Source organism: Meriones unguiculatus, chromosome 18, assembly GCF_030254825.1.
Source record: "Meriones unguiculatus strain TT.TT164.6M chromosome 18, Bangor_MerUng_6.1, whole genome shotgun sequence".
Taxonomy (NCBI): domain Eukaryota; kingdom Metazoa; phylum Chordata; class Mammalia; order Rodentia; family Muridae; genus Meriones; species Meriones unguiculatus.
This window is the reverse complement of record NC_083365.1, coordinates 46,318,065-46,606,422: the sequence shown is the minus strand read 5'-3', so window position 1 is coordinate 46,606,422 and position 288,358 is coordinate 46,318,065. Positions and strand designations below refer to the sequence as shown.

General features: G+C 43.4%; 2 protein-coding genes and 1 long non-coding RNA gene across 13 annotated transcripts; 1 reads left to right on the top strand and 2 right to left on the bottom strand.

Moving 5' to 3' along the window:
• Positions 1-56,869: 56,869 nt before the first annotated feature.
• On the bottom strand, positions 56,870-159,792 carry Ttc17 (tetratricopeptide repeat domain 17). 8 transcript variants are annotated; one of them, XM_060372182.1, is made up of 26 exons: positions 159,608-159,717; positions 143,156-143,356; positions 142,963-143,052; positions 136,029-136,198; positions 135,217-135,328; positions 134,823-134,954; positions 133,338-133,447; positions 132,393-132,585; positions 131,874-132,013; positions 129,201-129,361; positions 126,862-126,974; positions 123,809-123,955; positions 121,591-121,706; positions 121,276-121,441; positions 119,806-119,883; positions 119,447-119,671; positions 116,424-116,610; positions 99,884-100,054; positions 90,176-90,435; positions 87,692-87,845; positions 83,835-83,955; positions 81,786-81,945; positions 80,495-80,578; positions 60,345-60,464; positions 59,009-59,152; positions 56,870-57,971 (listed from the first exon to the last, which is right to left on the bottom strand). In XM_060372182.1, the coding sequence occupies exons 2-26, from the start codon at positions 143,213-143,215 to the stop codon at positions 57,840-57,842; spliced, it is 3,546 nt and encodes a 1,181-aa protein (XP_060228165.1). In that variant the 5' UTR covers positions 143,216-143,356; positions 159,608-159,717; the 3' UTR covers positions 56,870-57,839. The 8 variants fall into 8 exon arrangements, with proteins under 8 accessions (XP_060228165.1, XP_021482995.1, XP_060228164.1 ...); XM_021627320.2 differs by lacking the exon at positions 143,156-143,356 and having other exon boundaries at positions 132,441-132,585; positions 159,608-159,792; XM_060372181.1 differs by lacking the exon at positions 143,156-143,356 and having other exon boundaries at positions 159,608-159,780.
• A 4,331-nt stretch (positions 159,793-164,123) lies between these two features.
• On the bottom strand, positions 164,124-186,959 carry Api5 (apoptosis inhibitor 5). Of its 2 annotated transcripts, none has more exons than XM_021627302.2 (14): positions 186,740-186,959; positions 180,004-180,165; positions 178,487-178,580; positions 177,988-178,053; positions 177,397-177,548; positions 175,824-176,030; positions 175,214-175,318; positions 173,952-174,041; positions 172,576-172,757; positions 171,656-171,749; positions 171,189-171,245; positions 169,403-169,479; positions 168,789-168,925; positions 164,124-166,169 (listed from the first exon to the last, which is right to left on the bottom strand). In XM_021627302.2, the coding sequence occupies exons 1-14, from the start codon at positions 186,806-186,808 to the stop codon at positions 166,087-166,089; spliced, it is 1,575 nt and encodes a 524-aa protein (XP_021482977.1). In that variant the 5' UTR covers positions 186,809-186,959; the 3' UTR covers positions 164,124-166,086. The 2 variants fall into 2 exon arrangements, with proteins under 2 accessions (XP_021482977.1, XP_021482984.1); XM_021627309.2 differs by having other exon boundaries at positions 164,124-166,164.
• Positions 186,960-213,846: 26,887 nt separating this feature from the next.
• On the top strand, positions 213,847-274,063 carry LOC132648995 (uncharacterized). 3 transcript variants are annotated; one of them, XR_009587378.1, is made up of 9 exons: positions 213,847-214,536; positions 230,222-230,510; positions 231,410-231,547; positions 239,539-239,678; positions 240,421-240,574; positions 243,259-243,427; positions 246,448-246,510; positions 251,321-251,401; positions 273,127-274,063. It is a non-coding gene; the product is annotated as an uncharacterized LOC132648995 (long non-coding RNA). The 3 variants fall into 3 exon arrangements; XR_009587376.1 differs by lacking the exon at positions 213,847-214,536 and adding an exon at positions 228,700-230,008; XR_009587377.1 differs by lacking the exons at positions 213,847-214,536; positions 273,127-274,063 and adding exons at positions 228,700-230,008; positions 265,320-265,962.
• Positions 274,064-288,358: the final 14,295 nt, after the last annotated feature.

Sequence of the window (288,358 nt, the reverse complement as noted above, 5' to 3'; positions counted from 1 at the left end):
ACCCTACTCCAAAGAGTTAATCAGTATGGATGTCTCTGTGTGGGTGTGATCCCCCTCCCCCCACCTCCAGCGTATAACTTTTCTCCTTCCTCACCTGTCTGGCTACAGGTTCTGCCCAAGCATCTAGAGCTGACTGTGATGAATCTCCTTCAGACTCACCCCCAGAGAGCTGGTTAGTCTCCCCAGTAACATTTGTCAACCTTGAGAACGAGCCTCCCTAATTTTCTCCTGTTGTGGTTTGCACCATTGCCTTAGAGGCAAGCCTGGATTCTCTGAGCGTAGCACCAGCAGCTCCGGTCCTTTAACTTGCAATACAAAGTGATTTGGAGATCCTGTGACTAGGATGCAAAGGACGTGGGGATAGTAAATGACATAACACACGCCCTTACACCCCTCCCAGGAATTGCAGGACGCGGGAGAGTGAGAGGACACCAAGTGGGAGGGGAACTAGGCCGAAGTAAAGCAACCTATAGCCTCTTATTTTGAGGCTCATCATCATCAGGGAGAAATATTTCAAATCCACTGGCGGGAAGATGTCGGAGCCCGCGACTGAAAATCCAGACAGTGGCCAGCCTCTGCAGGAAAAGATGGTGAGCCTCCGACTTCAGTCCTGAGTTCCTGAAGCGCCCAGCGTTAGCTCATCCTTGACACAACACTTCGCTCCCTCTCCTTTAATTTTTCCCCCCTTTCCTTCCCACTCACCCCTCCTTTTCCCAAAGCTCTCACCGAAGTCACGACTATCCCCTTTGAACATCCTTAACCCCCTCCATTCCGGACCCTGTTTTGCATCCAGGGCGGGGCTAGCTTCTGCTGGAGCCAATCCTGCCCCCTGGCGCTCAGAACTGAACTTGCTTGCGGACCAAGGAATTTTCAGTACCTATATTTGTGGACAGCTACCATGGTTTGGATCAGTCAGGACCAGCCAGGACTAGTCTAGGTGCGGATTCCCCAACCCAAGCAAGTAGAGGGGTTTGTCAGCGGAAGGGGGATCGCCACTCTCTTCGTTCCCTTTACCCCATGCACTCTGGTCTATATTCCACGGTTTCCATTAATCTCGCATCGAAATGGCCCTTTAAAGGGTGTCTGGCCACCCTTTAAGACGGAGAAAAAAAGGGAGGGGGAGAGGGCCTTGAAGAGAACCCAGCTCAACAGCGCCGACCCAGAACGAGAGAGCGCGTTGCAGCTGCTATCGATTCAAATTTGTCAGGGTGATTCCCAACTCTGCAAGAATTCCTTCTCGGTCCTTTTGCATGCAGCCCCCAATTCATTATATACATAATATACACAGAGAGCGTTTACACCCGCAACCCATACTCAGCCTCATTCTCCCACTTAGGAAAGGGCAAAAAAAAAAAAAAAAAAAAAAGCAGCCAAGAATGCATCCCGGGCATGCACAAAGTAAGCCTCGGCTTGTACTTACAGTCTGCGGCATGCACATGACATAATATTACTTACCCAAACGGGAACTCCTTAAGAGAGAGAAAGAAACATGGGAGGGGGGGGGAGGTGGATAAAGAAAGGAGAGAGGAAAGGAAAAATCCAACAATTAATTTCCAGACATGGGAGGGGGGGGAGGAATGCAGCGGTGTCCAGGTTTTCTTCCACCCTTGCTGGCTTTTTTATCCCAGTACAGCCCTCGGTCTATTTCTGGAACACGATCAAACCCAGATGCTATTTTTAGCAAGTACTGAAAAAACCTGCACACACAAAGGCATTTCGCTGGAACGTTGAGTCCAAAACATTAAACGTGCACCAAACACCTCGTCCTCACTGGTTTCTGCACCAGTAGACCCTCTTGTATTGCTGCAGAGGTTGTTTTAAAACAGAAAAATATCTATTCTCCCTCCCTCATCTTAACTCCGTATGCCTCTGCCTGTTGCAAGCTGAAGGCGTTGGAGCGGTTGTAGTCTTAGAGCTCCGGGTCCCCATTGACCAGATCTCCTGCCTGTTGGGGAAGTGGGGGAGGGAGGGTGTTAGCCCCTTTCCCCAAAAGAGCTTTCCTGGGAAGCTCAAGAGTCTAACGCTATCCACGATGGACATCCCCAAGTGAGGGGCGGGGAGGGGGAATCATCCCTACCCTTCTTAATTCCCCACACACGCTTTGCAAAATTTGCTTGGTGTTTGCAACACACTGCCTTTGGATAATGTAAATTTTTAAAGCTGCACGCGTGTGCGTGTGTGTGTGTGTGTGTGTGTGTGTCTGTGGTGTGTGTTTTGCGTTCTAGTAATTCACTACGTGGGGGATGGAGAAAATAGACTCATGAAGACAGCGGAGCAGCCGCCTTGAGTCTCCTTTGCCTGCCTGCGTCAGTCATCAGCTGCTGACGTCACGTGCAGATTCTCCTCTTTGGTGGGTCTGGTTCAACCTAGAAGAGGCTTCTGCTCAGAGACAGCGCTTTGTGTTCGGCACAGCCACTGAGCAGGCGAGGCAGCCGAGGTGGGCGCCACCCCGGGCTTGGGCTGGCCATCAGCAAGAAGAGGCACAGGCGGTGCCTAGGGGCGTGCCTAGCTGGACTGCCCCCTCCCCAAACACCCCGCCGCCCATTGCAAACTCGGTGCCCAGACTCCGGCCCGCATGCTTTCCCCGCCCTTTCGCATCTGGCCACAGTAACAGAGCAGGCTATGGCTATAACTCGGATTAATTTTCTGTTTGCTGGCCAGATAGCCCCGGCTCCTCGAGTGACGCAAATAACAGAATCTACGGCTCCCCCGCCTCTCTCCAGCTCTCGATCCCCCCCTCCTCCTTTTTCTTTCTCCTCTTCTTTTTCCTGCGCCCACGCATCCTGCTTGGTCTCCCACGGAATCAGCCAGCTACCGCTTCCCAGGGAGCAATGATCTGAGTTACAGAGAGACGGACAGACTCACAGTGCAGGGACCGATAACCCTGAAATTGACCTCCCGCTAGCTCTCGCGCACCCCTCCCTTGCGTCCACCCCCATCCCCAGCACAGGTAGCCTTTTGCCAATGACCAGCAGCTCTCTTTGGGGGCTGTCTGCTGGTGGTGGGAACGCCTAGAGGGGAGGGCCTGGGCTTGTTTTTGCAGTCTTTTTCTCCTTGACACTACTGAGGGAAGCCGCCCCTACAGATAGATAGCAGGGTATTGGTGAATATGCAACTTTCCTTCTAGATGAGGATGTAGAAGGAATTCAACAAAGGCTGCAAGATGCTGTCTCTAGCCAGGTTATCAGGCCTTTTTGAGGCCAGGAGAAGCTCTGCCCATAAGTGCCAACAGAAGTTGTTTTTGTTTTTTTTTTGTTTGTTTGTTTTTGTTTTTCCTTCTTAAAATAATGACCCTCAAAAATGAGCTCAATGGATAAGCGTTATTTTCAAACCAGTCTGAATGACCCTTGTTCCAATGACGGTCTGTGTGTGTTTTAGAGTGTTTGCCTGAATGGGAGGTGTTCAGAAGAAATGCCACACTTCAGCGTGACAAAGGGTTTCTTGATCCATGGAGGTGGGAAGTATTCTTACGGATTGGAAGATCTGCACAAATGACACACAAAATTCCCGTCCTCAGGTGCACACAATGCTGGATCTCCCCGGAATCATCTCTGCCCCGAGAATGGTAAAAACTAGGAAGCCCGAGGCTACACACAGATATTGCAGGCATGAACCATCTCCTTTCTTAACCCTGATTATCAGCTTTCCATTACAGCCCCTTTACTGGATGCCAATAAGCAATTATCCCGAGGTCACCAAGAGGATTTGGGCTACAAGGTCTGAAAAACAAGGATCATGCGATGCAGGCTAGCATGTTCTTCCCTAGGCCCTCCAAACCTTTGGAACGTGTCTTCCAAGGTTTCTGTTTAAGTTTAAGCCCCTGCAGTGCCTTCAGATTTTGTCTGTGGCTTAAGCTTGCCTGCTTGAGAGGGACAGAGGACGTCTGCTTCATTGGGAGGACACCCTCCGGCAGCCCATCAGCAGCTGTTTATTTTTAGCTCTGAATACATGTATGTATGTATGCATGTGAGAATGTTGCTGCAGTGGGCTGGTGCTCCTCCAGAAGAAGCATCTATGGAGGGAGGCAGTGGCCTTGGTTCTTGCACTGGGGATGGCTTATCACATGGGGTTATCAGATGTGACCAAGCAATTCTGGCAGTATTTCAATGAAGTATTGCTGGATTAACCAAAAATGGCTGGTTGAGTGTGTGTTTTAAGGCAGAGATGTGTTTTTGGATACAAGCTATAAGCACAGGTGTGGAGAATACTAAGTTACTACACAGATGACATAAACTGTATAGAGGAGACACAGTTTAGGATAGTGGTGTGCTTGCTATGCTCTATTTGGTGGTGGCATGTCACCATACTTGATTTGAGATTACAGAGAAATTCATTAATGATTCCCAATAGTTTCCAGGAAGCCATGAATAGTATAGAGTTGGGGATGGCTAAAATGTTCCTAGGCCATGCTCATCACAACTTTGAGGGTAGAAGCTGAAAAATATAAGCTAAGTGGGGCCACCTGGAGGACACAGTGGCTCTGCTTTCCCTCCCAGAAGACAGGGAGTCTGCTTCGGTGTGCTGTGCTGCAGTCACAGGACTGCTGGTTAGACTGCCGGAGCGGGGCTGGGAAATAACGGCTGACACCATTGCAGAGTCCTCTAAAACCTCCACCTCTCCATGTTCTGTTTCCCTCCGCCAGGTTCTCTGGTGCATGCCTGGGTTGGAGTGGGTGACCTTGGCTTTCCCAGCTGTCTCATCATTCTTTGTTATGAGCTCTGGTGCCCAATTCCTGTCTAAGCAGTCAAACTAAAGACTCGGGGAATTAATAGACTGACATGGAACCTGTCCAAGATGAAAACCACTCTCTGCATTTTCAACCGGTCCCTGGGATTCAGGAACACGAATGCGGCCGATTCCCCTGATGCTGCCCTCAGAGAATGTGGGAGAGTAACTGTGTGTCGTGGAACCCTTGAGAAGAACTGACTCCTTTCTTTCAGGATCGGTGAAGCCAGCCAATATCCCTTCTGGATCTCTTCTCTCCTTTCCAAGCACCAAGGAAAACACCAGTAGGTAAAATACTGTGTATGGAACAGAAGAGAAAGATGCAGGTCTCAGAAGATCTAGGGAAGAATGATAGTTTTAAATACCAACTATACACAAACACCGTATTGGTATTTAATCATTACGGACACCCTATTGGTGTTATAATATTGTCACTTGCCTCATAGGATCATGGAGTAAAGAAATCACTCCCAAGCTATTAGTTATTGTTTTTTTCTTATTTAAGTCAAGGAAATGGAGATCAGAAAGTTCAAATGACTTGCCTAAAATCCTTAGAGCTCGAACCTGCAAAAACCAAGGATTAGCCAGGTGTGGTGGCTTGTGCCTTTAATCTGAGCACTCCGGAGGGAGAGGCAGGTATATCTCTGTGTTCGAGACCAGCCTGGTCTACAGAGTGAGTTCCAGGACAGCTAGGGCTAGACAGAAAAACTCTGTCTCAATAAAACCAAAACCAACCAACCAATCAACAAACAATCAAACAAACAAACAAACAAAAAGAAACCCAGGGATCAAATCTGATCCCCACGAGTGGCTGCAATGTGTATTGCTTATGTCATTCTACCATGCTTGCTCAGTTTCAGCTCTGGTCTTCAGGATTGAAGGTCTAGACTCCAATGTTTGGAGGTGGACATGTGTGAGATTTTCTCAGCAGTAACTGGATTCATTAAACTGATTTACTCCTACTAAGGAGATCTTTAGAATCAAGAGAAGCCACCTCACTTCCCTATAGTCTACAGGGCTCTCTTGTGGAGGAAACAATCACTCCAATAGCAAAAAAAAAAAAAAAAAAAAAAAAAGGCACTGGCTAGCTCAGTCCAGACTTGAGAGGTTTATGTGAAACCAAATAGATGGGATGGCGACGCATAAAGCTTCCCATTCCGTTCAGGCTGCTGCACTTATGTCTCTACAGTGAAAGAAAGAAGTCCCGTGGGTGGTACCAGGCTCTTCCAAGAGAGCTGCCTTAGATGAGAGCCTTGAGTTGACCAGTCATCCCAGTTCTCCTTTAGAAACTGGTGCCCCTGATCATTTCCCTGATTCTGAAAAATTTAGAGCCTAAGCCATTAGCCCAGAGGGGGCAGAGAGGGAGAAGCCACAGCATGCATAATATAAGCTATTTTACAATCTTCTTCCCTTGTTTAAACACACGTTTTCATCACTTAACCTGATCAAAAGGTATATTCAAGCCTTGGGGAACATTTCTGAGAAGCCAGTGTATTTGAAGGTTTGAGGGTAATTAGTCTAAGGATTGCTTAAGATGGTGGGGGGAAATGACTGGAATTCCACGCCCCCATCCCACCTTTTCTGTTGTCACCATTGGTAAAATATTCCCAGTTCTCTAGCCAAAGTATTTAACATCATCCAATTCCAGAAGAGTTAAGACAGTATCTGCACACACACACACCCACTGTCAAGAGGCAAGCCTCTCCCCACCCTAACTCATTCTAACTGCAAGCCTCCTTGGAGAACCAGATGATAGAGTTTCCCAAGCTTTGCCACTGAAAGGCACATGCTGCAAAATGAGGGGCATCCAGGAATATCTAGAGTGGGTTTCATGGTGATGATCTAAGCAAAGATTAAGCCAGAGCAAGCATATGATGGGGAGCAGAAGCTGAGGGGGTAGGATGGAGCTCAGGAAGCCAGCATTCTTTAGAAGTCAAGCAGCAAATTATCAGTTTTAGAAGCGTAGACCACAGGAAGAAAAGAGTTACCTGAGGGATGCTTAGAGACACCTGTGGGACTTTAGCTTGTGATGGATAGTGGTCTATCTCCCAGAGTTCAGCAGGCAAAGTCAGCACCATCACAAATTCATGGAGCTTTAGTGGGTCAGAATTAGAAGAACACCATACTCATAAGTCAGCTTTGCCATCAGCTGTGGATCTCGTAAGTTTAGGTCTGATAGGCCATTAACAGCGAATGTAGGCTGTACTCTGTAGTTCCCATCCCATAGATCTAGGTTGTGGAACAGGGTGGAAGCACTGGCTAACATACCTGAGACACCTTCGTGTCTCTTGGCAAGCATCTATTGATGAATGAATTGTGTCATTAAGAAGGGAGACAATGGGCTGGAGAGATGGCTCAGTAGCTAGGAACACAGGCAGTCCTTCCAGAAGTCCTGAGTTCAATTCCCAGCAACCACATGGTAGCTCAACAACCATCTATAATGGGATCTGATGCCCTCTTCTGATATGCATGATGACAAAGTGCTCATATACATAAATGAATAAATGTATAAAAAAAGGAAGGGAGAGAGCTTATATATGAAAACCTAGTATCTTTTACAAATTCTAGGTTAGTCCTAAATGTGGAAAGAAAGGGAGAGAATACATTTTTGCTATGTTTGAGTACTGGGGATAGAATCCAGGGCCTCTCATATACTAAATAATTTTTTTACTATTGAGCAATAAGCTCAGCATCTTTGAGACACATCTTATTAAATTACTTGGGCTGGCCTTAAAGTCATTCTGTGGCCAGGTAGGCCTTGGGCTGACTATCTTTGTGCCTCAGTTTCCCATGTAGTTGGGCTTATAGTCACGTGCCACTAAGGCCTGACTGATTTTTTTAAAGAAGGTAGATTGATATTCCTGACTCCTGATGTAGTCAATCTTCAGCATCAGCTGTACTTTCAAGAATACTGTGAATCCCCATTAACATTTATAGCTATCCTGGGGTTTCCTGCCAGGGTTCAGGTCAAGAGGAATGCAACAGAGGACAAACCTTCCTGTCTCATAAGGTGGGTTTTACATCAGCACTGTATTTCTGAGATCACTACAGACCGCCCTAGACGGCGTCACTTACCTCATCGCCTGGCAGCCTGTGGTCTTGGGACCCATGAAGTCTTGGGTCTCCAGGGGAAACATCTACAGTGAAGCCATCACAATGTGGTAGAATGAAATGCACATTTAATTGGAAAAAAAAATCTAGGGGATTCCATTCTGTTATTGAGGGGCAATTCAATTCAGAACATCTTTCTCCCTCTCCTCCTCCCTGCCCCCATATTCTTAATCAGTCCCAACAGTCATGAGTAAAGCTGCTTCACTAGGTCTAACTGGGATTAAGGGATTTCTGGTCTTTCCATCCGGTTTCAATGACATCACACTCAGCTAAACTTTGGGTCTCTTCCCTGAGTGTCATGGCTCTGGCAGAGCATATAGTGGCTTCGTTTTGGAAGGGGGGAGGTTTTTCTCTGGTTTTCCTGATCAAGGGACTGAATGTTAGCTGAATCTGGTGTGAAGAGGAGACAGAAGAAAAGGGGAACTAACGGCAACCATCTGGATACGATTCAAAGAAGAGCTCGCCAGAGACAAAGCTATGCCCTGTGGGAGAGACACCTCAGAAAAAGAGCTGAGTGGGTGGTAAATGGAGAAAAGGCGGTGGCCAGGAAGGGATTATTATGGCGAGGGTTAATAGGAAGATGAAGGTGAGCAGCAACATTGCAGAAAGCACGAGGCAAAGGATGACATGCGCCGTGGGTGTCTGGGCATTGCTCGGAAAACTCATCTGGTCTCCTCTTGGTCGTTGGCGCTCCTACAGCAAGTGAGAGGAAAGGGACATGGTGTCAGCAATCCACATTCCATCACTCACAATCCCGTCATTCACAATCCCCTACCACATTCAGCCCTTGGCGATCCCCTCCCCGTTTTCCCTGACATCATTTAGACTTTTCCTACAGACAGGAGAAGTCCAATGGGGGAGTATGTTCAAGGCAACAGTTGGGCAAAGGGATGTGCACCCTTACCAGCAGGTGGCCAAATATGTGTTGACTCCCAACTGGCAAAATCTGGAACTATTCATCAAGAAGCCCCATTTCTGGCAAAGTGGATTTTGTGGTATTAGCTGAAAACAGCTGCTTCTCCCACCAGCAGCTAAAGGCTGGGGGGAGGGGAGTGTTACATTATGGGCAAATATTTTAACTTAGCCACTCTGTTTGTGCCAGGGATACCCAACCAGTCACAGAGAAAGCACTTCCCAAAAACTGCTCTTGTTGGCCCTATATTCTCAGTAGGCATCATTCTGACCCTATTATGACATCATAGCCTATAGCAAAGAGGACAGCTAATGGGGGGTCTTGAGTTGGAAGAAGGGGAGCAGGGTGTGATTTGAAGGCATGGTCTTACTGTATAGTTGAGACACACAGCCAGTGAAACTAGAGACCAGCCTCCCACCCAAAGCAGGGGTGAGAACCCTATTACTTACCAATATCTCAAATCCCTGGGAAGAATTAGTGTGGACATGCTCTGAGGTTCTCCTGGGCAGTTAAAAATATTAACATCTTCACACTTGTATGGCCACGAGCACTGAAGTAATATTTGCTTTTCCCCAGAGCCCTATGTAACTCTTTATGTTGGGCTGATAAAAGATCACCCCTAAAAGATGAGTGACTAGTGTGATTTCTCCTTCAAATGCTGAATAGCAAGGGAGTTAAATCACAAAGCAATATAACACAAGAAATGGGAAACTCAGGAAAGGTTCTGGTATGCATAACAAAAAAGGGTTTTACAGTATTTCTTGTAATTAAAAAGCCCAACTTACTGGGGCTCAGTGGTTAAGAGCACGTATTGCTTGAACAGAGAATGAGAACTCATATCCAATTACCCATGTTTTGTGGCTTATGATCCTTCTAACTCCAGGTCCTAGGGAACTAAAAAGCACACCTCTGGCCTCCATACACAAAGCTGTAAAAACAGAAGAAAAGGAGGAGGACGAGGAGAAGGAGGAGGGACACCGATAACAATACGCACACACAAAACTTAAAACTCAGCCTCAACCAACATCAAACAGAAGGTCAGGACTTAAGCTAATGGCATCATTCTGATCTTGATACTGCCACTGACTCCTAAAACAAAGGCCAGAAGAACTGCCTCAACAGTTTAATTTCTCAACATGTACACATACTGCCAAGTGCCAAACTTCCCTTATGGAACTTTACTTGTGAAAAAATTGGAGTGAATAGGTTACCCAGGTTGGGAAAAAAAAAAAAAGCCCTCACTCTCCTGGAAATCCTTCATGATGGCTGCTCTGCCTTCTTCAATGTGGGTATAATAGAGTGGACACAGCCATCTAAAGAATTTCCCTTTGAGCTGATTTTTTTTTCCAAAGGCAGATCCAGAAGGCAATCTCAGAGCCAAGGTCCACCTATTTATATTTGATGCTGAGGGCAAATTCCACTTTCTACTTCCATTCTTCCTTTGTTCTGCTTCGCTTCAGTTACAAATTAAGAAGGGACTTTGTCTCATTCACCTCTCATGTAAAACTCAGGCATGGAGTTTTGGTAAACAGTGAGGACAGGAGCTCCACAAGGAGAGCAACAGATCCAAAGTTTGGGCACAGAGGTCTTTTCTGAGACTGATACTTCAGCCAAGGACCATTCATGGAGATGGCCTCGAACCCCTGCACAGAAGTAGCCCATGGCAGTTCAGTATCCAAGTGGGTTCCATAGTAATGGGGACAGGGACTGTCTCTGACAAGAACTGATTGGCCTGCTCTTTGATCACCTCCCCCTGAGGGGGAGCAACCTTACAGGGCCACAGAGGAAGACAATGCAGCCACTCCTGATGAGACCTGATAGACTAGGATCAGTGGGAAGGGGAGGAGGACCACCCTTATCAGTGGACTGGGGGAGGGACACAGTGGGGAAGAGGGAGGGAATGTGAAATTGGGAGGGAAGGAGGGCGAGAGCTACAGGGGGGATACAAAGTGAATAAACTGTAATTAATAAAAATGAAAAAATTCACTCCTGTAAAAAACAAAAACAAACAAACAGAAAACAGTAAGTAAACTTATGTAAGCAAAACACTTAGCACTGTATCAGTGCCCAGTAACATCAGAACAAATTACAAAGGAGGCAAGAGAAATGAGACCAAATGCTTGGTCTTCAAATTAATATGCACACGGGGCAGGGAAGCATGGCTGCTACAGAGTTTTAATCAGAGGACCAGTAGAGGGCACTCCTGAGTAAAACAGAGTTTGTCTACATTTTCTTCAGCTCTTCATAGAACAAATCCCTGTTTTGAGGCCTTTTCTCTACCAGAAATCTTCTTTTGCTCAGAGAAAATTACATATTTAAGGTCTCTGATACAGGCTTGTTTCCAGAGAACATATGAGCTCTTGAACTTTAGAGACAGGTTCAGTTTCCTATCAAGCTTCAACTCTTGGACCAAATGGAATGAAAAAGATGGTTCCTCTAGAGCTCAACCCCGGAGATCCGGACTGAAGCTCTAACACATCTCTCTCTGGTCCCTGGAGTGTTGAGGATGCTGTCATTTCCTACTCATCCTCATTCCACAAATAACTCTATCACTGCTACGAAAGTGCACAAGTAACAACTTGCCACAAAAGAATCATAGAGTCTAAACGTCCAAAAGAGGCTCCCAAAAGCGTTTACACCAAGGTGGGCTGTATAGCTCAGCCAATAGCAGCAAAGCGAAGAAAATGGCCACTCCTGCGTTGTGTAGGTGTGGGATCCCTTTCAGCCAAGAGACCTAAAATGGCTACACAAAGCAGGATAGATTCCCCAGAGGCTCTGAGACAACCTTTTCACACTTGTTTCCTTTCTGAGATCAGTTGGTTGGCCTACCTACTGGCCACAGCCATTTTTCCACACTCATTTTCTAACTCACAGTTAATTGGTTCACCAGTAGGTGCCCAAGAGACAAGGAGAGAAGTTTCCCATCTCTCTTACAATTAACATTTGCTCACCGCCTGAGTTTGATTAACTGTGGCCTCATTTCTTTTAGGGTACCCGAGAGACTCGGCTCCTCATCTCCTTACAGGATGATACATAGCTTAGAAGGGACTCCAAATAAGTCAAAGCCTTGCCATTCACGAAGGTTAGAAGTGTGAGATGATCACTCCTTGCTCCTGCTGGCCTACCAAAAGTAGAGACGGCAGTCGAGCACCTGCTAACCTCAGGACGGTACCAGACAATGTGTGCATCGCCCCACTCAGAACCTTAGCCAACACGGCAAAGGGGTTTTCATATAATGCACCTTTTCAGTTGAGAAAGGAGGCTACAGAAAGGGTAAAGTCAAACAGCTGTTACACATAGCACGGATATTCTGAAGTTTGAGCCCTGGCTGAGTTCTCTAGAACAGACAACAATGGGACACCGTTCAGTGTCCCAGGAAAGGTTTCCCAGGGTCAGAAGCAGCTATGCAGGTGAGTACGCACTTGCTTAAGGTCGCATCAAGACTGATGGAAGAATGTGATGTCTTGTTCGAATAGGGAAAAATGCAGCCTATCTCAGAGGGACAGGCCACACCGGATGAAGTGTTCTAGTTCCTTTCCTCTCTGGAAGGTGGTCTGTGAGATACCTGGCCAAGGCACACACGTGATAGGCCACATTACATTTTTTTGTTCTGGAAAATGCTTCGTATTTTCCTAATTTGGGAATGAGCTGGAAAACTGACAAATGGGCCTTAATTCCAGACTAGTGTCCAATGGATCCTAATGCCTTGAAAGAACAGATACTTTTGGGGAGCCCCATCAAGCATAGCATGGAGGGCAGGTAACAGATGATCAGCAGGCATCATTCCTGTTATTCCTTGTAGCCTCATCTGTATCTTGACTGAGCTCTGCTTGCCCACATCTGGGGAAGGGCAGGGTGGACTTCTTTGATACAGGGACTCAGATTACTCAGGGGAAGCAGAGGTGGTACAGCTGACATGACGGGGGGGGGGAAGCTCCTTAATCACAGGTGACAAAGAGCCTGCCTTCAATTCCCCCAATGAGCTTGACTGCCTACACTCAACATCTGCTCCCTGAGGTCAACAGAAGGAAGCTGTCCAGGAAGATGGTGAGAGACCATCTGATGACCTGGAGGAAAGGAAGTGAAGGAACTCCAAGAGCCTGAGAACCACTGACCACAGAGGATCAGGACTCAGATGCAGGCCCATCCCGGCCTGTCCTCTCGCGCCTTCATCTACCAAGTTAACACCAAATGGTTGCTCTTCAAAACACATCTTCATGCATTCCTTTGCCATCCTCGGGCAGGACTCATGCTGATCACGTTTTCAGTACATGTACAACTCAAGTTAGCACAAGCATCCGATTTGTCAGTCCATGGGATAGTTTGTTACCTAACCGACTATGTGGGACCCCATTGGATTAAAAGAGTTAGTTAGGAATTTGTGACAAATCAAATCACCACTTTGGTGTGGACTATAACCTGGGGCAGTGGTTCTCACGCTTCCTAATATCGCAACCTTTTACTATAGTTCCTCGTGTTGTGGTGACCCCAACCATAAAATTAATTTTGCTGCCACTTCCTGTAATTTTGCTACTGTGATGAGTCATAATGTAAATATTTTTGGAGATACAAGTCTGCCAAAGGGGTTGTGACCCACGGGTTGAGAACTACCGCCGTAGGAGGGGCACTGTTCTGTTCAGATATGGGATCTGTTCTGGTGAAGGCTTGTATGTAGTGCGGTAGACCTGTAGGTTCTTACAGGAATGCAGCATGCCCTCAGAAGGGTCAGTTCTTATGATGCTGCAGCTTGTAAAATAAGAATGGGTAATATCTTTAAAAATAGAAAAGCCTGGGCTGGAGAGCTGGGTCAGTGTTTAGGAACACTTGCTGCTCTGCCAAAGGACCCAGGTTCAGTTCCCAGCACCCATGTTGGGTGGCTCATGACTCCAATTCTGAGGGATTCAATCCCCTCTTCTGGCCTCTTAGGGCACCCACACTATGTGGGCATACAGTCTCTCTCTCTCTCTCTCTCTCTCTCTCTCTCTCTCTCTCTCACACACACACACACACACACACACACATACACACACACTATACACACACACACACATTTTAAAAACCTGAAAATTAAAGCAAAGTAGGAGAAACTCTTGATTTGGTGGCCATGTCAAAGAAGAAGTTTGTGAGAAAGGACAGGAACTATTTAGATCTTCTCTTCCCCTTAGATCACCTCTCCTCGTCCTTTCCTTTTTCCGAATCTGTGCAGAGGATGGAAAATAATAAGGAGTAGATAGTCCTCGCCCTGCACTGGGATCCAAAGTGCTGTGGGCACAGGGCTCACTGGAGAGCACTCTCTGCAGATAAGGTTTCTGACTGTGCGAGTGTGTCTCTGCACCCGTAAGGTCAGAGCACAGCGTCAGGTGTTGTTCTCAGCAGCTGGTCACCTTGTGCCTTTGTGACAGAGTCTCTCACTGCCCCGGAGCTTGCCAAGTAGGCTGGACTGCCTGGCCCGTGAGCCCAGGGATGCGGCTCTTCTCACCTTCCCTGTGCTGCAATTATAAGTATGTATCACCACCCAACTCAGTCTGTTGTTTGTTGTTACACGGGAGCTGGGGAGACTGAACTCAGGTCCTTCTGCTTGCAAAGCCAGAAATGACTGAGCCATTGCTCCAGCCTCTAGCTCTCTCAATAGCCAAGACGTAGGGTCAGAATAAATCCTACATTTCTGGGAGCCATGCCTCCTAACATAACGAGACTATGAGTGTCTAGTCTAGTAAGAATGCCGTCAAAAAAAAAAATACAGTCATAAAAGTCTAGTCTGTTCACCAAGAATATTGCCAAGACTCTGTGGGCTAAGTGAATGGCTCCTGTTCTTCTCTCCCAATGGACACCTACACACACCATTCATATGCTCACATCAACTTAGGAACAGAAGAGTTATGACAGAGCAGGGCAGCCATAGGGTAGATAAATTTGAAACAGAAACAGTGGATTTTGGTGGCTTACAGACCACACCAGGACTTTTTAATTGTTTAAGAACTCAGAAAGAGTGGCCACTGGTTTAATAGTAAAATAAAAACTCTGAAAATAATATATCAGATACTTGGTAATCTCCAGGCACTGTGCCAAGCCATAGCAAATATCCAGTTAATGGCTGGTTAGTGTTACTCTTTGAGACAGGTTATTAGTTTAACTAGTAAAAATAACCTATCAAAAAGCCACATACCCAACCACGTATTGGAGTCAATATTTGGCCTCACAACTTGGACTGTTCATCAGTATACAGCACTCAGGACAATGTCTATTAGGAGCCTGCATCTATCTTTATTGAGTGATTTGGGAAAGAGAAAAAGGCTAAATTTAAAGGAGTCCACTTCTGTGTTCACATGTATAGAAAGATATACATCAATGTGCTAGAGTGATGTCACACAAGACTCTCACTCTCTTCTCACGGTAACCCTCTATAGCAGCGGCTCTCAACCTGTGTGTCACAATACCTTTGGGGGGGGTCACATCTCAGAAATCCTGCATGTCAGACGTTTACGTTACAATTCATAACAGCCAGATTATAGTTATGAAGTAGCAATGAAAAAAAAATTTATGGTTGGGGGTCACCACAACATGAGGAACTGTGTTAAGGGGTTCCAGCACTAGGAATGTTGAGAACACTCGTATAGGGATGGATTTTGAGGTGAATATTCCCATTGTTCAGGCCAAGTGAGTAGTGCAGCTAAATAATTTGCCTAAAACCATATACATCCATGTGATTGCTTGGAACCTATGCAGTGTGCAGCCACCTCTATTGCAGTATCATTAGAACAATGATGGGACTTACTCAGAAACAGCTACTTATTAATTACCCACCATGGGTCAAACTCAGTGTGAGGCTCATTCATAAACAGTAAGTAATAATTCACTGATTGGTGTTCTAGCCCAATCTATCTCTACAACTGCCTCTGGTCCTAGTAAAAGTTACAGAAAAGAACAAACAAGAGCAATTCCTTTCCCTCTTTAATTTTTTTTTAAACAGTCTCAGTCCTTTGATCAAACTAAATATTCACAAAAGGGCATTCCTGACCCCTAAAGGGCCTGGCAGAAAAGACACACCAGATTAAGGGTGAAACACACAACCCTCGAAGTCCCTGAACCAACGCTACAGGGTCAATAGTATTTTCATACTCTAGGTCAGAGGCAACTTTAACGCTGTCAGTCCTACTCTGGTCTATCGCATCACTCTTGCTTTGCTCCATAGAGGGTTAGAAACAGGAGGGAAGCTGATGGAGGAAGGAAAAATTCCTTTCTTACTGGGACCCATCATCCCCTGAACCCTTTATGCTTTAAGTCCTACTCTTTCGCGTCAATGTGAATTGACTGAACTACCAAAGCAATTTCTGAAAAAAACCTGTCATCCCAAGCCAGGAGATCTCTAGATAGACTTCAGAGTGATGGCGAGGTCAATAATGATTAATAAGCATTACATCACTGGCAAGGCCATTCATGGAGCATGTTCAGCATCATTTTATTTCCGTTAGATGGTAAAGCCTACAGGTACATCTGGGAAAGGTAACTGTGTAAGCTCGTGTGACAGGTAAGGACCAGAATGGATATTTCACTTCCAAGGCCTGGCCTCTAGTCCAAGGCATCAGTGGGCCTGGGAGAGGTCATCAGATCGGGGTCTGTCTTCAAAGCTGAGACATTAACAGGAAGTAGAGGCCTTTTCAGGGTGGATTGTGGTTAGAGAAGAGCTCTCCAGCCGATCAGTAATGGATGATGGTGATGTTTTCTGCTGTAGATGGAATTATTTGCTTGAGAGAAGAAGATGAGCAACTGGACTCTCAGTCTGGAATCTGGGTCAATTCTCATCTCTTCCTGCCGAAGGATGTCTTCAAAAGTGTGTGATGTGTATGTGTAGTCATCAAGTAGGGGCCCTGTGCTCAAAAGGGCTGAGGGTCTGTCATGAGAACCTAACATTCGTGGCTTTGGCGTTCTTAAGTATCTTATCTTTGAAGCTGTAAGTCTGTAGGGCAGTAGAGCATGTGAGTGAATGGAGAAGACGGGTGAGATGTGTTCCCAGTTGGTCATCTATTAGCAGAGGCCTGTGAAGAACGCCAGTGACAGCTCAGACTTGAGGCAAATGAGTCCAGGATTGAGGAAATGGGAATCCCACAGTTCTGAAGGGTCATGCTTTATATGAAGGTGCTTTGGATGCAGAGACAAGCGACGCAGCTTCCAAACATCACCAATGTCTGAGGAATCCTAGCACGGCCCTTTTCACACACGGCGCTTGCCCTGGTCAGGGATACTCTTGCTGTGATGAAACATCACAAGCAAGGCTAAGGTGGGAAGGCAAGGCTTAGGCTTCCACATCACTGAAGGACGTCAGGACAGAAACTCACACAGAGTCAGAACCTGGAGGTAGGAGCTGGTCCAGATGCCATGGAGGGGCTCTGTTTACCGGCTTGCCCATCATGGCTCACTCAGCCTGCTTTGTTACAGATCACCGGACCACCTGCCCAGATGTGGTGCCACCCACAATGGGCTGGGCTCCCTCCCGTCAATCACTAATTAAGAAAATGCTCTACAGGCTTGCCCCACAGCCAGATCTTACACAGGCATTTTCTCAGTTGAGGTTCTCCCCTCTCAGATGACTATAGCTTGTGTCAGATTGACATAAAACTAGCCAGCACAGCCCTTCTCTGTATTTGCCATCCACTTGTGTGGTACTGAGAACCATGACATAGGGGAGGTGGGGATAGTGCTACCCACCAGAATTCCCTCACTCGCTGGCAAACCAGAGAGCACTGACCTGGGTACCCTTAGCCTGAAGTGAGAGCAAAGCAGCAAAGTTCATTTTGCTTGGGCCATCAACGTCCTGGTAGAAATGAAACACCGAGGCATGCAAAGTCTACAAAGCATGAGTGGAGTAATTTATATATTTTTGGTCTGTATTTAAAGCTAACATTGCACAATAGAAAGATGCGTGTAGTAAATTTCATACCAACAATTAGGATAGAATAATGTTTATTTAGCACAACACTGAATGGCAAGCAATCAATACCATAATGAGTACAGAGAAATGGGTCTAGAGAGATGGACTGCGGAAGAAAGAGAAAAAAAAATCTTTTATTTTATTATCTTTAATGGTACTTTCTTCATGATTTTTAAACAAGGGGTTTTACATATTCATTTGGTATTGGGCCCCTCAAATTATATAGCTGCCCCTGCTCATCCCCACTGTTTTTGAGAATGAGAGGAGAAACACCAGGGTTTTAGCCAAGGCACCGAAGAAAACAAGTTGGGACTTCATTCTTTCCATTGAGTGGATCTTTACTTGAGGTGGCTCTCTCCAACGCCGAGCAAAGAGGCCACTGACACTCCTGAATGAATATGAGGAAACCCAGGGCAAATTCCGGTTCACCACATACACTCAGGGATGTCAGATCCACCCCTAAAATAGCTGTAGCATTTCTCAACTGGCATCTCCAGACTCGTCAGAAGAGGAAGGAAGAGGGCTCCTTGTATGCTGCTCATGAACTCCCATGCACTGAGAACCGAGGGCACATGTGTGTTTTGTTCAAGTGATCTTGACACACATACACATGTATACTTTGCATGCATGTCAACACATGACATATACATGGACTTGGGTTGGCTAATGGACATAGAACTCCTTTGGTGACAAAGACTATACATTGGTCTGTTGTCCTTCTGGAACTTGGTCCTCAAGAGATCACAACTGAGAGAAGAGGGGTACACATACACGCTCAGGACATGATGGAGGCCAAATGGCTGAATTCCAAGAGCAGATTACTTTCTGTTCTAACCATTCTCTCTCCTATCTAAGGGAAACATTTGCTGACCTAAGAAAAGAAGAGGGTAAATTCCTTGAGACACTGCAACCCAAGTGATTGTAAGGCCTTCTAGGCTGGGAAAGACTATTGATTGCTATCCTTCTAATGGCCAAGAGGTGATGGAGCAGTTCCCTAAGCAGGAGTCTAAGTGATGCTGGGGTGCCTATCAGACATGCTGGCCTGCTTTTACTCCACACAGATGGAGTCTCCGTCCCTCCGCTCTCTCTAGCTGGACGGTGGCCCACACTAACTAGCCTGCACCCAGCTCACTCTCTTCTTTATGTTTTCCTTTCTCTTCTTTCTCTGTTTCTTCCTTTCTTTTGCTTGTTTGTTTTTCTAAGATAGGCTCTCATTCTGGAGAGCACCAGAATGGCCTCAAACCTGGGGCCACTCTCTTGCCTCTGCCTTCTGAGCCCTGGATTACATAGATGCCCAATGCCTAGCATTCATCTAGACTATGCCCCTCTTCCTTGCCTTTGGATTTTCCTAGCTCCAGAGGGTAAGTCAATGGCTTGCTGATTCTACCTTCCAACTTCCCTTCCTAAATTTCCCATCTTGTTGTTGGTATTTCCTTAACAAGTTCTTTCGGTGATGAAACCACCCCCCTTTGGTAGAACGCCCCCCCCCCAAAGCTGTCATCTTCCATTGACCTCCCACCCAGCTGCTCCTTTCTTCCACCAACCCAATCCAAAAATCTCACTGTCTTTTCCCTACTTCAAGTTCAGTTTAAATCCAAACAGCAAGCTCCTGCCAGCAGTGGTGGCGTACACCTTTAATCCCAGCATTCAGGAGGCAGAGGCAGGGGGATCTCTGAGTTTGTGGCCAGCCTGGTCTACAGAGCAAATTCTAGGACAGCCAGGGCTACACAGTGAAACCCTGTCTCAAAAACACAAACAAACAAACAAACAAACAAACAAAGCAAACGGCAAGGTCATATCTGTATTCAAAGACGGCTAGTGCACGCCCCCCAATTTGTGTCATATCTCCCAGAAGCAGCTGCTGTTTAGAGAGCAGGAGTTCTGGGTTTCCTAGAAGATCGTGTGCAGAGGAGAGAAAACACAGCATTTGAGCAGACAGTGCTGCCTGCTTCCCTAGATTGGAAAAAAAAAAAAAAATCCTGCTTTCAGACACATGGAATCCCCATTGATGAGGTGTGGCTAAAAGCAGGCACTAGATTTTTCTCCCGGTACCTGGAAAGCCAGGGATAAAAGATGAGGATCACGACTCTTGTTCCGCCCTTTTTTTTTTTTTTTAACACTCTGGAGGACTTGAACTCTGTTCCCCAAGGTCAAATGAATGACGTTAAAGCCCCCTACTCCATCCCCCCCAACCCCCACTTTTCCAAGCTCCTTCCTAACAATGAATGTCCCTCTACAAACACACAATACAGCGGGTGGATTAGAAAACCCACCAAGTCCTTTTCAAAACTAATCTAGGGAGAGACACTTGTTGATTACCACCTGGCTTTGTGCTGGGGCAAGGAAAGGAGGGAGGGAAACCCCGGACTGAGGCCTCCGCGTCTCCACAAGCTGCCTGACACAACACCAACAGAACCTCCTAGACCGCTCCTCCGCCCTGCCACACACCCAGCAAGCCCCAGGAGCTTCCCTAGCTCAGGCTTGCCCACCCACCTCAGCGCTCCCCACCCCCCACCCCGTTCCCCACCCCCACTCCAAAGCCAGGGAGGCCAACCTTGCAGCTTCACAGAAGACTCCGGGGAGCCTCCATCCTCTCCCACCCTCGCTGCCGCCCCCGCGATTTCGCCCTTCACCTCGCGGGGCCTGCCTCTCTTCCTGCAGCAAAGTTTGCCAGGCGCCTTTCCAGGCAGTTTTCCTGCACACAACCGGCCCTACGAAATTGTGCATAAAGATTTCCCTCTACAGGTGGTTGTGAGCTGCAGCGGTTTTCTTTTCTCTTGCAATGGAAACATTTTTTTTTTCCATTTTGCCTACTAATAAGGTTTTTTTTTAAGAATCATTTTTGCTTACACCCATTAAAGACAGCATTTTTTCACATATTGTGAGGAGAGATTAAATTCTCTATTAAGGAAACATTCCCACAGCCACCGTCAGCATGCCCCAACTCTCTTTATCTCCTTACACTCCCCCTCACTTTGTTCTGACTTCAGGAAACCTTTTTTGGAACTAGATCTTCATGTGCAAAATCATTACAAGAATAATGAAGACATTTAGTGAATGAGAATCAGCCCCAAATCTGGCAAACGGGAAGGAGCAGTCGCCCACTAGAGAAGCCCCCCTCCACTCTGCCATCCCCACCCCACAACACAACGTTTCTCCCCCCTTTTCAACGCGACAGGACTGGCTCCCGATTGGGATGCCTCTTGCAAGAATCACACACACAAGACCCTAGCTAAGCTTAGGAAGTCTAGGCAATCTGTACAGATACTGTTCAATGAAAAAGACAGTAATCATGGACAGTCATAAAGAGCTGCTCTTCCGAACATTCACCAACTGACATCATAAACTTTGCAAAAGGCAAACACAAGACTGTGCATGGTATAACCTACCTTGGCGAGCTCCTTCACTTTTTATGCAAATGTTTTCCCCTCCACGCTTTACACAGATTTCTAGGGAAATTTGGAAGGGCTGGTGAGGGGGTGGGAGAGGGGAGGGGATGAGGGTAATATAAATAAGGAAGCATTTTAAATGCACCACGCAAAGAGCTCCGGATTTCACGTCGTGTCTGCACTCTTCCCGGAGCAAAGCAAAACAGTTCTCCTTCAGTGCCAGACTTGTAGGGAGAGGGAGAAGGGAGCGGGAGGGGGAGAGAGGGAGGGGAGAGAGGGAGAGAAGAGAAAGAAAGGGTAGGGGAGATGCTGAAAAAGGGAGGGAGGAAGGGAGGGGGAAGAGAGAAGGTGGGGAGGAGAGGGGAGGAGAGCAGCCAGAGGGAAAGAGAAGAGAGGAGGCAGCCCCCTCCTACACTCCCACCCCCTCACATTCAGGCACCTCCTGAGTAACTGATCAGAACACTGAATTCATCACCCACGTTCGAAAACCCCGACCAGGGACTAAGTCTCAATGCATACACATTGGGGTCTATTTATAGACACATCCTAATGATATGCGTTGCATTTTGAGTGTAAATGTGTGTGCACGCTGCCCGAATTACATACATATGATTCCTTTGACAGGTATGATTTTTTTTTTTTTAATACTGCAGTGCGACTGCTTCTATTTAGCTTTTCTTTGAGTCAGGAAAATATGCATCAATTTTGAGAAGGCTCTGGAAAAATGACGGGGGTCTCGGTGTTTACAAAACCCTGGCTTTCCCCCACTCCTGCAAAGCTGGGATATTTGCAGAGTTGGGGCTGTTTGGAAAGCCTCCAGCCCTGGCTCCGAGTAGCACGCCCAGTTCCAGCGTGTGCTATTGACCTGCATTGACGTCAGTGCGTCATTAGGTCTCCCTTAGAAACACTGACTTTCAAAAATAGTATCAAATTAATTCAGCTGGAGCCGGTGAAGAAAGGCTACTAGCTAGAATCAGCCATAAAGCTCCAGAATTTTCAGCCCTAGATCTCGTCTTCTTTTCTAGGAGCCAAATAGAATCAGATTGTATGGAAATTGCCATCGATGGGATTTTTTTTTCCTTAAGAAAGGGGACCAAATTAGATTTCAAAACCAAGAAGTGTTTTTTTTTCCTCTCTCTCTCTCTCTCTCTCTCTCTCTCTCTCTCTCTCTCTCTCTCTCTCTTTCTGATCTAAAAATAACTCCCTGCCTGAGCTGACTGCGGTATCTTTTGTGTTGCAGCCCTGTTTCCCACCCCCACCCCCACCCCCCAGTCTGGACCCTGTGAACAGTGACACACAAATACAGACATTGGTCTATTGATATTTGCAAAGCCAGGAATTCATTTTAATAAAACAGATGTGTCTTACAATGGTGAGGGGCGTTGTGGAGGAGGGGTACCCCAGGAGAGACTTATGCCATTCATAGCTCCTCTGTTTCACTTCTTCCAATTCATTTTTTTCCCGAAGACACAATTCCCACCCCACGTGTCTCACGTGGCCTCTGACCAGCACATGCAACCCCCATTCATACAAACACAAAGTGCCAGCGCATTCATGCTTCGTGGAGACAGTACATTCATAGACAAGGACTCTGGGATATTCTTCCTCTTGTGGTTGCTTGGCAGAAAAGACACAGAATCTATACCTCAAAATAGAAAAGGTTTCATTATTGGAGGGGAACTTAAATACGAAACCTGATGCCAAAATTGTATCATTAAAAATCTGCATTTATTAAGCATGTGCTTGCTACTGGGGACAATTGTGCCCTTTACACAGATAAACAGTGTAATTGTTTTAAATTGAGACATTTCACATGTACCTGTGATTTCTTCATGTGAATATAGTGCTTACATCAGAAAGGTAGATATATTGTTTTCAGATCTTGGGTGGGGATGCTGTTTTTTTTTTGGGGGGGGGGTTTCCCCAGAGTAGGGACTTAATCATCGGGTGGTCTTTATTCCTTATATTTTTTATTTTTGCTCTTCAGCCCCTCCCCCAACCCACCCTCCTCTAGATGATGAAAGAATTTGGTTTCCCCTGACCCATTTAGTCCTTGGCATCTGTCAGACTGTTAATGAGGGGACTAATTACAATCACTGTGTTCAGGGGTGGGGTGCTCACAGAGACCATAGATGATTTGTGAGACCTTAGGTGGAGGAGGAGAGCCCAAAATATGTTTAAATCATATGACTTAAAACTAAGTGGACCTTTCTTAATTTTTTAAAGATACTCATCAGGTCTGATTTGCAATTCTCATCTCCCCTTAGTTTTGCTTATCACTATACCCCCCCCCAAAAAAAATAGGAAGTTCTTCCTTCCCTGGGAGCTGATTGGAAAGAGAAGGGCACCGGATATAGACCTCAGCATGTCAGACAAGAAGACAATCTGCTTAATTCTTCCCTGCTAGGCTAGTGGGTCAGGTTGGGGGGTGGGTTGCAGGCGAAAGAAAACTCTGCTTAGCCACAACCCACCTGCTCCTTGCTAAGCCCTGAGAAAGAGCATGAAGACTGTGGGGCTAGAGTTTATTTAAGGACAATTCCTAGTGGCCAGAGGAGCCTTCAACTGATGACAAACATACTGCCTGTTTCCCCTTCTCTGGGACTTCTGGGAGGACCACACAGTTGCTCCCGGTTTGTGTTTCAGCAGCAGCAAAAGCAACAGCACAAAATGTAGATGCTATGAGAAAACCAAGTACTCGCCCTACGTACCCCCCAGATTAACCTCACAGATTTCAGGAAGGATATCTATCCACGGATTCTTTCAGCCAGCCAGGCACCTATCAGCCACTACCCCAGCTTGCAAAGGTTCCCATACACCCTTCATCATGAATGCATTCATTCACAGAAACTACAGTCATTCATGCACCTGCACACAGCCACATTCATTCATATTTTAGCCACAACTGCAGCCACAAATTTGCCTGCAAAGTCTGCAAGTGTACACTGCAGGAATGCACCATCAGAAAGCTGCATTCTAGCCCTCTCCTTTTACCCCTTCCTCATTCTTTGCCCTGCTTCTTTCTTCTCAAGGGGGTTTCAATTCTGAGACATATGAAATCCTGGCAGGAATAAATTTCTGCCATCCAGACAATCAAATCTCCAGCCTGAAGAGAAAAAAAAACCAACCCACTGACCTCAGCCATGATTAGATCATAGACACGATGCCAGTGTGCTGACAGGCTGTTGATACCTCCGTGGATGGGGGTGGGGGGCAGCTCCCTTGGGAGTTCAGTGACTAAGACAAGGCCAAGGGAGGGGCTCACAGTGTAGCCCAAAACAGCACAATGCCCCACTTGGCCCATTCTGCTCTTGTCCTTTCTGTAGAGGTGAGGGCTGTGGTGAGCTGTCAAGCCCTGCAGAAGCCAAGACTTGGCATCCTAGGGCATCCCTGGAGACTTCTGTTAGTGCTGAGGGCAGGAAGCTGAGGATTCCGCATTCACTCCTTGGATCCGCCCTGCATTCTCTCTACCTGTTCTGTGCCCCAGGGGGTCAGCTTCCAAGGGAAACGTCAGCAGACCCTCTTGATCCCTGGCTGAGTGGAAGTGAGTGGGGAGGGAGCTCTGGGAGGGAGAGCCAAAGACAGGAGAACATGAGATTTTCACACATGTGCCCCATCTCTCTCCTTGCCAAGCCAGAACCTGTCTGTGGCCACCTTCCTTCTCTACTAAAACAGCTACAGTTATGGAAGACTCCAAAGTGTGTGTGTGTGTGTGTGTGTGTGTGTGTGTGTGTACATGCACTCTCGTGAGTGAGGACTTCTGTCGCTGTGTACGTCTAGACAAGGGATTCTCAAGCTTTTTCTATGGAACTCTTTGTTGTTGTTGTTGTTGGGTTTTGTTTCTTTGTTTTTGACACAGAGTCTTACTAGATAGCTCTAGCTGTCTTGGAATTCACTTTGTAGGTGAGGTTGTCCTTGAACTCAGATATCTGCCTGTCTCTGCCTCTGCCTCCCAAAAGCTGGGATTAAAGGCATGTGTTACCATGACCATCTGTGGATCTCTCTCTCTCTGGTTTTTCAAGACAGGGCCTCCCTGGGTGCTGGGATTAGAGATGTACGCCACTACACCCAGCTTGTAGAACTCTTAAAGCAGGACAAAAATCCATCCACCTCACTGACAACTACTGGATACCTAAAATAATATTCCTATTACAATACCAGACAAGTAGTATTTTATTAAAGCAAGGAGAGCTTTTTCAAGAGACTATGCCACTGTAATATATGACGGAGTAATGGTTAGCAGGGCTCTAGAACTAGGCCGTCTGTTTAGCTGTTTGTCAGCTTTGTGTTCACGGGCAAGGAATAACAATTAGAACAATAGCACCGTGATCTTAGACCCACGAGGAGGTGTATATGAGATTAAATGTTATCATAGGTGTGGAGGTTTTGAAAATGATACCAAATCCACAGGATTTAGTACTGTCCACGGTTTTGAGTATATACTGGGTGGTCTCGGAATTTATCTCCTACAGGGAAGGAAGAATGACTTCAGTTATGTTAATGGGAGGAAACACACCCCAGAGAGGCTGTCCTTAGACTCTGAAAGTGGTTGAGTAGATGGAAAAGGGAATTCAACTATCCTAAACAGGGTACTGTCCTCAGGAAGTTTACAGCTTAATCCCAGAGTTAAGATTTATCCACTACTTAACAAACGGAACACTTACCATATGTGAGGAAGCTCTGTCCAAAAACAAGACAGACGCCTCTGACCTCGTGGGGTTTGCCTTCTATGGTACTGACAGATAATAACCAAATGATAACCAATAAGTACTCTGTGCTCAGACAGTGGTCAAGGCCATGAGGAAAAGGAAAGGATCAGGGAGTGGCGGGCAGAAAGGCCTTTCCCAGATGAAAATGTTAGGAAACTACTCTCCAGCAAGGCATTCAAACCAAAGGATCTGAATGCAGTAAGGGAGAGAGCCACACCGTTACTGGGGCCAGCAAGCCCAGAATCTCTAATGCAGATATGAGTTGCAATAGTCCAGAAACAGGAAGGAAGCCAAAGTGCCCACGGAAGTTGGAGTGGCACATATCTGAGAGGCAGGTGAGACCAGATGAGGTGGATAATTTTTTTCTCCCACTTGAAAAGAATTCCTCCCTCCCTCTGCCTGTCTGTGTGTGTGTGTGTGTGTGTGTGTGTGTGTGTTATGTGCACACCTACATACCACAGGAAGAATGCAGAGGTCAGAGGATAATCTGTGGGAGTCAGTTCTCTTCAGGCCATCAGATCTGGCTGCATGTGCCTTTACTGGCTGAGCCATCTCCCCAGCTCCAGATGCAGGAGGTTTGACCAGCACACTAACTCTTGGATCATGTTTAGAGGTGATTACAGGATCTTGAGGAGGGAGTGCCTGATCGAGTAAGTAGTTTAAAAGGATCCTTTCGCTGCTCTAGAGATGCCTGAAGAGAGCAAGAGGGAAGGGAATGGTTCTGTTCAGGAGACTGCTACAGCGGTCCAAACATGGATGATGATTGCTTGGAACATGGTGAGAGGGAGAAGCCTCTGGGTTCACTGATGGAGGTGCTGGACAGCCATCTGATCACTGAGTGATACTCAGAAGGATGCTGTCCTCTGTACACCCATAACACAGCGTAATGTGTGAGATGCCAAGACAGAGTACCCGACGTTGTGGGAGCTCAGATTGAAACTGCACGTGGCTGGAAGATGAGCTGGCACTTGAGCGAGCTGTGTTTTCAACGATGAGTGGGCAGAATTGACGGGGGAGGGGTGGATGCTCCTAAGAAAAGGAAAAGCATGTGAGTGAAGACATAAAAGTAGGATTTCAGAGGGCATGCTTGTAATCTGGAGGTCACCCTGTGGACATGGTAGGCGGGAAAGGATGCATGGGAAGATGAAAGTGAAGAGAGGGGTTTGTGGGAAACCACGAAGAGTTTTCAGGGCCTTCATGACAGGTATGGGCGAGGACAGCCACCGTGTGTACTTACATGACTAGAGCTGAGCTTGAGGGAGCATTGGGCACCCTGGGGCTGGGGAACCTTGAAGCCTATGCCTCACCACCTCAGTAGACTCATTTGTTAACCAGATCTTTAGCTCCCCCTGGTCATGAACTCCTTCCCTTTGTTCCAGACAAACCAAACTAATATGCCTGGTCAGTGAACTGTTCATCATAGTCTCTCCCTTCAGACACGCCTAAGCTCCTGCCCATTCGCCAAATAGTTCCTATCTGTCCCTGTTGGTCTCTGTCTTCTAGCAAAGCCCTTGTCTAGTGCTTGGCGTTGGCTTGTAACACCACATACTGAATGTAAGGCTTCTCCTGTGACACAGAATTTCCTTTGGACGGGTGAGGGAGCTTACTTGGCACTCCCTTTGTTCTTCATGTAGTGTCTGGCCCCTGATGGCTATTCCATTACACTAACCACTTCCATTCTTGAGTTTACAGAGTCCGGCACCCTCCTCAGGAGCCAAGAATAAAAGTGCAGTTGCCCAAACACACTGGCATCCAAATGTCCAGCCAAACTGGCATCCAAATGTCCAGCCAAACGAGAGACTCATGACACAGTCTCCACGCCTTTCCTCGTCTACTCATTTCCTGGTCGTTTTGGAAACACACACACACTAAGATCTGGACACAATGAAGCTTTACCCCACACAGTCGTTTGCCCTGGGAACAGAAGTCACAAGCAAGCAAGCACATAAGGCTGGAGTCTTAGGGAGACAGGGAGTTGGGCCTGGTTAGGTCAGCGTCCTCCACACTCATGTTCTTCTCCAGATCTTGCCTATTTGATCCACAAGCGATCCGCATCCTTTCCCAATTCTAGGCTCTAGGCTTTACCAAGTATGGCTTTTATTTGAGTTTCGGAGCTTCAGTTCTAGAGTCCTGGTCCCAGGAAGTCTCACTCTCTCCATGTCACCAGCTAGTGAAAACAGCAACCAGAAGACAGGCTTCAGGAGAACAACAGGGCTGTGTGGTCTACCTTGATATCCAACACCTCACAGAAAATGGGTCACTTAAGGACGCACTGCCAAGGTACAGATGAAGGGTTTCCAGCTACTCCGTTGCTGTGGATACTCAACTGTGCTTAGCCTGTTACTGTCTTCATTCCTCATTGATTTTTTTCCCAAACCTCCGCCTGCCACTTTGGGATGGGGTCGGGGGACGGGGCTTATCAGTGAAGTCTATCACAGACACAGGAAGGATGAAGATGCTGGATTCTCGCGCATGCAGTGAGCTCAGAGTAGCACCCGGGTTCTGGTTAACTCGTAGTACCAGGTCCAAACAAGGAACGACCCTGGGTGGGCCGAGATCAAGCCTGGTGAGGATGTCAGGTCAACGTTGCAGTAATGGAGGCTCCTACCCAAAGCTCTTCTACTTCACGCTGTCTCAAGCTTCGGCAACAATGTGACACTAAGTCTTCCCTTGAGATAAAGAGTTTACTCCCCCGGCTCCTTGGTCTCCTTCTCCCACTAGTGGGATGCAAGGCCATTAAGGGAGACCATGCAAGACCTGTAAACCACCCCACTCCCGGCTCCCCCAATCCGCTGGGCAGAGGGGAGGGTCCCCAACTGGAGAGAACGTGAGGCTGCAGATGGAAGACTTTCCTTCAGCCGCAGCGGCCTCCCTCCCACGCGTGGAAGCGGAGCTGCAGTGGGGGCGGTGGTCACGCGGGCGGCACGCGGCCCTGCGCCTCGCGCACGTGAGGAGGCGGGGCCGCGCCCAGGATCCCCTCTCGCGGCTGCTGACGTAGCAGCCCCGGAGCCCGCCCTACCCCACCCCGCGCCGCTGCCTCTCCCGCCCCTAGAGACGCGCGCGCGCGTGGGCGGCGCGGAGCCCCGGAGCCCAGGAGCCCAGGCGGGGGAGGCGGGGGCGGGACGCCGGGGTGGAGGAGGATGCATGGGAGGAGGGATGGGGTGGGTGGGGGGCTCCACGCTGCTTCAAGCCCCCCTCCCATCTCTCCACCTCAGTGCGAGCGAGGGGAAGCAGGGGGGTGGGATGGGGTGGGGAGGGGAGGGATGCGGAACGGAGATGCTAGCCTCGGGAGGCGCGGGAAGTGGGCGGCTGGATGTGAGGCCCCTGCCCCCGTCCGCCCACGCGCGCGTGCTCTCCCGGCGCTGACGATGTCCTGCTCGTTCCGCGCTGGGGCTCGGCTCGTGACTCTGCTTCGTGCTGGCAGAATTCCGCAGCGCAGCGTGCTCCTGGCCGAGGGGGGACAGCGGTAGCTTCCAAGGGTGACCCTAGTCTGCATAGCTGCTAGCCACCTCACTTACCTTACCTGCCCCCACCCTACTTTGGCTTCCCAAAGGACACTGTGGTTTTTCATCCTACCAACTCCCCCAAGTCGTGATCCACTCCCTGAGACTCTGCTTCAGTGTCTCTATCCTTCATTCATTTACACTCTTAGGCATGGACAGAGCCTGTCTCGGGGCTGGGGGTGTAGCTCCCTTGCTTGTCTAGCATTCACGAAGCCCTGGGTTTGAAGCAGGTCGTCGCTGGTGCGGTAATCCCAGCAGTTGAGAGTCAGAGGCAGGAGGCTGAAGCGGTTCAAGGTCATCCCTGCTGGAAGCCAGAACAGACAGGATCCCTGAGACTCTGTCTTTAAAAATAAAAAAACAAAAACCAGAAAAACAAAAAACCCCTCTTCTCCTTGGGATTCCCTGATCGTCCCTTCGACCCCACCCACCTGCCCTGGCTAAGTCCGTGCTAACAGCAGAGGGCCGTGGTGGGGTCTCGGGCCAGTAGGCCAGGTCCGCTTCGGTGAACACCTTGGACAGGGAAATGGAGCAGCTAAGCCTGGTCAGACGCAACAGTAGTTTTTTTCAGTCCTTTCTGTTGATCTCATGACACGTGTTCCTCCCTGTGAGAAACATGCAGAAACCCAAAAGATGAGCTCATTGCCCTTGGAAACCGGACAGCGTACTTGACCTGGAGGTTCTCATCTTAGGGATGCAGTGAGGCAAGGCAGACCAGGAGTTAAAGCATTTTCAACGTCTAAGAATACGCGGTAGGCAAGAGAATGAAAAGGTAAGTATGAGAAGCCACGGAAACACAGAAATCACACCGGTGTCAGTGGACTGCCTTTGGGGTGCCAGCAGCTTTTAGCTAGCCTGTGCTAGGATAGGGTTGTGCCTTGACAAAGATGCCTGGGACCCTCTGGCCAAGGTGTAGTGGCCAGGATGAAAGCCTCTTTAAGAGAGAGGCAAGTGGGCCCAAGCTTCTGAGCTGTGTTGTGACTTTCGGGTTCCAGCTTGACCTGCCTCGCATGCAAGCTGGGCCATCTTTCACAAGCCAGAGTCTGCAGCTCAGGGACCCCTCCTCCCTCCATGCACAGCCGTAATCAATGTGGTGAATCTAGTCTTCTTTTATGGAGGAGACTTAGATGCGTCGGTTAGAAAGCCTCCCTTCTCCCTGCACAGCGCTGGCTTCTTGGAATTTCTGTTACTCTAGATTTGATCCAGTTTAACAGTAACTTGAGTTTTCTTGTTTGTTCATTTGTTTGTTTTTTCGGTCTTTTTGGACTTAAGTTAACTCTTGTCACCTGATGTCATCTCGGGGATTTATGTTCGGTCTGAAGAGGGTTGCCCCCTTTTGGGAGGACAGGACAGCACATTTGTATTCTTTGGCCATTCATTTGTTTTCTTGTCTCATGCCTTGTGCTAGGGACTAAGTGAAAAGATGAAAGGACACAGCCTTTGAGTTTGGGATACACCAGGAGGAAACAAACCAAAAACCCAATCCCATCACTGTGAACTCAGAACTGGACTGTTGAGGAGGCAGAATGAAAAACATAGTGAAGAGGCTGCAGATAGCTGGCCTCAGGGAGTGCATCAATCAGCTGAGTATGCTGCAGTAACAAACGAGCCCAGCATTAGCGGCTATAAACAAGATTTTCTTGTTTTAGATTTATCTTTTTTTTACATTAATTTCCACCAGAGCTGCAGTTCTGCTTCACATTCTTTTCCTTCTGGGGTGATGGTGTAGCCTCATTCTCTTAGCAGGAGAGCATTAGTGATGATGGTAGAGCCACATGATGGCTTCCCCAAAGTTCCCTTTGTCACTCCCATGTCCATTTTATTGACCAAAGCAAGTCAGCTGACTGAGGGCTATGGAGTCTGAACGAACCTGAACGAGGTCACATGGTAAACGGATCAGGAAAATGATCTTTCCACATGGTCAGCAGATGGGGAGGGCTGGCAAATAGCTGGACTAGTTACACAGGCCATCACATCTCCCTGGAGGAGGTGATGCTTAGGCTGATCTCTCACGCAGACGAAAATAGAAGGAAATCCCTGCACCGAGAGCCTCATTAGCTGCAGTCACAAGGGACTTGGCACATTCCCCTCACACTGAAAAGTCCTAAGCTCATGTTGTCCAGCCTTGATTACTATGTTTAGTCCCTCCTCCCTCTTAAAGACCGGGTGTCAGGTAGCTCAGGCTATCCCCAAACTCATCAAGTAGCTGAGTATGACCTTGAATTTATTATCCACCTCCTAAGTGCAGGCTTCAGAGGTGCTGGGGTAGCAGGCTTTCTAAACGATGTGCTTAAGTGCCCTGCAACATCCCTGGCAGACAGGCACCCCTAAGAGGCAGGGATCATCTGGCTGCCACAGTATTTTAATCCCTGAAGCCCTGAGGCCTGGCCTGTGGTGGGGATGGATTGCTTATGTGGGTCACCTGTAACTGACCCTAGCAGGCATCCCGGCTTCTGAAACATCCCATCTGCTTGGAACAGCTGAGGGCTATGGAGTCTGAATGAACCTGAATGAACCTGGCCCCTGTCACATTGTCAGCCTCCCTCTCTCCTTTCACGGTCTGCTTTTCTTTGGGTGGAAGAGGAAGGCCATCTCTTAGCCAAGGTGCCTAGTGACAAATGCTGCAGAACAAGAATACATTTGTGTTATTTAGTCATGAGCGTTGGACATTTTGCTTGCCTTTCCTCCAGGGTATTTTGCTTGTCCTCCTCCTCTGGTGTTTCCGGTACCGCAGGCAGCCCTGGAAGATTGGTTAGTGTGTCAGGTCTGAGTGAGGAATCACACACGACTGAAAATTCGGCCTCACTGGCTGAAGTTAAAGTGCTGGGATTTGTCTCTTAGGTTCACATATCTGCAGGGCATGTCTATAGGGCAGAGTGGACTTCAGATGTGGCTTCTTGAAGTGCACATATACATGGACCTTGCCCAAGCATCTGTGCTCAAAGATGCTGGTGATTAGTGCCAATCCCAGCCTTAACCAGAGTGAAGCAACACATGGCTGCTCAAAGTGTTGAGAGGAGGTGAGGGCTGAGTGTTCCGTGTTTATGATAATAAGCCCTTGTGTGTGTGTGTGTGTGTGTGTGTGTGTGTGTTTCTGTCTGTCTGTGTCTGTGTGCTTATCTGTGAGTGTTGGGCAAAGGATGATGTTTTGAGACAGGGTCTCTCACTGAGTTGAAGCTCAGTGATTCAGCTAGACTGGGTGGCCTGTGAGCTACAGACATCTTCCTGGCTCAGCTTCCTCCGTCCTAGGAGTTGTGGCATGGATAGTTGTGCCCAGATTTTACATGGATTCTAAGGATAGAACTTAGGTCTCCTCATTTCCATTGCAAGCACTTTACTGACTGAGCCATCTTTTCTGTTTAAGGAGTTAATTTTTATTTAAGGCCTTCCTTAAAATTAAAGTTTGTTAAAAAAAAAAAAAAAAAGGCCAACCATGGCCTTTAGTGCCAGGCAGGACTCAGGGGGCAGAGGCTGGCAGATAGTTGAGACCAGCCTGCTCTACAGAGTGAGTTCCAGCTAAGGATACACAGAAAAATTCTGTCTCAAAAAACAAAACAAACAAACAGAAAATAAATAAATAAAGAGTAAGTGGGGCTGGAGAGATGGCTCAGTGATGAAGGGTGCTTGTTGCTTTCCCAGAATGCTCACACTAGGCAGTTCACAAGCACCTGTAACTCTGGCTCCAGGGGATCCTGTGCCATCTTCTGGCCTCTGCCAGCACCCATGCACCTGCAATGGCATACACAGAGTTAAACATAAATAAAAAAAATACACACACACACACACACACACACACACACACACATATATATATATTGCAGAACTAGCAATGAAATATTGGAACTAGTCAAGCACACCCAGCGGGTCACCTGTGCTTCCCGTCTCTGGAAGCAAAGAGTGCACAAATGTCTCCAGCTGGATCTCACCCACAAAGGTGTTTTTGCTTGGGCTGCAACATATTAAAAAGCAAATAATCAAAACTAAACAAAAACGGCAGATTAAGAGACTTACGGTTTTTCATGTAGACTTTGGGCATCTTTGGCTAGTTTGATTTCTGCAGAGTGGGAAGATCCAGCAACTCAGGGCCCACACCCCTACTCAGAAACCAAAGGTTTTGCAAAGGAAACATCGGATGAAGAAATGAGATGACTAATGTACTATCCATTAAATAAACGTAAGTAAGTAAAGAAAAAACTCAGAGGCCGTTTTCAATGCAGCCGTGTCTCCCATTCTCTTTGGGGGCTCATGCCTGTCATCCAAGGCACTCACCCGGCTCTTCCTTGGTTTTGAGTCTGCGGCATGTATTGCCAGAGATCTTTAGATGATGAGGATGGTAGCAGATGGGATTGCTTCCCAGGTGACCTGGTCTAAGGTCAGCTCCTTATTCTGAGGTTCTGTGCTTCTGTTTTACAGCACTCTCCATCCCTGGACCCAAGCAAGTCCTGCACATCTGCTCCCTGGTGAGCTCTGTGAAGCATGCTGGGAGTTCCATCCATCTGAACCTCAAGACACACACACACACACACACACACACACACAAATTCACATAGAGACAGCGTGTATGGTAAATATAAATGATAAGTTTAATTTGCATGTCCCTCTGTGTGTGAGCATGTGTGTGAGCACGAACGTGCCATGCCACGTTTGTAGGAGATAGAGAAGAACTCACGGGAGTCAGTCCTCTCTTTCCACCACTTAGGTTCTGGGAATTGCTAGCCCCAAATGTGCCAGAGGAAGTGCACAATCCGGCTGCATTGAGGATGTTCTTGATGTTTTGTGACCTGCAGCACTATCGACTTCCAGGGTGTGCTCATCCCTAACAAACTCTGTTCCCATTAAACACTAGCCCTGTCCCAGCAGTCACCAGCAGTGGCCAGTCTGCTTTATGAATTTGTCAATTCTAGGAGCCTCACGTAGGAGGAATCAGACAGTATTTGCCCTTTCATGTCTGGCTAACTCCCAGAATCATTCGTGTTGTAGCGTGTCAGAATCTCATCCCTTTTTACGGCTCAGCTTTTTACCATGTGGACACACACGTTCTTCCTGTTTTCATCCGTGGATAGGCACCTGGGTTGTTTCTAACTTTGGCTAGTGTGACTAATGCTGTCAAGACAGGGACGTTCCGGTCTTCCCTGGAGTCCCACTTTCTATTTGGTCGGGTATGTTTTCCTGTCACGTTTCCCCCTAAGTAACCAACCTCCAGGTCTCTCTCCTTCCCAGTGCTCTGCGGTGTGAGGAGAGAGACCTGATGTCCCTGGAGCAGCAGCTCTCAGAAGTTGAAAGTCAGGTAGGTGCCCCTGTACCCGGCTTCTGTGCTGGACGTCACCTTCTTGAGGTCAAGGGTCTCCTCTCATGATGTGGCTGGTGCATTGTCAGGACGAGCAACTGGGATGTGGTATGTTTTGAAAGAATCGATCAAGTGAGTGAGTGTTTGAGTAACCCCCTTGCAGCTGTTCATCCTCCTCTTTCCTGTCTTATCACCTCCTCTCCTTAGATCACCTACGAGATAGGCCTGGTCCTTGTCACAGCAAGAACCACTCCGGCTCAGTTAGGACTTTGCCTCTCTGGGCCACTTCCTACAGTCCCTCCAGCACTAGCTGGAGTTCTCAGCCCCCAGTCACCTCTGGCATGCTGGCTTCTGTGTAGAGGAGCAGCTGGCTCTGGCTTGTGGGGTGGGTGGATTTGGGAGAGGCTGCTGGAGGAGAAGAGGGCTTCTGACCCTGTCAACAGTTTGGTCAGAAAAGCTCTGCTGTGTGCTTGGCTGTGTTCCCCATCCCAATGCCAGGGAGGGATTGGGAACCCCAATCTTGATTCCTGTTTTGTTGTTTTTTGAGATAGGGTTTTTCTGTGTAGCCATGGCTGTCCTGGAACTTTCTCTGTAGACCAGGCTGTCCTTGAACTCCCAGAGATCTGCCCGCCTCTGCCTCCTGAGTGCTGGTATTAAAGGCATGTGCCACCGCTGCCTGTCTTTTTTTTTTTTTTTTTAATAATGGAGTAATTTCAGTGGCTGCTGAGAAGGCTGTCTATTGTAGACCACACTCCGTCTTGGTTTAGGAAATGGAGTCTCTAGTAGGACTCCCCTGCTTTTTTCAGAGGAGCTGCCTTCTGCTCTCAGAGGCCCTGCTAAGGGTGTAGCTTGATCGTTGAGGTCTTTTGTCCACTGCTTTGTGCCTAAGAATAAACACTGTCATCAGCGGCTCGAAGACCTGATGCAGGAGAAGCAGCTGCCGTCTCCTTCTCCTGAGGAGGGACCCTGGAAGGGGAAGGGAAAGCAGGTGGCAGGAGTACAGTCAAGGCATCTGTTTCATCTGTCCGCAGCTGCCGGACTTGCTCAGCTGCCAGGGGAAAGGGTGACTGGTGTAGAAAGAGGGTCAGAGAGAAAGGGCGGAAGTGGCAGGGCGAGGTGGAGGCTTGGCAGAACAGAGATGGAAACCCACCTACAGACAGTCAGGCTGAGGCACCTGCTCCCCTCTGTCCTTCTAAGGTGAGCAGGGCCAAGGAGGAGGTGGCGTTTCTGGGCAACAGAGAGCTGGCCCCGGGGCACCTGAGGATGTCAGAGCCAACTCTTGTCTGGAGTCTGGACTTTCATTGTGTTTGATTTTCAGGATTTGACACTTAGACCAGGCTGGCTTGAACTTTGAGATCTGCCTTTGGCACTTCATTTTTAATGTTTGGAATATTTAATGGGGATGGAAACATTTCTTCCCCAGGGTGGAGGCAGTGACAAGGAGACAAACTGGTGGCTGAAGGTGGGGTGTTGGAAGATCCCTGGGAGCTGCTGCCGCTTCAGCCCAAGAACAGGACAACCACCTTTCCTGATCCCTTCTTCCCTCCGTCCCCCTGACCTCTGACCCCTGACCACTGCTGGGAATACTTTCATCTATTAGTGCATTAGGAGGACAGCTGTCATTTATGGGGACCAGGAGGCCATGGGTGCTCTCCGTTGAGCAGCATCTGAGCCACCACGGGGCTTTGGGACAGGAACATCCTGCTTTCCCCGCCTCCTCTCCTCTACCGTTCCCATGAGAGAAGGACACCGGTTCCTGCAAAGTGAGAGGGGAATGAAATGTCCCAGAGAAAGATGAGGTGATCAGGTTAGAGAAATGAGGGTGGAAACTGCCTGGGTACGCAGTGACATTTTAGAGTAGGTGTTCATACTTTGTTTAAGTGCTGGGGAGGTAAGTTAGTGGGCAGAGAGGACCGGAGTCTGGGTTACCAGAATGCCGGCAAGCTCTGAGCAGCAGCGTGAATCTAAGAGTTCCTAGAAGCTAGGAATTCCATCCAGCTAGGCTGGTGTACACAGTGGTGAAACCCAAGAAGGATCCTGTCTCAAACGAGATGGAAGGTGACAACACGAGGTTGTCCCTTGATTTCCACATTCACACACACACATGCACACACACCACATATACATATAAAGAACTTGTAAAAAGAAGTCTGTGGTCATATGGTGGCAAAATGTTCAGGACCAACACGTTCCATGTGAAGAGTCCTTAGTCTGCAGCATACCACAAAGTGTGGCTCAGGCTCTTAAGGAATGCTTGTTCTCTCGGTAAAGCAGAGACAGGTAAGCGCATGAAATTCATGTAAGTGACTGCACCACGAGAGATGTTTATCTCTAGAATATACAGTCTGAGCCAAGTTCGGGGCACAGAAGAGTAACGGTAGTGCCGAGGAAAGCTGGTCTGCCCTGCTTGACGGTTTTGGCAGGCTTCTGAGAGGAGGCAAGGGAGAGGACGCTGGCGGATGATGGAGAAATGGCCCCCGGTGAAGGAACTGAAGGAAGAGTGAGCCAGCCAGAGGGAGTGTGGGGTGGCGTGTGTTCTTCCGGTTAACAGAGCAGGACAGCGGCCCATGGTCAGCGGACAGGGTTGAGATTTAAAAGAGTTGTTCACCACCTCAACCACTGCCAAGAAATGGGGAGCTTGGAAGCCACAGAGACAAGTGCCAAACCTACGGAACCTCCCATTGACTGTGACGCAGGAGTCAGGAAGTTGTGACTGCAGCTTTTGGATACAGAGCCAAGTGTTCAAGTTCGGTCTCACCGAGGGGTTGTTTGTAAAAAGAACCCAAGTCACTCTCTAAACTGCAATGTGGTGGAGTCTGGTCATTCATCTTCTGCATCAAGGATGCCCGTGTTTACTGCCCCATTTAAATTCCAGTGAAGAAACAAAACAGCTACATGCTCCTGATGCAACCGTCGCTCCTACACACAACCCCCTCCACCAATCCATCCCTGTTTGTGGCCATTCATCTAACTAAGAGATGTCAGAGGCTGTGATGATAGGACTCAGTACACAGACCACATCTGGAGCCTCAGCTATAGCTAGACTCACAGTCTGATTACTTACTGACTGCCATCCCTCTTCAAGTGGAGGATAGGCATGTACAGAGGTACAGTAAATGAGAATGTGTGTGACCGGGGTCATCAGTGGCCCTTCGGGTAAACTAGCTCTCAGAATGGAGGACAAGAGTGCCAGAGGGATCCTGACTTTTGTGTTTCCTGTATCCTTGGTTTAACTACCAGTGCCATGTCAGATTGCAAGCATCCCAAGTGCTGCCACTGAAGACTTATGAAGTCATGGGGGAAACCTCGTGATTGCCTCCCAAACATGAGGAAATGAATTTGGAAGCTCAATATCCATGTAAATGCCAGGTGGGTGTGACCAGATACTTGTAAGTCCTATGCTCCAGAGATGGAGACAGCAGATCCCCAGAGAAAGCTGGTTGGGTAGATTAGCTGAATCAGTGAGCTCTGGACTCACTAAGAGACTCTGGCTCTCTATATAAGGTGTGCTGCCTACCTCTGGCCTTCAAACACATGCACTGGCTTTCATACATGTGAACACACCACATACACACAGAGGCACACACCACACCACCTACACATGCATGCAAACCACACATGCACACACACACACACACACACACACACACATCATGAGAACTGTTCTCAGGAATCCATGTGGGTTGATTCCAGCACAAACCCCTGCCCAAGTCTTCTGTCATGGCACTAGTCTGTGACTGTCCCCAAAGCACAGCACTGATTTGGGTTTGCTTCTTTGTTAGTGACTGATGTCAGCAGGCACACTGTCTTGGTCCTTTCTCTCTCCACTGTCTGTATTCCACAGGTCAGGTCAGTCTTCATCTGGGTGTGTATTTCAACCCTCCATTCAGGGCCTGGAGGAACAATCGCAGGGCAGATATGGGTCAGTCTGTCCCACACTCACTCATTTGACCCAAACTCCATTAATTTCCAGGATCTTAAGTCCTTACTCAACCCATGACGAGGGATTCTCATTTACTGAGAGCTGGTGAAAAGCCCTGAAAAGGCTGGCGTTTCTCTTCAGTCAGTGCACTCACTCCCCTGAACAACCACTTGTTCTCTTGGAGGGAGTTTGGGAAGGAGAGTTACAGCATCAGCTTGTTATGTCATGTGCTGTATACAGTACACCGTTCTCCTAACCTGATGTGGTCTGGGAATTTGGTGAAGATGCATGCCCCTGTGATGTTCTTAAACACGCTGTCATTTCGCTAGATCTCAACGTCTCCTCCCCTTTCTGCTGTTTGTGTAGGATCCTGATGCAGTGCCTCACACATGTTAGTCCCTACTATCCACAATCAGCCGGCAACTACAGGTCCCTTTATCTGCAGGTCCCTCTGGTTCTGTTGCTGTCTGTTTACCTTTACCATACTTGTATTTCTTACATAGCCAACGCTTTATTTGTAGTTTTACAACATAACCAATGCTGGGATCTGATTACCCAGGAACAGAGCTGGGGAGATAGCTCAGACAATAAAGGGCATGCCACACCAGTAAGGAACTTAGCATCACCCCCAGAACTCACATAAAAAGACAGGTATAGGGCTGGAGAGACCATTCAGCACTTATGAGCCTCTATTGCACTGGTAGAGGACCTGGATTTAGTTCCCGGCTCACACATAATGGCTCATACCATCTGCAGCTCCAGTTCCAGGGGATCGGACCTCCACAGGCACCAGGCATGTGCATCCATCCATCCAGCCACAACACTCATGCACGTTCAGTAAGAGCCTTGAACACCTGCAGCTGCGGCACAGGGATGCGGAGACAGGAAGATCTGTAGGGCTCACTAGCCAGACAGCCTCGCCCAGGACTATTGAGAGACCACTATCTCAAAATGACATGGGGAGTGGCTGAGGAAGATACCCGACAGCCACCTGCGACCTCCCCACACGTGTGCACACACATACATACCTTCCCACACGTGCACCCGTCCACATGTGCATGCTCCTGAACACACCTATTCATGTGTGTACACGCACATGCAACCGCACACACAAACCGTACATTCTGTTCTTTTCCATTCCCTTCCCCTTCCCTTCTTATCTCTCCTTCTCCCCACTTTCCTTCCTTCACTTTCTCTTCTCCACTTCCACCTCACTGACATACAAGTTACAAACTTTATAACTGGCTCCCTGAACACGAAGATTGTCTTACGGTGGATCTGGAGGCTAAGTCAAGTGTTGAGGGCGGAGGACAGCCACAGCCTCTCAGCAAGCAGGACTAGCTGTCTTAGGTAGGATAGGAGAGATGGTCTCTGCCTGTGGGAGATGCTTGATGGAGTTGTGGGGATTTCGGGTGATTAGATTTACCTGAATCTCCCTGGATACCATCACTCTGATTTGGGGTGGGGGGCGACTGTGATCTTAATGACCCATTGCTCTGACTTTAATGTAAGGAATCCGGTGAGGCTGTGAGGTCAGCCAGCACTGCAAGTCAAGAACCTGGGGAATGAAAGTCTGCATGTAAACTTTGGCTCCATTCACTCACTAGCTCTGAGGGTGATGCCACTGGTTTAAAGCAACCTGGGACACTTTGGGGACTGTCCTGGTTCTGCAGCCGTATCTCGAGCCCTGCACTGAGTGCTCTGAGTTTGTTATTTCTCTACTGTTAGCTCTGGAGTTCACACTGCAGTCATGGCCACAGTTCCTGTTTGTGGACCAGGTGGGCACGGCCTGGGGGAGGTTAGGTTGGAGGGGAGCCTGTCGGCTGGCAGACAGTGCCAGTGCTTGAAGGGTGGTTTGGTGGAGATGTCAATGGAAGGCCCAGTTTTATGAGGAAACTGTGCTAGCAGCAGGGGCTGGGAATAGCACAGGAAGAGAAAAGATACTGCTATTCACTTAGCCTCCTGCATGGGGTAAATAGGTGACCTGTATCAGTAAGCCCTGCACATAACCAGCCTCAACAAGAGATGAAACAAGGAAGTTCTGCCAAACTCAAAATCAGGGCTTAGCAAATGCTAGTTCTGATGATCACTAAATTAAGTTATGGATGGAAGGAACTGATGAGAGGCTGATAGGGTGGATTGCAGAGGTGGGCAGAACTGTGAAAAAGATACAGGAGGGAAGGGCAGTGGAGGAGGTTGGTGAAGGGCCCGGCTGCACTTCTCTTTCTTGTTCCCCTCTAACCTCATCTGTTGGTAACGGCTCAAGGTAAAATTCACATGCTATACAGTTCAGCCATGGAAATCATACAACTCAAAACGGTTTTGATTATATTCCCACATGGTGCACTCACCACTACGAGCAACTATAGGATGTTTTCATCATCTCAAAACCAAAACAAAGATGGAGGGTACAGCTCGGCGGAAGAGCACTTGCCTAACATGTGGTTCCATCGCCAGCTCTGCAAGCAAGCAAACAACTCCTCTGTTTTCTTCAGCTGTCACCCCCGATTCTCATCATCCCAAATCAAAAAACCAACTAATCTGTTTCCCATCTCTGCGTTCCTAGGTTGGCTATTTCACAGAAATGAAGTAAAACTGCACACCAGCCAGACTGTTTTCTAAAATGGCCTTTTTTTTTTTTTTTTTTTTTTTTTTTGTCAGAAGAAAAACTTCAGCATACCAGAGCACTGGTGGTAGGCTGTCAGACAATAATAGCAGATGTACACGTGTGTATGTGTGTACGTGAGCGTGTGCATGAGCGTGTGTGTGTGTGTGTGTGTGTGTGTGTGTGTGTGTGTGTGTGTAGGAAAGGGCAGGATTTGCAGGCTCAGACTTTACATCCTTAGACTGTAATCATCCCCTGCTTGGTTTTTCTCTTGCAACGTGCTTAGAAGGGAAAATGGCAAAAGCCATCAGAAAACGGAATCTAGGAGGTTGCCAGTGAGTCACTCAGTGCTCAGGCCGCTGTGCAAGGCAAACCTGGGGAATCGCTGCCCTTGGGGCTCCCCTCTGGAGCGAGGGCCAGCTGATGGAGTGAAGGCCCAGGAAGGAGAGACCAGACAGAGCTGGTGTGACAGGTGGAGTGAAGAGAGGGATGTGGGAGTGGAGCCCACAGCAGATTGTCACAATGAAAATACTGAATCAGCGGAGGGGAGGGAGGACCACACAGAAGACTGTGTAGAGAGGTCATTGGGAAGGCTCTGACCTCTCTTCTACAGGGGCAGAAAGTTATGCAAGGATGATGCAAGAGGCATCTGTGTTTTGTTGGTGTTATTTGTGTGTGTGTGTGTGTGTGTGTGTGCATCACTGGGTGGCAGCAAGTTGAAGTTGGGGGTTCTGGCATAGCAACCCCACAATAGAATTAAGTGACTTACCAAGTCCACTGCTCTTGTTTTTATTCTCCTCCATGCCTTCTGAGTCAAGGAGGAAAAAAAAAATCAGCCTGGAGTGGCAGGAACCCACTACGCCCTGTTTGTGCACTGCAGGGGCTGAACCCCGGGGCTTTGAGCACGCGCTGCTCTAGCTGAGCTACCTCTCCAGCCCCTATTTTTAGACCTCAGTCAGTGTAAAGAAAATTATTACTTGGATAACGGTAGGTGGTACACAGATATGACAAAGACGGTGGTGACTGGGTGGAAAACTGAGCTCGAGGAGTGTCAGAATCACTGTGAGCTCAGTCCGTGTGTGACTCATGGGTTACCACTCGGGGAACTCCATTGAACTCAGCCAGAGTGGCTTCCAACCCCTCAGACCTCAGTCACAGACACCATGTGTAGGGAAGCCTCTAGCTCCTGCACTTCCTGTCGGACGGGAAAGGACAGTTTACACATCTGTCCCTCTTACCAGACACAGTATCTGTACTGTCCTTATGTCCTCTTGACACATAGGATCCTTTAGTACTTGTTAACTAAGGGCAAGAAAGAATGAATGAGCCAACAGTTGTCATCTCCCTGCTTCCCTAACACAGTAGGTAGCTGGCCTGCACACCCCTTTACAAATTCATTGTGAAACTGAGCAGCTGCTAGACAGTGCAAGACGCCCTGCCCTCAACTTCCTTGAACCAGATTCATCTTTTTTTTTTTTTAGTCAATAATCAATTTACTTGTTGTGCGCAGCAGGGATCAGCATGCTGTGGTTGGAGGGGAGGTGCGATCTCTTCTCCCAGCATTGCGGTGGGGGTGCTGGAGCCAGGCAGACCCCGGGCTGCTCCCTCCTCCGAAAGCTTGGTATCTGGGACACTTTGGACCATTTACAGTTTGGAGAGTCTCCCCCAGGTGTAAATTGGGTTTGAACGTTTGAACGTGTTTAACCGACAAGATGATCCTGAGTCACCTTGGTGAATGTTTTACGTGTAGGAGACAGTGAGGGAAAAGAGTAGATGGATGGCATGAAATGAGGCCGCCCCTGCTCTGGGGGACAGCATCTGGCTCCTTTGCCTTAGCTAAGGATCGACCTGCCTGCTGGTTGAAGATTCAGGTCTGCCAAGGGAAGTCCTAAGCCCCAAGCTTTGTTTAAGCCTGCACACATAGAGTGAAATGGGCAAAAATACATGCTGGGAAAATCCTTTTTCGCGGTGAGCCCTCAGCCTTGTGGCTGGGCCTGTAGCAGGGGCCTTTGGGCAGGTGACTCAAGGGGATCACCACTTGCTCTCTAGGCTTCCAAGCACCCTGCTGCTCCCTCCCTCAGGAATGTGGGCAGTGCGGTGTTGGCATGGTGACCAGCCATCCTGTCTCCCCCCCTCCTCTGCATCCTGAGGAGTAGAATGGGGCCCCTGCCAGCTCCACTGGCTCCAAATGGTAGGGAGAGCCCAGTCCAGGAACAGAGGGGGCCTGGAGCTCAACAACTGCCCGGGAACAATGAAGCTGTTGCCCTGGCAACGGAGAGTGGCCTCTCCCTGGGCCTCAAGGCTGAGTCTGGGAATAGGTGTCTTAAGAACAGGAGGTGGGAACAGAGGGGTCTGGACTGTTTTCAGAGCTGCCTGTCGCTAAGGAAGGATGCAGGGCTTCTCTCCAGAGGAGATGACCATCGTTGGAGGCATTGCTGTGGAATCCCTCATGAAGGAGAGGGACAGGAAACAGTCTGGCTATCTGACCAGGACCCGTCTCTGATTCTCATCCCCTCCTTCCAGCTCTCACAGCTTCTGAAATCTGGTCAGGAGCGGTGGATGGTAAAGTTGGCACTTGGGGCTGACTGAATGGAGACTGTCGCTTTGGGGTCATCCTGAGAACTCTGGGCTGTTTGTGGGTGCTGCAGGTACAGATTGGAGTGTGATGTTGATATGCTCAGGACAGGGCCGCATTCTCTGCTCTCTGAGCCTGAAAGCTAACAGACCCTTCTCCCAGAGGCTCTGGGAGGTTTCTGAAAGTGCTTACTTCTTGGACAAAGCAGTTCAACCTCAGATCCAGCTGCAAGGCTCCAGGGAAGTAATTTCAATCCTCTGTGTCCAGTCTCCCCGGATGTAAAGCAGGAATCATACCAGGATGGCATGTTGGCACTGAATAGGACAGACATCTCTAGTCTTGAGGGCACAAAAGTATCTGCTCCACTTGTTTCTCCATTCAGAATACTGCAGCTCAGGTGTTTTGCGGCATTAGGCAAACTGTCCAGACATGTATCCACAGACCCCCATCCTTCCTGAAAGCCCCCTTTATGCTGATTAACCGATGGAGGACCAGGGTTCAGGGAGGACATCCCTCTATCTTGGTGGTGGCTGGCTTTGAGAAGGGTTAGTTACAGGCTCCTCTCCACTGTATGCATTTCCCCATTTCCCCTTTGATTTTCGGTTGATTTTGCTATAAAGAAAATGAAGGATTAAGAAAGGGCGAGGTGCTTCTTGAAAACGGCCTGCAAGCTCAGAGGCATTGGGGGTGGGCATCTTGTCCCAAAGGTGTTCCTGGCACTTGCGTGAAGGCAGGTGGCAGGGCCTTCCTGGCTGCTGGCCCGCCCACACCTTGCATCCTATGGCTTGCCCACCTCCATAATCGGCACCCAATATCACGATTAGGAAGCCTGTGTGGGCGTTGGGGGAGATGAAGGCGGGAGACAGGCTCATAGCCAGACTGTCCCCTTTCAGAACTCGTGGCTCCCTCTTGTGGCTGCGAGACCTCACGACCAGCAGAGTCCCGTCCCATGCCCTTGGTGGCTAAGAAGCTCAGAGCTCTCCTGCTCCTCAGGAAAGGACACAGCAGGCCAGACTGGCTTCTGAGCTAGCCTGACCTGACCCTTGTGCAGTCAAAGTAAAATCATATCTAGGTAAAGTTTTATTGGAGGCCCATCTTTCTTTTCTGTTCCTTCCCAAATAAGAACCTTGCTGGACTCTCTAGGTACTCACCGGAAGGCTGAGCTGTGGGGTCCGTGTCCTCTACTTAGGGACCTTGTCCGCGCTTATGGTCTGTGAGCGAGAAACTGCATGAAAAGCTTGTGGACTGTTTAGGGATCTCTGTGGGTCACAGTACTAGGCTGTGCCCATCGCGGTCTCTATGGGCAGAAACTGAAAAGCTGAGAGGCCAGCTATTAACCGGTGCTTCCACGCAGGGCCGTGTGCTCATTCAGGTCTGAGATCCTCTTTCTGGACCCATGGGGGGAGCACCGAAATGATATGCAAATTAGGACTCACAGTACCTTTACACGGAGAGGGTCAGTGCCAGCATCAGCTTCTCAAAGGCCTCGAAGGCCCTTAAACCCCAGCAGAAGCAAAAGGGAATGCTCTTCAGCACCCTGAGCCCTTTCCCCGACAGCCACTGTGGGAGGGGCAGACATTGTCTTTGGTTCTTCTAGGGATCCTCTGGGCTGTCTTCAGAGACAGATTTAAAACTATAGAAGAATTTCAGGCTCATTTTTCTCCTAAGCGCATTTCATTTCTACCCCCGGAATGACCCAGCCCGATCATCCTCCTTAGTCACCAGCTTTGGATCAAAATGAGTGTTAGCTGTTTCTACAATCTCCTTCCCCCTAACAAGGCACAGACGTGTCGCCCTCAGGAGTATTCGGATGAATGTGACTGCGGGTGGGCGGGCTGTATTGCTGTAGGAGCTCTTGAGTCTTCCCTCTGGCATTCATGGGGGAAGGGAATGGCAAAGTGTTTTCTGGGGTGACTACTTTGTAGTTTGATGGTTTAGTAACTAAATGATGATGGATTGTACACAGCTGACCTGGGGGACACCCACAGGGCTGGAAGAGGCATAAAGGCGGAGAACCGAGCTGGTGTGGTAGCTGGGAATGTGCCATAAAACACTCAAGAAATGCTCACAGCTGGGGATGCAGCTCAGCTGGTCCAAAGCTTCCCTAATGTGTGCAAAGCCCTGGGTGTGATCCCCAGTGCCACATAAACAGAGGGTGGTGGTACACGTGTCTAATCCCAGCACACAGGATGTAGTGTCAGCAGGATCCAAAGTTCAAAACCAGCCTTGGCTATGTAGTCAGTTCAAGGCCAGCCTGGGTTACATAAGGTATGTTGGGGTAGCTATTCAAGATACTCAAGCACTTGCTCTGCAGCTGGGTAAGACAGATGCTCCAGGTGAAGACCATGGGATGTTTCAATTGAGGATATGTAGGGTCCTGCTCATTGAGTGATGTCCCTAACGTTCATCTGAGTGGTAGCAAGTTCACTCCTTTGTTGTATATTCTGCTCTTTCTCTCTCTCCCCCTCTCCATCTCTCATTCTCTTTCGTGCATAGAGGCCAGAGGTAGACATCATTTGTCTTCTTCAATCAGTCTCTGCTTCATTCTTTGAGACAGAGTCTCTCATCGAGCCTGGAGCTCATCAGTGCTTTGTCAATGACTGGCCAGTGAGCCCCCGCAAGCCCCAGTGAGTCCCAGAGATCCTGCTATCGCTACCTCCCCAGTGCTGGGATTACAGGCATGCCACTGTGCCCAGCTTTTGGGTGGGTGCTGGGAATGGAACTCAGGTCCTCCTGTTCGCACAGCAAACACTTTACTAACTGATACACCTCTTCGGAGCCTGGGTATTCATCCCTTGTCAGATGTGTGATTTATAGATAATTTTGCCCATTCTTTGGGGTTACTTTTGACTGTTAATGGCACCTTAAACACAAAAGTTTTCAAAGCAGATGCTGCCCAATTTGTCTGCTTTCTTCTTCTTCTTCATACATCTCAGTTATTCTTAATATTCTTTCAAGTATTCCACCTGTGATATCCCCTAACTCACAACCTTGGTCTAGGCCCTTCATCCCCCTTTCCCAAACCCGATCTTCTTCCATCCATCAGCCATTCAGCTACAGATCAATTGTTTGTTCAGCAACATGTAAGGAAACTCACCACCAACCAGCCCCTCCATTAAGAGAGGAGGATGTATTGATATCTGTGAGCAGGAGGTTTCCATCTTATGAATGGATACAGTTGCTGGATAAAGGTAGGTAATCATGCAGGTGCTTTAAAAAAAAAAAAAAAAAACTTCCAGTGTACCCTGCTGCCACTGGCTGCTGAGTTACTATACAGTGGTTCTCAACCTGTGGGTTACAAGCCCTTTGGGGATTTGAATGGCCTTTTCACAGGGGTCACATATCAGATATTTGCATTACAATTCATCACAGCTGCAAAATTACAGTTATGAAGTAGCAACAAAAATACTTTTATGGTTGGGGTCACCACAACCTGAAGAACTGTATTAAAGAGTCACAGCATGAGGAAGGTTGAGAACCAGTATGTATGTGCAGGTTTGATCCACAGGGAGGAACTGTGGGACATGAGGGAGGGTTGTAGAAGAAGTCCTCAAACACTGTGGGTGGGAAGCTGTTCTTTACCTCCCCTGATGGTTCTCATGGGACTCCGTTTTGTTTTGAGATGGAGTTTTGCTGTGTAATACAAGCTGGCATAGAACTCATATCAATCCTCCTGCCTTAGCCTCCTAAGTGCTGGGGTCATGGAACTCCCTGATTTCTCTCTAGAGTACTGTTATAAAGGATCCAACCTATCCCTGCCTGTTCTCATTCTTCCTCGTCTGGCTCATGATGTGACCCTTTGTTCCTGACATGCTCCTGCCATGATATGCCACTGTCAGTTGCCCAGCCTAAGGCCAGACCTCCTGATCTTGGATTTGAGCTTCCAAAACAATGATCTAAAGAGACTTGCTTCAAGCCACGTGATGCATGCCTTTAAACCCAGCACTGAGGAGGCAGAGGCAGTTGGCTCTCTGAGTTTGAGGCCAGTCTAGTTTACAGAGAGAGTTCTAGGACAGACCATGAAGAGAAACCCTGTCTCAAAAAACAAACAAACAAACAAACAAAAAAAAAAAAAACAGTCAGAGACATCTAGATTGTTTCCAGTTTCTGGCTATTATGAATAAAGCTGCTATGAATATAGTTGAGTAAATGTCCTTGTTGTGTGGTGGAGCATCTTGGGGGTATATGTCCAGGAGTGGTATAGCTGGGTCTTGAGGTAGAACTATTCCCAATTTTCTGAGAAACCACCAGATTGATTTTTGCAGCGACTGTACAAGTTTGCACTCCTACCAGAAATGGAGGAGTGTTTCCCTTGCTCCACATCCTAGCCAGCATGTTGTATTGTCACTTGAGTTTTTGTCACTTAGCCATTCTGACTGGTGTAAGATGGAATCTCAGAGTTGTTTTGATTTGCATTTCCCTGATGACTAAGGATGCTGAACATTTCTTTAAATGCTTCTTGGCCATTTGATATTCTTCTGTTGAAAATTCTGTTTAGCTCTGTATCCCATTTTTAATTGGGTTATTTGGTTTGTTGATATTTAATTTCTTTCGTTCTTTATATATTTTGTATAATAGCCCTCTGTCAGATTAGGGTTGGTGAAGATCTGTTCCCATTCTGTAGGCTGCCATTTTGTCCTATTGAGTGTTCTATTCCCCACTTTTTCTTCTACTAGGGTTAGTGTATCTGGTTTTATGTTGAGGTCTTTGATTCACATGGACTTGAGTTTTGTGCAGGGTGATAAGTATGGATCTATTTGTACTCCTCTGCATGTAGACATTCAGTTAGACCAGCACCATTTGTTGAAGATGATTTCTTTTTTCCACTGTATGGTTTTGGCTTCTTTGTCAAAAATTAAGTTTCCATAGTTGTGTGGGTTTATTTCTGGATCTTCTATTCAATTCTATTGATCAACTTGTCTGTTTTAATGCCAACACTGTGTGGTTTTTATTACTTTTGCTCTGTAGTACAGCTTGAAATCAGGGATGGTGATACCTCCAGAAGTTCTTTTATTACACAGAATTATATGTCCCTCAACCATAGAATGGATAAAGAAAATGTGGGACATTTACACAATGGAATACTACTCACCTATTAAAAACAAATACATGAAATTTGCAGGCAAATGGATGGAACTAGAAAAGATAATCTTGAGTGAAGGAACCCAGACTCAGAAAGACAAGTATGGAACGTACTCACTTATAAGCCATAAAGTACAGGATAACCCTGCTACAATCCACAGACCCCAAAAAGCCAAGGCGGGCTCAAGGGAGGATGCCCGAATCTTACTCAGAAGGGCAAATAAAATAGTCACCTGCTGGTGGGCTCCGGCATTCCTCTTCTACAGCATTCCATCATGAAGGCTTAGCCATGAACCCCATTGCCATGGGGTATGTGGTAGGGACTTCCCAGAACAAATCTCACTAAAAAGAGAGTGGAGACATGCTGTAAGAAGGGTTCTTTGCACAAAGAAAGAGGAAATAGCAGTTCAGGGATGAAGAAGAGGCCAAGTGTCTGGACCTGGCAGTGATGGCAAGGTACCCAGTAATTGGTAACAGGAGCAGCATCATCCTGTGTGGACCAGACCTGGCAAGGGAGACAAGTCAGACAATGCTTCTCCACCTCTGTAGTCCGCTACCATCCTTTGAGTTAGAATTTCTGGCTTTTCTCTCCACCACAGACCATCTAAGAGCGACTGAGGAACCAGGCTAGGCAGGCTCTTCAAGAGACGTAGGGCTTAGGATGAGAGATCCCTCATCCTAAGCATATCCCAGGACATCCCTCATCTGTTCTGTTGGAGGGCCAACAGGACAGAACCCCAGGCAGTGACAGATGAACCCATAGCCTGGGGCAGGGAGCAGCTCGGAGTGTTTGAGGCACAGAAAGCATTCCCATGCAGAGATGACTTGGTGATGGTGAGTGGTGAAGGCTCTCAGTGAGCCACGACCCTTCTTACCTGGGTGTGCTCGCCTCACAGCCATCATTGCACCATCATTGTCTCTCCTCACTTGCTGCCCACTGCCCTTCACTCAGCCTTTCCTCTGTCAGGATGCTGGCCTTCCTCCTCCAGTGCTGACGTTCCTTTTGCTGCCAGTTCTTGTGTTTATCATCTTAATATTTTGGAGGGATTGAAGCAGACCATCACACATGGCAGGCAAGCAGTCTACTGCTATCAAGTCACACCCCTAATTTGTGTGTGTGTGTTATATAGACATATGTGTGTGTGAGTGCACACTGGGACCAGAGAAAGAAACTGGCTGCCCAAATCCTAAGTGCCTGCCTCTCTCCTCCATAGTGCTGCAGTTACAGAGTACGCTTAGCCACGCTAGGTTTTTTTACATGGTGCTGGAGATTTGAACTCAGATCCTCATACTTGTGCAGAAGTGCTCTTATCCTCTAAGGCATCTCTCCACCCCATTTCCTGTGTTTAAAGACCCACTGCTGTCATTCTCCAAGAAGCTTCTCTGAGCTCGAGTGGAGAGGATCACTCTCCCTTTGTCCCTCTTTCTTTTCTCTCTCTTTCTCTGTGTATTCAATAGTGTGTGCGTATGTTTGTGGAGGTTTGAGGTCAACCTCAGGGTCTTGTTCCTCAGGTGCCTTCCATCTTGTTTATTGGCACAGGTTCTCTTACTGGCCTGGAACTCATGAACCACTTCTGTTTCTACCACCATAGTGCTGGGATCAGAACTATAGTCACCATAACCAGCTTCTCCCCCCACCCCCACCCCACATGTGTTCTGGGGATGGAGCTCAGGTCCTTGTGCTTGCCTAGCAAGTATTCTCCCCACTGAGCCATCCCCACAGCCCTCTCCATAGGTCTTTTTAAACATTACCACCACCTCCTCTTCTGAGACCCCTTGTCTTTCTGGTCACCTGACTTACCTCTTGGGGGCAGAGGCCTATTCTCACTTAGTTCTGTGTTCCCAGTGTTTGCCTGGTGCTTGTTCTGCATCAGTAGCCCCTGAGCTTTTGCTTTATTCATTTCTCTTGAAGCTTGAGTCCATATCATCTATCTACCTGCCTGCTAGGTAGGTGCTTGGTAGGTACTCATATACTTGGCCTAGAAGCTAGTGGTGTGGGGCCAGAATCAACTGTCTGCAGGGATGACTCTTTGCATGTCTCCTACTTCTGTGTGGGTCTGCCTAGTAAAGTCAAATTGGTAGCTCAAGACCTGAAACTGTTTTTTTGTTTGTTTGTTTTTAATACCACTGGGATAGGCAAACACTGTAGTGAGGGCTCTCCTTGAAGAGCCCATGGCACAAGAGGGTTCATCAAAACTCACAATAGGGGACCCACTCAGAATTCTTCATTCTGTAGTGCCTGAGAATGTGTGTGTCTTTTTAACAGGATCCCAGAATGCTGTTGGTCTGGAGAACATCATTTAAGACCTAGTAGCCTACACACACATACTCAAGATCATGTCCAAACCCAGCCTTCCTTCCTGTATTTCTGTATCACCCACTCACTCTCCTAAGCCAGAAACTGGGATCCTCTTGTTGCATCATGTCAGCCTCAAGCCCTGTCGCTAAGGATCATGGGTCATACTACTGTCCATCAGCTCTCTTTCTCCACTTTCCCTCCTGTCTGTTCTCAGCACGGGTCCCCACTTCTTTCCTGCATTCTCTTCTTATCAACACTTCCGCACCAGTCTCCTGACCCCACCAGTCCATCCACTAACAGACCTGCATCGGTGCAATCCTATTATCTAGAGCGTGGAAGATGGCAGTGGCTCCTTGCCACTGTCTGCCAGAGGGCTCTGCCAGGAGCTCGTGTCCCCTCCTCCCTCCCTCCCTGTCAGCACTGGGCTCAAGTAGCCTGCTCTCCCACCAGAACTGCTCCTGTCCTTCTCCCACCCCAGGCTGTCCTGGAGTCTCGCAGTCTCGGGCTCCTCTCACTTGTCCGTGCTTTCTCCCGGGACTCCAACTCCAGTCTTCTGGCTCTTCTCTCTGCCTGCCAGTTTCACTGCAAACTCACCAGGAAAAACTGAGTTTGTCTATTTATTTAAAGAAGAAGCAAGTGAGGGCCAAAGGGCTCAGGCGTGTGCCTCTGTGTGAAGGTAAGAGGAAAACTTGCAGGAGCCAGCTCTCTTTTTCCACCACAGGCTTTAGGGACCAGCACTACAAGTACTTTTACACCTCGAGCCATCTTACCAGTGCCATTATTATCTTCATCATCATCACCACCACCACCGACAGGACTCTTTGTATCCCAGGCTGGTGTAAAGCTCACTATCTAGCTGAGGCTGGCCTTGATTCCTACCTGCTGGGATTACAGGAATGTACCACCTTACCCAGTTTGTGCTGTTCTGACAAGAGTGCTGAGCTTCATGCATGCTAGGCAAGTGCTATATAGCAGCTGAGCTACATCTAGAGCCTGATCACCTTTCTCTACAACACCACACACACACACACACACACACACACACACACACACACACCCTACCTTCCTCCAAACTCCCAAGACAACTTCTCAAATTCTGAGCTGACTACTGTGTCTGGCATGCATAAGACTGTTAGGTTAGGAGAAAACTAAGAACTCATACAAGTATTTTTTGTGCTGCAAGTGTGTCCACAAACTTAAACTGAGGTTTAATGTCTTACACACATGGCTCAATGCAGCCCTCAGCCTCATCAGAGAGGCTTCTGTTTGTATCAGGTGATGCTCAATACAGAGACCCATATCTGCAAAGATACAGAGTAAGAGACTAAAGAACAAACACATATTCTGTACCTCCCACCCCAAGACTCGGGGGTTGTCGTGGAAGAGTGGGCAGGAAGACTGTAAGAGCCAGAGTCCATGGATGAATGGCAAGGAAAGTGTCTTCTGTAAACAGTTGGGCAGCTGCAAAGATGGACTCACAGTGTCCATGACAAGCAGTCACAAGACCCGTAGAAGACTAAGCTAGACTAAATCCCAGCGTGGAGAGGGGAGTTAGGTTAGAAGTCCCACTCTTAGCTGTGGACCTATTTGTTAGCTGCCAGGGGAGGAGGAGTCATTTCTCAAGTGTCTTCCATGTATGAAAACTCCCAAAGAAGAAGAAACTGGTGATGATGGTGGTATAGGGCTAGATGGATGCAGGGATGGCTCAGTTGTATTTGCTGTTCTTGCAGAGAGTCATGTAAGGGCTTACATCTGTCTAAAACTCCAGTTCTAGAGGATATGATATCTTCTGTCTCCATGGGCACCAGATACACATATGATTCCCAGACATACATGCAGGCAAACCCATGCTCACCCAATAGGGATAGGATGAACTATCAGTCCAATGGCCTCCAAAGCTGAACCCTGTGTGTGGGGGATTCTGGGAGAAAGACACCCATCTCAGTGATCTCACTCAAAGGTATTGTGGCAGAGGGCTGCTCTTGGCCACCAGTTACCTGTGCCAATATGCTTTGGCAATGCCTCCCCTGAGACTAATGGCATCTATAATCTTGCTCATGTGGCAGGCATTTTTTTGGCACTTATGGCTGGCTGATGAGTAGATATGAAAGGTGGGATACACAGGACAGTTGACTGCACATTCAGAGGCACTGTCCCTTGGGAGACTGTGGGAGGCTTTGCCATTACTCTCATCACAGCGTCCCCATGTTCCTTTAGCTAGAAGAACTAGAATCTGCTCCATTTCACGGTCGGAGCTTTCTGGAACTCCGAAGTTTTGCTTGGTCTAAAGAGAGGAGCAGCAATCATTTCCCAAGGAATTGAGAGAGGTTGGCATCAAGGGCTCTGCTCTGGCCTTCTACATGGGCATCTGCCAGCAGGACTCTGCTGGTGTTGGATGGAGATGGGGTGAAATCCGTTGTCTAACATGGTGCTAGCCTGTGTAACTTTGATTTCTAATCTGCATGTCCTACATGCGGTATCCACTGTAAGTCCCTGCAATGTGTCCAGTACAGAGAAAAGAGAATTGTTAAGTGCAATTTAATGAATTTATGTGCAAATGTCAACAGGCAGATGTGGTTAGCTGGATGGCATTGTCCTCTCCTTTCGAACTTATGCCTCCCGTGCTGGCAGCTGCTATGAACACTTCAGTGCCTAAGCCTGCCTAAGGCCCCCTGACTGTGAACACCACTGGGTCTAAATATGCAGTCACCAACGACAGAGAGCTTGGTTCTTAGATCCCCAGCCCTGTGCCCTGCTGGCCCTGCAGGAACTGGAGAACACTGAGCAGAAAGGCACTGATCCCTTAGCCGACTCAACTGGCTTGCTCCATGGAAGCCACTGTGTGTACTTGGCTGTAGTGGGAAGAGCTACTGACAAGACTCTAGACTCAGATTCCAAACTCTTAGAACAAATGTAGACCAGCTCTTCTCAGCCATTGCTGCGAGGCTAGCACATGCTAAGTGTCTCACTGGGACTTAATCTCAACAGGGTTTTGGGCTGATGATATAGAGTATCACAGGTCAACTTGACAGGGTAAGCACCCTACCAAAGCAACTTAAAGGAGAATTAATTTTGTTCACAGTAGTTCCAGGTTATAGGACATCATTGTGGGGAGGCCAAGGAGGCAGGAATGTTGAACAGCTCAGCACATCACATCCATAGCTAAGAGCAGAGAGCAACGCATGCATGCTAGAGCATGTCTCAGCCTCTCATCCCGTCCAGACCCCAGACCATGAAATGGTGCAGCCTATGTTCATGGTGGGTCTTCAGACTTTAATAAATCCAGTTAAGAAAATCCCTCCCAGTTGAACCAACTGGTCGACCTAAATATAGACAAGTTCTTTGAGACCGTCATCCCAGGAGATTTTAGACTGTGTCCAGCTGACAGTTAAAACTAACCATCGTAAGGATCAGAGGTGTTCAGATACGTAGCTTACATTTTCTGTGTGTCTCTGAGGATGTTGCATATGAACCAAGAACAATAAAGCAGTGACCTCTCCTCTGAATATGCACCTCATCTACTCTGTTGATAGCCTGAGCAGAACAGAAGGTAGAGGGAGGCTGAATCCTCTCTGCCTCACTGAACTTGAATGGTGGTCTGCCTGCCCTAATGGCCCCTGATCTTTGGCTTTCAGGCTTGCACATGACTCACCCTATTGGGACTCTGTGGCATATAGCTTTCTCCAGCTTGCAGAGAACAGATCATGGGACTTCTGAGTGCCCACAATCACATGTATTAATTCTGATCCTAAATTATATATATGACCTAGAAGGATCACAGAGAAAGAAAATGGCAAGGTGAGCCACGTAGTTGCTTAGATTTCAAGGAAACAGCAAACATAGGTAGAGGCAGAGGCATGAGTGGGAGTTTTATTATTATCAGGAGGTTATTGTGTCTGGAGAGGAGTAAGGGAGAGGAATGGGACAAGGGAAGCAAGCAGTTTGGATTTTTTTCTTTTCTTTGGGTTTTACATGTTATCTATATTAAACATATTCAACAAACAAGAACTCATGTCTAATGGACAAGAAACAGGCCAATTTGAAACATAAGGATGCTGAAACTTTTCAAGTGGCTAAAAGACTATACCACACAAAATGAGATTATATAATATAATCTGGACACAGTACAGAGAAGTAGCTGGAAACCATTCCAGTACAAAAAATGACATGAAAGGAAAATCACAGATAGGTTAAAATGGTACACTTGATACAGCTGAAGAGAGAGTTAGTAAAGTGAAAAATAGAACTGGAAGATATCCATCAATTTGAAAACCATAAACACTTCCACAAGAGTTCCTACTGAGGCTTTTTTGGAGCATGTGCCATCTCTCAAGTTAGAGTCACTGTGTTAACAGACACTTCTGAATCAGATCAGCAGGAAGGCAAAGGTTATTTATTTCTAGAATTAGGGAAAAGCCTAATAGCCGAGTGAAGGCCTGTGCTAATAAGAAGAGCTAACAGTTAATGATGGCCTAATGTTTGGCCATCTTTATTCCAAGGGCTTACCTGGGTTAAGGGTTGTGCATGGTCAGAAGTGACCAGCACCTTTCCCAAGCCTCTGTTGTTCCTGCTGATTTAGTCTCCTCTCTTTTTTCTAGCTGCTGTTCCCAGTGTTTCTTCACCCTGAAGTCACTATAGTTTTCTGAAGCATTTATTGTTTGGTCTGTTCAAGTCTAGTTTAATCGTTTTGAGCAACTACTTAGTTTTGGGTTTGTCTGTTGTAAGAAGACGATACAGACATTGATTAGACGCAGGAGCTAAACATTTGGAAGGAGACAAGGGGATCTGCTCCTTTCGGTGCAGCATGATTGTCAGCGCATGTTGGCATCTAGTGAAGAGTAGAATTCAGTGGGCACAAAGAGAAGACCATGAGGAAGGGGCAACCTGGGTAGTGAAAAAAGCTAGCTTCAAAGGGGGATGTGTACATGGTGTCATTCTACTTCCATGGAAATCCTGCAACTTTAGGGACAGAGAGAAGGCCATTAGTGGCCAACAGTTAAGGGCAGAGGCGGTTTAGAATCAGTGGGACAGCCTCTTGTGGGTGGCAGAAAATTCAATGTTATTAATTTATGGTACGAGGGATCAAACTCAGGGTCTTATGTATGTGAGGCAAGTGCTCTGCCACTGAGCCATACCCCCAGCCCACAATGGAAGTTTTATATTCTGACTGCTATGGAGGCTGCAGGACTCCACACCCCCATGGAAAATCACAGAATTATCCGACAGGTCAAATTTACTGTAAGCGTCAAAAGCTAACAAACAATTGTTGAAGGTTTCTGGAAAACTGTCAGACTGTGTGGTGAGGTGGGGAGGCAGGGCCTCGCTCAGACACATACTGGAGGATCCTTCTGAGCAGAGCTTTACCATATCCAGTCAGATGTGAGCTTGACGGTCTCAAAACACTTCCCATCAAAAATGCAACCTGCTGGACTCCACCTGTAGTGAGCTGCTGTTAGGGAAGGCCTGACGATGATCCGGAAAACTCTGTAGAATGCTGTCTTTAGTGGGGCCCCATCCCATAGAGAAGACCCTCTTTGCCTTGGGGGATGCCTACTGGGTAGATGTAAGGCTCAATGTTCATCTAAGTAGCCAGAGAATCTTGGCTCTGGCTATAATGATGGCTTTCCAGGAAGGTCAGTCACATGGTGAATTCTGGGGATGCAGCTTTCCGGTTAAATGTTTCAAGCTGTAAGTTCATCTACTAGTGACGGATGGGGTCTTTCCTCACCTGGCTGCTGTGGGATGACCCAGATATTAGGCAACCAGAGGCAGCGTCACCAGAGAGTCCAAATTAGCCCGTAGCTCAAGAAAAACTACACCATAGAGTGATTTTGCTCATAAACAATTTTTATTTTTGTTCTCAGGATGTGCCCTTATATATTCCAAAATGTTGGAGTTTTTGATTCTCCAGGGACCAAAAGGTAAGGGCACTGCATGGGACACCCAACCCTGGCTCCTGGTTCTCCTCTGAGGAGCTGGAGTGCCAGCCTCAGAGAGAGGGCTGACAGTCACGCTTAGTCCAAGACGGGGAACACAGCGAACAAGGAATTAGTAACACAGACTCGGTCTGTAGAGGGCTTCAAATACACGTATTCTCTATATATAAACCTGTTATATAGGATTTTAATGTATCGGTTTCCTTGTGATCTGCAATTAAAATACAAATGCTAAAGATGCTGCACACAGCTGACTCCCCTGCTCAGCCCCCCCTCCCGCCCCAACATAAATAACTTACAAAGGTCAGGTGATCCTAAGTTTCAGCTGCTGTAGATATTTTGTTTGTAAAATTGTTTCCCCTTCCTCCCCTGCAAACTATCTCTGAGAGCTTGTAACATAGCAGCGTGGAATGAATGATATTGGGGCAGGAAGGAGAGAGCTGGTGGGGGACACTGAGAATCCCTGCTTCTCGATGACTGGCCCCAGGTGGCACTGTGATTCCAGGGACAACAGAGGCTACACAAGAAGCAGAGAATGGGCAGTGAGGCTCTGGCCTCCTCAGGGAAGAGGCCGGACCACAGAGGAGCCCTGAAGGCGTGGAGGTTTGAAGACAGAGCAGAGCTCCGAGTTTTCCTGGCTCAGTATTTACAGTGTCTGGGAAACCGTTTCTGAAGGTGCCTCTCTTGAGGGTGGCTGGGGGAGTAGGAACTTAAAAACCAAGCAAACCCAGCCTTGCATGGCCAAACCCTGTTATGTCTTACTTGGCAGTCCACACAGGTCATTCATGTGGATACTGACAGGGATGGGGCTCTGCTCTGACTGGCTGGGAGAGCTGAGAGGAGGGAAGGGGTGCTGTGCTCTATGGGGAACGCCGGCCCTTCTTCAGCATTAGGTGGCACTGGATGGTCTGGATCCGGTTCTTGGCGGGCACGAACTCTGGCTGTAGCTTCCGCGTTGACTCGTACCACACCAGGGCCTTCTCAAACTCTTCCTGTGTGTGGTAAGAAAAGTCTTCAGCTTTGAGAAGGCGACTGCACGTTCAGCAACACCAGCCTGGCCAGAGCCCATGCCTCGATCAGAGATGAGACACACGCAGCTTCCCGCCCAGGGCTGCTCATTCCATCATCTGCTGGGAGAGCAGCTTGGGCACTGCTCCCCCGCAATGGCAGCAGATGGCCTGGTTCACGTGTTAGATGTGGTTACGACAGGTTTGGCAGGGACCATTGGGGTTCTGGGTTTTGAAATCAAGGCTGGGGATGTGTAGCTCAATGGCAAACCACTTGCTTATCAAGGGCTAGGACTCCGGGGTTAAGCTGGGAACCTGGAGGGTGTCATTATCATTTTTTCCCCATGAACAGTAGCTATGAAGCTACTGGATTTCATCACCAAGTGTTTGCTGGGCACCTAATCTGCTCTTGCACATGAGGAAGAGCAGTGCTATCCTGAGGGGCTGAGTCTAGAGGAAAGACAAAGGCATGAGCCAGTTCAAGTGTCTTAGACTAGCGTGTTCATACCGCTGTGAAGAACCCCAGACTGTAAATGGTGCCATCACATCCTGTGTGATTTAAGAAAATGGAACTCATGGGGCCGAAGAGAAGGATGAGCAATCAGGAGCACTGGCTTCCCTTTCAAAGGACCTGGGTTCTTTCTGCACACCATTTGATGGATCACAACTATCTGGAACTCTGGTTCCAAGGGATCTGACTCCCTCCTCTTATCTCCAAGTGCACCAGGCAACCATATGGTACACATACGCAGACAAAATAGTCAATACATATAAAAGAAATAATCTTAAAGTTGCAAAAAACCAAACCCAACAACACCAATACCAGCACCCCTGCCACCACCCCAATCGCTCAACCCCCTGTGGGTAAACTTTATGTTGGTATAGCTGCTAATTTTGGAGATAAAACTTCTGGGAACTTCGAGGACAGTGACATATTTAAAAAAAAAAACACAACAACAACACAATTTTGAATTCAAGATGTGCCTCTATGAGAACTAAGCTGGCTCGCACCCCAGTCTCACCATTGCCACGTAGACGTTGCCCAGAGTGAAGTGATTCACGGCGAAGTGTGGCGCAATCTCCACGGCCATGGTGGCCACTATGACGGCATCGTTCCAGAGCTTGGCATTGTGTAGGATGTTGGCGAGGCTGATGAGGGGCACGTCCTGGGGGAGTAGGGGAGAGGGGAACTGAGCTTCACTCCTGACTCTTGACAGGCATAAAGAAGACAGTCCTGGCTCTGGGAGATGACAGTTATACACAGAAGCACATAGGGCCAGGCTGCTGTTTGCTAGTGGTCTCTGAGGAGAGGGTGAAACAGCTTGCACCAGAAGCAAAACCAGCAAAGCCTTCCCACTGTAAAAGCCTTTTATGAAAAGTATTATTATTATTATTTTGCACTGGATTCACCCCAGGGCTTTGCTGCGGTAGACAGGCTCTTCTACTGAGCTACAGCCCTGGCTTCTGTGCAAGGACTGGAGTGTCACCTGCAGCAGCTGGCAGCTTTGTGCCCACAAAGGTCAGGTCCAGCCAGCTACCTGTTTCTGTGGTGACTGGAGGGACCCTTCCCTCGACCTGTTGTGACAGTCTTCACACCACATGCAAGACCCGAGGGTGTGCAGAGGCTCTCTAGCCTTCCTGTCAGCCTTGTCTGCTCTCTCAGTGTGTAGCACGGGACAGACCGACAGACGCTAATCCCCACAGATCTTTCCCCTTTAAATGGCTGTCATATACTGTGCTGGGTTCTATGGGCGACATGGACAAACAATAAAAAGCGACCCATCTCTGTCCTACTGGGCAACCACACTAATGCTGTCCTTAGAGAGAGCAGTGTTTAACATCTGGTCCAAGGTCAGAACACTAGCACGAAGCAGAACAGTGCTTAAAACCCAGCTTTCCTCGCAGGCTCTTCTGACGCCTGCGCACTGCCTGACAGGCTGATACAGCTGGGTCTGTACAACGTAGGGCATCTAGATCGATGCAGAACTAGGTATGTACATTATAATAAATTATACGCTCTCAGCCACCGTAATAGCGGGTGCTATGGAAAGATCCAAGGCTGGCAGGTTGTGTGTGTAGGAGGAAGACTAGGAGTTTACTAATATATCCAAAGGGATTGGAAATAAAGCACTCAGGAGCTGCCCAAATCCACAGGCGATCAGCTAACCTCAGAAACACTCCCAACCAGGCGGCCTGCTGGTATGAGTGGTTCTCAGTACAGTAGGAGAGGTGTGAGGAGAGGCAATCACAGGCCACCACCTCTCCAGCCCTGTCCTCCCACTGGCTGAGCAAGAGGAAGAATAACTGAGCCAGCACCAGCCACTGGGCAATGGAGGAATGTGCAGCTCTCTCACTTACCTTCATGTGGTAGGGAGCGTAGTGGAGGGCCTGGCGGAGGCAGTCGATGGCTTTTTTCCCTTGACCTTTCACTCTCCAGTAGAGGGCTGCCATACTGGAAAGGACCCACGACGTCTGATTCTGCAAACCAGTGAGGAGCTAAGGCTGGCATCTCCTCAACCACACACCCAATCATTACCATGGTGAAGAGGCGCCACTGACGCTCAGCTAGGCACCCAGTGTTCTGAGGGTCCTTAGAACAATTCACGAGTGGGGTTCTACTATCACGTGATTTTTCTATAGGTGAGAATGCTTCAGTTTGGAGAGGCTGTGGGCCTGTCCAAGGCCTCTGAAGTACACAGCAGTGACACTCTTATTCCTGCTGTGTTCTATTTAACTTCTCTGAACCAAGTAGACACACTTAAAAGAGAAAAGCCACCGTCTCACCCTCCCCTCTACTGTATAAGTAAACATTACTTTCAGTTTTGTACATACTTTCAGAATTTCTTTATATAAGCAACTATACTTTATATAATGCTTTATATAAGCAACTATACTACAGAATTCTGTCTTCTTTATATGAATTAGCACTTACTTCACTTTTAGTAAACAGTGTGCTTTGAAAATCTTTTCCCATTGGCCTAAGGAAAGTGTCCTTGTCATCTTGTTAACAGCTGCATAGTATTTCCCTGTGTGGATGTTCGTCATTTACTTGACTGGACTGTTTTTGTTTTTTGTATTTTAAAGTGACAAGGTTTCTCTGTGTAGCTATGGCTGTCCTGGATTCGCTTTGTAGACCAGGCTGGCCTTGACCCCACAGAGATCCGCCTGCCTCTGCCTCCTGAGTGCTGGGATTACCGGAGTGCACCACCACACCCAGCATGAATGGACTCTTTATCAAAGGATATCTCCTCCCAGTATTTCATCATTACAATGGGATGAAAGAAGGCTGTGCACAGGTGTGATACATTTGTGTGAGCACCTGTGTACACTTCCAGAGATGGCCATGGCATGCAAGAGATGTGCACTCTTTTCATTTGGTAGATGCTACCGTGTTGCTCTCCACAGGACTGTAGTGCTGTTCTGTCAGAAGAGAGAATGCTGCCATTTCCAGCTGGATAACAGAGACTGTTAGGGACCTTTATCAACGCGAGAGCTGAAGGCTTGCTTCTGTCTGGATTCCTCCACTTAGGGACAGCACTGACTATTGCGTGTGTCATGACCTGAGCATGGAGGTCAGAGGCCAGCTTTAGAGAGCTGCTTCTCTCCTGCCACCCCGTGGGATCTGAGAATGAGCTCAGGCTGCCAGGCTTGCCCACAAACACCCTTCCTGCAGTGCTGCCTGGCAGCGCAAAGTCCTGCTTTACATGTCCAAGTTCTCTTGGCACTTTTACTGTCAGCATTGATTCTACAGGTCAGGCTGACAGGCTAATGGTGTGTGTGTGTGTGTCTTCTAATCCACAAACACGGTGTGTATAAACACATAAATATTTATGAACATAAGTAGAACCCAACAACACTGTTTCTATTTAGGCCTTTTAAAGTGCCTTTCAACTTTTTATCATTTTTTTTTTTTTTTTTTGTTCACAGATTCTGCTTTACTTGTCATTATATCAAATGCTATGAACATATTTTTTGCAACAATGGAAATGCAACTTATCTTTACTTAGTGACCTTATATGCAGCCACCTGATAAAAATGTTCCTGAAAAATCTGACTGTACAGTTTTTGAGGCCTGCACAAAGAGCAGCAGCCTTTCTTAGTTACATTTCCTTCTTCACACGTGCTATTAATTGTATGGATTTGTTTGCTCGTGCTCAGTCTGAGACCTGCCCTCCACAGCTCAGGTGTTGGTGCTGCTGTTGGGGAGGTGGTGCATTCCTGCTGGGGGATGTTACCAGGGGTTACCAGGGTGGGCTCTAAGCTTAGCCTTGCCTTACTTCCAGTTCTCTCTTCCAGTGTGTGAGTTTTCTGCTCCAGCAGCCTACTGCCATGCCCTTGCCATTATGGACTCTCCTTCCTGGAACTGTGACTCCACATACTCCTCCTGGAAGGCTCTCCTGATCACAGTGTTTGACCACAGCCTCAGGAAGTAACTAATACATGTGCAAGGTGGAGAAGGAGTGTAGGGGTTTGCATGCTTCCCTGAAATGATTTTTGTCTTTTCTCCCTTAGGAATTAGCTCAGAAGGCCCAAATGCAGATGGTGTGGTCCCCAGCTGCTCATTCTGCATTAGTTTATGTCATGGACAGAGACTGCATTTCTCAAATGCATTCTGCTGTTCAGAATCTTTTCGTTCAGTTTGGAGAAGTAGTAGAACACTTTCCTAATGTTCTCGAACAATCCACATTGGTCAATATAAATCTGAAAAATGCATTGCTGGATCCAGTCTTTCAACAGGTTTTGCATATAATATTGTTATGCTCATAAAATTAAGTTTGTAGTTCAATTTTTATATATAATGCATTATATACATTTCCATGTGTCTAGTTTTGTTTTCAAGGTTACTTTTGACCTTAGAAAGTAACTAGAAACTTGTTCCTTTTTCTCTTATTCCACAGTCTGTCTGTTGGGATTGAAATATTTACCAAAATATTGGTAGAATTCCCCTACTTAAGTGTGTTATATTTCTTGGTGAAAATACATTCTTTAGCCTAATGCTCAGTTTATTTGAGAGTATTTTAAGAATTTCCAGATTATCTTTCTTTGTGTGTATTCTTGATCTCTGAAAATGTAAGTCAGCCCCAACTAAATGTTATTCTTTATAAGAGTTGCTGTGGTCATGGTGTCTCTTCATTGCAACAAAACTCAAACTAAGAAAATGGTCATTGAAGCAGTAGCTGGAGAGATGGCTCAACAGTTATGGTTTCTGGTTACACAACCATGAGGACTGGAGCTTGGATTCCAGCACCTTTCCACACCTGTTACCCTAGCTCTGAGGTAGGTGGAGTCAGGAGGGTCAGGTGGAAACAGGGGTCTCAGATGGAGATAGGGTGGGGTGGTCACTGGAGCTTATTCATCTTTAGATTAGGTAAAAAACCGTTAGCCCCAGATTCAGGGAGAGACCCTGAACGAAACAGGTTGAGGGTGACCAAAGAGGATATCTGATGCCCTCTTTGGACTCTGTATGTACATACAGATGTGTGTACCTATGCATATACGTGAAAACACACTCACACAAGTATTAGTAACAGGAGACATCACTACAGATCCTACAGATATTGAAAAGGTAGTAGATCAATCAACCAATCCAACCATTTACATGAAAAGAAGGAATACTTTCACAGACACAACTACCAAAGGTCACTGGAGAGGAAATCACTTGAATAGCCCCATGTCTATTAAAAACAGTTTACTCCCCCTTTAGAAAGAAAACTCCTGTCTTACATGAACTGTAACAAATATCCAAGGAAAAAGTAAGATTGATTCTCCACGAACTGTCTCAGAAGTGAAGTGGGAGTAACACAACCCAATTTAATATACATGTTCATTATTATGCTGACTCCAAACATAACAAAAACATTATGATAAAAGAAGAGCTGTGAGTCAAACTAAACCAAACTGAACTTCCTTCCTTCTCCCCGCTACTTACGATGTTGTCTTCCTGTGTAGCTCAAGCTGGCTTCAAACTCAGCCTCCAGAGTGCTCAGGTTTTCCTTCTTTAAACTGTTTGCCTCAGGTATTTTATCACAGTGCCAAAAAGTCTAACTCAAAAGGATTTCAGTTTTGTCATTTCTTTTAAAATCTACAACCATTAAGTATAGGTTAAGTCAGTATTCATAACTTTATCATCTTACTTTCTTAGGCGTTACTACACAGAAGTTCCTTGGGGGGCAGGACTCTTGGATGTGAACTTTTCTTAGCTTTTTATCTTTAAATGTCTTTATCCTTCCCTCACAGAAGGTCATATAATTCTAGGGGGTATGTGTTCTTTCAAAATTGGCATTTGCCTTTGACAGTACTAGCAAACAGGTTGTCATTTCAATCACCATCCCTCTGTAGGTGATCTGTCCTTTCCCAATCTCTATGATGTCAGAAATCCTTCAGTTTTCCTTCATTGATTTATCTTAAGCACTAAAAAGTGGTGTGCAGTAACTAAGCCCTCAGTAAATATCTGCTGAATGAGTAAATGAATGAATGGCTGCTTTGATATTAAGCTGTTCTGCCTCAAGTCCAAAGCCTAATTCTATAATCTGCGCTGTGGTCCTATGGCTTTAAGTCTGCAAATCGCCTTTCTCTGTTGTGAGCAGACTTCCTGTTATGTTCTGCGAATGTCCACCCTAGGGGACTAGAGGGCTGGTGGGGCAAGGAATGTTGTTCTTCCTGTTCAAATGAAATGCCACCCAGACTCACTCCAGCAACAGCACACAAAGCTGGGAGCACTAAGCTTCTCTAGAACAAGCCTCACTGCACCGCATCAGCAGCCAGACTGTGAGAAATAGGGTTCCAGCCATGCAGAATGCCTCCTACGGATCTGTAAGATAAGAGAGGCCCCAGCACTTGTCTTCTGCTACCCCTAGGCTGGAAGGATACTCTATAGCTGTTAGCCATCGTTTACCTCTGTGTTTCCTTTTCCCCCTTTTATCCTTCTTCAACAATGTAATCAGTTTTCTAAGTTAAGTTTGCTCTTCCAAAATACCTAGTGTTTTCTCTGTCTTCCTGACAGTACCCTGACTGAACAAATGCTTTTAAGGTTATCTCTGCCATAGTGGTTAGGCAGCTTTATTATACTGTATCCAGGTGTGGATCTTTCGTACTTATCTAGACATTTCCTGTCTACTGAATGACTTATCTCTTTGTCTCTTTATTTAATGCTCTTGCTTTTAAGTTCAGTGTTTTACTTGGCAATGCATTATCAACAGTGTGATGGTGAGAAGCTAGCAGAGTGGCCAGAGAAGATGAGCAAGATAGCACCAGGCAGGCTTGAGGCTAGCAGATATTCCAATACTCAGGAACTCTTTGGATAGAGGATCCACATAATTTCTTTTTTTAATTAAATTTTTATTTTTTATATTAATTACAGTTTATTTACTTTGTATTCCAGCTGTATCCTGCTCCCTCATTCCCTCCCAATCACACCCTCCCTCCCTCAACTCCTCCCTGCCCCTCTCTAAGTCCACTAACATGGGAGGTCCTCCTCCCCTTCCATCTGACCCTAGCTTAACAGGTCTCATCAGGACTGGCTGCATTGTCTTCCTCTGTGGCCTAGCAACGGTGCAGCCCCCAGAGGAAGGTGATCAGAGAGCCTGCCACTGAGTTCATGCCAGAGACAGTCCCTGTTACCCTTACTAACGAACCCACTTGGATACTGAGCTGCTATGGGCTACGTCAGAACAGAGGTTCTAGGTTATATCCATGCATGGTCCTTGGTTGGAGAATCAGTCTCAGAAAAGACCCCTGTGCCCAGATATATTTGGACCTTGTAGAGCTCCTGTCTTCTCCAGGTCTTACTAACTCCCCCTTATTTCATATGATTCCCTGCACTCTGCACAAGGTTTGGTTATGAGTCTCAGCATCTGCTTTGATACACTGCTAGGTAGAGTTTTTCAGAAGCCCTCTATGGTAGGCTCCTGTCCTGTTTCTTGTTTTCTCCTACTTCCAATGTCCATCCCATTTGTCTGACAGAGGGCTAATATCCAGGATATATATAAAGAACTAAAGAAGCTAAGAAGCAACGAATCAAGTAATCCAATGAAAATAATGGGATACGGAGCTAAAAAGAGAATTTTCTGCAGAGGAATATAGAATGGCAGAGAAACACTTAAAGAAATGCTCAATGTCCTTAGCCATCAGAGAGATACAAATCAAAACGACCCTGACATTTCACCCATCAGAATGACTAAGATCAAAAACTCAAGTGACAACACATGCTGGAGAGGTTGTGGAGAAAGGGGAACCCTCCTCCATTGCTGGTGGGACTGTAAACTTGTACAACCACTTGGGAAATCAGACAATTAGGCACCTTCTCAGACAATTAGGAATAGTGCTTCCTCAAGATCCAGCTATACCACTCCAAGGCATATATCCAAAATATGCTCAAGTACACAACAAAGACATCTACTCAACCATGTTCCTAGCAGCTTTATTCGTAATAGCCAGAACCTGGAAACAACCTAGATATCTCTCAAAGGAGGAATGCATACAGAAATTGTGGTACATTTACACAATGGAATATTACTCAGCAAATAAAAACAAGGAAATCATGAAATTTGCAGGCAAATGGTGGGATCTAGAAAAGATCATCTTGAGTGAGGTATCCCAAAAGCAGAAAGGCACACATGGTATATACTCACTTATAAGCAGATACTAGACCTATAAGATAGGATAAACATACTAAAATCTGTACACCTAAAGAAGCTAAGCAAGAAGGGGTAAGATGATCAATCCCCACATGATTTCTTACATGAAGCTTGTAAGTCACTAATTAGGTTCATCTAAGCCATCCACTATTGTGTGGCTAAAGTTCTTAATAATTACATTTTTAGTTTAAGGTGTTCCACTTTCAGCTAGTGTACACAGTGACCCCACCACTGGGGAAGTGAAGGCAGGAGGTTCAGGAACTCATGGTCATCTTCAATTCCACAGTGAGTTTGGGGTCAGCCTGGATTACACTAGATCCTCTTTAAAAATATCCCCTCTCCCCAAAAAACCCCACCAAAACCCTGCCAGTTAGGTTTTATTTATTCCTTTCTGATTTCATTTGATTTTTCATTCTTGCTATCAGAGGCTATTTTTTTGTTACTTTATAATGTTTAAATTTGTTTAGAATATATTATAATGGATGCTTAGAAAGTGCCAACATGGGTCAGCAAGATGGCTCAGCAGGTACAGGTGCTTGTTGCCAACTTTGACCACTTGAGTTTGGTTCCTGGAGTCCACATGACAGAAGAAGAAAATCAACCAGCAAGTTGTCAGCTGATCCCTGCATGTGCACACACGAGTAAGTGTAATTAAAGCTATGTAAAGTGCACACACAGTAAGAAAGCAGTGTAACAGCGCCATGTGCTCATCACTAGCTTCTGTATTGGCCAACCCGTTTTCTCTCTATCTGCACCCTCCATTATATTAAATGGAAGCAAATCCCAGTCTTTATATAATCTCACCAATACATTTTTCAGGGTACTGCTGAGGTAAAAACTCATAAGAAAGCCCATGGTTAATAAGTTACGTCTAAAATATTGCAACTTATTGTTTGATTTCATCAGTTGTTCATATTTCCCCCAATTGGATTATGAAAGTTCTGCTTTGCTGTTACAGTTTGAACAATAGTTTAAGTGAGGTCTACATACTGCAATTGGCTGGCACATTCCTCACATCTCATTTGATCTCTGGATCCTACCTACTTTTCTTCACCAATTATTTCTGCAAAGCAGTGGGGCTCCGTCCTATGAAGCCACCCCCGCACTCTCGCACGCTTCCCAGTGATTCCACCTAACATGCTCCTCTTTCCCAGCACTATTACGTATCAGGGACCAGACTGGGCTCTAATTTGACTTCTTAGGGTAGAGTAGGGCAGGAATATTTTCAGACAGTGCTTTGAGCTTTCAACATCGCTCACACACACACCGTGTCGCTATCTGTGTATGAAGGCAGTGACAAGAAGTACCATGTACCCATGAGCATGGCAACACCCATGACACAGTAGAACTATCATTCCTAGTGTTTTCGTTGGAACGTCCTATATAGTTTACACATCAGTTATTTGTTTATATCAAAGCACAGCTGATTTAGAAGGAAAAAATATATGCATTCTATTTTCCTCATTACTTACATTTTAATAAGTTGTTCTCATGCACCCTATACAAAAATTACCATAGCGAATTTATTAGTTTAAATACATGTAATAAGTTCCATTCACTGTACTTACTAATCTCATCACTCAAGTTACCGTCCAATGGGAGCTTATTTAAGTTGTGTCTGTGTGATTCTTTGTTAGACTTGGTGGGTGTGGTTTCCAAGGAGCTAGGGAGAGGCTCCATGGTCAATAGCATGTACTGTACTTGCAGTACCGTTCCCAGCACCCACAGGAACTCCAGCTTCAGGGGATCCTTTGCCCTCTGTGGCCTCTATGGGTACCTGTGACACACAGGTTCACCGAGGAATCCGTACATTTGCAGCAGTAAATGAATCTTTTTAAAAAGGTGATTTGTCCAAGGAATCCTGGTTCCTTTCAGTGTCACTCGGAGCTCAGACACCACAGTTGAGACACTGAGGTGCTTCTCAGAATGAGGCCAGGCCCTGCTGCAGTCTCCAGTACATGAAGATGGGAATGTGTATTTTACAAATGATACAACGTATTAGACAGCCTTACTTCTAGTTCTGATTCAGGAGCACAGGTGCTCTCTTAGCACACAAAACCTGTGATAACCAAATGTAACACCGGAACCTGTGACGCCACCAGAAGAAGCAGAGGACAGTTCCTGACACCACAGTAACTTTTATAGAGGAGCAACTCAAAAGCTCAGGTGATAAGGGGAAACCAGGTGACTGAGACTGCAAAGCTAACGGCAATCCACACTGTGAAGAGACGCGCCACCAGCAGGTTGGGTTGTTGGTTGACCCAGACAGCTTGGACTCACACCTTTGAGCCTGCACCCAGGAAATGGGACGCATGGAGGGAGAACTCCTCTGGACCAGCTCACAAAGGCAAATAGGACCATGTGACAACCGCACACATGCTGCAGTGGTGAGGGTGGCAGCTTGATGCAAATCTGGTGGCACAGAGGGGCTTCTGCAGAGGCATCTGAGAACATGTGAAAGGCTCAGAGTCTTGAGGGTGTGATGATGCTTATCGATCTGCGCCCAAAGTGGAGTCTAATTAATGTCATCTGATGACAGTTGGTGATAATTAATGGCAATGCAAACTCAATAATTCCCCAAGGAGATAATTACAGATGGGCACTTGAAGAATACTAAAGGGTAATGGCTATTTTAAAAAGTTGAAGGCAAGAGGACACAGAGATCTTTGCTATTCTGCCCATGGTCAACAGGAAGCAAGCACTCGGTGGCTCCCACAACCCTGTGCTAAGGCACCTGTTTGCTCAGACTAGTAGTATCACCTGAGAACAAAGTGGCAATGCAAATTGCAAGCTTGACCCTGGATGTACTAAATATGGGAGAGGGCCACATGGGCCCATCATTAGGCTTCAACAAGATTATGAGTCTGGTGTACCTTGAGTACTATAGAAAGCCACCAACTCACAGCAAAGGACTTTAGCCTGTGGAGCTACAATGGAAACAATGCTCGGTTAGCTTTTCAGGTCTTCTAATAAAGGGTGTTTAGAATGAACAGAGCTTATGGTGAAAATGACCCTTATTGACGAACTGTATCTGGATGGGGTAATTATAATAAAACATGAATATAACTTGTGAAGACCCCTAGCCTCCTCAGGATTCTAGGTCCATGAGACCATTAACAAAGAATAGGATGCTTAAATGGAACCTGAGAGACCTAAGATATGATGGATCATGTAACTGGATCCTTAGGCAGAGAATAATCTGTGCCGTTCACTTGGAAGTACACACCCACTGCCGAGTGGTAGCTCACTGTCTTTCCTGGCCCATGTCTATCTGAGAGAGGCCATATGTGAATGAGAAACGCTTAGCTGGACCCACTGCCTAAACTTGTCAACATAACCGCCTCTTTCCTGTGCACTCCGAAGGAAAGCCCCGGGCTTTACTCGAGAGGGGTTGTCTACTCCTTTGTCTGGCCTTATTTTCATTTATACCCAGTACTGATTTTGTCACATGCTCTTTGTTGTTTCTAGCATTTCTGAGCCTATCTATGATCATTTTCCTTTGGCCTGAAAAGACCCTGCTAGAGATTTTTTGAAGTCTGTTGATAACATACATTTTTCTGTCTTTGGTAGTCTAGACATCTTTTGGTGGTTTATTTAAACTTTATTTTATTTTATTTTTTTAAAGAATTGAGGCATAATTCACCTAGAAATACTGAGATCCTAAATGGGACATTTAACTTTGACAATTAGTCAAATACCCAACAATTCAGAAAGTCCCTTCCTGCTGCTTCTGTCTACACCTTCCCCAGGAAGCAGAACAACTTCTATCAGCACAGGTAGAACAAACCTAATTCTAGTTTGTGTCTAGAACCCCACAGATAGGGCTGAACACACACTGTGTGTGTGTGTGTCATGAGGTTGGTGGATGTATACTGGAGGAGGAGCATATGGACATGCATGGACACCAGAGGATATCTGGGTGTCATTTCTCAGGTGCCTGCATTGTTAGCTAAGACTCTCTGACATGCAGCTAATCAAGCAGGCTATCGGACTGGCCAGGAGCCCTGTGAATCCTGCATTTGCCTCTACAGCAATGGGATCATGAGCATGTGTTACCACGCCTGGCTTGTAGAATATAGGTTCTGGGGACTGAACTCATTTCCTCGTGTTTTCAGGGGTGTGATGGCTGATCTTGGTTGTCAACTTGACTGGCTCTAGAAGCAACTAAAATGCAAGCTTCTGCCCACTCGTAGGAGGAACTTTCTTGATTAGATTGTTTGAAGTGGAAGCACCATCCAAATGAGGGAAGTACCTTCTGGTGGCAGCCTACATAAAAGGTCATGGAAGAAGAAAATTTTGCATTTTGCCTGTTTGCCTTCAGTCGTGCTGGCAAGTTCATCTATCCTACTGCTGCAGCATTTCTTCATTGACATTAGAACCAGCTTCTGAGTTCTAATGTAGGATAAAGACCAGCAACTCTCCAGAAACTCTGCAGGCCTTGGTGACAGATGGGACCTTCTGAGATATCCAGGCTGGTGACCTGAGAAACTCTCAGATTCTCTAGTATGTGCTTAGTTAGAGTACCTCGGCCATATCCTATAAGCAATCTAACACCATATCAGCATAACTTCCTCTTGTACATGCACTCCTGTAGCCATGGGTTTTAACTTTAGTGGGTATTTTCCACTCATTTAATTCTCTGTCTCTGTCTCCATCTCTCTCATACATACTCTATCAGCTCTATTCCTCTAGAGAACCCTGACTAATACATATGGCAAACACTTTACAAAATGAGTAAATGCTTCTTTTATTAGCATATTTTTGAGTTTTGTGGATGTTGGCTCTTTTGGGCTGAACAGTATCCAGCTATGAATATGCCAGTGTTTACCCATTTGTCCGATGCCATTTGTCCGATGCAGTCCCAGTGTTCCAATTTCATTGGCAAGTATGAGTAGGGCTTAAATGAGGACTTTTGTGGACATATGCTTTCACATCTCTTTCAGAAATGTGTAGCAGTAATATTACTGAGTCATGTGATTTAAATTACAGTAAGCGGCCACTCTGTTTACAAAGCAATCACCCCACTTCATTTCCCACTGGCAGATGTGTACATCCTCTCCAACATTTGCCATTAATCTTATTCCTTTTAGACCTACATTTGTAAACGTGATTTCTTTGGGTTTTGGTTTACGTTTATAAGTGCGCTTTATAATTGCTGGGTTCAAATCCTGTGTTAGATACATAAGCCATGAACGCCTGGCTCTACTCTGTAGCTTGCCTCTTTTCTAAAGCATCTGTTGAAGAGCTTTAATTTTAGTGAGGTCTAGTCTTCCATTTTGCCTGCAGAGTTCATGCTTTTTGTGTTCTGGACTCTCCTACTCTAAGGACTCGAAGATCTCCAATGGTATCCCGACAGCTCTACTGCCTCGGCTTTGGTATTCATACCTATGACTTAACTCAAGTTGACTTTTAGGGACTACAGTGGAGGGTGGCCCCCGTATTTTAACAGTCATTTATTCAAGAAACATTTTCCCACTGAATACTGTGGGGCTTTGTGGCCTCTTATTTCTGTCCTGTGTGTCTGTCTGTCTGTCTGTCTGTTTCCCTGTATCACACACAGTGAAGAGTCCCTTTGTTCTGTGTGGTTTCTGAGGGAAATCTAGGACAGCAGTGTTTTCCTTCAGTAGCTGAGCTTCTTTTGCATTCTGCTCTGACTCCCATGTTGAGAAACTTGCTGTAGTTCATGTGAACATGACACCTTTCCCTCTGTCTTGTAAGGTTCTTGTGTTTTGTCCACAGTCACTATGATGTTATGCTGACAATTCTGTGTATTCACAATTTTGGATCCCAGACTTTCTTAATTCTATGGAAAATGTCCTTTATCATTGTTAGAAATGCTTAGTTCTTACTTCTTTCTCAAACATTGCTTCTGCAACTGCTCTCTCTTCTTCCTGGACTTACGCTGGACTCTGAGGTTGTTTGTTCTTTTCTTGGATGTGCCTCATGTCTTCTAACCCTCATGTGAATGCTCCTTAAATACCTTTAACTCTTTATTCCAGGTTGGATATTTTCTAATATCTCATGTTAATGTGTTTTATCTCCATACCTATGACTAATCTTATGTTCCAATGTCTACTCTGACTTCATAAAATTTATGATCATCATTTCTAAATGTGCAATATGGCAGTGCTTCAAGCACTACACTGTATACAATCAATCTGCAAGACTTTTCCATCTGAAAGCTGAAACTACATTAAACAGCAGCTCCTTCCCTCTGGTCTCTGCCAGGGCACTATCACTGTACTCCAATGTCTGATATGTGTGTTTGACTGTTCTGATACATAAGTGGAATCATTTAGTATCTGACCTTTTCCAGCAGACTTGGTTAGCATTCCTCCTTGAAACTTACCTATGCTGTAGAAGATGGCAAAGATTCCTTCCTTTTTAATGGCTGAGTCCTTGTATTTATATACGTTTCATTTGGCCATCCCTTTGTTGATGCACATTTAGACTGATCCTACAACTTGGCCACATGGAAGAGTACTGCTACAAACACAAGTGTACAAGTATGTCCTTGAGACAATGCTATCAACTGCTTGACTATGTACCAGGCTGTGCGCATCTATCTTTAGGAAGACCCATGACATATATTTTTATCCCACAGCATCAGTAAGATTTTACGTTCCTTCCTCTCTCTCTCTCTCTCTCTCTCTCTCTCTCTCTCCCTTTCATGCCTGTGTCTGCATGTACATATGCACACACACGTTGTAACACTCATATGGAGGTCAGAGGGCAGCTTATGTTAGTTCTCTTCTCTACCATGTGGATCCCAGGGGTCAAACTCAGGTCATTAGGCTTGGTGGCAGATGCTGAGCCACAGTTTTATTCTCACAGAGAGCATCTGTCTTCTCCTGACACAGCTGGGCAAGGGATGGCTGACTTAATTCCATTCCTGAGAGTTGAGTTTTGGCTGCTATACCAGGGGACAAAGTCTGCTCCCTGATTTGGGTTCTTTTTAAAGGCACAAATATCCAGGCTTTCCAAATGAAACCCTGGGATATTTATCAGAAGCCTGTCTTCAATGGCGAGTTGAGAACTGGAAGTCTTGCCTTCATAGTAGGGTGAGACTGTCCCAGATGTTTCCATGGCTTTTAGCTCAGCTTTCTGTCTTTGTGTTTTGTTACTGAGGTTGCCAGTATGCTGTGGGGATGAGTGGGCTCAGCAGCCCACTTCTCACTGAGACCACCAGTTTATCTCTCTAGCCCAGTCATCACCCCATCACCCCACCACCCCTGCCATATAATCCTTTAACATGAAAAGCTTTATAGTTTCTGGCCTCTTTCTGTCTTATGATTCAGTCTGAATATTTTCATCATTTCTTCCTTCATTAACCATCTCTTCTATTATGTTTAGCCTATCATAACAGATACTGACATTTCTTCCTTTTAGGAGCTCCTTACAAATTAAGCTTAAAAACCCTGAAACTATAGCTCCTAGGTTTACATTTGCCATTTCACTTTGGTTATAGTCTTTATGCAAATGGTAGTTTTTAATACTTACGTAATTTGTTAACCTCTTCCCATTCTGCATGTGAATTCTGAGTTATTCAGGAAATGTTTGCCACATTCAGGTCCCAGAGGGACCCCACATTCTATCTGTACTTACGTGAGATTCGTTTTTATATTGGTTTATGTCTGCAATCCACTTAGTACTTATCTCAGCGCAAGTGTAAGGAATGGATTTAATCTTACCTGTTTCCTATCCAGCATAAAACATGCATTTTTCTGTGCTGGGGTGCTGCCTTTATATGCTGAGCTGCCACACGCAATTAGCTTTCTGTCCTTTCTCATCAGTCTATGTGTTCATGCACTACTATTAAACAGTTTTAATTAAGGACTTCATGTATGTTTAATATGAGGTTAAATCCTCCTCTTCTCCAACTATTCTTTTTCACAGTCTGCCTGGTAATTCTTCATTGTTCACGGTTGTGGATAAACTTACAATTAGCTTGTCTGGTGCTGGAGAAAACACAGCACTTTTATTGTTATTGCTAAAAATCACAAATTAACTTGGGAAGAACTAACATTCTTACGCTGTAGGGACTTTACAATCAGGAAAATACACAGCTGTATTTTTCCATTTGTTATATCTTTCAGCATTGTTTTAGATTTTCCCTCAGTGTTAGAAATCTTTTATAAGTTTACAATTTCTTCATATCTATATGAAAAAACTAATTTTTATTTTTTACAGTTTTACTTATTTTCTAGCTTAATATATTTGGTCAGATATATCAAATGATTTCAAATTTTGGAATGCTGTTTAAACTTTTTTAAATTTTTATTTCTATTAATTACAGTTTATTCACTTTGTATCCCAGCTGTAGTCCCCTTCTCCCTCCCCTCTTAATCCCACACTCTTCTTCTCCTACTCCCCAAGTCCAATGATAGGGGAGGTCCTCCTCCCCATCTGACCCTAGCCTATCAGGTCTCATCAGGACTGGTTTCATTGTCTTCCTCTGTGGACTGGTAAGGGTGCTCCCCCCTTAGGTGGAGGTGATCGAAGAGCCAGCCCATGAGTTCATGTCAGAGATGGTCCCTGTTCCTAATACTGGGGAACCCTCTTGGACACTGAGCTTCCATGGGCTACATCTGTGCAGGGGTTCTAGATTTTCTCTATGCACGGTCCTTGGTTGGAGTATCAATCTTGGAAAAGACCCCTATGCCCAGAGGTTTTGGTTCTGTTGCTCTCCTTGTGAAGCTCCTATTCCTTCTAGGTCTTTCTATCCCCCCCCCCCTCCTTTTTTTTTCCATAAGATTCCCTGTACTCTGCCAAAAGTTTGGTTATGAGTCTCAGCATATGTTTTGATACCCTACTGGGTAGAGTCTTTTAGAGGCTCTCTGTGGTAGGCTCCTGTCCTATTCCCTGTTTTCTTTCTTTTCCAATGTCTGTCCCATTTGCCTTTTTGAAAGAGGACTTACCCAGGGTCCTCCTTGATTAGCTACTTTTTTTTTTTTAACTAATTAGGTATATGACCCTCTTTCCTCTTTTCATTTATTTATTTTGATTTTTGAGACAGGATTTCTCTGTGTTGCTTTGGCTGTCCTGGACTCACTTTGTGGACCAGCCTGGCCTTGAACTCACAAAGATCTGCTTGCCTTTGCCTCTCCAAGTACTGGGATTACAGGTATGGGACACCATGCACAGCTCTCTTCCTTTTTCTTAGGCACTTGTAAATAAGGAAGTGCCCTGTCCCTGTCTTAAAAACAAAACAAAAAAAATGAGCCTGTCATTTTCAGATATGATGTTCTGCATATGTCATGTGGGTCAGGTGTACAATTGCTATTTTTTCCTGTTTTTCAGCTATTACAAGATGTTTATTAAAACCTACCTAGATAGGTAGGTTTTATTTTAAGTAAGTCCATGCTTACACTGTATGCATTTCAGAGCCATGTTATTGAATACAAACAGTTAATAGGGATCATCCACATTGTATTAATTAACTAGCTTCCTTTGCTGTGCCAAACTGACTTAACCTTGGTGATTTAATGAAATAGAGATTTGTTATTTGCATAGTCTGGAGACAAAAAACCCAGATCAGCATCACTGTGCAAAACCATGATCAGCAGGGCTGAACTACCTGCATAGGACTGTGGGGAGAGTCATTTCCTATCTCCTTTGGCCTCTGGTGGTGACTGGCAAATGGGCTCTTATATCTGAGTTATATTTCCTCTTTACTTGAAGGCTACCTGTGCATACATTGCCTTCCTATACAAACCAGAATAACATTTTCACCTCTCAATTCTGAAAATATTCACTGCAAAATTTCCCCTTTGATCTAAGGTACCTTTCATAGACTCTAGTGAAGTGGAAGACCAGTGGAAGCACATGATGTTTTGCTGTGAGCTGTCTGTGCGAGAGGTGTGATTTTGGCCAGCTGAGAACTTCCAGGAGTAAACTCTCAGGAGAGGAGATATATAGAAGCCCATGGACAATGAGAAATTGCTTTTTGAATCGATATCATTGTGCTGATAGTCATGCTTCGTCACTTGACTTCGCAGAGAGAAATGTTCCAGAGAATTTCTCGGGGAAATCCAACTGAGTCTTTCTGCTTTCACTGACTTGTCATGATCTGAATTGTGCTGATTCGTGTTGCTGTTTGGTGTTGGCCTTTGGACTGGACTGCTGGTGTCTGGACAACGAAGAGTGGACTCATCCCAAGGAACTACTTCTAAGGTCTATAACCCTCTTTATCTAATAACCTCTTTCTCCCCTACCTCTAGTCAGTAGATGGAAGGGAGGTGGAAGCATTTAAGAACCCTAAATAAAGGGGTCAGGAAAAATCTAAGCCCACACTCTAGGGATTCAGATAAGGACACCTTTTTGGGAGTAACTACTCAGCTTACTGTACCTCTTTGTCCTTATGAAATACCACTTTAACTCCACTAATGTTTTTCCTCTCAATGTGTCCTTGAGATAAGAGTGCAGTGATCCTCAACTCTTTGTTGTCACTGTTTCCATCATGTCATATTTCATCTGTACTTTCAACCTTTTCATATTCAGATATTTAAAGTGTCCCTTCTAAGCAGCAAGCGGCTAGATTTAAAAAGCCAATGACAATGACTTACATTTTTGCCTTGGTGCCCATCTCCTGATGCGTCCGTTTCTGTCACTAGTTTGATGTTTCTATGTTCTTACCTTTCTTGACTTCCTTCAATTTAATCAAACACTTCATGCTATTGCATTTTCCTTCTCCTAAACTGCATTTTAAAATAATTTAGGTAGTTAGCCTATGTACATGTAAATTATTACTCTTACAATCTGACACCAGTTAAATAGTAGGGCTTTAAACCCTGCTTCCTGCTCTCTCCTCCCTATGCAACAGCTACCGCACATTTCTGATGGTCCAAAGAGCGAGGTGCTGAGGTGCTGCCATCAACCATTCCTTTGTGTAGTCACTTAAGTTTTACTTTTTGTTGCCCATTTCTTGCCTATCCATACTTCTACCTGAGCTTATTTTCCTACAGATCTCCCTTCACATTTTATCACTTTAAATCTACTAGTAGGAAATATTCTCAGCTTTTGATCAAGCGAACATATCTACCTATCCCCTCAGCTTCTGAAGAATACTCTGGCTGGCACAGAATTCTAGGTCCGCCATTTTCTTTATGTAGCACTATAATATGGCTTCTGGTTTCCACGAATTCCACCAAGGCACTACTGGTCTCACTCTTGCTTCCCTGAAGGACTAAAGGTGGGAAATGTATATTCTGAGCAGAGCCTTGAGTCAGGCACTTTGTATGACTAATGTAGAGACAGCTGCAGCTGGAGCTTGGTCAACTCTTGTTCTCACAGCCTTCCTGGGAGGCATCAAATACATGCATGGAGTAGTCTTGGGTGTCTTGCCTGGCAAGTGGGCAAGAACTGTGAAGAGATGGACGGCTGCTCTCTGTACCAAGTCTGGAGTGCTGTACCACCAACCACCAACACTAACAAAAAAATTGTGCTTCTCCTGTCTCCTTAAGCTTGTGGTTTCCAGTGGGTTTGGTATTTGCATTTAAAATCTTGTATTTTAAATCTTATTAAAGTTTATGTAGGTGTATCTTGAATGCAGCACTTGCAGGCTGTGCAGAGCAAATGCCATCATGGGCAGCTTCTCAGAAGGGGCACATGGGAGCAACAGCCACTGCAGGGTCACCACCATTTGCCTACAGACTTTATATTCACAGTCAACTTGGTAGCTCAAGGCTCACAGTTTTTTCCTTCAGCATCCTAAATATATTACTCCACTGACTTCTGGAATTGTGTCCTTGTTAAAAACCCACTAACACGAGTCTATTCAATAATATTCAAATACATTTTCTTAAAAAACACTTTCAGAGACAGGTGAGATGGTGCAGCAGGTAGAGCCATTCATACACAAGACTGAAGATCTAAGTTTGACCAAAGAACCCACAAGGTGGGAGGAGCCAATTCCTAATAATTGTCTCTGAGCAACACATAGGTATGCTGTGTATATCTGCATTCAGTGCACAAGACCCCCACACACAAATAAGGGGGGGAGAAGAGAATTTTATTAGAATTTTTCTTCATTTCCTATTTATTTTTTTGGGGGGATGGGAAGGGAGGAGGGCTCTGGTTTGTGTTTTTGAAACAAGGCCTCACTCTCCAGTCCATGTTGGCCTTGAACTCACTATGCAGCCCTGGATGCTCTTAAACCTGGAATTCTCCACCCACAGCTCTGCCTCCTTTTGATAAAGAATGATCCTTTCTATGTTCTGTTTCCCTTGGGTATTATCCAGTGGGCTTGCTTGTGTTACGTCTTCTTCTGTCTTCATCTGGACATAATTTCCTTCATTTGTAATTCTTTTGACTGTGCCATTGTTTCTCTTTCAGACCGCTCTTTTGCCTGTGTCTCATTTTCTGGCTCTCCCAAGCCTAGCTATGTTGCTCTTGCAGACTTGCTGGCTCAGAGTGGGGGTTGCGGGTCAGCTCCACTAGCCCTGGGCTCCTCATCATCCTCCAGACCCAGCAGCCTCTAAGCTCCAGCCCCGCTCTCAGTGAGCTCACTCTCACACTTGGGGTCCTGTCTGTGTGGATGCACTGTTCTGAAGTGGGGTGATCTCTCCTGGAGACTGAACTGCTGTGTCAGGAGAGAAGTGTCAAGGACTATCTCTTGCTTCATTAAAATAGAATAATTTGCTTGGATAAGCATTGTTGCTAACTCCTTTGGATCAGTTTCTGTCACAGAAGATGCACTTTTAACCAGACATATTTTACAGAATTAAAAGAACTTGCCAAGTCTTATTTAATTCTAGCTTGGGTTACATTTTTTTTCCCCTATCGTGTTTTCTTCCATTCTTTTTGATTATCTCTTCCATTTTACTTTTTCCACCCTGTACCTCCCTTCCTGTGTTCATCTGTATTCTCCTGCTGCTACCTCCAATCTGCCATCCCTCCTGTGACTCTTTCTCCTGTTTGCTGGCATTCAGGCTGAGAATCCTGTTTTCACACCCTTTGCTAACCTCTCCCTGCATTTTTAGTTTTGCTCTGCAATCTTGATTCATAAAGTCAGCTGTTTCACATTCTTTTTAAAATTCATGGCAAGAAGTCAGGATTAAATTGTGCTTTTGGCCCCCACAGGAATTTTCGGCTGCGTTCTCTCTAGTGAGCCTTCCTGTTCCTTTTTATGGTGGTCCTGAGGATGGATCACTACTGTACCTGCTGTTTGCCTGACCCAGGATTTTCCTTTCTGGTAGTGGACTTCCAGGGACATATTCAGAAATGGCCATCACAGCCTGTCTTATGCCTCCACTTTCCATATGCCTTTTACGTTGACCTCAAGCCATTTCCGCAACCCTTACTTCTATTTATTTATCTGTAGATCACATTTGTGCCCTATCTTCATTACAGACAACCCCGGTGTGTAACACCCAAAAGAAGGCAGCTGTTATAACATCCTGTCATGTTCACAATGAAGTGAGTTGCTCCCCTTATTGACTGTTATTGAGTAACCTCTTCAATATCAGACAGGACTAGATTCTTAGCTACGGAGTAATCAAAATTAAAAGGTAACTCCCCTTCTCTAAAAGTATCACACAAACACAGGTAAGTCATCTTAGCCATTTCAGGTACCTTCTCCGAGCTGGAGGAACTGCAGGGTTGTAAATGTGCTTCAGGACTGAGTAAAAAAGCTACTTCACAAGGTATTTCCTGTCCATCATGTTCTGTTTCTCCGTGCCACATACTGAGCTACTTCCTATACCCAGGTTCCCCATTTCCCCAGCAGCACTGCCTCTCAATACCCAGGCAGAGGAAAGAAGGCATCAGGTCACTTTAGTGACAGGCAGAAGAGGTGAGAATCATGTAGGGACCAATAGTCTAGAAAGAAGTCAGAGGTTAGGCAACAATTTCTAGTTATCTTGGGAGACTTACTTTTTCCAAAACCTTGGCGATTCGGGTGCCTATTTGTTCAAGCGATTGTTGCGGATATTGGTCCTTGCCAAGATTCTGTAATACCTGGAATAGAAGGAGAGGGGCTGAAAATGAGACCAGATTTGGATGCTGTTGAGCTAGGGGCAGAGTATGACATCAAAATGGTTTTTTTGGGACATTGCTGTGCAGCCATTCTGTGGAAGACACACTTAAGCTGACTCTGACAGCCCATGGTCCTCTCCCACTTAGTGGAAATTACAGATACAGAAAACACAGTTATTGCAACATTCGAAAATAAGGGTAACAGAACTACTTACAGTTCTGTCACCTGCACAGGCACTGTTAATACCCTCACATAGATTCAGATATTTGCCATGTGTGTATGTGGTGTGTGTGCATACTGTAATCATAAAATATATTCCTGACTTTTCTTCATGCCAATAAATACATGTCTTAGTTATGGTTTCTATTGCTGCAATAAAATACCATGACTAAAGCAACCTGTAGAGGAAAGGGTGTATTTCAGCTTACAACTCTCAGGTCATACTCCCCAGGAACTCAAGCAGCTCAGGAACCTGGAGGCAGGAGCTGATGCAAAGGTCTCAGAGGAGTGCTGCTTACTGGCTTGCTCCTAACGGCTTGTTCAGCCTGCTTCCTTATAGAACCCAGGACCACCAGCCTTGGGGTGGCACTGGCCACGGGGAGCTGGGCCCTCCCACATCAATAAAAAAAAAAACAAACAAAAAACGTACCAGAGGCCAGTCCGGTGGGAACATTTCTTAACTGAGGTTCTCTCTTCTAAAATGATTCCAGCTTGTGTCTAGTTGACATAAAAATGACCAGCAGGACATTTCTACTGCATCTTTCCTAATTATGCCACTGTCTACTGGGTGCTATGTTATTTAACTTACTCTTTAACACGTGTACCTGTGGCATGTCTTCCAGTTCTTTCTTGAGGTACAGTTTTTACTAGGGATATGCTGGGTTGGTCTTCCTGCCTTTCTTAACAATGTCAACAGAAAAATAACTGCCCCAAAATGTCTCTCCTCTGAGCCTTTCTGTGGGAAAGCAGAAGCTGGCTCACCCTGAGGGGTACGCTGGTTACCATCATAAGAAGGACAAGCTCTGGCCTGAACAGAATTGAGCTTGGCTGAAAGCTACTGTGATCAGGGCCAACTAAAGAAAAATAAAGCAAAAAGAGCCCTGGTCACTCACTCTTGCTTTCTGCTGTCAGCTACATCCTGGCTGTCAGGCCAACATTACATCAGCCTGAACAAGGCTGAGTACTCACCTCTGTTAGCTGGCTCTCCCCCGTGTAGTGTAGGCTGGCTCTGTTGGATACTCCATGTAGGTGGTCCAGGGTATGCATGCTTGTGGGGAGATTACCATTGCACAGTGGTTCCATTGCTGGCTGCTGTATGGGTGTGGCAAAGTCTATGTGTTCTGTGATGCTGGAAAATGGGGATGACCACATCAGCCATGGAAATCCAAGTTGGGAGAGAGAGCTCTAACAATCAGCACAGCTAACTTCCATAGGGGACTTCTCACCTGGGAGCGTTTGAAATGAGTGGGTTTTCTCCTAGGATTTCTGCTTTTAGGGAACAGATAGCAGTAAGGCAAATACTGCTTTCTCCAGCCCCCTTTTCCTTTACAAACAGAAGCACACTTACTGCTCAAAGAAAAAAGTCATCTAAAAGTTAAGACAGTAAATTTTATGCAGATCCAACTGTACATTCATTGCACTGGGTGTCAGATACAAGTACTTTGCTTCATGACCTGAAGAAGTTATTTTTTTTTTTAAATATTTTGACAAGTTTAAATTATGTATATACGTGCATCTCTGTATGGGCATGTGCACATGTGTGTAGGTGACCAGAGATGTCCCTGGTGCTGGAGTGAGTGGCTTATGGGTTCTGGAAACCAGTCTCTGGTTTTGCTCTATTTCTCTAGCCTGAGAGGCTACTTCTCAAAGGCTAATAACCAAACGAACAATCACATGCACTAATACTGAAATTTGGCACTACCAAAACTTACTCCAAAAAAAAAATTAATTTCTATTTTGGTAACGTTTATTGCTCCATTGATTATTTATTCCAAACTGACCACATATCAGATACCAACACATGCAATCCTACATGTTATGTTGCTCATGTCTTGGAAGGAGTATGATTCCAGTTGTGATGTCATAAAACATACAGTGAAAATGTGCTCATAAGGGAAGACATCTCTTCTGCACCATGAGGAAGGGTGATTGTGATAGCTTTCCTGAGGCAACAGAACTCAAAGGCCTCGTGGTAAAGGCTGTGACTGGGTGGGGGCCCAGGAGCAGAGCAAGAAGGCCTGCCTTACATCCAAACTCTCATAGTAGGGAGCAAATGGACAAAACAGAGGCAGGCATGAGCAGGGGAAGAGGCCTAGTTAGGAGGTTACGCATGTGCCTGGGTGGCAGTAGAGGATGAAGGAAAGCAGACGATTCTGAAATAGTCTCAGGGAGTAGAAGTAGTAACTGATGAGGTTTGAGAGATAAGGAAAAGAATTACTAAGGATAATATCCAGATTTCTGGCCTCAACACGGATGAACGTATTTCCTAAGAATATGAAATGGGGGAGCTGGAGTGATGACTCATGGGTTAGGAGCACACACTTCTCTTGCGGCTTCAGTTCCCAGTGCCCATATCAGGTGGCTCACTGTTGCCTGCCACTCCAGCTCCAACGGACTCTATGTCCTCGTCTAGACTCCATGGACACCTGAATTCACACATGCACATACCCGCACACATACACGTCATTGAAAAATAAGTTATGTGTCTTCTTGAGCTTGTGGGTGCAAATAAGTCTGGGGCTTTGAGGAACGGTCTGGGGTGGAAATAGAAATTTGGGAGGGGTCACTGCATCCATGGTGAAGGAAGTTCTAAGAGCAGTCACTCCAACTAGACATGACTGTGAACAAGGTTAGCAGGGCTTGGGGAATGCCAACACTTCCAGGGCGCGAAGTCAGCAAAAGCCCCCTTGCTCCTTGTATCTTCCCAGGTGTTAAAATGCATGTCTATGTAATGGCTTCTGCATTTCTATAAAAAGGATCTGGTCTTCAACATGAGCTATGCCACCCATGACTTCTGACAGCTTGCACGGTGCAAGTGAAAGCATCTGGGCTGGGGGTGCATTTACCACTCTTTGAGTGGACTGAGGCCATCGAGGCTGTGGGTAGCAATGGTCATGCTCTGCTGACCAAAGGGCTAGAAGTGGCCTTTGATGACACAAGACATGCTGGAGTCGGCTGAGGCCTTGTGGTTCACTGGTAAGGAAATTCCATGAGTAAGGTCATGCCAAAGATACTCACTCAATGTTTTTTGAAGAAACTGCCAGCCAGGTGCTCACAATGGCAGTTAGCTCTACCCAGCGGACTTTGAGGCACTCATCTGGACTGGGCCACCCCAGACTCTGGTAGTCATGTTTTTTTCCTGGAAGGAAAGTATGTCATGAATGGACACAGTACAAAGGCATGAAAGCTAAGCTGCTGGCTTCCCTAGCGATGACATCACCCAAACTGGTATGTTCGGTGGTGCCCGTTTCTCTTCTTGTCTTTAGAATGCGGGCCATGGAAAAACAGATCCAATTAAAATCTCAGCATTTGTGGCAATGGGAATAAAAATGCTCTCTGAAGAAGGCCTTATTTTCAAAGATGATGAAATAAAAATCAAATCCTGTGTTGTATTTGAAGCTGGTCAACATGAGATAAGGACTTATATACTCTTAGATACTAACATTCTTAACATGGTTCATTTTGCCCTTCTGGGTTTTGATTTTATGAGGATAACTATGACTTAATGGGAAGCAGGCATCCAGCCCTGGCACTGTGACAGTTTGGGATGGACTTTGTTGTAGGGATACTGTAGTGCACTCAAGGACATTTTAGCAGCACCTAGACCTCAACCATTAGATTTCAGTAGCACAACTTCCCCAAGAAATGTCACAAACTGCCAAATATTCCATGGGTGTGAAATCACCCCTGACAGAAGCACTGCTAGTGTCAGAATGGGATCTGTGACAATAAGGTCATCATGTATGAGTGTTTCCTATGTGTTCAGAGGCTGTGCTCAGTGTCTGCAGCTCCAGACTTCATTAGGCTTCCATCCTCACAGCTCAGAGGTAGAAGCAGGTGATGAGTGACTCAAAGTTCTCTGGCTATAGCGGGCAGAGGCAGAACCCAGACACATCTGACTCTAACATGCATGTTTCCACTTCCTGTGCTAGCAAAGGCACCTCCTGTTCAGGTCGAGTCCTTTTCTTAAGAGCAAGTCCCCAAGAAGGAGCAAAACCACATCTTATCTGAGAGGCTTCTGATGGGGATGGGCAAGAAGGAGAAGCTTAATTTTGTGTGGCACTCTTTACACTGTCGAAATTTACCAGCAATAGAAAAACATTTGAGGTACAGACAGGGATTTAGATTCAGATTTTAATAAAGCAAAAAAGAACAGTTTGGAAGAATTTCAAATTAACTTTAAATAATAAAGAATACATTTCACAATAAAGCTCACTTTCTTTTTATATTTTAAAAATTCGCTTGAAAAATATTTATTGAGCACCTATTATAAAGGGTCTGGGAGCTGTGCAACACACTGGGGTAAACAGGAAGAGGCGGCCTGCTCTGCAGCTCACAGGCTACTGAGGAGGGCAACATAAGGAAACTGTTACACTGTGACAACATAGTGTTGGAGAAGGAGCCAAGAGTTCCACAAAGGAAGGAGTAACTAATTCTATCTGAAGGTAGCACGGGAGAAATGGCACTTTGAGTTTCAAGTTCAAGGGTGAGTGATATTAGCACCACAGAGATGGTATAAGGGCATTCCAGGCAGAGGGAACAGCATATGCAAAGGCATGGATAAAATAAGAGCATGGCTGCTTCATAGGTGCTGCTGGAGGGTGGAGAGAGGCTGGCTTATAAAGGGTCTTGAATGCCACACTAGGAAGTCTGTACTTTATCCTGTAGGCAGTGGGAAACTTCGAGCCCACATCTCTCCATCTTGGTCACAAGGATATCATAAGAGGATGTTAAATGCCTTGCTGAAATCCAGTTACATTATGTCTATGGCACTTCCCTGGTCTTCCAGTCTAGAAGCCCTAGCCAAAAAAGGAAATGCAGTTAGTTCAATGTTATTATTAGTACTTAGTATAACTATTACGACCCTCAAAGATCTCCATTTCTCCCCATAGGTTTACAAACATTTGCTTTAGAACTTGGATGTGATTTGCTGGAAGTTTATTAGCTGACAGTGGACAAAATCCATACTTATTTACTGGGAAACTAACCCTGTGTAATATTTTTGTACCTTCTCCACACTGAGGGCATTCTCCTTCAAGGAGAGTCAGTAGCACTGTGATCTCATTTGCCAGTATCTTCAGCACCCAACTTGGGCTGCCACGCTGAGACCTGCCTAGAACTGCTTAAGTGGGGCCATGGTGTAGCTCAGAGGTAGAGGACCTGCCCAGCCTAAGCAAGGCTGCCACTTCAACACCCCAGCACCACAAGCAAGCAAGGAAACAAGCAAGCACACACCTGCCTAGATGTTCTCTCTCACATAATCTCAGCCATGTAGGCTTTAGCTGTCCCTCTGTAAGAAGCTTTTGGCTTCTTTAGAGTAATCCAGGGTCATCAGAAAGCATGTTTAAGATGGAAAAGCCACAGAAGGGAACACAAATGTCTGCACTCCTCTTGACACCCAGAGAGCATGTGCAGTGCTGTGGCGACCTGCTTCTCCAGTGTTTCACATGCTTGTTGGCCAAGGGCAGCTAACCCGAGAGGCCATCGAATGCACGGGACAGGCTACTTCTGCCAACTATTGCACACATCAGCTGCGACATGTTATTTCATGCATCAGAGATACTGAAATGTGAGAATACAGCTGATAAGACACAGCGTGTTTACTATCGGGATGGAAGCATCCTTATGCCATTCATAAACTGTCTTTATTTACTTGCTGTGGTGTTTCCTTGCTGAAAGCATATGCCATAGACATCCTGTAGCTTAATTAGAAAAGAACAGCATCTAGACTGCTTAAGTTGTTACTATGACAAGGAACTCTGTGTAAGCTGCATCTCTGTGCACATATCTTTGGTGTCTACAAGGCAACTCTCCTCCAGTGCATTAACAGAAATTACTGGTATGTTCAAAATTCCTGATTCATCCTGTCAAACTAACCTCAGGTATGCCGTCTACTACACATTTAGAGACAATTTGGTAAGCAAAAACCTTACTGTTTATGTTTGCTCTTCTGTGGCTGCTACTGACCGAACATTCTGTTACATTGGTGGTGCTGTGTGTATCTGATAAAGTAGCTGCAGGTATCTTATCTTACCACTGCATTTTTATGTTCTTTAAATGACATTGATACCCTCTGTGGAAAATATATGGTACAAATATATTAAAATATTCTGTAAAATCACACGGCTCAGTCTTTTGTCTTGCCTCCCTAACGTCAAAATTATCTTTTGCATTTCTCTGCCTTGGAACATCCTTCATCATAAGGCATTACAGACATATTGGCACGTTCTTCCTTGATGATGTCTTACAGTGACACCTAACCCCCCCCCCCCCCCAGAATGGTTATTTCCATGTTTTACATCTGGTCGTCTTTTTCTCCTAACACAGACAGACTTAGCAGAGGAAGCTGTAACTTAACACAGATTGTTAACAGCACATAAATCTAAGTTTTTAACCTCTGCGAGAGCGAGACACCATCCTAGGACATGTAGAACTTACTAAGGTACGTCCTGGGTTCAGATGAGCCGATCCTCCTTTCTATATTCTACTGTTGCCCCCTGCTTTAGTCAGTACTTTTATCCAGTTAAATGACAGATTTTAATGAATTAAATTTTCAGTCTAAGATAGTAAAAATAGTCCTTTAAAAAGGGAGATGACATTTAAAAAAAAGGAATTCTATCACTACCATTTAATTGGTAGTTCATGAGGACGGGGGTGGGGGAGTGAGGGGCAATTACCTTGGCGCATGACAGTGGCCTTTGAGCCAATTAGTTAATGGTTAAAAATCAAAGTCTGAAAAACTTCTTATACTAATGACTGATATGGTTCTTATATCTTCTCTGAACTGAACTTCTCTAGGCCATAAAACACATCCTGTATGAGAAACAGGACAGTGACCTGAAAGAAGAAATGAGAGCCAGGACAGTCTCACTTACCTTGGGGCCCAGGAGATGCCACCTTTGGGCCAGTGATCTCTAAGTTTGCTTGGTAACGTTGTCCATTTTCTGGTTGATTTGACTCTACTTTTTTCCCAGGAGGTATTTTATGATCCCCTTTGGGTTTCTTCACACGTTTGACCTGGAATGTGATCTGGGAATCAAAAACATGTTAGAAACACATGAGACCAATGAGTGAATCTGTCACCCCCTTCAGACTGCAGCGGTTTTAAGGATGACCTGGCCTAGCAGAACTTGGTGATCAGATCCTGTTTCTGGAGACACCACACACTTCAGAGGACATGGAAAAGTCAAGTTCATACTGAGCAGGAAGCATCTTCCCCACAGGCTATCTTTCAGAGCACAAGAAGGTGTAATGCAGATTATCAGAGAAAAAAAGTCATTGACAGTTTTATCTAGCTGTGGATACTGGCAACCTGCATGGCAAGGTATGTTCATGGGTGCAATACTGGTATGGATGCCTTGGGAATAACCAATTGCTATGTGAGCTGATTTAAGGTCTGCCCCACAGAAGGGAATCAATGCCTGGTACTATAAATTTGGCCAAGAATCCATAATTTCTGAAGGTTGGGTAGGGTGAACCGATTACTATTATTTTGCTAAATGGACATAGTATCAAATATCTTTGAAAGCTGTATCTCTACACCCATTGATTTGCGTGGTTCTCAGACCTCATCAGAGAGGTTGCTTTGTATAATGAATAGTGGTTAACTCTGAAATCTAGAACTTGCCATGATAGAGAGTGTTTTTCCACAAGTGGGGCATCTGTATCATACCTTCTCTTTACAAGACTAAGGGACAATAGAGAAAGGGCAGAAAGACTGTAAGGGCCAGAGATCAGGAAGGGCTGGAGTGAAACAATGACTTCTGGCCAGGGCAGGGCTGCTGTCCTCATAAAATCAGCGCAGCTTCAGTAACCTTCGTGAAGATCAATCCAGTCAAGTTTCCAGCTTAGATGAGGAGGAGGGCTGAGTCCCAAACTCTAGCTGAGGAGCTGTTATCGGGTACCTCTGAGTTTTTGTTAAGGATATGCCACCAGGTGGGTTGAACATGCTCCACTGGACAGTCCTACACTTATTACTGTATGTGCACCCGAAGAGGATTAGGTGGGTCATAAGAGGGGAAAAAAAAAGAGGATGAGAGTGGTAAGTCTTAGAGGAGTTAGTGGTGGTAATACAATAAAAATGTATTGGATACATATATGAAATTCTCAAAGAATATCATATTAAAAATAACCTGGATAATATACTGTGCATCCCTACTGCATGTACATGTTGGAACGTCCACTGGAGATATAAATATATATTCATATATATTTGCCTGTAAATATCTGTCATCATTGTGGATCAAAAAATACCTGTGTGTGAGACGTGAGTATGTATGTGTGTTCATTTCTGTTTGTGTGTGGGGCAGTGCAGTAGCACTTGGCATGGCTGCTGTAGGGGCAGAGGACAACCTTCTGGTTTTGGTATTTGCCTTGCCACTTTATTTGAGACAGGGTCTCTTTGCTGTTGTGTAATGTGGGCTAGCAAGCCTGAGAACTTTTGGAGGTGCTCCTGTCTTTGCTTTCTTCTTCCTGTGGGAATGTTGGGACTAGACATTTGTGCTACCATGGCTGGCTAGCACATGAGATGAGGGGAAAGGTTCATGACTGCAGGAGAGCAGTGAGGTTAATAATAATTAATTATTATTATTTTGAACAATCTTGCTATGTAGCCCAGGCTAGTTTTGAATTCTTGGGCTCATGTTATCCTCCTGCTTCAGCTTCCTGAGTGCTGAGAGGATAGGTATATGCTGGATCTGACTAAGTTTAATTTTTAAAAATCTAAATGAAAAATTGGTAATGAACAAAATAACTTAGTCTTGATGAATATGCAGAATATAATGAGAAGAAACATCTCATTCATCCCAAGTCTGTGGCTCTGAGGGTGGTTTATACCCATTCCATTTCCTCTTACCTTCCAGAAGAGTCAATAATGTTTATTTAACATGAAATGTGTCCTGGAAAATTCCAGTGTGAACAGTGTCCTGGAATGTGGAGTAGGTAAAGTCACATTCCCCGAAACCTTCACTTGTATACTAGGAGTGCGCTGAACCTGGTTACAATTTCATGAGGACTGAGTTGGTACACTCTATGTACATGTATGTGTTTTACATATGTGGATGCATGTATGTGTTGTATTCAAGGGTATGTTTATGAACATACTGGGATGCATGGGTGTGGAGGCCAGTCCTCAGGAGCTGTCATCTTATTTTTTCGAGACATGGTCAACTCTTGCCTTGGAGTTCCTGATAAGGCTGGGCTAGCTGGCTAGCAAGCCATAGAGCTTCTCCTGTCTTTGCCTCCCCAGTGATGGTATTACAAGTGCATGTCACCATGCTTGGCTTTATAATATGGGCTTTAGGGTTCTTGTGCTTGCCCAACTGGGCCTTTTCCTCAGCCCTGAGCTGGCAAATTCTTACCCATTCTGTTGCTTCATCATCTTCACTTTTGCAGTCTCCATAACAAGAGCTCTTGGCTACTCCATCCTGGGGGGCTTTCTTCAGTACCCGTATTCCCTGTAGGTCCAGACGCCGGCCCTTCATTTCTAGTGTTCCTCCAAAGCCTTCCAGAGGCCAGGCCTGCTGAAACTCATCCACCAGAGCCAGTATCTCTTCTGACATCTTTGTTTCATCTGACTTCTCCACCTCGTCAGAACCATTGCTCTCCTCAACCACTGTGCCTGCAATTCAAGGAGTTGTATGATCAACAGTTTCGTAGTGTTTATGCAAGAGCTTAGTGACTCAAACTTGTTCTTAGAGACAATTTGGCTCTGCTTAAAGGGCCAGCTACAGTGTTCCCCTTCATAGAATACTACTCAGCATTTTCAAGACTCAAAACAGAGCACCATCTTGGCCATTTAGCCTTTGCCAAAAGCCTGCCAGAAAGTAATGGCAGGAGCCAGAAGGCAGGCAGCCATGGATGGTGTCACTAGTGAGAGGACATCTGTGGCACACATTACTTGTTTTAAAGAATCACCTGCTCAACATACAAAACATAGATGACAAAGATGATGTCTATTTTGCTATTTGTTGAAGACACAGGCCCTTAAACCTTTATTCAGTTACCATGAAACAGTTGTGTCCAGTCCAGATAGCTTGCTTAGGAGTCTGAGCTTAACAACAATTTAGTAGAAAAGTACTCTAATGAAAGCTTCTATTTTCAGTAATGCTTATTATAAAAATAGCCATATGTTAGTTTAATTTCTTCAAAACGGTTTTGAAGGTATTATTTATGTTGCTCAAGTATTTAAGGGCTCCCACAGTAGCTCTTAGTGGAATATGCTAGCAAAAATCTTCTCTCAAGAATCTGGCATGTCTTATTGTCCTATGAAGCTTACAATCTTAAAGTTCCACTCAGTGCTTAGACCTGGAAGAGGTTCAGAAATGGTTATTATGAGTTTCTTAACATAATGTTTTTCTTTGCTAAATTCTTTGCTTAGTTTTTGCTCTTTATTTTAGATTGATCACTGTGCCTTATATTATGCGCTTCATAAATGTCATGTCCCATCCCTTTCAGAAGTGGATAGGGTGTAAAAACGAAGAGCAACATGCTTCCTTTTATAACAGGCACCCGCTAGTTAACCTGACTTGACTACCTATGCTAGTTCATTATTCCTTCAGGTGGCGATTCCAGCTTGTTCAGAGATTAAAGAACATGGTGTTAATAAAGTCAGTGTCAGCACCCTCACACACACGTGACCTGGTCGTTAGCCACAGAAATGCATGGCATCAGTCTTTGGTGTGTATGTGTGTAAGGGGAGTGGATGGACTGAGAAACATGGCTGAGGACCACAGCTGAAAACAACTTTGTACAAAGTCAGTGGTGTTGCCCTCTGCTTTGCTGGCACCTCTGCCCTCTGTCCCAGTTTCTGTTGTGGAACATGGGGGAGCGGAGGTCAGGCAGTGATTCTTCCTTGGGAAAGCTGGAAGGTGTTATTTATGACCATGTGACTTCAAACCGTACTGCCGTTATTTCAAGTAAGTTCCTCTTAGGTTTCCTAAGCCATCTGCTGCTTTCTACCACTCTTTATGATTACTGCTAGTACTCTGAGAAAGGGATCTAGGTTTGCCAAAGCCTGCTCATGTTTCAGGATACTGAAACAAAAGTGATTGGTTGCTGCCTATATCATGTGGCCAGTGACATACATGCATGCTGACAAAGATCTAATTTCAAGTCTATCTTGCTGTGATATTCCTAATGTCCAACACTGGGCCCAGTTCTCAGCAGACCCCAACAGCTATGCAAGAAAGTAATGAGAGCTCAGAGCAATCTATAGATGATGTTCTCAAGGATCTACTGTTCCTGTCTTGTTCTGTCCTGTGGGCAACTGAGAACTTTTTTGTTTTGTTTTTCAAGCTGCTAGCTAGTTTTCTTTTTCACTGTTGCTAGCATCTAGCAAGCCATTACAAAGGGTTTCTCTGTGTAGTTCTGGCTGTCCTGGAACTCACTCTATAGATCATGCTGGCCTCAAGAGATTCACCTGTTCCTGCCTCCTGAGTGTTGAGATTAAAAGCTTGTGCAGCCACCGCCTAGTGCAAATGAAGACTTTTACCTTGTCACGGGGTCACATAACAAAAGTCTGGAGCTCACCCAGCTGAAGGCAACCAACATAAAACTAGGCTTCGCATTAGCTAGGAAAACAGCTGGACAGAGCTGCTACTGGGAACCTCCAAAGCAAGGTAAATGGAAGCACTACCTGTCATCTGACTCAGCTGTTGGCATTGTCTCTATCTCTTCCTCATCAGATTCTCAGCTTCTTTTCTTTTTTTCCTCTTATGGCTCCCAAAGGATACCTTTACCCAATTCTGAGACAGGAAAGAGTCTTTGATAAGTTTCACCCAGCAAAACATAGGGCTTACAAAAATAAAGCCACATAACTTAAACTTATTAGAGAGAAGGAGGGAGGGGGGGAGGGAAGAGAGAGAGAGAGAGAGAGCACATTTCATAATGGAAGCCAGTATCTAAGTGAAGAAAGGCCATGGAATTGCTTCAGGCCAATTCATCCAAAGGGTGAACCATGGTGACAGCAGTTCTTAGGGAACAATGCCAAACATGCATAGTTCATATTTACTCCTCAGATGGGTGGGTGACAAATGGGCTGTATGCTGTGGTCGAGGGAAGCCAGTGTTTGTTTGTTTGTTTATTTATTTATCTCTGCCGAAAACAATTTTGATGGTAGCAAAAAGCACATGAAGGTTTTTGGTCCTTGCAAATTAAATATAACCAATCAATAATAAATTTGAAAACACAAAACTATATGCATTTGAGACAATTAAAATTTTTATAAGGAAAATGATCTGAATGCAATTAATGTTTCCCAGAGGGTAGGGTACTATAGCAGAACTTAGGCAGAGAAGCAGCATCGGGGAAACTTTCTAAAAAGAACATGTGCGTTGGCTCAGGTACTTATGGACTAATGTAGATACACACGAAGGAACAAGGAAGACATGTGTGCAGGTGCTACCAAGTGCAAGTTAATTAGAACAAAGCAGGTGGATAGGCAGTTGGCAAGTACAATTCGGAGGTGACAGGAGGACAATCTGGTGCAGGCTGGAAGAGGGTAATTATCAAGTATGTGAAGCCATGAGGATGATGGTGGCTCAGGTCTGGGACTGGTGAGTCAGCTGGTGAAAGCGTGGGTGGCAAGGGACAAGAAAGGACAGAACATGAGACTAGAAAGGCATTTCATGAAACAAAGGAAGCTGACTTTGGGACTCCAGAGAACTCTGGAGGAAATAATAGGGTAAGCTTAAACATGGCTTCAAGATTTTCAAATCTCTTGGAAATTAGTAGGCTTCTGAATGAGGTGAATGTCAGTTTCTAGTCTGAGTATGAGAACAGAATGCTGTTTACAGGAAGTGGAGGAGAAAGTGAAACGACAGAATTAGGATTTAATGCATTTATCAGATAATCCACTTAAACATTTTTGTTGCTGGTGCAAAGCAGTGTGCTAAGGGCACATGGATGATGACAAGGATGGAAGGAAGAACTTATCTGCAGACACTGCCCCCTGTGGAGCACTGTCCTATAGAAATGTCCTTTGTAGTTGAAATACAAACTTCTATGTGGTGACAGGCCTGGATTGTGGAGGAATCTCAGATTTTGAATACTGCTGGAAGCAAGCAGTAGGAGTAGACTCTAGGCTTGTAGCCCGCAGGGCAGATGGTGTGATGTAAACTGAAACAGAGACTGACACCCACGCCTCCAGTTTCCCTTCATCTTCTGTACCAGGCACTATTTTCACTTGGGAAATGGAGGATAAATATTGTGACGCTGGAAAAAACTTAAGTACCCACAGTGAGGGTCACATGGGTTCACACTGACTTTCAGCCACGTTATGTACTCTGTCAAGAGTGACAGAAAGTGGTGGTGCCGAGAATGGAGATTATTGTATGTGGCCAAAATTTAAATGAACGCAGATAAGCACAATTTCTCAACGTTGAAAAACACCGGACATTCACTTTTAAGTCTGGGGACCTTAGTTTAAGCAATTCCAAAGGTGATAATGCTAATAGATAATAAACAGAGACGTGCTGAAAGTCCCCAAAGCAATATTACGTGAGAGATGGAGGAACTGAGGGTGACACAATGGTGAGACTGGCAGCTGACAGACTGCTCAAAACCAATCAACTGAACAAACACTTTGCTAGGAAGACTTGAAAACATCAGTGGGACAATTCTAGGGATGGCGATGAGACTAAAAGCCGCAGCGTGTCGAAGAAAGTGAGATACTGAAGTGACTTGGAGGAGCAGAGTGGGCAGGGACAACCACCTTCAAGCTAGGACAGCATGACCATTAGTGACGGGAGACAAGAGCATTAGTGGCCTAAGGGGAAGCTTGTATATGCTAGTCCAGTGTTAAAAGGTGTGAATCAACGGAAAGTGGAAGGGAACATCTAGGGAGAGATGGAGGGCCAGATACCCACGGCAGCCACAGAAGCCATTGGAAAACTTGCTGGGGGCACTGCTGAGAGGGGATGGAGCATCAGAGTGGGAATAAAAACATGTGACTGGATCCGGTAGGAAACAGCATTTACAGTTTTGGAAGAGGGGCTTTGAGAGAGCTTAAGAAGCAAAAGACAGATGTACACTAGATTCACATGGACAGTAAAGAGCCTAAAGGCAGCATTTAAATCAAAGTCCTTACTGCAGATCTGACTTAAAATATCTCCTTTATGGTCTGGTCAGAACAGTAATGGAACACCAAAATTGAACTGGTCTGTTTGAAGACAGGATCTTGTCATGCCATCCAGGCTGGCCTTGAACTAAATAAACAACCTAAACTTACCTCAAACTCATGATCCTTTCTGCCTCAGCTTCTCAAGTACTGAGATTACAAGTGAGCACACAAAGGCCAGCAGAGCATATTTACTTAAAAAATAATTGATTTTATTTTATATGCATTGGTATGAGGGTATCAGATTCTCTGTAACTGGAATTACAGACAGCTGTGAGCTGCCATGTGTGGGTGCTAAGAGTTGAAGCTGGGTCCTCTGGACGAGCAGCCAGTGCTCTTAACTATGGAGCCATTTCTCCAGCCCCACATATTTATTTTAATAATGACACCACATACAGGAAACGGACAAACTTGGTTCCAAATTAGGATGCAACCAATGTAGGGCCCCAAGCAATACTGTCTGGTGCCCCAGTGTCCTCCTCAAATGTCAGTGATATGATTATGTAAGTCAGGTTGCAAAGCTGCAATCTGCTGGAAACTTAACACATAAGTACTGGTATAAAACATAGGACGAGAATCAGAGAGCAAGACCTAGATTGAAGCCTTCGCACTAAGGTAGGTTGCAAAGGATATGGTGTGTTCACAAAAACCAAAACAAAACAGAAACACAAGCCCAGGGGTGCTTTTTCTCCTTCTGTGTCAGCACAACAGGAGGAACGATGTGGAGGACAGTCCAGGAAAGCAAATGGGAAGCTCCCCTAAGTGACGCTGGTACCAGTGTTAGGGCTCCTTCAACTAACAGGTGCTTCAGGTGTTAAGGACTTTGGCTCAGAGAGGTGACTTGCTAAAGCTTTAACACCCAGCAGGTGGTGGAACTAGTTCATGACACCAGTGTCTATGACGACAACGCCTATGTCGTCCTTCTCCAGTGAAGGCTGCCAGCGAGGGACTGTGGACCAGGCAAACAAGCACTGAGCAGTGATAGGAAAATGTCAATCAGTGGCATAATTCTCACTCTCTTATCAAAATGAAATTTTTAAAAAGGATACATGAGTAAAGTTCTTTCTTTCATCTAGAGAGAAACGTGTTGGTACGTAAGGTAGCTGATGTACATTTTGACCAAGACTGACCTGTATTCTGAGATCATCTTTGTACTTCTCTTAGTAAAATATTCTATTCATTAAAATTATCTTATCAACTAAAAATAATGTTGTCACCCATCAAACCTCTATTTCTGAAGCTTACTAATCACGAGACCCCACATCAGAAGCTGAATAAGAATTTTAGATATGCCACCTACAGACAATCTGAGGGAGCTATTTAACTTTTTCCTGAACCTTAATTGGATCATCTGTAAGGTAGGCTTATTAATATCTAGTTCATTAATTAGTACATTATACAATAATACTGTGTAAAGTATGAAATATCACCAGAAGGTAGGAATTACCATTATAGTTGATGGCTACTGGAGAGAGATAAACTTTGTGTTTCTTTAAATTTTTTCCCCTCAAAATAGACTTCTCAAAATGTCTTTAATGTCTATACTTGGCTGTGTCTATGAAAGCACACTATTTATGGTAAAAAGCAAAACTTGTTAAAACTGATAATCAATGCAGAGGAAGTCTACAGGTATGAACATGTGAACTGAAACTGTCCTCTTGTGGCCATGCTACTGGTACCTAGATGATAAGAAAAAGAACTTTACATGACTGACACATGGTCAAGAAAAGTGACTGCCAAAAAGTGCTCACTCCTCTTACACTGTGAGCAGAAGGAGCAGAGGAAAAAGGAACCTGCCTGAATGAGTCTGCATGATGCTGAAGGGGCCCAAGAAATGCCCTGTTACCGTGGCTCATCCTAAGTATGGGGGCTGAATAGAACCACATGGGAACATGGAATGGAAGATACAAAAATGGTAGGTGACTACTGTCTCAGGCAATGCTGTGTTATAAAAAAGGGGATGGGGGAAAACTGTGGTTAAGTTTTATTTGAGTTGTCCTAGAGAAAAATAATGACTAACATGGTAGTCATAAATATCCCAGCTACTACAGAGTTGTAACTAGAATAGGGACCATTTCTATAAATGGGTAAAACACCCCTCAGCATGACTCAGTGTCATTTCTGATGACTCTCAGTCCAAGCACCTCAGGACATTCATGGAACTGTGTGGGTGTACTGGCACAAAAAAGACAGGAGACTGCCAGGCATCAGGGAAGACTCATCCTCATTGTAAGTGAGAAAGCTGACTGTCCAGTTTAAGGATAAACTCTTTTGAGTTAGTAAATTTATCTTCCTTAAAGTAGTAGTAGTTTCCTTAAAATCTAATACTTTCTAATAGAGCTGATCATTTTGTAAAATTTCTAAGAGTGAAGGTCACAGTGGGCAGAAAAGACATAATCATTCACACCAGTGGTGTTCTCCCCTAGGACTGGCTTGCTTCTACACATGAGCCTTTAAATATTTAATAGCAGGAGAAAAGATTTTGTATTCCTATTTATTTTAAGCATTTTATTTATTTATTCTGTCATGTGCACACATGCATTTAGAGGTGAAGGGATAACTTGTGTGTGTCAGCACTCTTCTTGCATCATGTAGGTTTTGAGGATCAAACTAGACCATCAGCTTTAGCAGCAGCCATCCTACCAAATCTACTTGGTAAATTTTTTAATTCAATCCACACAAGGCAAATACCATTATTTAATTAATAATTAGAAGGTTTCACTGGGTGTTGAAGAGAAGGCCTGGTGGTTAAGAGTGCTTGTGCAGAGAATCTCAGTTCAGTTCCCAGTATCCATGTCAAGTAGATCATAGCCACCTGTCACGCCAGCTCTGAAGGATCTGACATCCTCTTCCGGCTTCTGTGGTCACCTGCATTTATGTGCACCCCCCCCACACAAATAATTAAAAATAATAAAAATCAACTATATGCTGGGTATTATGGGGTATGCATTCAATTCCAGCCCTTAGGAAGCAAAGAGGTGAATCTTTATGAGCTTAAGTTCATTCTGTTCTACACAGAGAGTTCAAGGACAGTTAGGGCCACACAGTAAGAATCTATCTTAGGAAAAAAAAAATTGGGCTGGAGAGTTAGAGCAGATATTAAGAGTACTTGATGCTTTTGCAAAGGACCTAGGTTAAGTTCCCAGTGCCTACATGGCCCACAATCATCTGTAACTCCAGTTTTAGGGGATCCAAAGTCCTCCCCTGGCCTCTAGAAGCACAAGGCATGCATATGATATACATACATGCAGGCAAAACACTTAGATACATGAAACAATAAGTAAAAATAAATCTTAGCAGCTGGGGAGATGGCTTAGCAGTTAAGAATACTGGCTGCTCTTCTAGAGGATCTGGGTTTGTTTTCCAGCACTCACAGGGCAGCTCACAAGCCTCTGAAACTCCAGTCCCAGGGATTCTGGTGGCCTCTTTTGGCTTCTACAGGTACCTCATGCATATGGTGCACAAACATACATGCAGGCAAAACACTTACACACACACACACACACACACACACACACACACACACACACACACACAAGTAAATCCTAAAACAAACAAAAAGCCTTTAGTAAAGGCACACAAACAAATTGCAATATATACAATGTGTTTTGTAAATGGAGTTCCTTACATGTTTGAAAACCTTTGTGAATGCTTCTCAGAGACGGTAACATTATCTTCCTCCCTTCTTCCCTCGAGATAGTGTCACATATACCAGGCTGGCCTTGAACTCTCTATGTAGCTGTTAAGTGAAGCTCCCTGCCCTGTTTAGGCACTGCTGGGGAACAAAACCAGGACTTTGTGCATGCTAGGCATGTACTACCAACTGAGTGAAATGCCAAGGCCAGGGTTTGTCCATTTAAAGCAAAGCATTTACAGAGGTCATTATTATTAGTCTGTGTGAAAGATCAAAAGTCAGGCCTGAGAAACTGAAAATTTTAAGCTTAGGAAACTTACCCGATCAGAACTGTACTTCAGAAACAACTCTTTGGACACATCAATAGTCTGTAACAATGGCTGCGTCTGCTTTGAAAATTCTGCTTCAGGTCTGTGCATTATCTTGCTGTCTTTCTGTCTGCTCCCTCTCATGCACGGGCACACACACACTCACACCCTCCCTACAGAATTCTAATTCTATACAGACTTATATGCATGCACACACAGAGATAGATGTACATACAAAGTAAAAGGCTATAGTTACTAAAGCAGATTAAGGGGAAGGGCAGAAGTGAAGACAGCCTGAGTCAGTAGCAGAGAGAGTAGAAATGAGAGCTTCAACAGGTCTTAAGAAACTGAGGAAACAAACCAGGACTTGGGTGAGCCGAGCAGCAGTCCCAGAACAGGATATGGGGATTAAACATTTCAGAAAATAGACCAAAGTAAAGTCAGTAGGCTTGTTAGACTTAAAACAGCTGTTCATCAAGATAAAGAGGCTACACAAATCAGGCTGGAGCTGCGGGGAAGCCTCAGCTCAAGTACAGCCTGGGAGTCACTAGTGTATTCACAGGAATCTTTAAACCCAAGGCAAGACACTGCAAGGGAAGGAAAGAAGAGCAGGGCCAGGATACAGGCATCCTCTCAACAAAGAGTGAGTGAGGAAAGCGAAAGAGCATCTGAAGACAGGCCAGGGTCAAGAGTAAAGGATTCTAGAAGCCACAAGACTTTCCTTTGGACAGTGACTCGCTCCATGGACTGATAACACTGAGAAGACAGACTGCACACGCATGAACCCAGTCTGTTCTAGCAAAAGAGGGGCTAAAGTGGAGAAAAGACCATGAAGAGCAGTTGTCCACTACAGTGTCCTCTGCCTCACCGTTTGATGGCCACCCTCCTGACTCTACGTGAGTGGCTGTTACAAGCAGGAAACAGACTCCTGAGAGGAGAGAAGAGTTTATGCCTGGTGTTTGGGAGTTGATTTTCCCACGGAAGCACATCTCAGGTCAAATCAACTTACTTTCAAGCCTAAGGGCATCGGAGCCCCTCCCTGAGTTCTCAACAGAAAGCACAGGGTCCTCCCCTGCTCCTTGATCAGAGGGCTCTTCTTCAGCAGCATCCAGTGACTGTGGGTTGTCAAAGTATTTCTGTTTGTCATGGCTGTTGTCCAGGGTTTTCTCATGACAATGACCTCAATGACAAGAGACACAGATATATACATACATTAGAAACATCTCTCAAGTTGCCTTATAATGCAAGGTCCCAGAACCTCAAGAGCAAAAGGTGACAATGCAAAAGTCAGTACATAGGAGTATGCGTGTGACTCAAGATTTTGCACTGAAATTCATGTTTTGGCTACTGTTGTGAGAATCAAAGATTTTGGTGAGAAGAAGCAGGCAACAAAAATCAAGCCTCAAGATCTTGTTTTAGTCATCCCTGTGAAATACTTCCTCAAAGCTAAAAATACTGAAAAAGTGAGAAATGTAGAACCTGAGAATAATGAATTATAGAGAAATATACTGTTCTTTCATGTAGCTAAAAATGAGACATAGCGAAAGGTGAGGGATCACTAGGAAGTTATTTGTATTAAAAACTCAAGGATTAAAGGAGAGTGACAGCAATTCCACCTCAAGCCTGCAGCGTGACGGGGCACCTGTTTTTCTTTTAGACAGCACGTTTGGTCTGCTATGTGGGTAAAGATGTTCTAAGAACAAAATGACAAATATGGAATGAGATACTGACGCTGCTGGCGACCTGCTTGCGACCCGCTTGACTCACACAGTAGGACTGACCTCACTGCAGGTATGCCATTGCGTTAAAGGAATTGTTCCTATCAGCGATGTCTGTAGTATCAACAGCTCCCAGGATTCAGTCCCACCTCAAGGTTTTCTGTGCCAGAGAACACGGGGCTGTTATGTCTGCTGCGGCAATTACCCGCCTGTGATAGCTCTCCATTGCCACTGTCTATTCCACATGGCCTAGTCACTGAATGGGTGTCTTTTTCCCCTCCCTTTAATATATGGTCACTGAAGATGCAGTCACTGGAAGGTCACAGATTTCTTATTAGAGACAACCATTTGGTTAATATTATGTAAACTGTTTTTCTCTTTTACCAGGACATTCAGGTATGACTACAGTCTGAGGGAGTCACTTTCCATAGAAATGCTTCTCACATACTGCAAAGATATGGCCAAAGCCAAGGATTCAGTTTCTAAGAGCTTTAGCTTTCAAGAAACTTATAAGCAGATTGGGAACACAGCAAACAGAAGACAAACAATGCTGAGGAGGCACAGTGTGCCAAGTGAGTCCTTCCAAGAAAACACTTTGAGGAGCCATAGCTTCAGCTCTGAAGCATCCAATAAGCCTACAGAAGGGAAAACCGCAAGGAAACATTGCCAGGATTTGTGTTTTTTTTTTAATCCTTGCTCTTAACCCTTATAAAAACTGTTCAGTATCTTTGTTTTAGATGCAAGGAAACTGATTCGTAGTGAAAATAATAACAGTTTAAACTAAGCTAAGTGGTAAATGTGGAATTTGAGCCAGGCCTGACATCTCTACCCGGAAGTCCTTCTAACAGAGATGATGTAAAGTAGCACCACGGGCAAAGAAGGCAGTGTGCTGAGTCAAAGGAAGAGGAGTTCACCCTGTTTTCGGGAGGTCCCGGGGAGTGCGACCCGGCAGACAGTGTGTATGTGCACACTGTGTGTCCACAGGGGGCCAAGGGGGAGGGGCCTACCGTATCTGCCTTTGCTTTCCCTATCTGGGGTGAACAGAGAACTAAGCGTAACAACACTGAAATGCAATGCAATATGGAAAACTCTCCACACCCAACCGGCTTTAGTGCACTACGAAGAACTTTCCACTTCCCAGCGACAATTCTAGATCTGGATATAAGTAAGCATGGCTATTAAAAGCAGAGAGGAAATACTGAGGGTAAGAATTTGACTAATCATTTTCACCTTGACTCAGGTTGTGTAAACTGTAATATTATCAAAGCAAGGGCTGATTCAGTTTTCTAAAGCCATCTGTCACGTCACATTGCTTCTCTTCTCTTTCCCTTTTCCTACTGCAAAAATATTTCATCATTTAAAATGTCTGCAATAAAAAAATATCTCAGAGGCACCTGTAAAGTATGATCTTCAAAAGACCTTAAAGCTAAAATTGGTCTTCCTGAATAGACTCAAATCTGGACACTCTTGGGAAGCAGCATCTCCGAAGCTGAAGAACGTCTTGCCCTCCAGACCACAGGCCCATGCCAGTGTCTCTCAGAGGGACACAGAAGAGGAGAGGGAAGAAAGAACAGTAAGTTATTTTGTATGAGGCATTTCTTACTGGTACAAAGCATTAGAACAGCCTAGTGAAAACCAAATGCTTTAAATATTAAGAACTACTGGGGATGAAAAGATGGTGGTTAAGGGCACACACTTATCTTGCAGAGGAACTGAGTTTATGTCGAGTAGCTCACAACCACCTGTAACTCCAGCTTCAGGGGGAATCTAAGGCCTCTGGCTTCCTTAGGTACCAGCCCTACTCACACACAGACACAACACACACATAATTAAAAAATGAATCTTAGATTAAGAACTATTAATTTTAAGTTTCTTAGGCCAATAGATAAGAAACAGAAAGGTTTGAATTAACTGTAAGTTTTCAAAGTAGCTGGGTTACTGGAAAGTTGTTACCTAACTTTAAAACTCTATTTCCAGTCATCTGGGGTGATGTGGGGAAGTGTTAGTGAAATACTTTAGAAAGACCTAAAGTCTTTGTTGCCTAGATCACAGTACACTGCTGGTCCAACTCAGAGAACTGATAAACCTTGAAAAACATTATTTAATTTTTGGGTAGGTTATATTCTTAGTAAAGATAAGAAAGTATTGGACCCAGTATCCAAAACAATGCCCAAAATATATGGGTATGCTGAAGCAGGAAGATCATGAATTTGAGGCCAGCATGAGTTACACAGTAAGACTCTGGTCAGACATACAGACAGACAGACAGACACAGAGAAAGTAGCAACAGCATCTTCTGTACACAGCATTTGCTTTGCACTAATGTAAAAATGAAGATACTCTGTGGCTTAGACCAACCTTGAAATGTATGCCATAATTCACAAAAAGAACCTCATGATTTAAGTGAAATGTTTTAGTTAACAAGGTCCCAGGTGAAAGACAAGCACTTTCTATGCACAACAATCTGGACTTGCTTACAAAGCATTTTCATCTAAGTCAGTTCTCATTTTTTTCTTAGAAGCAAGAGACTGGAAAGCAGTCCCAGTTAGGCATGAAACTCCAAGGAGGGCGCTGCTCCCAGCACTCCAGCAACTCAACACCTTCTTTCTATTTGGAGCATCTGCTGTACACTGGGATTACTACTGTTGACCTAGCTTTGAAGGGTGTTGTGGAAAAGAAAACTAGTTAATACTCGTTGTCAAAGTGTAAGTAATTTAAGGCACAACTGATTTTGTGGCCGTTTTTTCAGAGTAAGCGAAGTTCTCAAGTACTCTCGTCATTTCTAAAGTTAGGCAAACATCTTTTCTTCTCATTAGTTCTGTTCACCAAGTTCCCAGAAGACTTCTTTCCATTTCCTAACTAGATTATCACTTATATACTACGGTAAATCTGAGGCAGTGTGGTATTGCATACATACAACCCCAGCATCAGGAAGGTGAGGTGTGAGTATCAAGGATGAGGCCAGCCAAGGCCACAGAACAAGACTCTGGAACTAACTATAACTGCTATCATGCAGAAGATGTTTCTGTTCTCTTGGAGTCATCATGGTCAGGAACACAGCCTGGAACCAGATTTCCTGAGCACAAACACTGTCTCTAGAAGCGCCAGTATTAGAAAACTGTGGTCACTTCCAATATCTTTGTATCAGTACCCTCATCTGTAAACTGAGTTTAAAAGTAACATGGCTTCACTAGTTTGCTGTCAGTTAAATGTAAACGAGACCATTGCCAACATAGGAGAGGCTGCTGTTGCTATTAGTGTTGTCCCCTTGGAAAGTCACACAGAAATAAGAAGCTCTTTTGGGTCTTTAAAATAAGATCTTTTAGCTTTGGCCATTGCAGAATCTCTTTAATATAACCCACTGGCTACTAGAAGTTACTGAAGTATAGGCCTAACTTCAGTGTGTGTGTGTGTGTGTGTGTGTGTGTGTGTGTGTGTTTGTGTGCATTTGTGTATGTTCCAGTGTGTGTGCTGTGGGGAGGGTGAAGATGCTGGATGAAAAACTCCTACTAGTCTTTGAGGAGAAACAGCAACCAAGTTAGCCAAAACTGCTTAGCAGTTCTGAACACTGAGGCATGTTAGAAGTTATAGTAGCTCTGTAGTCTCTGAGGGACATGGTAAGAATGAGCGCATCACCTTGCAAAACAAACCCTAAGGGTGGACACTACATGAAGGTAGGTCAGTCTACACTTAGCTCAGTGTAGCCCAACAACACCTTCAAAGTTACTGATAAGCATCAGGGCTTCATACAAATCTTGCTCCTGCTAAGATCCTTTCCCCTTCCAAACAAGAGCACTGCTTTCAAGTATACAGTGAATTCTCACGACAATAAACTGATTGGTGAGGGCAGCTAGGATTGAAGGCAAAGTTGGTCATAGAAAAGTGAGCTTTTTCAATGATGGAAAATTTCAAGGTTTGCCTATAGCTGTGCTAAAATAGCTTAGGTTACATTGTTCAGTAGGCTCCTCTCTTCTGGCTATGAGGTAAGTCATCTTATAGAAAGTATTCTGCTGGGTTCAGTTAAATATAAGACGCTTGAGGGGAAAATGCAGATCCATTATTCTTTAACGGAGATGAACTACTCAATAGTTTTTGGGTCTTTCTCCCTTACCTTTCTGCTTAAAATTATGCAGTTATAAAACCAAATTTTGTTTTATAAATAGGTAACACAGAAATACCCCACAAATGCTTTGAAATAAGTTATATCATTGTCTCATATATGTTTCTTTTGTAAACAAACTTTTACAAGAAGTAACAAAATAACTCGCTCCCTGAACAAAAACACAGCTTTCAGTTCTTCACCATTCTCATATAAAAGGACTTAAAATGTTGTCAGGAAACTTGAACTATGGTGGCCTTCGGGTTTTAGTATTAGAGTTAATGGGCAGGCTGCCAGAAGAAGGGAGAATCTTTACTGGCAACAGATGCCTTGTGTCAGGAGAGGTGACAGGTGACAGCATGTGGATAATCTCCCTATTTAGAAATCAAGAAAATAAAAATTTACCTTAAAGCCTTAGCATACAAAATTGGACAAATCAACAATCTATTTTTGTTAACTTTGTTATCTGGAACAAAGAGATAAGCTACTGTCCTGTGCAGAGATTCTCAGGAAACAACGTTAATGAAGCCACTGCCAAGATAGGGACTCAGGACACCTTGAATTTAGAGGACACGAAGTGGTTGCTAAGGGCTCAGGAAGATGCCTTGCCTCCTCTGCCCTATGCTGTCCTCTATTTGGGGAAAACAAAGGAAAGTATTTTATCAGCAGGAATGCTTCCTTAGAGCTCTTATTCAGCAATATACTGCCCAATGAAATTCTTTGCAGGAACTTTAAAGTAGTGGTTATATACCGACTGAACTTAAAGTGCACCGCCAGAGAGAAAGAAGCTATCTTTGACACTTGAAATTGGCAATCACGAGACTACACTGGGATTCCCTCCTGGTGAGGTGAATGAGTCAGAACAGAGTAGGGGGAAAAAAAGGAACCAAAGCACATTAACCTGTGTCTGTGTGTCTATCTCTCTGTGTATGTGTGTGCACGTGTGTGTGCATGTGTATCTCTGTATGTGCATGTCTCTTCATGTGTGTATATGCGTGCACACGTGTCTCTCTGTGTATGTCTCTCTGTATATGTGTGTGTCTCTCTCTGTGTGTATGTGTGTGTCTCTCTGTGTGTACGTCCATCTTTTCACACATTCTGGAGTTGAGTTCTATCCCACAGGGAGTACAGGAAGCATGTCCCTTTGGGGTTGAATTACTATCATAGAGTAGAAGAAAAAGACCTGACTTTAAATTTGGCCTCTTGATCCTGACACATGGCCTCTTAAATGACCAAGCAAGGAAGCAAAACCAGTGTCACAGTTATTATTACTTTTGATTTAAATGTGGCATATTTTAACTTGGGGAGTTTTTCTTCAAGCTAGAATATTGCTCAGCTGAATTCCTCAGGATAACTGACTTATTCAGAGATACTAATACTGAACCTGAGTCAAAAGAGAAATTTGTTTACAATGTATATTAAAAGCAACAGATGCAGGTGGGGAGAATATCAGTTAGCTTATCGTGGACTATTCTTTTTCTGTTTTTCTCTAAGGCAGGAGCCGGAGACTTTAAAAGCTCTGTATCAACATGCGTATAAAAGGTGGTTTCTATCCAGCACTGTGGGTGGGCAGGGTTGTTGCTTGTTACCATTGTTTTACAAGGCATTCTGAATATTCAGAGCCTAATTATCATCAGCTACTACATCACTCAAGTAAGTACACTAAACACAGGAGAAATAGAGGGCATGATGGGCATGAAGAGGCTTAGTTCCTGCTCCCAAGAAGGTTGGAAAATCATGCCTCAGTAACTGGTTATAATATTACTTGTAATTAGCAGACCGGAAGCCAGACACAGTGGTCCACACTTTTAATCTCTCAGCACTTGGGAGAGAGAGACAGAGTTGTGAGTTCAAAGCCAGAAATGGTCTACAGAACAATGGATCTTGGCCTGGAACAGCCAGTCATGGCTACACGGTGAGACCCTGTCTCAGAAAATAACAACACCAAAACAAAACAAATGAAGTAGGGAACCATGTAGGTCACAGGACAGGAGCCGACTCTGAAGTGTGTATCAGGGGATACTGAGGGGACCTGGAGGCCAGCATGTGCTGTGGTATGCTAGCAGGCACCTCAGGTAGCCATTTGTCCCTTCTGCCTCTGATAAGGGAAATGGCTCCTTTTGGTAGAGGGACCCAGCTGTACACGCTCCTGAGGATGGCTGGCTTTTGCCTAAAAACCAGAATTTGGGGAAATGGAGTTTCCTTTGTACCTGACAGTAAGTTCGTAAATAGTGACCTTAAATTCAGGTCAGCCCTGATTGGCTCCATGCTCTTGCAATGAGTAAACCTCATGAAATTCCTACCTTGGGGAGGTCCACAGATAGCAGAGTGGCTCAGTTTACAACTCTGTTTTGTCTCTGGCTTCTTTTTATGGGTCACCAGCTGATGCTGAGAAAAGGAAAATAAAACTATCCTTTTCCTACACTTTGAATGGAAGCATAGCAATATGAACAGGGAAAAGGTCTCAACACCAGCAGTATCTGCTGGGAGCAGCAGGCTTGGCCTTTCTCCTGGTGTGAGGATATGATGCAAGGCCAAGACTATTAGTACCTCAAACACTAACTGGGCTTTACTTTCTTGGGTTCAGTAAATAGTCTTGAATTTCTTGATTTTAGTAAATTGTAAGGACAGCCATCTTCAAGAAAGTATCCAAGACTTAGTAATTCTATAACTGCTCAGGCCATGGGCCTAGGGATTCCTCACAGGATGCAGATGTAAGCACCAGGAATTCTCACTGCTATGCACAGTGAGTATATTTAAACCAAAGGTTAATAGAATTCATTTTTAATCACATTTATTTAGTGTGTGTGTGTATGTGTATGTGTGTACAAGAAGCATTCGTGGAGATCAGAGGACATTTTGAGATTCTATTAATTTTTCCATAATATAGGTCCTGATAATCAAACTCAGGTCATCAGGTTTGAGAGCATATGTTTTTACCACTAGGTCTCCTCTCTGTCCACACTGAAGTTTAAACATCCATTCAAGCTCTTCTATAATAAAATAGAGCACAGCCCTGTAGATTCAGTAACAAAGTTCTCCACCTCCTTCACTGCAGATCCTACCTGCAGTGGGACGTGAGGTAGGCTTTGGATTTGGATGTGAGGATAGATAGGCTGTGGATTTGGGCATGCCTACCTACTTGGGTACCAACAGGCACGTGCACCCTTACTGGGTTTGCAGTATCTTACTTTCACTCTGTTAGCTGCTGCTCTATTCAGGGAGCAACAGGGCTGAGTATCAGCACTGACAGAGAAGAAGGGACATATATCCAAATCTACACAGAGAGGATCACCCCACAGGACACATTCCTTTGTTACCTGTATTTGAAAATCTCATCCATTTCGTTTCCTAACAGACTCAATGTTTTATTTCCCTCAGACCACCGAACTTTGTACATATTATACAAAGATCAAACCTGGGTTTAAATACATGGCATTCAGTTTTTAAGAACGTCTCCAAATGGGGACTTCATTTAAGTTGTCTCTTGACGTACGAAAAGCATCACCAAAGGCACAGAGCACTTAAAAAATTGCTAAAGAGCCCTCTACCAGCAAGGGACAGGTACTGCATGTGTATGTGTGGTGTGTGTGTGTTCTGTCAGCAATCTTTCTGAAAGGGGAAGATGCATGCTCTGTTAGAGCAAAGCTTTATGTCCTGGCTAGATTCTTTTTGCCAGAGTTGTCACAAGCTAGAGTTATCTGGGAAGAGGGAACCCCTATTGAGAAAACTCCTCCATCAGGAGGCAAGTCTGTAGGACATTTTCGTGATTAGCTGTTGAAATGGGAAAGCAAGCTTAGAAAACCAGCCAGTAAGCAAAACACCTCAGTGAAGAAAAGCACATTCCTCCACAGCTGCTTTTAGTTATGCTCTTTATCACACCAACAGAAAGCAAACTAAGAAACGTTAGCATCACATAAGCTTAGTTGTCTCCAAAGACATCTAGGGTGAATGAAAACTGAAGATTTAAAAATGAGTCAAAACCTAGTGAATTTGCCTAAGTTTAACACATGAGTGCACAGAAGCAGAAGAGTCTCAGGTGCAGGTGCTGCGGGGCACATGCTCAGTTTCAGGAGCGAGGGCATGCAGACCCGCTCACCCTGCTGCTCATCTCGCTTCTTGCTGAAACTTTCTACGCTCACTTGGTCCTTTGTGGTCTGTGTCCAGGAAATCACCAATGTTCCTGATATAGAGTGGACTGCAAATACAAAGATCTTGTCTAAACACAACTTTCTGTGTAACAACGCCTTTCGTAATACATATGGTGCAGGAGGAGGAGCTGTGATAGAAACCTCATTTAGCTGTCATGGGCTACATCTCTTCAGGGGTTCTAGGTTATGTCCATGCATGCATGGAGATACTCCTTGGTTGGAGTATCAGTCTCAGAAAAGACCCCTGTGCCCAGATTTTTTGGTTCTGTTGCTGTCCTTGTGGAGCTCCTGTACCCTCCAGATCTTTCATCTCCCTCTTCTTTCATAAGATCCTCTGCACTCGGATAGGCTAGGGTCAGATGGAAGGGGAGGAGGACCACCCCTAACAGTGGACTGTGGAAGGAAATGGGAGGAGAAAATTGAGAAGGGATGAGGGAGGGTGCTACAGCTGGGATACAAAATCAATACATTGTAATTAATAAAAAATAAGATAATTAAAAAAGAAACCTCATTTAGCATTCCTTAAGCTACATCCCTGTAGAGATACAGGACAGCATGCCTAATGGTGACAGCTGTTTGGTGGGAACAGGCCACTCAGCAGCAGGCCACACTGCTACTGATTTTGCCTTTTCAAACTCTGTTCCTCAGAACTGCAGTTCCCACTCCTTGGCTACCATCATACATTTATTTTCTCACTCTGAGTGCCCCTGGTTTTTAAATGTTACCAGTTTAGAGGCTCTGCTCTTGGCATTTTCTTTAACACCTTGGATACTTTTCTTTGAGAGAACCTAAGGCACTAAATGACCACAGCCTGCAGTGAAGATGTTACTCCAGAACAATACCAATGTTCGGGACATTTCTCCTCTGGGCTTCCTTTTGTGACGAGTTACATGGGCATCTATCTACTTAGCAAAGTTAGAAACCTCTTTGGTCAATTCACATTCAAAACAAGTTTGTAGCCCCTCTTTCCTCACCCATCTGTCCCCAGCTCCTTTTCACGCTGCTTTGGCAATTCAGCTCTTACTTTCCTGAGAAGCAACCCAGAGTTCTACATCTTTACGTCCACTTGGGTGTGTACTTGTAATACTGCCCCTGCTCCCCTGTAGAGACAACTCCTACCCCTGTGTCTTGGGTCCCGTAGCCTTTCTGCCCTCCTTTCCCATCCTCTTCTCCTTCTAGAGAACTTTCCACATCTTTCATTGCTTCCCTTTTACTTGATTGCTCTTAGGCAAATATAGTGCAATACATTCTATTTTTATAAGCATAAAAAACAAAACAAACATCCTCAATCTCACAGTGCTCTCCATCTATACCTTATTTTTCTGCACTCTAATAAAGCTTGCCATTTTCATTTTCTCACCTCCTTCAAGCCCCACTTTATACAAGGTTTTAAAAGATCACTAACAACCTCCAATCCAGGATTTATTCTGTCTTCACCTAGCTCAGTGTCTCAGGATGTACCTAGTGGGTGTACCAATGCTACTCTTGTTTACTCTTTTAAACACACCTGACTTGTGAATAAATACTTGCTTTCACTTTTTTCTACTTCTTTACAGTTCTCCTGTCTCTTTCCAGCTTCTGAATGTAGACTAAATGCCCTATTAATTAATTGTTGATCCATTCTCCATTCTATATTAGTTACTCAGGCACTTCCATTCAAGCTCATGATGCAACAAACAAACAACCAACCAACCAACCATCCATCTGCCTATGGCTCACAATCATAGTTTCTAGCCTGTCCTTCACTGACCACACAACTGAAACACCTCTGCTTGACAATCCCAGAGGCCACAGAAGTGTAGTCTGTCTAAGGCCACAGCCTTCCTCCCCTCGCCGGCTCATTCCTAATTCTCACCCCTCTATTAGGTTGCTGTTCAGGAGCTGACTTTCTTGCCTTCTATGGCATTTTCCACAATCCCTTTTTAGGGATGTTTTCTTTTATCCTAAACATGATAATTTTTCACCTTCTTTTCTTCCATGTGTCTGACTCAAGCCAGTATTACCTCTCATGGATGTGTGTGTGTGTTTTTGTGCTTGCTGTGCATGCACAGGTGGAAAAGAAAAGTCAACAATGAGAGACTTCCTCTATCCCTTCCATCTTATTTTTTGAGAAAGAGTCTCTCACTGAACCAGCAGCCCACTGATTACTAGATTGGCTAGTTGGTGAACCTCTGGGGTCCAGCTATCTCTGCTCTAATTAGCTCTCCCAACCCCACCAGTGCCAGGCTTCCAGATATGTGCCAGAACAGCTAGCTTTTATATGGGTACCAGGGTTCTGAACCCAAGGTCTCATGCAGATGCAGTAGGCAGTTACTTTCTGAGCCAACTCCCAGCCCATCTCATAGAAACTTTGGAAGTATCATCCTAACTGGTCTTCTTGCCTCTGCTCTCACCCCACCACAGTCTATTCTTAGCAGAAGAATCCTGTTAAAATGTAAATTCAATCACTTTATTCCTGTTCAAAACCTTCCAACTATCTTTCTTTTGGAATAAAAGCCCCAATAATTAAAACAACCTGCCATCACATAAACATGAAGCTCTTATCCTCCCTCCATTTTTAGATCCAACCACATCTATTTACATACTGTCTACTCCTTCCCAAGCCTTTGCATTGACTAGCCTCTCTGAAATCCTCTGATGCTGCACAGGGCCTGCATTCTTACTATACCCAGTACCCCTAGGCCAAGGGTGGCACCACCCACAATGGGCTGGCCCTCCCACATCAATCACTAATTAAGGACATCCCCAGACTTGCCTACAGCTGGATCTTATGAGGACATTTTCTCAATTGAGAGTTCCTCTTCCCAAATGATCCTAGCTTGTGTCAAGCTGACATAAAACTTGTTGGTACACACATATTCATTGTCTTTCACAGCATGGAATATAAACCATTGCCCATCAGAATCTGTTACGCAGTGTCCTAAAAATAAAAATATTTTAAAAGATCTAATTTCATCTCTCTCTCTCTCCTCCTGTCCTTCCCTCTCTCATTCTCTCTGTGATAGTGTGTGCCGAATGCATGTTTGTGAAGGTCAGAACAACTTTGGGAGTTGGAGCTCTCCTTCTACCATATGGGCCTTGGGGAATCCAATTCAGATCATCAGGCTTGACAGCAAGTAGCTTGACCCACTGAGCCATCTTGCTGGTCCCATAGATAAAAACTTTAACCCAAAAATCTACGTGCTGGGAACATCTAAGGAAAAACTGTTCGTTGACTTAATACAAATATAGTCATCAGTTTCTGTGCAAAACCCAAGATATACACGTGCAACAAACTAATGAGCAAGACCCAGAAACATCAAGGGAGCATCCTAAATTAGATAAACATCCTGGGCATGCTTGTAGGGTGGTGATGCTGTTTTCCATATTCTAGTGAAGTATATACCTTTGTGTGTGTGTGCATACTTGTTTTTATTTTATTTTTTTAATTTTTTAATTAATTACAGCTTATTCACTTTGTATTCCCCCTGTAATTCCCTCCCTCCTTCCTTCCCAATTCCACCTTCCGTCCCCCTTCTCTACCCATGCCCCTCCTCAAGTCCACTGATAGGGGATGTCTTTCTCTCCTTCCTTCTGATCCTAGTCACTGAAAGTACAGCAATTATACTACTTTTACTAAACGTCCCAAGAATCTACAAACATGAACTCCCCCACCATAGCAATGAGGGTGGATTATAGTGTGTTGAGAGTAAGGGAGTCAATGAATGAGGCAGACAGGCAGTAGCTTGGGTTAGTTTTAGTTTTACTGACTGATCTTTGACTTGGGGAAACCATAACCTTTATTTCTAGGCTCAAACTCTTAAACTTTTTCTTATTCTTTCCTTATATATAGATATATGTCAAAAGAATTATCTGGTAAACATAACTATAGTCCTTAAAATTTTTTAAATATTTTGTAGAAACAAATGGAGATGGCCTAACTATATACTGATGTTCTCCCCAAGCTGGATCTATAAAAATATCTCAAACACACACACAAACATACATACAGAGAGAGAGAGAGAGGAGGGGGGAGAGGGAGAAGAAGGGAGAGGGAGGGAGGGGGAGAGAGAGAGATTCTTGTGAAGAAAGTGGTAAGGTACAAACTCTCAGCTACAGGTGTTATATGCTGCAGAGTCTGAAGGAGGCAGCAACACGCAACAATTCTTTCTTTAAAAATCTAAACTACAGAACACTGTGTGCAGCAAGCCATAAATCTACAGAGATTCCAGCTGCAGAAAACAGATTAAAACCTCAGAGAATATAAGAGATATTTCTGTAAATGCATGTGATAAATACAGAAACACTATAAGAAGATTATAAGGTAACTCTCATGTATATTGCAAGCTACTGAAGTTCATATACAGATTTTGGAAATTCATGCAAAGGCCATAAAACATATAATGTAGGAACTTGCCTAAACTTCCAAGATCTGCTAACATGTATGACTTATTCTGGACAGTAGTTATCATAATTTCTAACACCTGGTGTAAGATTTTCAGGTAAACATGTCTTGTTGCATTGACGGTAAGCCTGTATTGCTGAAGACAACATAAACTTAGGTCATATGACGTGACTGACCTGGAGGCATCGTCCCTACTGGCTAGCTTAAATAGTGCTGGAAGGTGCTATGTGCTATGTATGCTTCCAGAGGAGGAACGAGGCCAACAGTCTTAACTAACCCGTGAATCTTCTGAGCTGCAGTGATAACTGGCCTCGTAAGCCATGGCCATTGGTGGAGCAGTGCCATGAATGTTGTGGGGGTAACCAACCACCTTCTGATTAGACTGAAGGCCTGATCCACAAGATGAAACCCATACCTGCCACCATCATTGGGCCAAACTCCGTATTAGAGGGCATAGTCCACAGAAATGAGTCTATTACTATTATCCTGCTAAATGGAAATATTATTGATCTACCTCCTAATGACTTATCATTGTATCCATAGATCAAAGCATCTCTCAACCCTCATTAGAGAAGCTTCTGTTTACAGTAGGTAATGATCAACACAGAGACCTTCAACTGGCCAAGGAACAAAGAATAAGAGACTTGTTCAGCCCTAAGTAGAACACATATACTATATTCCCCCCTTCAAAGACTCGGGGATCACTGTGGAAGGGGGAGTGGAAAGAATAAAAGCCACAGACAGCAGCTGACTACAAGGAAACAGCGTCTTCTGCACACAGCAGGGCAGTTATGTATCTGAACTCCCAGTAGTTGTGACAGCATTCATAAGACCTGTGCCAACCTAAACCAGACCAAATCCCAGCACGAAGAGGAGAACTGGACATGAAATTCTACCTCCTCGCTAAAGAGCTGTGTGGAGAGAAAGGGTCAGTGCTCTCTAAGAGTGTAGCCTCTGAAATGCTGACCATGCTTGAGTGGAAGATCACACAACCAAGGATTCTGATATGGGATGGGGCACAACCTTGTTGAGAAGTGAAGAGAGCGGCTCTGAAAAGACTTGGGCGTGAACAAAATCACGGCATGTTTTACAAAATTCTCAAAGAAAAAAAACTGTAAAAGTTCAACCTCTTAAATCTTCCTTCATAAAATACTCGAAATGGGTCTCTTAAAATAACACACAAGTAAAAACTCAGTAAGAGTTAATATTCAATCAGATAAGTGGCTTCACACGTAGGAGCGCTGAGGCAGCACCACTGGCTGGACACATTCACCTTCACATCATCACCATCTGAGAAAACTGACAGCAGAGCCAGTTTTAGTAATGGGAGCCAATGAGAGCAAAGGCCTCATAACTCATGCAGCTAGTTATTTAAGTGTAAATGGGACTGAATCTTGTCCAATTTTTCATGAGCTGTCTCTGAGAGAACAATAGTAGTTCACCTTATAAGAAAAACTTTTTCCCCTAGTTTTATTGGACCTGAGGATGTCATTGAGACAATCTAGACTAGCAGATGCTCCACATCTGATAAAGACCTACCTGACATTATTTGCTCCTTGACAAGTTAGGCTCTTGGGGACAAGTTTATCACAGCTAAATTCTTTCTGCTGACGTGGATGACATAGGAATAAAGTGCACAAAACAAACAACAACAAAAACTGAACACAAGTATGCAACATTAATACAAAGGAAAGTAACATTTAGAAGAAGGTCACTAATGTGTATAAACACCCAGGAACTAAATTTTTGAGAGAAGTGAGAGAGAACATAAGGACATGAGTTTCTCTAATAAAAGGCTCTTTATAAAAAGAATGAGGTTGTTCCTGGTAAACACCAATATCTAAAGACCACATTTTCTTGGATGAAGGAAGAATAAGAAAAACCACTCATGCTTGGAAAGCTCTGAATACCCTGTATTTACTATAAACTTTAAAATTTCATTTTGGTTTAATATGACACATGCACATTTGTGTGAGTGCATGCACATAGCACGTTACACATGTGCAAGTTGGAGGATAGTTCGTGTGAGTTGGTTCTCTTCTTCCCCCACGTGGGTTATGGGGACTGAACGCAGGTCTTCAGGCTTGGCAGCACATACCTTTCCCCGCTGAGGCATCTCACTGGCCCTGCAGTGAACTTCTCAAGGCTTACTCTTCTCCAGTTACCTACTCTATGATAAATCATTTACTTAGTCTGTCAGCAAATGTGTGACAATTTTTCCTGTCTTTTACTGCATAGGTAATGATTTGCCATTTTACTGGGATCCGAGAGTATGGCAGTGTATGGGTCAGGCAAGAATCTGTGGAACGCTAGTGCTGGCCACTTGACTGTCCCGGCCTTCGGTATTCACGACAACTCTAATTTATATTATGCCCAGTGCTGATATGCATCTGACCTGTCACACTGCTGAGAGACTTTGGTATGTAACAACGAAAGTACACGAATTCCCAAGTCTATCAACATCCTTTGGCAGTCTGGTAAAGTGATCCAAGGAAACCAGCTTCTGGTTTAAATCTATTATAAATCATCTAAGTCAAGTCACATAAACTGGGTGTCACATTTGCTCAGTTTTTAATATCGATATTGAAGGAACTAGAATGTCCTTTGCCTAAACATTCCACTATAATCTGGACATCAGTAGGGTGAAAACTTGCTCCACTTAGCAGTAGCTAGGTGCTGAAGATCCATATACATGGAAACTGCATGAAATAGACAATCTGTTCCTTATAGTGAAGCTTACTAGAGGTCATGTGACTTTTAGAAAGGCTTCACACCTGCTGTACAGAGCCAGATACACTTAAATAGAAAGGACACCAGGGATGACCCGTCAGGTAACTATTATAGCGATGCAGGAAAGTTCAACTAGTATTCTGAACGGAAAAGACTGTTTTCAGGGGTTGAGTGTGCAGAACTGTGTTCACGACACATACTGACACCAGGAATAGCAGTCATGGTTACATAGAAATTTTAGGACAGAGAAAACTTTAGTCAGGATTTCTTAACTAAGGTTCTGGAAATGAGTTAAAAATCAACTCCTAAGCCATTTCAGGAATTAATGAATGAACTTCTTTGCTATACAGGTAAATTAGCTTCCTAAAACCCTGGAAGAAGTTCCTAAAATCACTTCTGTGTTCTTTCAATGATGACAGCAACACTGGTTGAGCTTCTCATTTTTCTGGTATTAAACAGGTGCTTACCACTACAAACAGAAGAGGTGATGTTGTACAGAAAAGGGTAAAACTGCATGCAGCGGATCAGCTTCAGGCTGCTTTCACACTCTGGGCATTTTGTAGTTAACTTCAAGGCCTGTCTGAAGGCTTCAAGTGCCCCACTGACATTCTTCAGAGCAAGGTAAGCATTTCCCAGGCTCAAAAAGGTCAGGGGCTGAAACGAAGAGAAAAAAGAAATCAGCAGAATGCAAATGAACTTTTTTTTGAGAAGCATAAAACCTTTACATTATATTTCTTTGGGCTTTTCTTAGGTTGTTCTATAAAGGTTACTGTTAACTTGTTCATTTTATTCAAACCAGCCAATTCTAAACTGTACAATATATATATAAGCACCTTTTCATAAAGATTAAAAAACACTAAAAGTAGTAACTAGTCTTAAGTATGTAACTCAATGAATTATTACATATGAATATATTCTTGAAATGCTACTCATTCCAATATATAAAACAATTAGAATGTTTCCAGTATCACTGAAGTTCCCAACCCTAACGCATTAGTTTCCTATCAGTAAAGCCATCACTGTGGATATATTGTGACTTGTACCCACACACATTAACTTTGCCCTCTGTGATGTTCATATAAATGGAATAAAACCAGGAATTCTCTAACATGTACATATAAAATGCATTTTTACAGCTAATTTTACTTAATCTAGTATTAGTTCATGTTTTTTTTTTATTAATTACACTTTATTCACTTTGTATCCCCCCACAAACACCTCCCTCCTCCCCTCCCGATCCCACCTTCCCTCCTCCTTCTTCAAGCATGCCCCTCCCCAAGTCCACTGATAGGGAAGGTTCCCCTCTCCTTCCTTCTGATCTTAGTCTATCAGATCTCATCAGGAGTGGCTGCATTGTCATCTTCTGTGGCCTGGTAAGGCTGTTCCCCCCTCAGGGGGAGGTGATCAAAGAGCAGGCCAATCAGTCCCTCTTCCCTTTACTATGGAACCCACTTGGACACTGAACTGCCACGGGCTTAGTTCATGTTTCTACACTGGGCCTGTGGTACTTGACTGTGATCTTAGTACTCAAGAGGCAGAGGACCATCATGGGCTTTGAGGCCAGTAAAAGCAAACCTTTTTATTAAACGGCTAAGAAATGTTAAAACAAGGAAGTTGCATTTTTAAAATAAGCAAAGCAGTTTTATGACTGTTAGGTCAGAGGCTAAGAGTGTGAGCTCTATGGTCGTATCTCCGAGTTCAAATTTAAGCTGGTTAAGTTCTGATGTCTTTCAGTTTTTGTGTGTATTTAACTCATCTATTATGGGAAAAAGTCTGTCTCCTAAGGTTATTCTTCTGATAAAATCAACCATTAAGTTGGATGGTGTCTAGATCTAGTTGAAGGAAAACAAATGAAGTGTATAATTAAGGTGAAAATACAAGTGCAATGAAGATTTGAAGCTCTTGCTTATGAATTGGCCAAAACTTTTTGCTGGATATCTGGCTGGGTAAGGTACCAGAGATATCAAAATAATTACTATTTCATTGACTTATTCATTTCAGTGCTAAAATAATTATCTGGGATGCAGAAAAAGGCTCTGGTAGAAACCATTATTGACAATAGTTACTAAGACTGTCAGCTACCGAAAGAGTAAGTCATGGCATAACATTCTATGGACTATATAACCATTTAAATTAATGTCTTTAAAACTATATAGTAACAGGTTTGTTTTTTGTTTTTTTTTAAATATAGTAAGCTTTAATGATCACTATGAAACACTTGCACAGAATTCCTGGCTTCAGGTCAGTATTTCCAGATGCTGACAGCTGGGAGGGAGTGTTGGTTAGGTGTATTTTTGCTCCACTTACCCAGATTTCTCTTTTTATCTTGTGAAGTATCATAGGACTTCACAACTATACATCTAAATGGATACAGTAAATACAGAAAGGCAACTATCTCTGAGAGCTCAGCTTTTCCTTCTTTAGAAAACTGTCACTCAGCTCCCCGAGCTGGTGGTAGCAGCAAGTGACCATGGGAAGAAGCACAGACTACAGCAGCACTGGGCTTCCCACGCATGCCTGCTTTACCACATCTCCACAAGGAGATCTGTTCTCACTGCACTGTGTCTGCTGCATAGCAGCACTGAATAGTATCTGATGGATGTAACAGCAATCTGACCTGCTGGAAAGTACAGAGCTTACAAAATTATGCTTAAAATTCAGTTGCAAATTTGTGAACTCTTAATGGACAACATTTTATTATATTTAAAAATTTACTTTTAGAATATCTTAAACCTAAGCTGTTTACACCCATCTCTTCTAAAGGAGTCTCTGGAGATAAAATACATAATCATTCAGGTGTTAGGTAAGGACAACCTAATTGGTTATCTATTAGAACTGTATTTTATCAAACTTTATGTGGTGTCCTAAAAATAAGAACTAAGAATAACAAAGCAGTCATGCTGGGCATGATAGCACATATCTGTCACCTTGGCACTGAATTGAGGGTGTTGTTTATATTGCCACTGGGTTACATTCCCAGACCCCTGCTTATTATTCCTTACCAAAAGACCTGTTTAACTGTGCATCAGATGATGTAACTATATCTACAAATTAAATATTGCATCTATAAAATGGTGTAACACTGAGCAAGGCACATTCAGTACTGAGTGGGACAAGATCAGAGTCAGGTGTTGCAGGCTGACACAGAAAATGACAATATACTTTCATAGCTACACAAGTTTTGTTTATATGCAAGTCTTTAAAAAAAGATAAACGAGAATTATGAATTTCACTCATTCAAATTTGAAAAGGGCTAGCAGAGTGGTACATGCATGTAATCAGGAGCCCAAGGCAGGAGAATAATGAACTGAGGTAAGCTCTGGGTACACGGCCTGATCCTTTCTCAAAATAAACAAATAAGCAAAACGAAATATATTTATTTCTTTTCTTAAAATATACAAACTCAACTCTGAAAAGCACACTTGACATTTTAGTATCCCTCCTTTACAAAACCAAAGTAAACTCTGCAACCAAGTAAAGAATACCTCACCTCGGAGCTGTTGACAGCCAGTGCTTGCAGGAGAAGCTTAGTAGCATCAAGGTGAAGGCCGTAATGAATCAAAAGATTGGCCAGATTGACAAGAGGAATGTCCTGGTATTGAAGCGGGGCTAAATTCAAAGCCCTCTGAAGGCAGGCAATAGCAAAGGTGCTGTTTCCTACCGCTCTCCAGTACAGTCCTGCTTCATTCAGAATGAGCCAGACAGGAGCATTGGGCTGAGAATATCAGAGGAGGTCTGTTAGGTAAAAGTAGAGTGCTGGCTCTAAACAGAAGCTTTAATAGACACATTAAAACTGTAATTATACTTTGTAAGTATTTAAGTTTTAGTGGCCTCAAACAAATGACTCACCTTGTTAATAGCATGAAATAGGAAAGATCCAATTTCTTCTTCTGGGATAGTATAGTTTTTAATACGGGAAAGTAAAATCTGAAAACATTAAAAGAAAGACTGACTCAATTAAAAATAACAGGGAAGACACCTAGAAGAATTTCTAAGATGGCAGTCCTTCCACAGTGCCTCAGAATTCTTCCTTTTTTTTTTTTTTTGGGGGGGGTGTTTTATGTGTATTCCTGTGTATACATGTGTGTGTGAGACATGTGGAGGCCAGAGGTTGACGCTGGATGTCTTCCTCTTCCCTGTCACTCTCTACTTCATTTTTGAGATGCAGTCTCTCACTCAACTTGGAACTTACTGACTGCCTAGACTAGCTGGCCTCCACCCATCCTTAGTAAATGAGAGATAATGAACACTCGCTATCATGTTCAGCTTTTACGTAGGTGCAGGGACCTGAATTCAGGTCCCCATGCTTGTGTGGCAAACATCTAACCAAATCCCCAAGAACAACACTCATGTAGAATCATATACACAACATGAGTGTAATAACATACTAACAAGTATACTCTGGCTCATACACATGCTCTAGTTTCCTTCAATTATAAAAATTAAAAGATGCACACACATTCTCTTTCCCTTTCCTCTCTCTTTCTGCTCTATCTCTCTGTCTTTCTGTCTGTCTCGCTGTTTTCTTTCCAGTAATATACTCTCTCCCACTAAATGTTACCTATGTGTGTAGAATCTAATGAAAAGTTATCCAGAATCAACAACATACAATACTAAATATACTAAAACTCTGCACTCTTACCAAGCTGAAAAGCATCGGATCTCAATTCAGCTACTTTAGTGTTTGTGCAATTGCGGGCAACTGTAAAGAATCATCATCTTAATCATCTTTGTGTTCTAAGAACCCACAAAAGTACCTGGAAAATGACCATTTTCCTGCTTTTGTGATTGTGAACTAAATCTAGGTAGTCACTATACTTCAGTTTAAATTAATAACAACAAAAGACAAATTATTAACAGAACTTACTTATTATTTTGCTGGATGGCTACCAAATCTATAGATTCCTAAGGACCTTACAGAGGGCCAAAGCACGGCTGACAAGGCCAAGCAGGAGAACTTTCAAACTCTTAGCCACAGAAGAAGCTTCTGTGGAAGGTCAGAGGCGCAGAGCTAAACTGAACTAGTCAGGGTGGCCTCCATCAGAAGTCTATGCGTCTCCTCTTCAGACCTCTCTGGGTTAGAGGCACTTACAGTGCTCAGCTGGACTCCGTACACTGCAGCCCCAAGGAGCACTTCTTGATTCTCTGCTGATAAGAAGCATGGCCGACACCTCAGTCATCTCACCCATTCTTAATGCTACTTTAGTTTCTCAGACTGAAAGCTAACTAACCCCTTCCTTCATGTTTCTGTTCTATCTAAGAGGCTTCCGAAGTCACCCAGAATGGACAGGAATAAACAGTAGCCTAAGGGAGCCTTACTTTGCGTGCATGGTCATCGGGTATTTTGGCTTTCAGATCCATGCGGACCTCTAATTCTTTGACTAAGTAGGACAGAGTGTGGCTTTTTCTGAAGTCAGTTATGGAACAGTCAGGGGTTTGGGCCTCTTCTTCTGAAGAATAATCATCAGTGGTCAGTTCGTGGATCCTGGCACAAGAAAAAGGAACATATTTTCAAAGTTTGGATGAGTTCAAGACAAAGACTTAACCTTTTACGTCCAAGGCTGGTGCTCTCAAAGAACCGCCAGAAGACAACCATGCAGAATCAGGTGCTTTGCCAAATCCATCAGCACTTGCCTGAGTCCTTTGTTCTCTGGAGGCAGAAAGTATGTTGGCAATTCCCCACCAAGGGGAACTCTGGGATAGCTGTCTGTACAATCTGCTCTTTTAGGCCAAAGAATATGTTGTTTGTCCTATGAAAGAAACAAATCTTCTCTTAGATTACTTTAGATTCAACATTTCAACACAAATGAATTTTAACAAATGAATTGTTAAAAGAATTTAGGCACGCTAGGGACTGGAGTGATGACTGGAGGTTAAGAGCACTGACTGCTCTTTTAGAGGGCCCAGGTTCCATTCCCAGCACCCACATGGCAGCTCAAAGCTATTTCTAACTCCTGGTCCAAAGGATCTGATGCCTTCTTCTGGACAACATAGACACTTCATACATGTAATATACACACGTACATTTAGCCAAACATTCATATATATATATAAATAATATAAATAAATTTAAAAATATTAAAAAAAATTTTGGTAGCTGGGTGTGGTGGCACACACCTGTAATCCCAGCACTCAGGGAGGCAGAAGCAGGTGAATCTCTATGAGTTTGAGGCCAGCCTGGTCTACAAAGTGAATCTAGGACAGCCAGGGCTACACAGAGAAACCCTGTCTCTAAAAAACTAATTAAAAACAAACAAACACCCTCAAAATTTAGGTATTCATGGTGGTTTGAATAAGAATGACCCCATAGATTCATATATCTGAAATCTTAGTCACTGTTTCAAAGGATTAGAAGGATTAGGTTTATGGCCTTGCTGGAGGAAGTATGTCACCTAGGGGTGGGCTTTGAGGTTTTAACAGTCCATGCGAAGCCCAGTGTCTTTCTCTCTGCCTGAGGATGAGGATGTAATGCTCAACTACTTCTCCAGCACCATGCCTGCCTGCATGCTGCCATGTTCCCTCCCATAGACTAACTATGGGATAATGGACTAACCATCTGAAAATGTAAGCAAACCCCCAATCAAATGCTTTCTTTTATAAGAGCTGCCTTGGTCATGGTGTCTCTTCACAGCAATTGAACAGTAAGACAGCACAGAAGAATGACTGAACAGAAAAGTAGTATTTTCAGGGAAGTGTGGGTACTCTGCCTGATCTTATACTATTCCTTCTGCCAATTCTTAGTCTAACTTACTCCTTTTGATTCACCACAGACTGGCTAGGTGCAGGGCAGGCCTGTTAGCTGAGCAATGAAACACAAGGACAAACCGGAGGCAATACTGGAAAGAAAGCAAGTCTCAGTCTCACATCAACAAACTGCCTGCTGTTTCCGTTGCCGATGGTTTCAGACGAAACTGATAATGAGCTTGGCACCGTAAGAGAGGAAGAAACAAGTCAACTAAAGTCAGTGGCCACTCGGGGTCGTCCGAGTCTGAAGTTTAGCCTATCTACCTTTGGACTTTGTAAAGGAGGGGGTACATCCTTCGCTTGGAGGCACAATTTGTGACCTGTACCTGAAAGCACACATATATATCCTAATAGTGACAAAACAACAAATCCCAACCAAACACCTTTGTCTAGATGCCAAAAATTTATAATCCTTTTAGCACTCCAGTACTCAGACAAGCATCTTGTCTCAGCTGTCCAGCAATTCCTTTAGCAATCTGTAAAATGTTCATTTTCCTTCACATAAATAACTGTACTAAAGGCCTACTAATACCTTGACGATACTAAACTTTGAGGAACTTGTATTATATAATATATATATATAATTAGCTCTAATGGCCGATTATTAGAATAAATATCCAATTAAGTTCTGAAATTTTGATGGTAAATAAAAACTACACTTTTTTGTCCTTATGCCCTTGCTACCATACAACCTAGCTAACATACAACTTCTTCATGGTAGCCTAGAAATGCATTTACCAATGTGGTCACTGTATGTATGTCCATTAGTTAAAGCTTCAACAGGGCAAGAAGCTTACCTATGACATCTTAGTATCAGCTTAGCCTTCAGTACTAACTGAATAGTGACAAAAAAAAGGCTAGTAATTATCCAGCATGTGAAACAGGAATCAGGGCTTTCATCTGCCCGGTGATGGTGAGGAACGCAGGCAAGAGCTTACTGACACATAATCCCCCAATGGAATGCTTGCATCTAATAGTAATTTTACTCAGTGTGTGCTGCATTAGGCTGAATACTGTCAGGCCACATTAATCACTGCAGTGCAGGGCCACTGCATTTTAGACCATGCCTGATGGAGAAAAACGCCTTCGTTCCTCTCTACACACTTACCCTATATGCATCAGAGTCATGGCCCCAGACCCAGAGAACAGAATGGGCTACAGGAGAAGACTTAGTAGAATCATTGACGTCATTCTGATTTGTAGGAACATCGAAGTTCACGGACATCATACTGGAGGTTGATGAATCATCACCAAACTAGAAAATGAGAAGTTTAATCCAATTGTGAGTAGAGGTGGAGTTATGAGGGAGATTTTACTTAAACTAAAATCTTGGTGAACATTCATCAATAGTCTAACAGAAATTCAGAAAGCAGGTCAACAATAAGCAATAGAATATTTACTTCTTACAACTATGTCCCAACAGTTATTTTCTGTGGCTACCCAGTGACGCTAACAACGCTCACTCAGCTTTACCACAGAGGGTGAGCAGAAGCACAGCTTAGTTCCCTGTCCCTTCATGTCCTTTTTATGGTTTCCTGGTTTAGATTCAGTGGTTAACCAATTAGGTGATTTCTTCCTCCTCCTGCCAACACCAAAATGTTTATTATTCTATAAAATTAGTACTGTGCTTAGAATTAAGGAAGCTGAAGAAAATATTCTTAGTGATTGGAAAGACAGCTCAGAGGGTAAGAGCACTTAACGCTCTTGCAGAGGACTTGGTTAGGTTCCCAGCACCCACGTGGTAACTCACAACCCCCTGCAACTCTGGCTTCAGGGACTCTCACACCCTCTGTTGGTCTCTGCAGACATTAGACACACCTATGAAGCACATTATGTTCATGTAAGCAAAATACCCATACATATGAAAAATAACAGCGACAATTTTAAAGTATTCTTATGGGTTTTATATAGCTGTCATTTAGAGATTATGGTCAGTTCCAAATACAAACTTTACAGTGAATGAGGGGAAACTCAAAAAATAAAGGAGCACACACATGTACAGCCTTCCTCCAACCAAGATAAAATATTTAATACACTTATAAGATGCCATAGTTCTATTGGTTTCATATGGAGAATGAGAAAAGGATCCTGGGAGGGATGGGACAGGAAATGTGTGAGAGGAAGGAGCACGCATGAACTTGTAGCTTTGGGTCTTGTTACTAAAAACACACTCTTCTGCTTCACAGAAGCGAGATGACTGAATAGACACTGGCCCAGGGCAGTCCCAAACTACCAGGACATCCAAAAGTCATACTGGATTTCAGTCATATTTCTAAACCTTTTGCTTTCCTTCTTAGAATGCCTGGGCTTACAACAGGGAGCTACACTCTCGGGTGGTATGACTCTTCAGTCACTGTCTTGAAAGCCAAACATGGAGAAGTGTTAGCAAATGGGTTGTATAAATCAGAGGAGCATCTACTCCACATTGCTGTTGCCCCTCCTGAAAGGCCTATTTATCTTTGTTTCTTGCTATTACTATTAATGTTGTCTAGAGTTTTTCAAATTAAAAAATCCCAAATTTTTATGGATTGTTTGACTAGAAATGCTTTCCTGACTCTCTTCTCCTACTTCCAATGTCTATTCTGTTTACCCTTGTGAACGAGGATTAAGCATCTTCCCTAGGGTCCTCCTTGTTTAGCTTCTTTAGGACTATAGATTTTAGTATGTTATCCTATATTATATGGCTAATATCCACTTACAAGTGAGTATATACTATGTGTGTCTTTCTGTTTCTGGGTTACCTCACTCTAGATGATCTTTTCTGGTTCCATTCATTTGCCTGAAAATTTCATCATTCCTTGTTTTTAATTGCGAAGTAGTAGTCCATTGTGTAAATGTACTACAATTTCTGTATCCATTCCTCAGCTGAGGGACATCTGGGTTGTTTCCAGATTCTGGCTATTACAAATAAAACTGCTGAACATAGTTGAGCAAATGTCCTTGTTAAATGGTGGAGCATCTTTTGGATATATGTCTAGGATTGGTATAGCTGGATCTTGAGGAAGCGCTATTCCTAATTGTCTGAGAAAGCACCAGACTGATTTCCAAAGCGATGTGCAAGTTTTTATTCCCACCAGCAATGGAGGAGGGTTCCCCTTTCTCCACATCCTCTCCAGCATGTGTAGTCACTTTAGTTTTTGATCTTAGCCATTCTGATGGGTGTAAAGTGGAATCTCAGGGTTGTTTTGATTTGTATTTCCCTGACGACCAAGGATGTTGAACATTTCTTTGTTTCTTTGCCATTTAATATTCCTCTATTGAGAATTCTCTCAGTCTGTCTTTAGAAAATTCTTTAGAACTTTACACAGTGGGTCTTATGAAGAATAGGGTAAATGTTGGTTTTGTTTTTGATATATTTTTTATGATTGTTGATCAGGTTGTGTACCCTCCCTACATCAATCACCCAGAAGGTTTACACTGCTCAATATAACTGCATTTATATCTTCTTTCTTTCAAAGTAGATAGCCTAGAATGGCTGCATGTGTGTGTGTTCTGTATGTATGCATACAGAGACAGGTGAGAGAAAGCATATGCCTAGCAATGGCACTTATTGTCTTTTTTTTTTTTTTTTTTTTTTTTTTAGAGGAAATGGAGTTTGGTTGATATTTCTGGAGGGACTTTAGGAGAGAGCTCATTCTCTCTTCCACATTTTAAGTAGGTCTTACACCTCAGAGAAGCAGTTCTCAACCTGTGAGTCACAATTCCTTTGGGGTCACATATCAGATATTTATGTTATGATACATAACAGTAGCAAAATTATATTAATGAAGTATCAACAAAATAATTTTATAGTTGGGGTCACCACAACAGAAAAGACTGTATTAAAGGGTTGCAGCAACAGGAAGGTTGAGAACCACTGACTTAGAAGAATAAATTAAAACTTAGTTAAATAGTAGTAACAGCTCAATTCTAGATCCCACAGCAAAGGGGAAAAAAAATCAAATGCACATGTATGTAGACACAGTCCTAGTCCTTTGGGAAATGAAATGTTATCCATGGAACTGACAATTTACAACAAAACTGCATTCATACACATAACAGACAATAAAAATCATAAAAGCTTTACATGCTAGTCACACATTGTAGCAACTGAATTTACAAAATGTCAAAGAAATAAAACATATTATTTACACACAAGTGACAGTAAGAACTAGGAAAGACCTGAACATAGTCCACATTTTCAAAGATATCTCCTCGATGGTAGCGCACAGGTTGGTCCCACTGGCAATGTAAACTGTGCTGCTGGTTGACCAGACGGCATATCTGATGGTTTCCTGGGACAAGAAGGAGTTATACAAATGATGACCAAGGTCACACAGCAACAGCATGGTTTTCCTTAGTGTTTTTCCTCAGTTTTAATCTTGGGCCTCTTTCTTAGTGCTAATGAGTATTCAAGCTATCTACACAGAGAATCACTCATTAATAGTTAATTAAATGAAATAATTAAAGAAGTCCCAGTTTGGGACTAGAGAGATGGTTAAGCAGTTAAGAGTGCATATTGCTCTTCCAGATGACCTGGGTTTGGTTCCCACCACTCAAATCAGGTGGGTGGCAACCACTGTAACTCTAACTTCAGGTGATGGATCTGACACTCTGGCTGATGAGGACATCTGTATTCATGTGCTGCACACTCTCCCCACCCCATACACCTAGTTATAAATGAACCTTTAAAGTCCCAGTTTCTCTCTAAATAAAGCAAGAAGAGATTAACTCCAGAAGTTAATCATTCCAATAATTTTGTTTTGTATGTATGATAACATGGTTTGAAGAGACTCTAGCCATCTATCTCAACAGAGAATTTGCTCTCTATGATTCCTAATTTTGTTTCAGGTGCAAAGAGCTCAGGTTCCATTTAGAACAGATTGATCATTAAATAAGCCTAAAACCCGAATATATTTTTTATTCTCAAAATGGCAAAGATAAATCACTAGAGGAATATAAAAAAGATGACAAGTGGTCACAGCTAAGGTTCAATGCTCAAGTTCTTCCAGATGAACATCCTCATCACGAGGGGAACAATTTAAGGCATTCTCTGACTTTATTCTCTGTTGCTGAGTTGTCAGATCTGTTCCCTGGGAATTTAATCACAAATAAAATAGTCTGAATATAATAAAATCACCTATGTCTTGCCTACCTAAGTTCTTCTAGATTAATGGGAAAACAGACTTCAAGAAACATTAATAAAAGCTATGCATTAACCTCTCTGAAAAATCAACCAACCAACCAACCAACCAACCAACCAACCAACCAACCAACCAACCAATCAACCACACACATGAGCAATTTCATGTACAACGATGGAAATGATTTCAGAATTCCCTTGCGAGTTACCTTCTGACATGGGCTAAGATTTCCTACCTGAGTAGAAGATTTCCTACTCATTCTGGTCTAAATTTCTATTTCTGAAATGGTTTTTATTCTCAGGAAAGCAAGGTGAAAAAGAGTTTGCTTTAGCGAAGTGTGCATGTGCTGTTTCTAGCCTTGCTCTCTGTTTGCTTAGAGCAGCAGTTCTCAAACTGTGGGCCATGACTCACAGTTTGGTTGAATGACACTTTCACCATGTTACTTATCAGATATTTGCAATTCGTAACAGTGGCAAGATTACAGTTATGAGGTAGCAACAAAAATACTTTTATGGCTGGGGCTCACCACAGTATGAGCAGCTGTATCACAGGGTCGCAGTGTTCGGAAGGGTGAGAACTGCTGGCTTAGAGAAAGGCCTTGCTGCCTGCGGCCAGTGTTTATTAGGAGGGTAGAAGCTCAGGTCCCACCTCACACATCCCGAGTCAGAATTTGTACTGCCCCAAGATCTCTAGGAGAATGACATGCATTTTAAAATTGGAGAAATACAACAACCCAAAGGACTTGCAGATTGGTTTTCATGTCAAAATGAGAATAAAAATTGGAAGCAGCTCTCAGGCATCCTAGAACACCAACTGTGATGAGTCTTGGTTTTGAGATTTAACAACATTCCGGGGCTGGAAAGACGTCAGTGGTTAAAAGCATGTGCTGCTCTTGCAGAGAATGACCCAGGTGTGGTTCCTAAGCTCCCACAACTGCTTGTAACTCTGGCTCCAGGAGGTCTCACATCCATTCCTGGCCTCTGCAGGCACTTGCAAGCTCATGGCACGCAAACAAACAGGCACACACATAAACACATAACCTAAAAATAAAATAAATAAGCAGAAAGATGAAAGAAAGTCAAATTGGGACACAGCTGAGTAGGTAAAGGTTCTTGCTGCCATGCCAGGTGACCCAAGTTTGATACCTGGATCCCACATGGTGAAGGGAGAAAACTGAGTCCCCTGGTTTATCCTCTGATCTTCACTGATGCACTTCGGTACACACACACACACACACACACACACACGCACACACACACCTTACAAAGATCTAGGAAAGCCATAAATACAACTTCATACTGCTTTAAGGCGGCACGACAGCCTGATAGTCAAGCATGGAGGAAGTCGTCCTACCTGCTCACTCAGGAGGCTACTCACCCAGCTGAGCCTCTTTTGCCATCTGAGTCTCGTGGATAATGTTCCGCAAGATCTGCTCCTCCTGAATCAGCTTGTGTTTCTCTAGGATCTCCTGCTGCCGCAGGTAATGGTCATGCTGCTTCTGGTACTCTTTCAACTCATTCAGTGTTCTCTGGAGGGACCTTAATATTAGAAAAAGCCAAACCTTGAAAAATTATGACTTTTTAAAACTTGCTTAAATAAACTTACTTTATGGTTATCAGCAGTAATTGTAATAAATAAAAACTCTACGCCACAAGTTCAAGAATAACAAGGCTAAAAAAATGCTATTCTTTAAATTAATACTCGAGAAACATTAAAATTATTACTTGAGAAAAAACATGAATGCAAGGGCCTTCTCTTAAATACAGCTTCTCAAAATCAAACGTGTTGGTATTTTCAGACGTCATAAAACTGAATCACCTGTCCTGTCCTCCCCGACATCTAACTGAGTAGACAGCTGAGGGCAAGGCCGAGCAGGGGCAGCTGCAGTGTGCCCACTAAGATGGGCTATCTGGAAAATGTGCTCTTCTTCTTCTTTCTCCACAGAAGAACAGCACTGCCACCTGCCCAGCTGCATAGCTGAAAACACCGTGTCCTCAAATATTTACACGTCGTGATGGTTAAACAGACAGAGGTGGATACGTACAGTGGATGTTGCAATGGAATTTTACAAAGTACACCATAAATATGCATATTTTTACATCTCTATAAATCATCTAAAATAAATTTAGGGTTGAGACTGTTAGAAAACTTGCCTAGGATGTACAAATCCTAGGTTTGAACCTTTGCACCACTGAGGGTCCTAGGTGCTCTAAGGAAGCAGGCTGAGCAAGCTACGTGGGCAGCCCTCACCCATGGCCTCTGCATCAGTTCCTGCTCCCAGGCTCCTGCTCTGCCTTTCCTCAATGTTAGAGTGTAAGCTCCAAGATGCAATAAACCCTTTCCTGCCCAAGACGCTTTTGGTCACGGTATGTTACCACAGCAATGTACATTCCACTGACATTCAAAACCCTTCTAGAATCCTTTCCTCCTTCTTACTTTCATTCTGCCTAAAGATAGAAAAGAATTTAGGGACATTGTATCCTGGTCTCATATTCTACTTCCTTAAAACAGAGCAATATTGTTCAGCCTCTGATTTCAATGATCCAGCTGCCTGGTTACACTGAAACACTGAAACTTTATTATATATTGTATTGTAACACAGAGAATTCAGATTTATAGAGACTGAGAAAGTGAGTTCGAGTACTAAGAGAACAACACTGGAAAATGCTCAGCCAGAACACGTTCTGATCCAAGGAACAGAAGCCTGTTACAAGAATGCAAGCTATCATTCTTTCTGTCTCACTACATGATGCTTTAAATAGATTAGGAGATGATCAAATACACACATTTAAAGACTTCTAAATTTCTTTAATAACCAAAATAGACCCAAGATATTAAGACTAATTTTGAGAAATAAATTTTTTTCTTCTGAATCATATCAAGCTTCTTACATAGTCTTACTATGGAAATAAACATTTTGCTAGATTTTTTTAAAAATTTTTTAAACATTTTTATTTATTTATTATGTATATATACACTGTTTTGCCTGCACGTTAGAAGAGGGTACCAGATCTCATTATAGATGGTTGTGAGCCACCATGTGATTGCCAGGAATTGAACTCAAGACCTCTGGAAAAGCAACCACTGCTTTTAACCTCTGAGCCATCTCTCCAGCCCCTTGCTAGAATTCTTGATAGGATCAAATAAAAAAGAGTTCCACTGCTGTCCAACCTAACACACACCCAATGAAAATGTGGGCCAAAACCAATGTCTGACCCAAAGGCTTGAAGCGAGAGCAAATACTGTATATGCAAGTGACTTTCAGGATACACTGCATTCTGTTAAAATAAAAATGTAATTAGTAGAATTCCTGCATATCCAGAGCCTCCCCAAGGGTACGAAGTGTCATGATAGTAACAAACGAGCAAAAGGTTGGGGATGGTGTCTCACACCTGTGACCCTAGCACTTGGGAGGCTAAGGCAGGACTGCCGCAAGCTCATACAGTGAGTTCTGGGTTGGCCTGAGTGTGCTGGTTCGAACAGGCTCACATACTTGAATGCACTGTCTTAAGTTTGTGAACTTGAGAAGGATTAGAAGGTGTAGCCTTGCTGGAGGAGGTGTGTCATGGGGTTCCAAAACTCCACACCAGGCTCAGGCTCTCTCTTTTTCTGACTGCGACTTGTGGATGAGCGCCACGTGTGCCTGCCATGATGGTTATGAACTAAGCTTCTCAAACTGTAAGCAAGCCCCTATACTCTTTTATTAGTAGCTCTGGCCATGATATCTCTTCTCAGCAATACAAAAGTAACTAAGACATTTAGTTACTCAAAACAAATGAACAAACAACCTGCAAAGATCTAAACTGAGAGCTTTTTTTTTTTTTTTTACAAATGTTCTCTAGTTCCTGGCGCTGATGATGCTAGAGAGAGTCAGTACTGTCACAGAACTGTGCTAAGCCACTTGGGATTTGGTGAACAGGGATGGACCTGTAGCAAGAAGAAGTTTCCTTCTCAATTGTTTTCACCACGTTAAAGTGATGACACTTAACACAGTTCTAACCCAAGGGTCTGTGGTGCTGGTGCTTCAGTGAAATTTTTGCTTCCAGTTACCTATGCTGAGCCTCTAGCTTCTGCTCCAGTTTTTGCTGACACAGGACAGCATGCTTCCTCTTTATAGCTTGCTCAAACCCAGGTTTGGCCTGCAAAGCATGGTCGTAACAGAGCACCGAGTGGTTATATTCCCCGAGCATCTGAAGAGACAAAACAAACACACACATGCATACACACAGTGAAGAAACGTTAACCATGGCTGTTTGCATCTGTCCAAAGCCCTCATGAAGTCACCTCTACCACATTGTGCAGGGGAAACTGTTTTGATCAGTCCCCACAGCAGCAAGGCATGCTATAGCTGGAAAGGTCTACGATCCTTAAGGTTTAGTCTGCAGCTTAGAATTTCAGTTTATTCACTTTTTAACTTATTTTGTTAAAAAAGAACATTATGACACAGTATTGAGGTGTTTTCCTTCCCCCCTTCCCATCAACTACTTTATTTTCATTATTCAGTCAAAAATGGAAAGGAAAAAAAACAGTCTACTAAGAGAAAAACAAGATGAAATAGACAAAGCTCACCCCCTCTGGCAACTGTTCTAACTCAACAAACAAAAAAGTAGTATTTACTGCATATATATTGCCCAGTGTGTAATAGCTGGTGAAGAAGTCACTGTCATCCAGAGCTGCATGGACCACAACGGCAGCATCAGCAGAGAAATGAGCTCTGTGCAGAACATTGGCCAAATTGACCAGAGCAATGTCTTTATTGTGCCTAGAAGAGAGGAAATGCAGCTAGAGTCAGAGCGCACAGACCATGCCCCCGGGTACCTACTCCTCGTGTTTAATATCTCATTTTTAAATTCTGATACTTCCTCAACCTCATATCTGTAAGTGTTGCCATGAAAATAAGATCCGGCAGACATCATTTATGGTTTATCTTTTCTTTAAGAGAAGTTCACTGCAGGGACTGGTGTGACGGCTTGGAGCTTGGACCTTCGGCATTCACATAAAGGCCTGCTGTGCAGCTGTAAGCATCAGAGAATCCCAGGAGCCTGCTGACCAATTAGCTAATCTAGCAAAAATGCCAAACTTCAGTGAGAGACCCTGCCTAAAAATAAGGTGGAGAGCAACAGAAGAAGACATCTGATGAAGTCCTCTGACCTCTATTCATATCAAGTGTGGGTGCAGGCACCCATGCACATACACCAAACCCACCTACACACATACAAAAGAAAGGAAGTGTCAAATCATGCTAATTCCTCCAGTTCATGTCCTGGCTCATTTGAATAACAGCATATCTACCTTATATATATTTTTTCCCTTAATGAATGGAAGCTTAATTACACAGCTTTCACTTTGAACTTACTGGCATCTGTGATCTTTATTTGCGATGAGATTAATGTCTCTGATTAACAAGTGTGTAATTATAAGAAAACATTGCTTCTCATTGTTCCCTACATGTTACTCTTTAACAGTCCTCAGTGATGTGGTTACTCGGGAGGTCCTGACAAAGAAGAATCTCACCTGGAAGAGAAGTGAAGTGCTCGCATGGCACATTCCACTACCTGATATGGCTCATTTTTTATTCTCCAGTAAAATGAAGCCAGGTTATACAGTACCCAGGAGGAAGAGTTCTAGAAAGGAAGCAAAACAACAGTCAAATACAATCAAAGATAGTATTTTTGAATGAGAATATTCAAAATGAGCACAATTAAGACACTGGCTCTTCTGAAGCTCAGGATGAAGAAAGCAAGATAAGTTATAGTGATAAGAACACAGAGGATACAACACAAAAACATTATACCTATCCAAAGAACCTTGTAGAGTGATGGTGGGAAGCTGAGGAAGGAGGATTGCCAGGACTCTGAGGCTGGTCTGGGCTACACAGTGAGTTCCAGGCCAGACTGGACCTCATAGTGAGAAACAGTCTCTCATAAGCAAATATACACACAAATACAGACAATGTCCTGTCATCATCAGTGTGTAGCATTGCAGCACAATTTTCCTCATTCCTAAAGTGCTGTGAATGTTAACACACCTTTGGAAAGACATGGTAGAGAGGGTAACTTCCTATAAAAATAATTAGAAAACATACTTGAAAAGAAAACTTTCCTTTTATTCAAAAATTCCTCTTAACATACATATATCTAAATAAACTAAACCTAAGTGTTGTAATAATGTCTTATCTAATACCACTATAATTAATACTGCTTAGAAACAGAAGTGTATTTTCTTCTTGAGACAAGGTCTCATATAGCCCCAGCTGTAGTCAGGGATGGCTGTGACCTTGTGATGCTCCTGCCTCTGTCTCCAGAACATGGAATTGTAAGCATGCACTAGCCGGGTACCCAGCTGGGACAGGGGCCCCTTAGGAATAGGCAAGCACTGCGCCAGCTGAGCTCCACCCCCAGCCTAGCACACCTCAGGACAGGGAAGGAAAGGTCAACTAGCACCTTCTCAAAATCTGCCTGAGTGACACATCTACTCTTGGCTCATGTTATGTGATTCCCTACTTCCTTTTGTTTTCTTCTTCCTTTAGGTTCTGGAGCTAGGGTCTCTCTGTGTCGCCTATGCTGGTCTTGAGCTGGTGGGTTTTAGAAATAGCTGAGACTATAGGCACACAATACCAGCTAGAAGTTCTTGTGAGAAAATTACAGAAAATTCTAGTTGTAACTGTCTAGGAAAGAACAGTGGTTAACGTGCGCTGTGTACAGATGTATTCATGCTTAATTTCCTTACAAACTTAACTCATATAATCTAGCTTGTAAGCCCTGTTACTTCTACTAGCTTTTTTTCTTCTTGAATTACTTTAAATAACTCTTTCAGTATCTCTTCCTGGTAAAGGAAATGACTCTACCCATGCCTCTCTTTCCTGATGAATGTTATACTTTGTACAGTGTAATCATGGCTGGATCCTCCTTTAGGGGAACAAGCAAAGCAAGTATCCTGACAGGTGCACAGCCCTGGACATGCAGAGCCTCCCAGCCCAGGCAGCTGCTGGTGACTCACCTTCTGTAAGCCTTCATGAATGAGGTGACCTATGTCGTCGATACTCCTTCCTAGGCGTTTAGATAAATATGTAAAGATTGGATCTTCTTTAGGTAAGAGAGGGGCAGATAGATTAACTCTTTCTTGTACACCCTAAAGAGGAAGCAATTTGAAAAACACAGTAAAAAAAAAATATAGAGGATATATATATGTATGTATATATATATATGTATGTATATATATATATGTCTTAAGAAACTCAGTATCCTGTAGCATTTATTTATTTTGAAGTATTTTTAAGATATAAGAAGTGTAGGTAAAATTATAACGTAGCTTGTGAGAAGAAAAATACTTCTTATAAGCATGAGACCAAATTTAAAAAAAAAATGTCCCCCACACTACATTCTCTACTTACTCGTAAGTGCTGAAAAGCATGTATACTATACGGAAGCTCTAGAATTTCAGTGCAGTCAGGCTGCTCTGGGTCTGGAGGAACGGGAGATTCTGTGTCTATGAAGTCCTCAGGCCTAAAGTCAAGCAGCAGTGAGTAAATGAAAGAGGTGAAAGAGTCCTTGGAGAAACAGCTAATTTTCTCACATTTTCCCTGCATCTCAACCTTAGAAGCAACATTACTTAGTCAACATTTGTACCTTTCCACATAGTTTCCACAAAGTCAGATATATCAGGAGTTCAAATTAAAAGAAGTAAGTCAAGAATCAAAAAATAGTAGCTAAGATGGTGGTCTTTCAAAGACTGGCAAATAACTGCTAGGTTCTTTCTAGAACTTTCAAACCAAGTTAGAGGGCCACTGAAAGCCCTTTCCAGTTTTTTTTTTAATATATATATATTAATTACAGTTTATTCACTTTGTATCCCAGCTGTAGCCCCCTCCCTCATTTCCTCCCTTCTCTGTTCTTACTCCGATCTTACGGAACATTTTGTAGTACAATAGATAAAACTGTTTTAATTTGTACTCATATGATAAATTATGAGAAATACTTCCACATATTTATTGGGCATTGTGTTTTATTTTGTATTGTAAACAGTTCAGTTCTGTACCATGATATAAAATATACATAATTGGTTTGCAAGCTTTCTATACAGTATGTATTTTTAAATTTCGGATTTCACTGAACTCATCAGTGACAAAAAAAATAAGACATTATTTAGGAACGTCTTTCTTACTGACTCAGGACAATTTTAGTTTTGGAAAGAGAACTGCTTTACCTGATGTCCTTGCTCTCCAAAGTTATGTATGTGCCATCATACAGGTCCAGGTCTCCCAAGGGTACCTTGGCTTTGATGCAGTCAGGATCTTCTTTATTGTGTCTCTGTTCCAGTCCTGTGTCTCTGTCCTCATTCTCCTCTATATGAATTTTTTGAGCAACTAATTGTTTCTGTTAAGAAAACAAAAACACAATGGAAAACAGTGAGAAGGCTCAGCAGGAAAAGGTACTTGTTGTCAGGCCTGAACATTCCCAGAACATCACTCAAGTGATGGAACAGGAGAACTTCCTACAAGTTGACTTTTAACTTTCATGCATTTATGCATGAGTGTGTGCTCATACACACGTGTGCACGCGAACACACACACCCATACTCATACCAAACACCCATACATGCAATCAAATACAAATGTAAATTAAAAGAAAAAAACAGATTAAAAATATTTCAGCTAGATGCCAATGAAAGCCAAAGAAGAATTTAATGAGCACTGACCTACTCATAGGAAGACAAGGATTCTGAAATGCCAGAATCCTTGCCCCAGTTGACACGTACCAGTCTCTCTAAATGGCATTCATATGTAGGATTCACTTGTTCTACTTCTCTCTTAGAATATTATTTTGATAGTGTATGTACTGATCTAAAATACTCAGTGCTTTACATAAATGATCTTATTTTGATGGACTGCTGTACATCTTGTTAAACTTAAAACTGTATTTTCAGAGTTGCCTTTATCAGTCATAGCTCTATATTTTCCATGTGAATGTATGTATAAAAACATATCAAATTTTTTGTCCATACTTAGGTTGCTTCTCTAAACTTTTTCCTTAAAAACAAAACAAAACGTTAGGGGCTGCCAAGATGACTAAGCAGTTAGAAGCACTTGCTCCACTTCCAGAGAACCTAATTCAATTCCTAGCATTCACATCAGCTGGCTCACAACAGCATGTAATTCCAACTGTAAGGGATCTGATGCCCTCCTCTGGTTCCCATGGACAACCACATTCTGACACACATACAGAAAATAATAGCTAACTGGGCCAAAAACATGTATCTGGGCAGGTCACAGGTCCTAGCGGAAATCTCAGTCCCAATATTCAGCTTAAACCATATTGTAAATACTTATCACTCTACCCACGGACTAAGCAGCACTCAACCTTCATTAGAGGAGCTTCTTTCTCCTGTGGAGGAGAGTACCACAGAATCACAACTGTGCAGAGAACAAGAGACCATGGAGTGCTCAGCCCTATTTGGGACATTGATACCACATTCTTCCTCCAAGGCTCTCATCGCAGAAGAGGGGGTGGGAAAAGTTTAAGAGCTGGAGAGAGAGAACGCTGTGAAACATAATGATTCAGACACGACAGGCCACTGCACACGTCAGCTCATAGACGCTGTGAGGAACTCCCAAGACCAAGCCAGTGAAGACCCCTGCAAGGTTTGAGGAGGCTCCCGAAGCTCCACCCCTGGCAGAGGAGCCACAGACACTGACTGTGTTGGAAAGTTTACTTTCTCTTAACAGGCTTTCCCATGTTCTGCGCAGGAATTCTAGCAGGAGAACTCCATGTGAAGGTCAGAGGACAGCATGTGGGAGTCAGTTCTTGAGACTGGACTCAAGCCATCAGGCTTTGCAGCGTCTTCACCCTCCGAGTCACCTGACCAGCCCTGCATCTGACTTAGACACTGTCAAATCTGTTCTTCATCATGATTATAAAAGTTCCACCAGCAGACCATGGCACAGTCCATATCCTTAACCTTACTTTTTATTTGGTGCACTCTGAAGGGTATGGCATATCAGCAGGTTTGAACTATCATGGGATGTCATGTTACCATGACTGGTTGTATCACACTCCCTTGTGTCCTGCCTCTGTTCATAAGATAATTGTGCATCATTGTTCTTTGGACTCAGGCCTATACAATATGATGTAAGAAATCCTGTGATCCTCTGGGAGGTTAAGTTAGCAGTATGTTTTACTTTAGCTACTGAGAAAGCTACTATATGGGCAGTGGCTTCTTCTCTGTCAGCCTGGCTTATGGATCAGAGACATGGTAGTTTTAGCCATTAAGTGTTTTTGTTTTTTAATTCAGCCAGGTGAGATGACATGGACTTGTAATTGAAACACTTGGTTATAAAGTCAGGAGGATCAAAAATTCAAGGATAGCCTCAGCTACACAGCAAGACCAAAAACAGCCTGGGCTTCATGAGACCCTGTATCAAAAGCAAAAGGGACTGGAGAGATGTCTCAGTGATTAAGAGTTCATAACTGCTCTTCCAGAGTACCTATGTTCAGTTCCTGGCACATCCTTTGGGTGCTCACAACCACCTATAACTCCAGCTCCTGGGATCTGATTTCCTCTTTTGGTCCTGGGGTACCTGCACTCATATGCACACCTCCCCAAAAAGACACACATACACAACTAAAAATAAGATTAAAATCAAATCAAATCTTTCAAAAAAGAGATTTTCTTATTAAAAAGAGCATATCCCATATCCTAAGATCTGTTTCCAATGGTTCCTCCCAATCCCACTCTTTTTCTAATGAATATAAGAAACTTGGCTATGTGATTTTTCTCTGCTCAATGGAACGTGAATAGACGTGTGATTGTTCAGAACATTTTTACTTAAGAATTTATTATTATTATTATTATTATTTGTTATTATTATTAGAGTCTCCCTTGGCATACATGTGGAGCAAAGGACAGCATTTGGAGTTGGTCTTTCCTTCCACAGTGGATTCCAGGGATCCAATTCTAGTCTCAGGCTTGTGTGGCAAGCACTTCACCCATTGAGCCACCTTGCCAACCAGGCAGTCGAAACTTAGGCTCATTCATATTGCTTGGCTGGTCTTCCTTGAGCTTCCATCTGTCCTCCCTGAGAATAGCACTGAGATTTTTAACTTTTAAAGATTCACTGATTTTTATTCTGTGTGTGTGTGTGTGTGTGTGTGTCCGGAGGCATACTACATGCATAAGGGCACTAGATCCCCTAGAACTACAGTTACAAACAGTTATGAGGTGCCATGTGGGTGCTAGGAATTGAACCTTGGTTCTCTGGAAGAGCAGCCAGTTCTCTTAACTGCTGAGCAATCTCTTGCCCACCCCCATTTTAATTTTTTGTCAGTAAGTGTTTTTTGTTTTTGTTTTCTTTTTTCTGGAAGAAATTAACGTAGAAACCTAAAACTATCATATCATTGCCACATATTTAAAACAATAATCTCTTAATATTAAATACCTAGCCCACGTTCAAGTACCCAATTATTTCTTCTTTTTGAAATCCAGTTTTAAATCCTTGCTTGCATCAGGTCAGCCTAGCTCCCAGCACAAACAGGCTGAGGAGCAGCTTCCTGCAATGGGTAGCACTAAGAGGAGACAAGTACAGGATGCTGAGGATAAGAGACTCAGTACTCAGCCCTAATAAAAAAAAATAGCATTAATGCTCAGCACACCAAGAATGCGGAACACTGGGGAAGAAGCAGGAAGAACGTAAGAGCCAGAGGATTGGGAGGAGTGTGGTGAACTAGCGTCTTCTGGATATGATGGCATCACAATCACGGTCTCACAGGAGCTGTGGCAATCTACACGCGCTCAGGGCAGCCAGCATCCCAGCACAGACAGGGCACAGATGATCTCAACGTCTTGCCTTGTGCTGAGGAGCTATGGTGGTGGGCTGTTGCTGGGGAAGGAGAGTCACTCTTACTGAGGACATGGTCCACACTAGGTTTCCCATGTTGCAGTGCGGGCTCCCACAGCCAAGAACATATTGGCAGCATTAGCTGGGCTTAACAGGTTACTAAAAACAAACCAACATGAAGCTGGGAGGGGGAAATGTTGGGGGATATGAGAGGAGTTGAACTGGAAAATGGGGGAGTAGACATATTTTGTTGTATGATTTTTTCAAACTGTATAAAATTTTCAAAAATAAAGTCTTAAAAAAGAATAGAACAAAATCCAAAATACAACTGTTGTTTAAATCTACTCATATTTAGTAGTTATCACAATACCATCCCCTCTCCTTTTACCGCATGATTTGCTTAAGGCTGTTTGTCCTGCAGAATCTGCCGTCTTTTGGAACCTTGTTATTGAAGGCTCCCTTAGTTCCTCAGCATGTTCCCCTGTATTTCTCTGAGCACTGACCTGGGGATTTTGATTAAGAACCTGTCTGTGTCACAGATTTCCTGACAGTCAGATGAAGCCTACAGGCCTCTCCCAGAGGAGCATTTAAAAAGGTAAAAGAAACAATGACAAAGGAAACTAGTGGTAGGAAAAATGATTGATGTTGGTGTTTAATTAGACTTTTGGCAAGACTCCTTAAGCATGGAGCCACTCCTATATTTTTAATATATGGACTGAAAGTATTTCCAATGAGGTTTCCTTTTATTTTCTCCTGAAGATTATAAAATAGTCTTAACTGTTTTAACTATGTCCCATCCCAATTACATATTGTTTAAAATTTCATAGTTGAATCTGTTAAGACACCATCAATGAATAAATTTAGCAACCTTTTCAAAGCTTTAAAATCACCATTAAATATCCTATGTAGTTCTACTCAGTTGACTTTTCTTTTTACATAGTATATCCTTCATGCTTTTATTCAAGTGACGGTCTATGGTTAGAAAACTTTTTGCTTATGTGCCAGAAAACATCTAGAATCAGTTTTAAACCTTAGCTCATATCAACTTCATCTTTGTCATTAATTACTCAGGTCACTCCACAATAGTCTCCTATGACTCGTGTTGTGACGTGTCATCCAGGGTCTCCCGAGTTCCCAAGTCAGAGCAGACTTCACTTAGAGTGTGGAGCTTCTACTCCATATACTTGTCCTCACTGACATGATGCTGAACTGAGGGTGCAACTACCCAAAGGCTGGATGACTTGTTCTGTTTTGTATTCGTCAGGCCTTAGTTGTCTCTCTGCTACTTTTCTTCTCAGGTCCTCTGTAAAAGCAAAAGTTCTCCCCATACTGAAGCAGTAGGCCTGCTCCCGTTCCTTCATCTCACCCAGAGTATGGCCACAAATTAACCAACTGTAGACACATATATGCTGATAGAGGTACCAGTCTGAATTTATGTCAGTGAAATTCAGGGCTTACTGTAGTCAGAAAATGAATTATTGATGTACTTTAACAGGAAGTTGATTTTCAAGAGGTAAGCTGTTGGAGTACAGACAACTCAGCGGTGCAGAGCTTGCCCAGCATGCTCTGGGCTCAGTGTCCACAAAACTGTAGTAGGGAGAGTTTTTGTTTGTTTGTTTTTGTTTTTATCAACCTGACACAAGTAGAGTCATCTGGGAATTGGGAATCTTCACTGAGAAGATGCTTGCCTCCATCAGACTGGCCCATAGGCATGTCTGTGGGGGTACTTTCTCGATTAAAATGATTGCTGTAGGGGAGCTCAGCCCAATGTGTGGGGTGCCAGCCCTGGGAAGGCAGTTCTGGGACTTAGGAAAAACAAAGCTGACCACAAGCTAGTAAGCAATTTCTCCAAGGTCTCTACTTCATTCCCTGCCTCCAGGTACCTGCCCTCACTTCCTTTCATGATAGAATGTGATGTGGATACATAAGCCAAATAAACCCTTTCTTCAAGTTTGGAGGGGTGGTCATGTTTTTTAATAGCAAACTAAGAGAGAAAAATAGCAAAAATTTCCCAAACCAAAACCAAAGAACAAGCCGTGAGCCTTCTGCCTCTAGTTCTGCTATGTCTGCCTTGAAAACCCGAGCAGTCTTGTCTTTAGGTCTGTTTCTTCTAAGCTGAGCTGGTCCTTAGGATTCCATCCTGCTGGAAGGCACTTTACTCTCAAGAGTCCTGCTTACTCCCAATACATTCTAACTCTGATTTGGCTCTTGATTTGTTCTACAACTTAGTTTCCTTAAAATTTTAGATATAATTTACATTTTGGGGGGAAATTTAGTTTTTCCAATCACTGCATGTTATTGAGCAAACCCAGCTCATGGATATGAACGATGAAAACCAGTGCCTAAAAATGCTGCTTAGTTTGTTCATTAAACAAAAGTCGTATTTTATTTTTCCACATATAAATTTCTAGCTTTCATGGCACAAAGTGGTTAAGACTTTGACTTAACCATGAGAAAAGTTAAGTAAAGCCTAGTTTTTACTCCTCCGGAATGAATGAAAATTATAATATATTGGTTTTATGAAAACCCCCTTTTTCTCATTTTTGGAGACAGAACCTCACTATGTGCACTGGACTGGCCTGGACGTCAAGGGCTGGAATGATGGGTTGGTAGGTGCTACTTGGCCAGCTCCTTTCTTTGGTTTCTTTTTTCTTTTTGAGACAAGGTCTCTCTGTGTAGTCCTGGAACTCGCTGTACAGACCGGGCTAGCCTTGAAGTCACAGAGCGCCACCTGCCTCTCTGCCTCGGAAGTGCTGCAAGTAAAGATGTGAACAACCACACGCAGCTCCTTTCTTCCTTTTCATATTTCATCCAAGCTCTTCTCATACCGTACCAGGGGGCACGTCCTTTTCATGCTGGGAGCGAGGGTGGGGAGGTTAGGGGGTGGCAACAACACAGAACCTATTCTAGGGTTAAGTGATGGGAGAATTAGGTTGGTGCCTACACCAAGGCACTCTGTTTCTCTATTACTCAAATTGTTTTGAAGAGGACGGATGTAGACAGGGGTAGCAGGGAGGTGGGGGTGAGAGTAATCAGTATGTAGTAATCAGTATGTATACATCAGTAAAACTGTTTAGGAACAAATTTAATTACTAAAGCACGCACACACACACACAGGCACACACAGACACACACATACCCCACTTTGACAAAATAATTTATTTGTCAAAGTAGCTGTTTTGAAAGACCCTGCCTCAATGCAAGATCTAAAATCATATTCCTGCAAAAGTCACAGGAATTGCTCTGTTCTTTGACGACAATCAGCTGCAGAAGTTTCAGCTGCACTTGTGTGTCCAATTGCCTCACCTCTAATTCTTTGAGGTAGTTAACTGTTGTTTCTTGTCTCATTAATATGACTAAGTCATGTGGATGCTTCAAGTTCATTGGTGAATCCACCTACAAGAAAGCAATAGAAAGAAAGTAATTAAACTCCCATTTCATTCATCTCAATTTGGACTAATAAAGCTCCATTTAATGATTTCAATTGCTCTCTCATCACCATTCTAGTTTGTGTTAGCTGCTCAGAGAGTCTGCAGAAGCATTTCAAGAGGGACTTCATATAGTCAGGGCGGGGGGTGGCCCAGCGAGCAAAAGTTCAGCATTTACAGAGTTCTGGCCTCTCCAGCACCTTGGGTAAACTCAGGAAGAGAAGTACCAGGCAACAAACAATAAAATCATTTCCTTTAAACAGTTTTCATACCTATAATAGCAAAAAACAAAAACAAAAAAACAAAACAGATTACCTAGTTTTGACAGCATGTTGCACATCTGAATAGATTTGGAAGTGATAAAGAAAAAATATTAAGGGGCATGCGTGAAGAAGAGGGAGGGAAGGTGGGACTAGGAGGGGAGGAGGGAGGGGTTTATGGGGGATACAAAGTGAATAAAGTGTAACTAATAAAAGTTAAAAAAAAAGAAAAATATTAAACATATTTTTATAAGCAAGTTCCAGAAGCCATAAATGAAAGATGATGTAAGATCAGCTGTAGATTTATTACTTGGAGCGCATGTACTCTGATCAACAGATCAGGCGAGTCTGCTGTTGCAGGTAAAGAAAGATGAACCCACACACTGGTAGCAGGCTTAGAGATTTGCTCTCACTTTCACAGGGTTATTTACAGCACTTATCAACATGTTCATCATTAGTATATATCAGTATATGATCCTTTACTTAGCAAGACAAACTCTAGGGAAACCACAGCATTCTTTTTTTGTTTTTGTTTTTTAGAGACAGGGTTTCTCTGTGTAGCCTTTGCTGCCCTGAACGCGCTTTGTAGACAAGGCTGGCCTTGAATTTACAGACATCCATCTGCCTCTGCCTTTCCGAGTGCTGGGATTACAGGTGTGTGCCATTACGCTTGGCCAAAACTACAGCATTCTTAAGCAGGGAGATAAACCTGCTTCATGGATACTCATCAGAACATTTTTAGCTGAATAAATATCAGATCCCTAATTTCATCACTGAAGCAAAAGAGATACTGTCCAACTGAACAGAACAAGAAGGAAATGTAAAAGTTCAGCCAGTGGCCCGAGTATAAAACACTTCACATAGGAAGCAAAGAACACCTGCTTTCTTGCCTCTAGTCCACACCTCAAACAGCAGCTATTCAATGACTTTTCCAGAAAGCCAAGAACCCAGAGGGGTATGGAGTGGGAGATCAGTCTGTCTGTCTTACCCGTCCAAGCTCACTGTTAACCTGGTTCTTGCAGGACTTGTAGGAAGAGTAAGAGGAAGACAGATGAAGATATTTCAGAGCTAGAGAATAATCTTACTTGTGTTGTGTTTCCTTGAAGCTTTTGGTTTAGCGAAAATGCAGCAGCCAGAGAGGCATCAGAATAAAATTATTAGCTGATGAGAAGGGTAGCTACTGACAGCTGGGTTTCTCTTTTTGAGGTGACAGCAAATGGCATGGATCTTTGCCAGATAAAGATTTAGCAAGGACAGAGTTAGGACCTGACACATATTTTTATTGCAGTAATTTCAAAGTCTCAAATTCTAAAATGTTATGGTGATTATCTTGGCAAATGCCAGCATGTATTCCTTTCCTTTTGAGTGCCTCTCCTCCAAATATTATAAGAGTGCCTGCCTGACAATCCTGTAAATGCCAGAGCATCCCTTGACCATACATGCTTAGTAAGTCTCTGTAGGCCTGGTCCACTGACTCAACACTTGGAATTATATACTCAGATGTTCTCTCTATAAAATGTGTAAAGAAATGACACGATGTCATAATCTTTAGCATTTAAAGATGCTGAGGAGCAAAACAAAGAGGTATTAGAAAGAGATAGTTTAATCCCAGCACTCAAGAGGCTGAGGCAGGATTATGGGTTTGAGACAAGTCTGTGGGCTACATATTGAGACCCTGTCTCAAAAAATAAAACCAACTGAACAACCAAACAGAAGAGAATATACTGCATACTGAGATTTCAAAGTTCACTTTGGCTTTTCGTCAAGTGACAAATGCCACCAATTTCCATTTTCTGACAGCACAATAAATGCTCATAGGCCCTGAGTCACAAAGGAAAGGCAGAATTATTTTCACCTGCTCTATTTAAGAAAAGAAATATGAACTATATTTAGAGCAATTATACTGCAGGGGAAAAGTGAGCAGGCATTTGAAATATGACTGTGTGAACTTAATTCTGTGATCTGGAAGGATACATTCTCTAGGTTCTGTAACAATCTACTTCACTAAAGATGACAGAATGTGCCAGGGAATTCAACTGTATTTTCCTTAGAGTGCATGCATCCAATGATATAAAATAGCAGTAAATATTTTACTCCTATCAAGTGGAATTTCATAGATTTCACTTGTTGTTTTCTCCAATTAATCAAGACATCGTTTTATTTTATTTTATTTTTTACATGATTTACTTTTATTTTATGTGCCTTGGTGTTTCTCCTGTGTGTATGTTTCTGTGAGGGTGTTGTGCCCTGGAACTGGAGGTATAGAGGGCTGTAGCCACCACAGGAATGCTGGGAATCCAAACCTGAGTCCTCTGGAAGAGGAGCCAGTGCTCTTAACTGCTGAACCATCTCTCCAGCACCAAACTGAGACATTGTTCATAGCCACATCTCCAATCAGATCCTAAGACAGTGGATTCAGTAAATCTATACAGCAACAGATGGAAATTGCTTCATTGCTAAGTCAACTAAAGGTGAACATTTTAAACAGAATGATCAATAATAGGGTACAAACACGTGATGTTTTAAGAAGGTAAATTTGAGTCAATCAATTGTCAGTGGTCCTTTGAAATGACACATTTTTGTGGTGACATTAGTTCCAAGCCTTATAAACAACTTATCCGTATACAGTAATTGTTCTAACCTTTGCAACGGTATTCATTTTAACATAGGAAAACAACATGGCAACCCACTCTCCTGGCAGCAGTGTGAAAACTGATGAATAAAACCTTATAGTATGATGCAATCATTAAAAATATTCCTCTTAAGAACTTGAAGCAGAGGGGCTGGTGAGATGGCTCAGAGGTTAAGAGCACTGGTTGTTCTTCCAGGGGTCCTGAGTTCAATTCCCAGCAACCACATGGTGCCTCACAACCATCTATAGTGAGATCTGGTGCCCTCTTCTAGCGTGCAAGCATACATGCATGTATAAATAATAAATCTTAAAAAAAAAAGGAATAAAAAAAAAAAAGAACTTGAAGCAGAGTAGTTTTTTTATTCAGAATTTTAAATTAAGACACTGTCATGGGAGGGGCTGGAGAGATGGCTCAGTTAAGAGCACTGGTGCCTCTTCCAGAAGACCCAGGTTCAATTCCCAGCACCCACACGGCAGCTCACAACTATCTGTAACTCCAGTTCCAGGAGATCTGACACCCTCACACAGACATACGTGCAGGCAAAAACAAAAACAACAACCATCCTCCCCCCCAAAGACACTATCATGGAAAGCATAACACACTGAAAACTTCTAAGACACTATCATTTTACCTCTTTATAAAACTAAAATGACACCACTTTGTCTGCTTCTAGTTTTTGCTCGTCAGTACCCATAATTTCCTTCTTTATCACAACTATATCCCTGGCTTCCTCTTCCCCACATGGGAGCCCTGACCAGTGCACTCTTTTCTATTAGTCACAGCGGTTATTTCTGACATAGGACTTCCTAAGTGAGGTTAGGTGGTACTACAGAGACTCTCATTTGAATTGTCTGAGCCATTGGGGACCAAGCAGGTCTGAAAATGGGGCTGAAGAGGCAGAAAAACCTACCATTATTTATGCTCTGAGACAAATCACACTTGTAGCACTTGCAGGTTGTCCAACATGCCAATGGAATGCTTATAATTCAGAAAGCATTCATGTTATCCCAAATGTGTCCCTAATTTATATTACATTTTAATTAGTTAATTGAGTGTGTAGGAGCACACATATGTGCTGTGTAGGTGGAGGTCAGAGAATCTTTCTTTCCATTGTGTGGGTCCCAGGGATTGAACTCAAGTATTAGGCCCTTCAGTCATTTCACTGGTCCAACTTTGCTTAATTTTCAAAGACCCTCTGCCAGGGTATCCTTGTGGCTATTTTAAGAGTCTTTTAAGAGTCCTCCTTGTTTTTGTTTTTCAGCTTGACCCAAGACTGCATCATCAGAGAGGAGGAAATGCCTTCATAAGATGGGGCTGTAGGCAAGCCTGTCGGACCCATTCTGGGTGCTGCCATCCCTGGACAGGTGGTCCTGGATGCCATTACAAAGTAGGCCGAGTAACGCATGAGGAGCAAGCCAGTAAGCAGTGTTGCTCCGTGGCTTCTGCTTCAGCTCCTGCCTTGCTTACTTACCTGCCCTAACTTCTGCCAATGATAGGATATACCTCAAAGTGTAAAATAAAACACACCTTTCCCTCTCCAATTTGCTTCTGTTCATAGTGTCTTATAACAGCAACAAACCCAACTAAGGCAAATCTCCCGTGCCTCTGCACATGGTGCTTCCTCTACTTGGCCCACACTTCGTATGCTGTCGACAGGGGCTAGATGCCTGAACCCAATGACGTTTCTTTTGTGAGGCCAACCATCTTCCTCTTGATCTCCCATCAGAGACTGCATACACTCTCCTGTACAGTCAGGCATTATATGTATACACACCCTGTGTAGTCAAGCAGTACATGTATACACCCGCCTGTATAGTCAAGTATTACATGTATACACTCCCCGTGTAGGCAAGCATTACATGTATTCACTCCCTGCGTAGTCAAGCATCACATGTATATATTCTCCTGTATAGTCAAGCAATACATGTATACACACTTGTGTACCATCAAACATTGCACTCTTTAACTTCCATCTGTACTCCTCTTCCTCTCTTCAGTGTGTAATATGTTCTTATGTGTATGGTAGGTAGTCTACACACTGCTGACTCTCTGGGGACAGTGTCTTGATGCCACATTTGCTCAATGCTCCACTGGAGATACAGTGGCTATGCCTCCAGAGGTCAGAACATGTATGTCCCTGACTATATGTCCCATGACTAGTTGAATTAAATTATTTTCCTCTCCTGGCTACTTTCCTATCTGTCACCTGAAAGGATCCAGTTAGATGACTTCTAGGTTTTTCTAACTTTTTAACTCTACCTCTTTCACATTTTTACCAACCTGACTTATATCCCTGAAAAAAAAAATCTACTATTCATATAAATGAGATTGCTATATTTTCAGTTGGCTCCTATAATCTTCACTTGCTTGGAGCAAGTGTGATTTCCAAATGCAATCAAAAATTTCTTCCAGTGCTGATAAGATGGCTCCCTCAGTAAAGTGTTAGCTATGCAAGCATGCGGACCTAAATTCAAGCTCCAGAACCTAGCTATAGAAAGACAGCGGGGAGGGTGCATGCTTGTAATCTCAGTGCTAGGGAGGTGAGACAGGTAGATCCCTGGCAGACAACAGCCACCCTAGGAAGAAACCCAGTCTAGAAAATAAAAAGGGAACAACACTGTAGGATGGCCTCTGGTTTTCACCTGTACACCTTCCCACACATGCTCAAGCATGAACACATGTGTGTGCGTGCATACGCACATGTACACACACACACACACAACTTACTTTCTGTTAAACTGTCCATTTGCTCCAGCTAAGCAATGGCTATTTCTAAGTAGTTCAGTTGTTCAATGTATCATTCAAAGCTCTCCCCTACAGCTGTTAATTACAAAAAAATAAAATAAAAAAAAATTAGGTACATGGGTATTTTGCCTGCATGTGTTTCTGTATGCCTGGTGCCCAAGGAGGATAGGGAAGGGTATAAGATTCACTGGAACTGGAGTTATGGATGGTTGAAAGCTGCCAGGTGGGTGCTGGGAGAACCAAGGTCCTCTGCCTGACCATCAGTGCTTTTACCTGCTGACCCATCTCCACTTGCATGGGTCTTAATTCTAACAAAGTTCCAGTTTATTTTTTTCTGATTATAACTAAGTATGGTACGTCAAACATAAATACAGACATACTCAAGAAAATAATAAAAATTACTTGAAATTTCACCTTCAGTGATATCTACTGTTAGCTACGTAAGTTATGGTAACTTCTACCCTCCCCACTGCTGTATCTTTACAAAAATGAGAATATGAGCTTCAAGACATGACTCAGGAGGAAAAGACATTTGCTGCCAACTCTGATGAACTGAGTTCCATCACGGTCCACCTGTGTGGAGAGATGAGAAAAGCTGCTCCTGGAAGTTTTCCTTTGATCTCCATGACATGTGCATAATCCATGTAAGAGACTCTCCAACACAGCCAATTAATCAATCAATGCAATAATTTTTAAAAATGGAAATAATATTTAGTGTCTTATAACCCCCATCCACACCTCTGCCCTCTTTACTGGATGTCTCTCCCAATGAACAGATGCAGCATTAATCTCACTGTGTGCACATGCAGGTGTGCATGTTTGTTTAAGCGCCTGTGAAGACCAGAGGTCAGCTCTAGGCACCACATTTCATGTAATAGCCACCTTGTTCTTTAGACTCTCATACTGGTTTGGGACTTGCAAATTAGGCTACTCTGGCTAGCCACCCAGTTCTAGGGATGCTCCGGAATTTCTCCAGTGCCGGGATTACAAGCATGTGCTACTATTCGTGACTTTTTATGTGGTGCTGGGGACTGAATTCAGGTCCTCATACCTAGAAAGCAAGCACTTTTCTCACCAAGCTATCACCCCATTTCTCCTCCTTCCCCTCCCCCCTGCATTTTTGTGTTCTGAACACACACACACACACACACACACACACACACACACGGCGGACAGGAATCTTACTCAGCTGAACAACCCCTCACTGAACTTGAAGCTCCCCAATTAATCTAGATGGCCTGGCTAGCAAGATCCCTAACTGCTTTCCCAGTGCTGGTGTTGTGCTCATGGGCTGCTGCACTCAGACTTTCCTTCCTACGGGTTCTGGAGTGTGGAACGCAGGTCTCTATGACTGCATGGAAGGCACTTTACTTAGGAAACCATCTCTCCAAACTCCGACTTATTTTTGACACAAGGTCTCACGAAGCCCAGGCTGGTCTCTGTTAAGCTGAGGATGACCTGGAAATTCTGATCCTCCTCCAAGTGCAAGGATTACAGGGGTGAGTCACCATAGTTTCTGCAGTGTTGGGGATGGATGCAAGCATTCTGCCCACAGAGGCGTATCCCCAGTTTAACCTCAATTTTAGTGGTTAATACTTTGTTTTGAGATAGGTTGTCACTGTGTAGCCAGACTACTTTGAACTCAAAATCTTCCTACCACAGTCTCCCAAGTAGTGGAATTACCACACTTAGCTAATGGTTAAAAAGGCCCACTTTCTTACTGAAATTTAGGTTATTCATTCTTTTCCTTAAAAAAAAATTGTGATGAGTGTTCTTCCACACACGTTCTCTGGACAGCTGTCTGGATATATTCTTCCCTTTAAATAGTGTGTCTAAGTCACAGGAAAAGCATTTCATGGTTTTGGAGAATTTTCTCCAAAATAGTTGAATCAACTTAAATTCCTACCAACAGGTAGTTTCTCCTTTAAGAACAGGAGAATAATTGTGAATACATTTTTAATCTCTTTGTGGCTTCTCTATTGGCCTTTTTTTTTTTACACTTAAAAATATTTCTCCTGCTTCACTCTGAATTTGATAGTTTCTATACAATATTTTAAAAGTATGGTTCTAGTTAGTGGGGCTCTAGGTTGTGTTTCCTGTCTTTTCAACAATGAGTGCATATTACTTAAATTGATAAAAAAAACTTCATTATCATTATAACTTCATTATAAAAGTACATTATCTTTATAAACATCAAACTTGAGAGTACTGGGAAATAATTTTGTCTTATTTAATTTACACAAACTGTAAAGACAAGTAAAATCTCAGTTCTGAAGAAGTCTGATGACTTTCTCTTAGCAAAGCATAAAGACAGTTCTTGTCACAGATGTGGGTCCAGGGAGAAGACCTCAAAAAATACTTAGCTACTGTCTTTTCTGGACCTTACCTTTCTCCTCAAATCTTATCTGAAGTCTAATTTATTGCTGTTGTCAAAGGACTGGCCAAGGAGCCTTTGCATCTGTGATTCTAGCCAGGTCAATACCATGGTGATCAGGATGAGTTTTAAAGGAAGGAGCTGAGGCAGGCAGAATGTCTGTTGTCAAGATTGTCCACAAACACTCCAGGTAAACCCTTCATGGACTTGCAAGTTCAATATCAGTTCAACTTTACTTCATAAGAGTTTTACTTCACAGACTCTTGACTTTAAGTGTGAAAACTTGCACAAGTGTGTGTACTCTCACCAGCCCGCATACATGTGCATGTGTGCCACTGTCTGAGTGGTTCTGTATGTACGCATGTGTGCATGTACATGCTGGAAGCCAGAGGGCAACCTAGAGTGCTGTTCCCAAGGACAGCTATCTACTTTGTTTTGTGAGCCAGTCTCTGTTAAGGAAGGACAGGGCTCACTGATTTGGCTGGCAGACCAGCTTCAGGGTTTTGCCTGTCTCCATCCTCCCAACACGGGGATTGCAGGTACAAGCCACCATGCCTGGCTTTCTACATGGGTGTTAGGGATCACACTATGGTCCTCATGCTCGTGCAGCAAGCATTTTATGGATGGAGCCATCTTCGTATCCTTTGAATACATACTTTAAGACAATTATTTTGCTGTAATTTTTGCTGTTAGAGGACTTGTGTAATTTTAATAAAAATGTTAAAACTCGTCTTAGTTTGAGGAATTGTCAAGCATCAAATTAAACAAGAATCCTGACTACCGCATGAATTTTATTGTCACTATCCTTCTTAGAAGTTTATTCTCAACTAGATTTTATTTTCTTGTTACTGCAGTTTCTAGAAGCCATGGTCGTAAAACTGCCTAATATCACATAATTCAGACATGTATACTGTATAGCTATTTTCTGATTTGAATGTTCTCAACGTTGTAGCCAATTTGTAAGAACATTCATGCCAAACAATTAATGTCTTTCTGATTGATAAGCAAGATAATTAACATTTCCAACATAAACAACAAGTACATAACCCTTAAACTATATTTTAGGATTTATGCCCCAGGGCAAATAGAGAAACAACCCTTTCAGCTACACTAATTGTAACTTTACAGGGAAAGAAAATAAAATGTTGGATGAGATGACAAGAGTCATGGATTATTTCTCCTCTGTATTTGTCATGAAGCTCTTGTAAACACATATGAAAACAATGTAGCTGGCTCTGTAGTTGTTATTTTCCTTCTTTGAGACAGGCTGGCCTCAAACCCCCATGTAGCTAAGGTTGAAAGAGAACCTCTGATTTCCTGCCTCTTCCTCCCAATTACTGTTTATATTAAAGAGAGCTGTTTTATATATAACTCAGATGTGACTTTAATTCAAGCAGTAAATAAGTACTGAGCACAGCAGCAGACAGAATAAAGGCCCAACCAAGATTTCCATGCTTTAATTCTTAATCTTATAAATATATTATGCTATATGGCAAATGAGAATTAAGATGTCAAGCAGATGAATGGTTGCTAATCAGACTGTCTTAGTTAAGACAGAGAACACAGCTTGGGTATCAGCTGGGTGAAGTGTAATTATATGGAACAGGGAGCACGCGTGCGCACACACTTATGTTGGGGTCAGAGAGACAGACAGGGAGAGAAATGAGGTTAGAGGCATGGATGCACTGCTGCTGGTTTTCGAAGATGCAATGAAAGTGGTCCAAGAGCCAAGGCATACTGGCAGTCACCAGCCATCAGGAAAGGTGGCCCTTGCCCAGAGCCTCCGGGAGGGTGCGCGGCACTGCTGTCCTCTGGACTACACTTGTGAATTTCAGGTTGGACTTGCTGCCTCATTAACTGGAGGGTAATAACTTTGGGTTGTTTGAAACTATTAAGTTTGTGATTTTTTTTTTAAACAGCAGCAAAAGCCTAGATATAATACCAGATAAAATTCCTAGTGAGATAACTGGATTACTACACTCCTAGAAAAGACACTACAATCAGTGCAAGTACAGTACAGTGAGCTGTACTGGTACAGAGGTGGCAGGAAACTCAATGGACTGGGGATGACTTTGCTAGTTTATGATGGAAATCCCTGCCCTAAAAGAGGCAGCTGGATATAATCCAACCTCATTACTAATTCACTGCTCAGGGGATGAAATCAACACTATTGACTTCTTTTACTGCAATCCCAACAAGGATGCAATACACATTAACTATAAAGGTTTAAAATTTCCAGGAAGACATGAAAATGAAACTGAAGGCTGCTTTTTGCCACTCCTACCGATGGCCACAGTGCTGTTTAACTAAGGGCAAAGCAAGGTCTTTTGCTGAGTTCAGATTATGAACAAAGGTTTCACACTTCCTAAATACTGCTGGGCATTTTCAAATACTGACATAATCGTTTAGCAATATCTAGGAAAATAAGCGCAATACATTATTTAAACCAGTTAACTCCATTTCTAATTCATCTTATGAATACTCCTAGTCAACTGCAAAGATATACATATGATCACACTCACTTGCCACAGCATTGTTTGACAGTAAAAATCTTGGAAAATCTAAATGCCTGCCAAGAGCACTGAATAAATACACTATAGAATATTCATAGAGCTGATTGCTATCAGTCTTAACCAAGGAGGAAGCTTTTTATTTCTATTGTGGACAGATGCCTTGGTTTTAAGCTGGCAAGTTAGTCATCAGACAAAATGTTCCCAGTTGTACGTTTAAAAGAGAAATTCCTAAGTGTTTGCAAATACACAGGAACTTTGAGGAAGAAAACTCACTCTGAAGTGGCCAGGCAGCATCTTACAACTCTTGTTCAGAGACACAGTACTCCTAGAAAGGACTTAGCTCGTCCAGGCATTTTATTTGTAACAGGGAGAATCAATGAATTCTCTTGTTACCTTCAAGTAAATGCACTGTCCCTGCTCTAGACCACTAATATGATGGTGGCCTTTGAGTATGCTGACACAAGTGATATTACAGGTAAAAACACTGTATGCACACACATACTTTTTTCATTTATTCAGTATTCTCTGTGTGGATGCCATGTGCCAAGCACTTTTTTCAGTTCTGGGGTTACCTCATCAAGAAAATAAAGCTGGTGACTTCTCACATAGATAGGAAATATAAATGCTATAACAGAGCCAGCAGTGAGTGCTATGAAGACTAAAGCAGAGGAAGACTACAGTGTTGGAAGCGATGATGTTTTAGATATGTAAGAAGAGGTGTCATAAGAACAGACCTTAAAGGAGAGGCAGGTTGAGCTATGAAGGCATCTGGAGAGGGAGGTCAAAAGGTAGATGCCTGGTATGAAGAGCCCCAAACATGTGAAGACTGATACACAGCATCTCTAAGAAGAGTGGAGAGTGGCCAGGTCTCTGGTATTTCGGGCCTTGTACTATAGCATCTCTGGTATTTCGGGCCTTGTACTATAGCAGAACCTAGATTTTCATCTTTATGTGTGATGGGAAACCACTGAATGTGCTCTCATATTCTCTGCTTCCCTCCTGTCTCAGAGTGGATGATTTGAGCACATGTGTTTAAAAACAAAACATTTTCAATAATTCCAGGGAGAAGAGACCATCTGGGAGCACAAGTGAAGTGAGAAGACCAGTTAAGGATTGGCATCAACTGGCTAAAATGCTCAATCCCCATTCAGAAAGGCAAAGAGGATGGACATCAGAAGAAGGAGAAAACAGGGAACAGGACAAGAGCCTGAAACAGAGGGCCTCTGAAAGGCTCTGTAGTGTATCAAAGAAGATGTTGAGACTTATGGCCAACCTTTGGACAGAGTGCAGGGAATCTTATGAAAGAAGTGGGAAATAGTAAGACCTGGACAGGACAGGAGCTCCACAAGAAGAGCAACAGAACCAAAAAATCTGGGCACAGGGGTCTCTTCTGAGACTGATACTCCAACCAAGGACCATTCATGGAGATAACCTAGAACCCTTGCACCAATATAGCTCATGACAGTTCAGTGTCCAAGTGGGTTCCATAGTAATGGGAACAGGGACTGTCTCTGACATGAACTGATTGGCCTGATTTTTGATCCCAACTTTTATCTCACCTTATTTAAGCAAGAGTGTGTGTTATTAACCAGTTGATGAGTGTGTGTTATTATTAACCAGTAGATGAGTGTGTGTTATTAACCAGTTATTAATCATGGCGGCACACCAGCCAGTAAGAGTCACCAAGGAAAAAGGTATCCAGAAGAAAAGGAGGAGAAGGAAGAAGGAGGAAGAGAAGGAAGTTGGTAGTGGTGTTGGTAGTAGTGGTGGTGGAAGAAGAGCAGGAGGAGGAGAAGAAAGAGGAGGAGGAGGAGGAGGAAGAAGAAGTAGAAGTAGTAGTAGTCATGGCAGCCTACCAGTCAGTAAGAGTCACCAAGGAAATAGGGATCCAGCAGAAGAGGAGGGGGAGGAGGAGGAGGAGCAGGAGGAGAAGGAGGAAGAGGAAGAGAAAGAACAAAGAAGAGGAAGGAGGAGGAGTGAAAGGCTAACTGGACTGGCTTTAAGAGAATGGGAGGAAAGGAGAGTTTGTACACACCACTATTTTGAGTTATCGGCTATAGAGCCACACACAGGAACGTCTGTTGTTTTAGCTTTTGCCATCAGAGAGTATAACTGAGACACAGGCACCGCTCTCCATTCAGGAGTGCAAAGCTGTGCTAATTTTTGACTTGGCCTGCTGGCAAGCCCTCATGTTCCTCAGTACCAGCATGCATTCTGTTCGCTTCCAGCAGGGTCGCCTCCAAACTACAACAGCTGCTGGGCCCACAGCTGATTGTAAGCCCTGCTCAGCAGTGTGGCTGTCAGCCCTGTCTATATCGCCTGGCTTTCTCGTTCTTCTCTTTTACTTTTCTTGTTCATCATTGTTTTTCTCAGTTAAGCAAAGAACATCAAAATTGAACAACAAAAGTATTTAACTACACTTAAAGAAATAGGGGCCATGAATCTGAAAGACAGTAAAGAGTTATATGGGAAAAGTTGGAGAAGGGAAAAAGATGTAATTATATTTAAATTAAAAAATAAAGGGGGCTGGAGAGATGGCTCAGAGGTTAAGAGCACTGGCTGTTCTACCAAAGGTCTTGAGTTCAATTCCCAGCAACCACATGGTGGCTCACAGCCATCTATGATGAGATCCTGTGCCCTCTTCTGGCATGTACATGCGGCAGAATAATGTATGAATAATAAATAAATCTTAAAAAAATATTTGAAAATATTGTCTAGAAGCTTATTTACAAAATCAACCAGCAACTTATGAAGAAGTTGCCTACAGAACATAGGCTCTAACTGAAGTGTGTGTGTGCACACCTCTGTGTGTAGCCTAGGCTGGTCATAAGCTTGCTATATAATCCATGATAAGCAACTACTGACTCTCCTGCCCCCACATCCCAAGTGCTAGGATTACAGATGTGTATACCACTGAACTGAACTACGTAGCTCCATTTCAACACCTAAGGATGATGTAAGGATTTCTTGGCCTAATTACACAGTAGAGCCTCATGCTAACTGGTTAATAACACACACTCATCTAGTTCACAGGCCAACTCCAAGGTAAAGACTCTTGCTTAAATAAGGTGAGATAAAAGTTGGGATCATCAGTTTTGTCAATTTGACTCAATCTAGAACCACTGGGGAATCTCCATAATGGATTATCTGGATTAAGTTAGCCAGTGCGCATGTCTTGGGGAATTGTCTTGATTTTGTTAACTGAGATGGGAAGACTCAACCACTTGTGGGCACTGGGTTTGGGGCCTAGACTGTATAAAAGTGGAGAAAGTGAGCTGAGCACTAGCATACATGTTTAACTTACCGCTCTGTATGGGTGTAATTGGAGTTGCTGCTTCAAACTGGTTGCTTTAAGTTCCTGCTACCCTGACTTCTCCCCACTTTCCTATGACAGACTATATAACTTGGAATAGTGAACTAAATAAACCTTTTCTCTCTTAAGGTGTCTTTGTTAGGGTATTTTACTACAGCAACAGAAAAGAGAATCAAGACAGATGTTCCTTCTGGTTTCTAGGTACGAGGCCAATGAATGATAAAGAGGTATTCCAGAACCCAGGCTTGAGAAAACACTCACAACGTATAGACAGCCTTTTTCTTAACCCTTCTCTGTCTGTGGTAGGGAAAAACAAAAACACCAAACCAAAGCAACAACAAAAATCCATAGCGAACAGAACATTCTCTTCACACCCCAGTTCAGGATTGCCTAGACTACATTATTGGGAATTCAGTAGTAGGAGGTACGCTTCTTAGCCGAATCAGGAGTTATGGAAAGAAGCACTGATTTTCCACGGTATTTACTGAACACCTACTGTTGCCAGCAGCAACCCCAGCTTTCATTGTGAAGAGGCTGCCTGCAGGAGTATAGATCTGACTGAAGCCCCAGCTCAACCCACCTAAGGACAGAGGATTTCTATGCTTGCATATTGACAGACCTGCAGTACAGAACTGATGGGTCTTCTAATATAATATGTTTATTAGATTTTTTTTTTTGCCTGAATTCAGTTTGTTACCAGGAAAGAAGTTACACAGTTACTGGAGTCCAACTCAAATGCTGCCCACTATATCCAATTCCTATTTAATTTATTTGTACTTATTTTCTCTTAAATCCATCCTCCCTACACCTACTGTCCAGTTGTTACACTGTTGTCTGCAACTTTATTTCCTATAGAGTAAAATTCATGACTGCCAGAACTCACTGCTACAACCCGCAGCGAAGAGCTGGAAAAAGTCAATGAAAAGGGCCATTAAAAAAAAGACACAAATAAAAAAGGCCTGGTTTCTTATCTTTAAGTCTAACTACTTACTGAAGGTATGACTTGCAGAGGCTCAGAAGCTTTGGCCCTTCTCTGAGAGATGTTACTAATGCTCCTATATTCCCCTCTAAGGCAGAGAGAGAGCCAACTTGAAAAAGAAGGCATTTGTTAATGAACAAAACCAAACCCGTTCTGACTTTCCCATTCAATATTCAGCATACAAATAATCCACCTCCATTAATCAGCCGCTAGTTTTCAGATGGGTTACTTTTTCAGCTGAGTGGCAGGACACCAAAATAGGAAGGAGACATCAATGTCATACAGTATAAATAGCTGCAGCCAGAAACAATATAGCAAAAGAACCAATAAGAGAAGGGCTCCCCAAATTGCAGCATAAGTGACTTAATTCAATGTCTCCCTCCATGAGGGCCTCAGGAAAAACCACCAGCAGCAAACGAAAGATGAAAACAATGAGGATGGATACAGGATTTCTAATTTATGTCAAAAAGACAGCCTCACTGTATTTTCTAGTGTTTCTGACAACATCTTTTTAAGCCTCTGCTGGAGTTTAATAAAAATTAAGCTGGAACTTAATATCCATGAAAAAGAAAACCTTTTAAAATAGAAGTCAGATATATACACGGGAGTAAACATCCGAGGACAGACAGGGTCTGACTTTTAAAAATTATGTTTAGATTTACCACACGGTTAAATGTCTCACCTTGAACAAAAATAAACCTTGCAATGGTGTTTCTACAGTTAAGCCAAAGGATCAATAATCTCTCACAACTTCCATTAAAACGAGTTCAGTATGCTTAAATTGCACGGGGTACACACTTCACTTTTTAAATGTAAGCTGGACATTTTCTGATTTTTTTTTTTCAAGCACTGGAAGTCCTTAAGTTTCCAAGACTCTGTGGTGGAGCACGCAGGCGCGCGCACACGTACTCTTTAAGCATGAGCAGCATAAACGCAAATGCAGGCATCAGAAAGTTATGTAAGAAAAGCGGTCTCTCCTCCCAGAAATCAGTTCAAGCGTACAGTAATCTAGTAAACTGCATACGCTGAGTGCCGGGCTGGGTCACTGGAACTAGGTAAAAAGCAATATAAAATACAGCGGGAGAGGAGGGCACTTAACTGCTGGATGATGCAGGCAACGCCACCAGAGGCATCTTCTGGCATTCCTTCAGAAGGAGCAAGAATGGGTTATCTTTAATGAGCCCCTAATGACCTGGCTAACGGCACAGCCTAAAACCACCACATCCTGAAACACATCCTACCAAGCGGGAGAGGAGACTGGAAGAGTCGCTAAGTGATCCATTCACAAAAGCTACCCCGGCTGTCACTGGCCAGGGACTCGCGCATTCCCCGGCACTGCCACCTGCTTTCTACTTCCTCGGGGAAGAGATGGTGGCACGCGGGGTGGCCGCCCAGAGGCTCCAAAGGTAGAACTAATGATGATTATGCGATTCTTAACCTCCCGAGATCAAGTCTCGGTTCCCCAGGGCCGGTTCCGGGACGGCGCGCGGCCCCACGGTGGAAGGCTGAGAAGTTCCCCATGGCGGAGCCAGGGCAGGAAGACCCGAGGGGAGGCGGTGGCGCCAGATCTGAGCGCAGGAAGTTTTGGCCCGCCGGCCGGGACCGTGGGAAGGCGAGCTGGGGGCGGGGCCGCGAGGAGCCACCCCGGGGCCCGGCTCGGGGATCCCCGCACGGGGTACGGGCAGAGGGGGCACCGTGGCCGCTACCTGCTGTTGGATCTTCCCATCCTCCGTGACGACCCAGTGCGTAGTGGCCAAGGCCCCTCGAGCCACCATGCTCAGCAAAGCGGAGAGGCTGAGAAGCCAACCTGGGCCGGAGCGAGGGAGCAGCTCGAACCGGCCGCGGACCCCTACTGCCGCCGCCATCTTGCCCCCCCCCGACCGGGCCGCTCACACCGGAAGCGGAAGCTACTCCAGGGCGTCCTCCATCTTGGGGAGGTCGCCTCTGGAGCGGGAGGAGGAGCCCGAAGAGTGCTGCAGTCACTGACCCGGCACTTGACTCTCGGTTGCGGTCACCGATCCTGTCACGCCTCAGCGCCGGAAACCGCTTTTTAGTTATCGTTTTCCTGTAGGCTGTATGATCTCCAAGAGTGGGAACTAGAGGGAGATAATAATAACAGGCTAGGTGAAGCTTGAGAGACGTGAGAAGACTGGGTGGTGTTCTTTCTTAAAAGTAAGTATTGTTTCTGGTAGTGCAATAAAAGATGTGCTTTCCAACTGTCTTAGGCATTTTTATAAGGCTCGTAATGGAGTGTCAGGCGTCGCACACATAATGCGTGTCAAATGAAATAAAAAAATAGCTGTAGTTAACATAGATGATCCGTATAGATGCTTTGTTTTCTTCCCAAAGCGATATGTACTTATATTTCTGGGCCTTATCAGCAGTACGTGTCTCGTGGACTTTGGTGGGTAGCTCCAGTCTTAGCTAAAGATCTAGGTGTGGAGCCCCGAAATTGGCATCTCCCGGGACTGTATTAATAATGTGCAAGCTTTCGGCCCCTGTGGCTCTTCCGTCCTCCCCCCATGCCTAGCTGGGTCTGTCTCAGGTGATTGATTTGCTTATTAAAATTAGAGGCACACTACCAACAGGTGGGCTATTGACTAGCTTAGGTTCCAGCCTCTATCGGATATTTCATAGCTGCTTACTAGTATGGCGTCATTTTGTATGGAAGTTTTTTATGGTTTTTTTTCTGTTCAGAAAAGGATGAGGATAGTACCCTGCCACCCCCCTACATTGGTATGTTGCAGGAAAACAAACATCTGCCTCATACTATGGGACTAGAGACCATGACATTGTTTTTGTTTTAAATTCTTCTGAGGGCAGTTTGGTTTGTTTGTTTGTTTTTGTTGTTGTTGTTTTTGAAAGAGTCCCCATATGCAGCCCAAGTTGCCTAGAATTTATTCAGCCTACGCAGGCGTTTAAGTTCTCCTTTGTGAACCTCCAGATACTGGTATTATAGGTATGAATCACCAGGCCCAGTTCCCAGGGTAGCTCTTCTTAGAGTACTGATGAACATTTTTTTTTTTTTTTTTTTTTTAAATTAAAAAGGTGTAACTTGGGGCTGGAGAGATGGCTCAGGGCTGAACAGCACTTCCTGCTCTTCCAGGGGACCAGTGTTAGGCTCATCACTGTAACTCCAGCTCTAGGGGATCCTCATGGCATGCATTCTCACACATAAACACATATACACCATACTTTTGTACAGTAGTGGAGCCTGGGCACAGAAATATGACCTCTGAAAAGCAAGCCATGATGTTGACAAGTTAATTAAAGTATAGACAGTGAGAGTGTAATAAGAGTGTATGTGTAGAGGAGAGAGCAACAAGCAGGTAAAAAATGGCTTGGTTCAAAGTGTGGTAAAGGTAATGCTGTTACCAAGTTGTATGGGATTCTTGTGGGTCATACTGAATTTAAATATAGACAGTAAGGAGTGTAACTGAATTTTAAAGTAGTGACAAATGATGAAATCCCATTTTTTTTCCAGTATCTTTTTAGGTATAGTCATCTATTGCAAATAAAACTATGAAAGTAACATCATCTAATTTTTTTCTTTACAATGCTAGGGAGTGAGGCCAGGGCCTTGCTTATGCTGGCCAAACACATTACTAATTAGCTATGTATCTCTAGCCCATCATTTAATAAATGTTTTTCACACCTACCTGGCTGCAAAACCCTAGGATGAATGGTTGAATAGAAGCGCTAATATTTAAGCTATCAGCAATTTCTCTGGCATTTAACTGCTGGAAAGGAGGCACAGAATCAGCATCTACAAATTCAACGGTTCATCCACTTGTTTTTCCTAGGATCATAATCCCTGTCCTTTGAGACAAGGTTTTCTCCAAAACCTTGAGAGCTCTCCATGGTTTTCTGTTGTGTAATTAACGACCACAGTTTAACCATTATTTCAGTTTCCATGGAACCCAAGTGTGGCTTGGCCTGGTTGGGTTTTCTAGTCTCAAAACAGTCATTTCTGACTGTCCATTAATACAAAACATCCACTGTTTCTAGCTATGTATCCCTCTCCACATGGAAAGGCTGCCAAGAGAATGAATCCTTTGCTTAAAACTCTTGACTTCCTTCTCTATGCAAAGTATTTATATAAGGTTATCCAAGTGAATCATCTACTCCTTTCAAATTAGCTTATGACTGTAATGACATTTGCAAAATACCTTTGGCCAAATAACAGAATTTCAGGAGTGACATAGCTACATGTTTCTTCTATAGTCTAGTGGATTCTTTTAAATCAGTCTTCTTAAAATATAGATGAAAGTTGTATATATTCTGTTTACAAGGATGTTTGGGTATGAAGCCCATTCCTGCTGCAGGTATCTCCAAAAGAGAGAATTAACCCTTTCTAGCCTTTCCTTGTGTCCTTTTTTCCATTTCTTGCCACTGAATGTAGCACTAATGACATACCATACTACTTCATGAAAGCATTTTCTACATTTTGAGCATAAAACTCAAGTAATTTCTGCAAAGGTTCTTAAGGCCTAGTGAGACAAAATACACAGTAAAACTAGGAAAAATAAATATCATACAGGTAGGCAGCAAACGTATTAAGAGCCAATCAAACTTTTCCTCCAGGGCAGATGGGAATGTCCTATGTTATACTACATCTGCAAGATCCCCAAAGCACTCTTGGTTTTATGTTCTGAGGGTAACTGGTATGATTGAGCAAACACGCAGAACTCTAGAACAAGGACATAATGCAGGTTTTGCAATAAGGTCCAAGTTTCTGTCCTATACTTAGGTCAGTGCATTCTTCATTTGTTCTCAAGTACAAGCAGGATTAGAAAAAGCGGGGTTGACCATGGCCATCTAAGTCTGTCCTAAAATTCTTTGCTCACTTAATCTAGACTATTAGCAGCTAAAAGGGCGAGGAATGTTTTATGCTAATATTCTTTCATCTTCAGTATCCACATTTAGTTTTTGGCTGGGTTTTTCAATTCCTCCCAAAAGTAGCTTTCCCTTTGAAGTGAGTTAAAACAATTATAAATCCCAACCTAAATGCTATTTTCTTCTCTTCACTGTAGTAAAAAGCACTTTAAAGGGAGGACTTATTCTAATTTCAGCTCACTGTTGGATAGTGGTGAGGCAGAGGATATTAAAGCAGAACACGTGATAGAGGGCTAAGCAAATGAAGATACAAAGAGCCTAGGGATAAGACAGACTTGTAATTTTCTCTACCTTCCATGTTCATTTGGTTGACTAAAGCCATGTATTAGCCTATGCCCTCATGATTCAATCACTTCTCCAAAGCCCACCCCTGAATACTGTACTGGAGACCAAGCCTTTAACACATGAGCCTTTGAGGGACTTTTCATATCTAAACCATGAAAAAAAAAATATTGCTCCTGAGTTTCTATGTCTAGGTAGTCATGTCACTTTAAAGGTTTAATTTTTAAATTGTGTAACACATCTCTGCATGTGGGTAAGTGCACATGAATGTAGGTGCCTGCTCTAGAGGCATATGTGTTGGGTCTCCTGGAGCCAGAGTTATAGGCATAAGTTCCTAATGTGGATGCTGAGAATTAAACTGGGGTTCTCTGCAAGAGCAGTATTGTACTTTGCACAGCCTCAAAGTTGGGACACATTTCATGATTATTTGGTAAGAATTTGATATAGGTTTTTATTAAATTTTTTTTTTATTCAGTTTAGCTGCGTTTGTGTGGAGGTCATAGGACAACTTTCAAGAGTTGGTTCTTTTTCCATTATATGGATGTGGTGGGATTGAACTGAACAGCACACTCCTTTATCTGCTGAGCCATCTTGCTGCCTGAGTTTATTTCTAATAGATCATTTTAGCCCAGGTTTGCCTCAAGCTTGTGAGGCTTAGGCTCCTGCTTGCTGGGATTACAGGTATGTGTCACTGAATCAGGTGGGTATTTTCTTCTATCTCAAACCTTGGGAGAGTCTCACTATGCTGCCTACAGAAGAACTTGTGATCCTCCTTCCTCAGCACCCTGATGGGATTATATGCATGAACAACATACTTCAGCTCTACTGATGCTCAATCTTTTGTATTTACTTATAAGAATATATCGAAACAGATGACTTGCAAGACTGAATTGAGTGACCTTCACAACAGAGCACTTTTTTCATCTTTGCATTTAAGATTTAATACAGTTTGCCATGAGAAGCAACCAATAAATGCTAATATCCAAAAATCAAGAATCCTAAGTTATGATCATAACACATTAACAAAATTAACACAAAACAAAATTACAAAAGGAAATTTATTTCAAAAGCATAAGGGAACATTTACATTTAAACAAGGGGATAAACAGGTGTCTTGCAGATTCATGGCATGAAGATTTTCATTCAAATTTCTGAAGCAAAAAGAATACTAAGTTTTGCACTATTGCCTAGGCAAGGGAAGGGAAGCAAAGGGATGAGGGGCGAATGCCGTGAGCTTTGCATTAGACATGAGGTCAGGTTACTTCTGCTGAGGTTACAAATACACCCAGACAAGAGAAGGGAAAAATTACATTGTGTTCAAATTTATATTGCTACAGTCCAATTCGTTTTTGTACTTGAAATGGCTTTAGGCCATGGACGATTTATCTCTGAGGTCCATACTAGATGGTCAGTTTTCAACGGGCAATCCCATGTTCCTATGTCTGTTCAGATTCCAAGGGAGCCTAGGTTCAGCTCAGTCTTGTGGAATGTTCAGAGATTATTGCCAGCACTCCATAGTCAAGCTGACCAACTTCTTGTGCTCACTTGTATCATTCTAGACTTTTTAGAAATATTTTCACCATAAATATGTACAGTGATTCTTACAAAGGGGTTTGCTTTTTTCCCAGTGTAGAAGTGATGGTAATGAAGACACCTGTGTAGGAATCAAAATCTCAAAACAAAAACAAAAACAAAAAAAACCCCACAAAACAAAACAACAACTACTAGAAATGCCATCAGAATATCTTATTTGAATAGCAAACTTGGGAGAAGGAAGATTAACTGTGGAACAAAAAAATATGTGAAACATTCAAATAGAGAACAAAGGGTCTGGGCTACTAAAAATGCCCATCATGAGACACTCCACAAACCTCCCATCTGTTGTTTTAATCTAAAGACTATTGGCTAATTTACACAATAATCTGATTAGTAACCTGAGAAGTTAATTTTGAAAGTGGCAAAGCAAACTTAAAATAAAAAAGAGTTGAGTGGGCAACTCTTATGGGTACTATGTTATCAAGTCTTTCCTGGGTAGCCCTGGTTATTAAGTCTCCAATCCTAAATTATACTATCACATTTTGTTGGAACCTGTATGTACACCAGATGTGACTATATTTCACCAAAAAGGGTCTTTAAATTTGCCTCTAAAAAACAGCCTTTGTTTGCTTTTAGTTTTAAACAATAATCATATAAGTACGAATGACTCAATTTCCTTCCTATTGGAGCAAAAACCTAGATACCAAGATACCATGGATTCAGCCTCAAAGGGACAATCACTGTGTGAGACGACCCATTTCTGGAATTTACAATATTGATTTGTTCCAACACATGCTTTATGTCTGTATGCATGTTATGCACACGTACTCTTATTCAAATAGTAAGACCCTGTGTTCAAAAGCTATATCCCAAAATATGGAGAAGAGTGAAGGACACAATGCTGAGCAATTACTTCCTTCTAAAACCCTCACTTCACTTGTACACTGTAAGAAGCTGGTGTTTTTTTTTTGAGCCTTGGTAGGAATGCTACAACACTTCCTAGCAGCTTCATTAGAAATCAATGAAAGCAAAAGGTTAAGACTGATTCTTACTCTTCTCCATGTATTGGGCAAAAAACTGTAACAAATTGGGGAAAAAACAAGTAACCTTTTAAACGTGATGATCTTTACCAGATGAAGAGCTAGACTGAATTTTCCATTAGACTCAGTTCCCAATAACAAATTATCAAGATTTGTAAAAGCAAGATTCACAAGATGAAGTCTGGATAATGAGGATACTGTGAAAACAAGTCAAGGTTGCAGACAAAGCATCCAAAAATATTGCTGTGGTTTTTACCTTAAACACAACCATGGTCTTTTACAAAAGTAGATCATACATACAAAGGTAGAAAGAACATTACTTTTTCAGCTGAAGGCAGCAGTCCTTTTAAAGGGACATCCCCGGCAATCCAATGAGTAGTAGATTTAAGAATATTAAGCTCATGACAATGCTGAAGAATGTGATGTTACGCTCAGTAGAGTCTTCCTCGACTACGATTTCCTCGTGTTCCCCAACCTCGGCCACCTCTACTTCCCCTGAAGGCTCCTCTCTGCTCTACGAAAAAGCGAACAATGGTTTAGGTCTTGCTCAGGACTTCACAGTTCAGCAAATAGAAGAATACAGACAGTAGTTCTGAAAATAGTGGGCTTTAGAAAAGCTAAAGTGGTATTCTTCCACTGTCTTCAAATTCACTCTGTCCATCAAACAGGGCAACAAGTACAGAGAGGTCAACAGCAAAGTGCCAGATACTTCACAGCCGTTTGATTAAATGCTTCTTATTAGTAAAGCTGTTTCAAAGTGACAATGTTAGGATAATTGTACTTGTTAGGTTTATATTTAAGGTTCATGACATGATTTATTCTTCCTCCATGTCCCACTGCCTACCTCTCAGACACAAGAGACTAGGACTTCTGTATTACTGAACTAGACTCCCAGTCTACAAAAACAATTTTAAGTATCAGCACACTTAGTAAGCTAATGGACAGAATTAGCTATGCACCAATAGACTATTAAAAATTAACCTTTAAATTTTCCTCTTAATTATTGCTTTCTGGGTATGCAAGATGCACTAAATGTACTTCTAGCTTCTCCAAGGATTCCAGACAACAAAATTTCAGTTTCAACTGAATGGGAAACATGAAGCTAAGAAAGCCTTTTAAACTGTCATAATGAGAACATAAGAACCCAGCTATGCTCAATATTAAGAGAATTTCTCCTTAATTCCTATACCAAAGGAGCTTTATCTGCTTTGCATACTTTGTCTCTTAATCACAATGAAGATTTCGAAGTAGCTCAAACCATGACTTTTTTTGGAGACAGGGTCTCTTTATTATATAGCTCTGGCTCTTCTAGAACTTGCTATGTAGACCAGGCTGGCTTTGAACTTAAGAGATCTGCCCGTTCCTGCCTCCCAAGTGCTGCGATTAAAGTGGTGTACCAGCATACCTGTTTCCCCCGTTTCCTATTTTTAATAAATATATCTCTATTTCTATTATATATAATATTATAATATATATAATATATAATATCTAGTTTACTGGCATAAGAGACATTTTCTGCATTTGTTCTTCACCTTCTATCAGGCAGTGAGTTCTGAGGCAAAATCTTCGTGGAAGCTCATAGTAATTACTATGAGTTTCACTACCAAGTGAAAAGAAATACATTCCTTTATGTGCTATGCAAAAGCTCATGGTTACTTTCATTCATGTTATATCCTCACAGCATCTAACCATTGATATTTAGATTGGTACTGTTGCCATATTAAGTAAAAAATTATCAGAAGATAATATTCGATGTACTAAAACAATAAGACTTCTTTCCATTTACAAAATGCTCACAAAAAACATTCTTTTCTGAAGCTCATAAGAGCCCTGCTATCCCTATAATTCAGGTAACAAAGAGGCAGTTAGATAAGTAGACTGATTCAATGCCTTCCCTAAAGAAGTCTGTAAAAGTTCATTTATGTAAAAGGGTTCACTTCTCAGTCTAAAACTGGCTTTCTCCAACCTGCAGGTCAACAGGAATTTGACCACTGTTAAAACGTCAGAGGAATTCAGTCAGTGTAAGAAGAATTTACTTTATCTTATGATCATCTTACCTTAGAAACAGCAATCTAGAGTATAAAGTAAAACACGGCTCAGAATGGACTTAGAAAACTTATGTACTTAGAAAATGTACTTATTTTAGAATTAACTGCAATTAGCAATCAAGATCAACCACATTCATGTTTGCTTGCTATTGCTATCATTGAGACAGGGTCTCAAGTAGCCTAGACTGACCTCAAACCTGCTAAACAGAGGAAGGTGGCCTTGAATTTCTCCTGATCCTCCTGCCTCTGCCTCTCCAGAATTGTGGTTGCCATTATGAAGCTTTTCCTAAGCAAGAAAAGGGGTTGGGTGGGCTATTTCTGCCCATTCTCATTCCTCTGCACACAGGATCTTGTTACTCAGCCCAAGCTTGCCTTGAGCTTGTAATCTTCCTGCCTCACCCTCCTCAGTGCTGGGATTATAGGCATGTGCTATTATGCACCACACTGACCATTCCTTTAAGAAAAAAAAAAAAAAAAAAGATTCATGTGGGAAAAAAAACAGTAAGAGACAGACTTCATTACTGATTCTAGAGCCTTCAGAGAGAATAGACAGGTGGGAACAAAGTTCTGCTAGCTAAGGGGGAGTGGAAGCAGTGACAGAAAGACTGTACTTTGGGCAAAGGAAGACTGAATAATACTATCTTCCCAGGTACACAATGCTCAACCATCTGACTCCATTTCTATGACTGCTCTCTTTCAACTAGCCACAGAAAACCTGAGTATTTTCAGCAGTAGGTTGATAAGTGCCAGAGACCCTCCACACCACATCTGCCAGAGCTATGTCTTTCCTTTCATGGAAAGTGTACATAACGGTTCATGACAACTTCCTGTTTTTGCTGGTTCCTCCTCAAACAGCAGGCCTATTTTCTTTTTCAAGTGCTTAGGTATTGCATGCCTCATTCAACGGGCCCACAAAAGTTACAGAGAAATGAGATACAATTTTTTCCCAATGGTCCTCTTTTCCAGGCTAACTCAGAAAAAACACCTAACAAAGAACTATGATAGTGTATATAATTCACAATTAAAAGCATGTACCACTTTCTACCTAATCTCTTGACTGCTTGTACCCAAACGAAAACGCTCACCATAATTAAAGTTGCCCAAATTGCTGCTGTACTTCCCACTAGGAGGATTATAAATCTGCCTGGCATCCCTTTTTGGTCCTCCTGGAGACTTCTTGGGTGGTGAACCTGAACTTGTATCTTCACTGGTTCTCTTTTGCCTGTAACAATGGGAAAATCAACAATTAAAAGGTACTGTATTATGCCAAAAGCTACAACACAGTTCTAACTTAAGCCTTTGAGTTGTAAAAGATCTGTGAAAGAAGACAGTTACATCAGAAAATAGGTAGACAAAGTTAGATACCATCATGTAACTGTTGGGATTATACAGAAATTTCCAAAAGGCATTTACAAAGCTTTAACTTACTTGAAATATGTGGTTTCAAAGACATATGCAGCCCTCACTGTACAAAGCTGCCAACAAAGTCTAGAAATGTGACAAGAATGCAAACCTACAGTCCAGGGTTGTATCACCCTGTTTTGTAAAGCTCCAGAATAACTTGGTACCTCTTTGTAGCAACCATATTTTAACAGTTTCAGAATCATTTAACTAACAACATTCGCTCTCGTAAAATTAAAAGTAGCAACTGAATTCAGGATTTGCTAACTCCTGAATCTCTCTAAAATCCATTTCTTACCCAATCTCAACTTTCTGTACAGGTTTCCAGGACAATGTTACTGTGCTCTTATAAGAAGGAGGAATGTGGAAGAGATCCTGGAGAGACAAAAATCAGAATCAGCCAAGACTTCTAATGTGTTGATGTCAAGGAGTAGTGGGTGAAGTAGGAGGCAGGAAGACAAATATTAGGTTGGGTTTGTGCAAGGCAGTGAGTTCAATCCTTAGCATTGAAAAAGAAAATGTGTTAGGCAGAAAAGCTTCTATATCTTGTGCTGACAGAAACCCCAAGAAAGCTGCTTAAGAAACCAGAAACAATTCTGTTGTAAAGGACACGCCGATTACCTCCACTAACATAATTTTGAGTGTGATATAAACCTAAACTATTTTTTTTAAATAGCCCCACATTTTAGGATGTGACATCAGTATTTACCAACAAGAAAGCTTTCCTCTTGCACAAGGGAGTCATTACGGTGCTTTAACTTAAGGAAAACATTAGTTTGTGCGCTTGTGCACATGTCTTGTGTGTGGAGGTCAGAGCCACGTGTCTTCCCGAGTATTCTTTCACTTTAGTTTTTAGACCAGGTCTTTCACCAAACCCGAGGCTCAGCAAATCTATTAGACTGGTTGGCCAATGAGTTTCAGGGATCCCCATCTCTGCCTTCCCAGTATGGTATTATAGGTGTGCACCACTTTATCTGGCTTTTTACACAGGTGCTCATCTAACCCAGGTAATAAACTATAGTAGATATATATTATAAAGCTTTCATTAGAAGTTGTTAGTTAAGTAGTTTTTTGAGGCAGGGTGGTTTCACTTTGTTGATCAGGCCTGTCTTGAACCTGTGGTGCCTCTACCTCTTCATGGTAGAATTACAAAGCACCACACACAGTGCAACACATACTCCTTGACTTCTGCTTTGAATGCCTTTTCACTTTGTATCTAGGCAATATGACACTCATCCTCCATGTCTCACGATACTATTGTTGTCTCTGCAATGTTTTCCTCCTCTTTTATATATAAAGCACTTTCTCCATAGCATTCTTGCTACATTTGCTGAAGGCACACTTATCCTCACTGCCAGGCTTTATGCTCTGGGTGTTATAAATACACTAGTAGGTATTTAGAAAAAAAGAACAAGAGAGTAATTATAACTTAAAGGCAAGGTACCATTAGCCTGTAGCACACAAAACTGAGTGTATTATAAATTTAAGTTTACAAAAAATGCACAGAAAAACATTTCATGTGCTACATAGCACCTGCCCATTATTACAATAGGCAATGCAGGGTTTCACAGACTATTCAAAAAGGCCCAATACCATTAAGTTCACCATAACTGGGGCTACAGAGATGGCTCACTGGTTAAAAGTGCTGGCTGCTCTTCCTGCGCCCAAGTTCAATTCCCAGCACCTACATGGCAGCTCACACTGTTTCTAACTCTAGATCCAGGGACTTTGACACCCTCACACAGACACACATGAGGGCAAAACAGCAATGCACATAAAATAAAAAAAAAATCATTAAAAGAAAAAACATTGAGTGTCCTTTCAAACAAACAAACTCCCCTCCCCCAAACTTTAAGCTACTGAAATTTCTAAGTCTACTTCTATCTGATGACTGCTTTGCAGGGCTCTCTCAGCTTTTTCAACCTTTTAATTTCAGGTTATCTCTTGAAGTATCATTTAGTACTACAAAGAGCTATAAAGCTTCAAAAGAGCAAATAATAGGAAGGAAATGACATCTTCCCATTGTAGCCATATGGAAAATATATGTCTCTAGCTGGCTGGCAGGTTGGGAAAAAAGGACTTACCTTGATTAAAACATTGATATTGTTTGTTATTTTCAATGCAACAACTTTTATTTTGTTCTGTAAAAAGAACACAAAATTAAAATTCAGTAATTTGTGTGTACATACCATTCCACATGCAACCAAATTCACATGTCTAGGTAGAAAATTTCTAGGTAGATGTTTAAATCTATAGAGAATGTGTTTTCCTATTTCTCTAACCTAAGGAAATCAACCATACTTCTTTGACAAGTTAGAACAAGATATCCTGCAATTTATCCAAAAAACACAGGGCATAGAGTTAATGAGAACTGTCTTAAAGAAAATCAGCATAAACTACAGGAAGTTGTAATGAAAACTGGAACGATTTTATTAGGAGTGGGATAAAGCCTGCTTTTATTATGAAGATCAGGGAGAACCAAACCCCAGCAAAGACCCACAGAGTCAGTCATGGGACTGACAACTTCCATGTCATCAGTCAGCATTCTTACCTCCTCTGTTTTTAAGGCCTCGCCTGTTTTACCCTGGAGAGCCAAGCGAAGTTGTCTGATATAAACCTGAAGGCCCCGTGCAAAGTACTGCAACCTAAATGACAAAGTATTTAATCAGTAATTTATCATTTCAATTTTCTTCTTAAATAAGCTTCTACTGTGGCAAAGCAATGCACAGTGCAGAAAATGGCAACACGAACAAACAACAACAACAAAAGGGTACTTTCTTATGTTGTTAGTTTCCAACCAAGTACTTCATCAAACATTTGCTGCTGAGATGAATTCTTGTTATGCTGTCCAGGCTGGCCTCTAATGAGCCTGAATGACTTTTCTACCTCAGCTTCCTAAGTGGCTGACACCACAAAGTCTGTAGGCCATGTTGCCCGATTGATCAAATATTAACAATTCCCAGAGGGAATAGGAGGTGACAGTGTGGCACTACAAAACTTAAGATATGGATTTGTTCATGGAATGATTCTGTACCAAGAACCCTTAAGAAAATGAACCACTAACTTGTCCAGCACTGCTCCTGTACCAAGCCTGATGAATATTATCAACAACCGTGGATGTAGGTACTCAATACCTACAAGATGCTGGGCATTGTATAAGCTTATTCATAGCCCTATTGTCATTCAAACTTAACAGATGAGGAAAACATGAGGAATTAAGTGGTTGAGAACCTTGTCCACGGTCATAGGGCAGGTGAAAAGAAGCAGAGTTCACTTGTTTTCAAGTTCAAGTCTCACCAGGGACCTGTAATGTCACATCTGTGAAATGTTTACAAACATGTGTCTTATAAGTTCTCATCCTATATAAGGAAGAGCGGGCAGAATTAGTTGTTATAAAACAAAATAAAAACCTAGGGAACTTGAAGATTTTTCATCTTTGCCAAGGATTGAGCCACTTCTGTCTTATATTACCTAATTTTGAAATCTTTGAGCTTTTCTGCATTCAGTTTGGCTGTTAAGAAATCTGGAAGTTTTCGGCCCAACTGGTGAAAACTGTACAATAAGCACTCCACATAACTGAACTGCAGCTTGGGCTCCTCATTACCAGCATTCTCTCCATTTTCTGCTTCTTCTGGAGGGAGAGGCATATATTCCTAAGAGAGGAGACAGCAGATGTTTGCAGATGTTCTAAAAACTCTCCTTATAAAAAGATATGGATGTAATCCTACTATGGTTTTAAGACATAAAACACTAAAAAAAGGCTAGAAATTGAGCTAGGACCTATTGGACCAATGCCCTGGCACATCAGCCATTTATTAACCTATGTTACAGCTGCTGCCACTTAAGATTGAAAGAGGAAATAGCTAACATTAGGCACTAAAGTTCAGAGAGAAGATTCAATGTACACCAAAACACACACACACACACACACTCTCTCTCTCTCTCTCTCTATATATATATATATATATATTTTTTTTTTTTCTTTTTTTTGAGATAGGGTTTCTCTGTTGTAGCTGTGGCTGTCCTGGACTTGCTTTGTAGATCAAGGTAGCCTCGATCTCACAGAGATCCTCCTGCCTCTGTCTCCCTGAGTGCTGGAACTACAAGTGTGTGCCACTGTGCCTGGCTTCAAGACTACATTCTTAATGAATTAAAAAAGTATTTTCTAAAGTCCATATTATTTCAAGTTCTTGCTCTTTATAATAAAAGTGACAAAGGCATTCAATGTCAGCCTTACAACACTGCAATAGATACTGCAAATCTGGAAGCAGCAGATGTTAAATGACTCTATATATGCCAAGGCCCTAAGGCTTATCTCTGGCCATTTATGTAACTGCTCACATCAAACAGGAGTCATTCAGTGATGCTGATAATGATTTTTATCAGATGGCCTATTTTCCCCACAATTGCTACTTAAATGACAGACTATTTCCTAGTTGCTAAAGCTACTTGGCCTTAGGCAGCTACCTGGTTAGTAGCCTGGAACAAATGGCCTTTCCAATGCCAACTACACTGTTTAGACTATTCAACACAATCAGAAGAGCTAGTGATGCTTTCTTTTTCACAGATATAATACTTTAATTTGGGAGTAAGGGGATGACCTGGTCTCTAAGTCCTGGGTGATCTTTATGCAAAGCACTAGCAGCTTGGAAATGCCAAGATATAAAGAGACTCCCTTACAAAGAAGGAAACATGAGGGCTCAGCACTCACTAGCATTAGTATTCAAGGCAAATTTCAAGCTAGTTCTCACCATCCACAAGTTGTTAATAAATATTAAATAAATATTAATAAATTATCTTTAAGGCTATATACTGACCACGCCACAAAGAAAGAAGAAAGTTCTTACCAATAACTTATCAAATAGTTTTCTTAAATTTGTTTCTAGTTTTTCCATGTCACCACAAAATGAACTCATCTCTGCCAACAATTTTAATACCTAAAACACACAAATTTACCATTATTACTATTTTTAAATAAGGGCTATGAAATGAGAATAATTCTGTATACTTTAGAAAAGTCGTAGGGTACATATCTGAGCAAATCCAGGTACCCTAATTTCCAGTACATCTGTGAGAAGGAAGGAAAAAGGGTACAAATGACTCTACTATAGGCTCTACTAGAGTTAGGTGCACTGTAAAATAATAAATACATTAACCCACCAAGGACAACTCAGAATCTGCAACCAGTCACTCAAATAAAGGTAGGTTTCTTGCTATTGAAGTTAGACTCTAGTTACTATCTAAAAAAATAAGTAACTGATATTATCTGGATTGTTCATCCTGCTTTATCCAATCTCAGACTGACCATCTTAGTCTAGGACATCTGATGCAAACTACTGTGCAGTATAACCTTTAAACCCACATTCCCTGTTCTGGAGGTAGCTGAAGAAAATGTCACGTGCATTTCCAGGTTTCAGTCCATTCACTACCATTGAGCTGTTAACAGAGCCTGGTTCTGTGCTACATGGTGTGATACAAGACTGAGTCAAGTCAAACGCTTGAGGAGGGCTACAGTAAACACCATATGAAACATGACAGATACCAGCAGTCAGCCTGCTATGGCTGAGATCCAAAGCAGGAGAGTACTCACTTGGCTAGAGGACAGACGGAAAGGGTATGTGGTGTTAAAAGTAGTTTATGTTTGAACTTGTAAGTTTGTGTATATGGCCATGTGCGTGTACACATGGAGGTCATAGGACATTTTGCAAGAGAGAGTTCTCTCCTTCCACCATATGGGCTCTGGGGACCAAACTTAGGTCATCAAGCTTGGTGGCAGACATATTTTCCTGCTGGAGCCATCCTACCAGCCCAATCTAGTTTAAACTTGCATGGTAAATGGTCATGAATTAAGTACCTTATTTAAAAATATTTAGGCTTTAAAGGTATAAATTCTATACAATGACAGCTATAGGCAATGCTGTTCCACCACAGCAGCTATAATGGAATTCATAATACACTCCTTTGCAATTCTTGCCTAGGCGATTAATGGCCAGCCATCGCCAAACATCTTAATCCCTCCCACCCTCAATATCAGATCTAAATCAGCAACTCATATTTCTCCTGAAATATGGGATTTCTTTGGTGCTGAAAAGCAGGAATGCTCTCTTACCTCCAACTGTATGTCGAGACCCTCCACTGGGGTAGTCAGGGTACTGAGATTAGGGAGAACCTGTTCACAGAAGTATGTCACAAACCTTGTAGAATGAACATTTTTCTGTAAAAACAATGCAAAAAACAAGTCACAAAAAAGTCTCCCCCGCCTCACCAAGATAATTGCAGACTGACATTCAAAAGCATGAATTAAGTATTCCAACATTCTGTGGCCTTCCTTGCAAGGTCACCCTGGGGCATTAATAGAGCTTAGTTATCTTTTTTGACTCTCAAAGTTAAATTTAGTGGAAATTTAGTGCTGGATTTGCACACTGCATATTTCCCAACAAGAACATACCCCTTAAGTTTTTCAAACTAAGGCATACACGTCTTAGAAAACTCATGCACAGGAAACAAAGCCAGAGACAGAATACAAGTTCTCACAAATTTTAAAAGGTTTCTAAGCAAGTCCTTAGAGAAATTTCTTGATGCTTTGGATTTTTACAATGCCATTCTGCTTTCTATTCGCCCCACTATGCTAAGAATGCTTTTATGGAAGTTCTGAGTGTTCAAGAGAATATAGACAGTTAAGAGTGACCCAAGTGTCAGCTACGTGGAACAAAACTCACGGAAAAGAGAGGCACAGCCTGCCGCGTGCACTGCAGGAGCCTGTCCACACAGTCCGGGTCTGAGGGGCTGAAGGTCTGTTCCAGATCAGCCTGTTCAGCCACCAGCTCTACCAGCTGCTGTCTTCCACTCACTGTCTGTAAGCTTTTTAACCCAGACAGTATCTTCATGAACAGAACAAATTCTTCACCAGTCACATCTTCCAGGACCTGGAAAAGGACAATTGAGAAAAACAGCATTTATCAGTTCAATGGGAGGAAGAGCTCAATATTGACAGTAGCACTATTTCAGTTACATACTAATACCTCTGTTAAGTTCAGAGAACAGAAAAGCTGTATTCTCTAAGGAAATCAAATTATTGAGAAAATTTTGCTTTTTATTGACATATAAGGTACAGCTAATACACAGGACTCAACAGATTTACAGTGTATCTACAGATTAAAATTTCACAAAATGAGTAATAAAAATTCATAAAAAGGCTCTTGGAGAAGTGGAGAATGACAGAAATGACAGAAATTCTGTGGCAGTTAAGCCAGTAGCTCCCTACACCTAAGTTGCCTTGCTCACATCATATGACAACTGTCTGTAGGACATCACATGTGACATTCTCATTGTAAGGCTCTGTAGCAGTGGGTGCCACAATTCTGTTCACTGACTAGAGGACACGGTATGTGAGAACACTCTCACCTTCTTGGTAGGACAGCTACTTCTTTCAGTGAGCTGTGTCATGACAGAAAAGGCCACATTTTCCTTAAAAGAAAATTATTTCCCTAATTTTGCAATTTAAAAGCGGGAAGATCAATTTTGGCACCCCTTGGCAATTTTAGCTTTTCTAACTATGTTACATGCTCAGAGCAGACAAATAAGCATGGTGTGATGGTTAATAACCTAGGAGACAAGCCCCTGGGCACGCCTGCGAAGGCTAATATATGAGGTTAGCCCCTGGGCACTCCTGGGAAGGCTGATAGATGAGGCTACCCTCCAGGCATACCTGTGAAGGCTTATGTAGAGTAGGTTAATTGATGCAGGTGGCACCATCCCATAGACTGAGGTGTGGGACTGGATAAAAAGGAGTCAACCAGCTAAGTACAAGCATTTATTTCCCTATTTCCTGACTGTGGATGCAATGTCATCAGTTGCCTCAAGCTTCTGCCACCATGACAGATGACAAACTTGCTGCAACTGTGGGCCAAAACAACTTTTTTTCCTCAAATTGCTTTTGTTATTTTTGCCACAGAACAAAGTAAGAATACAGCTAATACAGATGCTTTTATACTGTTGATAGGTTTTACAGGCAACAACAAAAAATTTACTCTATTTATTATTTCATTATTCTATTTCACTTTGAAATGCTCCAGAATACTTTAAGCATCTTAAGACGATAAAGATGAGTTCAGAGCAATTAGGATAACACTACAAAGGATCTCAACATGATTACACCCTTTAAATCAGTATGGGTCATTAAGGAAAGTGAAGAGTGGTCAGGGCAAGAACTTGTGCAGTGGGCTATGCCACTCAGGCACAGACCACACCAGCCCTGCTGACTCTGTGCATCTCCCCATGACAGCAACAGACCTTTTTGGACTCTGTGAGGACAAGCTCCTCTACTTCCTTAGTCAGCACTTCTTCTGGGAGTGCCTTGAGTTTTGTGGACAGGAATTTAATTGCTCGTTCTCTGACGATGTCTTCTCCTTGAAGAATCTGGCTAAATAAGCCACCTAACGTTCCTGTAAAAAGCAATGGCATAGTGTGAATGTTTACATTCACTTCCTCATTGTTCACATGAGTGAAGAAACAATGAGTCCCATCACTTTTGGCTAAAGTCAGCCTGAAATGTGTATAGGCCAACCCAAAAAGGCCACATGCTTTGCTCCTAGGGCATTAGCATGAGCATGACTGACCCTTTTTACCCTCTAACAAAATCCAGATATTTTGTAAGACTTTCTTTAAAGTTGCAAAAGGAACTTTTCAACACATTTTAAGGGGAAAACTGAACTGTTTTTGTTTGTCTTAAAATTGTTTCTATTGGAAAGTCATAAACACCTAAGTTGGGAGGCCCGTTTTCAGAACAGTCATCACTCATCATACAGAGTGAGACCTCTGTATGAAGCCCAAGCTCCCTGGTTTCCTGTGACTTTGAGCATGATTCAGAAAAACTGGCTTTACCTTTTGCATCCATCTTAAATATACTTAACAGAGCATTGTTCACCAAATTAAATTCTGCAGAGTCATCTGGGGAGAAAAACAGTAGTATGATGAATAAAGAATAAATTTAAAATACCATCTGTTCCATTAAGTTACGATTCAACAGTTTTACCAAGAGACCTATACCTAAGCATGACTCTCAGGGGACATATTGATCCCTTACAAGGACAGAGAACATCACTGGCTGTGCCTACAAAACCATACATTAAGACAGTACAAATGTTTCACTATAGGAAACAGGTGAAATGACGTGTTACAATTCTGAAGAGAGGCTCACCATTATGCCTTTAGAAATAGAATTAAAAACAAAACAAGTACCACAGACTCAGAAGTGAGTGAGTTTCACAATACTAAGTGAAAGGCAGGACTTGCATGTCCACCTCCCAAGCAAAACAAGCCATGAACAGCCAGTGTTCCAGAGAGAATATTCAGATTAAAAGGTAACAAAAGAACGCCTCACCTGTCTGCAGAAGCTGGGTCAGTATATCAGCTACTCTTGGAAGATTTTCTCCTGTGGCAAATTGAGGCAGCTCTTTAATTGCCTGGCGTCGTATCTAGGCATGATTTCAAACAAAAACTCAAATGGCATCATCATAAAAAACAATGACAAATGCAGCTTTTAAGACAACTAAAACCAAGAAGAAGCCTTATTAAGGAGCACATGAACTGTACACTATAAGGTATTTTAATTAGTGTGTATGTGTGTGAATGGTGGGGGAGGAAGGTACACATGGCACAACGGACATGTGAGATCACAAGACAACGCTGTGAAGCTGGATCCTTTGTTCCACCTTTACATAGGTCCTGAGAGTGGAACTCAGGTTGTGAAGACTTATGTGGAAAGTATCATTACTTGCTCAACCACCTCACCAGCCGTAAAAATGACTTTATTGTTTAAAGACTTTTATTTATGGCTCTGTGTGTATGTGTGTGCACTACCCATGTGCTGGTGCCCAGAAAGCACAGGACAGAAGAGGCCACTGTGAGCTGGGGAGGGTGCTGGGACAGGTCCTTTAGAGGAATAACAAGTGTTTTTAATTGCTGAGCTATCCTTCCTGCCACAAAGATGAGATCTATAACAGTTTTGCTTCTGAGATATAGTATTACAATGTTGCCAAGACTGGCCATAACCTTCTTGGCTCAAGTGATCCTCCTATCTCTGTCTCCTGAGTAGCTGCGACTACAGATATGTACTACTGGCTCAACTTACCAGTCAGCTTTCATGGAATAAATAAGACACATGAACCTGAAAGGGATATTAAGTACTGGACTGGAGGAGAGAAATGAGGGATTACAAACATGTTTGTATGTGACTCATATGCAACTGCTGGTTTATGACTTTTGGGCACATTAATATACTGTTCTTTTAGAGCATCATCCACGACAGAGCCTTAACTAGGAATTATTTTAGAACCTGTGTTTACTACTTAAATAAGAATTAAAAAGATTCCCCTTACTACCTCTTATATTAAAAATGATGGAGTTTATATCTAGCAAACTTGTGATTCATTCACTGGTTTCAATTGCAAAGTTAAGAGATAATAGCTGAAAAAAATTTTAGTAGCCTGCACCAGTAACTAGAAATGCCAATGGTTAATTCTACTGCATTGGAAAAGGACCTAATCTTAATCTGGTTATCAGTTACAAGTATTACAGTGACCAACTATTATATTTTAACGGCACATATTATACATCTGAAAGTACAAAAACTGCACTAATAATCTAATTTCACATGAAATATGAACAATCTAAGAAAAGATGTAAACCACTTTCCATTTTTAGCAGAGGATAATGAAAATTAAAAAAATTGTTATTGCATGCATTTTTCATAAATAAAGTTAATGTTTTCTCAGTTGTAGACCATACTCTGGACTGATACAACGTGACCATACTATGATAGATATGATTGCTACTTTGATCATGTTGTTTTTACACAGAAATAATAGAAAGCTGCTGAAGAGTCAATCATAAACTTACCGACACATCTTCATCCTCACAGAGGTCCAACTGTGCATTGATAGCAGAATCAGCCAGTTCTGGAAAATGCTTAAAGAATTTTGGAATAAACTGAGCTGCTAATCGCTTCTCCTTTGTGCCGCCTTTCACTCCATCCAGTATCACTTGGTAGGCATCTTTATGCTGGAAGAAAGAAGAAACAATAGTGAAGACTAGAAACTAAAGGAAGACTCAACACACATGCACCAATGCTTCAAACGTTTACAAACACTACTTTCATGCTTTACCCTACTTTTCTATTCCCTACTGCCCATTCCATTTTATTTATCAATCAGGAAGGAGAGAACTATAACCCCAATTTTACATGGAAAAAAGCAAGTAAGTTGAGAATGTTCCAACATCCTTTCATTATAGATATCACCAGGCCTTGTGACTGTGCCATGCTTTAAAAATGGAAATACTATAGAATTCTCAAGGTTGTGTTACATTTACTTAAAAAAGATACCTGTGATGAGGCACAGTGATACACGCCTGTAATATAAGCATTCAGGAGGCTGAGGCCAGACGGTGGCAAATTTAAGACAGCATGAGTTAGCAAGATCTGGTCTCACTCTGCCTCCCATCCACAAGGACCTGATTCTAATTAGTATCTTGAGGAAAGTGAAAGGAACACATTTCTGAAATCAAATAATTTAAGAAAGTTTAATTTCATCTATTTTAGAATGAGAAAGCAGCAACAATTTGTATAGCCAGACAATTTAGATTAAGACCAATTCTAACACTGCACATGAGACTATTCCCAAAGCTCATTTGTTTCTAATAAAAATTCTTTAAAAAAAAAAAAAGATTTATTATGTATAGAATGTTCTGCCTGAATGTGTATGTGCAGAACAGGGCACCAGATTTTATTACAGACGTTTGGGAACCACCGTGTGGTTGCTGGGAACTGAACTCAGAACCTCTGGAAGAGCACACAGTGCTCTTAACCTCTGAGCCACCTCTCCAGCCCCAAATAAAAACTCTTTAAGTTCTCTCAGACAGTGTAAAGTCTCAACAAGTGCCCAGTCCTCCTCATAGGGCCTACCTCCACACTGGTTCTTTCACTAAATGGCACTGATCATGTAGGCAACTACAGCAAGAAATACAGAGTAAGCTTTCTTATGGATATATGAATATAACTTCACTAAGAATAACACACAATGTAGACATAGTAGTGGCCACTCTGCCAGGGGATGCACTGAATGCTGTATTCATACCAGAAGGAAAAAGTAACTAATTACTCACCACTACACTTTTATGTTAACACTTTTTGTGGATAATACTGTGTTGAATGAACAAATAAGGCAGACTGAAATTATGGACATGTGAAACAGAAGGTCAGCCTCTAATGAACAGACCATAGCTTCTTCATGAGATGCAGTCATGATGTCACTCTTCAATGATATCACTCTTCAGTTTTTACTTGGAAATAAACTATACAGTTTTCAATGTAAATGTGAAAAAATTAAAGCTGACTCCTACCAATTTACCTTCCTGTGGTTTGTCTGAGCTCATCTGCAGATTAAAAAGTCTGGTAGAACAGTTTTGACTTTTTTTTTTTTTGGCAGAGCAATACAAATCTAACTCAAACTTAAAGCTTTAGAGGTAGCCTATGGCAGTTCAGTATTCAAGTGGCCTCCATAGTAATGGGGACAGGGATTGTCTATGCAAGAACTGATTGGCCTGCTCTTTGATCACCTCCCCCTGAGGGAGGAACAGCCTTACCAGGCCACAGAAGAAGACAATGCAGCCACTCCTGATGAGAACTGATAGACTAGGGTCACAGGGAAGGGGAGAAGGACCTCCCTTTTCAGTGGACTGGGGAAGGGACACGGGTGGGGAAGAGGGAGGGTGGGATTGGGAGGGGAGTAGGGAGGTAGGGAGGGAGGTACAGGAGGGATACAAAAGTAAATAAACTATAATTAATAAAAATTTTAAAAAAGAAAAAATCCATTATATATATATATATATATATATATATATATATATATATGTCTCTTGGAGAAACACACTATCTTGTCAAAATTAAAAAGCCCTGCTCACAGTAAATCTTCCCTATGCCAGGGTGGGGGTGGGGGTGGAGTCAGGTAAAGAGGACTCATTAGAGACAGTTACCTACAGTCTATGAGGGATGGAGTGACAAGTGTTTTTAGCCCCTGAAACCACTTCACCAGCCCTAAATACTTGGATGCATTTCTAAAACCATGTTTTGGTATGTTTTAAAATAATTAATAAAACACTACTCTAAATTCTTTAAAGGTATCCCATCATGAAAAATATAAGGCCCAATTCAAACCATTTTCATCAATGTACTCTACTAAGAAAACTGTGTATGATGGGCGTACGTAAAACACGGGCATACTGTGGGTGGAAAGATTTAAGCAGGGAGTGGGGCACAGAGATAGTGAGGAGGAGACATCTGGGGGAAGTTCAGCCAAAATCAAGGATGTATGAAAACTGGTAAGCTATTTTAAGAATAACAACTGGAACAGGTGCCCTCTGGGCACTCTTCCAGAAGGTATAGGTTATTAAATAAAACCCCACGTGCCAGAAGGGGGCTCTTTCCCTATGCATTCTTGGTCAGGGAGGCCTGTAAGTTTCCCCAAACAAAACAGGTTAATTGCCACTGCGGTTGGCTGTTCACCAAAACTAGGTGGTAAGACCTTACTGCTGATGATACCACCTGTTTTGGTTGCAGGACATAGAGAATCAGGCTCAAAATAAGCTGGAAGCCTCCTTCCTGCTGGCCAGCTCTGAGTGCCTGAAGGTATACTCTTCAAGCTGTAGCCGGAGACTGGTCATCAAGTCTTACTCAGCTGTGAACTCTGACATTCCAGGCACGATATCCCTACTGGAGTGCTGAGTCTGTTATATATTTAACCAGCTGTTTTCTGACTGCAATTGTGGCTCACTCTATAAGAAGAAATTCACAGCTGGTAAACACGGTCAGAAGTCTGTGGCTGGGAAGATCACAGGGATAGGGGGGGGGAAAAGTGGGGGAAAGTGGGAAAACTACAGCTGTTCTTTTGCTAAATGGACACATATCCATCAAATGTCTAAGTAATTATACTTAAACCATACGTTAGTGTTGCTGTCAGCATTGCTCAGAGAAGCTTCTGTTTGCAGTAGAGAATAGCAACAGTAGAGATTCTAAGTGGTAAAAGTACTGAGAATAAGTGACTGGTGAATACTCAGCTATAAATGGGAAATATGTTATCTCCCTTAAGGCTCAGGGAACATCAGAGAAAGGAAGGTAGAAGATGGAGTGAGTGTTGAAGCATTCTGTAATGCATTCTGTAATGTGCATCCTGCACAAGACTAGGCCCATCAACATCTTGCCATAGAGTGGGAAGGGACTCAGGAGGCCTCACTTCTCCCTGAGGATCTACAAGTATTTACTGGTTGCTGAAGGGAGGGAAAACGTTTTCTTCAGTGGTGAAGGCACTGGTATACTACTGATGCTCCTGTAAATAACCCCTCATCTATGCTCTTGTGTAATCCAGATGAAACTCACTGGGCCATGAACAACAACAAATTCAAATACGAAAGCGGAAGGACTAGCTGGGTAAAAGAAGGGGTCAATAGAAAGAGAGTTAGAACAGGGTATGATCAAAATACATATATGTATGTTTATATACATATATGAGAATGTCATGATGAAGCAATGTGTCTAATTACTATGCACTAACAAAATAAGCTGCAGCAGTGATCGTGTCAAAACACAGGCACCATGCACTAAGTGGTCAGTGATCAGGTAAGGACAGGATTTTAACAAATATGTATTTTAAGCGTAAGAAAAATGAACGAGCTGGGGTGCAGCTCAGTGGTGCCACCCTTGCTTGGCACACAACAGGCACTGGGTTCCATGTTTGGCAGCACAATATAACCTCAAATACAACAGAACCCTGAAAGAAAAAATGTTTCAGCTAAACTATATATTACTGCTTTCTTCGTTTATTCAATAGTTTGCATTTGATACTATTAAGTTGCTAATATTTTCATATATTTTTCAGGAATTTGAACTTGGTCCTTTGTTGTAGTTTAATCATACAAAATGAAGTACTAAAAGAATAGTATTTCACAAAATACAGGTCAGCATATCAAGTCCTCCTTCACCTCACGAACAATGTGCCAGCATAGGACAAATCAGAGCTTTGGGATTACACGGCATCTTAACAGCTGTCTGACACACCTGCCAAGGTAGCTTATGAAGGTCAAGAGAAAACCTGAGATAGTTTGCTCTCTCCTTCCACCATGTAGGTACTAGGGATTGCACTCAGGTCATCAGGCTTGATATCAAGTGATATCTGACAGCACAGCTCTCCAGACCAGATAATAAGTTTTTAAAGAATACCATTATGTAGTTCAGGCTGGCCCAGAATTTGTTATACAGCCTAGGCTTGCCTAGAGGGTTTTCTCTCTCCTGCTCCAGAGTGCTAGGAATACAGGAGTATTCCACCAGACTGAGTTAAGTGTTTACATCTTAAAATTAAGTTAAAATATGAAATAAGGGTGAGTCACATATTGCTCTCGTGGCTCTTTGGAGGCTGTGGGCAGAGTGCAGTAAGAAGGGCCAGAGGAGAGGACATGAAGGAGCAGAGTCCTAGTGGGGAAGGCAGGGACAGTGAAACATGGAACTGGAAGACTGAGGAATTGACAATTCATTTAGAATTTATCACCTGCAATTGCATATTGGAAGTACAGGCTCTCACCTGTCTATGAAATAAATCTCTCTTCTTCATTTATCAGAGATAGACCTTGTAAAAGGTTTTGCATATTCCTTCTTTGTATATACTTCTTCAACTTTAATATTTTCTAGAAGACAAGGTACAGTGCAAGGATTTAACATGTATCCCTGCAACTTTATAATTTAGTAAAGGAATAAGAAAAATCCATACATGAAATAAAATGCAAACATGAAGTACTATTAATACTGAAACAGTGACAAGGAAGTTCAAAAAGGATCTCGGCCCCAGAGATGGCTCAGTGGTAATAACACTGGCTATTCTTCAAGAGGGGAGTTGGATTCCTAGCATCCTCACAGCAACCTTTGCCATCATGTGCATGCAGGCACACAGGCACACAAACACACATGAATATCTACACACACACACATACTCAAAAGGAGTGAAACTCAAAAGTTTTAAATGACACGGGATCTGTGCAACTCTCACTTCTCACACCAGGACACACTGGAGTCTGACAATTGTACATTTAGGAGCAGTCTGGAGTTTCGACTGGGGATGATCAACCTGTACAGTATATAGTATTCCAAAATCTGGGGGGGGGGGACTTAATCATATGTGGTTGCAGGCATTTCAGAAAGACATATTTGCCCCTTCCCATACAAACTGAGCTTGCTTTTCATCTGCCCATTAGGTCCTCTATGTAGGTGGCTGTCAAAATATACTTTTCCTACCTCAACAAAAATCAGGGTAAGGGATGAGACAGCAGGAAGAACTGTCTCAAAGTTTTCCCTGGAAAATTCCCAATCTATCTCTTTAAGAAAGCACCATCTACAAGCCAGCATCGAATTCCTATCCTAGGTTCCAGCCATAGCTTCTCTTGTTGATGTATGACAAAATTAAGCTTTGGTAGAATAATCAGCTACACTCCTCCCTACCTCAGTCACAAATACCAACAAAAGTCTGCTGCCCTATCATTTTTCTTAGGAACGACGAATTCCTCTATGACTAATTATCACAGTTTCCACTTTGTCTTCGACAAAACAGAAAAATCCTGCTTTTCAACTGGCCTAACAGCGTGTACACGTACATCTGGGAAGGCGAACCTACACATTTCCGACAATAAAGTCCCCACAGACACGGGACATAGGGAAGAAAAACCACTGATACTTGAAGTTGATACATTCACAATATTAAGTTAAGCTATAACCCGATCCCCCACTTCCCCCTAACTTAGGAACGTTCTATTTGAATTGCACACATCCTAAGGGACCGGAAGGGACTCCTCCATCAGCTCAAGGACGTTTCTCTTCCTATGATGTGGGATGTGCACATAGTCATCACCGTGGATTTCTAAAACCCCCAGGCCAGGCTGGGTTCTTTTCCCTAAAGAACACGCACATAATCTTACCAATTCAACGTCAACACAAACAAGGCTTGGATGGAGAAGTCAACAGCGTTAAGAAAACTGTGCCTGGGGCAAAGAGAGCGGAGAGCACTTCCTAGAACATTCTATTTGGGGCTGCATCTTCCCTCTCTCCGTCGCTCGTTCCCCACGACTTTCTTCAAAAAATTCTTCCATTGAGAAACAACACAAAACGCGTGTCCTTTCCTCGCGCATCACCAGTCGCCGGGGAGAGCTCGAAGCCGCCACCGCGCCTCCAACGCCCGCCACAGCTGGGTGCGCAACGGGAGCCCAAACGCGCAGGGAACGAACGCCACCGCCGCCGCGAGTTCCTCCCAAGTCCAGGCAACCGGGCCTCGCCCGTGCTTTGCACAAGCCCAGAATCCTACTCTTCCTAGATCACTCACGAATTCTGTCTCCAGAACCGACAATTCTGCTCTCTTGAGGAAAACTTTCCATTTCATTACAGCCCGGGAAACGCTGTGCGACTGGCCGCCGCGGTGCGGGGCCGCGCGCTCCCGAGCAGGCCGAGGCCGCGTTCCCGCCCCGAGTGCGCGCCCGGCGACGCGGCCCAGTGCGGCGGGAGCCCAGCCCCGAGCGGCGGGCCCTGCAGGCCGCGGGGACCCACCTGGCCCACTTGCTCCGTGGCATCGGCGAGGATGCCGTAGTTGCGGTACAGCTCCTCCACGGTTGGCATGCTGAGCGCCAAGTTCCGGGCCCGCTCCCGCTGCCCAACGCGTCGTCGGCGCCACCGCCGCCTCTACGGAACTTCTCTAAGCCGTCGACCGCGCTATTACGCCGGCAGCTGCCGCCGGGGCCGCCACCAGTCACCGCGCACAGCACGGCCCCGCCCCCAACGTCCTCGCGGAGACCGGCGCGTCGGGAGCGGCCCGCGGCGGAAGCCGACCCTAGGCCTGGGGCTCTACTGCCCCCTACCGCTCGGCGGTGCGAAAAGCCGCGAGAAGGAGTTGATTGGGAGCTTCTGGTAGCCTCTGGCGGTCGGAAAATGCCAAGGCAATTGCTTTTCTGCCCGGCAAAGTACTCACATTTACCAGAAATAGGAAAGATACCGGGCGAGAGGTTGGAAGCACAAGATATTTGAGAATCCACAAAACCCATTTCCCTCTCATCCAGGAAGGTCGCAATAGGGGAAAATATTCAATTGTGATTAAAAGGAAAGGGGTGTGCTGGAGAGATGGCTTAGCTTGGTGGACAAGCGTGAGGACCCGAGTTTGATCCCCAGAACCCATGTAAAAAGCCTTATGGGGCAGCGTATGGGTCTATAATTTCAGCACCGAGAAGGCGCAGACTGATGGACTAATGGAGCTGGCTGATAGTCAACCTAGCCGAATCCGGGACTTCCAAATTCATTTAAGAGATCTGCCTCAAAAAAATGAGGTGGTGGGGCCAGAGAGATAGTTCAGAGGGTCAGTGTGCCTGCCGTGTTAGCCTGACAGCCTGAGCTCAACCCCTAGAACCCACAGTGGAAGAAAAGAATCAACTCTGAAAAGTTATCCTCTCACCTCTACACGTTCCATGGTATACAAGTGTCCTCGCATGTGCGTGTAAACACACACACACACACACACACGTGCGCAGGAGCGGAAGAAGAGCGAGACAGAGTGAGAACCATTAGGAGTTAGAAGAAGAGACAGAGACAGACAGAGACTTGTCTGTGTCCTGGCTGCTCCCTGCTGTTGACTCTGAATCCAAAGCTGGCCTTGCCTTGCAACAATACTCCTGCCTTACAATCCAGAGGTGCCTGTTTGTATAAGGTAAAAAGACATGGATTTAGATTCCCAAGATCCAATCATTATCCGGGTGTGGTGACATAGGCCTTTAATCCCAGGATTGAGGAGGCAAAGGCAGGCAGATCTTTGTTCCAGGCTAGACTAGTCTACAGGGTGAGACAGTCAAAAAAGAAAAAAAAAATCCAAATGTTAGACTATAATAGATGCTAATTTCAAAAACCAAGCTATTTTGTGAAGAGCACGCACAGAAAGTAGCTATAAGCCAAGTCCTTTGGCTCTTGTATTTGGTCAGATTACTGAAAGAGATTGTTAAGAAGGAACTAAACTGAGACCATTTTTGAATAAAAATTCAATTTTGAATAAAATTTCAGTGCTCAAGACCTCCCTGGGTAACTGACATCCTGGTTGTCAAGTTGAGACATGAATGCTAGGCAAGTTGGCAGTCAGGAACTGCCTCCCACCATAGGGGCTCAGCAGCAGTTTACTGGAAAACCATCTCTCCACTCCCAGCCCTCATTTTGTACTTTTATCTCTTTCTAGCTGGTCAACTAATCAGAGTCTTAGATTGATGTTAATGATAATAATAGAAATCACTCTCATAGTCAACATGCTTTAAAAAAAAAAACAAAAACAGCAAAATTAGCTGGGTGGTGGTGATGCATGCCTCTAATGCCAGCACTCATGATGCAGAGGCTGGCAGATCTCTGAGTTCAAGGCCAGCCTGGTCTGTAGATCCAGTTCCAGGGCAGCCAAAGATACATAGCAATTCTGCAAACCCTGTCTCAGAAAGCAAAAATAAAACACAGATAAATTCTAAGTACTTTATGTGAATAAATTACCAACAATTCTATGATCTAGGAAACTGTTCTCATTCTGAATACTCTCTCTACCTCACTGCTAAAACCAATCAATAAAAGTCCCAGTTCTATACCACAAATTACGCATTTATTTTTTCCTCACTGTCTTTTCTGACATGTGACAGGCCACTACCATTCTAACCTGAGCAGTAGTTACAGCCTCTAAAGTGATTTGTGTCTAGGCTCACTCAAATTTTATTGTTAGTAATTTCTGGGTCCTAGATCTTGTACATTCTAGGTCAGCGCTGTGCCACTAAACCATCTTCTCCAACCCTAGGCTCTCAGTTTTACTTCTTACCAAGTATCTTTTTAACAGCTTTGAGCTGTTCCATTTAAGTAAGTTAACATATAAACACAGTTCTGGCTTCTGGACATTACAAGGTGATCACAATTATGATCTCACAGCAGTTGTGGTGCCTGCAACTTGATCAACCAAAATCCTCTCATATATGGGTGCTGTTCAGGCTGTTTTATGGCTCATCTTGGCCAGAAGCTGAGAGATTTCTGGGGTTTGGACATACCTCAACCTCACCCTTGCTCTGGGCAGTTTTCCCCAAGTCCTACTGCTCCCCAGCCCCACAGCTCCTTCTTTCCTTTTTATAAAGGGGAGGTATCATCATAGTTACCAGCCTCTAGGTTGGGAATGGTTTGGTATCAACCCCGAACCTGTTTGGCAGTGACTTTGGCAATGTTTTCTTACTTGCTCTTTTAGAAAATGGATGAAACAGAGGGCCAGGAGAAGGAAGGTCCCGTGTGAGATGTTAGTGGGAACAGCTGCCAACTATGGCCAGGGGAAAAAAGAGACACAGAAAAAGCACTGGGAGCAGTTGGGGTGAGTCATTAGGGGGAGCTGTTTACTGGACTGTTGTAACCAGGACAGGGTGGCTCAGACCTCCTTTATGACTTTGATTTCCTGGTCCACAATGCATAGGTAGAAAAGAGGGCCCGGCCCTTCCATATTTTGTCTAAGAGATTATACCAACCTACAAGAAAGGATGGAGTTGCTCCTGGTGTTTGCCAGTGGAGATAAATAGGAGGATGTTTGGAGCTCTTGTAAATATTACATATATTTAGAGTGGCTAGGACCATTATTAATTGTATGTTAGAGGGGTAGGTGATTGTATTTTGTTTTTTAAGTTGGGCTTTTAGAGTTTGATGTGTTCTTTCTGTTAGGATCAAATTAAATAATGATGAAGCACACAGCAGATTTTATATGAAAGAGTTTTATTAGATGGAGATGGAAAGAGAGAGAAAAGGAGAGAGAGAGAGAGAGAGAGAGAGAGAGAGAGAGAGAGAGAGATGATAGGGGAAAGAGAGGGGGATACACCGGCAGAGTGAGGAGAGAGAAGGGAAAGGGCAAGAGAGGGCAAGAGCCAAGAGCTAAGAGAGCCGTGGGTTGATCCTTTTTTTTCTTCATTTTTTTATATTAATTACAGTTTATTCACTTTGTATCCAGCTGTAGCCCCTCCTTCATCCCCTCCCAATCCCACTCTCCCTCTTCTTAAGGAGCAATGTAACCACACCTGCCAGGTGTGGCCACCTGACCTTCGACACATGATGACATCATAAGTTGCTAGGCAACCTAGAAGCAGGCTGCCAAAATACTAACACTTCCTATGATTTTTTTTTTTTTTTTGGCTTTGAGGATTATAAGAAATCCAGTGTGGTGGGAAATCTCCCATCATGAGCAGAAAGTTTTGAGCTGAGAGGTAGTGAAAGCAGCCCCATTATCAGTTTTCATCTGTTGAGGAATGTCCATGATGGCAAAGGTGGAGGACATGTGGTGAGTTAATCTTTTCGAACTGTAGCCCATAGAAACTGCAACCATGTGTCAACAGTAACAAAGACATTTTTGGCAGCCATATTGGGAAATGTGGGTGACATCCATTTGCCAGAGGGCATTGGCTTTGATACCTCAAGGTTAGTGCCCGTCGTTTGTAAAGGGGTTGTAATAAGGGACGGACAAGAGGAGCATGTTTTTATTATGCTCTGAAGTTGAGCAAGAGGGACATGGGGCAATTAGAGGTGAAGCCCTTTTATATTTGTGTGTGTTTGGGAGTAAATGGAATTGATCTGCTGGCTGTAAATGCTCCTATAGGGGCAGTCCAATCAGTGGGGCTGTTTCCCTCAGATTTGGACCTGGTAGGGGATTGTGAGATATGGCGTACTAGATGTAAGAGGTGAAGACATGGAGAAGCAGAGGGAATGGTAGATTGGCATCTAGTTTGACAAGGGGTCTTGATAACCAAGGAAGCAAATTAATAGTGTGTATACTGTCTGAGAAAAGATTTAAAAGCCCATTGACTTCATTAAGGGCTAAGCAAATAGCATACAGTTCTTTATATTGAGGAAACTCTCAATATTGGGGCAACTCTCTGAATCAAATAGCGGGGTCTCATCCCCAGTTATTATTACCTAGACTCCCCTCTTTCCTTCATCAGTAAATACTGAATGAGCCTCAGTGTGGGCTTTTCTGCAAAGAGCTGTGGTGGGGTGGGGTAGACACCATAACAGAGGGAGGGCAGAAACCTATTTTTTCTTAGGGTAATGATTATCAATTTGTCCTGGAAATTCAATTAAGCTAATAGCAGGCAGGAGTGATTTCTGAGTAGCCATTGAATACTGGAGCGAGGAAAAGGGGTGACAAGGCTATTAGGTGCTTCCTAAGATTTGCAGGGCTCTATCCCTGCCATTTCTCATCATAACAGGGAGTGCATCAACCTCAGTTAGAATTCTAGGTGCACTACCCACTGGGGTATGGAGCTCTTCCAACATTCCCTGGGGCTGATGCAGTGCTTGCAGGAGAATAGGAAAGGAGTTAAAAATAAGAAGCTGTACAGGCTTTGTTGGATCATACCTAGCGAGTGCCAAGTCTTTTAGGGCTGCATTAATGGTGCCTGAAGCCTCTACTACCTCTGAAAAGAGATCTCAAGAGGGGGGGTGTTAATCTTCTTTTAGGAGATCAAAGTGTGGCTGTAGGGTACAGTGGGGAGAGAAAGCCATAGTAGAAGCCAATTAAGGTTTTCCCAAAAACCTTTGGAGGGAGGTGAGAGTAAAGGTTTGAGGGGAGGAAAGGGTGTATTTAAGAGGACATAGTGAGGTAAAGGGACATTTCTATTCCCAAGAATGTGATGGGTGGAATAAGCTATATTTTGTGGGGAGCTATTGTTAATCCTGGGAAGGATAAAGAAAGTATTAATTAATTCTTAAGTTGGGAAGGGGTGTTGGGAAAGTCTCCCCACATCAAGATATCGTCCATATAAGGATAAATGTGGAGACCTTTGCCTAAGTAGGGCCTTAAAGCTGTGGCAATGGCCTCCTGGCAGATGGTGGGACTGTTTGCCATCCCTTGGAGGAGGACTGTTCACTTATATGGTAAGGCCAGCTTGGAGTTGTTAATGAGAACACAAAGCACTGACAATCCCTTGAGTGGAGAGGAACAGAGAAAAGGCAGTCTTTAATGTCTATTGCTCAGAGAGGGAGAATATTGTTGGCAAGAATGGCAGAGATGTAGGGTAGCCCCCAAACCAGCATGGTTTTATTAATCGCCCTTAAATCATATGGTAGTCTTCATTCTCCTAAGGTTTTTTTTTTTTTTTTTAAATAGCGAACACAGGATTGCTCCACAGATTTTGGGAAGGGTTGAATATGGGGAAGCCAGAGTTGTTTTTCTACTGTTTGAGGGCTTCCAGTTTCTCCCTTGATAGAGGCCATTGCTCAACCCAGACAGGCTCCTTGGAGGCCTTTCGAGGCAGAGACTGTTATGTTTAACAGCAGCCCTTAGACGGGGGTGGGAGGGTGGGGGGAAGAGAGGGTTGGGGGGGTAACCCACAGGAGGGTTTTTTAACTTTTTATGAGTATAATTACTGCTACTGTTTTCTGTGGGTCTTGTTTGTTTGTTTGTTTTGGCCGAGTGCTTCCAGAACCTCCAGGATATCTTGTCCTAGAAGATTGGTGGCGATGCTGTCCACAAGAGGGTGTATCATGCCTGTAGACGTGTCAGAGTCTTCCCAGCTTGTTTGCTGGTAAAGGCCTGGAAGCAGCCTCCTATGCCTAGAAGCTGAGGCTCAAGATCAATGAGGCATTTGAGTGGTTTGTCACCTGTTTTCATGCTTGTCTTTGGGTAGGAGCCTTCTGGAATGCTGGAAACCCCTAATACCTTTAGCGGAGTAGTCTTCCCTCTTACTGTTGGGGCTGGGGGTCGCCCCATTTTAAGTTTAAAAGCTCCAGTGGCTTACCATCCTGTCGTAATGGAAGTGACAGTTTCTCCTCCAGTGGAAGCTCCTAGGGCACTGGGGACAGACGGTCTTGGGGTTGGTGTCATTTCTGAAGGAGGTACTCACCTTTCCAGTGTCCCTTTTCACCACACTTAAAGTAAGCCCCTTCAGTTTTTATTGCTTCTGTGAAGGCCTGGGCGATGGAAGTAGCCTGATGGGATGCTGTTCCAATACCCTGAGTGGTCACAGTCCATCTATCACAGTGTTCAACTTTGAGGCCTTGGCAGGGGAGCCTGCAGTCAGAAGTCATACCCTCCCAAACAATATTTTTAAGAAGGAGGGCTTTGGCTTCAGGGTTGGGAATTTTTCTCTCTAAACTACTTTTAGTCCTAAGAATAAAGCCAGAGAGAGTCTCTTCCAGTTTCTTGGCAGAGGAAAAGCAGGAAAGAGGCAGGTTTTGTGAGCTGGAGGGTGGGGTGAGTCTGTCTGAGGCTTGAAGTGCACAGTTTACTCCCCTGGTCAGAATATCCTGCTGGCTGGGCTGCTTGCCAGGCTCCTGTGGAGAAAGCTCCCTGGCCAAAAAGCTCATTATATCCCCATGTGATATCATCTGGGCCCTGATTCTGCCTGACCTGCTGTAGAGAGCCTTCTGTTTTAGAAAGAGTTGGCTGGCTAGGGAGGAAAGGCAGGTATCTCACCAATCATGGGGCATCTTTAGAGTAAAGATTTGACTTTGGAGGAGGGGTTTAGTCCAAGGGGCAAGGATGCTGTCCTCCTTTACTAACTGCCTGAGCTCTTTTAAGTCTCCAGCCTGAGAAGGATACCAACTTAGAGTCTTAGCCAGGATAGGGGAGACATTAACTGGAAATGCCTGGATCTCAAGACCCGAAGTGGAATCCTGTAGGTTGCAGGCACTAGGCACGCATGTGGTGCACATATATGAATATAACTTTAAAAACCCACAACGCCATCCACATTGTGCATTTCATATTACAAGGTAGTTTAGGCAAGGTTTCTCTTCACAACCCCCTTCCCCAGGTGTAATTCCGTCAAACAGTGTTGGTTATGTCTTTACTGGCGTTACATGGGTGTAGACAGCCAGGGACACACAAATAGCAGCACATCTTGTCCTGCGCTTTGCACTTCCCTTAGTGATGTTTTCCGCAGACCTTTGCATGACTGCAGCGCCTGTGTGGAGGCACTACAGTTAATCTGTTTCCCTTTGGATCCTTTTCCACTGCCACAAACTTGGACTCTTGCGTTTATGTTCTCCAGTGGATGCTGTGCATCTGTAGTGATTCTTTCCCTTGTCTTTGGACCTGGGAGTTCAGAGGTTGCTTGAACGTCCTCTGAAGGTTCCTATGCTGAAAGGGAAACCCCACTGTGAGGTGTTAAGAGAGTGACAATTTTAGGCTGATTAGGGCGCTTAGAAGCGGGGGCTCTGGGGAGTGGTTGGGACTTGAAAAGGCAGTTTTTACCCATTGATCAGAGTTCAGGAAATCTATACATGCAGACATCCACGCCCCACCTCTTGCTGTGTGCACTGGCTGGTACACTCTGTCAGCAAGAAGAATCGTACAGGCTCTTGATCCCTGTATTATTCACGATTGCACCACCACGACAGAACACCTGATAAAGCGGCCAGAAGAAGGGAAGGTTTACTTTGTCTCACTGTTTCAGAGGTTCCAATCAATGTTTTTCTGGCTCCGTGCATTTAGGCAGAGCCTGGAGGCAGTGGGAGCACGTGGCAGTGGAGAACTGTGGAAGAGGAGCTTCTCCACTTCAGGGTGGTCAGGAAGCGGAGAGTGAGGAAGGGACTGGGAGCCACACGTTACCTCCATAGGCACGCCTCACACCCTCCTAAAATGGCTCCACCAGCCGAGGACTAAGCACTTAACACACGAATCTGGGGGGACATTGCCTGGGCTGGTCGGTTCTACACACCTCCAGCAGAAAACAAAACGTGGTGAAGGGGGGAATGGTTAGATATTCAACAAATGCTAAACTCATGAAAGAACAGATTAGGACATGACAAACACACGTGAGCTTTCCCGCCTGCAGGTTACTGCATTTTGAGAAAAATGTGCCCCGAATTCTTAGCAACAAGGCTTGTGTGCTTGGCTTTCAGTTTTATTAGCCTTTTCTAAGAAAACCCCGTTCTTCTCATTTCTCCTTTCCCCACCTACCAGCGACCTTTGCTCTATTAAATTCAACTGCTATCACCATCTTTACAGCTATTTCTTTAGGAGTCTCTTCTAAATGTTTATGGAAAAGTTTGTTAAGGCAACCTCACTATTACTGTATCTGCCTTGTATTGAATCCATCTTTAGCTTAAGTTGTAAGAGTTATTACTTTAATCTGTTTTATCTCTTCTAAGGAAGCCTCTTAAATTCCAATGGGGAAAAAGGGACCATAGCCCCAAGAAGAAATCAGAGAAAGCTTTCCAAATTAAGATCTAGCTGGGGTCCTCCTTGTTTAGCTTCTTTAGGACTATAGATTTTAGTATGTTTATCCTATATTATATGGCTAATATCCACTTATAGGTGAGTATATACCATCTGTGTCTTTCTGCTTCTGGGTTACCTCACTCTAGATGATCTTTTCTAGTTCCATCCATTTGCCTGCAAATTTCATGATTTCCTTGTTTTTAATAGCTGAATGGTATTCCATTACGTAAATGTACCACATTTTCTGCAGTCATTCCTTGGTTGAGGGACATCTAGGTTGTTTCCAGATTCTGGCTGTTATGAATAATAAGACCTAGAGAGGACAAGAGCTCTATAAGTAGAGCAACAGAGTCAAAAAATCTGGGCTGAGAGTGGCCTGTAGAGACTGATACTCCAACCAAGGACCATGAATGGAGAGGACTCCCTGCTTAGATATAGCCCATAGGCAGCTCAGTCTCCAAGTGGGTGTCCTAGTAAGGGGAGAAGGGGCTGTCTCTGACATAGACTCAGTGGCTGGCTCTTTGATCACCTCCCCCTGAGGGGGGTGCAGCCTAACCAGGCCACAGAGGAAGACAATGCAGCCAGTCCTGATGAGACCTGATAGGAAAGGGTCAGAGAAAAGGGGAGGAGGACCTCTCCTATCAGTGGACTAGGGGAAGGGCAGAGGGGGAGAAGAGGGATGAAGGGTGGGACTGGGAGGAGACAAGAGGGGGCTACAACAGGGATACAAAGTGAATACATTGTAATAAATAATAAATAAATAAAAATTAAAAAAGATCTAGCTGTATGTTTAAGTTTTTAAGGATTTATTATTATTTGTGTGTGTGTGTGTGTGTTTCTAGCATGTACGTGGAGGTCAGAGAACAACTGTGGGAGTAAATTCCCAACACCCACCATGTGGGTTCAGGGGGTCAAACTCAGGCTGTCAAACTTGTCAGCAAGTACCCAACTTACAGAGCCATGTTGCCGGCCCTCTAGCTGGGTCTTAACTGAACAAATGATGATAACAGCAAGCATCCTTAGGGGTATACTGTGTGCTTGCTAACGTGTGTTACAGTAATAGCTACATCTCACGGAATGATTGTTTTCTGCCAGGCTTTGTCCTGGTTTCCAAATTTGGCCTGCTGCTACCCACCACCGCTGGTATGTGTGTACCAACATTCATCCTCACAGGCACAGGATGGATGAGTGCCTGCTGGCAAGAGTCCTGGATTCCATTCTCAGCAATCAGACTCTGATGACGGCAGCCCTCACTCATGTATCATATGGCCTCTTGGTTGGTGTGCTCATTTTGACAAGTTAAGTAAGAGACTCTAGTTCCGTATCAAAGCACCACTAACCTCCTACTCTGACTTGGTCTCACAAAGCCAAAACCAAACCAAACCAAAACAACACAAGATTAAGGCTCACAGGCCAGATCAAACATTACACCTATGACTCAGCACACTTTGCTACGCTGTTCAGTGCTAACCGCGGTGTTTCCGCAGTAAATGGTAAAAGACAACAGTATAGCAGTCTGTGTTACAAGTCAGTGCCAGGCTAAATATGAGCTGGCTACAGCTCAGTAGCCCATTCTTACTGCTTTTCTGTGATGTGCCCCTGATGTTATTTCAATTTTCAGGTGAGACAACAGAGCCTCCATAAAGTAAGACCAAAAGGGGAGGTTAATGGCAGTGATTGTCACTAAGGCCACTGGGTCTCCTCATCTTCCTTTTCCTCCTCCTCTTCTTATTCCTCTCCCTTCTCTTCTTTTCCTTCCTTCCTCCTTCTTTCTTTTTCCTCCTTCTCTTTTGCCTCTTCCTCCTCTTTCTTTCTCCTTCCCTTCATCTCTTCTTCTCTTCTTCCTCCTCCTCCTTTTCCTCTTCCTCTGTTTTGGGCAGTGACTCGTGACTCAGTTTTACTCTCTTTAGGGGATTTTCCAGACTCAAGGAATAACCAAGATTCTTACATCACCTGCCTCAAGTTGGTTTTCTCTGAATATTGGTGCCTTCTGTAGAAGTTTCTGTGCTCTGTGCAATGCAAGACGTTCATGAGCTGGGCCTGCTTTTGACTGTCATGACATTGCGTGGTTTGAGTGATGAAGGTACAGTGAGGCTGAGGTGGCCTCATCTTGTAGTATGGATTGCTTGTCAACATTCAGGGTCTCGGGACTCCTAAAGGAGGGAGGGAGAACAGCTGGGATGAGGCAGGTGCTGTCACTGGTAATAATGGTAACCCCGAAAATGACAAATGACACCGTGGAGTGCTTAATGTGTATGTATATACCAGGTGAAGCCTTTTTCTGTGAGGATCTTTTTTTTTTTTCCCCTTCAGGTCTATGCAGCATGGGTTTAATTCTGCTCCAAAACAGACAAGCCACAATGCCATGTAAGTTGTGCAAAGTTATTTAGCCTGGTCTCTGGTGAGGTGGGATTGAACGTAGATCCCAAGGTCTTATACCCAATAGTTTCAGACTTTCCCAAGGATCAGTACTGAAGCTGGAGGGTGCTCTTTCCTCTAATTGCCTTTTCTTTGCAGAGAATGAGTAAATTTTATGCTGTCTTACTCCCTCACATTCTCCACTCACCAAGAAAGCAGACAGAAAGCACTTACGTTGTGCAAAGAGACACACATATCTACTAGTTTTATCCATAGGAAGAGGAGAAAGCAGAACAGAATGACCTCAGGATAACAGAAGCTCAATGACCAAGAGATAGTAATAAACCATCAATATTTATATAACTCCCTTTAATCATAAATGTAATTAGTGTTCACTTGAGAGTATCTGAACAACTGAGAAACGAAGAAAGAAAAGCTTACTGGATAAGATGCACTCAGAAGCCACCACTGTCCACACTTAAGCATTTCTTGAAAAAAAAAAAAAAAGCCTAAATTTTATGCAAAATTTTAACTTACAGAAAACATTATTTTCTATTTGTACCATGGGTCTATAATTTTCAGTTTGTTTTTAATTAAATTTGAAACATTAACTGTATCTGTAAATATGATTTTTCACATGGCTACAGAATATCCCATCATATTAGACCAAATTCACTGTCTTGCTCCTTTTAGGCATTTAGACTGTTCCATGATTGCTTTATTCTGAGTAGGGCTTGACAGATATCTGGGATTAAACCTCTGCTTACTTTTTAATAATAGGTTACTCTCTGTGGGGTTATGCAGGAGACCATGTGTGCATTTTTCATGTCATTTGAGTCATTGTTACCAAATTGCTTCTTAGAAAGTTTTTACCATTTTCTTTAAAGTTTTAATTTTAATGTTGAATGTAAGTGGACCACAAGTGTAGGTGCTCCTGGAGGCCAGAAGAGGGCGTCAGAGTCCCTGGAGCTGGAGCTACTGGGAGTTGTGAGCTGCTTGATATGGGACCCTAAGGCAGTTTCTTTGGAAAAGCAGGAAGCATCCTTAACCTCTGGGCCATCTTCAACTGGATTATTACTATTCTCTAATGTTGCCAAATGGTTGTTCAACAAAGACCTTCTTATCTGAGGTGCAAGGTTCTTCTTTTCCAGAGCTCTGACTGATATATCTAATTAGCTTTTGTGGCCAGGTACGCTGTGAGCATCTGTTCACTGTGTTTGGGCTACATATAAAGACTGTGCAGACAAGTGCAGGGAAAGCTCAGAAGCAGGGCCTTTGCTCTTCCTGGGCTAGACTCACCCCTTTCCTAACAATGCACCTGGCAACCTGGAATTCCTCACCTGAATCAAGCTACACACACTCCCCACTTTAAACCAAGGAATGTTACCCCTCCTCAGCAATGCATTGCTAACTCCCCCTTTGTGGTTAGTATCCACCCGAACGTGGCCTGAAGTATGTCTGGGAACCAGAGGCAGGTGTCAAATTCCCAACTAATTCCCAGTATGTGCATAGTAAGGCAAACCTCATCTTCTGAGCTTTTAGGGAAACTCCTTATACCTATGCATGATGGGGCATGCACATGACAAAATCAAATGCATCATGGATCAAAAGCCACAGTGCTCATCTGAGTGGGAATAAGAGAGTTTATTCTAGAGTGGCTATGGCCTGGGAGACACAGATTTAGGTTACCCCAAATTCCATGTTCCACTGTGGAAACAGTTTCATGAAATATTTTTTTATAGTTTTACAGAAAGAAAGTCATAAATCAAGGCAAGTTTAAAATACATTGGTGGGTACACCAGAGACGTGGGAAAAGTAAGACGAGGGAAGATTTTTCTAAACATCCAGGATGCTGTCTGATGGTGTTCATCACTTTGGGGTTGGTGGAAGGCAATGGTGTGCTAAATTAATAGGTTCCAAAAAAGGTTTCTATCTATTAAGTCACAGGATTTGGTTCCGACACAGAGGTGGGCAAGGAATGGTTGTTCCAGAGGGCAGGAACTAGCCCCTGACAAGGTAATTGGCTTCTGGACCTGACCCATTGCAAGCTCTCCAGAGTACTGAAATTCTGATCAGAGCTCAAGCAGGCTGTACTACCTCTTTAAATAAAGCTGATTGCTGCTTTGTTATTTGTGTGAGGCTTTTCAGCCTTTTTTTTTTTTTTTTTGTATGAGATGTCAAGAACCTGGAAATACTTGGTCCAGACAAGACCACCATAACAAAGACAACAGCCTGAATTTCTGTCATTCCCTGAGGCATCTTCTGCATGTCCTGTGGGCTGCATGCAGTAGCCGTTTCCCTAAGAAAACACAGAGCTTTGGAAATACTAGCTTTTCATTTTCCCAGTCTCTCTTGCCAAGACACAGGTACATGATTCATATTTCACAGATTCAGAAGTCTCTGTCCATGGTGCATCGGCTCATTGCTTTGTGCCTGTGGCGGTACAACATGGCTGGCCGAAACACACAGTGGAGAAAAGTCCTTGTCCTGTGAAAAAAAGGAAGAGAAGAGGCAGTGGGCCCAACAATGCCCTTCAAAGGTCATGTTCCCAGTGATCAGACGAGCTACCGCCATTTGGGACCACCTCTTAGAGGTTCCAGCCCTTCCAAACAGCACCAGGATTTTAATGTATGTGAAATGGGGGAGGGGCAGTCCAGACCCTGACCCTAGTACCATGTCACATCCTCTAACATGTTAGTTAGTCCTTCAACCTTGGGACAAAATACCCAGAAGAAACAGTTTAAAGGAGGGATTTAGGCTCACAGATTCTGAGGTTTTAGTTTAGGGTCTGTTGGTGCCATCGCTTTGAGCTGGAGGCAAAGCAGTATATCTAGGTGTCCAGGATGCAAAGACAAAAAGGAAAGCAGAGCAAGGCATATCCTTCAAGGGCATACCTCAGTGACTACTTCCTCCAACTATGCCCCCCCCCATAATGTGACAAAATTATGAATCCAGCAATGGGTTAATGCACTGATTAGGTCAGAGGCCTCATGATCCAACATTGTCTGAATGCTGCCTTACCTCTGAATGCTGCTACAACAAGAACCAAGACTTCCAAACATGAGCCTTCGGGGCAGGAGCACTTACTTCATCTTCAGACATGACACTGGCCAATGAATTCTGAGAGGAAGTCCCTGTCATTTCTGAGTGGAAGCACCAATGGCCTCCACGCCTCTCACCTGTTGAGGTGATTTGGACGTATTAATGACGGGTACAGTCCTGAGCTGTTGTCTGTCACTCAAACCCACAAGCCCATTGGTACAGGCAGGAAACAAAGCTGCCTTGGTTTAAGCCACTGAGCCTTCAGAGGTGCCATTTGAAAGCTAGCATCCAAACAGCGTGTCCTTGGTGCAAAGAATAAGACTTCCCGACGTGCTCAACCGACAAAACAGAACCTAAATATACATGTATAAGTTGAGAAGAGAATGTTTTGTTCCGCACAGGAAGATAAAGGAAAGAGAGCAAAATGGAAAATGTGCTAGACAACCGATGTCTGTATGCTAATATGATCCCTCATTACTGTCTTGTCAGTCTCCAGAAAGGAGACTTGAAACATCTATGAATGCCTAGCAAGAAGATAATTGTTCTGTCATTTATTGATACTCCTGTGTTTATTGTTAGTTTGTTTGCTTAAAGGTTTTGTTTTTAATTTGTGTAGAAACCAGTGAAGTGGAGTTTCTACCTGAAACTGTAGAGATTCAAGGCACAGGCTGACAGGGAGGGGCGGGGTGGAGGGTGAGGGGCAGGCTGAGCTCTCAGGTTGCTAGTCACAGGAACTGGAGGCAGAGGGAGCGGTGAGGGTAAACCCTGCTTGAGACCATGGTATGACCACGACTACACCCACTGTGCTAGCTGGTACTTCTGAAGCTGTCGCTGTATGCCACGCAAAGGCCTTTGGTAATCTCTCTCCATTTAATCTTCATGTCACTGCCTTCAATGCAGGTTCTACTGTTACTGTTACTTTTACAGATAAGGAAACAGGCATCAGGGAGGTAAATGACCTGGGTATGGAGCAAGCTCCTTTTTCTGTCTGGACCCTTTTTGTCATTTAAGTCTTAACACAGATGTTTTGTTTTCTCTTCTGGGCTCTACAACTACTTTTGTCTTTATCTGTGCTGGTTAGTTTTTTTTTTTTTTTTTTTTAACCTGACACAAACTCCAGTCACTTAGGAAGAGGGAGGCTCAATTGAGGAATTGCTCTGTCAGATTGGCATGAAAGAATGTCTGTGGGGGCATCTTTCTGGTTAATGACTGATGTAGGAATACTGTGCGTGGTGCCAGCCCTGAACACATGGTCCAGATAAATCTCTCTCTCTATCTACTGATTAACTCAGCAACAGAAAGCTGTGAGATACACAGGGCCGAAGCTCGCTTAAAGGGGCAGGTGCTGCATACCTTCCTTCTACCCCACAGTTTAGGGGAGACAGGCTGTCAGGCAGCAGTGTTAATGTCTAATAAAAGAACAACGCAGACATCATTGTTCTGCTACAGAACCATGAGTCCTTGTAAAGTTAGGATTGGAGTGTAGAACTCTGGTCCTCCAATCCAAGGCCCTTCCTGTCAGAAGTGCTGCTACAATAAGGGACCTGCCACTTACAAGATTTGGAGGTCTGGAGGTCACAGGCCAAGAGTGGTTTTAGTTACTAAACTGGATACAATCAAGGCACAGTTACGTTAGGCTTATCTTTCCCGAAGTGTTTCAACTGCACTGAACTGACAATTCTTAGCATGCACTAAATGCTTACACACCATGTAAAGCACAAAGTTCAACGTATCGCCCTGAGAAAAGAATAAACATAATCTTGGCTCTTGTGAAAACCAGATTACCATCTGATTTTTAAACAAAAAAAAAATTGAGTACATGAGGTCAGACCCATCAGGTCTTACCTGGAGTTGGGGCCTGTTAAATGTTTGTTGGATGAGTCAGCAGGAAAATCATGGTCTCCAGGCAGCTCCGTTTCACATGTTTATACAGCACAGAACTGAAGGCTGGTGTAGGTGGGTCCCGGTGATTCACGCCTCTCTCGGTAGCCCAGACCTTCCACCATGAATCCTGAGCCTGTTCTTACACAAGTGGCTTTGGTCAAGGGACCACCAACAAGTGTAATGCAATTAGCAGCTTGACACACATTTGTGCAATGGGGTTTGTATCTCCTTGTAAAGCTGTAGCTGCCATGCCACAGAAACTACGTTTAGACTCTCTGAGGAGGAAAGATCCTAAGGAGAGAGAGGCTTAGCTTGACTCAGGTGCCTTAGTTAAATGTCAGTCCCACCAGAGATGAATGTAGGTACCAGAGTGAGCCTGGGATAGATTGTGGTCCTTCCCTCCAACCCCAAGGGTCGGGGGGGGGAGGGTCACTGGACATCAGTCCATGAGAATAAAGGGAGCAGAAGGGATGAGTGGGGTTTGGACAGACAAGGCTTCCAGGAGTCAGCTTCAGAGAAGCAGCTCATTTTATTGTTTCAGGGGTAAGGTATATAAAGGTTCTTAGGGTAACAGGCAGGAAGGAATGATGGGTCATAACACAGTACCTAATTACTATATGGGCAGGTGGAAGGGGCAGGACTCCTGTGCTGAGTCACGTAGCGAGGCTCTGTGCAGGGTTATCCTCCACACAAGGTCAGGCATTGGTGCCAAGAGACACTCTCCAGATAAGAGGCTTTCTTAAGATGCTCTTCTGGTCAGGAAAAGAGGAGGAAATCCCCCTCAGAAGGGAGACCTTAATTTTTCACTGAGCTATCTAGATATGGTGGACTGCGACCTTAACAGCAGGGTCTTCCAACAACAGATCAGTGATGTGAACTAGCCTGATCGTAGAACTGTAAGATGCAGAAAATCCTGGTATAGGGCAGAGGTCAGCAACCCTTTTCAGGGTGGGGCTGGATGGTAAATATTCTAGGTTTCATTGGTCACACAATTTCTGTTGCAGTTACTCACCCCTGTCCCTGGAGAGATGTCCCTGGAGAGATGTCCCTGGAGACATGGCTCCTTTGGTAAAGTGCTTGCCATGCATGCATGCATGAGGACTTAGGTTTGGATTCCTAGCACCCATGTGAAAATCCAGAAATAGTGCTCTCAGTGCTGGGGTGACGGAGACAGGAGGATGCCTGGGGCTTGCTGGCCAACCTGCCTCAAAAACTAGCATGAGAAGTGATTGAGAAAGACACGTACCTGCTTGCACATGAGCACAGATACCTGCCCTCCATCTCACACACACATGAGCACACACACACACACACAGCTACACAGATGCTACATAAACATGTAGATGTGGCAGTCTTTTTTAGGAATGATTATTTTTAAAAATGGTGATAAACTCAATTCAGTGTGTGGCCTGTGGTTTAATAGTTCTGTTTTAGCCACTAAGTGATGAGAAAGTTTGTTTTGCCCTAACAGATAACCGAAACAACCTGCTGTCTCCTTGTCATTACTCAAGGTGTCCTCATTCCCGGGGACACTCCACAGCTATGACTTCATTCCTGATGACTCCCTGGTGTGGAATGCCCTCATTTCTCAAGCCTGGCCTCAGGAAAATTAGAAAGTCAGCAGCGGATGTTTTTAGCCAGCCTGTCAGAAGGTTCCTGGAGGGACAAAAAGAAATGTTGTTATGCTCCTTTTCCCAGTAGGAGACGGTGATAGTTCCTGTGGTGGTTTGAATGGGAATAGCCCTCATAGGCTCGTATGTTTGAATGCTTGGACCCCAGTTACACTGTTTGGGAAGGATTAGGAGGTGTGGTCTTGTTGGAGGAGGTGCACCACTGGGGATGGGCTCTGAGGTTTCAAAAGCCCATGCTTCTAAAATTGTACCCAAGCCCACAATTCCATGCTTTCTTTTATGAGAGCTGCCTTGGTCCTGATGTCTCCTCAGGACCAACAGAACAGCGACTAAGACAATCTCCAAGTTCCAAATTGTGGTAGTGGCCCTCTTCTTCTGTCCCAGAACCATAAAGGCACACAGGTCAGAGAAGACAAAGGTTTCCCCGCCTGATAACCCCACTCTTTCATTGGAAGGCATTAACTGTCCCTATAAGAAGGTGGTTGGTCTCAGCAGCTCACGTATTGTCAAAGAGCCTGCATTCCATGCTAAGAGTCCTAGAATTATAATTAGGAAATTAAAAAAAAATCAGAACTAGTGCACAAGAAATAGCTACTCACCAAGGAAGAGAGAGCCCTATCTATGGCCACCTGCAGCTGGCTGTATAGCAGGTGAAGTATTTGTTCCTGACTCAGTCCTGCTTTCCCTCCACTGAGGGACCATGTGTCCTGAGGTGCATCATTTCATACTCTGAGCCTAAGCCTTTTTTTTTTTTTTTTTTTTGATAAAATGGTGTTGCTTGTAGTGTTTATGGTTTGGTGACAATAAAATGGTATCCATATACTTATTGAAGGATCTGACACATATCAAGTATTCATTAAATTTTAGTGATCATAGTTATTAACCCCTTGTTAATAATTTTAATAAAGCTTCCTAATGTATTTTAAAAGGTTTCCTAATGTATACTTTAAACAATTCTTTTAGATAGGGTTGCTCTTTGTAGCTCACTCAAGATGGCCATGAACTTGCTATGTAGCCGCCCTAGGCTGCCCTTGAACTTGTGATGCTCTGTGCCAGCCCCTGTATATAACAGTCCATAGTTGCTGAACTGTCCTCATATTTCTGTCTTAGAGAGAGAGGGGAGAGAGAGATAGAGAGAGAGAGGGAAATAAATGGGAGTATGTGTATCCTTGTGTGTCTGTAGAGGCCAGAAGTCCACAAACCCACATTAGCACTGTCCCTCCTATCACTTAACCCTCAGCCATATTTTTTGAGGCAGAACCTAGAGCCTACCGATTAGCCTGGCTGGCTAGCAAGCCTTCAGGACCTCCCGTCCATGGCCGCCAGTGGCTCCGCAGTTGCAGGTGCCTGCTGCCCCACCTGATTTGTTTCACACGTTGCTGGCTCTCAAGCTCACCTTAGGTGCAGCAAACACTTTCTGCACCGAGCCATCTCACTAGTCCTCCTTCTAATCCATGCTGGAACCCCAGTCTATAGGATGGGGCGTTGCTGCTGGGGTGGGTCTTCCTTCCTCGGTGAAACCTTTCTGGAAACAATCCCACAGAGGTACTAAGATGCACACTAATGCTGCCAGTGTTTGTTAACACAGTCAAGTTGACAGTAAAAATTAGCCGTCTCAACCCTGCCAAGTGGAGCCAAATGAGAAGCACTTGTGGATTCTAAGGGCACAGATGGACCAGTCACCCCTGGCAAAAGGTACGACTTTGGGTAAGCCTGCTGTCTTAAATTGACAATGACCAGAGAGGACTTGGCTGTCAACACTTCATTCTGAAGGTCTAAGGGGCCCTGAGTGGCATCCACAACACAGAGCTCCTACTGTATGCCAAGGATTATGCTAAGAATTTTCACATACATCATTTCACTCAATAAAATTGTTGACCAAGTCATTGGGATATTATTAGTACTCAGGATAAGTCCAGGGGTCTATAAAGATCAGTTCATATGCTTTTCTTAGCAACTCATCAAAGTTGGAATTATTTGTTACCTTTCATATAATAGTGATACGTTGAAGATGTACCAATGATGACTAAACTCACACACAATCAAATTCTTTATTGTGAGAGGAGGGGATTCATGGGTCAGACAGCATCAAACTGCAAGTGATTCATTGCTCTCATGAATAGCACAGAGGAAAAGCTTTCCTACGTGTATGTGGGGGCAAGGCAGACAATATATTTGGTTAAAACGGAGCAGTAACCTTTAAGTTTATAGTTAGAAGTTTGTTTCTGGGCTGAGGGGATGGCTCAGTGGGTAAAGTGAACATTGTGTAAAAATGAAGATCCAAGTTTGGATCTCCCAGAATCCACTTAAAAAAATGGATGTGGAACCCACTTGGAGACTGAACTGTCTTGGGCTATACCTGAGCAAGGGTTCTGGGTTATCTCCATGTATGCTACTTGGTTGGAGTATGAGTCTCAGGGAAGACCCCTGTGCTCAGATTTTTTGGTTCTGTTGTTCTTCTTGTGGAGCTCCTGTCCTCCCCAGATCCTATTTCCCACTTCTTTTATAAGATTCTCTGCACTCTGTCCAAAGGTTGGCCATAAGTCTCAGCATCTGCTTTGATAGTCTGCAGGGCAGAGCCTACCTAGAACCCCTGCACAGATGTAGCCCATGGCAGTTCAGTGCCCAGGTGGGTTCCATAGTAGTGGGAATAGGGACTGTCTCTCACATGAACTGATTGGCCTGCTCTTTGATCACCTCCCCCTGAGTGGGGAGCAGCCTTACCAGGCCACAGAGCAAGATAATGCAGCCATTCCTGATGAGACCTGATAGACTAGGATCAGAAGGAAAGAAAAGAAAACCTCCCCATCAGTGGGCTTGGGGAGGGGCATGAATGGAGAAGGGAGAGAAAGGGAGGAATTGGGAGGGGAGGAGGGAGGGAGATATGGGGGGATACAAAGTGAATAAAGTGTAATTAATAAAAAAAAAATAAAAAATGTGGATAGCAATAGAGGGAGACACTCAAAGGCAGACCTCTTGTGAAAGCCCCATCCTTTAAGTTAGCTGCCGTTTCTGACTGGTGAAGTCCTTAGTTTGAGGTTAGATGACAGTTTCTGATTGGAGAAGATTTACATTTCCTAGGTCACACTGCGTTGGATTTCAGCTTGTTTGCCTGGAACTCAGAGGGCCAAGACACACATTCCAGTCTCTTGTATTCCTAAATAATGAAATGACTCATCGGAGGGAAACTAGAAGGTCAGAAAACAAAGTTAGCTCTTGGGACCTGAACTCAGCATGGCCAGACTACAGAGCAGCTGCTCCAGGGGCAGTGAGGATGAGAAGAAGGGGAACTTGACCGTGGGTGAAGTTAGGTGGGCAGAGCTGGGGCTCCAACTTTAGTCCAAATGTGAGATTCTACTTCTTAGGCACCACGCTGCTTTGCATAAATGAGTAGAACTGTGCAATGGGAGAGATGAGAAAGGCCTTGGTGTGGTGAGCCAAATAAGGCAGCTCAGCTGGAGCTTGGTTACCTCTGCCTTTAAGCATTTCCAGGGCTTTAAGAGATGAAGGATCCCGCAGCTGCAGTTTGTCCGAGTGCCTCACTAAAGATGCAGACAGATCTTTAGAAGGTGCTCCTCTCCGTTATCTCCATGCATGGTCCTTGTTTGGAGTATCAGTCTCAGAAAAGACCCCTGGGCCCAAATTTTTTGGTTCTGCTGCTGTCCTTATGGAGCTCCTGTGCCCTCCAGGTTTTTTTTTTTTTTTTATCTCTCCCTTCTTCCATAAGATTCCCTGCACTCTGCCCAAAGTTTGGCAATGAGTCTCAGCATCTGCTTTGATACCCTGCTGGGTAGAGTCTTTCAGAGGCCCTCTGTGGTAGGCTCCTGTCCTGTTCCCTGTTTTCTCCCTCTTCCAATGTCTGTCCTGTTTGCCTTTCTGAGTGAGGATTGATCAACTTACCCAGGATCCTCTTCTTGCTTAGCTTCTTTAGGTGTACAGATTTTAGTACGATTATCCTATATGTCTAATATCCACTTATAAGTAAGTATATATACCCTGTGTGTCTTTCTGCTTCTGGGCTACCTCACTCAGGATGATCTTTTCTAGATCCCACCATTTGCCTGCAAATTTCATGATTTCCTTGTTTTTAATTATTGAGTAGCATTTCATTTGTGAATGTACCACATAACCTAGAACCCCTGCACAGATGTAGCCCAGGGCAGCTCAGTGTCCAAGAGGGTTCCCTAGTAAGGGGAACAGGGTCTGTCTCTGACATGAACTCAGGAGCTGGCTCTTTGATCACCTCCCCCTGGGGGAACGGCCTTGCCAGGCCACAGAGGAAGACAATGCAGCCAGTCCTGTTGAGACCTGATAAGCTAGGGTCAGATGGAAGGGGAGGAGGACCTCCCTTATCATTGGAGTGGGGGAGGAGGAGTGGGAGAAGAGGGAGGGAGGATGGGCTTGGGAGGGGACGAGAAAGAGGGCTACAGCTGGGATACAAAGTGAATAAACTGTAATTAATGAAAAACTTAAAGGTGCTTCTCTGCTCTGCCTTTCCCTGCCTCCTCTTTCCCCCTTTGTTTTGCTCTGGAGTCATCCTCTAGAGGCTGTTGGCAATGTAAAATCTAAAAATAAAATCTGGTTCCTTTGGCTGTGCCATGTGCTGTGCTTGGCAGACACTAGATGGCGCTCACAGTCTACTCTTGAGTGTCCCGTTGTCCCGCTCAGCGCGCTGTAATGTAATAACACTATGAATAGCAAATACAGTAGTTCCTGAGAAGTCACTATGTGCTTAGCAAATTTCTGCATTAAGCACCTTTCATCTTATTTACTCCTTGCCTCCGTCCTTTAAGATAGGTTCTTTTTTTCCTTAATTTACAAAAAGGTTAAGTAAACTCTGAATTAACAAAGCTAAATTAGCAGTCTTGAATAAGGAGTTCAGCCCGGTTATTTGACTTAAAAAAAAAAGAATAAATATTTTATTTTAGGTTTTTAAAATGTTTTGATGTTTTAACATGCGTGTATATCTGTGCATCCCTTGTTTGTCTGGTGCTGGTGAAGGTCAGAAGTGGGCATCAGGTCCCCTGGAACTGGAGTTACAGATGATTGTGGGCCACTGTGTGGGTGCTGGGAACTGAATTCAGGTCTTCTGGAAAAGCAGCACATGCTCTTAACCCTGAGCCATTTCTCCAGTGTCTGACTTTGGGTTTTTGAGCTCTGCCTTTGCCATTATTGCTGTGGCTTGACTGTGTCTTCACACTTTCATATTCTGGAAACTTAACCCACACAGTCACATGCTGGGCAAAATTGAGGGTGAGAGCTTTGGTTGCTAATTGGCACATGAGGCCTCTGTCTTTACTCATTGTAATGGGCTAATTGATCAATGGATTGTCTTCTGAGTACTTTGCTACAAAAACAGGCTCTCTGTTTGGCTGACACTTTCTTGCCATGCTACAGCCCAGAAAGAATGCCCTTGCCAGATGCCAGCACAGGGCACTCTTGGACTTCCCTGCCTCCGGACCCATGACAGAAATAAAATTCTTGTACTAATAACTTTCTTGTTGATGTCATAAAATCTGTGGCAAAACCAAGTTAAGGAAGGAGGAAGGAAGGAAGAAAGAAAGAAGGAAGGAAGGAAAACAGGAAGGGAGGAATGAAGGGACAGAGGGGGTGAGGGGTTATTTTGGCTCACGTTTTGAGGGGTGTGATGGTTAATGTCGCCTGCGGGGTACTTTCTTGCTTGGGTCTATTGAGCTGGGAAGACCCACCCTAATCTTGGGCAGCACCATCCCTTGCTCCTGGGCCCTGGACTGAATAAAAAGGAGAAAGGCAGGTGAGCACGGGCACCCATCAGTCTCCACTTCTGGGCTGTGGAATCGACATGGCTGGCTACCTCAAGCTCCTGCTCCCAGGACTTCCCTGCCATGGCGGACTACTCTCAAACTGAGCCCAGATGAGCCCGTTCCTCCTTAAGTTTTTTTTTTTTTTTGGTCAGGGTATGTTATCAGAGCAACAGGAAAGTAGTCATGGCAGAAGGTGCGGTCCACCACAGTGGGAAAGTCTGGTGGTGGGAGCTTGAGGTGGCTGGTGACAGTGTCTGCACAGCCAGGAAGCAGTGGTTACAGTGTCTGTGCAGCTGTGAAGCAGAGGGAGATGTGGGCCTTGCTCAGCTAGCTTTCTCCTCTTTGTTTCCTGCAGGGCCCCGCCTAGCTCATGGGATGGTACCTCCCACAACCAGGGAAACACACCCAGGGACATTCCCGGAGATACGTTTCCACACTGATTCTGAAACCCATCAAGTTAGCAATGAAGGTTAACCGTGGCACCACCATTTCTTACAAGTTACTTGGTCAGTGGAATTTTTGTATTAGCAACAGAAAACTGACTAGGCCAATTTCGCGATGAAGATGGTTGACCACTTGTTACGTGCCAGGCCTTCTGCTAAGGGGATTATAAATTCTTCACTTAAAGAGTCCAAGACCTCTTGAGATTAGTACCACCATTCTCACCCATTTTAGAAGTGAGAAGATCGAGGGATGGAAGATTCAAATCACCGCCAAGTTACAGCCAATAGTCACAGCTATGTGCTTTCCTAGCCTATCTCCCGGGAAAGGACCAAAGTGTGAACCTTGGCTCAGTTCGCTTTAGTGGGGCCCGAAGGCTCTGAATTCACTCTAAGATTCTCCATGAGTGCCTTCTGCTTCATGGGCGAGAGCTCTCAGTGAGCTTAGCCTGTTGGAGGAAGCCCAGGTTTTGGGTCAGCTCCAGACTCAAATTTGGCTCCACCCCACATTGGCTCAGTGTAACTTCAGCTAAGCCTCCCTCCAGCTCGGCTTCTCCGGGCATCTGCTCCCTTGGCTGGAGGAAGACGGAGTGGTGGTTTCAGTCCTGTAGTGTTGGTGGAAGTCCAGACGCCAGGCAAGGAGCAGCCCTTGAGAAACCGCATTTCCCCTCTGCTCTCTCATCTTCACACGTGTAATGCGGGCCTGAGCAGGGCTTTTGCAGAGTGGGTCTGGGAGCATCCTTTCTGGAGGTGCTGAGAAAAGCAGTTAATCAGTTTGTTTGCTGTCTTGCCCGGCACCTGTCTGTCTAGACCTATGCCCATCACAGAACGCTCTGCCAGGGTAGAAATGCTTTTTATCTGCCTTGTCCAGTGCGGTGGCCAAGACCCACATGTAGGCGTCAAGTGCTTGAAATGTGGCCAGTGCAACCAGGGATCTATGTTTAGCTTCTGTTTAATTTTATGTCCTTTAAATTCAAACACACTGTCTGTCTGCTTCCACAGCAAAGCTCAGGGACACCAAAGCTTTAGCCCCAGAGCTTGGCAGGGCTGTGGTATCAATCTTGTCATGTTGCCGTAAGTCCAGAGTCCAGGCAGGGAACAGCATGGGAATCGACGTTTTCCTCCCCCTCTCTCAGCCCTCGCTACTCTCAGGGCCGAGGGAACAAATGTCCTGTACGCTCGCCTATGCGGGAGGCCATGTGTGTTTGTAGGGAGGGGTGGGGACCGGGACAGCCAGATGCAGTCAGTAAGCAGCATTTTAGGGAAGAAAGAGAGGAAGACAACATCAAATGTTTGGGCATTCCTGGAACCGGTGAGCTCCAAACAACAAACCACAAATGTGCCCGGGATAAAGAAAGTTCTAGTACTTAGTTAAGCCACGTTGGCCATGTCCCCAGTTCATCTCTCTCTCTCTTTCTCTCTCTCTCTCTCTCTCTCTCTCTCTCTCTCTCTCTCTCCCTATTGTTTGTGTACACCTGCCAGGGCACATGTGGGAAGGCCAGAGGACAACTTTCAGGACTCGCCGCCCCATGGGACTCAGGGATAGAACTCAAATCATCTGTCTTGGAGGCAAGTGTTTTTTTTTTTTTTTTTATCTGCTGAGCCATCTCACTGGCCCATATACTATTTTTCTTGTAGTGATTAGAAGTAAATCTTTAAAGAGAAAGGACCGAAAGGAAGGGGATCTGTGGAGAAAGTCACCCCTCCTCATCCCTCTCTTTCTCTGGAGAAAGGAGAGGCCTCTGGGGACAGACTGGAAGGTGAAGGGTCCTCATGCTTGTGAGTGAGGAGGGAGGGCGTGGATGTCACCCTGGGATGCTCGGTTTTCCACCCCACTACCACGAGCGTGGTGTAAATGCATAGTGGCGGCAGTAATGATAATAAACATTTGATTTACTGAGCCCGTGGCGAGGCAGCAGCAATAAGAGGATTACATCATTTAATTCTTCCCGAGAGACTGGAGGTAGACGGTCTTGGGTAACATTTTAAAAGCAGTTATTATGTACAAATTATTGCTCCAACCCTTAAACTTCATAATCTTCCCATGAGAGGCCACCACTCTTCTCCTAATGGAAGGTATGGGTATGACCCGGACAGGCTGAGCAACACACCTGTAATCACAGACGAGACGGCGGTGAGGGCAGGATTACGGTCCCATCAAGTCTGGCTCCCAGCTTCAGACTGACCACCCCAGAAGGAGAGCTGATTTTTCTGTTTACACTTCCTCGTTCATGGCGTTTTGTTACTTCAGTCCTGACCAGAAGCGCTGGTGCTAGAATTGCTCCCTAAATTAGGGTGGATGTTATTTCAGTGATAACGGGGATTGGCCAGGGACTGGGGGGCTGACTCTCTGCTTTGGAGAATGCATTGCTTCCCACATTCCGGGGCGGGGTGGGGGTGGGGGTCGGAGTGGGGGGTAGGGGAGGATGATCAGGTCTACTCTTGCCTTTAGGATGCTGCTAAAATCCAAGCTTTATAGCTGGGCGTGGTGTCATATGCCTGTAACCCCAGGACTCAGGGTTCTGAGGTAGAGAAGGACTCACCAGAATTCAGGACCAGCTTGGGCTACCTAGTGAGAGGTCTCAAAAACAAACAAGCAAAGCAACAGCAAACAGCAAACAGACAAAACAAAAGTCAAGGAGGCATGAAGAGAGGGCCTTGCCGCTCAAGTTCAAGGACCTGAGCTGGGATCCCCAGCCCAGTGGGTGTGTCTGAACCTCCGTACCAAAAGTGGGCTGGCCAGGCGCTTCGGATTCAGTGAGAGACCTTGTCTCAGAACAGCGCCTGAGAAAGTTGCCTGACTTTGGTCTAGCTCCCACACGATGTACACACAGACGCCCCATGCGGGCACGCATGTACAGGATGGGGAGCGTCCCCCCCTCAAACTAACTCCAAGCCTTGCAAGCAAACACACCCAGGGTTCCATTCAGGCCTCAAGCTACTGCCTGGGCGAACTTAAGTTCTGTAACTTTGAGTTCTGTAAACCTCAGTTTCCCACACTGAAAAGTGGTGACCATGACAGTTTTTAATGGGAAGGTTGTAAAAATCAAATGACGCAATGTAAATAAATGCCCTTATATGCATTAAGCTAGCACTGTATTATAACTTCTTCCAAAGACAGTGAAGCAAGAGACGAATTAGATGACTGATGCTCTGGAAATGAACCGTGAGGCCAGAGAATGGAGCGTACAGTCCTCCTACGTCCTTTGCAGTTCCATAACCCAGTGGGTGTCTCCGGCCCCTCTCAGATTTAAGAGCGCGAATCGATGGACTGTTTTACTGTGGTCATCCTCATGCGTTTCTCTCTTTTACCACTAGGTGGCGACAACTCTCCACCATTGCTCTTTATCAGCCATTTACTCTGCGGCTCTAGGCTCTAGAGCGGCTGTGTTGTGGACTGGGCCATTGGGAGACATTTAAGCTATTCAGACTGAGGGGACTCTTCGAGAGAGCACTAAGAAACCCCAGGACACAAATAGACAGCCATTACCATCCCTGAGGGACCTCCTCCAGCCATACCAACGGTGTTTGTCCCCAAGGCACAAACTCCGAAACAGAATTTATATTTATAATAAAAACCTTCATCTTTTTTTCCTCCCCAAACAAGAATACATCATTTCTAATTCTCAGAGGGGACACAGCCCTAATGGCTGAGAAGCGAACCTCAGCGTGGCGGGGTACTTCATGGTACAGTGAACACACTATGTGAACAGCATCCACTAACCTCTTAGAAACAGACTATTAGGGTCCTGTCCTGGACCAGACCAGTCAGCATATGCAGCATCAACTGTCTCTACAGGGGACCACCATTCTCATTAAAACTTGGTAACTTACTCTGGCATCAAGGAGGCACATTCTTCCCAGCAAGCTGTATTCAATTCTCAAACTCAATGGAGATTCATCTAGCCTGGGCATCATGGTTCATCAGTATTCTTACCCTATCATCCTATTTGTCTGTTACCCGACTTTAGCTCACACCCGTGGACAGCTGAAGACACTGGACTTGGACTTGGAGGTATGCTAGCTGAGAAGTGAGAAGTGAGGTCTGCTGAGTCCACAGCGATCAGATTTCAAAGCAGTAGTGGAGGCGATCGTCTGCGATTATTCAGGGCTTACTATGTGTGAGGCCTTATTGCAACTCTGGAGTCTATTCTGTTATATAATTCTCTTGGAGGATGAGACATCATTATTCCCACTTCAAAAACGAGAAAACTGGACCTTGAGAGATAACCCAGTAAGTGTAGAGGGACTTGTTTTTTTTTTTTTTTTTTTTTTTTCAGAGGACCCGAGTTTGTTCCCTAGCACCTACATGGTGGCTCACAACCATCTGCATCTCTGTCTCTGTGATGACAGACAGAGGAGGTTCTGTCAACCCCTCTGACTTCCTTGGACACCAGCATGCCTGCGGTGCACATACATAAGCGCAGGCAAAACATTCATAAAATGAATAAATCTAAAAAGCGAAGAAACTAAAGAGTAGACGCTGAGCTGCTTGGCTGGGGCCATAGGCATGCTGCGTAAGTGACTGGCCCAGAATCTTGACCCCAGCCCGAGGGCTTAAGCAATAAAGCTTAAGGTCTTCCCCCGACAAGGTCACATAAATTCCCCGTATGTGTGTTTTGAAGCACTTGTCTATAATTACAAAGCACTTTTGAGTAAATGTTTTCAGCATAAAGTTAATAATCATGCCCAGAGTATTTCCTTCTCAACATTTGGTCCCTTCTCCGAGCACTCATCTTATTATCCTAAATAGCTATAATGGATTGTCGTGGACTGGGCTGCTTAAAACAGCAAAAAATGTATTGTCTCCCGTTTCTGAAGGCCAGTCATGTAAAACCGAGACATCAGCGGGACTGGGCTCTATCTAAAACCTGCACAGTGGCCTTCTCTCTAGCTTCTTCCTGGCTTCTAGGAGACACTGGTCATCTTTCAGGTCCTTCTGTCATAGCAGCATGTCCCAGGCACAGCCTCTGCCTTCTGATGGGGTGTTCTCTTATGCTCTATTTTCTTACGCTGTCACCAGTCACATCAGTTAAAGGTTCAGCATACCCCACAGTGACTTCATCTAAATTTGCTAATTATGAGTGATTTTCACACATCATCACATTCTCAGGAGTGGTGGGACAGGACTTCCACATATGTTTTCTTGTGTGTGTATGGCTGTGTATGTGTGTGATAATCTTATCTATAGTAGTATATCCAAAAGGCAGTATAGAGACTAGACACATGGGTTTGAGAACCTTCATGCTAGAGTTCAAACAATGGCTCTGTCATCCGGTGACTCTGGGCTAGTGGCCCAAGCGTCACAGGACTGCTTTTCTGAGGAGATTTTGCTGCGCCTCCCCTGCTTTCCTGGAGCTCACATTACTAATCTGATGTAGACCAGGCTGGCCTCAAACATGTGATCCTCCTGCCTTTGCTTCTTTAGTGCTGAGATTACAGGCGCGTGCAAGGTCTGGGTGGATTGTTTTGACGTGCATCAAACATCTCATGCAGTTTTGTAGCAGAAGCTGTTTGTTCCATGACCCCTTGACTTTCTGGCTCACCCATGGCTGACAGCTCACATTTGTCATCTTGTCACCTTATAAGATAAAACAGCACATTGATTTCCCTTTCCCAGTGTATAGGCTAATGTCCAACTTTACCGGAGACCAAGTTTTTGCTGAGCTGTGTTCCCCTGCTTTACTTCCTCAGAGTTCTCTCCTGGAAGTTTAGCATTGGTAAGCATCTGAGGAAATCCTAGGCCTGGTTGAACTTACATCTGAATTTCTGCCCTCTGGCTCTGCTTCCAGGGTACCGGAGCTGAGGGAAGGCTCAGGGTGAAGGTTTAGGTTAGTGTTACTGTTGATGTTTCCAGTTGTCTAGGGCTTTGCCTCCTCATCATTTGGTATTTCCACTGTGTTTCAGTGTTCCTACCATTTGCCCTCTAATGTCAATAATGACAAAGATTTCCATACACATCAATAGTCTCTGGAGGAGGCCATCTAGGCTCAACCACAGGAACCTGGCCTTTGTTACCACTGGGCACGTGTGACAGGGTGAGAGAGCTGGAGCACCTTTCACCTTACTGTGACTTTCCTCTTTCCTCTTGCTTCTTTTACACATCTGGCTTCTGAATGATCCCCCCTCAGTTGTGTGTACAGGGAACCAAGTCTGTTTTATAGCAGTATCTGGGCTGAGTAACTGCTACTGTTGACTCAGCCTAACATTTCCACCTTCTCTGACTCCTTAACCTCATTCAGACTCTCTTCCTCTTCTTGCACCAACTGCCATTTAGCAAATGACTACCAGGTGGCAGGTATAAACACACACACACACACACACACACACACACACACACACACACACACACACTAATATGGTTCTTAGCTCAAAACTCCAAAACTCATGGAATAGAGAGGGACCTTTTGTTGTCGTTGTTAATAAAGACCAAGAGGGCATAAAAACAAGGTCACTTACTGTGGTTATGCGGTAGTTGAGGCTACATTGAACTACAGGAACTGCAGTTATCTGGGGGTGGAAGGTGACCCAAAGTAACTACCCCAGTTCTTTGTGGAACTGAATTCCGTCTAAGGACTCAAACCATGAAACATCGATTTTCCCCAGTAAATAATGCCTTTCATAGCAGGCATCCTTAGCCCTTCCCAGCAAGAGGAACTGACCTTTGAACTCCTTGAGTCTCTCCTGTTCATCCAGGCCTAAGATTTTCTCAGATCTTTTTTCTTTCTACCTGCCACCTGAAGTAGCTGTTACTTAAGCCTCTGTACCTCTGTTTCTGCCGTCAACTCTTCAAGCCCCAGGCAAGTTCCCAGGAAGATGCCATCTTTTTCCCTTCTGTCACGGAGATCTCAGCTTCTCTAGTTTCATTCAAGTTTATGTCACTCAAGTTCTGATTCATTACAAAATTTGCATTTTCAAGCATGCATTTAAATGAAGACATGCGAGATTGCTGTTCATCCCAGATACTGAGAAAGAGGTAGTTGTTGTGTCATTTATCATAGTTTATTTATAATGATGCTTGGGAAGACTTCATTAATTAAGCTTTCAAAAAAGCCTACTCCCTTCCTTTTCCCAGTAGCCCACCCATTGATTAGAACTGAATATTTTTAAAATCACCACTTGGTAACAAACTGTGGTAGACACTAGAATTAATAATAATAATAAAAAAAAAGAATTGGGGGAGAGCACCATGAAATTTTGTAGGAAAATTTTGTAAATGAAAATGCCCACTCACTGCTTCAAGAGTTCCCATTACACACCCTTCTCTGGTCAGTCCTGTATCCACAGTCTTTGTGGGTGAGTGTTAGGCTCTTGAAGATTCACAGAGGGTGAAAATCTAACCATTCGATGCAAATTCAAGACAAAGTGAAAAGTGAAACAGTTTTTAAAGACAAAAGAGGAGAAGGATTGATGTCAGTGGACACTAGAGGACTGTGGATCCTTGAGAAAGAAGCTGGGAACAGGAGTCCACAATGAGGAGGGCTGAGAGAATAACTCAAATATCAGATGCTCAAGGGATGCCTTTGTGGACACTGAGGAACCCTTCAATGACATGTGAAATAAATCTCTTGCTGACTCTCACTGAGAAAGCTGAACATGAAATGAGGACGACCTGTTACGCTTTCACCATGAGATCCTTACAGCTGTGTATGGAATATGATGACAGCATTTTGGGGGTTTCTGAGAAGTTTAGGAGATGAAGTATAGATGAGGGTTACAAGGAGCATGTCTGAGGGAAGGCTGTATGTTGCCTGAGACCCTCCCATTTTTCTTTCTCCACCTTTTCTTTCCCTTCCTTTCTCCTTTCTGCCACAGACTGAGTAGCCTCTCAGTGAGCAGAAATCAGTGAAGCCAAGGACCATGGACTCAGTCTCTCAAAACAGAGAAATAAAATTCATGCTCCTTTTGCATTGTTCTCATATACTTTGATCAAAGCCATTCAAAAATAATTAACTTAACTCCTATTGTGGAAAAATTATATACATGATACCAGGTTGTGGAAAACATGATTCTTTTGTTTTGAGAGTAGTGATGATCTAAATTAAAGTAAACCTTTTTTTTTTTTTTTGCTGTTGTGGCTCAAATGTGAAATGTTTCCCCACCTTCCCCAGGTTCCTGTATTTGAAGATTTTTGTCTCCAACTGGTGGTTAGTAAAACTCTTAAGAAGATGGCGCTTTGCTATAGTAACTGGGGCAGACCATTAAGTCTATAGCTGTGGTGGTTTGAATAGTATCAATGGCCCCAATAAATTCATGTGTTTGAATGTTTGGCAATAGGGAATGGACACTGCTGGAAGGTGTGACCTTATTGAAGTAGGTGTGGCTTTGCTGGAAGAAGTGTGTCACTTCCTTAGTCTTAGAAGTCTTAGATGTTCAAGCCTGTTCTCTGCTTGCTGCCTGCAGATCCAAATGTAAAACTCTCAGCTCCTTCTCCAGCACCATTTCTGTCTACACATTGCCATGCTTTCCACCATGACAGTAATGGACTAAACCTCTGAAACTGTAAGCCAAATTTAATTAGATGTTTTCCTTTAAAAAAGTTGCCATGGTCATGGTAGCTCTTCACAGCAATAAAACCCTAGCTAATAAAGAAGTTGGTACCAGGAGTGGGATATTGCTGTGAGAGGCATGATCATGCTTTTGTTTTGAGGGCTACAGACTTTGGATGAGAAACGCGGTTGATTGATTTAAGTGGGGCTTATGGGTTATCCTAGTAGGAACATGAAAGACAGTGATACTGAGGGTGATTTGAACTGTGGGGGCACGGCTAAAGAGCCTTCTGAGAAGAACAATGTTAGTATGTGGGCTACAGACTGTTCTTGTGATATTTTGATGAAGAATGTGACTGCTTTCTGCCCTTGTTCAAAAAGTCTGCCTGTGGCTAAATTGAAGAGTTTTGGATTAATTGCTTTGGCAGAGGAAATCTCAAAACAGCCTAGTATTGTCTCTATCATGTGGTTGTTAGTATTCACTGTTAAGAAGGTCTACAATGAAAAGGAGCAAGCTAAGCAAGGAAAAACACAAAATCTACAGCTGGAGGAGAAAAGGGGTATCAATAAGTGAAGTGGAGTTAAATCATAAGGAGATATACAGGTTAAAGAAAATCCTGGTGTTAAATGGGGGAGCAGCCTTACCAGGCCACAGAGGATGACAATGCAGTCACTCCTGATGAGACCTGATAGACTAAGATCAGAAGAAAGTAGAGGAGGACCTCCCCTATCAGTAGACTTGGGGGGGCATTTGTGAAGAAGGGGGAGGGAGGGTGGGCTCAGGAGGGGAAGAGGGAGGGGCTTATGGGGGGATACAAAGTGAATAAAGTGTAATTAACAAAAGTTAAAAAAGTTAAAAAAAAAAAAGGAGTGGTGACCAAAGAGCAAGATCCCACTCAGTTAAACTTCCAACTTATGAAAAGATATTAAAGAAAAGCTAGGGCTGGATGTGATACTACATACTTTTTATGCCAGAACTTGGGGTCCAGGAGTATCTCTAAGTTCAAGGCCAGCCTGCTCTACAGAGCAAGTTCCAGGCCAGCCAAGCTTAGTTAATGAAGGTAATGAAGGAAACCATCAAACACAGAAAGCTGGTGAAGATGTAATTGGATAAGGGGACCACGTTTCAACCTCAGCAAGCAGCAGAACTTGGCAGCTTTGACCACATTGTTCTTTCTTAAGAGTCAAGGATAGAATGAGAGGTTATGGAATCTCCCTCCATCACTAAGGAAAGCTGTTGAGGCCTGATATGTGGCAGGGGTGTCCCTGCATGGGGGCCTGGAGAAGCCATTGTGTGAAGCTGTAAAAGTGAAGCCCGGGTTGCCTTGGAGAAGAGAAGATTTTGGAGATGCCAGAGTCCTAGGATACTGGCCAAGGAAAACTCCTAACAGGCAGTGGAACCAGCTCAAGAGAGGGAAGTGTGTTACAGTCAACAAAGCTGAAAGGAGTTGGAGATCTGAAGAATGCTCCATCAGAAATGGAAATACAGAGTTTGAAGTTTGCCCAGCTGGTTTTTGGTCTTGCTTTTGGTCTTGGTTTTTGGTCTAGTATTTCCTCACTATTCTCCCTTTCCTTTCTTTTGGAATGGTAATTGTATGTTGGAAGTATGTGATCTGCTTTTTTATTTGATTTTAGAGGGGATTACAGTTAAGAGATTTTTTATGAATCTTAGAAGAGACTTTGAACTCTGGAATTTTAAACAAGTTTGAGACTGTGATAGACTATGGGGCCTTTTGAAGTTGGACTAAATGTATTTTGTATTATGTTATGGCCACAAGCCTACGGGTGCCAGGAAGTGAAATGCAGTGGTTTGAATAGGAATGGCCACCATAGACTTAAGTGTTGGTTCATAGGGAGTAGGTCAGAACTAGTGAGCCTCGGAGATCATGGCTCTGTCATTAACGTGCCCACAAGGAAATTCTTTCATTGCCCTGGGGTTCTCCTAACCTACTGGACACAGGATGACGACAGTGAGAATTCCATTTACGGTGTTACAACTCTGGTGAACAGGGTAGACTGAGGACAGGCAATCACATTTCCTGTCCATTCCAGGTTAGCAGAACTCTCAGGAGAGAGGGCCAGGCCTTCTGTCTTTGGCTCCTGCCTGTGACTCTTGCCTGCCCACCTGCTGCTCTCAGCTATGTGTTGACAAGCCTCTTTTGTTGGCTTCCTGAGGGAGTGTAGGGAAAGCACGTGGGGAATTCAGCAGAACACCGGGCTCTAACTGCTCCTGAATGAGACAGAATTAGAAAATGGTTTCAAATTGAAAACTTAATTTTCAATTAGTGTACATTCAGGCAGGAGTGGGAGGGATTAGGAGATGGCAGCTTGTTTGGTTAACACACTCTTTAGAAGACATGCTTGCACGCTATTAGTCAGCATTCTCCTCTTCTCCCCCCTCTCACCGCCCTAAAGTGCTCCTTGCTCTGTAATTTGGCAGCCAGGCTTTCTCACCACCTGCTGCATGCTACATCCCTGGCTGACTCAGATGCAGATGGCAGCAGCTGCAGCCTCCACAAGTGGGGTGTAGCCACGGACCCCGAGGACACCGGTGAACTTATCTTCTAAAGGACTACCTGCTCTTCAAGAACACTGTGGAGAAACAAACAGACAACACATTTCTCTAACATATTCGATCATGGTATTGATGGGCACTCTTGTCTTATAAAGGCAGGCTTTCACACACAAGTTATACTAACTCGGCAGTACGTTGTGAGCTGTCTGATTCACATTAACCCCCTCCTGGCCCAGATGCTCTTGGGGGAGGAGAAAGTTGATACCTTACCATCAGAAACTCATTTGACTCAGTGTTTCATGATGTGCCCAAGCCCAGACATCCACAGAGTGAAGGGAAAATACAATGAATGATAACAGAGAGGTCCAGATGTCACAAGTCTCAAAATGATGGCTGGCCACCAGAGCCCTGGGGTGCGAGCTCTGGAGTGATTGGCCGCCGAAGTCTCTCTTTAATCCTACTCCCTGCATAATCTGTCAGCTGCAGATGAGAGGGGAGATGGATTTTTTTAGGCTGCTAATCCATTGTTTTCTCAGATTGCCAGCCCTTGGAATGAAGAGGATTCAATTCCCATCTATAAAGTAGATTCAATACATGTCTGTCCTCCTTGACCTCTGCAAGTGATAGAAAGAAAGGCACTCTGGGATCCTATGACTGTATAAACTGCACCATTAGGTGACCCTATTAAGGGTGGCTTTCAAGTCTGTGACTTGTGATGAGAATGGGCCTGAAGGTGAGAAGAGGAGCAATGACATTGGACTTGGGATGACAGGGCCTGTGGGTCAGGACCTGAGTGTCTTTATCTTATCTTTTGCCGCCTTCTTTTCTGCTGTAGACAGTTCTATCCTCTTTGCTCTTGTGGCCATTTTTAATTAATTAATTTATTCTTTATTATTTTTTAAACGTTTGAACACTCTCTCTGGCCCGGGGTATTGGTACAACCAAAGTGCACACCGCCTTGGTTCGTTGGTTTTCAGTCCTCAGCTGGATGCGATGAACTAAATGTGGAGTCAGTGTTCAGCGGACGGCTTGTTTTACACACGTGTACAAGCCTGGTACCCAAAGATCACGAATTCAGCCAGCAGAGAAGTAACATCATCAGGCTCTTCCCTCAGCCATTACTTAGTAAGGGAAAAGAACGCTGTTTTGATTACACGTGCTTTTCCTCCGTGGCAGGCCAGCCTCTGCTAGCTTGGCACTTGCCGCTTTTCTTTCTCCTTCCTTCCGACTCTTCTCAAACAGGGCAAAGTTGGCTGCAAAGGCGAGAAGCAAGCGGGCCCTCCTTAGCGCTGACACGGCGGCTGACTCCTCCGATTTGTCACTAAGGTTTTTCCTGACTCCTCCTTCAACTTTGGCTCATATCCCGGTTCCAAGTTCCAGGTGACATCTGCTCCCTACAGATTGGGATGAGCACATTCCAAGTGCCTTTACGGAAGACTCTCTATCAGCGAGTGGAACCCCAGGCTCGTCTCTGCACCCTCCTCTCATAGGCCTCGGTGTCATCCGCCATCCTGGTGAATTTCTTACCCCCCTCTCTCCGCCCCCCCAGGTAAATTCCTCTCTAGAGAAGCCATCCGTGCGTACTGTTTCTTCATTAGTCTTATCATGGGTCGAGCAAGACTTGTTAATCCTCTCTCTGCAGCCTAGGCTAGTTTCCAGTAAGTGCTGGACTTAATTGAAGCAAGGAGGAGAGCGGCTTTGCTCAGATGCCAGCCCCACGCTTCTCAGCTTCCAGTCGGAAATAAAGGAGAGTAGGAAGGAGGAGCTTAGGAAACAATCCTCGACAGACAAATACCGGTGAATCTTGATAGCTCAGAAGCAATTGACTTTGAGAAACTGAAACTTAAATCTAGACTTTTCTGGTTTGAATGGGTCTCTGAAGCCTGGCCATCCAATCCCTTTATTTTATAAATGGGCAGAGTCTGAGTTAAAGAGACTGAAGGGGCTGCTCAAGTGACTAATCAGGGACTGGAGAGAAAGCCTGGGACATTTCTGGTCCCTAATGGCTTTACTGTAGACACAGTTACTTCATCATTTCTCCTTTTGTAAAAGCAACTAAGAAGATCTGAAATTTAAATTATGTTTTATTTATTTTGTGGTGTGTGTGTGCGCGCGTGCAAGTATCTTTATCCACTGAGCCAGCTCACCTGCCCAGGGAGTGTTATGATTGGTGGTGTTGGTGCTTACCTATGTACAAATGAAAAAAAAAAAAAGAAGAAAAAAAAAGGCTTATGTTTATAAATGTTCTGTCTGTGTGTATGTATGCGTACTCTCCTGTGCCTGCGGAGGCCAGAAGAAGGTGTTGGATTTCCAGGTACTGGCGTTAGGGATTGTGAGCTGCTGTTCTGGTGCTGGGCCCAATCTGAGTCTTTTGTAAGAGCAGCCCAGTGCTCTTAACCACTGGGCCGTCGCTCCAACCTCAACTTCATACAACTTTTAAAGATGCTGATATGTTTGTACTCAGCATTTAGGGAAATGCCAATCATAATCTTTTTGTTTACAGGAGTCAGAAGTAGAACTTGTCAAAAAGGAAGATTTCTGAGCTTGTAAGATCTCAGGAAATGTGGCTAACTGGATCATACAAGTCTAGACCAGAATGAGGGCTGGGATGTTCCAGCTCTGAAGGGAAAGGCTTCCCCTACAGAAGTGTTACAGCTCTGCTCTGGCTGCTGCAGGGGAAGTTTTCCCCAATGCAAGTCTAACCGTTTTGCTCCCTGCCCCTCATAAAAGCTCTGCTCTGAGAGGTACCTTGGCAATCATCAGCCAAAGAATAGCACAAAGTCATACCTCACACCACACAACAAACCTCACATGAGAGATTTATTGGGATGGAAAACCCTAGGAGGGTGGCCGCCTCTGCTCAGGCAAGAAGCAGCAGGGAACTGAGCAGAAGGAAGGGATTATATATGATTCTTTGGGTGATGGAGGGGTGAGGTGGCAGGGTAGGGGCGGGGGTGGTGGAACTTTCCAGGGTGGACATTTTTAGGATAAGGATTAATGGGATTTCAATTCCTGAGCTTGGGTGGAACAGGAATTGATTTCTTTGATCCTGCACCCCTCCCTCCTTCCCCCTTTTCTTTCCTTTCTTCCTTTTCCGTTGTGTTTGAGACAGGATCTTGCTATATGGCCCAGGTTATACTTGGACCTGTGATTCTGCTGTCTCAGCCTCCTCAGTTCTGGGACTACAAATGTACATGGCTCCTCCTGGCTGGCATTTTATTTTGACAAGAAGAACCAAATTTTTTCATTCAGAAGCTTGCTCTTCTGCTTTCCACATGTTGCTGGTGGCACTGCTTCATGTCTTGCTCCTCCAGTGGCAAAGTATTGCTCTTATACTCCCTGGCCTCAATCCTTGGGGCTCCTAAATATGATAGGAGAAGTCAGGTTGCCTACCCTGAGCCAATGAATTTTGGTCTGGAGCATGGGATATTATCATTGGCCCTGTTTGATTCTAGAACCCAGTCTAGGACTAATGGATCATCAGAGGTAATATACATAAAAAAAGAAGAAATAAAAAAAGAAAAAGAAAAAAAGGCTGCTGGATGGAGAAAGTGATGGACCACTGTAAGTGCCTAACCCAGGTCCTCATCTAAACACTTTATTTCATCCTGATACTATTCACCTCTGAGACAACTTAAGAAGTGGCTTTTCAGTTTCAGCCACTTACCTAAGCATAAGGCAATAAAGACTAGTTGGGCACATTTCCCCAGATCAGTTCCATCTTCATTTTAACCGTTCTTCCAATCCTTGAGTTTCAAAATTGTATCATCTTTCTTCCTGTTGAGTGTCTTCATGGTTCCTGACCTGGTTTTCCATTTCTGGGGCTGACTCCTTTCCTTGGTCCATCCTACATAATGGCCCAAAGCTTCAAACAGACACACTTTTACATCGTTGTTGAGATTTTGGAACACTTTTTTTTTTTTCATAATGTCTCCCTGGGATGGCAAACCTTCCACTTTTTCTACAGGTTTGCAGTTGTGGCTTTCCAGAAGCAAAGGGAGAGACCTCCACTGAGTAATTTTTGTCCTCTATGTCTTTTGTGATTAGCAGATGATAAAAAAATGTTACAATGCCAGTACTTACTGGGTGCTTGTAACACACTTTCCACTGTTGGTTTCATATTATTTAGCTTAATTGAGGTTTACAGCACCCTAGAAGCTAAGTACAACTTACTGTGAGACCATTTCATAGATGGAGAACATGACACACACATTGCATTTGCTTGCCAAAGGTCATGTGTCTAGGAAGTGTCAAAATTGGGATTTGGACCTAGATCGTCTGAGTTTGTGGTGTACGCATGTGGCGGCTTTAATAAGAAAATGTCCACATGGGCTTTGAACACTTGGTGCTATTTGGAGATTTTATTGAACCCTTAGCAAGTGTTGCTTTGATGGAGGGGGAGTACATCACTGGAGGTGGGTTTTGGAAACTTATGACTTCATCTCCCTTGCCGTTCCTTCCCTCTGCTTCATGCTTGCCATTAAAGATGTGAGTTTTCAGTTTCCTGTTCCAGCTGCCGGCTGTCATATCTCCCCTGGTGTCATAGACTCTCCCTCTGGAATTGTAAGCCCAAATGAACTTTTCCATGTATCTTTATGTCCTGGTGCTTTGTTACAGCAACAATAACTAACCCAAATGCATCATACCACCTCACTCTGCTTTCTTCTAAGTAGCCAACTATTCTAAAACGACTTAAGATAGATGCATAAGCCCTTTTCCTCAAATACTTTACCTGCCTGTTGAATATTAACCTTGGATGGCTTAATTCAAAGTTTTCATTTGCACAGTAAAAATAGAAATATTTCTGGAAACAATACCTAGTTTTGTTCATCCTAAACTTCAATAATGCTACTTTTCTGTGCGCATGTATAATCATCACTGCTGTTAAGAAGAAGAAAGTAAGACATGAGGAATTTAACAGATTGGTCAAGGTCACTGGAAGGGTTTAAATGAGATAAGTGTCCCTTATAGGTTCAGATATTTGAAGACATGGTCCCCAGCTGGTGACACTGTTTAGAGATGCAGCCTTGCTGGAGAAAGTATCCACTTCATGTTCATGGTTGAGGGATGTGAGCTCTCTGCTTCCTGCCCCAGCCACTCTGCCTGTTTGCTTCCCTGCCTCTCTGCTATGATGGGCTTTTATCCTACTAGAACCCCGAGCTCAAATATGCTCTTTCTCCAGTAAGTTGCTTTTGTTCATGGTGTTTATCATGGCATCAGAAATTTAACTAGCAGAGTCATTTAAAAATGGAGTGGGCAAACCTGATTACAGCTTAGGCCAATCTGCCCCAGAGCAAGGGCTCCCTAGAATACCTGTAAATGAGGTGGTAATATATCCTATCTGTCTTGGAGAGTACTTTTTTCCCCCCAGGGAAAGAAGGCAGAAATCCTTAGGTGGAATCTCTTGAAAGACCCCAGAGGACCGATATAAAAAGGAAAACAAGGGCAGAGGTGAGAAGTTTTACTAGAAAGTGCTAGTTCTGTCATTCTCCTGACTGGAGACAAGGAAAACATTTGCTTAGCTAACGCCTTTGCAAGGTTCCAGCAATTAGGGTGTTAATATTCTGTGTAGTCACAATTATGTTGTAACTACCAATCGGGAGACAACTCATCATTTTGCTGTAATGTAATTACATTAAATAGTACCAGTCATGTCAGTGCAGAGACTGGGGCAGCTGCTAATTACCCACTGCACCCAGGCACCTCAGCTTGGATCAGGGATAATTGGTGTAATGCAGTTTTGCGTTTCAGGGCTGGCCTCGTTTTTCCTCAGCACAGTTTCCGAGGCTCTTGGATCCTCTGCTGTGTGCGGTTCGGCTGTGTTTGTCTGATGGAAGCAGATCAGGTATTAATATCCCAGATCTTGCTCCTTTAAAGACACTTGAAAGGAAAATGTCTTTTATGGGTGGAGAGGAGCCCTCTGAGGAACTGAGCCCTCTAAGGACAGGGGCCATGGTTATCATACCCCCCTCTCACTGTGGCACACAGCAGAGAGTGAGAATGGTTAACACGTATTGAATGTCTCCCCTATGTCAGGGACTGGGCTAGGTACTTCACAGATGTTTAAATTGATTTTCAAGAACATTTCTCTAGAGGAAGTGATACAATCCCTTTTGCTAGACGAGAAATCAAGAACCAGAGAGATGAACCATTGACCCGAAGGCACAGAGCTTATCAGTGGTAGAGAGGCTTTCCAGTTCCAAAGTCCTCTTTCCATCACTCCCCACTCTCCCCCAGTACCAGCCTAACAAATGCTGATGGATTCAGGTACCCATAATTGTACAAAAAAATGCTCCTTTACTTTGTTTATTTCATCAGCTTCTTCAGAATTAAATTTTGGTTAATTTCTATGAATTCACCTTCTTTTTTGTAAGAGAATCCAAATCCTATTTTCAGACTCTTTTAGCATTTAGAAAGAGAGAGAGAGAGAGAGAGAGAGTTAGTTTTAAAAAGTCAGTCAGTTGTGAAGTGTATCTGAGTTTAAGATGTGTGTGTGTATGTGGGTGTATGAATGTGTGTGTGTGTGTGTGTGTGTGTGTGGTGAGAATGCATGTGCACACACAGAACACGTGGGGTTGTTAGATCCTCTGGAGCTGAGTTACAGGCAGCTGGGAATTACCTAGTCTGAGTGCTGGGAACTGAAGTTGGATCCTTTGCAAGAGCTGCAAATGCTTTTAGAACTCCTGAGCTACCTCTCCTGCCCCTATGAAGTGTACCTGAGTGATATCGTTGGATAATGACGGGATCTTTGAAGAGAAATCTGAGCTACCATGAGGTGAAAACACCTAATGTTTTAGAGCTGAAAATGGTCTTTTATTTGCTGTCTGGCTTTGGCAGTCATCTGATTTTTAAAAACAAAGGAAGATTAACAGATGTTTAATTTTTATTCACATACAAAATGTTTTCCCCAAGCAGTTTGGAGAACCTGATGGGTTTTGAAGGTTGTAATAGCTGTAACTATTTCATAGTACTTTAAAGAAACACAGGATTTTGGTCTTTCCTGATATCCTTGGTCTTTCCTGATATCCTGATATCCTCAATGCATCTCGTTTATGTGATGGAAAAACTGGAATGGAGTAGATAATGAACAAAACGGAACCATGTCTGAAGACATCATCAGCACAGACCTCTGCCTGGAAGCCTTGGCTGATGGAATTTAGTTCATCCTTGGTGGAAACAGATACCATTACTGTGGCTGCTGGCAACAGATGCTTACCAGCTATGGGATTTGTGGCTTCTGGATTGGTCTTATCTTTCCAAATGAGTTTTCACTGCTCATATTAAGTCTCCTCTGGGAAGGTGTGTGTGTGTGTGTGTACACATAAGTCTGGAGGTCAGTGGACAACTTCAAGCATCATTCCCTAGGAGACATTCACCTTGTTTTTTAAACAGATCTCTCACTAGCCTGGGACTTGCTGACCCTACTGGGAAGGCTGGCCACTAAGCTCCAGAGAGCTGCCTCTCTTCCTATCCTGGAGCTGGGATTACAAGTATGGTACTCTTGGCCTTTTTATATCTGGTCTGGGTGTCTCATGATTGTGCAGCAAGCACTTTACAACCAAGCCATCTCCCCAGCCTTGCCCTGAGAGGCCTTTTTTTTTTTTATCTCTGTAGAATTAGCAAAATTAGACTTCTCTGTCTCTGGCAACAATATGTTAACTTGCACCTAGGCTTCTTTACTGATATCTAGAAGAAAGAGGCATGGCTTTAGAAAAACCTTCAAGCTATTTCACGGAACAAGAAAGTCAGGACAGTGAGATGTCCAGTTTTCCATGGGCAGAAGTAAAAGGCAAGACCCTTCAGGAAACTCCAACATGTAAGTCTACCGCCAGTGAGGACATTCTAGTGAGGCTGCAGACCCTGGGAGGATTGATTATTTTTAAAAAAAGTAAGTGGGGATGTCAGATGGCACAGTGGATAAGGATGTTTGCTGCTGAGCTTGACAAGCTGGGTTTAAGCCACCGTGGACCAGCAAGCTTAATTCCCTTTCTTGCAGTAAGGAAATAGGTAAGAGAAAGAAGAAACACAGTCTGTTCAGGACTGCACATTCTGTAATTCGGCCACATGTACAATTCTGGGCTGGGTGTGGTGGAGCAGGCCTATGATACCAGCTACTCAGGAGGCTGAGGCAGGAGTAGAAAAAGTTCAAGACTGGTGTCTCAGTGACTAAAAGCACTTGCAGAAGACCCAGGTTGAGCTCACAGGACCCACATGGTGGTTTACAACTGCCTGTAACTCCAGTGCTAGGGGATTCAGTGCCCTCTTACAGCCTCTGTAGAAGCCAGGCACACAGGTGGTGTGTATACATAACATGTAGGCAAAAGCATGATCACTGATCTAGGGCTCTTCTGTGTTTTCCCAGTGGAATGTTTTCAAATAGGCTCATGTATTTGAGTCCTTGGCCCCCAGCTGCTGGCACGGTTTTTGGAAGGTGGTTGATTCTTTGGGAATTGGAACCTCACTGGAGAAAGTGCATCACTGAGGTACTGACTTGAGGTTGCATAGCCCAGACCTATTTCCTGTCCACTTGATGCTTTTTGTTCTGCCAAAATGTTCAGTGAGGAGTCCTGAATACACATTTCAGTGGCCATGGTTTTGCTGTCATGATGCCAATGGAATGAATATATTACTAACTTATTTTGTTAAATGAACATGGTATCAAGCCATTCTTTAAATTTGTATCTCTGTGCCCATAGGTTAGCAGTGGACAGTCGTTAACACAGAAACTCACAAGCAACCTAAATGCAGAGACTGATTGTCAGTGGAGTGCTCAGTCACAAATGGGAATTTATATCATTGCTGCCCCAAGACTCAGGGACCATCTTGGAAGAGGTGGTGGAAAGACTGTAAAGGCCTGAGGCTCACAACAGATAAAGCTCACAAGATCAAGCTAGTCTCTATTCTAGCTTGGGAACATAAACAAAGGCATGGAATAGAGTGGATGTCAGTTCCAGAAAGAAGAGCCAGCTCTGAGGAAAGAGAAAGGTGGGTTCCAGACTTATGGTGATATTGTGGTTGGGTGGAAAGATGGCTTATCAAAAACAGAAAGCAAGGTTTGAGCTTTGCTTTTTATAATAAAAAAGAGAAATGAAGAGGGCAAAATAGAGGCACATGGATACATAAAACAGGCAGAGAGGGAAGAAAGAGGGATGAAAGATTATAGACAGAGAGAGAAGGGGGTTAGAGAAGAAGAAAGAAAGGTGAAGAGGGAAAGAGAGGGAGCAGTGAGTACAGGGAGAGAGAGAGAAGGGGAAAAGAAGAGAGAAGGAAGAAGAGGGAGAGGAGGAGGGGGGACGAGGAGGAAGAACAGGAGGAAGAGGAGAAAAACTATCAATAGTTGGACAAGGAGACACAGGGAGTCAATGACCACCCCGGACACTCTGAGAAAAAAAGTGGTGGTGGATCTAGGAAGTAGAGCCTGTTAAGAAACCTAACCCAAGAGTGGAGCTTTCTAAAGCACCCTCCTCTAAAAGGAAGCCTGATGGCTTTCAGATCTCAGCACACTCTCATTACATACACTCTCCAACTGACTGGCTGCATAGCCCTTGGCTGCAGAGACACAAGCCAAACAGAGATGCTCAAAGGAGGCAAAGATGTGAGAGGCCAGGGAACCATGGGTTTGATCATAAGAGGAAAACACACAAGATGTCAGTCAGCCAGAAAACCTTTCTTCCTTTACGGAGATGTCAGGAAGGCCACCACTTTGAAAATATCCCCAAGCCCTTGGTGACATTTCTTTTCTCTGAGACTTTCTATTTTTTTTTCACCCAAAAGTTATTAAAGTAGACAGATGTACTATCTTTCAGGGTGTGGGCTGCATAAGGTTCTTCCCGCAAGATCTTTAGGGCTCAGTTTTTTATTTTTTTTATTTTTTCCTACTTCAGCTACCACACCGGCTGCCCTCTTTGCCACCTCCACATTGACAAACCAGAAATAATGTGAAGAGGGAAAATTCAGTGCTTTACTTTGCTGGGATCTGGTGGGAGCCATTGTGATTCGAGGCCCTGCCAGTCTCAGGCTGGGTAAGTAGAGAGATGATCTTTCTTCTCCTCTGTTTTGAGGGATTTCCCAGGGCTTCCCCACTGCTTCCTCTCTCCTGTGCTAGGACCTGAGACACTACCCCATCTCCAAAGTTCCTTTCCCTCCTCTTATATCAGATAAAGAAAGGTTGATGGTTGCAGGTTTTGTGAAAGTGAGATCCTTGCTCAAAAGCACATGTCACTCATGTATGCTACTAAAAATGGCTGTAAACTAGTACATCTACTTTTTTTGAGTCCAACAGACCCTCAGAGACTCACTCAACTTGGGTAAATAAAAGCAAGTATTTCTATTTTGGTCTGAAAGTGGTGGAAGATGATTTTATTTTCCATGAGGCCAGAAATCAGCTAAAAAAAGATGCCCTTTATTACTCACACCTTGTATCTTCAATTTCCATTATCAATTAAAAGACACTAAACCCTTATCCTGAATAGAAGTGCAATTAGATCCAATAATGAAATCATCAAGCACTACTGAGGTGGAACTTGGCAGTAATTAGTTTTTTGATACATAAATACAATTTCCAAATGCAATTTGTCTCTAAGCCCAGGCTGATGATTCAATTCATGGTGTTTGCTATCATCAGGGATTGTGAGGTGAGGTAAATTCAGTTCTGTTTTCTGTAGCAAATGGAATGAGCAGGTTAACTCTGAAATAACTAGGTAGAAATGAAAAAAAAAAAAGAGGCACATTGTTTTTCTGAGATCAGGAGTAGACAATGTGCCCCCATGATATCACTGATCCATGAATTACATTGTCAGGTAGCAAGCTGGTCTTCTCTGACCTTCCTCTTCCTGTATCTGCTCATGTCATCTTTCCCTTCCCTCCCTAACACTCCCCTTCATTTACCTATGTTTGTATTCACTACATTTTCACTGAGGACATAAGGGAGCACTCCCTATTGCTGCTATTGGGGATTGGGATCCACATATTTAATTTTAATTGTTGCAATACCATCAAGGATCTCATGAGAGAGCAAACGAGGGCTCTATTCTAGTGTAGGAGGTTCAATAATAGCTTCCTTGTGTTACTGACATTGTATCTTTGATCAGAAGCATGAATAGGAGGGAGGCAAAGACATTTGGAGAAAACTGGCCAGGCAGAGAGAGAGCTGTAAGGAAGCAGTGTAACAAGGAAAAGGCAAAAAAGAGCCCATGAAGTGGGAGCAAATAAAAGAAGCATCAAGGATTGAGGAAGTTGAGATGAGGCCATCTGGTAGACCTTGTTCAAAGTTATAAATCTGATTTAAAATCCATGAGGAATTCTCTGAAGATTTTACAAGAGCAGCATGACACAATTCTGGGCTTTAGTTGCCAGGTCCTGTAAAATTCAACATTTGTGGACCCCTTACTTTGGAAGTTCAGTTTGATTATTCTTCAGACCAGCTTCCTCTGTGTCTCAGAGGCCCCAGAGACAGCTGCTGGGAGGGACACGAAGCACATGGCTTATCTTCCCCGGTGACTTGTGATGCCAGAGCTTCAGTGTTCCTAAGCTGCAAAGCCATAGCAACATAATCAGAAGTACTTTAGGAAAAGGTTAAGGATTTGTGATAGATTCATCTGTTGAGAAAAAAGCCCCAGTCTCCACATGAATGTGCCTCTTTGAACATGCTGGTGGGGAGTGAAAAACTCACTTCACCTTTCCAACCCACCTTTTAAATCTACCTAATAAGTAGTACCTGTATCATTGCTGTATTTCCTGCCCCCCAAAAGTCTTGAGGTTTGTTGGGAGAGAGGTTTTATGGCCTCAGATGACCAGAGTGAAGTATCTGTTGACCTAGTTTTCCCAGTGAATAGAGACTCCATCTTTTGTTGCTTCAGGATATGGGTTAGATAACCACCAGTTCTTTTTCATGCAATATTCTAGATGGGACCATTTCAGATCAAAGGGAAACCTCTACTTTTTTTTTTTTTTTAAACTGGAGAACCAGAGTTCCTTGTAATTCACCATACCTTGGATCCTGTGGATCTGCTGCAGAGTAAACCCCATCTGTTTGGTACACTGAGAACCTAGCTAGTGAGGAGGTAAAATAGAGACTTACACAAGACATTTCCAGAGATCTCAGTCGGCACACATTACTTCTGCTTACACTTCATTGAGAAGACTCAGTCCACGGTGAGAACTGTTTTTACCCATAATCACATTTGTTGCAAAAGAGATTGAAGTATAATCTGCATGACTGGCTTGTTGTGTCACTGAGGAAAAGGAGAGAATGGGTTTTGATGGCTGGCTGGAATTTACTATACTCTGTGATAGATCAACTGCACGTCTCCATATGCCCACACTTAAAATGTGACGTTGAGGCTCCTTATATCAAGAAATGGAGTTTGTTTTCCTTTCCCTTGAATTCAGGCTTGGTTGTTGTTTTAATTAATCAATACTTTATTGTAGACATTGTTCGCATTCCTGCTTAGATGGAAAGGCATCCTGGGACTCCGGAGACCAGGAACCACACAGCTCTGAGAGGAAACCTCCTCAGCAAAGGTTGCAGCTCTGAGGGAGGATTTCCCTGACTGAACTGCAGTGCCACAGTGTAACAACTCTGCTTCACCACACCTCTTCTTCAGCTTTGCAGCTCCCAGGGGAGGGTGTTCTCAGATGAGCGGAAGAGCTCAGCAGCCTTGGCCTGGCTCCACTTCTTCATACTCTGCTTCTTGGCTTCTTTCAGTGAGAGCGTCAGACCAGGCAGCAAATCTCATAAAAGAGATTTATTGGGAGGGACAAATACACGATTTGGAGGGATGAATCCAGGGGTGGCTGCCTCTGCACCCAGGAGAAGACAGCAGGGAACTGAAAAGTCAGTGCTCTTAACCACTGAGTCATCTCTCCAGCCTTCTATTGGGTTCTAATCCTGCCTCTTCAAATTCATGGCAATCTTTTTCTAAAAGGGGAGTAATTCTAAGACCAGGATAGCACACAGAAAGGTTTCTTGAGTATTGATCGTTAACAAACCATCTTAGAAGCTTTTGATGTAGTTTAATCTCACCTCTACTACTTTATTTTATTGAAAATAATTTTTTCATACAATGTACCCTTATTATGGTTTTCCCTCTTTCTAGTCCTCCCTGTTCCTTCTCATCTCCCCTCTTATCCAGTTCCACCCCTTTTCTGTCTCTCATTAGAAAACAAAGAAGTTTCTAAGGGATAATAATATAACAAGATAAAACAAGAACAAACACATTGGAATAGGATGAAACAAACAAACAGAAGGAAGAAATCCAACAAAATGTACAAGGAATGTATAGATGCAGAAATCCACTCATTTGCACCCTCAGGAATCCTCCAAACACAAAACTGGAAACCATAACAAATATGCTAAGCAACTTGTCGTGTTAAAAAACAAACAAACAAACAAACAAACAAAAACAACCCCAAAAAGGTAAATAACAATGTGACAAAAAAAAGAAAGAAAAAAGAAATAAGTCCTGACATGACATTATGAGACAAGGAACCTGCAAAGATGCCATTGCATTAATTTTCTGTTGGTCGTGTAGTGTTGGGCATGCAGTCTATCCTTTATGAACCCCCCCCCGAAACTCTCTTAAAGAAAACTAAATTTCTATTTGAAAGTAGTTACCAGTTGGAGATAGCTTCTTGGTTAGGAACAGGGGCATGTGTCTACTTTTCCTTTCAGCTCTAGGACCTCGTCTGGAGCAGGCCCATGTAGGCCCTGTGCCTGCTGCTACGGTCTCTGTGAGCTCATGCACATAGATTCTGTTGGGTTTAGAAAGCCTTGTTTAAGTGGTGTCCTCCATAGTCTCTGGCTCTTACACTCTTTAGGCCTCCTCTTCCACATCTTCCCTGAGCCCTGGGGGGGAGGGACTTGATGGAGACATCCCATTTAGGACCGAGTGTACCAAGGTCTCTTACTCTATGCATTTAATACCTGGCTGTGGATCTCTGTATTTGTTCCTCTCCCACACACTCGGGCTACAGACCAGATGAAGCCACCAAAGCTGGTGCTTACTTGGGGACTCAGATCCTCATACTTGTGAAGCAGGCATTCTCTGAACTGAGCCACCTTCCTAGACACCAGACAAGGTGTTTAAGAGGAGACATTTTTGGTCACAGACAACAGTTCAGGAGTATCTTCTTCAGCAGCATCTATAATTGTGGAAGCACCAGCATCCCTCCTCATGGTCCATTAGCTTTCAGGAAACAAGCAGAGGGTCTGGTGATTGCCTTGCACTTGATCTTTGATTCCCTCAAAGGGAGGAAAGTGCTATTAGGCAATGCTCTAGAAGAGCTGGAAACCAAGTCTGTCTTGATCATCTAGTTAACATCCCCTCCCATTCCAAATCCAACCACGATCTGGATGCTGGGCCTGGCAGTCATGTGAGCAGGGGGAGAGGAACAATAGAAAGGCAAGGGAGCCCTCTGATTTTATTTCTTACTGCCTGAGTATCCCGTGCCATTTATACCCCTCTCTTCAGTGTTAAACTAAAATGGCCTTCCTTTCTCTTTTTGCTTACAAATGTGTATTCGTTAGTGAAGGGCAGACCTAAGAGCCATTCATCCTGGTTCACTGGAAATAGTGTGAGTGTAAAATCAGAAGATCACATTTTGATCTGCATTTTCTCATTTCCTCCAGTTGCAGTCTTAGGTGAGTAATAACAGCTGCAGGAGCTTCAGTTTTAGCTCCATGGAAGGAGCAAAACAGGATCTATACAAGGGAGGACGTCCCATTCTCCCCACACCTCCTCTTCTCTGGAAAGAAAGTTGTTCCTTCAGGGAGGTGAGGAAACCTTAATGTCTTATTGTTTTCTTGCTTTAAGACTAAGGCGTTTTTCTCAGGTGCTAATGATACTGGGTGTTCACAACTAGGCATGAAATTGGAAAAATGTGTGTGTGTGTGTGTGTGTCTGTGTGTGTGTGTGTGTGTCTGTGTGCATGGGTGTGTTTAAGTTTGGTTATGGTTAGAGCTTGGAGGGACAAGCTCTGCATGTGACCACTCTGCATCTGAGGTGGTCTGCAGGCCTTAATTTGACATTCGGGCATTCAATAAGCCTTTCCTCCACTCCCACTTCTCAAATCAATGTTCTGCAAAGGTGGAAGTGTGTGATGTGAGATTCCAGGGGCTTCGCTGGGTGGAATTCTTTGCTGAGCATCCACCTCCCTCTGACTCAACAAAGACCTTCCCGTTTTATCACATGAGTACTGGTATCAAAGCAGCTTCTGAAAAGGAGGTGACTTTGTTTCACCTGTAGTAGCCCTTTGCCTGGCGAGCAGCCAACAAAAGCCATGAATGGTCATTTCTACAGGATTTTATCTGTTGATGTCCACAGAGCCTCCAAAGGCAGGAGAGTTCCTACAGAGTCCTTAAAAAAATCACCCATCTTAGGAAGGAGACTTGCCTAAATTACAGAGTTGTCAGTTAACATGGAATTGATACTAAATGCCTTCCAGGTGTTTTCAAGATTTTAAATAAACAAATAGACATGGAGCACAACATCTGTTTAATATCTAAATGTCCTGGTCTAGAGAACTAGTTGACTCATGATTTAGAATTATTCCATGGGCCAGCAAGACGGCTCATCAATTAAAGGTGCTTAACCCTAGTCTCATGACTTGAGTTGTCCTTGAAATCAACAAAGTAGGAGACAACTGATTCCTCCCAGCTGCCCTCTGACCTCCATAAACAGCCCCCACAATCAATAGATGCATTCGAAATTAAAAGAGGACTCAATATTATATCTAAGATTTTTAAAAAAAATCTGTGCAGTGATTAAACTCTGAGTTTTACCAGGGTCATGAAAGCTGTTAAGCCAGTACCATCTAGTTTTTATTTCTATTGCTCTGTAGTACAGCTTGAGATCAGGAATGGAGAGACCTCCAGATGAGGTCTCTTGTTGTACAGGATTGTTTTAGCAATTCTGGGTTTTTTGTTTTTCCATATGAAATTGGGAATTGCTCTTTCAAGTTCTGTGAAGAATTGTGCTGCTATTTTCATGGGAATTGCATTGAATCTGTAGATTGCTTTTGGCAGAATGGCCATTTTCACTGTTAATCCTACCTATCCATGAGCATGGAAGATCTTTTCAGCTTCTGATATCTTCTTCAATGTATCAATAAATGGGACCTCATGAAACTGAAAAGCTTCAGTAAAGCGAAGGACACTGTCATCAGAACAAAACAACAGCCTACATAATGGGAAAGGATCTTCACCAACCCTATATCTGACAGAGAGCTAATATCCAGAATATATAAAGAGCTCAAGAAGTTAAAAAGCAACAAATCAAGTAGTCCATTTAAAAAAAATTGGTACGGAGCTAAACAGAGAATTCTCAATAGAGGAATATAGAATGGTAGAGAAACAGTTAAAGAAACACTCAACATTCTTAGTCACCAGGAAAATGCAAATCAAAAGGACCATGAGATTTCACCTTACACACATCAGAATGGTTAATATAAAAAACTCAAGTGAGATCACATGCTGGAGAGGATGTGGAGAAATGGGAACCCTCCTCTATTGCTGGTGGGAATGTAAACTTGTACAACCACTTTGGAAATCAATCTGGCACTTTCTCAGAAAATTAGGAATTGTGCTACCTCAAGATTCAGCTATACCACTCCTAGGCATATATCCAAAATATGCTCAAGTATACAATTAAGGACATTTGCTCAACCATGTTTATAGCAGCTTTATTTGTAATAGCCAGAATCTGGAAACAATGCAGATGTCCCTTAACTGAGGAATGGATACAGAAACTGTGGTACATTATTTACACAATGGCATACTACTCAGCAATTAAAAACAAGGAAAACATGAAATTTGCAGGCAAATGATTGGAACTAGAAAAGATCATCCTGAGTGAGGTATTCCAGATGCAATGCCCAATCCTCATTCAGAAAGGCAAACAGGATAGACATCAGAAGAGGAAGAAAACGGGGAACAGTATAGGAGACTACTGTAGAGAGGGCCTCTGAAAGACTCTGCCCAGCAGGGTATCAAAGAAGATGCTGAGACTCATAGCTAAACTTTGGGCAGAGTACAGGAAATCTTGTGAAAGAAGGTGGAGATAGAAAGACCTAAAAGGGACAGAAGCTCCACAAGGAGAGCAACAGAACCAAAATATCTGGACACAGGGGTCTTTTCTGAGACTCATACTCCAACTAAGAACCATGCATGGAGATAACCTAGAACCCCTGCACAGATGTAGCCCATGGCAGCTCAGTCTCCAAGTGGGTTCCCTAGTAAGGGGAACATGGACTGTCTCTGACATGAACTCAATGGCTGGCTCTTTGATCCCTTCCCTCTGAAGGGTAGCAGCCTTACCAGGCAACAGAGGAAGACAATGCAGACAGTCCTGATGAGATCTGATAGGCTAGGGTCAGATGGAAGAGGAGGAGGACCTCCCCTATCAGTGGACTTGGGGAGGGGCATGGAAGGAGGTGAGGAAGGGAGGGTGGAAATGGGAGGGGACAAGGGATGAAGCTACAGCTGGGATACGAAGTGTATAAACTATAATTAATAAAAAAAATTTTAAAAAGAAAGCTGTTAAATTCAACTGATTCACTCTCCAGTATTAAGCAGTGATTTATATAAACAAATGAGGCCATTTTTCTCTCTTCATTGGAGAAAGGCCAACCCAAAGCCCTGGCAGAGTTTGTTTAAAGCTGTAAGTAAACTGTGCCTAGACCAATTTTTGTGCTTTGATAGTTTTTTAAGGATATATTAGCAATACTGAAACTATTTGATTTAGGGATAAGAACATCTGTGAGATGGCAAGGAACTGAATGTAAATATTTACTGAACTCTTTTTCTTCACTTTGGAGGGATGTATGTATGTACAGAGACCTGGGGAAGGCATCACTTGAGAAATATTGCAGAAGAGATTCTGAACATTGCTAAATATAAAGTGGAATCAGTCTTATGGCCACCCAGGAAGCTCTGCTCCATGGGTCAGAAAGCTACTGTGCTGGCCAGGACACTAAATGGATAAGATTAATTGCTCATTACCCTCTCCATCTGCAGGCTATCTTCTCTGCTCTGTATTCAGTGACTCTTGTGAAGTTATAAGAGAAAGATGCTTGGTGACCAAAACCAGGCCAACTGTTTCCTAAGATTGGAATTATGGAGGTCAGAAAATGATGCCTTAAAAATGAGAACTTAAGGTAAATTACAGAGGAGAGGAAAATAAATAAATTCTCATCATTTGCAAAGTAGTCAGATATTTTAGAAGCATTTCCTTAAACTTAATTTCTATTTCAATTTCCCACTAAGATTAGTGGTAAAAACTAAACCTAATCCTATAGCATCTTGTGTATATTAGGCTTTAGAAAATGTTTTTTTTTAAATTAAAATTAATTTCACCCACTTGCTTTTCACCATTGCTAATGAGACTATTAGAACATTTTCAATGACACATAAGGCTCAAACTGTGTTTCTATTGGCCTGTGCTGGTCTAGACTATTTGAAATCTATTATGTTTTGGTTTTCGATAATCTAAGGTGGTGATGGTATTTCAAGCCTTTGGCAAGGATTTGAACATGTCATCTGAAGTTGAGGCACTCAGTCCTCAGTCTTCAACTGATGGGCAGGGCAATACCTTGAAGTTGGTTCTGCTTTAGGACTCAGATTCTCATAAAATAATGCTGGCTCCCCATAGAGTGTGACTCTAAGCTCTGCAGAGTCCTAAAACTCTGACTTCTAAAGCTATCAGGAGAGCAGTGACTTTTGAGAAAAGGGAACCAGATATGCAGAAGAGGCTGGGGATGGTGTGAGTATGAGAGTAAAAGAGGCAGGATCCAGGTTTATAAAAGGAGAAGGCTGGAGGCTCCACTGCCAAGCACTGCTTTGCTTTTAACTTATTTCCTTATGGCTTCATCTCTCTCCATACCATCCCTCTGTTTCCAGGTGCAATGACAGGTGTGTAACCAAGATATCCAGATGGACAGCTTCACCCGTCCACCAAATCCATCGCACAGCCAGCTCCTCCCAGTCCACATTTCCACCCCTCCCTGGACACTTTGCATCCTCTGTGGCTTGTATATCATCTTTATAGGCTCAGGTACTAAAAACCGGGAAGTTTTTAAAGCCTGGTCTGGCAATTCCACTGAACTTGACAGCTCGTTAAGAAGATTTATTCTAAATACATTTGGATCAGCTCTGGCACCTTCCCTTGGTCTAAAAGACAGACAATAGCCACACCAGTAAGAGGGAAGCCTAGCTTTGTCATATCAGTCTGCCTTTGTCCCTAAGACTTCCAGAGCTTCTGTGATCTTGGAATTTATCCTTCTTGCCCTGGGGCATCTCGTCTGCAAATAAGTTTCAAGTAATTGCATGTATATATAATTTGCTTATATTTTTATTAACCTGATATGCATTTACTGTGACTTCTTTGCCACTGCCCAAATTGATGTTTTAGTACTTTTTTTCCTTTATGCGTTATATATCTTCTTCTTTCTTTTTAATATTTTTATTTTTGTTAAAAATATTTTTTTTCTCATGTACTATATCCTGATTATAGTTTCCCTTTCTTCTACAACTCCTAGCTCCCTCCTATACCTCCTCTTCCATCTGGATCTACTCCTTTTATGCCTCTCATTAGGAAACAAACAGGCTTGTAAGAGACAAAAATAAAATATAACAAAATAAAATAGTAAGATAGAACAGAAACTATCACATTGGAGTTAGATGAGACAAACAAACAGAAGGAAAAGAGTCTGAGAGAAGGCACAAGAATCAGCTTGTGTATTATAAAAGAACACAAGTATCTTTTCTTCAGATATAACTGGGCACAGTGGCTAATGCCTATAGTTTTAGCACTCAGGAGGTTGATACAGAAAGACTGTCATGAGTTCAAGACCAGTTTGGGCAATAGAAGTAGACTATTTAAAAAGAATGTAAAGAGCCGAAGTCAAGAGCACAATGCCAATGAATTTTAAGACTCTACCACTCTCTCTTCCCAGTATATAGTAGGGCACATAACTTTTTTCCCCACTGGTTCATTGGATAATTGGTTTGTTTTGGGACAAAGCAACCAATTTGTAGCCCTGGATGGCCTTAAACTCATTGTGATCCTCCTGCCTCAGCTTCTAAGCACTGAGATTATAGCTGTTATTTTATGAATGAGTGAATGGGCAAAACTTCATTCTGTTTTCTTTATCTGACCCCTGGCTGTAAGCCATATCAACCACTGGGTGAAGTTGCTATGGCTGTGTGCATTTCCATGTGATACAGCAAGTGTCTGGCTGCGCCCAGGGGATGCACTCTGAGGATCTCAAAAATGGCACTTGGTCACTACTGCCTACATTCTACTACTGAAGCCAAACCTGCATCACTGTGTGGGGAAATGTTCTCCCCCGGAGGTGGAGGAGAGAAAAGAATGAGCACTGCCTTCCAAATAACCAGATCAACCAGAGATTAAACCAGATGGGAGAACTGCCTGAGCTGAACACCCTAGTGTTCTCTTCTGCCTCCTGTAGGGGTTTCTGAGGCACTTCATAGAAATGAGGATCCCAACAGCTCCCTAGAGTACTTTTACTAATAAAAACAGGTGCTTGAGTTTGCCCCGGATATGCCAAAAGTACCAGCAGGGAAGGAATCCTAGGCTAAGGATTTTGTTTAAGAGGTTTTTATTTCTAGTTTACTGTACATAGGTAATTATTAATTCATGCTTGAGAATATGAATGAAGGAGGAGAAGGGGGCAGCTATGTCCATGAAGAGCTTGTTGTGGGGCCCGCGGACCTCCCCAGCCCCCATGTGAAAGGCTGGGTGCCGTACCACACACCTGTAATCCCAGGAGTGAGGTGCTGAGGTGTGGGAATCTCCGGAGCTCCTCAGCCAGCTACTTTTGCCAACCAGTAAGTTCTTGGTTCAGTGAGAGACCTCATATCAAAAACCACAGTGGCGAGCAATTTAGGAAGACATCCCATATTGACCTCTGGCCTCATTATGCCTGTGCACATATGTGTGAGCACACCTGCATGCATAAATTTGCACAAACACTAGCACGTGCACATGCTGAAACTACATACACAAACAGTAAAAATCATTTTAAAGATCACAGTGAAGGCAAGATTTAACAGTGTCTTGGCTGAGGAGAATTTTGTGTCTTTCATGGTGATCTTTAGTTTAAGCCCAAACTTCCTCCTCGTCCTTCTCCCAAAACTATCAGCGGAGCCAAGGTACCAAGTGACACTGATGTACAAGTAGCCTGAATCCTGGAATCGTGTGAGGAACCCAGCCTTACAGCCTTACAGCTTTACAGCTTTACCTGGTTTGCTCGAATTGGGGTCGGAGGGTGAGGCAGAGAGAAAGAGAGAGAGATAGACAGACAGAGGGAGAGAGACAGAGAGAGAGACACAGAGACAGTGAACCAGGGAGACAGAAAGAGAGAGAAACATAGAGAGACAGAGACACATAGAGAGACATAGACACAGAGAGAGACAGAGACACAGAGAGAGACAGAGAGATACAGAGAGAGATACAGAGAGACAGAGACAGAGACAGAGTGAACCAGTGACACAGAGACACATAGAGACACAGAGACAGAGACACACAGAGAGAGAGACAGATAGAGAAAGAAGGAGGAAGGAAGGGAGGAGCAACTTTTCAGGAGTCACCGAAGCAGTGTGGCACAGAAAAGCACAGAAGTTCTCTTCACTGCTTTTCATCCTTATGTAGCTGGTTCTCATCCAAGGCCTTAGTCCATAGCTCGACCATTTCATTGTGTTCCTTTTTGACTTCAGATCCTACAGCCTGGATGACCCACTTTTCATATTGCCTATCAGCTGCTTGGAACAGCATTCAAGGAAGCAGGCCAAAGAGCCATAAACTTCACGAACGGCTCGCTTTTTCTTGGTATCAATGAGCAGGGAAGTGGTGGACTGTGCTTATCACCAGTGAAATGGTTTCCAGGTAAGGGAAGCCATTGCTGTCAGATTTCCTTCCCAGTTTTAAAAATCTGGACCATTTCCCCACATCCAAACGGGGCCACTTATGGTTTATCATCTGCTGATAGGAAAGTTATCTGCACAGCTGTGGCGCTGCATTAGTTATGCTCTGAGCAGGACAACACTGTAAATTATTTGCAATATGCTGGAATTCAACACAGCCTGACTTTATAAATATGATATTAAACTCTTAAGAGGGAGTTGCAGACCTTTTATAAAACCATTAATTTTTAAAGTGGTTTAGGAGTCCAAATTAGCAGCTGGATGTGGTTGCAAGCTTCCAAAAAAACAGATGGTGTTGACTTTTCCAAAAGCGATGAGATCCTGAGATCAAATGGGATGTTCAGGACTCCGGATACCTTTTGGAGATTGAGTTCAAAGCCATGAATAATGAGTTAAATTCAAAGTTCTTCTCCTAGAGCCTTCCCCACCCCCAATCCACCGCCTGGAGTTTCACCTGAACCCCTATTATGCTTGCTGCACGCTGACTCATTTCAAAATCAATCATATGCAACAATGAAGCTCCTTCCAGGCAGGGAAGTTAGTTTAACAAATTATTTATTCCATGCTTATTTAGTATCTATTATGTATCAGGTGCTATCAGATATAAAATGAACAAAGTTAAAAAAAAAGCACCTCAGACATTATGAGCTTATGAACTAGGCAAGAAAAAAATATGATGAAAAAGAACAATTATAAAACAATGTGACAGAGTCTGTACCCCAGGCTGATGTAGAGTAGCATGGAGGAGCCTTCAGTTGGTCCTGTGGGAGAGAATATGTACATCTGTCTGACTGGCTCAGCCAGCTGCAGAGGCTCATGTGGGCTGTTAGCAAGATGGATATCACCAAAACCACCCCCTGTACCTCCTCAGTAATAGACACCACCATCCAAACCCTCTTGATGTGTGATCAAGGTTGTGTCACGTCTCTCAGCCTGATTGTCTCCCTGCCAAGTAACAATAACCACACCGCTTCAAACACTAAGAGTAAAAAAAACAGACCTAGGATTCTGATGATTAAATGAGATAATGCACAGTGTTGCTCCCAGTTTTTACAGTGGCTATTCAGGATTTGTGGAGGTAATGAGGCTATAAAACCAACAGGACCCAGGGAGTAAAATCAGCAACTTTATTTTAAACTTCATCTCAGTATCTTTTTAGAATACTCTTGAAAAAAAACATTCATGTATATCCCAAGTCATTTCAGCTCACTCCAGGGAGTCCTAAGGTTATTGCAGGGAATGGAAAACATGGCTTCAACTCTAGCTCAAACGTCCATTCCTGAAGAATATTGTAAAAATTTCAAACGCATTTAATAATACTTACTTTTCAGTAGGAAAATGTGTTGCGGTCTTTCTCATTACCCGCTACACTGTATAAGTCCTTCCCACCTTCCAGTCTTGCTGTCTTTTCTGATTCCCTAGTCAGGGGTACAGTGGTACCAAGAACAGAGGGGGAAGCAGGCAGGCAAGAGAGCCAGTCAGGGTTGAAATACTTTGCTTTGAGTGGTGTGCATGTACACTGATTTCTACTCTCTGAGCACGGGTGGTTTTGAAACTCCCTCTACCCCCTTTCCTTTTGTGATTCTTTGGAGAATTTTTACATCCCTTTGACCTAAGACAGGGCTCCCAGTCTTGACACTACTGATTGTTATTTTGGTTTAGCTAGGTGTCCCAGTTTGAGTTGGCATTGCTGCTGTAAGACACCAGTACTGAAAAGCAACTTGGAGAGGAAAGTTTTTTTTGGCTTACAGTTCTACATTGTAGTCTATCATTGAAGGAAGTCAAGACAAGGACTGAAACAAGGAGTCAGGAGCTGAGGCAGAAGCCATGGAGGGGTACAGCTTACTGCCTTGCTTCCTATGACTTACTCAGCCTGCTTTCTTGTAGAAACAGGACCATCAGCCCAGGAATAGCACCATCCACAGTGGGCTGTGCCCTTCCCCATTAATCACTGATTAAGAAATGCTCTACAGGTGGGCCTTAAGGAGTCATTTTTCTCAGTTGAGTTTCCCTCCTTTCAGAAGACTCTAGTTAGTGTCAAGCTGACATAAAACTAGCCAGGATACTAGGTCTTTGATGTGTAAAGGCACCACATGTATCAAGGGAGGCCTATCAGAAGCATCAAATGCCAACTGCACCTCTTTCACGTATAACAGCTCCCTAAATCTCTAACCATCACTAAGTGTCTCCTGGCAGAGAAGGAAAATAGCCCTGATTGAAAACCAATGAACAGGCAAATATGTTCTATTTCAATAGTTGCTTCCCCTATGCTATACTATGTATGTATGTATGTATGTAAAGTCATTCTCTCTACAGCTCTTTGTGTGTGTGATGTACATACGTATGTGTAAGCGCACACCAATGCATGTGAAAGAATGAATACAGAATTAAATATTTACCAGTGCAGTGCTTGAAGATGCCATTTCTATTCCAGGAGATTTGGTGTTCATTATAAAGTCTATTTCTAATTCTGGTTTGGATAGTTTGTTGGTAGTACATGGCTGGGTTTAGGAAGCCATGGGAAATGGGCACAGATACATTGGTTACAATGACTGTATCAGGGGTTGGAAAACTTCCATGGATGGTTTGATAGAAGACAGTTCAGGCTTTTGTACTGGCTAGTTTGACTTGTCCACTTGAAATAAGCTAGAATCACCTGCAAAGAAAATCTCAGTTGAGAAATTGTCTAGATTGGCTGCTGGTGAGCATGTTTGTGGGGGTTCTTTTGACTGTTAACTGATTGAGGAGCAAACAGCCGACACTGTGCTTAGCACCACTGGATGGGCCGGGCCGTGAACTGCCGAAGAATAGAGGAAGCTAGCTGAGTAGCAAGCCAGCAAAGAGCCAGTCAATTATTCTCATTACGATTCGCGTGGTACGGTGTATGAAGTGCATCTGCCCTCACATCCCCAAAATGATCATCTGCAACCTACAATTGCAAGTCGAGTAAAGCCTTTCCACCTCTGTGTTGCTTCTTGTCAGGGCGTTTGTCAAAGCAACGGAAACAAAACTAGAACAGCTTCGCTTGCCCTGTGCCCACTGAGAGTAAGTATTCAGTTACGCATCGCAGTGCAAATTTGGCCACTCACTAAGGAATTAGACATTGCTGTATCCCACAAAGCCGGAAGGTTTGTCGGCTCCTTATCTAGGTTATGGCTGGTGATGTTGATGATGAAGGATGATGGGAATAAAGGGAAATCCCACCCTGAGTCATTCTGTATATTTAATTCTTGCAGTAACCCTACCACATAGGTACTCTAAATCCTCCAATTGTACTGCCAAGCCAAGCTTAAGGGAGGTAAAATGGTTTTGCTAATCTATTTAGCAATTGAGGCTAAGTCCAAATCCTGGTGCATTTGGCCTAAAAGCTTTCTTTCACAATAGTAAGAGAAAAAGACCAAACAGGGATGGGATAGGTGAGGATATTCAGGTGGGGCGTTTGATAAGGGGAGTGCAGCTCACAGCAATGGGATTGCTTGTCAGTATAGGACTAACTGTAAATATTTGACCTCCAGCTTTGGTTACCTAATAATGCTGAGGTCTATCTTTCTTGTCCTTGTTGCCCAAATATGAGCCAACATAAACCTCTCTTTCTCTATTTAAGTTGCCTTTCTCTGGTGCTTTGCTACAGTGACATGAGACAAACACATCTTGCAAGGCAGATTTTTTTTTTTTTGTTCCCTTTAGTGTAAAGGGTTCTTTTGTTTCAAAGTAGCTCGAAGGCAGAAAGTATATAGTAATCTTTATCATTGGGCCTGAGGCTGTAGACTGGAGAATGGTTATGAAGCTCTGGTGTGTCAAAACTCTGAAAGATTTTTTCTCTTGGCCTGGGACTGTTCCTCAAGTGACTTCTTGCTGCATAAAATATCAAAGTTCCTCTAAATAGCACTTTGCATTTGATATGAATCTTATTAATTTTTCTATTTTTCAAAAATCCTGGTTTTATTTGCCTGGGTGTCTGCTTACTGCATGATGGAGCTCTGCCATGTTGGTATCCTTTGTCATACTTGGTATAATGCTTGGCATACATGTGTGAAAGAAATGTTTTTCTGATGGACTGAGTTCATGGGCCTGACAACCTTACTACTGAACTGAAGGTCTCCTTTTTTAGGAATATAACTTTCCTTTTTGACTTGCTGCTTTCTTCCAAATTTCGAGCTGCGACAGTACATTTCATTTTCTGCACAAAGCATTTAGAAGCTTATATATTAATAATAACAATAGCATTTTGACAGTAGAAATAATAACATCTGTTTATTGAATGTCTCCTCTTTCCCAGGGATCGCTTTGTGTGAGAACACATATCATTTCTAATTTCAAATCAAACAGCTGTGACAAAGGTTTCTACACTCTCATTTTATGGATGAAAAAATATAGGCTCCTATGGGTTAAAGTCACTCAACTGCATGTACTGCAACAAAAGATAGAACCCTGGGGCTGGAGAGATGGCTCAGTGGGAAACAATGCTTGTTATACAAGCATGGAGACCTTGGTTTGGATCCTGAATGAGAGTTGGGGTGAAGCAGGAGCATTCCCGGGGACTCGGGGACTCTCTGATATTCCAGCCTATTTGAGACAGCGGGCTCCAGGTCCAGTAAGAGACCCTGTCTTGAAAATAAGTTAAAGAAAATAAAAGACACCTGATGTTGATCTCTGAATCCACACAGGTGTGGATTCACACACACACACACACACACACACACACACACACACACACACACACGAAGAAAAAAGGAAAAGCAGACTGAGCTGGTTTTATGAGGTCTTCTAATCGAGGGCATCACCTTAGAAATTCAAACTAAGACAATCGGAAAAGCAGGGAAGGAGGCAGGACTGAGAGCCCAGACTGTCATCTGATTTCAAGCAAAAAAATATTTTTTCCCCCAAAGCTACAGCTAGAACCAAGGGTCTTGCACATGCCAGGCAAGTGCTTTACCATTTAGCCACATCCCCAGACCAACAAGAATAATTTGTAATCATTTATGACAGTGTACTTTTGTAGCTCTTTATCCAGAGAAGATAGTGGACATTTTCTGGGGTCTCGGTAGGTATGCCACAGGATATCCTTTTGGGTATTAACCATTTTTATCATGAAGGGCTCTTCATTCCAGACACACTGCAGCAATTCAGCGCAGGCTCAGACCTACCCGATCAAGTCAATCAAAGCTTTCTGTCCATGGATGCCCAGACACCATCATGCTGGTCATTTATGGGAGTAGTCACTGGCCTCAAGTCCCACAGAAGACAAACAGATAAATGAAAGACCCTCTCTTTATTTTATTGGTTTTCTTTTTCTTTTTCTTTTTTTTTAAATTCTTTATTAATTACACTTTATTCACTTTGTATCCCCCCCTGTAGTTCCCGCCCTTCTCCCGTCCCAATCCCTCCCTTCCTCCACCCTCTGCATGAATGCCCCTCCCCAAGTCCACTGATAGGGGAGGTCTTCCTTTCCTTCCTTATGATCCTAGTCTGTTAGATCTCATCAGGAGTGGCTGCATTGTCTTCTTCTATGGCCTGGTAATGCTGCTTCCCTCTCAGGAGGAAGTAATCAAAGAGCAGGCCAATCAATTCATGTCAGAGACAGTCCCTGTTCCTATTACAATGGAACCCACTTAGATACTGAACTGGCATGGGCTACATCTGTGCAGGGGTCTTAGGTTATCTCCATGCATAGTCTTTGGTTGGAGTATCAGTCTCAGGAAAAACCTCTGTGCTCAGAATTTTTGGTTTTCATCTGTACTTGGTAAATGTCCAGAAAGGTCCCCAGGGATGAAGAATCGGTTGCCTACAGTGCTGGCCAGAAATGTAGCTTTATCTTGTGTTGGCCATCCATCTATTGTTTCCTAGTCCACACACAGTCCCTGTCTCTTGACCCTTTCTCCACCCAGTGATGATGTTTCCAAATAAAGCTTATATATATATATATATATAATGCATATTTTGTATCCCCCTTTTTAAATTAATTCAAAGATTTCTCTCATGTAATGAAGTATTCAGAGTCATAACAAATGATTGGTTGAAAATTTCACATTTTACAAAGAATTAAATTTCTTTGCACAATGCCCTTTCCTATCCGTGTAACTGTGTGCAGTATGCTATTCTTATGCCTGTGTTCTAAATGTGTCTGTGCACATTCCAGGACTGGAAATGCCTTACTTTGCAGAGGAGTTAATAGAGCTAGAACAAGAATATTGTTTCTTGAATGTTCTTTTGGGCCAAGTTGATCTTTCCACTCTGACTAGATCAGGTAGTTGTCAGGAACATATTCCTAGAATTAGGTAAAGTGGGGTCACATTCCAGAATTTTGCATTCACTAGACTTCAGTTGTCAGTTTATGAATATATAGGATATATAAATATGCAATGAAACATTCAATGACGTATGAGCTTATTTATATGTAATTGCCTATTTCTAAGTGAGGCTTTTCTAAGTGAGCATTCAGCTCTTCCCCTTATAGAGGGTTTCACTGGGGACCAGCTTGCTTTCTACTGCCCTCTGGAAAAACAGGCAGAGGAAAGTATAATGAAAGGAGCTACAAGTGTTGGGTGTTAGCTAGCCCTCTAGCCTCTTTCCAGGGCTCTCTATTTAACACTCACAATGATCCCCTGTAACTGCCATTACTGTGGTTTAGAGAAACTAAGGTACGTGAAGACTAAGTAACTCACCCAAGGTTACATAAGAGTAAGTGGTATAGTTACAATTCAAACCCAGGCAATCTGACTCCTGGTCTTTGAAACATTATACCGTTCTTTCAGTCATTTTATGCTAAATCTTACTTCTTCTTCTCAGGCACCTTGAGTGTGGGAGAGGGTGATGAGATATCATTCCGCAATGATCCGCAAGCTCCGTTTTAACACACAGCAAGCCATGGCTATTCTGAGAGGATTACTTGCCATTAATGTTTCCTGTAGAGCAAAGGGGAGGGGTGGAGAGACAGCAAGTAGAACACTTGCTTAGCAAGCACAGAGACCCAGGTTCAATCCTACTGCAAAAAAAAGAAAAATAAAATGGGTAAGAATAATTAGGTGGAAGGTTATTTGTGCACTTGCTCAAATGCATAGAATTTCTATTTTTTTTTAAAAATGATGTAAAATGGAGGCAAGCTCACAGAGGGTTGAGTATGCTCCCACACCTGTCAGACTTTCTATTTAAAAAAAAAATTCTGTTTTTTTTTTTTTGTGTGTGTGTGTGTGTGTGTGTGTGTGTGTGATAAGAGGCCAGTAAAGGGTCATGTGGAGCTGGTTTACAGGTGATTGTGAGCCTCCAGACACAGGTGCTGAGGCCTGAACTCGGGTCCTCTGAGAGAGCAGTGATCACTCTTAGCTGCAAAGCTGTCTTTACAGACTCTGTTTGAAGTTTCTCATAGGTGTAAGTAATCAATTTTTATAAAAAAATTATAGGCATTCCATTAAGAAATTACTTCTCTACCTTGAACCTTCATATGTATTAGAAGTTGCTTCTAAAACGAGTAATTGTTTTATATGTTAAAAGTCAAATATGAAAGTTGAAATGCATTCAAATTTAAAAATTAGGTGTGGCGTTAGTGGATAGCTTCAGGTACCTTTTAAGTATTAATGAAGCACGATTCTTACATAGGGATGGAGAGGTGGGCCCGTGTTGTATGGTGGAACCTCACTCTTTCAGCTGGTTGTGACGAGTTTCTATTCTTGTCATCCATGCTAAGGCTTCCTCACTGCCCCTCCTGTTTCACAATGCCCCATTTGCTCAGATTTTGAAACTGTACTATCTAGTAAGCATAACCATTACTATTGTAGAACAGAAAATTTTGAGAGCGTTGTTTTTGAAGGACACTTGGTTGTTAAGAGTGCCATCTGAAGCCTTCTTTTTCTTCTAGTAGATCTATCCCTTTTGTTAACCCACGGATCCAGTGTCACATCAGAGAAGAGGACAGGCTGTGTGGAGCTGCATCTACAAAGTAAGGGCGAAGGAAGGTGTGCTCCCAGGGTGTCGGGGCGACCGGAAGCCCTCCTCTCACAGTCAGTGACAGCCTGAGGCCACCCGGATGAAAACGGATGTCCTCTCTGCACATCTGATTTCTCTGTGTGAAAATGGTAACCTTGCCTCCTCACATCAACCTATCTTAGTTCCACGTAACAGACCGGGCTTTAATATGGTGATGAGGCTGGCTAAGAAACATTTTGTTCGGATTGCTTCCTTTCATCATCCACACTGGACAAGAGCAGGTGGGGGGGAGCATTGCACATTTTTTTTTCTTTTTTTTGGACATATGAGTGAAATGAGGGTTAGTAATGTGGAGGAGCTCACCTAAGGCCACACTGACAATTCAGAATTGATCTTCTAACCCAGAGAAGAATGACTGCAGTTGACCCCTGAAGGAGTCAGACTGTACCTGGAACACCTTTGGGTTACGGTTTTATGGGAACGCTCACCTCACATGAGAATTGTGAAGGTGGGCCGCATTTGATTTCTGTCATTATTCTTTCTGCTTAGAATATCTTATAGGGCTTTAGAAACAGAAGCTTGTACATTTCAGAAAATGCTGCTGTCATGGTTGGTATGACAACAGTTGGTTTAGATAGAGGCAGGCTTTGTACCTCAGGCCCGCTGGTAGATTCAGTCATGAGGGCAAGGATGAAGAGATGGCATAGCATAGTCATGGGAGACTTAGTCTCTAGAACCACTTAAACTTCTGCTATTTTCTGCGGCCTTAGGCGTGCTACAAACTTTTTCAAGCTCTTTTTTTTTGTTTATTTTTGTTTGGTGTTTTAAATTTTTTAAAAAAAATTTATTACAATTTATTCACTTTGTTTTTCAAGGGTCTATAGGAAGTGGATCATAATACCATGAATAGATCTATGCCATTTTACATGCTATTTGGAGTTTTTTGGATTGAATGAGGCACTACACATAAAGCTTCTAGATGTGCAAAGTATACAGCAAGTACTAAATAGCGGCAGCTTTTGCATAGAGGAGCAGAGGTCAGGCAGTATGCAACACATGAGGAGAAGGGCTCCAGAAAATTGCTCCTGACTTTTGTAGTATGGGATCACAGCAAAGAGAGTTTAAGACATGTAGTCAAAGAACAAGATTTTGGATTAAAAATAATACCTGTCACAGCTGCCGAATTTCATCTCCAACTCAAAACCCACACCTGCCATACCCAGTTCAGTTACTGTGCCCATGTGGCTTGCCTCAGAAGGTAAGCACAGGCTTGAATTACTGTCTTCAATTTCACTGCCGAGAAAATGTCCCTAAGGAGACTCGTTTCCATGGGCCTTCCTGTTGGATTCAGAAAAACGTACATGTGAGATCAGCTCCTCTTTAGCTGTCTTTTATGGCGACACATTCTCAAGTCTTCTGGGGGAAAATTCATCAAGTAATAAGTGATGGGAATCCAGCATCCCAGCAGGGTAAAGGCACAGCGTTTTCATGGGGGTGAGTTGGATAGGGAAGAAGCATATCCTCCATCTGTCTGTTTGTCCATCTGTCCATGCTTCCCTCCATCTTGTTTTCTTTCTTTCTCCCTGTATCTTTTTTCTCTCCCTCTCTCCCTCCCTTCTCAGAGTCTCATGCTAGGCAAGAGCTCTTTTTTTAAATTAATTACAGTTTATTCACTTTGTATCCCAACTGTAGCCCCCTTTCCCATCCCTTCCCAATCCTATCCTCCCTCCCTCTTCTCCTCCTATGCCCCTTCCCCAGTCCAATGATAGGAGAGGTCCTCCTCCCCTTCCATCTGATCCTAGTCTATCAGGTCTCATCAAGACTGCTTCTTTGTCTTCCTCTGTGGACTGGTAAGGCTGCTCCGCACTCAGGAGGAGATGATCAAAGAGCCAGCCCATTAGTTCATGTCAGAGACGGTCCCTGTTCCTATTACTGAAGAACCCTTTTGGACACTGAGCTTCCATGGGCTACTTCTGTGCAGGGGTTCTAAGTTATCTTTATGCATGGTCCTTGTTTGTAGTATCAGTTTCAGAAAAGACCCTGTGTCCAGATTTTTTGGTTTTGTTGCTCTCCTTGTGGAGCTCCTGTTCCCTCCAGGTCTTTCTATCTCCCCATTCTTTCATAAGATTCCCTGCACTCTGCCCAAAGTTTGGCTATGAATCTCAGCATATGTTTTGATACCTGCTGGGTGGAGTCTTTCAGAGGCCCTTTGTGATAGGCTCCTATCCTGTACCCTGTTTTCTCCCTCTTCCGATGTCCCTCTCATTTTAGGCAAGAGCTCTTACTACTGGGCTACACCCCAGTCCTCAGAGAACACTGTGATTTGTGAATGGAGGAGCAGTGTGATACTTTGCAACAGTGGTCTTTAAGGTGACATCCCTGTTGGCTTGCTTCTTATGGACATGCTGTTTGCCTTCAGTGCCGGGTCAGATCTGTACTGTGCTTCTGCTAGGGTGGCAAGCCTGATGGAGGAACCACTGTCCATCTCTTGGCCTTATTTTCTCTGGGATTGAACCACAGAGGCAAAAACAACCACCAGAATTGACTGGCTGTGATGTGTTATTGCACCCCAGCATTCTGGATGTGTGAGGGATATTTTCATAACATGGCACTTCTCCATTCCCCCTGAAAATCAAGCCCACATGCATCAGAGGAAGCCAAAAGAACAGTGGCAGAGGCTTGTGAGGCGGAGAAGAATGGCTGTCAAGAGGGGACGGCTCTTTTCATTCGGTCTGCCTGAGCAGAGAGCTCTTACGATACATTAACTCACAGAGAGCAGGTGAGACCTGGTGCTCGGATGAAAGATGAGCAGCGAGCAAGCCACTGCAAAGTCAAATGCCTATTGTCCCCATGCCTTCGAGAGCCCAATATTCACTATACAGCTTCTCCAGTGACTCCCCTTCCCATCAAAACGCTTTTATTTGAGAGCTACCAGTGTGAGTGCTTCTCTGGGAAAGACCAGAGGGGGCTAGAACGTTGCAGCCACCATTGGAAATGACTGCTTCTGTCACTCAGTGAGGTTTAATGCCAGGAGGGGATCAACGCCCCAAGTCCCGTCCTTAGGGGAAAAGGTTACAGTACTACCTCCTCAAAACCAAAGAGTTTCATGTGTTTATATTTTTATGTTTTACGTTTTCAGTCAGTTTCCCCTTTCTTTTCAATTTTAAGAACTAGAAGTGGCCAAGCCATAACTTTTGACTGAATTGATATCTGCTCCAGGGACCCTATTCCATCTACATGCACCTGTATTCTCAAGCCCAAACTGGTCCTTTTGAGATCTTGCCACATTCTAAACTCTCTCTCAAACTTTTCTCCCCCAGCAAAGTAAACTTTAACCTTTTCTCCCATGCTACTCATAGCTTCCACTTTGCAACAATCAGCTGCTCTGGTCTTTGTCTGACTCAAGCCCGGCATTCTCTATGACTCCTGAGTAATATTTAAAGAACAAGGGACACTGTGATGTAATTTATATAGCTGTCACCTCTAAAAGGTGGTCAGTCTTATGGTAGCTCTTTTTAAAATTGTCTCTACAATATAGAATTCAATTGCTTTTACATATGGCTTTCTGAAATGCTGCTGTCGTCAAACTCAATTTCATTCTTTTGAAAGGAATCCACAGATAAGGATTCAAGTTAAGATGGAAACAGTTTGGTCTTTGTAGGTTAATTTCCAAAACTATTTCTGGACTTAAACATTTCTCAGAAATTGTTGAAGCTAAGGCATGAAAGAACAGGTCTCAGTGTGCACAACTCACGTGTCCAGTCAGACCTGTCCTTCTCTGAGCTCTCCAAACCATGCACCATAATTGAGTCGGCTGAAATCCCTTTATCAGAGATGATAGAGTTATCTCTTGGTAAAAGCACCACAATGTTTCACTGAGACATTAGCAAAAGTATGGGGACTTCAGAAGATCAAGAGCTGCTGCACGGTGAGGAGAAACACTGCTGGGAGGCTCCTGAGGTGATTCTGTGCCTCCGAATCCCTCGGCCCACCTTCAGAAGCTATCCACACTCAGGCTCCTTTCTGCTGTGTGTTGAAGTTTGTTTTCCAATTATCTTTTCTTGGGATGGTGTATATTTAAGTCAGTTTTGCTGAGTAACAAATTATTCCAAAACACATGGCTCAATAATCATTTCTTTGGCTTTTAGTTCTGTTGGTTGAAAATTTGTGCTTGTTCTAGCTAGTTGATGCTTTTAGTCTACATTAAATTCATTTATCTTAAGTCAACTTCTAGGCAACCTTGCAGCTGGCTAGTCAGGATTGTTTCAGTGGAGACAGCTTTTCCATGCTCCTTACAGATTATCATCCAACTTAGGTTGGCCAGGCTTTTTCATATAGCTATGGATCAAGATTCTGGGCAGATGTGGAAGCTGCCAGGCTTCATTAGGCCACCTCTCTGCTGCCACATTCAAAGCTAGGCTATAGTCAGTTTTATTGGGGTAGAGAAATAACTCAAGAACGATGAAATTACATATGTAGGGGTGCAGATAGCAAGATGGAGCAATTAAGGGCATTAGTAGTTCTTTTAAAATTTATTATTTTACGCAGCTCTCTACAGTTCCCCCTTTTTGTTTTAGACGCATCAGGCAAGAGTAGAGGTCTGATCTCTGATATTAGAAATAAATTGGGACTTTGTACCGATGTTCATTTAGGTGTTATCCACCCAAAGAGCATCAGACCCGTCCGATACCTTTCTCTCAGAGGCGGGACCTGGGGCATCAACCCGCATGCAATCAGACATGCTCTTCTCTGGGTCGAAAGTGGCTGACCCTGAGTGCAGGGCTTAGCCTCACATCCTGAGCGTAACATTTTAGCTTTTTATGGTAGCCAACCATGCTTGGGGAGACTGTCCTGCGTCAATGGCTGTAAAGGCCTGAATGGTCATGGCTGCATTACGCTGTTGTGAGACTCTAATCTTGCATATATACCACAAGCAAACCAAGGAGACCAACACCAGAAGGCCTGCTAACGCTCCCATGCTCGCCCATTCCTTCAGATGATTCATGGCTGCAGCAATCCATGATGGTAATCCTGTGGCTAGTCCTGCGTCCACTCTGGTAGAATTTACTGTGACAATGGCCACTCTCAGCTGCTCCATCGTAGTATCGAATTCTCCAGTCCAATTACCTAAAATATAGCTAGACAATTGTTTAGACAGATTTGCATCACAGGAAAAATTCTCATGTTGTATGCTAGTGACTCAAAGTCCAGCATATTTTCATTGACAGCCAAGTTGAGCGATTTGCCATAGGGTATCAATTTGCTCCTGCACGAGGTCAATCCTCTGATTGAACACCATCAAGCCTCCTTTTAGTTGAACATTAATTCCTTTTTGTACATCTCCGCCTTCCACCTTCCCGAGGGTGAGTGCTCTCTGTCACGAACAACTCCACATTTGGCTAAGGCCGAGGATCTGGCTTGCTTCCATGTATGTGGACCTATCTGCATTGCCCACGTGGCACGCTGGGGTTGGCTACCCAGAGTCTACTAAAGCTGTGGGCTGGCTTTTCCCCAGGGTCAGATGATTGTTCAAGGTTCCTGAATAAACTGCATTGAAAAAAATAGTTATTATTTTTAAAGTTTCATCGCATATACCCGTTATGTGTGGTACTGTGTTGTATAAGGACATTCTTATACAATTGTGGATTTATGTTGAGCATATTTCTTCTCCATTCCCTATCATTAGCCTCAATTTGTTCCTCTAGAGAGTTTTGCTTCTAGTATGTCATATATGTGTACATGATTTCATGTATTGGAACTACAAATGTGAGAACCAGAGACATTTTCTGGAGTCTGGCTTAATTCCCTTAATATGCTGACTCATTTTCCTGAAAATGACATTACTTCCTCCTCCTCCATATGGCATGAATCCTCTTTTACCTTTTTTCTGTAAGTTTCTTGGACTAGTGGCTTGGTGTCTGGTGGGATTTAGAGGAAAATTCACAACCATTATTGTTTCAATTATTTTTTGAGGTTCCTTTTTTTTTTAAAAAATTCTTTATTAATGACACTTTATTCACTTTGTATCCCTCCTGTGGTTCTCTCCCTCCTCCAGTCCCAATCCCTCCCTTCCTCCCGCCTCTGCAAGCCAGCAGAAGCTTAACTTTGTCTGTAGAGCCAAGGAAAATGCTAAGCTGCAGTGTCTAGGAGCTCCAATACACAGCTCCAGAGTTGGTCTCCACAAAAGTGAATCAAACGCTTTTTTTTTGAGCTCTGATTACTAGTTCAACCCTTATCTCGAGTGCTTCACAGAGCTGTTTTTCCTAGAGCCACGTCTACCACCAGCCTTTCTGTCATCCTGAAAACCATACTGTAAACTACTGCCAAGAGATCAACACACTCAAACTCCATTACCTAATTACCCAAGTTTTGTTTTATCTGTGGTGACTCTGGTGTATAGGCTCTTTATTTGTACTGACTGTTCACGGACAACACCGAAAGAACAGACACATAAATAAACACGACAGCACCAAAGCTGTCCCTCTGAGTGTGTGAAGCTTGGCTTGTGCTGTTCCTTTTGGACCGGATCCATTGAGGGTCTGTTTGGCGATTGTGTAGGGAATCTGTTGTGCTAGTTAGGATTCCCCATCCAGAGTACATTTAGAAACTTCCCAGATGTCATATACATGTGAGTTCAATGCAAATGTCAAGGCAAATCTAAGAACTTTTTTGAATCATTTCCTCATTTGGGCTATCCCGGTCTGTTTTCCTGCCTTGCATGAATAATTGAGAATTGACTGCATAATACATGTGTAGTGGCTTATTTATAATTTTTGATAGAAACCCTTGCATGCTTCATTGTGCTTTATGAAACTCTAATATATTCAGATTATAAATGTTCTCTTCTTATTTTTGGAGGCAGCTTTCTACAGGACCCAAAATGCAGTAAATGATAAAATGGTGATGCCTGGAAAGCATACCATGTGGTCTAGGAGCTAATCTCCTACTGAGGAGATCCTCTGATAAGACAGGCACTGCTTAGGCACTTTCTTTTAGTTACATTTTGCTAATTCTGTATCCCGGCTGTATCCCTCATTCTCTCCCCAATCCCACCATCCCTCCCTCATCTCCTCCCTGCCCCTTTCCAAGTCCACTGATAGGGGAGGACCTCCTCCCCTTTCATATGACTCCATTTTGTCAGATATTTTCAGGACTGGCTGCAAAGTCCTCCTCTGTGGCCTAACAGTACTGCTCCTCCCTTGGGAGGTTGGGAGGTCAAAGAGCCAGTCATTGAGTTCCTGTTAGCAATAGTCCTTGTTCCCCTTACTATGGGAAACCAATTGATTACTGAGCTATCACGGGTCACATCCAAGTAGAGGTTCTAGGTTTTATCCTCTCATGGTCTTTGGTTGAGTGTGTATCTCAGAAAAGACCCTGTGGCTTAGGCACTTTCAATGCATGAACGCATAAATGATTCTCAGCATCACCTTTCAAGGTGTATTTGGCGATCCTTATTTTATATCTGTGGTTTCCATGCTGTCTTGAGACATAGTGATTCTATGCTCTTCTGAATAAGTTAGTTAACTGCTCAGAGCCTTGGCTTCCAAAGTCAGCCCCAGCTCCAGAGTCAATTCCCTTTTTATTAAAATAGACTTCTTAATGCTAATGCCTTTTATTTTTTTTTTTTTTTACTGTGATGTTACCAAGACCATTCTGTAGAAACGTGTTTGCTTCTTCCTAGAGGACTTGATCCCACCATGCTCCCATCTCTAACAAGAATGACTCTCCATGCTATAATCTTCACAAACTGAAGTCAGTTATAGTAAGGCAGCTGCCTGTAGGCACCCCATCTTCCTCCACCACTTTTGTGCTTCTCTGTGTACATTTCCTGCAGGGCAGGTAACCCTTTTCTATCAGTTAAGTTCTAGCTGAAAACATAGATCTTGCTTTACAAACTCACTGGTTCCATTATAGCATTTTCTAAGAATTTTAGTTCTAGAACATGTCTGGGAAACATCTGGAAGTTAACGTGCTCTAGTATCTGAAAGGCACACAGAAGCACCACATTTTAAATACCTGCTTGATTGTTTGGTCTTGGGCAGAATTAATCGCCGACATCTGAGCAGATTTTAGGAGACTCAAAGAAGACACTGTGCAGGTATGTAGGGGGAATATGCTGTATGATCTTTGCTAGAACATGGGGGAGGAAAAACTATTCACCTGGAAGGAATAAAATGTTAATAATGACATTTAAGATTAAGATCGGGGAGATGCTCTTGGTGACAAAACCTCCTGGAATCCTGTGACTCAAGTCATAGAAGCTGCTTTTCACATTGTAGGAGAGGCCAGTTCAGGAGAGGATTTCTGACTCTCAACCAAGAATGGTGAAGCCTCTGCTCTTTAGAAATGACAGCCAGAGGATGACAACAATTCTGTTGTGAAAAGCCAAAGAACATCAGAAATACTGTAGTATGCCAGAAGAAATTTAATCATCATCATCACCATCATCATCATCACAGACACACACATGTGCACACAGAGAGAGAGAGAGAGAGAGAGAGAGAGAGAGAGAGAGAGAGAGAGAGATAAATTTTTAAAAAATTCTCTTAACTTGTTTTATACACAGTGCCTTCTTAGACTTTAGAAACTGTGCAAGGTCTTGGCTTTCTTTGGTTCCATGTAGCTTTAATAACAATCCCAGGTTTCTACAAGTTAATTTTGATGACACACATTAGGCATTTAACTAAAGCCTACATTGAACAGGCTGCCAGCCTTTTTGAGACACTATCCTTACTTTTTCTGGGTCTCAGTTTTCCTCATGAACTTCGGGTAGTCACTGCCTCTGACACTAAGTGAAGGGCTAAGAAATGACCAATGTCTCTGTCCTCCAGAGGGTTTGTATCTCAGAATGTATTTGTCAGCACTTGCTGTCAGAACACTGTTACATGGCATCATGCTTCTAGGATGACTCAAATTTCCAAGGCAACTGGATTTCCCACCTGTGGTCTCTGCATGTGTTGTTCATATAGTCCCTTTCATGAGGGCCCCTAACCAAGAGTCAAGAGAGAGCTACCTCTGTGCCTTATTCACGGAGCCATGTGATCAAACTGTACTCATCTGTATAGACAGGAGTCCTTTCCTAATTTATTCCCAGGTAACTGATCCTAGCTAGCAGTGTTCCCTTGTGGCTGCAGTTCCCCTAAAGGGGCTCCCTTTTTTCACTCATGCAATAGAAACTTAGGGCTTGCAGTGGCCCTTCATTTTCAGTGATGGCCATTCAAAGTAAACCTCTCTATTCTGTCTTCTACATACACGGAAGACATATCCATCAGCTCTGTGATGTCATGCAAATATATACTCATTGTTGTTAATAAAACCTTATTTTATCCTCAAATTTTGTTTCACCAGAGCTGGGGACTATACTTAAACTGGAAACAATCCAAAGTTGTCCCTGAATCAAACACTTCAGAATGAATGACCATCACTGAATAAAATCAGGTTGGCTCACACTTCCGTTTTAAGGTTGAACTGCAAAGGATTTTGATAGACCATTCTTGTTTCGGGAAATGCTTTATCTAAATCACTGGGAACAGGAATGGTTACATCAGTGACATTATTAGCACCACCACCACCATCACCATCAGTCATCATCAGCATTATCACCACCACCATCACTGTCGTCATCAGCCTCATAACCACTACTGGTATCATCGCCACTGTCATCATCAGCATCATCACCTCCAATATTGTCATCACTTTATTCTTGTCCCTGTTCTTTAATGACTTTATCACACATCTATGCACTAAAGTGTTTTTGTCTGTAGCCTTTCCTTCCCTATATGATTTTTTAACCTGCCAAGTTATTCTCAAGCACCAGATTGGGCTTTCTTTGGTGTCTGGGTTCCTCCTGAGTAGACATCCTGTATTTTACCTGCATACAGGCTGTTTCAATTCAGTTGAATCCAAAGTTAACAGATGGTGTGTTCTACAGGAGGAGAGAGTTGGGGCTTAGTGTGTTCAGGAAAGTAAATCCATAGATTGCAAAAAATACAATATTGTTCCTACTTACCATTATAAACTGATTTGGATTAGGATTTAAACATAACATAAGATCATTAAACCTATAGTAAAAACAGTAGCTAATGTTATTTTAAAATATGTACTTGACACTAAGCAAAAGGACGAATTTAAGAAAAAAAAAACAGTACAAATCTCATAGTCACCTTGCTGGCAGGTATTCTGATGAGGAAATATGAGGAAACTGCAACACAGCAATGACAGATGTATTAGGGGCAGTGTTAGCTCATGCCCTTTCTCTGTGATAGTTTCCCCCTTTGCATTGGTTTTCCATGACCTCTGGATACTCTTACATGTGTGTAAAGCATAACTCAGCCTTAGATATAAAGGCATTTAAAGAAACTGGCCAACAAATTTGTTTTCTCTCCTCAAGAGTAATATATATTCAATATACACAATTTTGAAATTATACATAAATAAGCTGCCCAAGGTCATGATGATTTGATAAGTGGCAGAAATGAGACTCTCCACCACTGTTTTGTATGGAATAATTTTTCTAATCTGCTGTCTTTTGGCCGACTTACCCATGGGGTCAGAGTCATTACTGTCTAACACACTGACACATCTCAGAGCAAGGCTTTTGTTTGTTTTGCATAGTTCCATCTGTCTTTAACATAGGTTAGCAGTGTGGAACTTATCTTGGCCAAACAGACGGCCAATTTTGGGGATAGCATCATTCTCAGGATGAAAGTGTCACTGAATAAGCCAGTGCTGCAAATAAAATCGATGCCCATACATGACATATTGGCTCCTTTTAAACAACTCTTTGAGGCAAGGTCTTGCTCTATAGCTCCAGCTGGCCATGAACATGTGACATTCCTTATGCCTCAGTCTCTCGAGACATGGGATGGCAGAGATGTACCACCATACCCAGCAAGTTGGCTTCTTTGAAAGAATGCCTGGTGATCTGTAAAGTCGTGTAAATCTGTAAAGCCTGATGTCAGACTGCTGCAGATTGGCATGTTGTTTGCATATTGCTTGGCAGGGTAGATTCCAGATCACCTCTTAGTTTCCTTGTAGTTCCCCAGACTCTGCCTCTGCTGGGTGGTGGCAGTGATGGTGTTGGTGTTGGGGTGTGTTGTTTGCTGTTTTGAAGACACATTTAGTTTTCTTGGTTTATTTTTCTCTTAGTTATAAATGAATGAAATGGAAGGCCTAGAAAGTGATACATAAATATGAATCAGGTCTTTAAACCTTTATGAACTTAGAGATGGTTTGACTGGATGATACACAAAGCCTGTTCCACCTCTCAGATTCTTAAAGATTCTCTATCAGTCAAAACAGTGGGAAAAATCAGAAGGGGGCCTACTCTGCGAAATGTTGCTCATTCTTTTCTTGCCAGCTGTAGTGAATGGAGGCTTATGAGTTCCATCAATTGATGACTGGGAGGTAACAGTCAGGACAGGGTGGAAGCAGAAAGGAAGGTGCTCTTACAGCAGAGGCATCAAGGTGGTGGGCTGTTAGGGGCTGAGCTTACCTCTAGTGCCTAAAACCAACAAGGTAAAATTCCCTGCCATAGCCACATTCTGGAAGGTTCAGCAGTCTCCAGTTACCAGTTTGTTTTGGCTGTGAGAATAATGTTGCATTTGTTTTTTTCTAATCTATGTACTTGATGGAATAGAGACAGAAGTCATGCCACAGTGGTGTTCTTTTGGGAAGGAGGAACAGGAGCTGGAGCTATAGGCAGGAAGAAGCAGAGAGGCTTGCTTCGATCCTTGGTTACCTCCTCACTCATGCATAACCTTACTCATGTTCTTTAATTTCTTTGAGCTTATATTTGCTCATGTATGAAATGGAACTAATAAAACGTTCCTCAGAGCTTTAGCGTAAAGATTAAATTTTAATGTATGCAGAATGCCTCCTGCTCAATAAATCTAGCACCACAGTCTCGTATTCACAATCTGGAAATCCAAAGATCAGAAAGACTGTTTTCTTGGGACCTACCTGGTTCCTGGGAACCTTCTGTCTGATATGGTTTCATCTGAAATTTCCCCCAATCTTGTGAAGCTACTGGTGGCCTTTGTCCCAGCCAATGTGACTTATAGTAGATCTTGGTGCATAAATAGAAATGTGTTCAATTATTTGTGATAACTCAGTGCTTTTAAGGGTGCTATGAAATGCACAATTTGATTTTTTCTAAAGTGTGTAATAGTGCCTGGGGAGGGGGTAGCTCAGCTGGAAGAATGCTTGCCCTCACATGCATGAAGCACTGGGTTCAATCTCCCAGCATAAATGAGGCATGATGGTGCACACCTTCATACCAGAACCGGGAATGTGGAAGGATGAAATATCCAGAGCTAACATTTTTAGCTAACAAGCAGCTCTAGACAAGCTACATGATTCCATTTGTACAAAACATAAAAGAAGTTTGAATTCTGAGACATACTTAGGTTACTAAGGATTATTGGTGGAGATTTTTAAGCCTGTATTCTTTCTCTTCTTTCAGAATGGGTGAATATAAAAATACTTTTTGGGTTGGTTTACTCTCTTAGTATCACAGGCAGCCGGTGTGGGAAAGCAGTCTTTAAAATAGAGGACAATGTTTTTATTGTCCTGAATTACGTTTATGTGCAAATGTCTGCGCGTGTTGATGTGCATGTGGTGGCCATGGATGTGAGAGTCATTGGATCCCTCTGGAGTCGCAAGTGGCTGTGAGCTGCCTGGCGTGCACTCTGAGAACTGGCCCGGGTCCTCTGGAAGAATGGCAAACGCTCTTAGCCACCAAGCCACCTCTCCAGCCCTAAGAAAACAATCTCTAGGATTTTTCTTTTGTCTTTTTCTAATAATGTTTTAATTAATCATCTGAGAGTTTCAATGCAGTGTATTTTGATCATATTTAACCTCACTGCTCCCTTTGTTTCCCCAAAGATACCAGGGCCCCTCACTTTTCTCTTCTTAAAATTTATAAATTCTTTTAAAAATAGCCAATTTGTGCTGTCCATACACTCCTTGGTGTGGGCCCATCTGTAGGAGCAGGATTGACCCACCAGAAGCCATACCCTTAGAGACAACTGACTTTCCCTCTTTCCTTAGCTATCAATTTCCTCAGATAAGGGTGGGACTTCATGCTTACCCTTCCCTTTATGTTGGAATTTTCTCTGGCTGGAGCATGTATGGGTCTTCTGCATGGTGTCACAAACACTATGAGTTCATATCTACATCATCTCTTTCGTGTCAGGAAAACTCTATTTTCTTGCGGTCATATCCTGCCCTGGCTCTTACAATTTTTTTTTCATCACCTCTTCCACAATTGTTTTCATCGCCTCTTCCACAATGAACCCAGAACCTTGGGTGGAGAGAGTGTGCTGCAGACGTCCCATTTGAGACTGAACACACTGACAGGCTGATCAGTTGTGGGTCTCTGTGTTAATTACTGTCTACTGAAAAGGAAATCCTCTCTTATGAGGTTGAGCAGTGCATTAATACATAGCTGAAGCAACAAGTCATGAGGAGTCAGTTTAACACTATGTTCGTGTAGCAGAATAATAGAGGCAGGTTCTCTACTAGGATCCATTTTCATATCACATGGAATATAGGTTTATGAGCATAACCTGGGATTTGCCTTAGAGTTTTTAAAATTTTTTATTAAATTTTTACTGGTTTATTTCATGTGTGCGTGTGTGCATGTGTGTGGGCATGGATGACATAGTGCATATATAAAAGTCAGAGGACATCTTGTGGGAGTCTTCCCCTATACAATGTGAGTTTAGAAGACTGAGCTCACTCAGGTCATCAATCCTGGCAGCAAGGCCTTTAACCTGTTGAGCCATTTCACTGGCTACTTAAGAGCTCTTGGCAGAGGTCTTGAGGCCGAGAACTCACTGAGTTTTAAGGTTTGATAAAATATATAATTGACCAAGTTGAAAGAGGTCCTTCTACATTAACCACAGTACTTTTTTTTTTTTTCAATGCAGTTTATTCAGGAACCTTGAACAATCATCGGACCCTGGGGAAAGCCAGCCCACAGCTTAAATAGCCTCTGGGTAGCCAACCCCAGCGTGCCACGTGGGCAATGCAGATAGGTCCACATACATGGAAGCAAGCCCGATCCTCAGCCTTAGCCAAATGTGGAGTTGTAACCACAGTACTTTTAACTACATAGGTTAAGATGTTTGCAGACAGGAATTTAACATTACTGTCTTCTGAGAGACTTCATCTGGCAGCTGATGTGGACAGACTTCCAAGGCCAAGCAACGGGCAGAGTTTGGGATGCTGTGGAGGAGTGGGAGGAAGGATGGAGGAAGACGGAGAGGTCAAGAATACCACAAGAAGACCTACAGACTAATCAGCCTGGGTCCACAGGGCTGAACCACCAAACTAAGAGCATGCCTGGATTGAATGTGGACCCCCAACACATATGTAGCAGATGTGGGGCTTGGTCATCACCATAGGAGTTGTGGCTGCCTCTGACTCTTACCTGCCACTGAGTCACTTTCCCCTAGCTGAGCTGCCTTGTCACTCCCCACCGGGAGAGGATGTGCTTAGGATGCCAGGGTGGATTGGTACTACTTGGGGGCCTTCCCTCCTCTGGGAGGAAGGAGAGAGGAAAATGAGAGGAGGGGCATGTGGGTGTGAGATGAGATTGGGAGGAGAGGGGGGAGGGGGCCAAGATCAGGATGTAAAGTGATTAAATAAATAAATAAATAGAAAAAGATGTGTTGAAATCCCAATTAATATACATAAGCAAGGGCTAGGGAGACAATTCAAATGGTAAACTTTCCCTCACAAGCATAAATATAGAAGGTTAATCCCTAGCACCTATGTAAAAATGCTGGGCCCAGAGGCAAGTCTCTCTGATCCCAGCCCTCTGGAAGTGGAGATAGGATCCCTGGAGCTCACTGGCCTGTTAGTCTATCTAATTGGAGGGCTCCATGCCGCTGAAAAATTCTGTCTCAAAGGAAGTGGATGGCATTCCTGAGAATGATGTTCAAACACAAACACAGATACAAAGACTCAGACAATCAGACAGAACGATAGACAGACACACAGATGAACTTTTTGTTCACCTGCATGCACACACATTAAAAATGTAAAATAATGTACAGTAAGTGTAAAATAATTTACAAAAATGTAAAATAGTTTATGATAGTGTGACAGTAAGCAGAGAAGAGAAACTCAGTGGGCTTACAGTATCTATAAATATCCTCATATCATCTATGAAGATATTAGTTATATTTTCAGTAGAGTATACATGTTTTCTTCCTTATTTAGCAGGTTTGACTCAATTCTCGGTTTCTCTTCTGAAACAAAAGAAATAAGGATTTATTATTTACAAATCTAGGCGAGTAACTTCTCTGATTCATAGCAACTCAGCACAGACATGCTAATGAGTTTCTGCATTCTCCATGGAGTTTAAATTAAGGGCACGTGTGTATGGAGGCAGAAGGGAGAGCGAGGCTCTGTCCACGGTACTGAAGCAGCCTGAGTCTGTTGCCAAATCCAGATGCTACTTGCTCAACTGTAAAGAACAAATGATTGATTGCTTGAAGTGCCTGTAGCTCATTTTAAACAGATCCTGGTTTAACTAATCATGTATCAAATAGATCACTCTGCCCTGAGAGAACATTTTTGTAGTTTCAGACTTTTAGGGAACTTTCAGGGGTCCCGACGCATGTGAACATACCACCATAAGTCAGAGCCTGCTAAAGAGAAATTATTTCATAGGATACATAATAACTGGGGAAAGTCTAAGTGACTTATTTAATTCTCCCTTGGAGGGCTCTCTACATTATTTTTATGTATCCATTAGAAACAATAAGAAGTTGAAGAAAACACTCCAACCATTAATGCTTATGAAAGTTGGCTTATTAATTTTACTTTTGGGCAGAAATGTGTTTTATAGTGTTTAGAACAATGTAATTTCACAGGCAATGAAAGTGTTTCAACTCCAAAAGGAAGCAAACAGGAAAAGAGATGAAAGAAAACATACCCCAGGTGTTTGAAGAGATGAGGGCTTTGGTTTGCCAAGGTAATTTTGGTTCTTGCACCACCACTGCTGTTTCTTTCTTCTAAGCTGGAGAAGCCCGTACAGTTAAAGGCTCCAGGATGGGCTTTGTGTGAAACTGGGAGGTAGCTGGAGCGTGCTGTGACACCTCCACTAAACATTTTCTTTCTCATCTGCGGCACACCGTCACGCAGCGCAGTCCTCTTCCCTCTCCTTCCTCAAACCATCCTCTCGGGAATGTTTGGACTGGGAACTGCGTATTGCAAAACGAAAGGCCCTTTGTGCCTAATATAATTGCAGACACTGTAGAAGAGGAGGTTTTTATCATGGTGTCCATTAAGTCACCCAGAGGACTTGCAAAGAGCCTGTCAGTGGTGACACAGAGCTTTTTGTGTCACTGGTTAGTGGAAAAGGTCAGCAATGACAGGAAGCTGGCAACCTTTTTTTTTTCCCCAAAAAGTACATTTTTTTTATTTGTACTGTTTGAGATTATAATGATTTATGCCATTTCCCTATTCCCTTGCCTCGATCCAAACCTTTCCATATTACCCGCCTTGCTCTCTTTCAAGTTTGTGGCCTCTTCTTCCACTAATTTCTGCTACATGCTCTACCTCAGCTTATAAATTCAACTGCTCAGTTCACTCACTACAATGTTACTTGTATGTATATGTTTTTGGGGCTGAGCATTTGGTATTGGATAGCTGGTTGGCATGTTCTTCGCTCACCTTCAGCATTCCTTAGTTGCCTGTAGCTCAAGGCCTCCTGGGTTTATGTACCCTGGACACAGGCTGGCAACCTTCTCTGCAGTTAAACTTTGTTATGAGTCAGAGGGACAAAATAAAATTCAAATCATATATTCTTTTCCTTACTTAAAAAAAATGTTTTCTTTATCCTCAGGACAAAGGCCCAGTATTGACACATGGCTTTGAGGCTCTGTTATCACATGACATCGGTGTCCTCACTATTATTTTCGGGCCAAATATAATAACCTGACTGCTTCCTTCCTATTTCTCCTGTCCTTTCTCCCTCCCACCCTCCCATCTTTCTGTCTTATTTGTAAGAAGCATTAAATTATGATTCATGTTCCTAGAAACTGGCATCATATTTTAATGTATTGCTCGATATGTTTCTGTTTGATTGGAATGCTACTCACCTTTCTTCTCCTGGCTACTTCATTTGTTTTCATTTTTATTAATGTCTAATACTTGTATATAGTTGTGGGGCACAGTGCAATGTTTTTACATATGCATATTTTTGTGTAGTGAGCAAATTGGGGTAGCTAGCATACTCATCCCCTTGTCATTTTTTCATACTTTCTTTGAGACACAGTCTTGGGTTGCTTAGGCTGGCCACAGCAGAGGATGGCTTTGAGCATATCCTCCTGCTTCATCTTCCTGAGCACTGGGGTTGCAGGCGCACACCAGCACAGTGAGCTCATCACGCCTGTGTTGGCTTGTTTTAGTCCTTTAAAAGCAATAGGTTGGTAGGGACTGTACTTCACTCACTGCTTTGTTCCAATGCTGTGGTCAACGAGTATCTTTTAAGCATACGAGTAAAGAAGGATCTAGTTTTCCTTCATAGCACCACTCCTATTTCTGGCATTGTCCTTCTTTCTGAAAGCATATCAAATTATAGGCGCAAAGTACCGCAGAAGGTGCTGCCAGAATCAGTCACAACATACAAAATTCAGACTGTTGAGCCCTGAAGGTGTCTTCCATGTGTGGTTAATGGATTTAGATTTGTAGTTCTTGGTGCTGTGGACGTGGTTCAGTGGGTATTGCGCTGGTCTAATACACCCAGGACCCCAGCGTCACCACCACCTAAGATGCTATGGTGGAGGCATACACACAGTTAATATGATGCTGGTTTTCCAGGAGGTTTCAAAAGCTCAAGGAGCAGGACTTTGCTCTTAGCCTCAGCTTTAGTCAGCTGGAGGCCCACCTGGACTGTGTGGGATCCTGTTTCAGAATAAGAGGAAAGTGGGGTTATTGAAGACCTAAATATGCAGCAATGATGGTACTATAACCACACAACTTTCTTTTTTCAGACTAGAACAAAGAAAATACAGGGGGAGGTAGACTCACCTTTAACACAGAGGTGGCATATTGCTGTTTCCTTCTATGAGGAAGACATTAAAGCCAGTCACTAATTATGATTGAAGGATGATGAGGTCTCTGTGACAGAGCTCTTCATGAGACCTTCTCTGATTCATTTTCTTATTTTATTTTATTTTTAAAATATTAGTTACAGTTTATTAACTTTGTATCCCAGCTGTAGCCTGCTCCTTTATTGCCTCCCAATCCCACCCTCCGTCCCTCATCTCCTCCCATGCCCCTTTCCAAGTCCACAGATAGGGGAGATCTCCTCCCCTTCCATCTGACCCTAGCTTATCAGGTTTCTTCAGGACTGACTGCAATGTCCACCTCTGTGGCTTAGCAAGGCTGCTCCTCCCTCAGGGGGGTGGGTGTCAAAGAGCCAGCCATTGAGTTCATGTCAGAAATAGTCCCTGTTCCCCTTACTAGGGAACCCACTTGGATTCTGAGCTACAATGGGCTACAATCCGAGCAGGGGTTCAAGGTTATATCCATATGACCTGGAGAGGACAGGAGCTCCACAAGGACCTAATATTCTGGGCACAGGGATCTTTTTCTAGACTGTATCTGATTCATTTTCTAGTCCTTTCATCCTTGGCATCATAGGTGCTACGACTAGAAAATGTGTTGCTCCTAAAGTCTTTTCCAAGTCTGAAGGCATTAGTTGTCTTGCTGTTATTTTATAAACACTCCCAGGCATTTAGTGATTCTTTGTGGAAAAGTCCAAATTACCATAGTTAAATATAACTATGAAAAGGAACATTAGAAAGAAGTTACATCAGAACAGATACATTTCTGTGAGAGAATTATTTCTGTTTACTCTTTTCTAAATAACAATTTGAGTTGACTATCTGAATACACAGTTGTTTTCTGCTAACAATGATATGCATTGCCGCATGCTTGATGTCTTAGTTCATTTTACATTGCTATCACAGAACACACCACATTGACTAACATACCAACAACAGATGTATTTGGCTCACAGTTCTTGAGACTGGTGAATCCAAAGATAAGGCGTGGCTCTGGGGAGGGCCTTCATGCCCAATCATCGAATGCCATTATCTACCACATGGCAAGAAAGTGGAAGCGTGCTTTCACTTCTGAGGTGTGATAAAACACTCCGACCAAAAAGAACTTAGGGCAGGAAAGGGTTTATTTGGCTTACGCTTCCAGCTCACAGTCTACCACAGAAACAAGTCAGGGCAGGACCCTGAAACAGAAAACACGGAGAAGCTGTGCTTGCTGGCTTGTTCTCTGGCTCATGCTTAGCCAGCTTTCTTACACAGCCCAGGAATACCCTCCCAGAGATCAGCGTTGCCCACAGTAGGCTAAACCATCCTACATCAATTTACTAATCAGGACCACCTCCCACAGAAATGCCCACAGGCCAGTCTGATCTAAACGTTTTTCTAAAAGAGACTTTCTTCTTAAGTGACGTTAACTTGCGTCAAGTTGACAGTCAGAGCTAATTCAGACATCGTGCAAGCTTGGGTGCTGTCTCTTCTTAAAGGACCGCTAATCTCAGCAGGAGGGCCCCGTCTCACTGACCTCATGAGAAAATCCATTCAAAGGAAGAAAGATGTATTTGGGAGCATCGTGTCAGGTTATTGTTGGTGGGCGCCACAGCTTTTTGACTGGTGATGAGGCAGGACACCATGACTATGGAAGCGATTGGCATATGAGACTAAGCAGGAGAGAATGGAGAAAGGGCTAGGGTCAAGGTATAGTTCCCAAAGGGATTCTTCCCAGCACTTACTTTTCTTACCTCCTTAATATCTATCACCTCTCAGTATCCCCTGAACCCATGAACCCATCAATTGATTAATTGATTGGGGAGTCCTTATGATCCAGTCATTTCTCTCTGGTCTCCATCTTTGAGTGTCCTTGCTTTCTTTTTAAAAACCGATTCAATAAAGCCAGGTTTATTTGAAAAGAGCAAATTATAATTGAGAAAGAGCATCTATAAGATTAGCCTGTAGTCAAACCTGTGGGTCATTTTCTTAATTAATGATTGATGTGGGAGCACCCAGCCAATTGTAGACAGTGCCAACTCAGGGTGGGTGGTCTGGATGGGATAAGAAAGCAGGATGAGCAAGTTATTAGCAGAGCAGTAAGCAGCACTCAGCCATGGACTCTGCATTAATCCATGCCTGTAGGTTCCTGCCTTGACTTCCTGTAATACAAAATAAATTCTTCCTTACTCAAGTTGCTTTGGTCATGGCATTTTATCACAACAATAGAAACCCTAACTAAGACACTAAGTATTTTTATACCGGGACCATATCTTCTACTTGTGATTCTTTGGGGACATTTTTAACTCCAAACCCTTCTGAGTAATCTGATTTTAATCACCTCACACAGATCCTGCCCTGAAACACCAACAACACATAAGTTAAGGGTGAAGTTTCAAATATGAACTTTTTGGAGACACATTCAAACACAGCTGTTGTTCATTTCCATAGTGAGCCATATAATATAGATATAAAATTTTAAACCTTAACCTGGAAGTAAGTTTAAGGAGGAAGGCATGATTAAGTTAAGGCATGATTGTGCTTTGGTTGGTCTCCCGAAAAGAATAATTTGCCTCACATTACTTTATCATGAGCCATGTCCTGCCATTTTTGGATGCACTCAGAGATATGTCTTCAAAGAAGCCTTTAGTCTAGTGGGTTTTTACAAAAGTAGGCCCAATGCACCCTCTGTATTAAGGGCTTCAATTTCCTGAACCTTTTAGTCAATTTCAGATGATTTCAAAGTATAGTTATGGTCTTTGAAGCTGTTCTCACAGTTAAACTACTTCTTGTTAAAATATACTATTTTCACCTGAAACATCAACCAACACTATCAACCACAGAAACTGTGGCTTTCGATGACTTGTTCCCATCTTCTAAACCATGTTGATTCATGTTGCTGCCTGGTTTTGGCCTTTGGCCTGGACTGCTTGTATCTGGACAACGAAGACTGGACTCATCCCAAAGGACTATGTCTAAAAAGGTCTACAACCTCCTTTACCTAATAACCTTCTTTCTTCCCTACCTCTGGTCAGTGGCTGGAAGGGAGGTATAAGCATTTAAGAACCTTAAATAGATTAGGTTAGGTGAAAAGAAAAAGTCCTCTCAGGTCTTGTCTTTTGCTCTATATACTTTTTGCCAATGAATATGTGACTCATCATCTGCTATCATATATATTGTTAAGTACAGACTTCAAGAAACCTTCGTTCTTTTTGGATCACGGGCATTCATCTCCCAGAAGCTCATCTGAGAAGACTTCTCTGTGTTAACAGAACATCTAAGCATTCATTTGGAAAATTCTATCCATTTTCCTAGTACTCTGGGAATTCTATAACATTCATGAACAGGTCAAACTGTCTTGGAAGCACTTTGCTGAAGGACTGTTTCCTTTCTTCCTTAGCCTAAAATTTCCCGAGCTTAATTGACTTTTGAGCATTTTCAGCAATGCACTATTCAATGTAGGCTCCCCTAGCCTTCATAGACCTTCCCAGGAATTGATGGGAGTTAAGGTATCTGTCACCTATGATGGCCATCACCCCATGATAACCACAGTGGCTCCTTTGCTTGATCTGAGAGCTTAGGTAGATAGTCTATTCTTTGTACAATACTTAGGTGGGACTTTAACAGTGTTTACTATTATTTCATTTTATGGATTTTTATTTTTTGTCTGCAGATGCATGCCTCAGATGCATGCCTGATGCCTAGAGAAGCCAGAAGAGGACACTGGGTCTTCTGGGACTGTAATTGCAGACAGTTGTGAGCCACCAGGTGTGTGCTGAGAATCAAACCGGGGTTCTCTGGAAGAGAAGCTGTGCTCCTAACCACTAACCTACCAGTTCTTTGTTACTTCTTTCCATTACACTGAGGAGGATGACCTTCTGAAACAGAAGAAGTCTTTTCTTTGGAAATAGCAGACAAGTTGTTCTCTTTTCCTAATAAAACACAAATAGACTATTACTTTGGGAAATATGGATTTGTCTCTGAAATAGTTTCGCAAGCCTGCTAGAAATGTAAAGTTCTGTCATTTAGACAGAGTGACCTGGCAAAAGTTACAGAGTTGAAGGTCACAGAGTGCCTTCATCACAGCAATTGTGGAAATGCATGTGAATACTTGAAAAACTTCTAAATTGATATGCCTATATCCTTTTAAAGTGTTGTTTATTTATTCTTAAAAAGTTTTATATATGTATACACATACCCTGCTACTTAGTTTCAACTCTTTTTAGACAGCCCTATTCTCTCTTTCTCCCTCTCAAATTTATGTCTTTTTTTTTTTTTAAAAAAAAAACTCATTAACTCCAATTAATGATTCTAGTATGTGGATGGGTGTATTCTTACAACTGTGCAGTTTGGAGTAACAATAGGTTGAATGTATTTCTAATTTATTTAGAATATTGATATCATACACTATTCCACACTGTGACATTTCCATGTTTGTCTTCAATGTGTATTGCACAACATACACTACTGTCTGATTATAAGGTACCCCTGCTTCACAATGCTCTTGAGACTGTTTTATGGGGGGTGGTCGCTCCATTGCTGTTTCTCCAACTCTGAGAAGAACGTCGACTCTAATGAGCTTTCCTCAGAGTCTCCGCTTCATGGATTGGAAAGTCTCCCTGAGATAGTGTTTGCTTTCATAACTGTCATGCAGTTGAGCCTGGTGCTGGGCTCTCTTGGTCCAAGGTACAGCTTCCTCTGCCAGAAAGAAGTGGTCATGCCTGTCAAATGCTTCTCAGAGAAATGGTGTGACATACAGACACCACAATAGAAGCTAAACAAACAGGTTTGAATCCCTTGGAGGAAGGGGCTGGCACTGTCAAGTGTGAGCGAGCATGGCTTTTCTGCAGGAGGAGTCCAGATGGCAGAAGGAAGATAAATAGCCCTGAATGAAAGGGTGCATAAAACGCTCGACAGTTTCAAATTCCTGTGGAGGAACCTGGGAGTTAAGCATTTTCCTTCTTTTCCCTTTATCTCTTGTCTGTCTCATATTTCAGTTTTACGGCCCCTCTTTTCTGCCCATGGTGCTGAATTACGATGAGCCCCAGACTTAGTTTAACCTCAGCTGTTTCCCAACCCACACGTTCTTTAAGGCAGAAAATGACTCAGGTTCCTTCTTTCTCTGCAGTCATGGCTGTTATTAAATCCTTTACAGTAGTCATATCTAATTTCATAGCGTCCTTCTTCCTCTCACCAGCACACCATGCCAAAGTGTGGGCAGGGCAAACACAAGCACCGTCTTTGAATAAAATGACATCAAAGACTGGAGCTAACACTCAGGGAAGATACTTACTTAATTAGACAGGTGTGCTGGGGTGGCCGGGAGTCCTTACAGCCTTTCCATATACACCAGACTGCTGGACATGCTTCCCCGTTTTGGCTCCACAGTTCAGAGTCTGGGCCACCTCAAGGCAATTGGCTAAACTTACTTTCTTTTGCTAGTCTGCCAATTGAGGGCATGGCGGCCTCTGTATCGACAGGTTGTTCTGAGCAGGACGTGAGATAGTACAAAAGATTGTGTGTGGCGATAAGTTAACTTCTTCTCCTTCATTGAGTAGCAGAGGTTATGCCTCGATGTTCTAGAGTGATGTTGGAAACACTTGATTACTAAATTAAGAATCTGTTTCCTTCCTTCCTTCCTTCCTTCCTTCCTTCCTTCCTTCCTTCCTTCCTTCCTTCCTTCCTTCCTTCCTTCCTTCCTCTCTCTTTCTTTTCCTCCCTCCATCCCGCTCTTCTTCTGCCCTTTCCTCCTTCCTCTCTCCCCCTATTATGCATATGGTTTATGTATATCTATTTGGTTCTCTTTTAATGAACTGCTTCTTCGTGAGATGCATAGAATGTGTAGTCTTCCTGATTAATAAAAGGTAGAATGATTTACTTTTTTGTTTTTAATTGCTATTGTTCTTTTCTTTCCTTTTTTATTTTTACTTTTTACAGTTTATTCATTTTCTATTCTGATTGTAGCCCCCTCCCTCATCTCCTCCTGGTCTCATCCTACCTCCCTCTTTACCCCCTTTACCCTTCCCCTAGTCCACTGAAAGAGGGAGCCCTCCTCTCCTCCCATTTGACCCTAGCTTATCAAGTCTCATTAGGACTATTTGGATCCTCTTCCTCTGTGTTCTGGTAAGGCTGCACAGCCAGGAGGAAGTGATCAAAGAGCAGGCAACTGAGATCATGTCAGAGACAGCACCTGCTTTCCTTACTTGGGGACTCATATGGAGACTGAGCTGCCTATGGGCTACATCTGATCAGGGGGTCTATGTCCTCTTCATGCATGGTCCTTGAATGGCACATCAGTCTATGCAGGCCCCCCTAGGCCCAGAATTTTTGGCTTTGTTGATATTGTGGAGCTCCTGTCCCCCCTGGGTTCTTCTACCCTCCCCTTCTTCCATAAGACTCCCTGCACTCTTTATTTGTAATCACCAATATCTGGAAACAACCTACATGTCCCTCAATGGAGGAATGGATACAGAAATTGTGGTACATTTAGGCAATGGAATACTACTCAGCTATTAAATCCTACTCAAGGAGGGAGAGTAAGATTGGGAGGAGATGAGGGAAGGGGCTACAACCGGGATATAAAAACAAGGAAATCATGAAATTTTCTGGCAAATGGATGGAACTAGAAAAGATCAACCAGAAAGACACACATAGTATATGCTCACTTATAAGCAGATATTAGCCATATAATACATATAACCACACTAAAATCTACAGACCTAAAGAAGCTAAACAACAAGGAGGACCCTAGGGAGGATGCTTGATTCTCATTCAGAATGGCAAACAGGATAGATACCAGAAGCAGTGGAAGAGAGGGAACCGGACAGGAGCATATCATAGAGGTCCCCTGAAAGGCTCCACCCAACAGGGGATCAAAGCAGATGCAGAGAATCACGTACTTTTTATTATCTAATAAAAAACAACTTTAAAAAAGCATGAGAGGGTCTAGGATGTTATATAATTAATATCAGAATACTTGAAGGTTCTTATCTTCTAGAGTTATTTTTTTTTTTAAACAAGTATGGCAAAGCAGACTGGGAAAAGTAAACATCCTAGGCTTCCCCACAGGTTTAAAAACATGGGCTGAAAGTAGAAGGAGGACAATTTGGAGGGAAGATGGCGACCAGTGCGGGGAGAAGAAGAGAAGGTGTGACTATAAACAAACACATGCTATGTACATGTGCAAAGATGACACAGTGAAACTGATTATTTTGAATTCGAATAAAGAATAAGCAGGATGAATAATTTTCTAATAGCTTGGAAGTATGTAGTGTAGTTTGGTGTCTGATAGCATCAGGTCTGACTCAAGGCTGCTTTCTTCAAACACTGGGTACTTTACTGTTGGCACTTTTGCTGTGAGCCCATGACTTTCTTCCACTGTAACTAGTGGGCAATTGGAGCCCTGACTTCATAGGGTTGTTTCAAAGAACCAGTGAATTAATAGATGTAGTGATTTCAGACTAGAACTGAGGCCAGGGAAAGCAGTCAGTGAGGGCTCCCTTCAATAATTATTACTAACATATCTTCTTTAGGGCTTTGGTATTTCTGGGTATTTGATGTAATTCACATTTTAATGCCAGCAAGACTTCTTACATTCTACCCTGCGCTCTTCAGTGGCATTTTCATATCCGTTTTCTGCTTTGTCCTTGCAGTAACCTGACAGCTAGCTAAAACAGAAATAATTATCTGCACCTCTATTATAGTAATTATTTAACTCTACAGCACTTCCGTCTGCCTCCTCTTACCAGATGGAAGCCTCCCATGAGTGCAGTGTGTAAGTTTGGAATAGTTACCTGGGGGTAATAGCTACCTAAGTAATAGCAGTTTAATCATAATGACATCCATTATCGAGGAAAAAGTTCCAAGGTAACAGCTAGTGACTGGATGATGGTATTGAAGACCTATTAGCATTTCCATAGTTACAAATGGATTGATTCATCTTCAGTATGGGTTTGTAACCTTAGGCTTGCAAGATGACTGCCACAGTTCCAGCCACCGAGCCTCTGGTAGCCTCTGAGCAGGGAAGAATGTGAAAAGTCACGTCAGAAACTCATCAGATGTTTTCTGTGTCTTATTGACCACAACTGAGCCATGCAGCTGTTCCTGCTTTGAACGGATGCTGGAAAGCAAGTATCTGGCAGAGGAAAAAGAAATGATTCCAGTTGACTCAGAAAAATCAGGCTTTATTTTGTGCATCTGGACACATTAAAGTCTGACCAGAATAAGTGTGTGATTGTGTGTTTGTGTGTGTGAAATCTGAAAAACTGTGGGAACATAATCTACAGGAAAAGAAATTAATGATGCTGTTTATGGGTGGAAATTGTGTCTTAGTCCTTTAGAAACATCAAAGCTTGACACACAAAAATGCCATAAACTTTAAAATGAGCAAAACTCTCTTTGATAGATAAACTTAGGCCCAGAGAGAGAAAAAACATGGTCACAGAGCTAGTTAGAATATAACATCAATCTGCGTTACTCTTGGCTTGGAGCTCTTCCTTTTAGAAAACCACCCCTAACATATTTCCTATAACTGATGCCTAGAAAGACCAGCTCAGCTCATCTACTGTGGGGATTTAGCTTCAGGCTTAGGTAAGGGAGATGCATTTTTTTTTTAACCATGGCACTGATTGAATTAGACACAATTATGGATAAACTGACTGACATATGACAGACAGATCTACTCTGATCTTGGCGGTTTCTCCTATTCCTTGGAGTTGAGCCTTGCTCAGGGTCACAGAATTATCAGGTGGGTGCGCTGGGATTCACAATTGGCAAAGGTGGGCTTCAAAATTTGTATTTTTTCTATTAGCTCAAATCTCTGTCAAGGCTGGGGCAGCCTAGTCATGGGACTTCAGTAAATACCCACCATGGTCTAAGAAGCTTTTGATAGTTAGACAGAGGCATTTATATACGCCTAAATAATATTTTGTCAGAGGTTGTTTGTGAATTAGCATTTTAACATTTTGCATGTAAAAGGGTTTATGAATTTTTATAGACAGAAAAGTTTTGTATAACTGTGTGCTATCATTATCCTTATATCAAAATTCAGGTTGGCTTTCTTGGAATTTCAATGCAAGGCTTTTAAAAAATATTTGTATGGAGTTTTGAAGTTTCTCTGTATTAGCATAAAGAAGTAAGACATACATTATGAGTTGTTTAAGGATTCCAGTGGCTATTATAGATCATAATGTGCACTGAAGTTAATTCTAAACCATATCTATATCTCATTTTACTTTACATCATGACATCTTGTTTATGGTGTAGTGTATTTATGGGCTAGAAAGCTTTTAAATATTCTGGTCTTACAGAGCTGTGTTTTCTTTGCTGATAAAATTTTAAAATGACATTTAATGTCCTAAGAAACATTGTACTTGAGGTGCAAATCTGTTTTATTGTTTCTGTTACAGGTTAGGCCCTGCGTTCCTTCGTCATTAGTATCTTACTGACCCAGCTCGTAGTAAAGTTCCATTCTTTTGATTTTATGGTTTCGGCTCATTGAGGTCTGTAGTCAGAAAAAGCAAAGTCCCAAGGTAAATGAGAAAGCTCTAAGTATCTATCTTTAACGTTGCCACAGCAATATCAAAGGGCCAATGATTAGGTAGGATAAAAGCATTGGTCCGTGATGCCACTAAATCACTTGCCCACCTCTTTAGATATTGAAGTATCTGTGTTAGGAGATGACCCTTTAAAGGCTCCTGCTTTGAAAAACCATATGAACAAGGTACTGACTAACTTTATTCTGGACCATCTTTCAGGGATGCTTATGTGATGTGATCAGACTTGGAAGACAGCTATAGTGTCCCCTCTGGAGCACATTGGGTTACAGCTCTGGGGACAGAGACAGTGTCACACTATAGGCCAAGCACTGTGACTGCCCATTCCCAAAGATTTAGATTCTGTCAGCTCAGCAGGTCCGTCCCAGGAGTTACCCCTCCCACTTTGTTGCCCTCTGGGAATTAGGTCTGGGGGAACCGGCAGGGAGGTTGATGCTGTGGCTACTGCTAGTGACATGAATAATAAAGCATTTGCTCCTGACCCAGGGTTCAAGTTTGTTGACAGCATGTATGAAGCCACACCAGCGCATCTTGATAGCCTCAAAGAAGATGAAGTGCCAGACCCTTCGCAGATTTAACAACTCCTAAAACAAACCGCTTTGGTTCCTTTACTTAAATTAGCAGTTCCAAGGCAAGCTAATTGTTAACTTTTTAAATTTTAAAGATGTAAGCTTTAGAAAACTTAAGAAGCAAATATAATAAAAAACAGAGCAATGTAGGAAAAAGTTTCATTACATTCTTATCAACTTAAAAACTGAAATACCTTGAATATGAGATATGAAGGCAGATTTTACTTTGTCCTTTTTGTCAGAACCCTCCCTCTGCTCTTTCTGGAGTTGTCATTAGCATGAATTTTGCATGTGTCATTACACCCTAACATGTAGTTCGATGTACAGTTTTATTGCATGTACTCTCAAAAATATTTACCCCTAGTCTCTGTTTTAAAAAGTAACCAGGCCAGAGAGATGGCTCATGGGGTAAAGGTCCTTGCTACCAAATCTGATACCCCTAGTTTAATTCCGGGGGTCCCACATGGTGAAAGGAGAGAGCCAATTAGTGCAAGCTGTCCTCTGATCTACACACACACACACACACACACACACACACACACACACACACACACAGAGAGAGAGAGAGAGAGAGAGAGAGAGAGAGAGAGAGAGAGAGAGAGAGAGAGACTTTCTAGCCTTTCTTGCTATTTCAGCCATGCTAACTAAATTAATCTTGGACATCAAGTGTCACATGGAGCATAGAAAAACTGTTTCCATATGGACATGCAGAACTTAGAATTGCAGAGTCAAAAATTAAGGAATCAAGAATACTTTCATCCTACCAAACTTAGACATTTAAAATAAACATTTGGTGGATGGTCCTTGGTTGGAGTATCGGTCTCTGCAGGCCCCCTGGACCCAGGTTTTTTGGCTCTGTTGGTCTCCTTGTGGAGCTCCTGTCTCCTCCAGGTCTTTCTATCTCTCCCTTCTTTCATAAGATTCCCTTCACTCTGCCCAAAGTTTGGCTATGAGTCTCATCATCTGCTTCAGTACCTTGATGGGTAGTCTTTCAGAGGCCCTCTGGGGAAGGGTCCTATCCTGTTCCCTGTATTCTACTTCTGATGTTTATCCTGTTGCCCTTCTGAATGAGGCTTTAGCCTCTTCCCCAAGGTCCTCCTTGTTGTTTAGCTTTTTTAGGAGTATAGATTTTATTATGTTTATCCTTTATTATATGGCTAATACCCACTTATAAGGAGTATATACTGTACATGTCTTTCTGCTTCTGGGTTACCTCACTCAGGGTGAAATTTTCTAGTTCCATCCATTTGCCTGTAGATTTCATGATTTCCTTGTTTTTAATTCCATTGTGTGAATGTACCACAATTTCTGTATTCATTCCTCCGTTGAGGGACATCTAGGTTGTTTCCAGTTTCTGGCTATTATGAATAAAGCTGCTATGAACACAGTTGAACAAATGTCCTTGTTGTATGGTTTAGCATATTTCAGATATATGCTCAGGAGTGGTATAGCTGGATCTTGAGGTAGCACTATTCCTAATTATCTGAGAAAGTGCCAGATTGATTTCCAAAGCAGTGTACAAGGTTACATTCCCACCAGCAATGGAGGAGGGTTCCCCTTTCTCCACAACCTCTCCAGCATGTATCATTTCTTGAATTTTTGATGTTAACCATTCTGATGGGTGAGGTCCAACCAAGAACCATGCATGGAGAGGACCTAGACCCCCTACGGGCCACAGGCTGCTCAGTTTCCAATGGGTTCCCCAGCAAGGGGATCAGGGGACGTCTCTGACATGAACTCAGTGGCCAGCTCTTTGATCACCTCTCCCTGGGGGTTGCAGCCTTGACAGGCCACAAAGGAAGATGATGCAGCCAGCCCTGGTGAGGCCTCATAGGCTAGTGTTAGATAGAAGGTGAGGAGGTAGGTCAGATAGAAGGTCCTCCCCTATCAGTGGAAAAGGGGAGGGGCATAGGGGGAGAAGAGAAAAGGTGAGTGGGATTGAGGGGAGATGAGGGTGGGGACTACAGCCAGAATACAAAGTGAGTAAATTGTAATAAATAATAATAATAAATAAATTAATTAAAAATAAAACAAATATATTTTCTTAAAGATTAATTTATTTGTTTGCTAGTTAGAGAATTTTATTTATTCATCTGAGACAGGGTCTCAGTCTCTAGCCCAGGCTGACCTTGAACTCATGTCCATTCTCCCATCTCAACTTTCTGAGTGCTGGAATTATAAGCAGAAGCCATCATAGCAGGCAAGAAAATATTACGTTTGTAATATAGATACCATTTTCTCATGTTTTGGTGAGGACCTTCATCAAGATGTAAAACCCCAATGCCTTTTTTCTCTTTAGTTGTTCTGTATTAAAAGCTTTCTCCCTGCCAGGATAGCACTTTATATTTCCATTAATTTTTCGGCTAGTCTTCATAATTAAGCTCGTCTCTCAATGGCTTTCCTGAGGTGCAAGTCTTTTTTTTTTTTAACTTAACTCTCATATTTGATTGAAAAAGCCCCTTTTTAACCTTACTAAATAGGGACTATTTATAGGTGTGGGAGTTTGGAGTGGTGTGTGTGTATGTGTGTGTGTGTGTGTGCGTGTGTGTGTGTGTGTGTGTGTGTGTGTGATGTGTGTTTCCTTATCCAGTGTCACTCACCACAAGATGTCAGAGCAGGAAGGGATGATAACCAAGACATGTCCTGCTCCATGCTCCTAAGGGGGTCATGGCTTATTATTTTCATCAATTGGCCATGAATGACTTTTAAGATAGATGCCCATGAGCTCCAGAGGGCAGGGCGTGGCTCCAGTGAGTTCAGCTGGTGACAGACTCACCCGTGTGCATCAGCTGTCCTGTCCAGAAAGACAAAACTCACGTATTCTCTCATGTATGGGTCCTATTTCATGCTTCTGCGGATGCATGCAAGTTGGAGTCCGTCATGAAAGCAGAAGGGAGACCACGAGAAGGGGGAAAAGAGGTGTTGAGGCCAACAGCACACATGAGACTTGAAAGTGGGAAGGAGGTTGTGGAGGGCTGGGAGGAAGGGCACAGATCATGGGAGGTCGAGGAGTGGCAGGCAAGAAGTTGGGAGGAGAATCAACAAAAACAGAGTTTGTTTGAAAATGCCACAGTGGAACCTAATTCTGAGCACGCTAAATAGAAAACAACAGACAGCAAAGATGTCAGGTGCTCCTGTGTGGTTGTCTACATCCTCTGTTGACCTGTAGTGGGTAGCTTCGGGGGGCAATTCTTTGGTGCTTATACCTCTTTGTCTCTAGCAATATTGTAGCCACAAGTCTGAGTCATGGATGGAATAGAAGAGCCCTGGTCTTCCATTTTCTTAGTGTCTCTAAGCAAATCATGACTGAGTAGGCTCTGCTTTCCTACTCTCACAGTGCCAAGTAAATCATCAAATTTACTGGCTACCAGGAATAAAAATAATCAGTATGCATTACAGATATCACTTTTGTGTTTTGAAGTTAAATTTATTTTTATCTGATATGTATGTATGTATTAATGGGATACCATGAGGTGTTTTTGTATTTGCAAATATAGTATATGATATTTAGACATTAACCTCCTCTCTCTGTACATCCAAGGGGTTAGAGGTGGACATTGGGTGCCTTCCTCAGTTGATTATTAGTTTCAAGTTAATTAAAAAAATTCAAGATTAAAGAATAATTATATCATTTATCCCTTCCTTTCTTTCTCTCTAACCCTTCCCATGTTTTCACTTTACTCTTTCTCAAATTCATGGCCTCTATTTTTTAAATTGTTACATATATACATAATATATATATAAATATATGCATATGTGTGTGATTGTGGGTTTCTGTACATGTGTATTCTTAAATATATAAGTATAACCCTCTTGAGCCCATTCACTGGAGATCTACTAGTGGCCTTACATTGGAAATCTACTCCTGCCCACGATGATTCTCTTTCTTTCTCAGCAGCTATCAACTGCCAATAGCTCCCCAGGAAGGTGTGGGGCCTAGAGAGATCCTCTCTTATCCTGGAAGTTTGGCTAGTGGATCTTGCTCAGGTCTGGTACAGGTCACCACAGATGCTGTGAGCTCATGACTGTGATAGCTATGTCAGCTTCATAAGACAGCATTGCCTGGCACTCCTCTCCATCCCTTCTGCCTCATCTTCCAGGACCCTTGGTGGTAGTGGGTAGGGAGGGTTGATAAACATGCTCCCCTTGGAGCATCTCTTACTCTCAGCATTTTGACCAGTTATGTATCTCAGCACTGGCTGTTGCTTATTGCAAAAAGAATCTTTTCTGACTCAGGTTGGGATCGGCCCAGGTCCATGAGTATAAATACAAGTATTTAAAAGGCAACATGACCATATGGCCATTTAGTAAAAAACAATAGCATGTTCTATCTGAGAGTACATGACCTCACCACCCATGGACGTTTGATCAAGATTGTAGTACCAGACATAAAATTCCCTCCTGTGAAACAGGTCTCAAATCCAATCAGAAACCTGCAAAAAATCCCATTAAACTCATGACACCACTGCACCAACAGTGCATCTTGCCCAGTAGGTCCATATTACAGCGCGTGGGGTCTAGCACCGGGCGAGCCCATTGATGTCTTTTCACCCTCAGAAGCCTTTCTGGCACCACGAAAGCTTTGCAGCAGGGAAGATGTCTCCTGGTTGGTTCGCTATCGATTTTTCTATGTTCTGCAGCTCAGCTGTGCAGTGTTCTCAGCGGCAGGGTCTTATCACGTAGTTACAGTGGGCAGCTAAGGGCAATGGCAAGAGCTTGTGTTGTTTCGCAGACCCCTGGAGCCTCCCTAACCACGAACTCCTAGGGAGACATCTGTTATTTTGCCTTGCACTGTGATTTTCATTAACTGATATTTGTCTTCTAGGAGCAGCCTGGGCATCTTTGAAGTTTACCGATCATTGTCTCGAGTCCTTAATTCCATCAGTTTTTATGGAAAAGGGGAATCTCTCTTTTCTTTTCCTCCCAGGGAGAGAGGACAGAAGGTGGATCACCTAATTTACAAACAAAAAGCTCTCTATTAGAGGCTCAGGGGTGATGGCAGCACTGAATCTGCTGATGTGCCCTCAGCAAATTCCCAAGGGAGTCATCACCCAGACAGCTGAAGTTTCTCATCTTAATGTGTAGCTCTTGAGCCAGATTTTCTTAGCGGGGCTATGGGTTTTCTCAGAGTTTCTTCTCATACACTTAATTCTTTGTTGTTTATGTTGCAAAGATCTATTACCAATCTGTTGCTTGGCTTTAATTTTGCTTATTTCAGCTTCGGTTTTGCACATTAGGGTAATTATACATCTGTGTGCATATGTGTGTGCATGAATGTGGGCATGTATGTTGGCATGTGCACATATACACGTGTGTACACTCGTGTGTTGTACGCGTTTACTGGTGTGTGAGAATGTGCGTGTGTACGTGTGTGTGCGTTGGCTGTCTGAGCCAGTGTGCTGTTGCTCTGAAAAGACCAGGAAACTCTTCTAAAAGGAAAGCACTTAACTGGGGCTTGCTTTAGAGTTTCATTCTTTAGAGCCCATCCTCACCATGGCGGGAGAGTGTGGTGACATGCAGGTAGACATGGCCCTGAAGAAGTAGTTGAGAGTTACACATCTGGATCTGCAGGCAGAAGGGAGAGAGAGAGAGAGCCATCAGTCCTAGGGTGGGCTCCTGAAACCTCAAAGCCCATTTGCAGAGTCATACTTTCTCCAGTGAAACTGCACCGCCTACTGGTGGTGCCTCTCTCTGGTGACCCAACATTAAATTCTTTGAGCCTGTGGGGGCCATTCTCATTCAAACTACCACAGTGGCCATTTATCAATGTTGTGTGTCTTCTTCAGTCACTATCTACCTTATCTTTTGAGACAGGGTTTGTTATTGAACCTGAGCTCACCCTTTGGCTAGACTGACCTAGTGAGCCCCGGGGATTGACCTGTCTCTACTCCTCCAGTGCGTTACAGACATATTCTTTATGTTGGTACTGGATGTCTCAACTCAAATACTCATTCTTGTGAGGCAGGCACATGACTGGCTGAGCTACTTCCACAGGCCCCACATTAAGGTAATTTTGATGAAAATAGTCTGTATGTTGCCTAAAATCACATTGTTTCTTACCCTCAAGTAATAAGGGTAATATTTATATTATACCCTGTATCAAGTAATAATTCTTCTATGTTATTTCCTTAAAAGTTTGCTTCCTGAATTTTAGTCTCTCATCTGTTCTGGAATTTATAGCTATCTGTATAATCTGATATAATTTATTTTGTATAGAAAGCCAAATATTCTTCACAGTGTACTGAATAGTCTGTTTTCTTCAGGAATCAGACATCCCACTTTTGTCAAATTCCCATATGTGAATGATCTGTTTCTGGCATCTTCATTCTGTTCCATGAAGACAAGTAGCACCGTGGTAATTAAGATAGTATGGTTTTGCTGCATTGCTCTTTGAAGCAAAACTATACAGTCTTAATTGCTTTGTATATCTTAATTTCTAGACAGGCAAGCCTCTTGTCCCTCCCTCTTGCTCTCAGAATCATCTTGCCTATTCTTAGTCATTTTAAAAGTCAATTTGAGACATAAGTTCAGTGAAAAGTTGTGATGAGACTTTGATTAGCAGAGTCTCTTCTTACTGCTGTGAAAAACACCCTGACAAAAGTGACTTAATGGAGAAAATGTTTATATCCGAGAAAGGCTTACAATTTTAGGTATAGCGCAAGTTACTCTTTTTAAACATTTATTTGTTTTTATGTATATGAATATTTTGCCTGAATATATGTCTGTCCACCACCTGCATGTTTAGTGACCCGGAAGGTCAGAAGAAGGCACTGGGTTCTCTAGAACTGGAATCACAGACCATTTTCAGCTACCCTGTGGGTCCTGGGAACTGAATCCAAGTCCTCTGCAAAAGTAGAAAATGCTCTTCCACTGCTCAGCTATCTCTTCATCCCCACAACTACCTCTTTAAACTTAAAATAAATTAGGTAGTTTCCCATCAGTTAAAATGCATAAATATTTCCAATTAATATATAACTAAGATATCCTCATTTCATTGCAATATTTTATGTAAAGCTGTCTTTGTCACAATCAATCCCTAATTCCAGTAGTTCATACTAAAGATTCATATTATTAGTGCATGGACTATCTGTATATACTTATAGACACTTCATTTGCTGTCAGATTCCCAAATCATAAAAATGTTCTTCATGATTTGATGTGAAACTCTAGTCTCACAGAAGAATGCTTAGTCCACAATTATAAAACGAACACACTTTGTGTTTTTGTATGCCCCTTTGTTAGTGGCACATGCTCATGTCTTTTTCTTTGAAATAGAACTTCATCCTCTCTCCATGCTAGTCTGGAACTCATTTTGTGATCTCAGATTTAAAGTAAGCCCCCTGCCTCAGTTCTACCAGTGGTTCATTGTCATTTCTGCAGTTGCTGAGAGTGATGGAGCATTGTCTTCATGTTTGAGATTTATAAAAGTTTCTTTCTTAACGGAGTGAGATGGCTCAGCAGGTAAAGACTCTCACTGACGACTCTTAACAGCCTGAGCTCTGTGCCCAGGACCTACATGATGAAAAGAGAGAATTGATTCTGGAAAACTGCCTCCGACCTTCACACACATGTCACTACATGTATGCGCACCGCCCCACATAATAAATAAATTAAAAAAAATGTAAAAAAAATCTGTTTAGAAAGATGAAAGGAGAGGAACGTTTATATTATTCTGTTCATCATTGATATTCTCTGCTTTTACCAGTGGAATATGCCACTCCTATTTGTTTATGTTTATTCCAGTCCCACATTTCGGTTTCTGACACGCACTCATTTCCTTACTTGTCAGATACGAAGGATCCTTGTGTAGATTCGGTTTTTGGGTCACGGAGGACAATCAGATGCATGGCACCTACAATGACTCTTAGCCTGGCTTTCTAGGGCTTTCCTTTGCAGACATTTCCTTCATGGTTTCTGCATTCATTTCCCTCTGGAGCAGTGTGTTTGCTCAAGCTGTAATTTTCCCCACCACTTGAAAGCCTTTGTACTTTTCACACATGCCATGATGGTCCCCTCTTCGAGGTCACCTATTCACATCCCAGACATAATGAGTCCTTCATTTTCATGTGTTCGGAGAATGTTTGACCCGTATTCCTGTCATTTTTTTTTTAAGGCTTCCATCAGAAAGTACCACACACCTAGTGTCTTAGAGAAGTGAGTGTTTCTTCTCCTGGTTCTGGGGGCTCAGAACACAAGGTGCTGGAAGAGTTATGCACAGCAGTCTGGAAGTGCTGGGGAGGTTCTGCTCCTGGCCCCTCTCTCAGCTCCTGGGAGGTGCTTGGCTTGTAGTAGGGGGTCCCCACACTCACGTGCATGTGTGTCTGTCTTGTCACGTGGTGGTGCTCTTCTTGTTGGTGCTTGGAGACAGAGTCTAATGCAGTCCAGGCTGCAGTCATACTTGTTTATAATGGAGGCTGGTTTAGAACCCCTTCCTGATCTTTCTGCTTCCATTTTCCAAGTGTTGGAATTACAGACATGTGCCTATAAGCAGGCCTGGCTTACTGAGGAAATAGTCCCTTGGATGAGGGATCCATCCACCCATGCTCCCACGTGACCTCATCTTAATGACACTTTCAGTTGCTCCTACCTCCGATAGGCCAAAGTCTGAATTACTGGGGTTGAATTTCAGCAAAAGAAAGAGAAGCAGAAATAGTTTAACCCATAATACATTTACTGAAGCACAAGTTACATTTTGTATTTAATATTAATTTTATGTGCCAGCATCCTCCAACACTCCAATATAGAATATAAAATTCTTCTAGGGAAGACTTTCTTAATCATA

Excerpts from the sequence above, each read along its gene's own strand:
- Ttc17 (XM_060372181.1), bottom strand. The coding sequence starts at position 159,766 with ATGGCGGCGGCAGTAGGGGTCCGCGGCCGGTTCGAGCTGCTCCCTCGC. Across the intron at positions 87,846-90,175 it reads ATGATGAAGCAACAGAATGG|ATCACATTCCAGGTCAAACG; the intron begins GTAAGAATTTGC and ends TTTGATTCCCAG. Across the intron at positions 57,972-59,008 it reads GCAACGTCTACGTGGCAATG|GAAGAGTTTGAGAAGGCCCT; the intron begins GTGAGACTGGGG and ends TACCACACACAG.
- Api5 (XM_021627302.2), bottom strand. The coding sequence starts at position 186,808 with ATGCCAACCGTGGAGGAGCTGTACCGCAACTACGGCATCCTCGCCGAT. Across the intron at positions 180,166-186,739 it reads CCACGGAGCAAGTGGGCCAG|CATAAAGATGCCTACCAAGT; the intron begins GTGGGTCCCCGC and ends TCTTTCTTCCAG. Across the intron at positions 168,926-169,402 it reads GTACAGAAAGTTGAGATTGG|GCAAAAGAGAACCAGTGAAG; the intron begins GTAAGAAATGGA and ends CCATTGTTACAG.